The 253,467-nt window shown below is 46.6% G+C and overlaps 4 protein-coding genes across 5 annotated transcripts; 2 read left to right on the top strand and 2 right to left on the bottom strand.

Moving 5' to 3' along the window:
• The first annotated feature begins 21,003 nt into the window (after positions 1 to 21,003).
• On the top strand, positions 21,004 to 27,177 carry LYRM9 (LYR motif containing 9). 2 transcript variants are annotated; one of them, XM_035139575.2, is made up of 4 exons: positions 21,004 to 21,038; positions 25,073 to 25,218; positions 26,544 to 26,636; positions 27,117 to 27,177. In XM_035139575.2, exons 2-4 carry the CDS (start codon positions 25,093 to 25,095, stop codon positions 27,132 to 27,134), a joined length of 237 nt encoding a protein of 78 aa, XP_034995466.1. In that variant the 5' UTR covers positions 21,004 to 21,038; positions 25,073 to 25,092; the 3' UTR covers positions 27,135 to 27,177. The 2 variants fall into 2 exon arrangements, with proteins under 2 accessions (XP_034995466.1, XP_034995469.1); XM_035139578.2 differs by having other exon boundaries at positions 21,014 to 21,038; positions 25,076 to 25,218.
• A 23,016-nt stretch (positions 27,178 to 50,193) lies between these two features.
• Positions 50,194 to 87,136, top strand: NOS2 (nitric oxide synthase 2). The gene is made up of 27 exons (XM_035139976.2): positions 50,194 to 50,445; positions 54,191 to 54,390; positions 57,929 to 58,004; positions 59,583 to 59,696; positions 60,923 to 61,071; positions 62,091 to 62,253; positions 64,298 to 64,389; positions 64,477 to 64,618; positions 65,558 to 65,697; positions 66,662 to 66,836; positions 67,304 to 67,405; positions 68,476 to 68,670; positions 69,212 to 69,294; positions 70,738 to 70,882; positions 71,817 to 71,921; positions 72,027 to 72,076; positions 73,411 to 73,585; positions 74,701 to 74,833; positions 75,540 to 75,618; positions 76,024 to 76,202; positions 78,234 to 78,397; positions 79,505 to 79,715; positions 80,879 to 80,966; positions 82,575 to 82,696; positions 84,077 to 84,225; positions 85,021 to 85,215; positions 86,457 to 87,136. The coding sequence occupies exons 2-27, from the start codon at positions 54,251 to 54,253 to the stop codon at positions 86,583 to 86,585; spliced, it is 3,495 nt and encodes a 1,164-aa protein (XP_034995867.2). The 5' UTR covers positions 50,194 to 50,445; positions 54,191 to 54,250; the 3' UTR covers positions 86,586 to 87,136.
• Positions 87,137 to 98,316: 11,180 nt separating this feature from the next.
• On the bottom strand, positions 98,317 to 203,956 carry KSR1 (kinase suppressor of ras 1). Its single transcript, XM_060283083.1, has 20 exons — positions 203,244 to 203,956; positions 146,604 to 146,744; positions 125,609 to 125,756; positions 123,899 to 124,352; positions 121,890 to 121,894; positions 118,458 to 118,518; positions 117,810 to 117,893; positions 116,983 to 117,044; positions 116,714 to 116,820; positions 116,016 to 116,184; positions 115,504 to 115,545; positions 114,194 to 114,248; positions 113,561 to 113,609; positions 111,080 to 111,465; positions 109,987 to 110,083; positions 109,176 to 109,309; positions 107,959 to 108,090; positions 107,468 to 107,603; positions 106,371 to 106,504; positions 98,317 to 102,964 (listed from the first exon to the last, which is right to left on the bottom strand). The coding sequence occupies exons 1-20, from the start codon at positions 203,526 to 203,528 to the stop codon at positions 102,886 to 102,888; spliced, it is 2,760 nt and encodes a 919-aa protein (XP_060139066.1). The 5' UTR covers positions 203,529 to 203,956; the 3' UTR covers positions 98,317 to 102,885.
• A 20,020-nt stretch (positions 203,957 to 223,976) lies between these two features.
• WSB1 (WD repeat and SOCS box containing 1) lies at positions 223,977 to 244,805 on the bottom strand. The gene is made up of 9 exons (XM_035139528.2): positions 244,640 to 244,805; positions 239,311 to 239,479; positions 236,296 to 236,564; positions 234,214 to 234,345; positions 232,769 to 232,869; positions 229,638 to 229,810; positions 228,045 to 228,158; positions 226,001 to 226,108; positions 223,977 to 225,128 (listed from the first exon to the last, which is right to left on the bottom strand). Exons 1-9 carry the CDS (start codon positions 244,677 to 244,679, stop codon positions 224,969 to 224,971), a joined length of 1,266 nt encoding a protein of 421 aa, XP_034995419.2. The 5' UTR covers positions 244,680 to 244,805; the 3' UTR covers positions 223,977 to 224,968.
• Positions 244,806 to 253,467: the final 8,662 nt, after the last annotated feature.

The raw sequence follows: 253,467 nt of genomic DNA, 5'->3' as shown, positions 1-253,467 counted from the left end.
AGGACCTCATTGAGGAGAGGTTTGAGTGGGAAATGCACCTTAGAGAGGAATAAGCAAGATATTGTTTTATTGGGTTTTTTATGGTTTGGGTGGTTTGATCTATTTATTTATAGAATAGAACTTGTTAATTCATTGTCTGCTATAGTAATTAGATATTTTACTATAAAATATAAGGAAAACCTTAGAAATAAACTCTCTTTTATTTTTGGCCTGATTGTCATTTAATTTGAAGTATCATAGCTGTTCATGACAGGCAGTTGAACTGATAATGCTTGTTCTGCACTTGATTCGTATCTGGTGCTGTTTTACCTCCTACCTCCTACCACAAAGCTACATTGAACCTTACTGACTACGCCATCGTACCATCTGCTTGATTTGCTTTTTAATATTAATAGTGTCTTAAAAAAAAATATTGAACAATTGTAGAATGATGGTTTCAAGTGTTCAAAGTACTTTGTGTGTATTTTCTAGCCATCATCTTTACTACTACAACTCTGCCAGTATTAATATTCCCTAATACAGTACTGCACATGAAGGGACGGATATGAAGAGAAAGTGGCTTGCTAAAGAATGCCTGGTGAGATCATGGAAGTTGTAACTCGGAGCAGGGATTTCCCAGTCAAGAGCTCATTCATTCTCTTAGCCATTATTCCACCCCAACTCATGATCAGGATAATAGTTCTTGATTGACCTCGTTGGTGGCGCTGAAGAAGCAATGGAATTGGATCCAACTCAGATTTACTTGTTGAAATGGATGGACCCAAGTTAGACCTGTCTGTTCTTCAGTGAGTGTACCCTGAGTAGGTATAGCATTGGATGCAACCTTTTATTTCTCAGCCACCATTGCATTCTTGTTGTCTAGTCTAGATGAACCCAAGGACTTGCTTAGCAGAGTATTTTGTTAAAACAACATCTACAATATGACTCTCTTCTATGCAACTGCTTAAAGGTAAAGGTAAAGGGACCCCTGACCATTAGGTCCAGTCGTGACCGACTCTGGGGTTGCGCGCTCATCTCGCATTATTGGCCGAGGGAGCCGGCGTATAGCTTCCAGGTCATGTGGCCAGCATGACAAAGCCGCTTCTGGCAAACCAGAGCAGCACATGGAAACGCCGTTTACCTTCCCGCTGTAGCGGTTCCTATTTATCTACTTGCATTTTGACGTGCTTTCGAACTGCTAGGTTGGCAGGAGCTGGGACCAAGCAACGGGAGCTCACCCCATCACAGGGATTCAAGCTGCTGACCTTCTGATCAGCAAGCCCTAGGCTCAGCGGTTTAACCACAGCGCCACCTGGGTCCCTAACATGCAACTGCTTAGAGTAAAGTAAACACAAAGAAAACAAGATCCAGAGCTGAATAGTGGCTAGAATGCCTGAGAAGACCTAGGTTCAAATCTGCAGTCAGCTTTGAAGCTCATCTTGGGCCAGTTATTGTCTCTCTATCATAAACTACCACACAATATTATTGTAAGAGAGGAAGAACCTTATTTGCCAGCTTGAGATCCCTGGAGGAACAGTAGGTTACAAATCACGGAGTCACAGAATTGTAGTTTGAAGGGACCACAAGGATCATCTAGTCCAGGGGTCCCCAAACTAAGGCCCGGGGGCTGGATGTGGCCCAATCACCTTCTAAATCCAGCCCGCAGACAGTCCGGGAATCCGCATGTTTTTACATGAGTAGAATGTGTCCTTTTATTTAAAATGCATCTCTGGGTTATTTGTGCGGCCTGCCTGGTGTTTTTGCATGAGTAGAATGTGTCCTTTTATTTCAAATGCATCTCTGGGTTATTTGTGGGTATAGGAATTCATTCATTATATTTTTTAATATAGTCCGGCCCACAAGGTCTGAGGGACAGTGGACCGGCCCCCTGCTGAAAAAGTTTGCTGACCCCTGATCTAGTCTAACCCTCTGCAATGCAGGAATTGCAGCAAAAAAATCGCTGACTAATGGCCATCCAACCCGTGTTTTAAAACCCCAATGGACAAGAGACCATAAGTAAGAACTGTGAAACCATACAATTAAAACCGTACTGTGCTACTAGTCTTCAAAGGATAACATAATAGAAACAATATACAGTATTTCACATTCTGCTTCAAATGTTCCTTGGCTGCTTCCTAAGCAAACACAAGTTGTCAATATTTCTTTTAGCAAGAAATAGGTTAAATAGTTTTGTTTGTTTGCATTGTTGTTTGCATTTGCCATATTTCTGGAATGACTTCCAACAGAAAACTGTCCACAGGGTGCTTTGCAACAACTTAAAAATACAAATAAGCAACCCACACAAAATTGGGGGGAAAATGAGACAAACCAAACTAACGGAATAAATAGATATTTAAAATGCAGAGGGAAGCAAAGTAATTTGCTGCCAAATTACCATACAGGAGTACCTAGAAAACAAAATGGATCCCACAAACCCTAACTGTGGCCAAAAGTTTAATATTGATGAATTGGAAGAATAAAGATGGGATCCCCTTTAATCAGTGGACTGATGACATGACAACACTTACAACGTAAGAATGGATTACTTGTAGCCATAGACTTTCTTTGGATAAATATATTGATATTTGGAATGAGTTTATACAGATTACACTAGGTTACTAATTGTCAGGGGTTGGACTGAGGCGGAATGGTGGGAGCCGCCACCCACCCTCTCTGCACCTTCCCGAGGAGGACAGTATAGATTTAGAACAGTGGTTTGACGAAAGGGCCGCCAAGGAGAAAAGCTGGGAAATAATTGGGGGAGGAGCAGCAAGAAGGAGAAGCACTGGAGGAGAGACAGGTAACAGATTCAGTTTCTCTTTAAAGCATTCCTGACCCTTCCTCTCCCAAAACCAGACGGGCCGTGAAAGTAGCAGAACAGAAAACCCCGAGACAGAAAGCACCAGCCAGCGCAGGGATGACATAGATTATGAGGGACTGAAGGGGTGGGACTTTACTTGGAGCATTAAGTAGTAGAGACAGTGTTCCTTTGTCTCTCTCTCTGTATACTGAATAAATTACGTGGTAAGAACTCTTTTCGGTTATCTGCTTTTTGACAGCCACCAGGGGAGGGATCATAATTCCCTGAAGCCTTGACACTAATAATCATATACGTATGAGGACCAGTGCTTTTTTTCTAAAAAGAAATGTTTAGGGATACTGTATTCTCATTTTCCTACTCATATTGAAATACTGCCCCTCAATGAGGCCAAACTTAGATTCACAAAATGTTTAGGGGTATGCATACCCCTGCATACCCCCAGGGGGGAAAAACCACCACTGATTAGGACAATATTTGTGTGTGTGTGTGTGTGTGTGTGTGTGTGTAAAGTGCTTCTAGAACACTTTTTATTATTGATGTCGTGTTTGCTGAGGAAGGAAGGATGAGCTGTAAAATGATTAAATAAATGGTCATTCCCCCCCCCCCCCCCGACTATTGTCCTATCTGGCAGGGGATGATGGAAGATGGAGTGAAATGACACTTTGTGGGCCACAAGTTTCTCACCAACAACTCCTCTGCTCTAACCACTACACCACAGCCCTGGGCATGGTGGGGGGGGGAAGCAGTTTAACCACTGGTCTTGAGAGCAAAGGTTTGACCGAAATACCTTCTCAGATCAGAGCTGCAGAGAGCGCCCTTTCAAATTGCTGGTGCCTACTGACTCTTTCTGACCATGGCTTCCAGCTCAATGCTATAATAATGTGCAAGCAAACAAAAGCAGATTTGCCAGATGAGCAGAGGAACAGAAAAGTCACACCAAGAATGTGTGATGAACAGTACCTATTGATTGGCCATGTTGTGTGTGTGTGTGTGTGTTTGAGGACCATGAGGCGGCTGTCCCCTTCCCTCCCAGCAAGCCTCTCTTTTCCTAACAGCACAGCATCCAAATGCCTCGGTCATATTTTATTCATAAATGCGGGTGCCGTTATAAACATCCCAAGGGTGGCATTGAGAGACCTCCCGCCGGTCATGAATTGGCCTAATATTTCTGCATCCATGCTCTGGGTTAAGTCAGTCACAGGAGCAAAATCAATATCAGTCTCCCTGTTAGTAAATAAATAACAACAACACCCACTCCCCAAAGCTCCTATTGCTGCGAGCAGCTAGATGTCTATGAGATGCCCACAAGCAGGATTTGAGTGGCACTCTCCACTCTTGTGGTTTCCAGCAACTGGAATTCAGAAGCATTTCCTACCTCCGACTATTTTCCAGGGATAGTCCCAGATAAACCAAAGCTGTCCTGGTTTCTGGTTTCATCCCAGAATGTCCCACTTTTCAGTACAGTATGTTGTACAGTATGGAGTTATCCAACCCATAGCTGCCAAGTTATCCCTTTTTTTAAGGGAAATTCCATTATGCTGAATAGGCTTCCTCGCAAGAAAAGGGAAAACTTGGCAGCTATGATCCAACCACAGAGCCATGTTTTTAATGTTTTAATGTTTTATTATGTTTTCATCTATGATGGAAGCTGCCCAGAGTGGCTGGGGAAACCCAGCCAGATGGGCGAGGTATTATTATTATTATTAAGAATGTCCCTATTTTCATCAGAGAAATGTTGGAGGGTATGGAAAGCATATCAGGGTTGGTAGCTGCCAATAATGGCCTTATGCTCCATGAATTTGTCAAATCTTTCAAAGCCATCCTTTGCCTCCTTGACCAAATGTCCCTCACTCTATATCATCTGTTCCAGGGGAGAGGGACCTTTATCACCCTCATGGCTTCTTTTTCCCTCTGGGTAACCTCCCATGGGTCACATGCCACTGGTGGGCGGGGCTAGAGGCAAAATTGGGTGGAGCAGCTGATGTAACCTTTTTATGATTGGCTACTTCGTGCTGTTGCCTCCCAGTGGAACGGTCTCCCTTGGGAGGTGGTGGGCTCTCCTTCCTTGGAGACTTTAAAGCGGAGGTTGGATGGTCATCTGTCAGTAGGGTTTCCAGACTCAATAGAGGACAGGACTTCTGTGCCTTTAATTGCCCTGCTCTCATTGAGTCTGGAAACCTTAAAGAGAAACCAGCAGACCCTTTGCTTGGAAATTAAACAAAGGGTCTGCTGGTTTCTCTTTAAGGTTTCCAGACTCAAAAGAGAGCAGGGCAATTAAAGGCACAGAAGTCCTGTCCTCTATTGAGTCTGGCAACCCTATCTGTCAGGGATGCTTTAGTTGAGATTCCTGCATTCCACAGGGTTGGTCTGGATGACCCTCAGGGGGTGTCATCCCACTCCATGATTCTATTATTCTACTTTCTACATGCAGCCCTCTGTAACCTCCAACCAGACAAGCAAGAGGCACTATCAAAGCTCATGTTCCCGATCAGGGGTAGGCAACCTAAGGCCCGGGGGCCGGATGCAGCCCATTCGCCTTCTCAATCCGGCCCACAGATGGTCTGGGAATCAGCTTGTTTTTACATGAGTAGAATGTGTCCTTTTATTTAAAATGCATCTTTGGGTTATTTGTGGGGCATAGGAATTGGTTCATTTCCCCCCCCCCCCAAAATATAGTCCAGCCCACCACATGGTCTGAGGGACACTTTATAACACTTTAGGCTCAGAGCAGAGGCCCCGAGGGGTGTGGCCTGGGAAGATTTCAGAGCGCCAGACAGGGGGGCTTTGAGGGCCACATTCAGCCTTGGGCTCCGAGGTTCCTTACTGCTGGCCTGTTCAAAGTATGTGATCATATTGCAATTGATGGTTCTCTAATGGTTGTTTTGAAACCATCTATTCTATTCTATTACCATTTTTCTCTATTACAAATTTTCTCCGTTACAAGTTTTCTCAATAAGGTTACAAACGATTTCAACAAATAAAATAGAAGATGGGCAAAGTACCCAGAACAAGCCATTATGCTGAGTGGGAAATGAAGAGATGTTGTAGGGAGGGAAAGGGGGAGAGGTGGGTTTTTTTTTTTTAAAGCCTATTTGCAAAGCTGCCGTCGTCAGTGATAATCATGATCACTCAGAACTCAAATGTCTGAGAAGATAGCAGCCTTTCAGTCACTGACAAAAATAACCGGCTCATTTGCATTTTTGTTCCAATTTGTTTTTGTACACAGGAAGGAATCTTAACAAAAAGACACCTGCTGGAAAAAAGATGTATATATATTTTTCAATGCACTTAAGTTTTTGCACCACCTGTCTGCTCTGTATCAGCTAATGGATTGCCTCTGATGCCCTCATGCCAACTTCAGCTGGGACAAACTTATGCATGCAGCTTTAAAGGGGAAGAGAGAGCAAGAGCTCAGTGCTGAAGCATCTGTCTGGTCCCAGGCTCAATCCCCAGCATCTCCAGGTAGCATTGAGAAGGATCCCCTGGCATAAACCCTAGAGGAGGAGGAGGAGTTTGAGTTTGGATTTGATATCCCACTTTATCACTACCCGAAGGAGTCTCAAAGCAGCTAACATTCTCCTTTCCCTTCCTCCTCCACAACAAACACTCTGTGAGCTGAGTGGGGCTGAGAGTCTTCAAAGAAGTGTGACTAGAGCAAGGTCATCCAGCAGCTGCATGTGGAGGAGTGGGGAAGCGAACCCGGTTCACCAGATTAACAGTCTACCGCTCTTAACCACTACACCACACTGGCTCTGTAGAGCTGCTGTAAAGCTGCTACATGTTCTTGCATGTAATACTTTGCTAGGTAGACCAATGGTCGGGCTCCCTTTCCCCCCATCGCTGGTGAAAGGCTATAAACTTTTAATTTCCTCCAGGCACTTGCATTGTAAAATGAATTTCAAGCGCAAAAGGCTCAGCAAAAGTTCTTTCTACCCGCATTGCCATTTCTCTTCCAAGGATGCCTGACTCAAAAGATCTGAGTGGCTTCCAAGCACTAGAAGGCTCAAGGACAGGGGTCAGCAAACTTTTTCAGCAGGGGGCTGGTCCAATGACCCTCAGACCTTGTGGGGGGCTGGACTATAATTTGGGGTGTGTGTGTGAGGGAATGAACAAATTCCTATGCCCCACAAATAACCCAGAGATGCGTTTTAAATAAAAGGACACATTCTACTCATGTAAAAACATGCTGATTCCCGGACCATCCGCGGGCTGGATTTAGAAGGCAATTGGGCCAGATCCAGCCCCTGGGCCTTAGTTTGCCTACTCACGCTCAAGGAGGACACCTGACATACTCTGGCCTCCTAGAGTAGCCTTATCCACAGCTGCTGGTTGTAGTGGAGTTTCAGAGGTTGCTTGTTTGCTCGGAGGCTTCCTAGTAGAGTCATCTCCCCCATCCGCTGGAGATGAAATCAAACTACGAAAATAAGCTACCCAGCCCCAAATCCCATCTCCTGCAACACACAAACCAACTGATGCTGGGGAAAGAATGACCCTGACAAAGGTGGGGAGGGGCACACACATCCATGCAGATGTTGGGAGAATGCGGGCGAATGTATGATGAGGACATGATTTTGTTTGAACAGATAGCAGATGTGGGGGTCAGGCAGCAGCCGGCAGATGTGTTTACTTTTAATGCAAAAAAAATAAAGTCATTAGGCGGATGTGCCTTGGAAATCAATGGCAAATTACCAGCTCTTTCAGCTTTCATCCAGATTGAAGCTACTCTGTCATTTTGCTTTACCAGCCTTCTTCGTTCCATAATCATCTCATACACAATTTGTTTTCAACATTAGGGGGAGGAAATCAGCATGGGTATTTTTTAAAATGTATGTCCTTTCTCCTGTTATAATATGTCTGTTTCTGGGTCTGATTCGGGGGCACTGCTTGATAGTTGCAGTGGGGAGAGCAAATCTATCAATTTCTCATTTTTCCAAACTCGAGTTCGGTTCTCCATCTTTCCATATATTGTTGCTTTTACTAAACACACACACACACACACACACACACACACACACACAAAACCAAGTCCTCATGAAAATTCATCAGGACTTTAGTGTGAACTTCTCCTCACATGCAAATGCTTATATGCAATTTTGCACATTTTTGCAAAGCCGTTTCCCCCAATCATTGCCTTTTTGCATTTTATTTTCGTCCACAGAGGTATTTTTATGCACACACTTTGCCCTCGCCTGGCTTTGGGAAGGGGCGCGATGTTCACGCACATGACATCAGGACATTGCCGCGTCACTCTTGCAATGTTGCCCCCCCCATTGCCCTCGCAAGCTGGCGCCTCTGACCCGAACTGTTCCCCTTTGAAAAATTTCACCGCATGCCACTGGTTGGAAGATTTGGGACAGGGAAAAAAGGAAGGACGTCTTCACACAGCTCAAAGTTAAACTACGGGATCTGCTTCCAGAAGATGCGGTGGAGGAGGACAGCTTGAAAAGAGGATTAAACAAATTCATGGGGGATAAGGCTTGCCATGGCATCTCATCACAATGGTTATAGATTAGCTCAGAGGCAGTAGACTGGAAATGTTGAGCAGGGAAGTGTCTAGTTGGACATTCTGAGAAACGGTCTCATGATCAGGTAGGGTTGCCATATTTCAAAAAGTGAAAACCAGCATTTTTTAAAAGGAAATCCCCCCAATTGTTGAGGTTGTTTTTTTTTACAATAATGCCCAAAGAAACACAATATTTTTATTGACTTGCCTAAGCACCACATTTCAGAAAAACCCACCCACCCACCTCTGGACGTCAATTCCACCTGTCGAATGTCGAAGGTTATGCAAACATTAGCTTAGTTTTGCATGACCTATAACTGGGGCTGGTTCGGCAGAAACCAGCTAGGGATCTAAGAATCCTGAATTTAGGCATTTGGAGCTTGCACCTTGTACTACAAAGTTGCTCCAGGAAAAATGGTGTGGGCCTATGCCCCATAATCAAAAGGCACAGAGTCATAAAGCACACCGCTATGTAATTTGTCCAAGTGACTTGTGTTGTTTTTACGATGTGGTAGGAGGTCTCCATTTCATATAAAAATAATAGTGGCTGTATGGGCTGAATAGCTCTCTCCTCAAGATCCAAGGTTCCACCTGTTTTATGACTGCATAATAATCACCTTGAAAGAAGAGAGCGCAAAATATGGTCTGAAGCTCAACATCAAAAAAACCAAGATCATGGCCACTGGTCCCATCACCTCCTGGCAAATAGAAGGGGAAGAAATGGAGGCAGTGAGAGATTTTACTTTCTTGGGTTCCATGATCACTGCAGATGGTGACAGCAGTCACGACATTAAAAGACGCCTGCTTCTTGGGAGAAAAGCAATGACAAACCTAGACAGCATTTTAAAAAGCAGAGACATCACCTTGCCTACAAAGGTCTGTATAGTTAAAGCTATGGTTTTCCCAGTAGTGATGTATGGAAGTGAGAGCTGGACCATAAAGAAGGCTGGTTGCCGAAGAACTGATGCTTTTGAATTATGGTGCTGGAGGAGACTCTTGAGAGTCCCATGGACTGCAAGAAGATCAAACCTATCCACTCTGAAGGAAATCAGCCCTGAGTGCTCACTGGAAGGCTGAGGCTCCAATACTTTGGCCACCAGTGTGGTGTAGTGGTTAAGAGCGGTACAATCATAATCTGGGGAACCGGGTTCGTGTCTCCGCTCCTCCACATGCAGCTGCTGGGTGACCTTGGGCTAGTCACACTTCTCTGAAGTCTCTCGGCCCCACCCACCTCACAGGGTGTCTGTTGTGGGGGAGGAGGGGAAAGGAGATTGTTAGCCACGAGATGGTTGGACAGTGTTCTCGAAGCTACGAACATGAGTCTGACCAAACTGCGGGAGGCAGTGGAAGACAGGAGTGCCTGGCGTGCTCTGGTCCATGGGGTCACGAAGAGTCGGACACAACTAAACGACTGAACAACAACAACAATAGTCACCTTAATTCCCTCCACCTTTTTATTAATTCAGTTCATAATGCGCTGCTATAACATTTCATCCTACTCTGTGTGCATGTTTGTGTTTCTGGGAGTATTATTATGAGAGATGTGCAAGAAAAGGCAGGTCTTTGTCTCGTCTCTGTCTTCCAAATGAAGTCCTCTGAATAGAACCAGCCGAGGTTAATTTTGAAAGTCTAATGTCTCCATCTTGTCTGCTTTTCCATAAGAACAGCATGCCATGTTGGACAACCACACACCTTGGGCAACAAACCTTTCTTGCAATCACTTAAACAACAACAACATCTGTAGCACCATCCTATGCCTGTGTTCATTGGAACTTACTCCTAGGGAAGCATGCATAGGATTGCAACTAGTGTTGGGTACAAATATCCTCTTTTCTCTCTCCCTTCATGGGTGATGCAAATGGCCCGAAATCTCAACGACTCTTCACCTCGTCTGTACTTTGCATCTAAAGCGGTATCACCCCACTTTAAACAGCCATGGCTTCCCACAAAGCGTCCTGGAAACTGTAGCGTGCTGAGAGTTGTTAGATTTCTGTTCCCCTCCAACAGCTACAATTCCCAGAGTTCCCCCGCAAAGAGGGATTGGTTGTTAAAACCACTCTGGGAACTGTAGCTTTGAGAGGGGGACAGAAGTCTCCGAACACCTTTCAGCAGCCTTATGAAACTACACTTCCCAAAATTCTTTGGGGGAAGCCACAACTCTTTAAAGTGGTATCATGTTGCTTCCATTGCGTGGCATGGATGTGGCCAACATCTGCGGTGTGTTTGGGGCAGACCGGGACTTGAGTATGCCGCTCAAAGTCAGGTGATCATTTTCAAAATGGATGCTAACCTTTCCCTCTTATTTCCTTGTGCGTGCAGGAGGGGGTGCACACCCACCAGCCAATAGCGGTTTTGCAGTCACCCCCCCCCCTTGATGCCTTTGTTTGCTGAACAAAGGCCTTGAAGAACAGGACTCTCGACAGGAACGGAAGTCTTCCGGAATAACAACAACCCAGCCACCGCCACCCTTGGCGCGTGGCAGATGGTTTCGGAGACAATCCTCGAGAGCCAGGATTAAAAAGCAATTTCCAGCAACTTCGAAATGGGTCTCCATATTTGGGTCACCAAATTAACTCTTTCGAGGGAAGGACAAGAGGACTTCTGCGTTGGATTTCCCCTGCATCATCAGTCTTTCTAAAGCAGGAGGTATAAGAAGCAGAGGCTGGCCCGTCAGGGCAAATGGGGCTGTGCCCCACTAGCCTCAGAGAGCCCAGAGACAGCGTCTCCTCTGCTTGCTTGCTTGCTTGCTTGCTTGCTTGCTTGCTTGCTTGCTTGCTTGCCTACTTACATCCAGCCGAAAGAACATCTGGTCAGCTTGCTCCTCCTTGGCCTCAGTATTGGACTTGTAGAACCATCCCGGGTCCTTTACCTTTGCCTATTATGAGAACAACCCCCCTCTCCATTTTCAAAACCCAGGCACACCATGTATGTTTAAAAGAAGTTTGTGTTCTTCTCTAGCAAACTCATGCACCTCTTGGGGACATATTCCCACCGCCATCAACTTTGCAGACTGTGTAGATTCTGATCTTTCCACTCCTGTTTCCATCCCCCTGTTCCCTTTTGGGATTTGCCGCTCTGCAAGAACTCCACTTAATTAAACTGCATCCCAATGTCAGTTTTTATTTCGGGTTTTTTCCAGCTCCCCCTCCTTTGAGAGCCAACAGAAGTTCCGTCAGGAACCCTTTCCCTTTAAATGCCTTTCTTGCAAAAGAGTTTCTCAATGTGCAAAGAGGAGATGTCTCTATATCTGTAACAACATTTAAGTTTCACTGTGCAGGGAGGCAAGGTTAAATAAAAGGGGTGGAGGGAAGCGTTTGGCAACAGGGGAGCATGTGGCAAGGATAGTTCTTCATTTAAATGAGGAAACAGCACAATGACATTGTCGCAGTGCTAAAGTCAATGTTATGCATCTTGTTTGCATATCAGGGTGTGAAATTAGAATCTCTAGACTCTCTGAGGCTCAATTGTCTCCCTTTCTGATCTCCCCACAACCAAAAGCCAAACAGCCACCATGTTAACAGCAGCTGTATAGCGGTAAACCTTTGGAAGGGCAAATGTTCCTCAATGCAGTTCCCATAGCCACACACCCCCACAAGCAGATTTCGTAACCACGCCCCCCAATAAGCACCCAAAAATGTAGGCGGTTGTGTCGATCCATTATTATACACACATGCCAAAATACGTTCATAGCATAATGACCAGTTTTTATTAGGATCTACATGAGCGCAATGCTTCCTACGCAAAGGGCTTTGCATGCACAGTGACATTTTAAGCTTCATTTCTAATCAGTTTGTGTCTCGATTGTAACTGCCGACTGACATCCTGTAACTTTTCAGACCGCAAATGTTTTGGGTTGTTGCTTTTGCCCTGCTTTTAATGCGCTGTAGCACAAGAGTGTCCAATGAAAATAGGGACATCGTGTTCTGCATCAAGAAGCATCTCTCACGATTGATCTCCCACACAGATAGATGTCATATATGCATCTTCATCTGTCGCCTTCAGCCACTTGCAACTGTGGGATGTAATCCACTGGGAGCAGTCAAATACAACATTCCTTGTTTTCCTAGAGTGGACATGCAAGTGGATGTTGGTGCAGCCAGTCGAAACTTCCTGTTCCTCCTGGGCTGGAGCATCCTTTCCTTGCATGTGGCTAGAGGTGGGTGTGACCTTACATCTCCAGGTAACAAAAGGACGAGTCACGCAGCACTCTCTCCCTTTTTCACTTCCTTCTTTGTTTGACCAGCTTCTTAGCTAGGAATGCTGTGCTAGCAGAAGCACTGGGATTATTCCCCCATATGGGGAATGTACATATTTTAACTAAGTCTGCCTTCAGGAATCCAACTGTGAACTGATGTGAGTAAACGTCTTTTACTGACTTTAAATGAGATTGTCGTGTCTTTATTCTTTTAAAAGGGATTAAAGGGCACTTACCAGGAACGTACAATTCAATCTGACACAGACTGAATTGTATACAGTGGTACCTCGACTTACAAAGACGATCCGTTCCGCAGCCATCTTCGTAAGTCGAAGTCTTCGGTTGTCGAAGCGCCCGTTCTGCGCATGTGCGAAGCGCGATTTTGTGCTTCTGCACATGCGCCGACCGCGCGCGCCACTTCTGCGCAGTCGTAGAATGCGTGCACGGCGAAAAAGCTTCCGGGTTTGTCGACTTTGGAAGTCAAAACCTTCGGAAGTCGAGTCGTTCGCATGTCGAGGTAGGACTGTAATACTGAAAGGCTTACACGAGCCTGCAACCAGCTATCTGCTGTGCATGTAAGAAAGGGGAATGTAACTCTTCTACATGAAGGAACTTGTTAGCACAAATTAGGAAGGATATTAATAAACAATATATCCTCTCCTGCCACCCTGAACATTCCCACAGCAACCTCTCAGCTTATCCTACCTCACAGGATTGTTGTAAAGGAAAAAAATGTGTGAGGGTAAGGATCATGTACAACACCTTCAGGGAAAAAGGTGGGAAACAACAGAAGAAGAAGAAGAAGAAGAAGAAGAAGAAGAAGAAGAAGAAGAAGAAGAAGAAGAAGAAGAAGAAGAAGAAGAAGAAACAACTGTGGGATTGAACAGGAACACACCAGTAAGTAAAAATGCTTCAGATTGCAGTGTAAGACTGCACAGTCTTTACCCACTTACTTGGGAGTAACCTCCATTTAATACAGTGGGACGTACTTCTCAGTAGACAGTGCAAGGCTCCATCTGCAATAAATAAGTAAACACTCCACATGTTTCCTAATAAATGGCTGGCTGCTGAAGCACCGCAATTAAAGTATTTAAAGTGGATCGGTGACCTTTCCCTTCGGATGGCAGCTTCACCATTTCCTTAATTGGGTGCAGAACTCCATTTTTGCACTTAAACACACACACACAAACACACCACATTTAATTGTTCTCCGAGACCTGGAGGGGAGGAAAACGGGGACATTCCAGGATAAAAACCAGAAACCGTGATGGCTTCTGTGAATCTGGGACTATCCCTGGAGAATCGGGACACTCAGAGGGTATGAGAGGGCGACAATGTGGTCACATTTGGGAGGTATTGCAGAACTGTCAATAACGCTGAATGATGTGTAGATGGTCCAGTATAAATCCAGCACAAAGGCATGATTGTGTTGGTTACATCTGGCAGACTACATACCCTCCAACATTTCTCTGATGAAAATAGGGGTGTCCTGTTTAATAATGATAATGATAATTTTTATATCTCACCCATCTGACTGGGTTGCCCCAGCCACTCTGGGCGGCTTCCAACATATATAAAACATTAAACATTAAAAAACATTAAACTTTTTTTTAAAACCTTCCCTATACAGGGCTGCCTTCAGATGTCTTCTAAAGCTTGTAAGTAACTTATCTCTGTAGCTGGAGCGGGGAGTGTCACATAACACCATACCCTCCAACATTTCTACGATGGAAATAGGGATGAGACTATACCTGCAAACACCCCCAGACCCTCCAACTGTCCCTATTTTCCAGGGACAGTCCCAGATTTACAGAAGTCGTCCCAGTTTCTGATTTGATCCCAGAATGTTCCGCTTTTCCTTATGATGTCCCTATTTTCATTGGAGAAATGTTGAGGGGTATAGAGTTATCCGACCCCTGAGCCGTCTGAAGGAGGCAGCCCTGTATAGAGAAGGTTTTTCAATGTTTAACGTTTTATTATGTTTTTGCATATGTTGGAAGCTGCCCAGAGTGGCTGGGGCAACCCAGTCAGATGGGTGGGGTATACGGTAAATAGTAAAATTATGATGATGTAATGGGACGTCCCTATTTTCACCAGAGAAATGTTGGAGGGTATGACACCAGTTTGGAGGGGCCCTTGCTTTTTTTATGCAGCTCAACAGTGAATAGAAAAATAGAAAACCCAGCCCAGCCAATAGATCAGATTTCAGGGGCAATTTGGCAAGAATTTGTTTCTTCTCCAGGCCGTTTCTTTCTTCACCATTACCTTCCTAAACCCAAGAGAACCCTGCAAAAAAAATGTTTCATTGTCCAGTCTAACCAACCCAATTATTTAGCTTGCCAAGTTTAATTTTGGTGTTATAAGCTATGAGCGGAAAAGGCTTTGCCAACAAAGTGGTTGGGGTTCCTGGTTTCCTGCAGAGAGAGACACACAGAATTTTAGGGCCTTTCCCAATTTTTTAACAAAGGATAACAACAACAACAACAACAACAACAACAACAACAACAACAACAACAACAACCCAGCCTTGCTTTTGGCTGCAGATCCGGCACCTAAAATTTTGCATTGAGTGAAGTCTGAAGAGCTCAGCATCTAGAGGAATTTGAGTGGCAACCGAAGCCCTCTTCAGTGAGAGTGTTGAAAGCGTTTCAGATGAAACTGTGAAATGGGGTGGGTGGGTGGGATTTTTTTGGCTGCAAAACAGGCGCAGCTGGAGGAGAGGAATGAATCCCAAGAGCATCTGATAGCTGAGGTGTCGAGCGGTGTCATCTCTCCCTCGCGTTGCCTGCGCTTGGGCCTGAATCGGCCAATTGACAAACTCAAGCGTGCGGAGATTAATTGGGCAAGGCTTTCCCTGGCGCCCCTGCCCGAGCCTCCCTTATCAGGGTCGCACACTGCGATGGAAGGCAGAAAAAGCCTTGCAATAGCCAGAGCTTGGCTCCCTTCATGCTTGCCTCTTTAAAGAAAAGAATCAGGAGCTCTTTATCTAAATGCAAATGTGATCCGAGCTCTCTGATGAGGGCATCATTATACAGTCATCTATTCCACAAGCTGCGCAATTAGCCGATTTCTTTCTTTCTTAAAAAATAACAAAGAAAACCTCTTGAGTCTACTGAGCTTTGCTTAGGAAGTTCTTTGGCGCTGTGCGAATGCTATTTAAGTCGGAGCGAGGAAACTTGTGTCACTAGAACATGGCATGCAGGCAGATTATCCCCACCCCCACCCCGCCCCGTGACTCCCTATTGTTAGGAGACCTTGGTAGCCTGACTTCTGCCGCCTAGGCTCTGGTAGCCTCTAGGCTAGATTACTGCAATGTGCTACACATGGGGCTGCCGTTGAAGACAGTTTGGAACCTGCAGGTGGTACAGAATTCATATACCCGGTTGCCTGAGCACATAACACAAATTCTGGCCCATCCACACTGGCTGACAATTAGTTTCTGGGCCCAATTCAAAATGCTGGTTTTGACCTATGGCGTAGGAAGCTGCTCAGGCACCCGGAGCGGCAAACATGACGCGCACCTGGGGGCGGGGCGTCACTACGTAGCGTGCATGCGCAGCGTCGCTACGTACGACGCATCCGTCAATACATAGTGACGCTGCAGACGCGTGCCGCCTCTCGTGCTGCCCCCCAAGGCGGAGCTGGGAGGGGCGAGCAAACACGGCAGGTGGGCGGGAGGGGATGCTTCTCCCCGCCAGCCTCCAGCCTCCCGGTAAAAAGCCTCGCTTGGCACAGCGGCTGGCTTGCTCGCTCGCTCACCTGCTCGGCCGGCACGTGCTTTGCTTCTTCCTTCCTGCTGGGTGGAGTCGTGGGGGCCAGGTGGCGGGGCACGGCTTGAGAGTTGCGGGGGCCGGGCGGCAGGGCTCAGCTTGGGAGTCGCCGAGTTTCACCCCCCTCCAGGGTGGCACCTGGGTCGGGCAGCCCCCAACGCACCCCCTTGCTACGCCCCTGCTATAAAGCTCAGGACCTGAATACCTCAAGGACTGCCTATCCCCACATGAACCAACCTGGACCCTGTGTTCTTCATCCGAGTTGGACCCACCTGACTGCCCCTATTTCCAGGGACAGTCCCAGATTTATAGAAGCCGTCCCGGTTTCTGATTTAATCCCGGAATGTCCTGCTTTTCCTCAGGACACCCCTATTTTCATCAGAGAAATGTTGCCATCCACACACAGCCTTATACAGTATCAGGGTGTTTTGCTCCATTAGAAAGAAAGAAAGAAGCAGAAATGTCCTTAATTTTTAGAATACTCCGTTCTTAATCACAAATTCATGTGAATTAATCATTGGCGAGTCTTTGTTGATCATTACCCTGCTTGGTTTATATTAACAGGAGCCGTGGAGTTCTCTGTTAACAGCACAAGCTGCCGCTAGACCCAAGTGGGCCTTTCAAAAATTGTTTTTTATTGCATTTATGCCTCCATCTATTTCTCCAAGGAGCTCAAGGAGGCATATGTGGTTTGCACCCAGGGCCGGATTTAGGTTTGATGAGGCCCTAAACTACTGAAGGTAATTGGGTCCTTTATATGTCCAGCTGTCCTTTGTCAACAACAAATTGTCGCTGTTTTTTGTGTGTTGAATATATGCTATATGGTAATTTATGGACCCATTACTTACATCTTAGGAGCCTACACAACACAAAACACTGTTGCTGTATGTAGGTTTTATTTTATTTGTTTTTTATCTTACCGTATATTTTGGAAATGTACATCCAGTTTTTTTTCCTTTAATTTTTTTTTTGGGGGGGAGACCCAAGAAAGTGGGCCCCTAAGCTATAGCTTGTTTAGCTGATATGTAAATCCAGCACTGTTTTCACCCTCCCCATTTAATCCCCACAACAACCCTATGAGGTAGGCTGAGAGGCCCAAGGCCACCCAGTAAGCTTCATGGCCGAGTGAAGATTCAAACCCTGGTCTCTCCCAGATCATAGCCTGACACTCTACTGGCTCTCGGTAGAGCATGGCACCAACAGAAGACCCCAACGTGACAGTAGAGAAGGACTGAGGGCCATAGCTCAAGCTTAGATCACAGGGACCCATGTTCAATCCTTGGCATCTAAATGGATCTCAGAAGAAGGACTGGAAGAAGCTGTCACTCAGTCAGGGCAGATGACGGTGGTCCAGATGGAGTAACGGGATGCATTTGGAATCAAAGAATGACACAGTTGGAAGGGAACCTGAGAGTCATGTTGTGCAATGCAGGAATCTCGACACACGGTTCCCCATCCAATTTGAAACCATGCCGGATGCTGCTTAGCTTTGCAAATGCGCTAGCAGTTTTATCACATTTTATTGCATTTCTATAGCGCTTAATATTTCAAAATTATCAAAGCGCTGCACAGTCTGAAAAACAGCCGCAAAACCATTTAACATTCAAACAAAAATACAGTACACAACCCAAAAAGAATCGGGACAGCAATATGAAAACCACATCAAAGCATATGAAAACATTTGTTGCATAAAAGCCGATGAAACTGAAATTCATGAAACAGCACCCAGTCCTATGGCTTAGGGAAAGCCTGGGCATAAAAAAAAATGTAAGCTTCTACTAAATGTCAGAAGCAACTTAGGGTTGTTGCTTCACGTACCACAGAGGGGAAGGCACCCCCTAGTACAGGAGCAACAGCAGAAAATGCCCGTTTTTGGGCCACCAATCTAAGAAAAAAGTGCTCTACTCCACTGTACTGCAAGATTTTGTTGCTATGTCCCCAAATTTAAGTGTTGGCAAACACTTACCTTGTAGAGCAGAGCTTTCCAAACTGTGCCCATGACACATGAGCATGTCTGTGTGTCCCACAAACGCTCCCCACATAATCCTCCCATGGCTGAAAATGGGTTAGTTTAACCCAGGCACCCCCAAACTCGGCCCTCCCAGCTGTTTTAGGACTACAACTCCCAGCATCCCTAGCTAACAAGACCAGTGGTCAGGGATGATGGGAATTGTAGTCCCAAAACAGCTGGAGGGCCGAGTTGGGGGATGCCTGGTTTAACCACTGGTTTGCTAAGAAAGCTGATTTACTGTGTCATGATACGATGCATGTCTAAAAAGTGTGTCACCATCAACATGAAAAGTTTGGAAAGCTCTGTTGTAGAGAAAGGGGAAATAAGAACGCCCAATTCATGCATACAGTCTTCTAATACTAATTCTAAGCATAGAATTGTAGGGTTGGAAGGGACCCTGAGGGTCATCTAGTCCAATCCCCTGCAACGCAGGAATCTTTTGCCCAATGTGGGGCTTGACGTAATCACCCTGAAATTAAGAGTCTCATGCTCTACTGCCTGAGCTATCCCAAGAGAATTCCATATTAGAATCCCATATTTTGCCCATCATCGAGGCATCACAGATCACCTCCCCCACTCCCCAATCACATCTAGGATTAAAGCATGGATTATTTCGCAGGTCCCTTTTCTATGGCATTGCAGGCAGATATCCAACAGATAAAACTTTACTGGAAAAACTACACCTGTTGGATTACCGCTTATCACACAGCCTTGGTGTGGTGGCAGCAAGACAGCACGGCGTTTTCCTGCAGAAACTGCTGTCAAGAGAAACTGCAGAAACATGCTCGCCAGAGGGCGCCCTTTCACTGCCTGAAGCACGCTTGCGTCAATCTCCCCCGTCGCTGGTTATGTACAACAGAGATAGAAAAAGCTTAGAGCCACGCGCGGACTGAAATTCGTGTTTGCAGTGAGTTTTTTCAACCAATATTTAGGTGTGATTGAGGCGAAGCTTTTCGTTGCATGGAGTAAGGATGATCATTCTCTGGCACAGTGTGTTAACAGCATGGGAGCGGTCCCTTCTTTTGCAACTGTTAGGGACAGGAACCCACCCACAACAAAAAAACATAGCAGGAAGCAGATGGTTTTGTTTTGCTTAAACCCTTCTATGTGTACCTATTTCTCTTTTGTTTCTTTCTTTAACGAATGTGCAATAATTTGTTTAGTCGTGTCCGACTCTTCGTGACCCCATGCACCGTAGCACGCCAGGCACTCCTGTCTTTCCCAGGGAGTCTTCTCTTCTCATAAGGTGGCCAAAGTATTGGAGCCTCAGCTTCAGGATCTGTCCTTCCAGTGAACACTCGGGGCTGATTTCCTTCAGAGTGGATAGGTTTGATCTTCTTGCAGTCCATACAAAAAGCAGAATGATATTCATAGCATTAATTTTTCCATACAAAACAAGGCCCATTGGAAAGAATATTGTTGTTTTTGCTGTTAATAATAATAATAATAATAATAATAGCAGAGACATCACCTTGCCGACAAAGGTCCGTATAGTTAAAGCTATGGTTTTCCCAGTGGTGATGTATGGAAGTGAGAGCTGGACCATAAAGAAGGCTGATCGCCGAAGAATTGATGCTTTTGAATTGTGGTGCTGGGTCTTGAGAGTCCCATGTATCAAACCTCTCCACTCTGAAGGAAATCAGCCCTGAGTGCTCACTGGAAGGACAGATCCTGAAGCTGAGGCTCCAATACTTGGGCCACCTCATGAGAAGAGAAGACTCCCTGGAAAGGACCCTGATGTTGGGAAAGATGGAGGGCACAAGGAGAAGGGGACAACAGAGGACGAGATGGTTGGACAGTGTTCTCGAAGCCACCAGCATGAGTCTGACCAAACTGCGGGAGGCAGTGGAAGACAGGAGTGCCTGACGTTCTCTGGTCCATGGTCGGACACGACTAAACGACTAAACAACAACAACAACAACAACAACAACAACAACAACAACAACAACATAATAAATACTACTACTATAATATTAATTATTATTAATACTGATGGTGATTATGATTCCATACAAAATAATACCTGAGTTAGAAAGAATTAATTCTGGATAATAATAATAATAATATTTTATCCACAACCAGTCTCGACTTAAAGCAGAGGTTGGCTGGGCCTCCGTCATGCATGCATTAGTTGAGATTCCTGCATGGCAGAGTGTTGGACTAGATGACCCTCGTGGTCCCTTCCAACTCTACAGTTCTGTAATTGCTGACGGGTGCCCTGGGACCTAAACCCAAGTAGCTACGCCTACTGTAAAATTCTGAATATCTTTAGTGATCTGCATACGAAGCTTTCCTGCATCCATTTGGAGCTCACGACTTCCCTCCAAAAATCAAATAGTCGTCCTCTCCCTTTCTAATAGATCTACAATCCTCAGCATCCTTGGCAAACTACAATTCCCGGATTCTTTGCGGGTTTTGTGCTTGGAATGTGTGTTGAATGAGATTTACATATATGCTGCGGATCTAGGAGAAGATAAATAATCCCACTTCCCTAGAATTAATCCACACTGAACTCAGTGAGATTTACTCCTGAGTAAACGTGTGCTGAGGGGTCACGAAGAGTCGGACACGAGTAAACGACTAAACAAAAAACGTGTGCTGAGTAGGGGCGGCTTCCAATGAGAACCCGGAAGCTTCGTATCCAGCAAATAGGATGTGACCCTCTATTACTTTTTATCTCTACGTTGTCCGGAGAACCGACGGCAGATGTGTCCTGGAAAAAGGGACTGCGCATGCGCCAGGAGGAGGTCAGCTTCTTGGTAAGGGAGCTTTTGCGACGGGGAATGTGCATACAGTATATGCGTGTGACGGGAGCTGGGGTGCTTCGTGCACAGGGGTCCGTTGGAGACTGTATACTAGGGAAGGCCTGTAAAACAGATTGGGAGGTGAAGGGGAGGGCGGAATGCAATGCAAAGGTTGCAGACCCCAGAATGCAAGAGGGGGGTCCCTAACGTGGTGCAAAGCGGCAGAGGCAGCCCCCAAGTTAAGGCAATGGGGGCTGAGTGCGTTTCTACCCCTCTCTTACTCCAAAGAGCTTGCAAGCGCACAAGAACCCTGTGAGGTACAGGTGAAACTCGGAAAATTAGAATATCGTCGAAAAGTGCATTTATTTCAGTAATGCAACTTACTATTATTATTATTCTTTTAATTTTTACAAATGCTTTCTTTTGGAAACTCCACAGTAATAAAACAAATAGTTACAATAATACAAAAAATAAAAATAAACATTGCTATTACATTTCATTAATTACATTTCATTTATGATTGACCCGCTAACGACAATTAATTACAATTACAACAAATAAAGGCTTGACATATCTTGCTTTGCATGTCATGCATCTATCTCATATATTGGTTCCACCTTTTAAGTTGCATTACTGAAATAAATGCACTTTTCGACGATACTCTAATTTTCCAAGTTTCACCTGAACTTGCAAGCGCACAACAAGCCTGTGACGTAGGCTAGTCCAAGACGGTGGGAGCAAGAGAGGTCAGCCCGTTAGCTTCATGGCCTTGCAGGGATCTGAATTCGTGTCTCCCAGGCTAATGCTCTTGAACCACTGAGCGATGCTGGAGGCAGGGGTGGGGGTTGCAAATCTGACATGTGTGGGTGTCTCTGGTGGGTGGGTGCAATGCAGGTGCCTCGGTGGGGTGGGGGGAGGCTACGGGTATGTGTGGAAACACACCTTTGGACTTGCGGTTCCAAGGTGTGAAAATAGCACGCCAAATTTAACCTCAGGCAGCACAGACTATTGGAGGCAGATTGCGCATGGAAGCGCACAGAATTGCACCAAGGTGCAGTAAACAACCATTGTGGAATGTGAGCATGTGCAAGCCTGTGGCACGGTGCGCTCACTGCGTCCAATGTTCCTCCTCCATGCTTTCCTGATTTATTGGCGGAGCGACTCGTAAACAAAACTGCTTTCACTAATGTATTAATTTTTAGGTGGCAATCCGAGCAGTAAATTTAAAGCTTTGATTGGTGCTTTTTAGGTGACAGTAAGCCCTTCCAAGTCCTGGCAGATATGTGTGTTTGATTTCTACTGGTGGGAGAGAGAGAGAGCAGAAGCTGATATGTCTCAGGATTTACGCTATTTGCAGGACATCTTGAATTTCAGAATTATTGTTTTCCAGGATTCATGTACATTTAGATTTGGAAGGTGTTTTGCAGGCTGTCTCGTCCAACAGGCATCTTCTTCCTCCTCCATATCATCAGAGTTGTCCTGGTAGAACTCAGCAAGGACAAAACAAATTGGCTTTGCCTGTCATTTAGCTGGCTCTGCTTGTCATTGACTCTGGCGCCACCTACTGTTCGGCTCCTTCCCTTCCACCCTACCAGTCTCAATGGGCACCAGCTGCCAGGCAGCTGCAGTTGTTTAAACTGTTCTTGTGCAGCCAGACATTTCAATGATCATTTTATACTGCTTTTAATAATTTTATAAGCATGCTTTTGTATTGTTGTACACCACCCTGATAATTTATGGGAGGGCAGTATGCAAATAGTTTCATTAAATACATAAATATAACGAAACGGCTTTTAATCAATCAGTTATACATAATGTAACACATCTTATAAATTGATATATAAAGGGTAAAGGGACCCCTGACCATTAGGTCCAGTCATGACCGACTCTGGGGTTGCGCGCTCATCTCGCATTATTGGCCGAGGGAGCCGGCGTATAGCTTCCAGGTCATGTGGCCAGCATGACAAAGCCGCTTCTGGCAAACCAGAGCAGCACATGGAAACGCCGTTTACCTTCCCGCTATAGTGGTTCCTATTTATCTACTTGCATTTTGGCGTGCTTTCGAACTGCTAGGTTGGCAGGAGCTGGGACCAAGCAACATGAGCTCACCCCATCACAGGGATTCGAACCGCCGACCTTCTGATCAGCAAGCCCTAGGCTCAGTGGTTTAGCCCACAGTGCCACCTGGGTCCCTAAAAATTGATATATAGGTATACATATACATACATAAACGAGGAGTCACCTTCACCTTTCAATTAGAGATGCATGAATAATATCTCTTATACCATAATAAATACCACAATTGTATTTTGAATTAAAGACAATATTTACTTACAGAACACTATACTTATGTTCAGAACATTATAAACCAAGAATTTATTTCTGATATCAAGCTTAAATTTTTACTGTACTCAATCAAATTTTCTCATTTTAGCACAAAGCTATGGTGGCTCTGTTCCAACCTGCTCCAAAAAATTCCCCAGTGTAGTGAGTCAGTTTAGCCACTGCTGTGAAATCTCAAAAGCTTTCTATCCATTCATTCATTCATAGGTGGTGTAGTAGTCAATCTCTACATTTTTGCAAAACGTTTCCTATCAGCAGCCAAAGACACAATTTCTTTTTGCTCTCATATATTGCTGACCCTTCTGAAATGAACCATATCCGAAGCACTCTTTACTAGGGAGCAAGGCCTCTGCAACTCAGTGGGACTTAAAGGCAAAGGTAAAGGGACCCCTGACCATTAGAATCATAGAGTTGGAAGAGACAAGGGCCATCCAGTCCAACCCCCTGCCAAGCAGGAAACACCATCAAAGCATTCTTGACATATGCCTGTCAAGCCTCTGCTTAAAGACCTCCAAAGAAGGAGACTCCACCACACTCCTTGGTAGCAAATTCCACTGCCGAACAGCTCTTACTGTCAGGAAGTTCTTCCTAATGTTTAGGTGGAATCTTCTTTCTTGTAGTTTGAATCCATTGCTCTGTGACCTCTTCTCTGTAGCAGCAGAAAACAACCTTTCTCCCTCCTCTATACGACATCCCTTTATATATTTGAACATGGCTATCATATCACCCCTTAACCTTCTCTTCTCCAGGCTAAACATACCTAGCTCCCTAAGCCATTCCTCATAAGGCATCATTTCCAGGCCTTTCACCGTTTTGGTTGCCCTCTTCTGGACACGTTCCAGCTTGTCAGTATCCTTCTTGAACTGTGGTGCCCAGAACTGGACACAGTACTCCAGGTGAGGTCTGACCAGAGCAGAATACAGTGGTACTATTACTTCCCTTGATCTAGATGCTATACTCCTATTGATGCAGCCCAGAATTGCATTGGCTTTTTTAGCTGCGGCATCACACTGTTGACTCATGTCAAGTTTGTGGTCTACCAAGACTCCTAGATCCTTTTCACATGTACTGCGACTGTTAGGTCCAGTCGTGACCGACTCTGGGGTTGCGCGCTCATCTCGCGTTATTGGCCGAGGGAGCCGGCGTACAGCTTCCAGGTCATGTGGCCAGCATGACACAGTCAAAAGTCCTTGAATTTGTGGCTGTTTCTCATGAATATGAAAATGTATTATTAATAATAATTATTATGTATGTATGTATACTGGCTGGGTTTTCCCAGCCACTCTGGGCGGCTCCCAACAGAATATTTAAAAAAACCAAACACTAAAAACTTCCCTAAACAGGGCTGCCTTCATATGTCTTCTAAAAGTCAGATAGTTGTTTATTTCCTTGACTTCTGAGGGGAGGGCATTCCACAGGGCAGGTGCTGCTACCAAGAAGACCCTCTGCCTGGTTCTCTGTAGCTTCCCTTCTCGCAGGGAGGGAACCGCCAAAAGACCCTCCTCGGTGCTGGACCTCAGTGCCCGGGCTGAACAATGGGGGTGGAGACACTCCTTCAGGTATTCCGGGCCGAGGCTAATGAATGACTAAATTGCAGGCTGAATGACAACTGTTTTAGCTGTCGCTTCAGGGATGCAAACCTTGACGTTGGGGTCGCTTGTGCAATTTGACTAATACTTCTGCAATTCTGTCGCGCTTTCTTTGAGAAGTTGATCGATCGCAGGCGATGGCTCCCCTCCCGGGAGCAGAGCTGGTGAAGAGCCCTCTGCAGCTCTACCGATACCTGCTGCGTTGCTGCAAGTTGCTGCCAGGGAAGAACGTCCGGGAGCACTACAAGCACACGATCCGGCAGGTAAGGAGGAAGACTTAGACCTAGGATCATAGAATCGTAGAGTTGAACAGGGCCACGAGGCTCATCTAGTCCAATGCCCTGCAATGCAGGAATCTTTCGCTCAATGTGGGGCTCGAACCCTTGACCCAGAGGTTAAACATCTCATGCTGTACTGACTGAGCTATCCCCGCAAGTCTCCTCGGGACACTGAATGCTGGGAGCTTGCTTTATACCAAGCCTAGCTCAGTATCACAACAGCTCTCCGGGATTTCAGGCCGGGAACACACCCAACCATAGGTGCCAACTCCCAGATTGAAAAATCCGGGATCGGCAGCGGAAGTCACGCTGCGGCCATTTTGGAACTGGGCAGAGCAGCACTGGAAGTTGCTTCTACGCATGCTCTGCCCATTTCCAAAATGGCTGCAGCGTCAGAAATCGCTTCTGCGCATGTCCAGAGACTCCAGACATGCGCAGAAGGAGCCTCCCCAGGCCGGTAAGAATCCGGGTTTTTTTTAAAATCTGGGCTGCCAGCTGGAAACGGCTGGAAAAACGGGGGTTTCCCGGGGAATACGGGAGACTTGGCAGCTATGCACCCAACCTGATTGCCTGTCACCTAGATGTAAAGTCAGGGCTGTCGTCCTAATGAGAGTAGACCCCTTGAAAATCTTAGAGAGGACTAACTTGGGTCCCTTAGTTCCAGCGGGTCTCTTCCTAGTTGGATGCAACTCCAAGGCTCTAGTCCTCATGCCTCGAGATAAAGGACTGGATTAAATAAGAACCTAGGAAACGGTCAGCAGAAAAAGGGAGAAGTGTGTCTCAGAGGGGTTGGAAAAGATGGATGTTCGATATGATGTTAGCCTGACACGTTTTGCCTTGCATGAGCCTCCTTCAAGGGCTTATCTCACTGATTTCTTTATAAGCTTTGGGTGGCCTTTGTGCAGCTTGTGGAGAAATTTGCAAGATTGGATGCTTCCTGTGTGCATAGACTGAGTTAGACTGTTGGTCCGCGTAGTTCGGAATTCGTAACCTAAACCTTGGCTGAGAGCAGTTAGAAGGCCATTGGAGAGAGCTGCCATTGGGGAAACAGAGGAGGCTGCTATAAACAGAGTCAAACTCTTTGTCTCTCAAGCTCAGTCTTGCCAACACTGGCTGGCAGCATCTCTCCGATAAGGGTACTTTGGATAAGGAGCATTCCTGGCCCTACCGGGGATTGAGCTAGGGACAAAGATCATTAGGCCTGAACTGGGCGTTAAGAGATACTTATTTTCTAGTAAATGCGCTCTGGACTGAGTGCTCTATTGTCCTTAACCGAACGGGCCGCTCTTCCCCTGCAAATCATTTTGCAGAGTTTCCAAGTCCATGCTGATGAAGACAACCCGGAGCGGATCCGGCAGATCATCAAGAGGTCCATTGAAGATGCTGACTGGGTGATGGAAAAAGTGAGTATCCCGTGCAATTTTCTGGTTCTGTGAAGGGACTGATTGCCAAACCAGTCCGGGAATTGTAGCTCTCTGAAAGGAACACAACTCTCGGCACCCTTAAAACTACAGCTCCCATAATTCTTTGGGGGCAAGCCACAGCTGCCTGAAGGTGGCTTCTGCCTGGATTCAAAGGAGGACCTGCAACCAAAGACTTACAATAGGGGTGTGTGTGTGTGTATGTATGTGTTCAGGATGCCAGCCAGCCAGCTTTGCCCTTTTCCAGCACGCTCCATTCCGGACTCCACTCTCTTTCCATTGAGGAGAGACAATGCAAACCAAAGTCACTCCTAGCCACAGAGGACAATTGGTCCCATGAGGACAAAGATGTATCCAGCAGCACGCACTGGCTCCTTCAGAGGGGCTGCCACCACATCCAACACTTGCCTGCATCCCAGAAGTTTTGCTTATTTCCTGCCTGTTTCCCTCTTTCCCTTTTAGTATAAGAAACAAAAGTAGGCCGGAAAGGGTTAGACGGAGAGAAGACGCCTCGTTTCTTGAATCAGTTTTGGCTGAGAGGACCAGAGTGGATCAGCAGCCCTCGTCTTTCTCCGGTTGCAAAATGTATGATGGCAAACTCTTCCTCGGCCTCCCTGGGTTGGGCTTTTCAAAGCTCTTTGCTTTCAGTGATCATCCATTGGCATAGACAAGCAGGATGCTGTCGCGATGGACCAGATTTTGGTTTCAGACTTAAACGCCGAACTCCCTTGACAATGGAGTCAAGGCTTTTAGCTGAAATATTGGGAATGCTCGGATCTCGAAAAAGGAGTCGTTTGAGATCTCGGGTTGGCAAGGTGTGTCCACAGGATTCTGCTTAGGGCTGAATAACGAACGTCGCTGTGTTTTGCTGGAATTCAGATCAACGAGACGTCCTTGGATTGGAGACTGCTGCTTGCTTTGAAATCTTCATTAAAAACAAGTGCATGGTAGCCACACTTCTGCTTAAAGCTAATAAATCAGGTGCCGTTTACACACCGAGGAGTCAAGGATCGCTTTGCTGATTTGAATTAAAACACCCACAGGCTGTACAAAATGACAATGTACAGTGGTACCTCGACATCTGAATGACTCGACTTCCGAAGGTTTCGACTTCCGAAGTCGGTAAACCCGGAAATGCGTGCGCCCTCCGTGCATGCGCAGAAGTGCAAAATCGTGCTTCGCGCATGCGCAGAACGGGCACTTCGACAACCAAAGGCTTCGACTTACGAAGAGTGCCGCAGAACGGATCGTCTTCGTAAGTCGAGGTACCACTGTATGTGCCATTTGTAATTCAGTTTTAAGAAAGTGTGCCAGATTACATTGCATGAGATTGTGTTTTTTGGTAGCCAAAAGGCAAGGAATTCATATTTACTTTAAAATGATATGCCTTGCTTTTCATTTCATCTGTGCCTCAAAGTGTCCTACAAAGATCTAAAATGTTGAAGAATAAAACGTGGGAACCCCAAGGGTCATCTAGTCCAACCCCCCGCAATGCCAGAATCACAGCTAAAGAATCCCTGTTTAAAAACAGAGTCCACTACCTTCCTTAATCCTTTTTTGGGCTGGGAGGTTTGTCTCCTAAATTGTTTTTAGAAGTAAGGGTGGGTTTTTTTTGTGACTCAGCAAACCACAAGATTCCCCTGAACATGTTCCCCAGTGACTCCTATTTCCGTCGGCACTCACCCCCCAAGTTTGCTGTTAGAGGGAGTGATTTATTTCTTTTTTTACTCCAGTTTCCCACAAAATATTCAGGGTGGTTAAATAGGGTGGCTAAATCAGTAGCAGTCCATACGATTGTGTGCTGATCGATATTCTTTCGGTATTCTTTTGATATTTGTAGATCAAAGTTCCCAATTACCGGCCCTCCAGATGTTTTGGACTACAATTCCCATCTTCCCCAACCACTGGTCCTGCTAGCTAGGGATCATGGGAGTTGTAGGCCAAAACATCTGGAGGGCCGCAGGTTTGACATGCCTGCTAAAGAGTGTGCAGCCATTTCTGGTCACATACTCAAGTGTAGACCCATTGAAGTGAATGGGCATGGCTACCTTAGTTCCATTAATTTCAGCAGATCTACTTTGAGTGAAACTTGGTTGGATATAAGCCTAATGGGTTTTTTCCAATCTGATGCGACTTCAGGAGTCTGGAGCATTGCATATCCACCCCAATAACAGGTGGATTTAAGGGAATGCGAGCAGTTCGCCCAATCCGAGAAGGCTTGATAGGGGATGCTGCAACAGCGACAATCAACAGAAGGCAAGGGGCCGCGGAGGGCTGAATTTTGCAGGACACTGCTGGAATTTTAAAGCCCAGGGTCCGCCACTGCCAAGTGTCTTGTAGCATTAAACAATAGTCTTTTGTTCTAGTTGAAGATGCTTTCATCTGCCTGCAGAGGGCATCTTGGCATCTTCTGTTTGGCATCTTCTTCTGATTTCTGATGCCTTTTTTAAAAAAAGTTTGCTTCTTTGACTGGAAGAGGTTACAGAGTAGCCTCTGCAACCAGAAGCCAAATTTAATCTCATGGATAATGAACACCACAGCAAAAGAACCGGCGGTCGACCATTTCCACCTCGTTTGTGATTTACCGGGGCGGCATCTATCTTTAATAGCAATGTCTACGTTTTTGTGTTAATGGTTGGTTGAATCACTGCTACAATAACACACGAATGTTTCGTTGGTTTATAGCAGATTAGGGACTCGGCAACCCCAGGGAGAGTACAAATGAATGAATCCAAGCAATCCTAAATTGCTCTAAGTGTATCGTACGTACTGAATAATGAGCTGTCGTCTTAAGTCGACACAATCCCTCAGGGCATTGGCTGCTGCCCCAGTAATCTGGCAGATTCGTCCTACTCCTCCGTTGTCCCTGCTCAATTGAATTAGGCGGCTTAGGTAGGACTCGCCATGCTCTCCCTACCCGAGGGGGAAAGTGTGGGCTGGATTAAAACTCGGCACCTGCGTAGATTCTGCGAGCTGAGCGGAAAGCTTGTTGATTCTCAAATGTCAAATGTTGACACCCTCAATGTTTGCTTGTATCGTGCAAGGAAAGGGGAAGATGGTTGCGCAAGGGGATGGATGTGTCAGAGGTCACAGGTGAGGTCATGGATGTGTCAGAGGTTACGGGTGAGGTCACAGAGGTATCCTAACAGGAGCTGTTGGCCCCAGCTTCTGTGGAAAGTCTCGCATAAAGGGTTTTTTAGCCACAACCTGAAGATCTTGAACGTGACCAGGAGAAACAGAGTTTTGAAACAGAAGGGAGGCAATTGGCAGGTGAATGATGGAATCCCCTTCCAGGGGCAAAATTCAAATTATGGGATTGGCATGTGAATTCGGACCACCCCAAAAGTTTTTGAGTCTGCACGGTTGGGTCAACCACACAGCCCAGCCAGGTGGCTGTTCTCTACCTTCGCTGGCAATTGACGTGTGGCAAAATTCTCTTTGCCTCTTGATCGACTGATATTTATCCCACCCTTATCAATACCATTGCTCCCTTCTCTCGGCGAACACAGGTGGAGGGTGCCTGATGTTTGCAGAAGGACAATATAGATCAGTTCCAGGAGCACTAAGCCACTGAGTCTTCCAGGTTCCTCTTTTTAATCTACAATAAATAAATAAATAAATATTGGGGATACTTTTCTGTCACACAGCATCAAAGCTTAGGGATGGAGGGATGTTTGGGTTCAATTTGCCTTGAAAGGCAAACCCACCTGATTCGTAGTTTCCGCAAACCCGAAACACAGCCGTCCTTTGAAAATGACACTTCTTTGAGTTTTGCTCTGCGGTTCTCTGGCCAGGTAATGTGTTCAAACTTTTTTGACATCTGGCAACCCTACCCTAGACCAAGCTCTGGGTCATGGACACCAGGAAAACCACTGAAAAGTAGAAGAGCTCAGCACCTTCTGAGGTCACCCATCCCACTGTTGAACCAGCTCTTACCATCAGAAAGTTCTTCCTAACGTTTAGTCGGAATCTCCTTCCTTGTTGCTTGAGTCCATTGTTCCATCTTCCCAAAGTTGGATGGGGTGGCTTGTGTTTCGATGTTTATTTTGAAAAACCAATAAAATATATTTTTAAAAACGAAAATAAATGCCAATTAGGGTTTTTTGTGTGAAAATGGGAATCCTCCCCCCCCCCCGGTTCATAGCACCACAAAAACTGATGCCCTTTTTGTGACACCAGCTGTTGGGCCTCCACTGCCCTTGGCTAATTTGGCTGCTGGGTTTTCTATTGGCTGGGAGTGTTAAGCAGCCCGAAAATGTTTTCGTTTGCAGGTGAATGCAAAAACAAGGAACATTCCTCGATGGCGCATCAAACACTTGGTTCAAGATGCGCATAACAGATGCACTGTCGTTCATGGCGCCTTTTTCTGCACTCATTATCAGCCAACCTTTCAGCTTTCTTATTATTGCATTACATTCCCCCCACCTCCGGTATCTTACCTGCCCATCGCACAAGATTTTTAATGAAGCTGTGTTAACTGATGTGCACCTGAGTCATCAAAAGCTCCCGTAAGCTGGCATTTTATCAAATGGGGTGGGGTGGGGTGGACAACCCAAAAAAGCAACCTCCAAAAGCATGGACATACCAATTCTTTCACTCTTCTTGCACTTGGGAAAAACACAGCCTTATTTTTCTCGGTTAACTGTTTTTGTTTCAGGTTCCACCCCTACGAGATTTCAGAGGGCTAAGGCGGGGGGGGGAGAGAGAGAGACTTGGTATTGTGAACCATCTTTAAAGATGAGAATGTAAATTTGAGACCGAAAGAACTAATTGCCTTGCTTTTAGTAGCCGCTTGACAACTTATTGCTCAGAATTTAAAAAACAAAACAAAACTTTTGGAATTTTTACAATTGTCACAGTGGAAACAGAAAGTTTGGATAGCACTTCTGGAAAAATTGACCAAGGGAGTTAAAGCATTAGCTGGGAAAAAAAATCATAGAATCATAGAGTTGGAAGAGACCACAAGGGCCATCCAGTCCAACCCCCTGCCAAGCAGGAAACACCATCAAAGCATTCTTGACATATGCCTGTCAAGCCTTTGCTTAAAGACCTCCAAATAAGGAGACTCCACCACACTCCTTGGTAGCAAATTCCACTGCCGAACAACTCTTACTGTCAGGAAGTTCTTCCTAATGTTTAGGTGGAATCTTCTTTCTTGTAGTTTGAATCCATTGCTCCGTGTCCGCTTCTCTAAAGCAGCAGAAAACAACCTTTCTCCCTCCTCTATATGACATCCTTTTGTATATTTGAACATGGCTATCATATCACCCCTTAACCTTCTCTTCTCCAGACTAAACATATCCAGCTCCCTAAGCCGTTCCTCATAAGGCATCATTTCCAGGCTTTTGACCATTTTGGTTGTCCTCTTCTGGACACGTTCCAGCTTGTCAGTATCCTTCTTGAACTGTGGTGCCCAGAACTGGACACAGTACTCCAGGTGAGGTCTGACCAGAGCAAAATACATTGGCACTATTACTTCCCTTGATCTAGATGCTATACTCCTATAGCCCAGAATTCATTGGCTTTTTTAGCTGCTGCATCACACTGTTGACTCATGTCAAGTTTGTGGTCTACCAAGACTCAAGAGAAGAGGGCAACTTTCTAGTGACATGATGCCCTTTCATCACACACTCAACAGAACATCATTAGCCTGGAATAATAATAATAATAATAATAATAATAATAATAATAATAATAATAATAATGGGTTTTTTTTCTGGGGGTACTCAAGGGTATGTCGTACCAGCACCATTTTTCTAGAAGAAAAGCGATGATGAGAAAAGAAGAAGAAGAAGAAGAAGAAGAAGAAGAAGAAGAAGAAGAAGAAGAAGAAGAAGAAGAAGAAGAAATGGAGGCAGTGAGAGATTTTCTTGGGTTCCATGATCACTGCAGATGGTGACAGCAGTCACGAAATTAAAAGACACCTGCTTCTTGGGAGAAAAGCAATGACAAACTTAGACAGCATCTTAAAAAGCAGAGACATCACCTTGCCGACAAAGGTCTGTATAGTTAAAGCTATAGTTTTCCCAGTAGTGATGTATGGAAGTGAGAGCTGGACCATAAAGAAGGCTGATCACCGAAGAATTGATGCTTTTGAATTATGGTGCTGGAGTAGACTCTTGAGAGTCCCATGGACTGCAAGAAGATCAAACCTATCCATTCTTAAGGAAATCAGCCCTGAATGCTCACTGGAAGGACAGATCCTGAAGCTGAGGCTCCAATACTTTGGCCACCTCATTAGAAGAGAAGACTCCCTGGAAAAGACCCTGATGTTGGGAAAGATGGAGGGCACAAGGAGAAGGGGACGACAGAGGATGAGATGGTTGGCCAGTGTTCTTGAAGCCACCAACATAATGAGTCTGACCAAACTGCGGGAGGCAGTGGAAGACAGGAGTGCCTGGCTTGCTCTGGTCCATGGGGTCACGAAGAGTCGGACATGATTAAATGACTAAACAACAACAACAATAATAATAATTCACTAATTATATGCCACGCATCTGACCGGATTGCTGCAGCCACTCTTGACGGCTCCCAACAAAAGTTTCAGGTGCAGGTCCACTGGGTGCCATTCATAGAATCACAGAATTGTATTGTTGGAAGGGACCCTGAGGATCATCTAGTCCAACCCCCTGCAATCCAGGAATAGATGTCCCAGACGGGGGATCGAACCTGCAACCATGGCGTTATCACATTCTGGCCAGGTGGCTCCTCCATCCACGCAGCCTGCCCAATCTAGATCTTGTGAGCTTCGGCAAGGTGGCCCTTCATGTTCTGGTGACCCAGATGGTGAGGCTTAACATGTTGTTTCATAGAATCCTGGAATTGTAGAGTCGGAAGGGACCCCAAAGGTCATCCAGCCCAGCCCCCTGCAATGCAAGAATTTGAAGGCAGGTCCTTGAGCTTGTTGCGCAACAGAAACCAAAGGGCCTGCAGAAAGCCAAGTGGGGTTGAGGGTGTGGCAGTTGCTTTCGCTTTTGAGTGGAAAAGCCAAGTCATGATGCTTCGGACAAGTGGCGCTTACTCAGAACCTCTGGGAATTCCCCCCAGCAACCCACGCGGAAGGTAATTTCTCCCCACACCTCTTTTTTTCAGGGAGGGGGGGGGAAGTGATGATGACTCCTTCCAATCCAGATGAACAATGTTTTGATTTGGGGTTGTGTGATTTTTTATATAACGTTGCTTCCACTGCATCTGTGGCTTGGATCTGCAAAGCTTCTCAGAACTCTGGCATTTTTTCCAGGCGGTGGAGAAGGACAGGAGGAAGAACTCTGCAGCTGGATCACAACAATGACCTGCCAGTTCCAGCTTCCTGGGCAGGGGCAAGCACTAACTAGGCTTTGGGAAGGTGGGGGGACGACGACTCTAGGACCCTTTTAGAGCCCCACACCTCCTTCCCAAAGCCCAGCACCTTGCCTACCAAGACACCCCTTTGCCTCAGCGTGTTGGTCATGTGCCTCACTTGCACATCCCTAAATCTGCCCCCCCCTGGTGTATCTTTGAGCTCTTGCTTGCCTAAGTGTGTGGGTTATAACTTTTTGATTTAAAAAACAACAATCCCAATTTCCTGTACCCTAAAGGGAAACTTTTCCTTAGAAACACCAAGAAAGGGACTAATTCTTCTAAGTCCGGGGGGGGGGGGAAGTCGCCTGAAATGAAAATGTCGGAATCGCCATATATGTAATGTTACTGCTTGCTGAAAATGACTTCAAGAACTCGTCGGAAATCTTACAAAAAGGCATCGCGGGTATTGGAGAATCGCTGGAAGCAGGAGCCACCCGTCCTCCAGATACCAAGAAGTTAATCAGTGCGCGGAACACGCAATTGAAGGGATGCGGGAACTTTATGGCGCTTGCAGCCGAAACAAAGACAAATGGCAACTTTGATTTATTCTGAGCAACAAGGCGTGATGTGCAATGTACAAAACATTATACAGGTATTAGAAAATTTGCAAGCTCTATTCTTCTTGCATTATAACACATAGCTATAATTGTTACGAATAATTACATAACACATTATGCTGTTACATATACAAAAACTGATTTATTGATTTTGGGGTGAGGTTTTTTTCAAAAGATTTGGAAATGACAGTCCGTTGCTTTTAGGCAAATGTTCATTAACTAAGCTACAGGAACACGAGGTTGCAGAAAAGGTATATCCCCCAGCGAGTAAATTAACACTTGTTGCCCCACTCCTTTGCTCCTGCCCCCCCTTGTTCTTTGGCCCTCAGAATGTTACCCAGAAGGGAATGCAGCCCTTGAGCATAAAAAAAGATTCCCCGCCCCTGTTCTAGACTTCTATCATGGCCCCTCTTTACTTGCCTTTTCCTCTAAAGGCCCAGATGTTGTATACTTTCCTCATAGGGGAGCCACTCCACCCCCTTGGTAGTTTTGGTGCCGTTTCCTGAACTTCTCCTACCTCTGCAATATCCATAATGAATCGAGGCATCCAAAACCCTAGGACAGACCATTTGGTCATATAGCCTGTATTGGCTACTTTGGCTGCCAGCATCTCCTTTTGAGGGGTCCAGGGGGGGAGCCACCCACCCAGAAAGGGCCTTCCTATCTTCTACACCCTGATCCTCTAAAATTAGAGATGTTGAGAACTGTTCCTGGGTTATTCTGCATGCCAAGTGTGTGCTCTGCCACTGAGCTACGACGTGGGCCCTCCTTATTTTGAACGTGCAGACAGAGGTTCGGATGGGTTTTCCAAGCTGAGTCAACACAATGACCAGCACCCCCATCAAAGGAAGAAAGTGAGTTTCTCTCTCTTTTTTTGTCCCATCTCCCCACCCCCTATCCTGAGTCAATGTTGATTTTAAGACGAGCTTTGATCCTCCAAATAAAATAAATGGGTTCTTGTTGGTGCGTACTTGAAAATACCCTTTTGCAGTCCCAAAGGGAAGGCTAGGATTAGCAGACGCGAGACAAGTCATGGTTATGAAAGCAAGAGTCGTCAGAGGAATAACCCACTCCTGTTAGCCCGGCTTGATGCCAGATATTATTTCTGGTGATTTAGAATGCTATTTTCTTTCTAGACCGACTTCAGCTGCTGAAAAAAGCAAAGGTTGTTGCAAAAAAATTAAATCACCCATGTATAAATCTTAGAATTCCCGAGTGACACCAGGTGCTATCCGCCAGCAATAATTTTATTATGAATGACAGTTACCCCCCCCCCAAAAAAAGTGGGGGAAGACATCTGGGAAATCATATTGTGAACCAGTAACGAATGCGTAGCAAAAATATGTCTCATTGCTTAAGTTGCCAAAAATGGCATTATCTTCCATTTAAGGGGAAGACCAATTAAGGGGGAGTTATGGGACCCAGGTGGCGCTGTGGGTTAAACCACAGAGTCGAGGGCTTGCTGATCAGAAGGTCGGCAGTTCGAATCCCCGCGACGGGGTGAGCTCCAATTGTTCGGTCCCAGCTCGTGCCCACCTAGCAGTTTGAAAGCATGTCAAAGTGCAAATAGATAAATAGGTACTGCTCCAGCGGGAAGGTAAACGGCGTTTCCATGTGCTGCTCTGGTTTGCCAGAAGCGGCTTAGTCATGCTGGCCACATGACCTGGAAGCTGTACGCTGGCTCCCTCGGCCAATAATGCGAGATGAGCGCCGCAACCCCAGAGTCGGTCACGACTGGACCTAATGGTCAGGGGTCCTTTATGAGCAGGTTTGGGTGGGGGTTAGAGGGGGAATGAAGTGAGCAGAAGTGCAAAAACACTTCTGCGAAGGATGGGACACGCCCCCCCAAAAGATCCCAGCTCAATGAGGATATAAAAATAGTAAACCAGCTGAGTATGGTTCACATGGGTTCATTAATTTTGGTGGGTCTGGTCTGACTAACACTCATTCATGCATGCATTAAATTTATTATTCCACCCTTCCTTCCAAGGGCAGCAAATCAGGTAAAACAACACTAAAAACATCTTTTTAAACACAATTCTAATACAAATGCAGACCGGGAAAGATCTCTGCTTTAAAAAGTTTACAGCAGGGGCCAAAAAGACCACAGAGATGGCCCCCATCTAATATTCAAGGAAGGGGATTAGGGTTGGCGCCACGACGCTCAAGACCCGATTCCGTCACTGTGTGGAACGGACTTCTTGAAAAGGTGGCCACTGTGGGAAGCTCTTGCCTGTAGAACGCAGGGATAGATTGGGTACATAAGGGGGGAGACAATCTTTCAGGTATCTTGGTTCCAAGCTGTCACGGACTGGCTGGACGCAGAGGAATGGGGGGGGGGAGGCACCAGCTAGGGAACCCCCAAGGGAAGAAGGCTCAAGGACAGGGGATTGGTGGTGGGACGACGAGGAGTGGTCAGAGGGAGAAGACTGGGAGGAGGAGGTGTCGGAAGCTGGAGAGTCAACAGGGCTTAGTGAGCAGGGAGAGGCTGTGGCAGAGAGAATTCTGTCCAGAAGAATAGGCAGAAGCTGAAGCAGGAGAGGAAGGAGGCCAAGAGGCAGAGACGAGTCAGGTTGGGGAAGAGTGTCTGCACCGCCTGCTGCGACTAGCTCTCCTCCCTGCTGGTCTCCCCGTACCAGGAGAGGCATGAAGAGGGTGGAGGAGAAGTTAGCTTCACACAGGGACAGTCTGGGATTGCTCAGGGGGGAAACCTGGAGAGGAGGGAACTTAGGCAGCTGTGGGGAGGAAGAGACCTTCAATCTCAGCAACTGCTTCATGGGGAAAAGACCTGCCGGAGATGAGTTGCTGTGATTAGGCCAAACACTCCTGTGCAGATCCTGGTGTGTGTTTTTTCAAATTAAGAGTTCACTCCACTTAAAGGCAAAGGGACCTCTGACCATTAGGTCCAGTCGCGGACGACTCTGGGGTTGTGGTGCTCATCTCGCTTTAGGGGCCAAGATGTGGCCAGCATGACTAAGCCGCTTCTGGCGAACCAGAGCAGCGCACAGAAACGCCGTTTACCTTCCCACTGTAGTGGTACCTATTTATCTACTTGCACTTTGACGTGCTTTCAAACTGCTAGGTTGGCAGGAGCTTGGACCGAGCAACGGGAGCTCACCCCATGACGGGGATTGGAACAGCCGACCTTCTGATTGGTGAGCCCTAGGCTCTGTCAGCTGGCTCGCTCCTGACACAAGCTGTATCAGGTTTTGTGCACCAAAACCAGTGTCTTCAACTCAGCCCAGTAGTGAATTGGCAGGCAGTGCCAATTCTCCTGCCATCATCATCACTGCCACCACCAAGCTTGCCTAGGCCACGAGAGGCTTAGCCCAGGAGCTGAAGAAAAGGACATCGAACCCCACCCCAAACAAAACCTTGAGTCGACATGCAATCACCTCTCAACAACAAGCTGTATATTTCTCTCTCTGTGTTTGTTTTTTAAAATCTTCTGCTCCCATGGTTCGTTGCCCCAAACGGGCTTCCTTGGTGAGCCGGCTGACAGCCCCGCTACCCCCAGCTAAGAAATGGCAGATGTTTCGGCTTCCATCAGCTGTGAAATCAAATCATTAGGACCTTAGATCTCGCCTCATTGAGCCTCTCTTTGAGTCGAGATGAGTCACCCCACAGGTGTTCCTCGCAATTTGCAACGCCAAAACGAAACACCGGGAACCCCCCCCCCCGAAAAGCAACTGTGTTTCTTTCGCCACCATAACCCCCTACTCATATTCAGGGTGAGAACCCAAATCGTCAGCTGGCCACTTCCTCGGTGCTTGCTGGTGTGTGTGTGTGTGTGTGTGTGTGTGCGCACGGAGCTTCTTCCTGGGTGGCAGAAAGTGGAGTAAAAGACGAGGAGGTGAGCAGATGACTTTCCATTCTACAGTCAGTCCCTCTGGGGGGAAAAGCATGGACTCCTGCCAAAAGAGGCACAACCACCCTCACCCAGATTGCAGCCAGGGTGCTCAGTCAGACACTCTGAACTTTTGACATAGACAGATTGAGCGTGGGCTGATCATGTGAGACAACCTTCCTTAAAACATTCTCTCTCTCCTTTTTATTATTATTATTTAATAAAGTAAGTCTGTTCTCAGATAGCAAAGTGTGGCGGTGACACTCGAAGAAGAGAGAGCAGTTAGGAGAAGGTTACCAGAATTTTTTTCAGTGAATCCGGGGATACTTTTCAACTTCAGTGGATTTTGTATGGGGACTGATTTGTAAATCTGGGGACTGTCCCCGGGTAACGGAGACATCTGGTAACCTTAAGTCAGGAACTGTTTTGGTTCCGTAATCCTCCAGGAATCGCAGGAGGAGTCGGCCAGAGGCCTTTGTTCCCCTTCAGCAACCCCCTCTTCTCTTCAAGGTCCTGCCATCGCCTGCGATATCCTGGCCGTCCACGAGAGATTCCACACGGAATTACTATTGCATTATTGCCACTGGGAGAGGCCCTCTGGCGCTAGAGCCTGACAAGGGTGAGATAAAATAAGTAAATAAAATGGAGCGTTTATGGTGCAAAGCCTTACAGGATTTCAGCAGGAAGCTGCAAGACTGCACCTGTCGGAAATGAAGCAGTATGCCCACCCTGAAACTTTAGCACACACTGTTGAAAGTGGGGTCATGTAGCGTTGCCCCGATACCATCATGAGCAGAAAGAGAGAGGAAATCACCACAAATGCACAATGAAATGGGTAGGGGGGCCACTCGAGGCAATACAGGAAGTGTTTTGGCACCAATCTCTGGCAAGATCTTGAACGGCCTCGCCAAAATCACACAAGAGATCTTGAGAGATTTTGGTGAGATCTTGCTGGAATTCACGTCAGTGGCCACATTGCTTCTCTGGCAGTGGCGGCAGGGTGGAGGGCAGCCCCCAAGAGCCCTCCCCCCCTCAGGGGCTTCAGCCTCATGGGTGGGCCTGTAAAAGGGTCAAGTAACCAAAAGGAGCACAGTGACTGACAGGTGATCTCGGTCCAGTATACCTGAAGGAGCGTCTCCTCCCCCATCGTTCTGCCCGGACACTGAGGTCCAGCGCCGAGGGTCTTCTGGCGGTTCCCTTGCTATGAGAAGCCAAGTTACAGGGAACCAGGCAGAGTGCCTTCTCGGTAGTGGCACCCACCCTGTGGAACGCCCTCCCACCAGAGGTCAAAGAGAATAACAATTACCAGACCTTTAGAAGGTATCTTAAGGCAGCCCTGTTTAGGGAAGCTTTTAATGTTTGATGGATTTCTGTATTTTAATGTTTAATGTTGTTGTTGTTGTTGTTGTTGTTGTTGTTGTTGTTGTTGTTGTTGTTGTTGTTATCTGAGCCCCTGAGCATCTTACAGCCAAAGATTGCTCCACCTCTGCGTTCCAGGCAGGAGCGATTTGTGACGGGACAAATACGATGAAAGCATGTCAATAAACAGATGGTGCTTTGGTGCTCAGAGATGTGGACTGTGGGGGCTTTTGACCACTTCAGCTTCCAGCAGGTACTGGTGCCCCCAGGACCCCCTGGCAGGGTGCAGGGCAGGGAGCCCACCAGTGGGTGGCGCCAGAGGCAGTGACCAGGACAGCCAACTAAGTTTCATTTTGTCCACATCCCTGCTGAGTTCTACAAACCATGTGCTATTGGTGAGCTAAATGTGCATTTAGTTAATAAATAACATAACATAACATAAACAGTACTGATTTGTTAATTTTCATTTTTGAACTGTGGAATAAAAATTGGGACGTGTGGAAAGCCAGCTATGATCTGCACATTGGTCCAAGTGGGGTGGATCAGGTGTGTTTGTTCTGTGATGTGCCAGGATCCAGTCATCCCTACCAAACATAGTGCTGCTGGCTTCATCCTGCTCCAACCACCCAACTCCAACCCTTGCGTGTGTTCTGTGGGGCTGACTCCCATGCAAGAGATTCCTAGCCAATTTAGGATCAGAGGAAGCTCCCTTACACCAAGTCCATCTGTAGCTCAGTATTGTCTACACTGACTGGCAGCAATCAGTCAGACTCCCAGCTCTACCTAGAGATGTTATTGGGGATTGAAGCCGGGAGCTTCTGCATGCAAGGAACTGAGTGTTATAAGAATTTTAAGGAATAAATGTCAATAAATGACAAGGCAAACACACATACATAATAAGTATATAAACCACGTGTCTGAAATAGTACAGGAGAGCAATCCTGAAATCATTTTGGCTCTCCCAAATTGACCTCAAATATTTCTCTGAAAGGAGGGAGGAAATGGGAAACGCCTTCCCTTTGTCTTTTTCTTACAAATCCTGCTGTGAGCCTGTGACCTGGATTCAGGAACTAAACTCTTAACCATCACAAAAGAATGGCAAGGCTGACCAGGTAAAGCGATCAGTGACCATTATCAGGTATCCTGGCAAACAGGATTTCTGCTGTATGTATGATGTTTTTTTGGGGGGGGTCTCGGACTACAGGGCGGGCAACTTCAAAAGTCTATAAAAGGGCTTGCACACCATTGTTCTGGGTTCTCTCCTCCCTCCTGCGTGGGGTGAATAGAGGACCCTGTTGCAACAGTTAACAAAGATCAGGATTACGAGCCACTTTACTTCTCAATATACTATGGTTGGCCTTTGTTATTTTCTCCTACCAATAGGGAACCCACTTAAGGACTCTGTATGGGCTCTTGGATACCCCATAAGGGAAAAGGAGCAGTTTTTTCTTATAATATGAGCAAGAACCCTTCCTCTAGGTTTGCGCTGAGTTTTAATACGTTTTTTCTGAAAAGAGGCTGTCCACTCCCAGTCTTTGCACTCCCTTCTTCTCCACATCTTGCAGAAAACCACCATTGGAATAACTAATGCATCTGAAGTAGATTATTTTTTTCTTTTCACCACCCATGATAACTTTCTGGAAAACTTTGAGGTACGCCATGTGACTTCTGAACAAGCCTGCAATTCGGAGCACCTGAAAATGAGAACGAAAGCTTATTTTTTAAAAGGCATCTGGAATTTCCTCAGACATTGCGTGCATCTTCGCTTGCCCGTTTTCCTTGGCATATGTGCCAGCAGCCTGGCACTCAGCACTTTGGCCTGAGTTAATCATTTGTGACTCGTGGTGACGGCAAGACCAGGCCCTGCCAAACACATCGAGTGAGGAACCATGTAATGAACGGAGCCCCGCAGAACTTTTTTTAAAGTCATAAAATTTATCCACCGCTTGACTGTAAAAACAAACAAACAAACAAACCTCAGAGCAGTTTACAAAAAGATAAAACCAGGAAAAAAAACCACATTAAAACATACATGTGAAACTCAGAAAATTAGAATATCGTCGAAAAGTGCATTTATTTCAGTAATGCAACTTAAAAGGTGAAGCCAATATATGAGATCGATGCATGACATGCAAAGCAAGGTGTGTCAAGCCTTTATTTGTTGTAATTATTTGTCATTAGGCGGGTCAATTATAAATGGAATGCAATTAATGAAATGTAATAGCGATGTTTATTTTTGTGTTATTGTAACTATTTGTTTTATTACTGTGGAATTTCCAAAAGAAAGCATTTGTAAAAATTAAAATAAAAATAAAAAGTTGCATTACTGAAATAAATGCACTTTTCGACGATATTCTAATTTTCCGAGTTTCACCTGTATAGGAAGTTAGAATACAAAAATTCACATAAGCATTTATAAGCACCTAGGTAGGCTTGTCTAAATAACGTTTTTAGTAGGTGCTGAAAAGAATACAGTGAAGGTATCAAGAGGCAGGGAGTTCCAGAGTTTAGGTGCCACCACACGAATAGATTATTACAAATGTGAAATGGTGATTCTGTGGCACCTGTATTAGTGCAACATGAGATGCGAAGTTGCCTCACCACCTTTCAAACCAGTGGTGCCCAGTGCCCACTAAGGACTGGTTGGGGGGAAAGCTGGCACCAGAGCTAACGGCAGGCAGAGGGAGGTCCTTTCGTCCAGAATTTGGCACCAAGGAACCTGGACTTCCCAAGCTGCTCTGAAAACCAGGGCGTCCCTCTTGCCTCATCATCAGTACGGCCTTGTGCGACCGAGTATATCATGACTTGCGGGGCTGTGTCCTTGTTCTGCAGTCAACAAACTTAGGTTTACAGGAGACAAGGCCAACCCTGGACGCTGTGCTGCTACAGGCAAAACAGGAAATGCCACCCCTGCCGCCTCCTCCATGTGCTTGCCGTGCACCCATTGTTGTGCCCCCACCCACTGCCACACAGTGTGGGCAGTGGGCAGGCAATGGGTGCTCAGCAGAAGAAAAGGAGGAGGAGGAGGCCTGAATTGGCCACAGTGACAAACACCTTCCTTGCATTCCTTGTAATGCACTCTGCATGGGGCTGCCTTTGCAAAGTGCTCAGAAACTTCAGCGGGCTCAAAGAGGTGCAGCCAGATTATCGACAGGGGCTGGTTATAGGAAGCAGATGACCCCCCCCCCCAAGTTGCAACAGCTGCACTGGGTACCAGTTTGTTTCTGGGCACAATTCAAAGGGCTGGTTATCATCTACAAAGCCCAACATGGCTTAGGATGTCTGAAATACCACATTCCCTTATACAAACCTGCCCGGTCCCGCCACCTTCACAGGGATGCTTGGTGGGGATGCAGGAGAGGGCCTTCTCGGTGGCTGCTCCCCCCAGGCTCTGGAAGTCCCTCCCAAAAGAAGCCAGACTGGCTCCTTCCTTGCTGTCCATTCTGCCAGACTTCCTTGTTCCTACAAGCTTTTGGGAACTGACTGCTTTTTGGGAACTGACTGCCGCAGTTCTCTTTTCATTGTAATTACTGGTTTGTTTTAAACAGATGGTGTTAGTTTTAATTCTCCCAATGTTTAATGATTGGTTATAATTATTGATTTTGTTATCTTTTCAGCGACTCTTATTTTTTATCTGTAAGGCATCTTGAGTCCCTGTCACGGAAAAAGACGTTGTGTAAATAAATTAATCATCATCATCATCAAATGCAGGAGGTGGTTCTGCCACCTCTCTCGGTGATCTGGAGCTTGATGCCCTGGGGCAACTTTCTCATATCACCTCATGGGGAGGCTGCCCTGGCAAGAGGGTTTCAAGCATCTACCGGGAATTTTATTTTAGAGCAGTTAAGGGAGATTCATGGGCTCTCTCTCACCCTAGCTTAAGAAATTTACTTAAAAAAAGAAAGAAAGAATTGGACTTCTTGCAGTTTGGAAAGGAGTGGGGAAATGCGTCGACAAATGTGGGGTGAAGAAATGACTAATGGGAAGGTGTGTAAATTGGGATGAATGCAAGTCAGATGTTCACTGTTGTGCAACCGTCCCACAAACAAACCAGAACAAATGCTCAACCAGATATAGTCTAGCCTCCACCTAGGAATGGAGGAGAAATTCGATTCAATATGCACTTAAAGGCAAGCCAGCCTAATTTACAGTTTCCAGAACAATCTGGATGAGACTCTTCATCTCAGGGTCGTGGGTTTGAGAACCATGTCGGGCAAAAAGATTCCTACATTGCACAAGGGTTAGTCTAGATCTCCCTCGTGGTCCCATTCACCTCTACAATTCTATGATTCTAATGTGATTAAAAAGAACACACAGCTATCCTTCGAAATTCGCACATCTCTGAATTTTGCACCGCAGCTCTCCCGGCAAGTGACCTGTACAAAAATGCATTATGTTAGATGTACCTACAGATACCGTATATTAGTGAAACAACAACAACAACAACAACAACAACAACAACAACAACAACAACAACAGCAACCCCTGCATTCTATTACGTCGCTTTCCCAAAATATATTAAGCTTTGCCATTTCCTACTGCTGTATAATAAGCTTTGTGCAACCAAATCCAGATGAGTGATTAACAGGGCAGCCTACGTTTACTTTGTAGGTTCCATGATGCCCTGTATTCTTTTCAAAGTCCTCTGTCAAAAGTGGTGGATAAAGTTTATTTCCTTCTCAGTTTTCAGCTATCGATATCTCTTGGCTGCTTCAAAAGATTTACCACCAAAAGAAGAATTGGGGGTGTTGTGAATATGCCCGTATTTGTCTTCCTCTTTGAAATGGGGATCTGAAGACCACGTGCCCCCCAAGGCCCATCGCACCCACTGTTTTAACAGTGTTATCTCAAGGCTGCTCGCTCCACAGCTTGTTTTTCATCCCGCCCTTGCTATGTCTCTCAGATAAGTTTAGTCGCAAAGAATGCAAATAATTTTGAAATTGGCAGCAGCTGAGCAATGGCATCAGTCTGCGAAGCTCTTGCCATTTCACGTGTTCCAGGTTCGTTGCGAGCATCCAGTACATTCCATTGGGTGGAGAAGGACCCCACTGTCTCGCCTGGGGCTGGAAGGGGGGCACAGCTTCCACCCCCACCACCCCACACACCTTTCCTGTGGGTCTCATATATAGCCAGCTGGTCAATTTGCCAGTCCTTACTTCCCCAGCTTGAATTCTGCACGCCGGACAGCACAGCAAAGATTCAGCATGTTAGCGAAATCTAGACCATCTTGTAATACAGCCTTGCAAATCGTCTAAGTTCCTAGTCCATGGCTGTTGCTTTCACTTGTCTGCTTGTGTTTAACAGTGGCTAGACAGGAAAAAAATAAAGCAGCTCCTTTCCATTTTAAGAAAGCTTCCCTCCCTGCTCACCTGCAGCCATCGCCCCCTTGCCACACAGGCAGGGATGAGCAAATCCGTCAATTTCATTTTCTTTCAGTTTCTCTTTGCTACCATCTTAAGTTTGGTTCACCACATTGCCACATCACTTTGCTTTTTTTTTTTTAAAAAAAAAGATCCTCGTGAAAATTAATCAACATTTTTAAAATTTGCCCTATAAATACCCATTTTTGCAAAGCAATTTCCCCTAATGTAATGCATTTTTGCAAGAATTTTCGTGAACAGACCCATTTTTTACACACATATTATATGCATTTTTATGGACGTCACTTGGCTGGAGACCTTGTGTTGCAAAATTTGGAGGGGTGCAAATTTCCAAAGAGGGTTGTACTTGCATAAAAAGGTAAAGGGACCCCTGACCGTTAGGTCCAGTCGTGACCGACTCTGGGGTTGCGCGCTCATCTCGCATTATTGGCCGAGGGAGCCGGCGTACAGCTTCCAGGTCATGTGGCCAGCATGACAAAGCCGCTTCTGGCGAACCAGAGCAGCGCACGGAAATGCCGTTTACCTTCCCACTGTAGCGGTTCCTATTTATCTACTTGCACTTTGACTTGCTTTTGAACTGCTAGATTGGTTCCCAAAGTGCAAATTTGGTACATTCCCCTTTCAATCTTAACTGTGTCAGATCTCTCTGCATACTTACTAACTTCTCCTGAGTAGACCCTCGAGATGCACACACAGGGCAGATCCACTCCACATATTTAAAGCCCATTCAATGCACATGGCTTCCTGCAAAGAACCCTGGGAACTTTGGCTTGTTATGGGTGCTGGGAACTGGAGCTCTTCTGAGGGGGAAACTACCGTTCCCAGGATTCTTTGGGGCGGGTGGGAGTCATGAGCTTTGAATGCGGATTGAATGGGCTTTAAGTGTGTGGCGTGGATCTCCACTCATGGAGACAGTCACAGAGCACCGCCCCACCGCCCCACCTCTCTGCTAATCCGATGCCAAGGAGAGTTGCTGAGGCCCTTTGAGTTTTTGGTCTTGCTTTCCTGACTCCTCCCCTTTCTTGAGATCCCACCAGAACTGCTCCATGCTGCAATCTCTTTTCCCAGGGGGAAGCGTGCCGATTTGTACAGAAGCTCTCTTGCGCTGGTAACAATCCAAGCCGTCTGATGAAGGCTTCTGCAATAGGAACATGGGTGGAGGAGCCAGAAGACTAAAAAAAGAAAAATGAACCCAGTTACTAAAGTTAGAACCAGACCCAAGAGTTTAGAAGGTCAGGTTCGGGTTGGAGGAGTAGGGGCACTCCCTGTTTTAATGTGATTCTTTCCCATTGCCTGACTTGCAAATTCATGGCCCCCCAGCCTCATCAGGTCACCTGCTACTAAGGATAGAAGGAGAAATAGCCTTTTATTGTTAATACTATTATTGGATCAAAAGGTAAAGGGACCCCTGACCATTAGGTCCAGTCATGACCGACTCTGGGGTTGTGGCGCTCATCTCGCGTTATTGGCTAAGGGAGCCGGCGTACAGCTTCCAGGTCATGTGGTCAGCATGACAAAGCCGCTTCTGACGAACCAGAGCACCACACGGAAACGCCGTTTACCTTCCCGCCGGAGCAGTACCTATTTATCTACTTGCACTTACTTTGACGTGCTTTCGAACTGCTAGGTTGGCAGGAGCTGGGACCGAACAACAGGAGCTCACCCCGTCGCAGGGATTCAAACCGCCAACCTTCTGATCAGCAAGCTCGAGGCTCTGTGGTTTAACCCACAGCGCCAACGTTCTATCAAATGCTTTTAACGCTGTCTTTTTGCTTTTTTTCCTTTTTTTTCTTTTTTTAAAAAATCTGTTACAATCAGTTTTGATCGATTAACTGACCCACCCTGGGGCAGTCTGTTGGCAAGCACACGGAGGTCTTGCTGTCCTAACACGATGCGTTCTCAGGAAATCGTTCATTAGGTGAGTGTTTGCATAATGAGTCAATGATTTCCGTGGATTCCTACGGGGGAATTTCTAGTACGTTCCCAACCGCAGAATTTTTACCCCAAAATTATGGGGGGGGGGGAACAAGAAAAATGTTGCAAAAGGCAAACAAGGAAGGAAGTTAGGGCTATAGGTAATAACTTTCGTTAAGGAATGGCAGGATGAACCAGAACCAGGGCCGGCTCAACCATAGGCAAGCTGAAGCAGTTGCCTCAGGGCGGCAGGTTCAGGACCATTGGTGGAGCGACAGATTTGGGCCCTCAAGGAGCCATAGCTGCCAAGTCTCCCATATTCCTCAGGAAACCCCCGTTTTTTCCAGCCATTTCCCGCTGGCAGCCCGGATTTTAAAAACCCCTGTAAATCCCCCGGATCCTTACCGGCCCGGGGGGGCTCCTTCTGCACATGTCTGGAGTCTCTGGACATGCGCAGAAACGATTTCTGGTGCTGCAGCCATTTTGGAAATGGGCAAAGCATGCGTAGAAGCGACTTCCGGTGCTGCTCTGCCCAGTTCCAAAATGGCCGCAGCGCGACTTCCGGTGCCGATCCCAGATTTTTCAATCTGGGAGTTGGCACCTATTCAAGGAGCACACAGCTCGCCCCTTGCCTCCTCCTCCTCCCCACTCACCGGCTCCTCCTCTGCCCGCCTTGTCGCTTCCGCCTCCTCCCCACCCTCCTTTTCAGCCTCCTTTTCCTTGACCTTGACATTGGGAGGGGGAGCAGCGGAGGAATAATTGAGGACAAGGGATTAGTCAACTCCAGCAGGGCGATGTAGGTGTTGGCGGGGCAGAACTTTCCATCTTGCCTTGGCAGCAAAACATACTGGGACTGCCCTGCCCAGAGTGAAGGGGGAGGCTTAATTCTCACAAAAGTCACAGATCTCAATCCCTGGCTTTGCGCCCCACTTGCTCATAGAGCTGGTATAACCCTCTTTTGAGTGTGGGTCTGTGGCACATGGTCTCACATTGGATAACGAAGGGCTCTCTATAATTAAGGTGTGCATGCATGCTTAACAACGGCATTGGCTGCCTACATGCATGTATAACCTTGCAATAAACCTACAATAAACCTACTTTTCTCTGCTTCCTGGTGCGATAAGTTCTTTATTAGGTATAAGGGTTAAAGGGACAGGGTAATAGGGAAGCAATGAGGGGGGAACTGGGGGAGTCCAAATGTTACAATGATGATATAACATTATTAGATATTTTTCTTCTTTTTGATGTAATTGTTATTCTTGTTTTTGGCTTTTGTCTTGTTTTTGTTTTGTTTTTTTCTTTCTTTTCGTGCTTTTTTCTTTTTTTGCTCTTTGTAGTTTGTATGGTTTTTCTTATGTGTAAAATGAATAAAGATGAATTAATAATAATAATAATAATAATAATAATAATAATAATAATAATAAAGGGACAGGGTCCTTTTGAACAGGTTCACGTATTGACTCCATGCAAAAGGTTCTGGTCCTCTCAGAGCTGTACATTGCATATGTGAGCATGGCAGACACACATGTTTGTTCAGACGAATCCATCAAATCCGCTCTATCAAAAAACGGTAGGCGGCTGTTCTTCAAAATTCACACAAATCCGAATTTTGCGATGCACCTCTCCAGCCAAATAGCGTTTGCAAAAATTGCACGTGTTAGGAGGAAAGCATGCGTCAAAATGAAGATCTTAGTGAAAATGACATGCAGAAATATATATTATATTGGGGATAATTGCTTGCAAAAAATGTGTACATACGAAAATGTGTTTCATAGGTGGACTTTGCACTCAGATCCCAGCGATTTTTCAGGAGGATCTAAAGATCAGTAACCACTGGAAATGTGGAGATCTGAATTCATGATAGGAAAGATAAGAAAGCATTTATGAATCAACACCTGTCTGCTTCTGATGGCATGCAGTTGCACACAGTTGTTGTGGTGTGGCGTGGGGAACTCGAGCGACAATTCTTGCTGTGTGAGAAGAGTGGTTAGTGGGGCATTTGTGCTTCTTCGTTTTCATCTAGGAAGTGATGGAGGATGCTTTGCAAAGCAGGGAAGGCAACCGGGAGAGAGAGAGAGAATCATAAAATCATAGAATCATAGAGTTGGAAGAGACCACAAGGGCCATCCAGTCCAACCCCCTGCCAAGCAGGAAACACCATCATAGCATTCCTGACAGATGGCTGTCAAGCCTCCGCTTAAAGACCTCCAAAGAAGGAGACTCCACCACACTCCTTGGCAGCAAAGTCCACTGCCGAACAGCTCTTACTGTCAGGAAGTTCTTCCTAATGTTTAGGTGGAATCTTCTTTCTTGAAGTTTGGAGAAGCAGAAAACAATCTTTCTCCCTCCTCCATATGACATCCTTTCATATATTTGAACATGGCTATCATACCACCCCTTAATCTTCTTTTCTTTCTTGTAGTTTGAATCCATTGCTCCATGTCCGCTTCTCTGGAGCTTCTCTGGAGAGAGAGAGACAGAGAGCTTTCTTAACTTATTTCAACTTCGCTTGAGAAATTCACAGCCGGCTTCTTACACACAGACTGCTGCACCATTCTGCTTCATTTGTTGCGTATGTCCTTCCTAGGCTCACTTGTTCCAAAAATAGCACCAGGAGTGACCGTATTTCCTTATTTCACGATTCAGGGAAGTTTGCGTGGAGGGAGGGTGGACTCACTCACTCATTCACATGTTGGGTGGGTTGGGTGTGTGTGCGTGTCATCTGAAGCAGACCGGACAAATTTCTCTCCTGGCAATGCTCACCAAAATTGGGGGTTTTCCTCTTTAATTTTATTTGTTTGTTATTGCTGCCACACTCATATATTTCCCCCTTCTCAATTTGCATCTAGAAGGGTATAAAAATGCATTTTGCCTTTGCAGGTTGTCTGGATTTCAGAGATTAGTTTCAGGGTATCTGGAGAGTAAAAAGAGAGAGAGAGAAAGAGAGGGAGTCTTCGTTTGCAAAGACCTTCTGCCAAATGACTGGTTAAAACAAAACAAAACAAAACAAAACCAAAAAAAAAATCACTCAAGGTAAGACAATTCCTTTTTGCTGACAGCTCAGTGATTATTCCAACTGGGGGAAAGGATTCTTTCATTCCAGCTTCGCCAGTAGGGAGAAATAGCTGAGTCTGCCCTCTTGCTGGGTCGCTGCAGAAACTTTGCCACAGTCTGGTCTGCTGAGGGTTTGGCATTAAGGCTGAGATTCAGGAAATCAAAGCTCTCTTTCGTTGGATGAGCACCGGGGAGAAAATGAGAGATGATTGGAGCAGGCTAAATCTGGCAGGGAAGATCTAGGGATTCCAGCTGCTCAAGACAGATGCCAGCCATCGGATACTGATCCACAGGTATCCTGCGGAGATTTAACATAAAGAAGTCCCAGTTCAACAAAGGTAAATGATTTTTCAGCAGGAGAGACGGAAACGAAGACCTAGCTTTATCGCTAAAATGAAAAAGGACGGGCAAAAGTGTGGCATTTTGCTTGGGTTTTGTCGAAAGACAGCGCATAGTCCTAATGGAATACATTAATGTACAAAAGGCTCCTAGATTGCAGTTATACTTAGGTTTTTTAAAAGTTATTTCAGTGAATAGGGATTGTACATGGAAATTGAGATGGGGGTTAAACATAAGCCTGTGTGTGTGTGTGTGTGTGTGTGTGTGTATCTTTTACCTGAAGCTTGCGCAATGCTCATTCTAGTTAAACCATAGAAACATTGTTGAAATATTGTAGAACATCATCCTATCTCTTTGGGGTTTTTAAAAGGCAGCGGTGGACCCGATCCTGCAAAAAACAAGGCTGCCACCCTAAGCCCAGTTTCTCTTGGCAGTAAACTCCACTGGACTCAAATGAGATTTGCTTCTGCGCCTGCACAGTTCGGATTCTGCCTTAAGCATTTGATTCCAATGCTTCCAGGGGAAGTTTAAGCACTTTCCTCAATCGTAACCATTCAGTTGTAGTGCATGGAACCTTGTAGTGTTAACGGCATGTGTTTAGTGAATGATTGATCTGAAGATGAGAGGAATACTTAATTTTTGGTGCATTTAAATTGTTTACAGAATGCGTGGGGGTGACGTAGACCAGTGTTTCCCTACCTTGTGCCTCCAGCTGTTTTCGGACTACAATTCCCATCATTCCTGACCACTGGTCTTGCTAGCTAGGGATGATGGGAGTTGTAGTCCAAAAACAGCTGGAGGCACAAGGTTGGGAAACACTGACGTAGACAACGCAGTGCTCTGTGCATATCCTCTTAGAAGCAATCCCTCTTCAATGGGGCTTCCTGAATTTCAGCATGGGTGGGGAACCTCAGGGCCAGGTGTGGCCCTCCAGACCTTTCTACCCGGCCCTTGGAATTCTCCTCCAGCCACACCCCCTTTGCACCCCTGGGCTTTGCATCCTTGAGCTGTAACAATGCCTCCCACTTGCCTGGATGGAAGGCAGAAATGGGGGTGGGAGTGTGTGTCAAGACTCTTGTGCAAAGGTGAAATTTGCATTTGTTGCCCTGCCCACTTTTGCCTCTGGCCCCATTCACTCCTGGCATGCAATCCTCAGAAAGTTGCCCAGAAGTGAATCCAGCCCTCGGGGTGGAGAAGGGCACCCCAGGCCCCTTCAGCTTAGCACTGCAACCTGGTTTTCTCAAGCTGAAGGTCTGAAATAGGCTCGCTTTTAGCTGAGCCATCACAGAGATAACCAGAGTTCATGGGCGTAGCCAGGATTTATTTGGGGGGGGGGGAGAGCAAGACATCCACCTGTCATCATCCTCCGTCTGGTTCCGTCTGTCAGATTCAGAATGAAATGTCTGGATTCTTTTCCATTTTTGATTGTTTTATATTATTTTCTTTTGACCCCCAGTGCTCGGAAAAGTCTGTCAAAATCTCCAGTCATTTGAAAACCAGGAAGTTAAATTTAAAAAAGCATCAGGGAGTATATTTTGCAAAATTACCAAGAACACATCTTTTACACTTCATTTTTAAAATCTAAACTAAAACGAGCTTTCTTGGATTTGCTGAAAACTTTTTCAGCACTTTGTTCTCAAATCCCTCCTTTTTCCAGTGCTGTTTTTATGTGCGCACTCAGGAAGCAGAGCCCAGGGAGATGCTCCCCTCAATGCAATCGTTTACCTTAGCCAGGTCTTTTACTCCCTTGAAAGTACTGAATGACCGCTCTGCTGGCTGAGCAAGAGAGATGAGCAGAGCCTTTTTTTGGTGGTAGAGCATTTCAATTTCAAATATTCAGATCATTCCTACTTTTAGTTAAGTATTTTTTATTTATTTACTGTATTTTCGGGCGTATAAGACGACTGGGCATATAAGACGACCCCCAACTTTTCCAGTTAAAATATAGAGTTTGGGATATACTCGCCGTATAAGAAATACGACCCGGCGTATAAGACGACCCCCGACTTTTGAGAAGATTTTCCTGGGTTAAAAAGTAGTCTTATAGGCAGGAAAATACAGTACAGTGGTACCTCGCAAGACGAATGCCCTGCAAGACGAATTTGTCGCAAGATGAATGCGTCTTGCGATCTGATGGTGACTCGCAAGATGAATTCGTTTTGCGAAAAATTCGTCTTGCGAATCGCGGTTTCCCATAGGAATGCATTGAAATTTAATTAATGCGTTCCTATGGGCAAAAAAAGAAATTTCAATGCATTCTTATGAGAAACCGCAATTCGCAAGACGAATTTTTCGCAAAACGATTTGACTCGTGGAACGAATTAAATTCGTCTTGCGAGGCACCATTGTACTTGATTTTGGGTGGCAAACGAGGAAGAGCTGTAGCTCAGTAGCAGAGAATCTGTTTGCATGCAGAAGGACCAAGGTTTAATCCTGAACGGCATCTCCAGGTTGGGTTGGGAAATATTCCCTGCCTGAGACCTTCAAAAGCTTCTGCCAGTCAGGGTAGACAAAACTGACCTAGATCCGACTGGGCAAAGGGCAGCTGACTAGGTTTCCATGTTATAATTTTCACTGTGTGTAAGGACTGAACACTCAAACAGGGGTATTGTCAGTCCTGGATCTGTGACCCATTGATTTCCTTGGGTGAGCCTAAATTCTGGTGTTACATGAGAGGGAGAGAGAAAAATACTCTATCTCCATAGCACAAACACACACACACAAACACACACACACCCCTTCTCATTTTAATTAAGTTATTCAAAGTTAAAACAATTGCACTGCAAATATAATCGCACGGCAAACATTCTGTAATACATAATCTAAAGCCATGTATAGGGAATGAGGAACTGACGGCCTTCTAGGGGTTGGACTACAACTCCCATTATTCCCAGCAGGATCAGTGCTCAGGCATGATGGGAGTTGTAGTCCAAGAACCTTGAGAGGACTACAAGTTCCCCATCCCCGCTCTAAAAACTAAGAAGGCACCAAACATTTGCTTTTATTGCTGTACCACTTAAAAGATTAAAATATGTCTCTACAGAAAGCTGAAGCAACAACAGACAACTTAAACAACCAATATTACAAAAAATTCAGTCATGTATAAAATTTTTTACATTAACACAAAATTACTAATAAATATGAATCAAAACCAGTTCCTTCTCCTTTAGACAAAGCCTCTTCACCTCCTGGCTCTCACCCAGCATAGGAGTCAATTCCTAGGAGCCGAGGGAGCTTCACCCTCCCCAATAAAATATTTGAGAGGGCACACCCCCAAAAAGTTGATGGGCATTGCCATTCAAATGGTGTACGTGCACAGTGCCATGTGATCGATTATGCAGGGCGGGGCTTGCCTGCCCCTCCCCAATATTTAATTCAAGTTGGCACCCCTGTCACCCAGAGTCTGGACAAACTCTCAGCTCCTCCACAAAAGTTGCACCGCGAGAAGAGTTCCTGCAAAGAGCTGACATCACCCCAGTCTCTCACTCTAGACGTGTGTTTTATGGCTGCCATAAGGGTGTCCTGGCAGAATTTTTAAAAACCATTTAAAAAGTCTGGATTTTCACTTCTTGAAACATGGCAACCTTATTTTATGCGCAGGCCTGCAGCTGTGTCCCATTCAACAGTCACTTTCCGTACCCAGTTCAATTCTTTTTAATTCTTCTTTAAATTTATGTCTATTCTTTACTTTTTAAAAAGGGCTATTCATTCACCTGAACTTCCTCGTATCTGTTTCCTTTGCAGACGGGCGTCTACCTTGCATAGAGCAGAGTTTGTGAGCTGTTGAGCACACATACACCGGAAATGCAAAGGATGATGTGCCCTTTCCTTTTTAAGCCTCAAACCAGTAAGATTGAGTCCCAAGAAGGGAAGGATATCAACAACAACAACAATAACAACAACAGCAGCAGCAGCATGGAAAAAGCAACTGGGAACTTTCACAGGTGAGAGTGCTTCCTTCTCTCCTTCACTCAGAACCACAGGAACTTCACCTGGTGAAACTGACAGGCAGTAGATCCAGGAGAGGCGAAAAAGGAAATTCCTCTTCCTGCGATGCAAAATTGGCATATGGATGTTACTGCTGTGTGATGGGCTACCGGCTCGGATTCTTTCAAAGGGAGACAGCTATATTCCCAAGTAGGGCCTGCGGTGTGAAATGCAATGCTTAGGGCTCCAGCCAGCCACACCCTTTTCAGAACAATCCATGCTAGCCTGCCAGCCATGACCTTTGTCAAGACACTCCATTCCATTTCCTTGTCGTGGTTTACCTTGCTTCCGCAGTCAAGTCAGCATTCCCTGGCTGTTGAGTATGCTCCCTGAGCTCTTTGGGGCTGATAGTTATTTTGTTCTTAGCCAGGCACCCCCAAACTTCGGCTCTCCAGATGTTGTGGACTACAATACCCATCTTCCCCGACCACTGGTCCTGTTAGCTAGGGATCATGGTAGTTGTAGGCCAAAACATCTGGAGGGCCGCAGTTTGGGGATGCCTGTAATCTTAGCTTTCCCAATTCTTTTTTGAAAAATACGTCTCCAAATCTATAGATGCCACCTTCTTGTGCATAGATAGTGCTGTCCAGCTGCATAAGGACTAGCCAATGTGTAGCCACAGCCAGCCACCATAAATGAATGAATAAATGCTAATAGAACCTCCATGTTCAATGGAAGTGTGCCCCTGAAAGCCAGGAGATGTTGCCTGCGTGTGAGTTTTCTTAAAGCACCTGATTGGCTGCCTTGGGATGGAGGATGCCAGACTCAATGGAGCCTCTTGGTCTGATCCACCAAGACGCTTGTCTACTTCCTTCCTACTTGAAGAGTAGGAGCCAATGGTGGGGAAAAGGAAGGCCGAGGCAAAGCCCAAGCAGAACTTCCCAATAAACCTTGAGAAGAGCAGCTGTTTCTTTGGATCACACTGGTGCAATGGGTGCTTTTTATCTATCTGACTCCTGCTGCGCAGTGATGACATCAGCCAAAGGTGTTGTATCTGATGCATCAGACAAAAGAGGGCTCCAAAGTGTGTTCCACAGTAAAGTGGCTAGCCTTTAAAGTTGATAGAATTCTAGAATTGGAAGGGACCCCCGAGGGTCATCTAGCCCAACCCCCTTGCAATGCAGGAAACTCAGCTCAAGCATCCATGACAGATGTCCATCCAGCCTCTGCTTGAAAACCTCCACGGAAGGAGAGCCCACCACTTCCCGAGGGAGACTGTTCCACTATCAAACAGCTCTTAGTGTCAGAAAGTTTTTCCTGCTGTTTAGTTGGAATCTCCTTTTTTTCGAGTCCTACCTTCCAGAGCAGGAGAAAACAAGTTTGTTCCCTCTTCCATGTGACAGCCCTTGAGATATTTGAAGATGGCTATCATATCTCCTCTCAGTCTCCCCTTTTTCAGGCTGAACATAACCAGCTCCTTCAACCGTTCCTCATCAGGCTTGGCTTCTAGACCCTTGATCTCCTTGTGTGTGTTTGCACTAACAGACCAACACAACCGGCTCTCTAATTTGTCAGCAAATGCATGCACCAAGCGGATCTCTTATCCTAGGAGTCACCCACCCCGACTTAAGGACAGAAGGATGCATCGATTTTGGTTCTCCCAGTTTCTCCAGCCAGCCCTACATTGGGGATTGAACCTGGGTCCTTCTGCATGCCAAGCAGCTGCCCAGCTACAGGCACCCCTTCCATAAACAGTCTCCTGATCCCCAGCCATCGTCAAAGTGAAAAGGAAGAGAGAAGAGTTCAGGAGTCATCATTATACAGGAAACCAATTCCATGCAGGAAATCCACAGTTATTTTCCTAACAAGCTGTCAGTCCTCACTTCTTTTCAGAACCTTTCCTCCAGCGAATTCCCCAAAGCGGCCAGTTCTGTCAAGCACTTTCCCTCCCTTTGTTTCGCTGCTATAACTAGCCTGCTGCAAGATTATATTTGAAGCTGGTTGACGTGGCTCCTTTGTTTGTCTCCTTGGGTGGTTCCTCCAGGCTCTGATCACAGCCAGCACCCCCTGGGAATCTCCTGCTTAAACTTCCCAATTTAACCCAAGCTTGGGAAGCTTCCCCTCTATACCAAAGTGATATAGACCAGCCTTGGCTACCCCGGAGTCCTCCCAACGCAGTGTTCTTCTAGCTTTATTCCTTTTGCAAATTTGCAAGCTGCTTTACAGCCTGAGGCCACTGAAGCAAGACAAAATACAAATGTTTGGGGTAGGGCCATACCCCCCAAGACACTTGCTTTGCAAGCAGAAGGTTCGATCCCCAATGACATCTCTAAAGAGTGCTTGGAATGCCCTCTTTCTTCAATCCTGGAGAGATTGCTGCCAGTCAGTGTTGACAATACTAAGCTGGATGGACTCTACGGTCTGACTTGGTAGACTGTTCCTAAATTCTAAAAATGACTAAAGCCGAATTCCGTAAAGCAACAGCTGTTCCCATACCCTCCAACGTTTCCCCAATGAAAACAGGGACGTCCTAAGGAAAAGTGAGACATTCTGGGATCAAATCAGAAACTGGGATAGCTTCTGTAAATCTGGGACTGTCCCTGGAAAACAGGGACACTGGAAGGGTCTGTGTTCCTACAGATGTACAATTAATGTACTGTACCATAAATCAGTGTTTCTCAACCTTTTTTGGGCCAAGGCACACTTGTTCCATGAAAAAAATCACGAGGCACACCACCATTAAAAAAGTTAAAAAAATTAACTCTGTGCCGCCCTATATTGACTATATAATTATGACTGTAAGAAACACTTGCCAATTGCTGTGTTGGTTGCAATCTCCTGTAATAAGGCTTCACAAGCCGCTGATTTCTCTGCCAGCACAATCCTTTGCTCAGCAAGTTTCAGGTTGAGCTCATCCAGCCAGCTTCTTTAAGTTTGTCTAAAACCACCCTCCCGTGGTGATGGCTGTTGAGAGCTGCGCTCGCTCCGCGTCGTGACCCGACCGGCTTCCTTTCCGGCGTGTCAGAGTTGTTCATTGGCGGCCGCCAGGCACGTGACAATGCAAATCGCCCTTCTCGTCGCCGCACGTCGCGGCACACCAGCCAGTGTCTCGCAGCACACTAGTGTGCCGCGGAACAGCGGTTGAGAAACGCTGCCATAAATGACTGGGCCACACCTTGGGGGAAGCCTAAACAAAACAGTCTTCCATAGATGCCTAACTATCAGACACTTAGCAGCTGCTGGATTTCAGCAGGTAACTGATTCCAGAGGGCTGGAGCTGCAATGCTAAAAGCCTAGTTTCTAGTGCATACTACTACTACTTTCTATTATTTATACCCCACTCATCTGTCTGGTTGCCTCAACCAATCTGGGTGGCTTCCAACATATATAAAAGCCTTCAGATGTCTTCTAAAAAAAGATGTTCTGGACTACAAACCAGGCAGGACTGCTTCCCAGTATATCTGTGCCAAGGTGCCAAGATACTAAAGGCTGGCTTTCAGCGACATTCTCCCCATTCCCGACTCTTATGAAATCAATTCCTCCTTGTTCTTACAGCCTGGCAAAACGAGAAGTCGCCTCGTTAAATGGCCTAAGCAAGAAACTTGACGTGATCACTGTAACGGCAAGAGAGGTGAGTTTAAATTTGGGGTGCCCTTATTCCAAAGGGGGCAAGACGTTACAGCCTTGACGTCCTACGTATGATGATTTGGGATATATGATGCATAGGACTAAGGTTTGAGTGGTCCAGGTTCTCATTCTTGCTGGGCAGAGAAGACCAAGGAATGAGCCACTTTGCCATAGCCTAAACGACCTCGCAGGGCTGTTGAGAGGATAACATGGGAGGCATGAGCCAGGTGCGCCAGCTTTTGGGGGAGATGGGCTGTTGCTCAGTGGGAGAGCACATGGCTTGGGCTCAATCTCTGGCTTGGATTGGGAAATTCCTTTCCCTAAAACCCTGCAGAGCCCCTGTCAGCCAGTGTAGACGCTTCTGAGCTAGATGGACAAATAATCTTGTTTGGTACAAGGCAATTTAGAAAGAATACAATTGCAAAGTCGGAAGGGACCCCAAGGAACATCTAGTCCAACCCCCGCAATGCAGGAATCTCAACAAAAGCATCCATGACAGCGGGCTTCCAGGATATGTTTCCTTTGGAAAGAGGTCGCTGAGAACTTAGCAGCATTTTGTGATCGGTTTTTCACGTACAGGTTGAGCACAGGTGGAGATCCACAGCACCAGTCACCCAAAAGACACCCTAAACCAGGCATGTCAAACCTGCTGCCCTCCAGATGTTTTGGCCTACAACTCCCATGATCCCTAGCTAGCAGAACCAGTGGTTGGGGAAGATGAGAATTGTAGTCCAAAACATCTGGAGGGCCGCAGGTTTGACATGCCTGCCTAAACTCTTCCAGAGCTTGGGCTGGTCACTCACTCCTATTCTAGCCTACCTCACAGGGTTGTTGTGAGGATAAAATGTGGGAGAACCATGTGCGCCACCTTCATTTAAGAGCTCCTGATAGCTCCATCAGTAGAGCACAGACTCTTAATCTCAGGGTTGTGGGTTTGAGCCCCACGTTGGGCAAAAAGGATTCCTGCATTGCAAGGGGTTGGACTAGAGGATCCTTGTGGTCCCCTCAAACTCTGCAATTCTGCTTCCATCTCCTTGGAGGAAAGGTGGGATGTAAACTAAATAAGTATATAGGTAAAGGTAAAGGGACCCCTGACCATTAGGTCCAGTCATGACCGACTCTGGGGTTGCGGCACTCATCTCGCTCTATTGGCCAAGGGAGCCGGCGTACAGCCTCCAGGTCATGTGGCCAGCATGACTGAGCCGCTTCTGGTGAACCAGAGCAGCACACGGAAACGCTGTTTACCTTCCCGCTGTAGCGGTACCTATTTATCTACTTGCACTTCATGCTTTCGAACTGCTAGGTTGGCAGGAGCTGGGACCGAGCAACGGGAGCTCACCCCGTCATGGGGATTAGAACCGCCGACCTTCTGATCGGCAAGCCCTAGGCTCTGTGGTTTAACCCACAGCGTCACCCATGTCCCATAATAATAAATATATACATCAATACATTTAGCTCTCTTCCTCTCTCTCTGCTGCCATTCCTTTCCTGACTCTCGCTTCAACTCGTCAAGCTCCTTTCTTTAAAAGCATGACATCGTCTGTGGTTTTTTAATAATTTTTTTGCTTCCTTTCCTGAACAGAAACATTCCCCAAATGGTATGAAGCAAATGTCCCGGTGCCCAAGGCATTTAAACATCAAAAACTTCGAGACTGGGAGCAGCCTTCAAGACGCATTGCACTACCAGGCCAAAGAGGTAACATGATAGAGAGCTGTATGGATTTTTTGGTGGGTGCTCATTCCAACTGAGGGCCAGGGAAACCAATGCAACCTAGAGCTACATTGTCAGCAGTGGGCAGGGCTAAAGCCCAAAGTGGGTGGAGCCCAGAGCCCACCCCCACTTTGCCTGTCTGTCACTCGAGCATCCATGAGGCTACTTTCTTGTGCTATGCAACAGCAGGTGTAGAGCCAATGTCCCACTCCAGAGATGGTGACACGACTGGTGGGAGAGCCTTGGGTGGGTCACTTTGCGTTGGAGATGGGTTCGAGTGGAGACTCCTATCCTGTTAGGGGCAATGGGGCAGTGCCCCACCTCTCTCAGTCTGCCGTCGGCTGGCCCACACTTGCCTCACTTGGAATCAGTCCAGGGGGATCATGGCCCTGTTTGTCAGCTTCTCCGAGAGGCAGAATGGAATGACATGGAATCGCTTTGGAGAGGGACTACTTGGCTGGTTTGAATTCTGAACAGGAGCCCTTGACATGTGGAAGCATGTGCCTCTTGTTCTTTAAGCCTGGGAATTGTAATGTTGCAAATGTGCTTGAGATGCCCACAGCTTCCCTTCATGCTCCAGCCATGGGTTTTATCCTCTAGTTATCTCTCGCTTGGACTACTGCAATGCGCTCTATGTGGGGCTACCTTTGAAGGTGACCCGGAAACTACAACTAATCCAGAATGCAGCAGCTAGACTGGTGACTGGGAGCAGCCGCCGAGACCACATAACACCGGTCTTGAAAGACCTACATTGGCTCCCAGTACGTTTCCGAGCACAATTCAAAGTGTTGGTGCTGATCTTTAAAGCGCTAAACGGTCTCGGTCCAGTATACCTGAAGGAGTGTCTCCACCCCCATTGTTCTGCCCGGACACTAAGCTCCAGCGCCGAGGGCCTTCTGACGGTTCCCTCGCTGCGAGAAGCCAAGTTACAGGGAACCAGGCAGAGGGCCTTCTTGGTAGTGGCACCCGCCCTGTGGAACGCCCTCCCACCAGATGTCAAAGAGATAAACAACTACCAGACTTTTAGAGGACATCTGTTTAGGGAAGATTTTAATGTTTAATAAATTATTGTATTTTGATACTTCTGTTGGAAGCTGCCCAGAGTGGCTGGGGAAACCCAGCCAGATGGGCGGGGTATAATTAATTAATTAATTGATAATTAATAACCCACCTGTTTCTCTCTTCCTCTTGCTCTTGCGTGTTCACTTCAGGTTCTTCACTGCAGGACCAACGTGTGCCAGGGATCTCTCATGAACCCCAAAAGTTTGGTCCGAGGTCCCCGCAATGGGCTCACCCCGAGAGATGAATTATTACCTCAAGCAATAGAGTTCATCAACCTGTTTTACAAATCCTTTAAAGAGTGAGTGTTTGTTTGTTTGTTTGTTTTTTCTTCTTTGATCCCACCCTTCAGACGTCCTCTTTCCACTGTTCATTCACAAGGATTTGTGCTCCTAAACATCTTGTGGAACTTATATGTGGTCCCACTTTCAAAACCCTTTGTGCCTGCAAGTGTTTCGGGCGGTGGACAAACTGCATCATCATTACCAATTGCTGAACATCCCATAGCTTCCTGCTCAAATCCTTAACTTTTTATACCACAAATGTTCTGCTTTATTTTATTTTAGTCCCGCTTTTGTTGCGCCGTCACACGAGAGTGCCCCTCCAGATGATAATAATAATTTGCTAACTTACATACCACTTCTATATAACTGCCCTGATACCATCACAAAAAAGCAAATCATCATCAAAAAAGGATGTCTGGATTATTTGCTTAGTCTTTGCCGAACCCCTGATCTATTTTGTGTTCGAGGAACGTTATTAACGACTGGTAGTTCCTCAAAGCTGGTGGGAGGGAGATGAACCCAAGATTTCTTGCTGGCCCCCAAGGCTGAGCTTTCAATCATCTCTCCTGCTCCCAATTATCTCCATGAGTGATCCAGGTGGCTTTAAAAAATAATAATGAAAATCTGGAGTAATTTAAATCGACCATCTCCCTTCCACCAATTAATTTTTATGAAGGCAGTTTCTAATATCCAAGATCATTCTCATGCCCCGCTGATTGCTTCTGAGTCATTTTTCCCCCTCCCCCCAAAATTAAAGCTAACAAGCTTCTTCTTTCATGGTGTCTTTTACTGTAATGAATATTGGCAGCCATCAAAGAAAACCATGAAAGTTCAGAGTCCCGGATTCACTTCCCAGTTTGGGATAAGGGGAGGGCGCCCTTTCATCTCCTGGAGAATTTGTTGCACCACCAGCCACATCTGGGCATCCTCTTCATCTGGAATATACGGCTATTCTTGCCCTCTCCTCTTTGAATTGCATCAGCTCCAAGTGTTGCTATTCATTGTTTTCTGTTTCCTCTCCCACTCCACCTGCCAGGCCCAAAATAGAAAAGCACCTTGCACGCCTGGAAGCCGTGGCCCTAGAGATAGAAACAACAGGAACCTACCAGATGACTGGGGAAGAGCTCATCTTTGCGACCAAGCAGGCCTGGAGAAATGCCCCGAGATGCATTGGAAGAATCCAGTGGTCCAATTTAAAGGTGACTTGGTTTGTCTGCAGTCGCAGCTGGCGCGCATTGGGACTGGTGGGGCGGAAGGCAGGCAGGGCCTAATCATGCCCCTCTTCCTCCTTACTGAGTTCTTCCAGGGCAGCAATGAGACAAGGGTGGCTGGAGGAAGCTGGAAGTCACCTGGGCTGCCCCAGGACTGGCTGCATGTCACCTGGCTGAGGGCAGACTGTGTTTGCGTGAGGCAGCTGCCATTCCAATTTCTTCCTTTAATAATAATAATAATAATAATAATAATAATAATAATAATAAATTTTATTTATATCCCGCCCTCCCCAGTGCGAGCCAGGCTCAGGGCGGCTAACATCAATACAGTTACAATAAAACGTAAAAGAAAGAAAGTCAATTGATTAAAATGCAGATTAAAATACAATTTAGATTTAAAAAATAGTTTAAAAAATGCAGCCTCATTTTAAAATGGCCCAAATCGAAACCCAAAGGCCAGGCGGAACAGCTCCATCTTGCAGGCCCTGTGGAAAGATGTCAAATCCCGCAGGGCTCTGGTCTCCTGTGAGAGAGCGTTCCACCAAGTCGGGGCCAATACTGAAAAGGCCCTGGCCCTAGTTGAGGCCACTCTAGCCACCTTATGGCTCGGGATCTCCAAAATATTGTTATTTGTGGACCTTTGCTTACTTGCATGCAGCTGACAGGGACAAATGCGCAACCAACGAGCAGGACAATTTGCAGTATAAAAGGCAAAACAGTTGCAGTTATCGCTGGTGGTGTCGATAACACATTAATGTCTATGAGTAGGTTCTGAAGGACTGCCGTCACCCATATCGACGTGGTTTAACCATCTACCCCTCTTCCCAGGAGACTCCGGGAATTGTAACTCTGTGAAGGGGGAAAGGGGTCTCCTCACAAGTCTCAGCACACATAGCAGACTACAGTTCCCAGGATTCTGTGTGGAAAGACATGAGTGTTAGATATTATACTGCTCAGCCATCCCAATGTAAGCAGGTAAAGGTAAAGGGACCCCTGACCTTTAGGTCGAGTCGTGACCGACTCTGGGGTTGCGGCGCTCATCTCGTGTTATTGGCCGAAGGAGCCGGCGTACAGCTTCCGGGTCATGTGGCCAGCATGACAAAGCCACTTCTGGCAAACCAGAGCAGCACACGGAAACGCCGTTTACCTTCCCGCTGTAAAAAGGTAAAGGTAAAGGGGCCCCTGACCATCAGGTCCAGTTGTGTCCGACTCTGGGGTTGCGGCGCTCATGCGGCGCTCATCTCGCTCTATAGGCCGAGGGAGCCAGCGTTTGTCCGCAGACAGCTTCCAGGTCATGTGGCCAGCATGACAAAGCTGCTTCTGGCGAACCAGAGCAGCACACGGAAACACCGTTTACCTTCCCGCCGGGGGGGTCCCTATTTATCTACTTGCACTTTGATGTGCTTTTGAACTGCTAGGTGGGCAGGAGCTGGGACCAAGCAACGGGAGCTCACCCCGTTGCAGGGATTCGAACCGCCGACCTTCTGATCAGCAAGCCCTAGACTCTGTGATTTAACCCACAGCGCCACCTGGGTCCCCACCTTCCCGCTGTAGCGGTACCTATTTATCTACTTGCACTTTGAGGTGCTTTCGAACTGCTAGGTTGGCAGGAGCTGGGACCGAGCAACGGGAGCTCACCCCGTCATGGGGATTTGAACCGCCGACCTTCTGATCAGCAAGCCTTAGGCTCTGTGGTTTAACCCACAGCACCACCCGTGTCCCAGAGCATCCTGCAATTACAGTAGTCATCCTGGCTTCAGATTTGACCCTGAAATGTCCCGTTTTTTGGTCCAGCGCTCTGGCACGAGTCTGCTGGCTCCTGCAAGAGCTCAGGAGAAGAAGAAAAAAGCATCCCAATTTGTATCACCGAGATGTTGGAGGGTATGACCTACAGTATAAGAGTGTTTTTAAATGCACAGACGTGGCCTAGGTCTCCTGTAAGGTTGCCACCATCTTCCTTTCATTGCCTTCTGAATTGTGTTGGAAAGCTCATTGATTTTGGTCATTGTTCCCAAATGTTGTTGCCTTTTAGGTCTTTGATGCCCGCAGCTGTACAACCGCCAAGGAGATGTTTCAGCACCTCTGCCGCCATTTGGAGTATTCCACCAATGGAGGGAATATAAGGTATGAGCTCTTTTTTTTCCTTTTGTCTCGCTTGGGTCCTTAAGAAATTAAGGAGCTGGTTGGCATTCACTCTGTCTCTTGCAACAGATCTGCCATCACTGTCTTTCCCCAGAGGACGGATGGGACGCACGACTTCCGGATATGGAACAGCCAACTCATCCGATACGCTGGGTACCCAATGCCAGATGGTTCCATTGTGGGCGACCCAGCCAATGTGGAGTTCACACAGGTATGCGGGGGGAAAACCAGGCACCACCAAAATATCGAAACAATAGCTGTCTATTAGCCTTTTGACAAAGCTGGAAGACAGCTTGCGGCAGCCAGTCCCTTCCTATTAATGGCTTCTAACACTGATGGCTGTTTTCTGCCTCCACTGAGATCCAGTACTGAGGGCCTTCTGGCGGTTCCCTCACTACGAAAAGTGAGGTTACAGGAAATCAGGCAGAGGGTCTTCTGGGGAACACCCTCCCATCAGATGTCAGACAGATAAGCAACTATCTGACATCTGAAGGCAGCCCTGTATAGGGAAGTTTTTAATGTTTGTTGTTTTGTTTTGTCCCTTTGCATTTTGTGGGAAGCTACCCAGAGTGGCTGGGGTAAAGGAAAAGGTAAGGGGACCCTTGATCATTAGGTCCAGTCGTGACTGACTCTAGGGTTGCGTGCTCATCTCGCATTATTGGCCGAGAGAGCCAGCATACAGCTTCCAGGTCATGTGGCCAGCATGACAAAGCCGCTTCTGGCGAACCAGAGCAGCACACGGAAACGCCGTTTACCTTCCCGCTGTAGCAGTACCTATTGATCTACTTGCACTTTGACGTGCTTTCGAACTGCTAGGTTGGCAGGAGCAGGGACTGAGCAACGGGAGCTCACCCTGTCGCGGGGATTTGAACCACCGACCTTCTCATCAGCAAGCCCTAGGCTCAGTGGTTTCAGCCACAGCGCCAATAACAATAACAATTGTTACTGTTAAACTGGAGTCTGCTCTGCCAGTCATTGGCTCTGGCGCCACCTACTGTTGGCCTCCCTGCGTTCCACCCCACCACTCCCATTGAGCGTCAGGCACTGCTGGCTCTTCAGGAGCATCTAAGGAGTTAAGTCTCTCTCTTTTGCTTTGGCCAGAAGAGGGGAAAACAAGCCCATCCCACCTCCTTTCTTTTGCTTCTCTCAGCTGTGCATCCAGCTTGGTTGGAAGCCCAAGTATGGCCGCTTTGATGTGGTTCCACTGATCCTCCAAGCCGATGGCCAAGACCCGGAACTGTTTGAGCTGCCGCCAGAGCTTGTCCTTGAAGTGTCTATGGAGCATCCCACGTAAGTGCCTTGGCCTCAGATGACAGCGGCCGGGACCTGCTCTTGATGGGCAGGCAGGCCGTTGTTGAAGAGAGGCTATTATTTGGGGCCTCGTGTGCCAGGTGGGTTAATCTGTTGGCTTTTGCCGGAGCAAAATTACATTGAATAACGATGCTTCCAGGCTGTTTCCATTTGGGGGGACGGAATCCCGCAATTCCAGGATGGACCATTAGAGTTGGTTGGGAGGTCTTGTGCAAGAAACCCACTTCCCTGAAATATCAGACTTTGGGGAATAAATAAGGTGGGGAGAAAATGCACCCGGAAGTGTCGGCTGACCTTTGATTTAACTCAGCATCATTTAACCTCCCCACAAACAATTCAGAAGGAAAGTTTAATAAGCAATGGAAACACCCTCGGATTGACATGTCTTCCCAAATATCTTTTGTTCTGCTGTAAGTCTTGGGGCTCCCCTGAGCTTGCTGTTACCTCTCTTTTGCACATGGATGCAGAGGAATCTGCCTTATATTGAGTCAATACACATCTAGCTCATTATTGTCTACCCTGGCTGGCAGCAATTCCCCCAGGTTTTCAGGCAGGGGTTTCTCCCAGCTGTATCTGGAAATTTCAGAGGTTGAACCTGGGACCTTTGTCATAGAATCATAGAATCATGGAGTTGGAAGAGACCACAAGGGCCATCCAGTCCAACCCCCTGCCAAGCAGAAAACACCATCAAAGCATTCTTGACATATGGCTGTCAAGCCTCTGCTTAAAGACCTCCAAAGAAGGAGACTCCACCACACTCCTTGGCAGCAAATTTCACTGCCGAACAGCTCTTACTGTCAGCTCTTACTTGTCGTGCTCTACCACTGAGTTACGGGCCATCCCAATAGATGCTGCTGTGCTGGCTGCATAAACAGCAGCACTCACTTCTGAGCTTCCATACGGAGTGGTGGAATTTCGTGTGGTTTCCTTCCCCCCCCCCCAGATACGAATGGTTTAAAGAACTGGACCTGAAATGGTACGCCGTTCCTGCTGTCTCAAACATGCTCCTTGAGTGTGGAGGACTGGAGTTCACAGCTTGCCCTTTCAATGGCTGGTACATGGGGACCGAGATCGGGGTACGAGACTTCTGCGATGCACAGCGCTACAATATCCTTCAGGTACCCTCTCTTTTTAAAATAATAATAAAAAAGTGGTTTGAGTGGCAGCACTCCTCCATCTCTATTGGCAGCCCTATAGAGGGCTACTGTGTGGATGTCGCTAAGGACTCCTCTTGTTCAGTTTGCACTGGAGGAAAGAGCAGTCCCTCCCCTTCAGCAGTTGGAATGTTAGCAAATATTCTGTAGCACTACAGCATTTCTGTAACTGGGTGGTGCTAGTTCATAGCAGCCTTCCCCAGCTTGGTGGCCTCCAGACGCCAATTCCCATCAGCCTCTGCCAGCAAAACCAACCATTGGGAATTGTGAGAGTTGTTGTCTAAAGCATCTGGTGGGTGCCATCTTGGTGAAGGGCTACTCTTAGATCGTCTATTGGCCCACTGACAAGGCCATTACTCTGGTGTGTTGATGAGGGTCCTTGAAGTCCAGAAGGTGGCCTTGCTCTTTCTTCACCTCTTCCTTCTTCGTAGGATGTAGGGAGGCGGATGGGCCTGGAAACCAACAAGCTCTCCTCGCTGTGGAAAGACAAAGCTGTGATAGAAGTAAATGTGGCTGTGCTTCATAGCTTTCAGGTGAGTGGGAGCAGGGGGACAGGAGGGGAATGGCTGTAGCTCAGTGGGTAGAGTCCAGGCTTTGCACACAGAAGGTCCCAGGTTCAATCCCAGACAATCTCCAACTTCAAAAGAGCAGGTGATGGAAGGGGCTGGAGAGCCCAGCTGGTCAGATCAGGTTATACTAGGCAAAATGGGACAACTGGTCTGGCCAAGTCTAAGGCAGCATCCTATTTAAGGAAGGGTTGTGGCTCAGGTGAAGAACATCTGCCTTGCATGTCAACGGTCCCAATCTCCAGCAATGGACATCTTTACAGGCAGTTGCGTAAGGTCAGAAGATTTGAGGAGGTGGTGTTTCTGCCTACCTGGTTCCAGTGCTGAGTTGGCTCTCAGCTGCCTCACTGGTCCAAAACCTCTCCCTGCAAGCAAATCCAAATGGATGTTCAATAAAGAGCCAACATTGCCTAAAGTAGGGCTGCCATACATCCAGATTCATTTTGCGAAAAAAGCTCAACAACACTTGTGTCCGGATTTTCACTTTTTGAAATATGGCAACCCTACCTAAAGTCCGTAAAGTGTATGTGCAAACAAATCAGGATGAATGCTCAATAAGCAGGTTGTTTGGCAGTAGGAATAAGCCCTTGTTTTCTGCTCTGCTCTGTATTAGTCTCATGCGGCACTGCTTCCGCTCTGCTGCAATTCATCTTCCTCCCCAAAAAGTTGTACACGATTACATAAGTTACACAGTTTACATAAATGAATTACATAAGTTGTGTCATTGCATAAGCTATGCAATTTAGCCGCAGCTATGCAATTTATGTAATTATTGACGTTTTGTTATTCTATCCCGTTTGTTTCAATGCAATGGAAATGCAATGCAAATGGGGGTGGTAATCAGTTACATATCACTGGCAGACTGGAAGCAACAGCAGCAAATAATACTGACGGTATTTGCAAGATTGATTTCCATTCCAGAAATGGGATGAATAGGTGAACTTCAGCAATTTCTGCTCCTGTTTCCCACTTTTACGGGAATTCTCTGGCACCCCTCTCTTAGAAGTGACTAGTGAGAGCTTGTGTGTTTCTCCCAGAAACAAAATGTCACCATCATGGACCATCATTCTGCTGCTGAGTCGTTCATGAAATACATGCAGAACGAGTACCGGATTCGAGGAGGATGCCCAGCTGACTGGGTTTGGCTGGTACCTCCCATCTCAGGCAGCATCACACCTGTCTTCCACCAGGAGATGTTGAACTACATCCTCTCCCCTTTCTATTATTACCAGGTGAGCAAAACAATCTCAAGTCTAAGTGGCCAGGGGCGGGGCCTTACTTGCGGGTTTCCCACAGGGGCATCTGGTTGGACCCGAACCCACAGATTTAAATTACAATAAAGAAGATTATGCCTAAATATTGGGGGTAGCTTTCTGGCGGTAAGAGCTGTTCAACAGCAGAATGGGCTCCCTCAGAAGGTGGAGGACTCTCCTTCACTGGAGGTTTTTGAACAGAGGTTGGATGGCCATCAGTCAGAGAATCTTTAGCTATGATTCCTTCATTGCAGTGGTTGAAGACCCTTGGGGTCCCTTCCAACTCTACAGTTCTCTGATTCTAGGATGCTAGGCTAGATCTAACCTCTCCTGTTTCATCTGCCCCACACCTGATGTCCTATATGATAGGTAGGGCTTGACCCAAATGGCCAGAGGTCCCCCACACCTGCTGCAGAGTTGTTGTTGCTGCTTCATATTTATTACATTTATTTGTCACCTTCTGTGGAAAGAAAGCCAGCCCAACGTTCTCTTAAAATATCCAACTTTCTCCCTGCTTAAGGTAGAAGCATGGAAAACGCACATCTGGAAAGACGAGGGGCGCAAGCCACGGAAAAGAGAGATAAGATTCTGCATCTGGGCCAAGTATGTTTCCAGGAGAAAAGTTGTTGCCATTTCTGCGGTGTGTAGGTAGTTTTGGAGAGCACCCCTGATGCATTGAAAGAATGTGTTTCGGGAGTCACAGGAACAAACTTCACTCCCATCCTGCACACCCAATGATGTCCACTGTATGTGCATTCAAAGTGGGGTGGATGTGCAACTAACTTTATAGAGGGCACTCCCCTTTTTGAAAGGCTTTCTGGTCCAAGCCTGGTTTAAAACTAAGGACATGCCATAAAGGAAGGCAGGATAGGCCTTGAAGTTATCCCTCAAGGGTTAACAGCCTTTCATTGTCTATTATGTTCTGCCATGATAACACAGAGGCGTTCCCCCCCCCCAGTGGTAGCATCAGTCTTGTGGAATTCCTCCCCTGCTGAAACGCAGAAAGCCCCATCAGTATTGGCATTCCATCGGCTCTTGAAAACACACCTATTTAGACTAGTGTTTTCCTGATCACCTGACTCTCCTTGATGGGTATTTCAACTTTAACAGGCTTGCATTCAACTCAGAGTAGACCCATGGAAAGTAACAGGCTCAAGTTCCTCATGTCCACTGTTTTAATGGGTCTGCTCCAAGTAGGACTAGCATGAATTTAATAATAATAATAATAATAATAATAATAATAATAATAAAAATAAAAATAAAATAAAAAATTATTTATACCCCGCCCTTCCCAGTCAAGACTGGGCTCAGGGCGGCTAACAACAAAAATATCAAAACAAGCATAAAAAAACCAATTCAATTAAAATACAGATTAAATACAATGTTAAAATTCAATTTTAAAATGGGACTCTACAAGTGGAGTACATTTTATATTTAAATATCTGTAGGATAAAACCTTAGGGGAGGATAACACCGGGGTCAGACTGAGTCAGTCCAAAGGCCAAGCGGAACAGCTCTTTCTTGCAGGCCCTACGAAAAGATGACAACTCCCGCTGGGCCTAGTCTCCTGAGAGAGAGCGTTCCACCAGGTCGGGGCTAGTACTGAGAAGGCCCTGGTCCTGGTCGAGGCCAGTCTAACCACCTTGTCACTCGGGATCTCCAGTATGTTATTATTTGTGGACCTTAATGTCCTCTGCGGGGCATACCGGGAGAGGCGGTCCCACAGGTACGAGGGTCCTAAGCCGCATAAGGCTTTAAAGGTCAAAACCAGCACCTTAAACCTGACCCTGTGCTCCACCTTAATTACAGGTGCTTTTAATGTAGTTGTTTTCCTATGTGTTTTAACTGTGGGCAGCTGCATCCTTAGAATGGGTTTGAGTCTTGCTGTGTTGGCTTTTATTTGCTCGTGAACTGCCTTGGCATTTCTTCTTGAAATGAAAGATGGTACATAAATCCTCTTGACATTATTAATTATAATCTTATTAATTAACTCATATGAATTAATTAACTGAATTGACAAGGAATCTATCGCTCCTCATTTCCCAGGGCTGTGCTTTTTGCATCGTCGCTCATGCGGAGAGCCACAGCAGGCAGGATCAAAGCGACTGTCCTGTACGCGACGGAAACAGGAAGATCAGAAACGCTGGCGCGGAACCTTTGTGACCTCTTCAACTGTGCTTTCAACACCAGGGTAAGAGGCTTCTTGGGATAGCTCAGTCAGCAGAGCATGAGACTCTCAATCTCAGGGTCGTGGGTTTGAGCCCCACGTTGGGCAAAAGATCCCTGCATTCCAGGGGCGGTTTGACTAGATGACCCTTGTGGTCCCTTCCAACTTCACAGTTCTATGACCTTTAATATCTTTTCCCTGCGAGGGGAGAGTGACATTATAACTACATCAGAATGTAAGAAAAGGCCCTCCTGGGTTTGGCCAATGGCCCATCTTGTCCAGCATCCTGTTCTCACAGTGGCTGAACTGTGGGAAACCAGCAAGCAGGGTTTGACCACAAGAGCACTCTCCCCAGTGTGGTGTAGTGGTTAAGAGCAGTAGACTCGTAATCTGGGGAACCAGGTTCGCGTCTCCGCTTCTCCACATGCAGCTGCTGAGTGACCTTGGGCTAGTCACTCTTCTCTGAAGTCTCTCAGCCTCACTCACCTCACAGAGTGTTTGTTGTGGGGGAGGAAGGGAAAGGAGAATGTTAGCCGCTTTGAGAATCCTTAGGGTAGGGATAAAGTGGGATATCAAATCCAAACTCCTCCTCCTCCTCCTCCTCCTCCTCCCCCTCCTCCTCCTCCTCCTCCTCCTCCTCCTCCTCCTCCTCCTCCTCCTCCTCCTCCTCCTCCTCTTCTTCTTCTTCTTCTTCTTCTTCTTCTTCTTCTTCTTCTTCTTCTTCTTCTTCTTCTTCTTCTTCTTCCCCTCCTGGGGCTCGCAGCAACTATGAGTGTGGGAGAAATGCGACTGCATTTCAAGGTGAACCTATTTCCGTCACCTGAGATTATGCATGTCTTGCTCTGCCAACAAAGCTCTCCCAGCTTGGCATGGCTGACTATGGCTTTCCCACCACAAAACCTTGTCCATTTTATTCAACCTCCACCAGCTGCATTATAAAGCCGAATTCCTCTTGTAGGTTATCTGTATGGACGACTACGATCCAAGGGATCTGGAGAAGGAAGCCCTCCTCCTGGTGGTCACCAGCACTTTTGGAAACGGAGACGCGCCCAGCAACGGAAAAGTAACTTTTCATGGCCACAAGGCAAAATGAATTTCCAGTGTGAGCGAGGTTATCAATGCAATGTAAATGGTGTCTCCTGTCTGTTTTTATTTTCTTTTGCCACAGATGCTACAGAACACGCTGCTGTCTATGAAACAACTGAGCAACAGATTCAGGTAACTGTTTATTGGCTGGGGGTGTGCGCGCACTCATCTTGCGCTTAACAATACTGTCAGGTTTCTGAACGTCTGGCCTTTCTGGTCTGAGATCCTGCTTTGCCATCTGGTCCTATGAGGAGTGTCGGAAGCTGCCTTATTCTGAGTGAAACCGCTGGCCCGTCTAGATTAGTATTGTCGACACTGAGTGGCAGCAGCTGTCAAAGGTTTCAGATCAGGGTCTCTGTCACTCAGCGACAATCCTTTTGTTTGCTGTTCTTGTATTGATTATTTTAAGGACATGTTTTTAGTTATTAGGGTTGCAACTTTTATTAACCTGAATATGTTGAATACATTAAAAAACAAAAAACTTTTGATTGACTAAAAGAGTGTCCCCAATTCTATAAGGGAGAAGATATTGGTAACTTGTTTAAAAAAATTGCTTGCATGCAACACTAAACCGTGGTTTGCACTTTGCTTGGCTTTTATGTAACACTAAACACACACACCCTCCCTTATTCTGGCATGGATGGAATAAGGTGCTAATTTTAGATTAGACACAGTTTAATGTTATGTCCAAACTCAAAATGGTGGGTTTAACTATGGTTTGCTGAAATAAGCACTCTTAAAAAAACAATGGTTTGAAGTTGGCATTTCCCCAACAAACCATAAGACCAGTGACACTTCGGTTTGGACATTTATGGGAGAGATGGAGGAAGCACATGATTCTGTGGTTCAAGGTGACTTGTTCTCTTAACACTATGCTGTGTGTTAGATCCAAGTTGCCTTAATGCCTGTACAATATCCAAAAACAAAAGCTGGTGTTTTTTTGTGTGTGAAAGAATGTCAAACCTATGCCCATTTGATTGGTTATTTGAGCAATCAACTAAAATATACAATTAATCAAGCTTTCTTTAGTTAGTTGAGAACCCTGTTAATCATGCAAGTGGTGTAATACCTGGGTGTTCCTGCTGGGCTGTGTCCTTGAACTCTGAAAACGTCTCTTCCTTGTCTGGATGGAGGATAGACAGGGGTGTGGATATAGAAATCAGCCTACTGTACAGCTAAAATTGACATCCATGGCCCCACCCACTTTTGCCTGTGGTCCCGCCCACCACTGGCACGTGACCTCAGGAAGGATGCCCAAAGTGGAATGTGACCCTTAGGCCAAAAGTGGTTCCTCACCTCTGTCTATTATACGTCTATCTCACCCATAAGCAAGTCTCTCTCACCCAGAGAGCTGATCAGGGACCCATCTCTGCTCAGACGCTCCCCAAACCATTCTGCGCGTCGCCCGTCATTTCTTTCCGATGGTATCAAGAGCGACAGCTAACGCAGCTCTCCCCTTGGAACAGATACGCCGTCTTTGGCTTGGGTTCAAGCATGTATCCAGAGTTCTGTGCCTTTGCCCGCACCGTTTACCAAAAGCTCGGGCAGCTGGGGGCGTCGCCGCTCACCCCGATGGGCGAAGGAGACGAGCTCAATGGACAGGAAGAAGCTTTCCGGATGTGGGCACTCAATACCTTCAAGGTTGGTACCAACAGCCACCAGATTCAGGAGGGGGGAGGGGAAGGATTAGGTCCAAATGTTGTAGAGAAATGGGCAATGCCACAATTGGGGGTGTTTCCTGACCCCTGTTCTGGGAATCTGGGGATGGGGGGCTGAAATTAGGAGCTTAAAGGTAAAGGGACCCCTGACCATTAGGTCCAGTTGTGACTGACTCTGGGGTTGCGGCACTCATCTCGTCTCTGATTTTGAATGCACCTGCAACTGGACCAAACTGTGCAAATTAGTGCAGAATATCAAGGAGAGTTAACATCACTCTTTGGCCCTCCAGATTACTGGCTTCCAGCCCTGGCCAGGACAGCCAACGGTCAGGGATAATGGGAGATGTAGGCCAATAGTACCCAGAAAGGCATTGTTTCCCATCCCTGAGGTTGAGAGGAGTGGGAAGGCTGTGATGGCTCAGGGCTGGGTGTGAGCAATTTGCACATGCTCAGAGACACCCACTTACAATTGCTTGGAGTTTTGTCTGTGAATTGGCTGGCAGCTGCTGTGCTAAAAGCTTATTGCTGTGCCTCAGTATTCATCAGCTGTAAAATGGGACCAATTTCCTCTTGCACATGTCTGGTTGTTTGGCTTCTGCTTTTTACTTGTGGAATGCTTTGAGTTTGGATTATGTGGTCCACCACATGTGGCACACACAAAACTCCAGCCTTAGCCTCACTCTCTCAGACACAGGGCCATCCTTGTTTCTTGTGAAATGTTGACAGCTATGTGAACACAGGAGCAACAGAGCCTATTCCAGGCAATCCTTCCCGGACAGGAAGATGATTGTGTTCCCTTTGCAGCTATCTGCAAGAACTCTCTGAGTTTTCAGTGCTTATGAAATGGTCATTGAAAATCATTCCCCTCTTAGCAGCTCGCTGCCCGCCCCCATGTTTTGTCTCAGTTCTAGAGAAGAAATGGCACTGTTTTGCATCATCTTTACATTTAACCTGAGCTGGTTTAAACAAACCAACAAACAAACCAACATGTTTTAATGTAATCAGTTGAAGTGAATTTATTTACTTACGGTCCATGCTAACTAAAGATGATAGCCCTCCATAATTTCAGCCTATCTTCTTTTCTGTTTTTTTTTTAAGATTGCCTGCAAAAATTTTGCTATCCGTGAAAAGCACAAGATCTTGGTTCCGAAAGCATATACATGTAATTCAACCTGGGATCCAAAGAATTTTAGGACTGTGTATGACTCTCAGCTTCTGGACTTGGGGAAAGGTATAATCTCCTCCCACCTTGCCTCTCAAATACATTTGTGTGTGTCTGCAATATATTAATAGTAGTAATAATAATAATATGTAAAGGTAAAGGGACCCCTGACCATTAGGTCCAGTCGTGACTGACTGGGGTTGTGGCATTCATCTCGCGTTATTGGCCGAGGGAGCCGGCGTACAGCTTCCAGGTCATGTGGCCAGCATGACAAAGCCGCATCTGGCGAACCAGAGCAGCGCACGGAAACGCCGTTTACCTTCCCGCTGTAGCGGTACCTATTTATCTACTTGCACTTTGACGTGCTTTCGAACATAATATGTACACACCTTCAAATATTTCATAGTACTTAAACCTCTGCTGTTGTTTAAATCCACCATTTCCCTCTTAGTTTCCTCCATTTTTGCTTCACTCAAACTTCGGCTGTTGTTTTAAACCACCACTTTTGCCCTCTCGGTCCCTCTCCCGCCTTCTCCCATGCCATGGGCTGCTGCTGTTGTCCAACCTGCCTTCTCTTTTGTTCCTCTCCCCTCCCATGACTTTGTGGAAATCAAGGATTGTGATGCAGCCCTCCAGTGGGGAGGAATCTGTGATGACATCCTTACATTTGTATGTGTATAGGAAGATATCATTGGAGCTGTAAACAATCTCCTGATTAAGTGCATCATGCCGAATGTTCCAAACTCCAACTTAGCAAATGTTTCCCCCTTCACAGCACTTGGTGATGTCCATGGGAAGACCATCATTCCGATGAAACTAAAGTTTCGGCAGAACCTGCAAAGTTCAAAGTCCAGGTATTCAAGTCATATTCTGAGTATCCCTGTTTTAACCCATCCTAGGCATAGTTCTTTTCCCCTTTTCATTTTTTTTAAAAAAACTAATCTGGACTTGGGGGTTATTTGGACTGGAGTCCTGAAGACCTGGTCAGCTCATTTGACCAACAGGTAGGAAGATACTGACATGTGCTGCAGTTTACTGTGTGTTGATCGGCACGTTTCTAAATTTCCCTTTAACTGATGGGGGGGGGAACCCCCCTGCAATTTGGCAAGGTTTTCCATAAATGGTCAACAGGCTTTCAGGGAATCTAAGTAAGAGACAATACTTCTCCCCATCAGACACCAGAAATGTATCCTGTCCCAAAGTGTCAACAAGGAAATCCTGTGACGGTTTGATGGGTCTGTTTTCGCTTGCCGTTTCAGTCGAGCGACTATCTTAATTAAGCTTTCCTGTGAGACAAATCAGGAAGTCGAGTATCTCCCTGGAGATCATCTCGGGATCGTCCCTGGCAACCACAAAGTTCTCGTGGATGGCATCATCGCCCGAATCACAGATGCTCCTCCGCCGGATGAGATCATTAGGCTGGAAAGGCGCAGCGATCGTAAGTCAGGACTTGTAGAACTTTAAGCCCGAAAATCTGAAACCAAAGCAAAGCTCAGAGTCCCTCCAGACATCTTTTGCATTGTGCATCTTTTGCATTGTGCATTCATAATTACTGGGCGGTTGTAAACAACCCACTTTCAACACCATTTGTGTCTGCAAAGGCTTTGGGGTGAACATCCTACTTCTGGGTTTTCAACTTTCGGAAGCCAAAATGTTTGAGAACCAAGGTGTCTGAGAACCAAGGTTCCACTGTCTACTTATCCACTTGAGTGTTCATGTAGCTATTTCAATTCATATTTCTTTTTCTGGGTGAAATAATAATAATAATAATAATAATAATAATAATAATAATAATAATTTATTATTTATACCCCACCCATCTGGCTGGGTTTCCCCAGCCACTCTGGGCGGCTTCCAACAGAAGAATAAAATAATCGATTAAAGATTAAAAGCCCCTCTAAACAGGGCTGCCTTCAGATGTCTTCTAAAAATCTGGTAGCTGTTTTTCTCTTTGACATTTGATGGGAGGGCGTTCCACAGAGCGGGCGCCACTACTGAGAAGGCCCTCTGCCTGGTTCCCTGCAACTTGGCTTCTCGCAACGAGGGAACCACCAGAAGGCCCTCGGTGCTGGACCTCAGTGTCTGGGCAGAACGATGGGGGTGGAGACGCTCCTTCAGGTATACTGGTCCAAGGCCATTTAGGGCTTTAAAGGTCAGCACCAACACTTTGAATTGTGCTCGGAAACATACTGGGAGCCAATGTAGGTCTTTCAAGACCGGTGTTATGTGGTCTCGGCAGCCGCTCCCAGTCACCAGTCTAGCTGCCGCATTCTGGATTAGTTGTAGTTTCCAGGTCACCTTCAAAGGTAGCCCCACGTAGAGCGCATTGCAGTAGTCCAAGCGGGAGATAACTAGAGCATGCACCACTCTGGCGAGACAGTCTGCAGGCAGGTAGGGTCTCAGCCTGTGTACCAGATGGAGCTGATAGACAGCTGCCCTGGACACAGAATTGACCTGCGCCTCCATGGACAGCTGCAAGTCCAGAATGACTCCCAGGCTGCGCACCTGGTCTTTCAGGGGCACAGTTACCCCGTTTAGGACCAGGGAGTCCTCCATGCCTGCCCACGTCCTTTCCCCCACAAACAGTACTTCTGTCTTGTCAGGATTCAGCCTCAATCCATCCTCCAACCGCCTCCAGGCACTCACACAGAACCTTCACCGCCTTCACTGGTTCTGATTTGAAAGAGAGGTAGAGCTGGGTATCATCCGCATACTGATTAACACCCAGCCCAACCCCCCTGATGATCTCTCCAAGTGGCTGCATGTAGATGTTAAAAAGTATGGGGGAGAGGACAGAGCCCTGAGGCACCCCACAAGTGAGAGCCCAGGGGTCCGAACACTCATCCCCCACCACCACTTTCTGAACACGGCCCAGGAGGAAGGAGCGGAACCACTGTATGACAGTGCCCCCAGCTCCCAACCCCTCTAGATGGTCCAGAAGGATGTTATGGTCGATGGTGTCAAAAGCCGCTGAGAGATCCAGCAGAACTGGATAGACCAAGGCTGTAGAGACCAAGACTGCCCTCTCTACAGCTCAGCAGTGCTCCATCCTTTTCTCTTAGGGTTAAAATTGATGGGAATTAGTGGTACAATTTGGGTAACTTTAGACTCTGAGTTTACTGGTCTTACGGGGGGACTTTTTCTTCAGCTGGTAAATGCATATTAGTACTTCAAATTCTTCAGAATGCAGGAAGCCAGTCCTGCTATGTTTGGCGGTGGTAGCAATGGGAGGGGTTCCTACTCTGTTCTGCCCCGGACTTCTGCCCCAAAGCCTTTCCTTAATGGTACCTCTAACTGGCACTAGTTGCTGAGTTCAACCAAAGTCTGGAAAAAACATTTTTAGGGCAGGAAAGCAGCCACACCTATTTCTTGCTCTGCGTCTCCTTTGCACAAAACCTCATCCCCAGCTGACTTCCTCTTTTGGAGATCTGAAGATTTCTCCCCCAACTCGTTTCCTCTTCGATTCCAGGTGGCTACTGGACGACGGACAGCAAGTTCCCAGCCTGCACTCTTTCCCAAGCCTTGATTCATTTCCTGGATGTTACAACTCCGCCTTCCCAACAGTTACTTCGGAACCTTTCTCAGCTGGCAAAAGAAGAGAGCGAGAAGGAGAGGCTGGACCTCTTATCTCATGTGAGTTTTGCCATGATGAAATGGACATTCGCTTTAAAAAAAAAAAAAGCCTGCTGAATCATAGAGTTTTCTGGAGTGGGCCTGTTGTTCGTTTGCTAATGTTGCTACTGTGTTGCCCATGGGGATAAGGAGAAAAATGATTCTGTTCACTTTTCAAAAAATATATATTTATAAATGCATGACACCACAACATCATACAATACATAACTATATGAAATAACTTCAACGTAGCAATGGCAATACAGTGGTATCTCGGTTTACGACGACGATCCGTTCCGGGGAGCCAGTCGCTCCCCGAGTTCGTCGCTCGCCAAAGGCACGCTTCTGCGTGTGCGTAAAGCGCCGATAGAGCACTTCTGCGCACTCATGCGCTGCGCAGTTCGCTTCAGCGCATCCGCGCGTGTGGAACCCGGATGTAAATACTTCCGGGTCTGTGGCGGTCGCTCTCTGAGTTCATCGTAAATGGAGACGGTCGCAAACCGAGGTTCCACTGTACAGCACACATTATTATTATTGATTAAATTGGTGTACCGCCCTATATCCACCGGTCTCAGGGCAGTTCACAGGATAAAATTACAATATAAAAACACAAAATACACAATCAAAACCAAAACCAAAAAACAACCCAATAACACTCCCCCAACACATTTTAAAAGGGCATGACAATCAACCAAAGGCCTGGTTAAAGAGAAACGTTTTTGCCTGGGCACCAGGCGTACCTCCCTGGGGGAGAGCATTCCACAGACAGGGAGCCACTGCAGAGAAGGCCCCGTTCTCGTGTTGCCACCCTCTGTACCTCACGAGAAGGAGGCACACAAAGAAGGGCCTCAGAAGATGATCTCAGGATCTGGGTTGGTTCATATGGGGGGAAGCAGTCCTTGAAGTATTGTGGTCCTGAGCTTGCTGCATGTTAAAAGTTCGCATTTAAATATGAATGTGCCTGATTCGCACTTCGTGAATTGCAGCCACCCTTTAAAATCCACGTCCCTCCAAATTTCATGATGCAGAGGGATGTGGAGAAAAATGCATATACTGTAGTAGGGTTACAACTTTGATTTACAGCCGGCTGGCTCTCTGATGGGCTTTTTTGCGTGTTTTGCGTTTTAGAACTTGGAGGAGTACAACAAGTGGAAGTTTTACAACAGCCCCACCTTCCTAGAGGTGTTGCAGGAGTTTCCGTCAGCCGAGATCTCAACCTCTTTCTTGCTGTCGCAGTTGCCTTTGCTGAAACCCAGGTATTACTCAATCAGTTCCTCGCAAGACCAGGAGCCCGGAGAACTCCACCTGACAATCGCCGTGGTCACCTACAGGACCAGAGGTAATAGGGGCTTCCTGGAGTGTGATGCCGCACAGTGGGAAATTCAGCAGAAGCTGGTCCATTGGGACTAGTCAGGCACTGCCCCACAGATCTCTGCTCTCAGCCCAGCCCACCGACTTGCCTTCCTGCTTACAACCAGTCCAGGAAGTGGTCCTAGATGTCAGCTTCCTCCTCCTCCTTAGTCCCAGTGTTGCCCCTTGTAGAACTCAGCAGGGAAGAGGATGGGGACTACAATGAGTAGCCTCTGGCGCCACCTGCTGTTGGGCTCCCTGCCTTCTGCCCTGCCAGTCTCAATGGGCAGCAGACACCACTGGGTGACTCCTTCCCACCAGCTTCAAAACAGTCTGATGGCAACACGGCAACACTGTGTTTGTCCCTCGCACTTGGCATTGGGCATAGCAATTAGGGAGGCAGGGCGGGAGAGGGAGAGATTCAATTCAATTTGCATTTAAAGGCAGATCTACCTCTCTTTGCCCTTCCTGAACTGAAACGCAGCCATCGTTCGAAATTCCCGCTTCTCTGAATTTTGAAACGCAGTTCTCCAACCAAGTTGCTTGTACAGAAGTGCATATCCTAGGATAGAGTGTGCATAGAAATGGACGTATTGGGGGAAATAACACATTCACCAATTTGTCTATTAGGGGACATTTGCACTAAAAAGCAGACAAAATTTCCAGTGGGACTTTTAAAAAGACAAAATAAATCACAGAGGAATGTGGAAATGTAGAGAATTGAAAAAATGAGATGGGCAAATCAGACACTTCCAATTTCTCTATCTCTGGGTTGGAGAGGGTCGGGGAACCAGCGGAGGCTTCGAGGTGGGAGAGGAGCAGAGCCACAGGACTCAGTGAGCTCCTTGCTGGCATGTGTGCTTTGGGAAATGCCAAATAATGCTGACACCTGGTATTGACTTAGGCTGGATCCAGACACGTCAAAGAAGTGTTTCAGTTAAAGGCGTTGTAAACTTTGTATGAGAAATTGGGTTGGCAAAAACGGAGGTCCACAGCGCCACCTGGTGTCACAGTGTTGTAATGCATAGACAACGCATATAAAAGCGCTTTTTCTTTACCCATCTAGCTGAGTTTCGAATACTGTATCACATTAGCCTCTCGTGGGGTAATGGTTTAATTGATATTCTCTCCCCCCCCCCTTCCTCCACTCAGACGGAGAAGGTCCGGTGCATTACGGAGTCTGCAGCACTTGGCTGAACACTGTTGACCTAGAGGAGACCATCCCCTGTTTTGTACGCAGGTAATGGCGCAGTCAAGAACTGGGCTGTAAGAAAATGTTGGTGGACTCACAGCCTCAAAATGACATGTGGGGTGCCTGCAGTGCCCCATCTTCCAGGTCAGCCCTATCCTGGTTGTGCACAAAGCACATTAACTTGATTTTACGCTTTTGCTGGCCGAAACCAACCAATGCCACCCCCATACAATTTATTTATCTTACTTTATTAGATTTATATACCACCCTTCATCAAAAGTTCTCAGGGTGGTTCACAAGATAAAAACACAAAATAAAGCACAAATACAGTGGTACCTCGGTTTACAAACACAATTGGTTCCGGAAGTCTGTACTTAACCTGAAGCGTACTTAACCTGAAGTGAACTTTCCCATTGAAAGTAATGGAAAGTGGATTAATCCGTTCCAGACAGTCCGTGGAGTACTCAACCTGAAGCGTACTTAACCCGAGGTATGAGTGTAATTGGTTCTGGAAGTCCGTACTTAACGGGGCACCCACACTCCAAGTTAATGCAGAGTGAGCTGTGACATCTTTGGAACTCACAGAAGAGTGTCTCCTGCCAACGGCCGTGATCTTGGAGAGTAAGGAATAAGATGCTCTGTCAAGTGTTGCAGAAGTTGGTAGGGCAGCTCGGTTTAGACCACCTAGTGAGTTCATGGCAAGAACTGATCTGCTGGCTTCATCATTTGATCCAGGGTCTCGTTTATTAAGTATAATTGTTTAATTGACCCTGAAATGCGGAGTGCCTAAATGAGTATTACTGAAGGCTTTAACGTGGGGAAATTGCACTGGAGTATATGAAGTGGTTTCTGAGCTCCTTGATGGGTTGATAATTAACCATTGTTGCTTTCTGCTAGCTAACACCTGAGTGTTTAACCTTAGATCGGGTAGAAAAGTTATTTGGTTGCAAATCTCCATTTTGAAAGGGTGTTGTGTTTAGCATTTGTTGCCAGGCTCCATGGAAGTAGAATGTAAATGAAGTTCTCTAGGAGCACACAGCCTCAGGCAAAATGGAGGCCGTAAACAGAGAAACTTGTAGTTTTAGATCTGTTTGAAGTATTTCATATTATTTCCTATTTTACAGAAAGCAGAGCCTCTGCTGGACTGCACAAGATCTTGTATGGAATTACTTGGATGTACAGTGGTGCCTCGCTTAATGAATGCCCTGCTTAATGAAATTTCCGCTTAACGAAAGGTTTTTTCTAGTGGAGGTTGCCTCGCTAGACGAATTCGTTTTACGAAAAATACGTCTAGCGAATCACGGTTTCCCATAGGAATGCATTGAAATTCAATTAATGCGTTCCTATCGGCAAATTAAAAAAAAATCAATGCATTCCTACGGGATTCGCTAGACGAATTTTTCGTTATAAGAAAAGACCCGTGGAATGAATTAAATTCGTCTAGCGAGGCACCACTGTATTATTTACCATTTTTGTTCTGTTTTGAAGAAAGTTCTGCGAGTAAAGCTTTAATTAAACTTATGGGCCTTGACAATGTTTTTATTCCAAAAGGAGTCAGTTGTTATGCACCCAGTCGCTTCAAGCTGCACAATATTAATATATGCATTATCATTTGGACATAGCAATAGGCCTACTCAGTTGTTGTTTTCTGTCTAGTGGTGATGACTTCCGGCTTCCAAAAGACCCACACGAACCGTGCATCCTGATTGGGCCAGGCACAGGAATCGCCCCGTTCAGAAGCTTCTGGCAACAGCGCCTCTATGATTTGGAAAAGAAAGGTAAAAGGGGACATTTGCCACCAGCTATTAGGCCTGCATACATACCACCCGTTTAACAAACACATAAAGCGTGTGACTTCCCCCCAAAGAACTATGGCAACTGTTTAACCTCCCACAGAACTACAGTTCCTAGCATGCTAGCAGGAACATTTGGCAAATGAGAAATAGGCACACTTCAAGATCCAAGTTTTAGTGTATAAAGCCCTAAACAGCTTGGGACCAGGAAACCTGATCACGTCTCATCCTTAATATATTCATATTCAGCCAATCACTGTTTTCTGCAGCTGAGGGCCTGCTGCATAAACTTTCCTATCAGGAGGCCTCTTCCTCACAATGTCAGAATTTGGCCTTTCGTGTGGTGGCACCTACCCTTTGGAACTCATGGCCACTGCATATCAGACGGCCGCCATCTTTGTTGTCTGTTCAGCTAAAGGGGTTTCCCCTTTCCACGTGGCTTCCAAAAATCTTTATCCCATCTGCTCTCTGGCTTGGATTTGAACTGAATTTATGTATGTGCTCTTTGTTATGTTATGACAGTTTTTGTAAATTATTTTATATACATTATATTGTAAAAATCACTTCAGGAGGCCTCGTGAGAAGCAATTTACAAATGAAAGCAATAACATTTCCACTCTTAAAAAATAAATCAAAAAATATTTATTTATTTATTTATTTATTAGGTTTGTTAATCGCTTTATATTTACCCAGGGCAACCCAAAACCACTTACAACCAAACAGACAGACAAACCCCCACATAGATATATTAAAAACAAGAGAGGGGGGAGAAAAATACATTAAGACCATCCCACTTACTTCTAAAAGGCCACAGACAGGTAATTGCCAAAGGCCTGGTTTTAGAGGAACATTTTTGCCTGGCGCCTAAAGATGTGTAATTAAGGCGTCAGGTAAGCCTCCCTGAGGAGAACATTCCACAATTGGGGAGCCACCACAGAAAAGGCCCATTTGGGCCTCTCTTGCAGGAGGCACACGAAGAAAGGCCTCGAGTGACAGTTGCTGCCTTTCTGTTTTCTCTCCCCCCCCAACTTTGCTATCATGTTTCCTTCTTATAATGCTTCAGGGATGGGCACTGAATCCCCCCCCCCCGAAACCTCAACATCTGTTGGCCCTTCCCTGCTAAATAAATAAATAAATGCCTAACTGCCCCAAAACATAGAAAGCTAGCATTTCAGGGACTCTAGTCCCTGACGCACTAATTTTCTGTTTGCGGGGGGATGCATCTATTCCACAAAGGGCCAGTCTCACCACAGCGGGAACTAGGCACCCCAAATAGTCATGAATTAAATTGGGTCAGAAGGAGATCCGTTCGCACTCCACCCCACCACCCCGGTGGAAAGCTGATTTAGAGGCTTCTGATTCTAGGGATCAAAGGAAGGAGTATGATCCTGTTATTTGGCTGCCGACACGCCAGCCTGGATCACCTCTACAAAGACGAAATGGAAGAAATGAAAAGGAAAGGGATCCTCCGGGAGGTCTACACAGCTTACTCCAGAGAGCCTGGCTATCCCAAAGTAAGTCTCGTTTTATCTTGAAGGACCCAAACATGCATTTCTTAACCTTTTACATATTTGCACATCAGTCTTGCTCCTGTTGCGACCCACCTTGGGTTAGGCCACAAACCACTAGAGCAGGGGTTCCCAGACTACAGCTGGGGGCCAGATACTGGCCCCCGGTGACCCCCACCAGCCACTGCCGCTGCCCGCTCTTATCAGAGCGGCACAGCGCAGCTGCCCACTTCCAGGTCGCTGGGCACATCAGAAATAGCTTGTGTGCATGCGCCAGCATCATTTCCGGCGCACTTCCGGGTTGGAGGAGGCCCACGCACATGTGCACAAGCTATTTCCGGTGTTCCGTCAACCTGGAAGTGCACCGGAAATGACGTTGGTGCATGCGCACAAGCTATTTCCGATGCTCCCAGCGACCTGGAAGTACGCCGGAAATCGCGTATGAGCGTGTGCTCCTGCGCACTCTGGCCCACTGCGCGATTCGGCGCTCGAGGCACTGGCCCAAGGCCAGGTAAGTCTGGGGGCCCCTGCACTAGAGGTCCAAACTCACCAGCTGAAGAGCAGTGGTCCCGGACATTTATGACAAATTAATTAACTAACCCTTTTGCGCCCCAAATTAAATAACTAACCCTTTTGTGCCACAGGTGATGGGATAGCCCTCTTTCTGCCTGAGACCTTGGAGAGCAGCTGCCAGTTCTAGTAGACAACACTGTGTTAAATGTTGCAGCCCTAATTTAAAACGTCGTATTGCTGATGGAGCTGAATAACACACGGGTTTGTTCTTCTCGCTCCCAACCCCAGGTTTACGTCCAAGACCTTCTTCGGAAAAAGCTGGAGTCCGACGTGTGCAGGCTCTTGCACAGAGAGGGGGGCCACCTCTACGTCTGTGGGGACATCCGTATGGCTAGAGACATCGCTAAGACGTTAAGGGAGATATTTGCCAAGCATCTGGGCTTGACGGAACAGCAGGCTGAAGATTACTGCTTTCAGCTGAAGGTATGCTGAAAACTTCTTTCTTCATCATCTTTGGAAATCACTCGTAGCCAAGTAAGATTGTCTTCCATGAACACGGTCTTAACAGAAAGTGACTGTGGAGGACAATTCTGGATCCATACGTCCTTCCACAGTGGGGAGATAGGTTTCCAGACGGGAGTTGATCATGGTGAGGGTTTGCCAAGCATGCCTTCCTCTTAGCTCGTTTCTCCCTTTCGTCCTGAGTTCGAGCGTCTTCAAAGCCTATGACACCTTTGGTAAAAGCTGTTCTCCAACTGGAGCGCTCGCAGGCCAGTGTTTCCCAGTTGTCGGTGTTTATACTACTTTTTTTAGATTTGGCTTGAGAGAGTCTTTAAACCTCTTTTGTTGACCACCAGCATGACGCTTTCCATTTTAAGTTTGGAATAGAGTAGTTGCTTTGGAAGACGATAACCAGGCATCCGAACAACATGACCAGTCCAACGAAGTTGATGTTGAAGAATCATTGCTTCAACACTGGGGATCTTTGCTTCTTCTAGTACACTGGCATTAGTTTGCCTGTTTTCCCAAGTGATGTGTACACTGAAAACACTCAGCTTGTGTCTCCTGCAGACTGTCAGTATTTTGTCAAGGAGGGGTTAAAATGCTCGGATCTTGTTGTGGGTCTCCCAATGGGGCATCTGGTTGGCCACTGTGAGAACAGGATGCTGGGTTGATGGGCCCCTGATCTGATCGAACAGAATTCTTCTGGTGTTCTTAAGTGTATACCAAAAACATATTAAAGGTAAAGGGACCCCTGACCATTAGGTCCAGTCATGACCGACTCTGGGGTTGTGGCGCTCATCTCGCTTTATTGGCCGAGGGAGCTGGCGTACAGCTTCCAGGTCATGTGGCCAGCATGACAAAGCCGCTTCTGGCGAACCAGAGCAGCACACGGAAACGCTATTTACCTTTCCGCTGTAGTGGTACCTATTTATCTACTTGCCCTTTGATGTGCTTTCGAACTGCTAGGTTGGCAGGAGCTGGGACCGAGCAACGGGAGCTCACCCCGTCGCGGGGATTCGAACCGCCAACCTTCTGATCGACAAGCCCTAGGCTCTGTGGTTTAACCCACAGCGCCACCCGCGTCCCTACCAAAAACATACTTTTGTGCAATTAAAATAAAGTCCTGTTTTACCCTGGTGCAACAAATCAACTTAAAAAAAACCATGTACATGTTGTGGCAAATAATACTGATTGCTGGTTTATTTCATTCGCTTTTACAGAGGCAGAAGCGATACCACGAGGACATCTTTGGGGCTGTGTTTCCCCACGAGAACCAAAGAGAACTGGAAGAAATGAAACTTGACAGAGACACCAGTAACTGGAGACCTCAACCTCAACTAAAATTTTAGCCATAATTTGCACACTTGTCCACCTTTTCCATCATGATTGGGGGCAAATTTTGCTTTCTCTCCATACTCTGCCTACGTGGAGGCGACTAGCAAGCTTTGTCCCATAAATCTCAGCTTTAACAACATCGAAAACCCGAAACACTACATATTTAATTCTATTTATTCTGTAAATTCCTTTTTTAGTTTGTGTATATTTTATCAGAAGCTTGGTCTGTCAGCTCTTTTTTAAAAAAGAGAAAAAAAGAGAATATCTATTATTGGACAAAGGCTCTCAGATTTGTGATCTGATTTTACCCTGCATTACATGTTTTTAGAAAAGGGAACAGAAAGTAATCTAGATTTAAAAACGAAACAAAAGAAAGCAACCAGATTAGCGGGCAAAATCAACAGCTCCTACTTAACGAAGGACAAACTATTGTGCCTGGTGCATAAGGAGGCGGGGCACTGATGAGGCAAAGGACAATGTCATTGGTGCAGCTTGGAGGCAGCCCCATTGGTTACTCATCTAGCTGCACCATAGCCCAGCCCCTCCCAGGAGCCAATCAGCTGGGCTGGGGTCTCAGGGGCGGGGCTTGGAGCAGGGTATGTTCATGGTTCATAGATGGGGCCGTCTTACCCATAGGCACTAGGGGTGCAGGGCGCCGGGCTCTCAGGGGCGCCAGGCCGAGAGTCCGGGGCCCAAGAGTTGAGTCTGGGGAAGAGCCTGCCCATTGGTTGGAGTGCCGCGGTGGGCTCATCTGCTGCGGGCGGCTTTGCACCACGAGTTTGGGGGCGACTGAGTCAGCAAGATGCTGAGGTGGCCAGTCGGTCCGCCCTCCTGTGCGCCTGGGACTGGGCAACCTGGGGAGGGGCACCGGGTGGATCTTTGCACCCTGGCGCCGCATATGCTTAAGACAGCCCTGTTCATAGAGATCAAGGCCCAGCCTTTGGCTTTCTTTTGCAATGCTCATCACTTTGCTGCGGCCTGAGGCTAGCTGCTGGTTACACAGGGTTAGGGGCTACCCATAGTTGGCTTGACTTAAGCCAGGCATCCCCAAACCTGGCCCTCCAGCTGTTTTGGGACTACAGTTCCCATCATCCCTGACCACTGGTCCTGTTAGCTAGGGATGGTGGGAGTTGTAGTCCCAAAACAGCTGGAGGGCCGAGTTTGAGGATGCCTGGCTTAAGCATTTGGGAGTGTTTACCTTTTCCATAGCAAAGCTTTTTTTGGGTTTGCCATTGTCACTGCTTTCTGGAACCACCAGGTAGGAGCCAAAGCTGGGTGGACATCGCAGAGGGTTGGACTAGATGACCCCCTTCCAGGATTCCAACCCTACAATTGTATGGAACTGTGCAAACTGTAACCAACCCTGGTCACATCTGTACTGTGCATTTCAAGCAGTCCCATACCACTTTTAATAGATGTGGCTTCCCCCCCCCCAAAGCATCCTGGGAATTGTAGTTGGTTAAGGGACGCGGGTGGCGCTGTGGGTTAAACCACAGAGCCTAGGGCTTGCCAATCAGAAGGTCGACGGTTCACATCCCCGTGACAGGGTGAGCTCCCGTTGCTCAGTCCCAGCTCCTGCCAGCCTAGCAGTTCGAAAGCACATCAAAGTGCAAGTAGATAAATACCTACAGCGGGAAGGTAAGCGGCGTTTCCGTGCGCTGCTCTGGTTCGCCAGAAGCGGCTTTGTCATGCTGGCCACATGACCTGGAAGCTGTACGCCGGCTCCCTCGGCCAATAACATGAGATGAGCACCGCAACCCCAGAGTTGGTCACGACTGGACCTAATGGTCAGGGGTCCCTTTACCTTTAAGGGTGCTTAGAGTTGTTAGGAGACCTCCTAGTCCCCCTTGCAGAGCTGCAATCCGCAGGTTAATTTAATAGTCAATCACCCTTCCCAGAGAACTCTGGGACTTGTAGCTCTGTGTGGGGAATAGAGGTCTTTCAACATCCCTCAGCGCCCTTAACAAACTACAGTTCCCAGGATTCTCTAGGGAGGGACAATGACTATGCTTGAACCCATTTCCTGCCTTGTGAGTGTGATCCTTGCTTCCTCACTCCCTTCTTCAGGGAGTGTTGGACTAGGATAGCGGAGATCAGTGCTTCAGATCCCCTACACATGCACCACACGCGGTTGACCTTGGGCCAGTCATGTTTTCTCAGCCTAGTCTACCTCATAGGGTTGTTTTGAGGACGAAGTGCACCTCTGCAGGAACAGGACTCTTGTCAGAACAAATTGCAAAAGTGCTAAATAAAATCCAAGCACATCGGAGGGGGGGGGAAGCTTGCTGGATCAGGCCAGCGGCCCACCTCACCCACAGTGGCCAACCAGATGCCATGGGAAAGCCTTGCCCAGGGCTAACGGGTGTGAAGAAAATGGTCCCTATATGCACAGGGGACAGGAAACCACCCCCCCCAAAAAAAATTCCCTGCAGCAAGAAGAAGAAGAAAGCGCTATGAACTGTTGATGCAACCTTTAATTGACAGCAACACAACGCAGGCTACTTGTCTGTGTGCTTGCTAGTTAATTAGTGGTGCTGTTTTAATTTATAAGGGAAATAAACCATTGTTCCTGTTCAGCGGACTCTTGTGTACTTGCTAAAGCTGGCTCTCCTGAGAAATTTGAGGCAACGAACCGGCAGGACTGAGGAGTACAAGGTCACATCCACACCGAGGAACTTTAGACATGCCTGACATAGTCAGAGGAAACTGTACGATACATGGTACAGTATCTGCATTTTGCTGCAATTTTATAGACTCCTTTTCTGAGCTTCTTTGCTGTTATGCATGTATGGTGCTTATGTAAACGGCCGTTGTCCTGGCCTTAGTTTGAGGCTGTGGTGGGGACGTGGGATTTTGGGGGACTCGTTTAACTGCCCCGTCCTCCATCCTTGGTTTTAACACTTCCAAGGGCAGGGGATATTTGATAGCAGAGTACATTCTGTCATGCCGTTCTCTCCCACCTGAAATGCTGCACAATCCCCGAAGATCTGCCCCACGTGCCTTTTTCTGAAAGTGTACATTGGCCCCAGTTTGAGGTCTAGGGTCATACAGCTTTAACCTGTGCTTTTGGGGTGTGGGTGTGGATGTGGGTGTGATCTGGCACGCTGGTGTGTTATTTGTCTAGCTGGCTTCTTACAATAAACACCACAGACTTTTTGGAGGAAAAGGTGGGATATAAATGAAATAAATGAACTCTTCCGCTTACCTGCTTAAGAAAGCTGGAGGGGCCAGCCAGGTGGAGATTTCAGCCTCCAGAGATCTCCTCGTGGTCGCAGTTGGCGAATGCGCCCGGCAAATTTCTAACGCTGCCCAGGACTCTACCACCTCCACCTGCTGCGTGTCTAAACCAGGCCTGTACATGTTGGGAGTGAAACCCAGGCTAACACTTGTCCAGGATGATTTTGCTAATAGCTTCACCCAGGAGAAACTGGGAGTTTGGTGGCTCAGGGAGAGATATTGACAGGCAAAAATGGACTAGGTGTGCCACTGAGGAGCAGCCACCAGATGGCACCAGCAGCTCGCGAAAAGCACAACAGGTTGGCACTTTATTAACCCCGATGTTGCTTTCACGGGGAGAGGCAAATCCGTCAATTTGAGGTTCTCATTTTTGCCAATTTTAAATTCAGTTGTCTGCTTTTCCGCACCAATTTATCACACCCATCAGGCTTTCAGTGCGAATTTCTCCTAGCAAACACAATTAAGGCCCATTTTCTACAAGTGACTTTCCATAATATAATGTGCTTTTGTAATGTTCACCGATTCCTACATTTTTACGCACATGTTCCCCTACGCATTTGTACAACCGCTTTGGTTGGCGAACTGCATTGCAAAATTCGGAGAAGTGCAATTTTCAAAGGATTGCTGTGTTTCGGTTCACGTTCTGGGCTTGAGGCGCGTGAATTATGCAGTCCCCCATTGAAATGCAAACAAAATCCCATTTCTTCCTCCTCCCCAGGTTTTGCTCCACCAAAGCACAACCCCAATGGATAAGCTCAGAAAGCTTCTTTGAATCTACATTTCAATGTTCATAGCTCGATCTCCTTATTGTGTGTGCTGGTGGGGCATTTATCAATTAAATCTATATCTTGCCCTTTGCCCCAAATCAAACACTTCTGTGAGATAAACTGGTAGGGTGGCAGGCAGGGAGCCCAACTGTAGATGGGCCAGTAGCAAAGACAGGCAGAGCCATCTGCTTCGAGTTTTGTCCCCATCCTCTTCCCCACTGCTTTGTGCAAAGGTTGCTCTTCCTCTTAACTACCTGAACCATCACTGGCTGCATGTGTCCTGGCAGTCTTATAAGCTGCCTCAGAAGAGCAGGGCTACAGAATGCCTTAAGCACACAAATGTTGTTGTTTTTAGTCGTTTAGTCGTGTCCGACTCTTCGTGACCCCATGGACCATAGCACGCCAGGCACTCCTGTCTTCCACTGCCTCCTGCAGTTTGGTCAAACTCATGTTCGTAGCTTCGAGAACACTGTCCAACCATCTCGTCCTCTGTCGTCCCCTTCTCCTTGTGCCCTCCATCTTTCCCAACATCAGGGTCTTTTCCAGGGAGTCTTCTCTTCTCATGAGGTGGCCAAAGTATTGGAGCCTCAGCTTCACGATCTGTCCTTCCAGTGAGCACTCAGGGCTGATTTCCTGAAGAATGGATAGGTTTGATCTTCTTGCAGTCCATGGGACTCTCAAGAGTCTCCTCCAGCACCATAATTCAAAAGCATCAATTCTTCGGCGATCAGCCTTCTTTATGGTCCAGCTCTCACTTCCATACATCACTACCGGGAAAACCATAGCTTTAACTATACGGACCTTTGTCGGCAAGGTGATGTCTCTGCTTTTTAAGATGTTGTCTAGGTTTGTCATTGCACACAAATAAAAAGCCTCAAATGAATCAAGTTCTGGTGAGGATTCAGTACATTTTGAAAACTGGGGCATCAAATCCAACATCACGACCGGGGCATTCAAACAGTTTGCAATCTCTCTCCTGGTTTGTGTCCGCAAGAGGAAAACCTCTCCTTCCCTGTGCCTCTTTGTTCATAAATCAGAGCAGGGACTTCTGTCTTTGATGCTAACGTTTGTCCCCACCCCCTCACTCATCGGCTCAGGTAACACCACCTCCACCCCCAAAATATACCGTACTGCAACGTATTGTTGCAGAGTCCCACTTGTCAATCATCTGTACCGTAACTTTAAAAAGGTAAAAGTAAAGGACCCCTGACAGTTAAGTCCAGTCACGGACAATTGGGGTTGTGGCACTTATCTTGCTCTACTGGCCAAGGGAGCTGGCGTTTGTCCAGTTTTTCCGGGTCATGTGGCCAGCATGACTAAGTCACTTCTGGCGCAGCAGAACACCGAAACCAGAGCAGCACACGGAAATGCCATTTACCTTCCCGCCAGAGCTGTACCTATTTATCTACTTGCACTTTTTGGCATGCTTTCGAACTGCTAGGTTGGCAGGAGCTGGTACCGACCAACGGGAGCTCATCCCGTCGCGGGGATTTGAACCGCCAACGTTCTGATCGGCAAGCCCAAGAGGCTCAGTGGTTTAGAAGACCACAGCGCCAGCCGTGTAAGATTGTAACTTAGCTGCTTCCTCTTGCTCCTCCGTAAGCATTTTGTATAAACATCCCAAAGTGTTCATGTGGCCTCAGGCTATTTTATTTCCAGCCGTGATTCATACAGATGGCAAACATTATTAAGATTACTATGCACCTTCTCTCAGGCATGCATTTTGGCTCTTGCCTGCTCATCTAAATGCTGGAACAGCCTAGAGGTCTGTTCAATCTAGTCCTGCGTCCAGTTTTCAACAATGGGTCAAGCAGAGGATTCTGGGATGTCCTGAAGCAGGGCAGGAAGGCCATAGCTGTATTCTGTGTGTCCCCAGGCAACTGGCATTCGGAAGGACACTGCCCCTAAACATGGATGTTCCATTTAGCTAGTAACCGCTGACAGACGTCTCAGAGAGTCTGCTTAATCCCCTTTAAAGCCAACAAACTAGGCTTGTTGCCATAAATCAGGAAAACCTCTGACATGTTTTCCTGGTTTTCAGGTGTGAAAATGGCGTTGCGGGTGTGTGTGTGTGGATTTTGCAGAATCAGCAAAATGTCACGGAAAACCCGGATGGCAACATGATGGAAAAAGCAGTAGAAACAGCTCCAAAAGTTTAAAATCATGTTTTTGATCAACAATTCGATCAATTTGGTTTGTTCCAAAACAAAACAAAAAATCTCAACTGTTATGCGGGTGTCAGGAATTTGAAATAGGGCAACCCGACAATTAACCCAGTGGCAAATCACCACACCTTGTGGTAGCGAGTTCTGTTTGCCGGCTCCGTGCTGTTATATACATGGCTTGGAGTCCCCCCATTCCCCCCCTGCAGCCAGGACTGTATGAGAGCTGGACCTTAGTGCTGATCACACTGTATGTTGCACACTCACAATATTTCGCACGATTTCACCCGAACTTCGCACCAGTTATCAATGCCACTTCTGGACTGGTGACACCTTGGGGGGCTTCTTGCCCGCTGAGGTAACCTCGTCAGTTTGCCTAAGGGCTTTGCTGGCTCTGATCTCAGTGACCAAGCTGGGATATACAGATTCCGGCAATCCCTGAGGTATCCCAGAGCCAAGTTGTTTAGGGTTTTGAAAAATCAACATAAGAACCTTGAACCTGGCTTGGAAGCAGACCTACCTACCCACATCCCTGACATGCTAGATTTCTACGTGCAGGGATATTTGTATACTGTACTGCCTTTCCAGCACCCGAGTCCCTCAACCTGCACTTAGAAGTGAGGAAATGCCTCCCCCTCATTTCCTTTTCATTTGAAACCTTTAGATTTCTCGCCCAATGATGCCCTTGCTATTACCTTTTGAACCAAGTTCAGTATTGTTTCATGAACCGGCTTGGGCTGTGAGCTTCTCTGGGAGGCCTCATTTGCACCAAACTTTCCAGGAAACGGATGTTGAAGGGGAATGCGGAGGTGGCATGGAAGCCTCTTATGCACAGGAGCTGGACCTCCACAGTTACCCTGCCCTGGGTTCAAGTGAAGTAACTAAGCCAGGGTTCGGTGGACCTTGAGCAAGAATCCCATAGGATGCTGCCGTAGGCAGTCAGACTGGGATGCTGAGTCTATAACAGCTCAGTGCTGTCTACACTGACTGGCAGTGCAGACGTGGGGAGGAGGGTTAGGCACTCACCCACCCCGCTTTTAAAATTGGCTCAGCAAATAGGTTTTGAAATGGGCCATTAGAACAGCCAAAAGAGTCACATGTGAATTGCATTTCTGTGTTGGAGGTTAACTTACAGCACAAGTCAGCTGTGCCTTCAAACCAACATTGGTTTGGGATTTTTTTTTTCGCCCCAGGAACACAACGGGATCAAAAATTAAGTCAATTGACAAACCAGATCCTCTTCTGCAGGGCAATGGTGGAATTGTTCTTTTCTCACCCGTAGCAAATTGGTCAGATTCACTGAAGAACAGGAAAAAATTAAGGATTTCCATTTTTATCCTCTTTCTTTGAAGGGTGTAATGTTACGGAGTTGCTGAGCTACCTGTTAGCCTGAGGCTGAAAAAGAGTTTTTTGACTGGAAAGACAGTCAAGGTCGAGGAGTTTGTCATTAAGCAGCATTTCCCCCCCCCCCCAATAAACATTTTATTAGTTTTCCATTTTTTATAACAACAAAAAAACAAAACAATAAAAACTTCAAAATAACTACAGTGTCATTTGTCAAAGTCTCATTCTTGAGGTTAGCTTAGCAAGTCTCTCCACATGTTGCTGCGTGCCAAAGGTGAGCTCTGAAAACAACCACCACAATTTATTACTTGAACCCTGCCCGCCTGACTAGGTTGTCCCAGGCAGCCACTCTGGGCTCCTTCCAAGACTATAAAGAAACACACGATAAATCAAATGTTGTCCGCTTGTTGTACAAAGTCAGTGAATGGTAGCCAAGTATTGTGGTAATTAATGGAGTTTGAATTCCCTTTGGCTGTGTACATCTGACATGTCAGTTTTTCAGCCAATGTCAATATGACTGACCAAGCGTCCTCACATCCTTTCCAGCAAGCGGCTGAGGTGCCTGGTATTAGGTATGACATTCGAGCAGGGGAGAAATGCAGTAATTTTAGTGATGATTCTCTTAGCTGGGCAGACACTGATTTCAAAGGCTTATTGGACCAGAATGCATTCCATTTGGCATTAGGAGTTTCCAGACTGAGATCTGCTTCCCATGAGATTTTCATGGCTGTGAGGCTGCCAAATTCAGTTTCAATTAACACCTTGTATAAGATAGATACCAAACCATTAGAGAAAGTGGAAACATTAGCTATGATCTGTTCCAAAGCAGAAATTTTCTATCGCCTTGAGAACTACCGTAACAACTGGTGCTAACAAGAAAAAGTAAGGTAAAGGGACCCCTGACCATTAGGTCCAGTCGTGACTGACCCTGGGGTTGCGGCGCTCATCTCACATTATTGGCCAAGGGAGCTGGCGTACATGACCAGCATGACAAAGCCGCTTCTGGCGAACCAGAGCAGCGCACGGAAACGCCGCTTACCTTCCCGCTTGGAGCAGTATCTATTTATCTACCTGCACTTTGACATGCTTTCGAACTGCTAGGTTGGCAGGAGCTGAGACCGAGCAACGGGAGCTCACCCCGTCGCAGGGATTCGAACTGCCGACCTTCTGATCGGCAAGCCCTAGGCCCTGTGGTTTAACCCACAGCACCACCTGCGTCCCAACAAGAAAAAGTATAACTGATTAACTCCCCCGTTCTCTTAGATCAGGGTTCCCAATCACCTTCTAAATCCGGTCCGCTTACGGTCCAGGAATCAGCATGTTTTTACATGAGTAGAATGTGTCCTTTTATTTAAAATGCATCTCTGGGTTATTTGTGGGGTATAGGAATTCGTTCATATTTTTAAAAAAATATATAGTCTGGCCCCCCCACAAGGTCTGAGGGACAGTGGACCGGCCCCCTGCTGAAAAGGTTTGCTGACCCCTGTCTTAGATTCAGGCAGATGGCTAGGGCAGTGAATAAATGAATGAATCTTTATTTGTGTTAGCCATCGGCCATAGCAACAGAAGAACATAGCGATATACACAGAACAAAATAAAAATCAATTATATAAAACACAGTTTAGGATCCTGAATCAGCAATTAAACAGTGGACCTTACTCTGATTGCCCCAGCTAAAAACCTTCCAACCTTTGCCATCATCTGCTCCTCCATCTGCCAGAAGGAAAAACACTGTAGCAGTGGTTGGGCGGCCTGGAATGGACAATAAAAGAGGGGTGATAATCTTGTTCCTCGGGTCTTTATAAAGAGTGCAAGCCAGAATGGCATGCACCACTGATTCGGTGCTGCCATCTCCGCAGCAAACATACTTGGTACACTTAGACCTGAGAAACCTCGCTGATGAAGAATCATCGAAACAGGGCCTTGTCCTGATATTGATGTTTACTGGAAGTTATCCTGAATAAAACTTTGTGAAGATTTTTTGAAATTATCCTTTCTGGCCTGAGTTCTTGTAATTTTTCGTTTACTTCTGGACTTTACCAAGAACTCCAATTTCTACTGCCATCTCCGCAGGGACATAAGCGTTTTTCGTGTGGAATCTGTTGGAATCGTCCCTCAAGTACAGCCATGGGCAATACATTCAACCTTGCGAGAGTAAAAGCGCATCTATATTTCAGAATTGCTAGGTTATGCAGATAGGGTGCCAGAGAGTTGAAATGGGAAGGTGGGAAATAGTCATACCTCGTTCTCTTAGATTCAGGCAGGTGGCTAGGGCAGCATGGAAGGGCCCTCAGACAAGTGTATGTGTGTGTGTGCACGTGTGTGTGCAATGGTAGAGGCATGACCAATTTCAGCTAAGAGCTAGGTGAAGTCATAGATCTAAAAAAAAAAAAGTGTAGACTCGCACACACTGGCCAGCTTTTGTTTTGACTTGAAATGTTCATTTTGGGCTTCTCCAAAGTGCATAAACTAAAGGCAAGAAGCGGGTGGGGGAGCACTGGCCTGCAATGGCGCTCACCTCAGAGGTGTCAGAACTGAACTCTGGCTAAAAAACCCCCACACTGCTTAAGCCTGTATGCTCCCAACCTGCCTGGTCAAGAGTCTCCCATGCTTCCCAGAGCAACAGGTGATACCAAATAGGGACCATCAGCGAAATTGGTGCTGGGACTTTTTCACATCTGCTGCACCACACCTTCAATGTGTTAAGCAGGAAAGGATTTTTAACTCCCATGAGCAATCTTGGAGAAATGAGTAAAAAGAGCCATGCCCTTGATTCTGGGTTGTCCAACTCTTATTGCAAACCCACTTTTTTAAAAAAGGACCAGTTCAGCTTTGTACACATCCAGCAAGGCTATTGCTCGAAGATGACCATTGTTTTTGCTAAAGTGTATAACACAGAGCTTTCCAAACTTTCCAAACAAAGGCTAATTGGGCAGTAGGATTCCACTAAAGCAGGTGTCCCCATTTTGGGGAGCACTGTTATTCTTCAATGATGCTAAAAGTCTGGGGGGGAAACTCCTCCCATCTAGGATTTCATTAAATAGTGCCATTAAGTGCATACATTTAAAAAAGGTAAAGGACCCCTGACAGTGAAGTCCAGTCGTGAACGACTCTGGGGTTGCGACGCTCATCTCACTTTACTGTCCGAGGGAGCTGATATTTGTCCGCAGACAGTTTTTCCGGGTCATGTGGCTAGCATGACTAAGCCGCTTCTGGCAAAACCAGAGCCACACACAGAAACGCCGTTTACCTTCCCGCCGGAGCAGTACCTATTTATCTGCTTGCACTTTGATGTCCTTTCGAACTGCTAGGTGGGCAGGAGCTGGGACCAAACAGGAGCTCACCCCCTTGCGGGGATTCGAACCGCCAACCTTCCGATCGGCAAGCCCATTTAATTAAATAGTGCCATTAAGTGCATACATAACACATTGTTAAATTGTTTGTGGAACACCCTGTAAACCAGTCAATGCCCAGTGCCTTATAGCCTTTTAGATTTTTAATGGCTCTTTGCACCTCTTCCAGCTCAATGGGTTTATTTAGAATCTGTTTATGAGCCTCATAAAATTTGTGGTAAGTGGTTTATTTGAATAGTCATTAATTGCACCAGGGAGAGAGGGGGGGTTGAACTGTACAAAGCTGAATATATATAACATGCACTTCTTTTCTTTGTACAGTACTGTAAGTGCCCATTGTGTCCTTGAGAAGCAGCGCTCTTCTGTTATTGACCCTCTGCTTGATACGGTTTGCCAGCAGTTTGGAGTTTTTCTTTTAAAGCAGCAAAACTTTAAATGCCGATTTTCCTTGTACCGTACAAGCTTGACAAGTCACTGCAAGGTGTCCTGTTTACAGTTCACAAAAGTTTCCAGTGAACCACTGGAATGGCTCTGAAAGCGATGGAATAATGTTTTCCCTATCCTGCTGGCTCTCTAAGCAATCGTGAACCCAAGAAAGCTCAGTGGACAAGGAAGAGGAGTCCCAACAACATGGGGGGGGCATAAAAATGGGCTGTTTGACAGTGAAACAGGTCACCTTGGAAAGTAGTGACACCTCATTACAGGATTTTAAGCAGAGCCCAAGTAGCCACCTTAAAAGATGCTGCAGTAGCAGATTTGAGGTTGTACAAGATGACCCTTGAGGACATTTCTTTTTTACTTTCAAAACAAGAATAGATAACAGTCTGACAATTTTTTAAAACAACAACAACACACACATACACAACCACATAACTTCAGGCGTTTCATCCAGAGCAAAGTTTTTATTCACTTAAAAGAACTCTAAAATATCCAGAATTTCATTAGCATAGAATGTACTTCTTTTCTCTTTCTCTCTCTCTTTTTAAACAGTTGCACAGACTAACTCAGAGCTCTCTCTTAATACTAAGCATTTCTTTTAAAATTAAATTAATAGCCATTCTGGAAGACCAAACTCAAGTTGATAGAAAATATATTTATATATTTATTTATTTATTTATATATATATTTATAATATATTTACTGTACAAAGTTTACAATACATTTGAAAAGGGGGAGAAAAAACCCCAAACACACATCCATTTTCACCAATATTACAGACTTCATTTTACATACACCGTCAAAGTTGCGGTTGAGGAAGGGGGACCCTTAACGTGCAGCTGCGGTTCACCAAAAAAAGGAGAAAAAGATACGGCCTCACAGTGCTAATTCACTCGCTTACAATCACCACAAAAAGGAAAATAATTAGGAACAAACTGGGGCAGAGATCCTGTCCTCCCACCCCCGCCCAATGCTCCTGCTGCAATGCTGTACAGTACAATTCTTTCTTTTTCCTCTTAAAAGTAAGTCTCATCAAATTCAACTGGGCTTACTCTAGGTAAGTGGGTGAATTACAGCCACAGCTGAAAGGACTCCATTCATTCCCTGCCACCACCCTGCCTTCCGCCTGGGCTTAGTGGAGTGACTCTGGATTTACAGCAATGTAAACAGTGTTGGGTCATGCCTCTCACTCGCCCTGCTTCGCTCCCCAAGGATTTCGGCCTGGCTCCAACGTATCCTTGCACACTGACAATGCAACGTGCTTGTCTGAATGGAGGACAGAAAGGGGGGTGTCAGCATGCTGAAATTAGCCTACTGTGCAATCATTGGTTCGCCCATGTTTGCCTCTGGCCCCGCCCACTGCTGGCATGTGGCCCGCAGAAAGTTGTAAAGGAGGAAATGTGGCCCTCAGTCTGAAAACAATCACACGTTTTAAAGCTTAAATAGCTGTAGGGGAAAGGGTTAGGCCAGATTTATGGAGAACAGAGCTACGAATGACTATAAAGACAGTCTCTCTTTCTCTCTCGAGGGATGGCTGATCTTTGGGCTATCAGATGTTGCTGAACTCCAGACTGAAATCACCTCTATTGGCCATGTTGGCTGGAGCAAATAGGAGCTGGGGTCCAGCGACACCTGAAAGGCCACAGGTTAGTCACCCCTAGTTAGGCAAGTACTTTCCCAGATGCTGGGAATAAAGTGAGATATTCCCATCATGCCCTGCTCTTAGGCACTCAGGGCGATGTTTGATGCATGTTGAATAGCTACCTCTTCCTTTGCAGTTTTATTAATTTCAGGTGTGCCAAACTGAGAATGATCCTAACTGAGAATTTAATGCTGGGAGGTAGTTTACAGTTCCCCAGAGCAACAGGAATTAAAATAATTTAGTAAGAATCCTTAGGGTAAGACTTCCCGTTGGTGGCAAGTGTTTGAACCCCAGGCAAGTTGAAACCAACTCTTCTTCCCTGCAAGCATGAGTGGATCTCTCTTTATTAGAAAAGGCAACCAAAGCAGCGCACTGTATTATAATCCAAGGACTTGGTGCACTGAGGGGTACATAGCATTAACTATACAGAGTAAAGTACTGATAAAGCAGCCAAAATTGGGCCCATCAGTTGCACTGCGGATATTACGTGGCTTACAAGAAACAACTTGCACTTTCCGCCAGAGCTCCAACTTTCAGTTTTCGACCTGCGCCTGGGCCATGTGTCTGTACCACGTCCGTCTGTAGTGGTGATTGAATGGCTCATTCACACCACACACACACAAAATCCCTGCTCATAAAGAACTGAACACGGCAAGGTTAGAATTCTTTTCCCCTGAAATGCTAACTTTCTATGTGCAGAGAATGTGTACAGAACAACATTAAAGGACTTGAACCCCTATCCCACATCACAATGTGGTACAATGCAGACACCCTGATGAGAACTAGGCCCAAGCGTTGAGGCTTTTCCTTTAGGGGTGCACAAGCTTCCCTGAACCAAATCTTTCATTAATGAGAGGAAGAGCTCAGAGGGACAGTTAACCCAACAAAGCCAATATAGCTTCCATGGGTTAAGCACCTCTGCACTATACAATGACAGCAGTTTCATATCACTTTAAACTGTCATGGCTTCCCTCAAAGAAATCTAAGAGCTGTAGTCTGTTAGTTAAGAATGCTGAGAGTTGTTAGGAGACCCCTATTCCTCTCACAGAGCTACTATTTCCAGAGTTTCCAGGGAAGAGGGATGGGGACCGTAGCTCTGTGAGGGGAAAATGGGTCTCCTATCAACTCTCGGCACCCTAAACCAACTACAGTTCCCAGAATTCTTTGGGGGAAGCCACAACTGCGCAAGTGTATTGGGCAGGTGTTGCCTTTTCACTGCATCGCAGGAACCAGAAGCAACTCTTCTCTCTCCCCCCGCTCAATAAATGGTACTTCTTTAAAAGTACTTTCAGTGTCAAGGTAGCACATTTAAGCTCTCTTCAGTCTGTCTTCTTTAAAAAGACAAAAACTGTTCTATCCCACAGAAATAGGCTTCCGTCTCCAACCCTTGGGAGTGTGGTCAACGGTTTGGGGCGAACCCCAAACAAGTTATCACCACACAGAAAAAGCCTCAAGGGAGCTTTCCCCCCTTCTTCACAGTCTCCTAAGAAAATGGCAGGACCAAGACAAACAACTGCCTTGCGAGATTTCTTTACCCTGCCACAAAGGACCTATTGGACAATGCTTGTGCCACCAACCCTGAAGACTGACCCATTACCATGCCTTGGCCTACATATTTTGGAAATTGCTCTTAATAACAATAAAGGCTGAACACTTATTGGAGCCATTAGTGGGGATTCTTCTTGGGTAGACCCTGCTTTTTTGGAAGAGGGAAGCAGCAGCATTAATAAATTACCACTTTTAAGTCCTCAAAAACTTTTGAGATTTCCCTCAGCAGACAGACATAACTCTGACCCGCTCCCCACACAGTCTCCAGCAACCATCTTTTATCATTCCTCATCTGGGATCCTTTGGAAGGAGTGGAATGAGAAATTGTGTCTCATTTACACCAGGTGTACACAGGCCCTCCAGGTTTTGCTGGACTATAACTCCCATCACTCCTGCCTGTTGGGCTTACTGGGGCTGATGGGAGCTGTAATTCAGAAACATCTGGAGTACTAAGGGCTATCCACATCCAGCTTACACAAAAGCATCAGAGGATCACTGGAACAAGTCCCCTCTCTCCACCCCCCCCCCCCACAAAAAATCTTACCATAACCCCCTTGTACACACCAGAAACCCAAAAACACATGGAGTTCCACAGAATGACCAGCTCTGCCTCAAAGGGTTAGAAATAGTGGTTATTGGGGAGACACAAGTAGCTGTGCAGAAAGTGACAGCTCCCTCCAGAAAAAAAGTCCTATTCAATTCCCTTCTAGTGTCTCCAGCTCTTTGGATACTACCTACATACCTCCAAAAGAAACCCAAACCTCCCCCGAAAACCATGAGGTAGGAAGCTTGCTGTAAAAAATGATCACCTACTACCCTCTATGCCAGGGGGGCAGGGGGGGGGGAACACGACTCTTGTCCAGCAGGCCTGATTCAAAAGCAGCTACCCCTTCGTGGGGCAGTTTTGATAGGTCCACCCACCTGCCAATCACCCAATGCCATTATATTTCTGAAGAATCCACCCCTACTGGAAAGCAAACAGGGTTTGACGCTGCATTTAAACAGTGTTGAATGCCATAAACATTTCACACCTGAAGATCTCCCCAGAAATATATAGAATCTATCCCACTTTGCTTCAGCAGCCGCTAAGCTTATTTTAAAAAAACAAAAAACAAAAACAATGGGATTGTCGACACAAATTTAAACCACTTTCAAACTCTGCCTCTGCTATCATTCTCAAATTAGGCTCGGAAAGTGTATTTCTCAAAAGGGAATATGGGATTTCCTTCCGCACACCTTCACAAAAGCAACGGTTCCTAGCATTCTCTGGGAGCAAGCTGAGGTGGCTGAACCAGTTCCAAACCGGTTCACACTTTGCATGTATACGGTACATGCCCCTAGGGGGTGCGCAAACTTCATTTTGAACGGATCAAACATTTCCACAGGGCAAAACAGAAAACCTTCACTGCTTCACAGATGAAACCAAGATTCATAGGTTGTTTTAACAGTGCCAGTTGAACATTTAGGGAGAGGGGAAATGGGTTGTTGTTTTTTAAGATTAAAAAACCTTTTATCACACTTATTATTAACCATGAAAAATACAATTCACACAAGGGGAAGACGACAACAACAACAGTCCATCAGAATGTAAACATTTTTTAAGTAAAGAAGATGCTGACTCGAGATGTCAGAAGCAAAAGTAAAGAAAGTCAAAATGAAATCTCGCTGGGGGCCTGGGAGGGGGTGCATCTCCCCGTGGTCCTTCGATTATTTGGGAAACTTTGCAGAGAACTCCGATGATCACTTCCAGGTGTGTGAGTGACACAGATATATATTTTTTCCGGGGGGGGGGGATGAAGAGAGGACCATGAACACACAACAAGCTATATCTTTTGATTACTGGATTCCAAATCTCCCAAGGCAAATCGCTCGAACCGGATGGCAACTTTGCTACTGTTAATGCTGAAGAGGAAGGTGGAGGGTAGAGGGAGGGTGGGGGAAAAAGGGAAATTAAGCAGTTTCACTTTGTGACCTTGTACAAAAACAACAAGTGCCGATGATGAGCTAATTGGTTCCATGTACTAACACAAGAGAACAAAACACTGAAGTGGTCTGGGAGGAAAACAGCAGAAACTGTAAAATTTAAGGAAGCTTCTTGGGGAGAAGATTTTTGGGGGGCACCTCACCTATGACATTCTGCTGATATGGAAATATATCTCATTGGAGAGGGGCGTGACCTATTTTACACACAAACATACAGCGTCACTTGCGAGGTGTTTCTCTTGCTGTGCCATGTTGATCAGGAAAAGTCTGCACGCACCAAGTTTCTGACCCAGTCTATGAGCAAGAAAGTTAACGTAATTCAGGACACACTGCCGCTGAATTTCGCTTCTCTAAATTGCTCCCCTTCCACATTAGTTTACTTGGACACGAACCCTAAGGAGGCTCTCCTGCCCTCCAGATGTTGCTGCACTCTCATCTCCCATCACTGTAGGTAGCTCAGGATAAGGGGGGGGGGGCGTTGTAAGTTCAGCAACATCTTAGGGTCTGCTAGTTCCCTACCCAGGTCCAATGAAAATCTATAAAGCACTGAAGCTTGGACAAGATCGCCCACCCTATTTGTCCCTTTCGGACCACCCTATCTGAGGAGGAAAACAGAGAGTTCACTGGCTCTGCTACTACAAAGCTGGGGGCCATACTCTCCTGTCTAGAAAAGGACTAGCAGGGGAATTTCCTCTGCCAAACCATAGAATTGTAGAGCTGGAAGGGACCCAAAGAGTCGTCTATTCCAAGCCCCTGCACAATGCAGGAATCTCAGCTAAAACATTCATGACAGATGGTCATGCAACCTCTGCTTGAAAGGCAGGAAGTCAACTGAACCAGGCCCACCTCCAAATCCAAGGAGGGAAGTTCAGCCATGGCCTCCTGAGAAGGAGAACTCACCCAGAAGGGGTTTTTAGGGGGCTGGAGAGGAAGGATATGTATATTTCAAATGGAGATTGAGTTTCAGTTTGCCTATTGTTTCCAAAAGTTCCACTTTGCTTGCAAGTGAAAATGGAATAAAATTTCTAGCGGATCACTGGCTTTCTTGCCCTTGAGCTCATCTCTGGGGAAGAAAAATGTCATGGGTGAGATGCCTCTCTGAGTTTTGCTCTTAAGTCAGATTTCCCACTGCTGCACCTTGAAGGGACAAGCAACAAGCAGAAACACAAGCAATAGCATGCCCCACAACGCTGGCACCTGTTGAACGCTGCCTCAAACACACAAATGGGACTAGGATTTTTTTTTAAATGAACTAGGAGCTACTGCACTGACATTAATTTGGTCAGTTAAAAACTGCCTGCAGAAGATTAACCAGGCAGCGGTTGTTGCTTTTATTTAAGTCCTTATTTATTTTTAATTATTTTTTAATACAAATAACTTGTTAAAAACTGCCTTCTCTCAGAAAAGCCAGAAAGGCGAGAGGCAGATCGAAATGATAAACAGAAAGAAAAACAGAAGAAAAACAGTTGCAGGCTTCAAGACAGCTATCTTTGCTCCTGCGTGAATTTACACAGATTTAACCAATTAAACATTAACGGATTGAAAACGCTCTTGTTTTTAACCCATCTCTCATAGGGAAGGAGGGGGAAATATGCACATCAAGAATTATTCCAACTGAAGCTGTAACTTAACAGACTTGAAAGCAGTTTGCAAATTTGCTGCTGCTGGCCATCCCCAAAAATGCACAGATGGATTTATTAATTTCCTTAAAGCCCCTCTCACCCCAGAAAAAGGAGAAGCATGCAACGCTGCTTGGTTGGTTTGGGTGTTTGCTTACAAACTTGCTTGAGATGCTGGTTGGTAAAAGTTCAGAGAAATAACCACTGGGGACAAGTCTATAGAGGGAGGAGGAGGAGGCCAGGACAGGAAGAGGCGAGGTGACAAGTGCCACAGCCGCTGAAAACGCTTCAGAAGAAGGGTTAATCTGGACCAGGTGTTAGTAGAATGCCACAGTTCTTGCAGACAGGAATGGTTATTTCAAGTTACAGCAGCCCACACCAAGAGAAGAGGCAGGAAAAAGGAATTCGTAGAAGCAGCAGGGGCATCCAAGGATCAAAAACCGGCAGCATGTGTGGTTTGTGTGTGTGCTTGCGTGCACACATTTAGAGCAGTTGTCCAAGTTGCTGAGTGGGTTAGGAGACAAGGAAGCATGCAAGGCAGAACCCAACTATTGCATCAGTAGCTACATCCTATAAGGAAGGAGGTGAAAGGCAAAGGGAGAAAGACAAGAGAAGGAGTGTTAGTTCACCGTTAAAAACTCAGCCATACAGCAGAGCTAGCTTTGAAGGGCTTTGTGGTACAGGATCTGCTTTGCACCCAGGTAGGGCTGGGAATGTCCCCTGCATTGCATGAGACCCGAGAGAGCTGCTGCCAGTCAGTGCAGAAAACACTGAGCAAGATGGACTTAGGCTCTGACTCAGCATAAGCCGGCTTCCTGTGATCCCAACACACAGCAGAATGATGCCTGTATCTTTAAGCAGAAATTGGAACAGCTCGTTTCCTGTCTGCGACTTAATCCCCCCCCCCATTTCTCTGTAGATAGTCTGGTTGAGGGTAGGGGAGGTACAGCTGTTTGAAAGCAAAACCTTTGTGGTCTAGGTGTGTGCTGAATTACCACACACGTATATGCCCCTCTGAACCCACAAGTGAACTCAGGAGGGGCAGCTGGTAACCTAACAAGGAGTCCAACTCACAGAGGTAGCGAGAAGTTAGGATCCAGGGGAGCTTAGCTGTTCTCCTTGGCAGTGGGCAGGACTTTGGCAGTGTACACACCATAGATTTAAAGCAAGTGACTTCTCCCAAAGAATCCTGGGAGCTGTAATTTGCCCCTCATAGAACTATGGTTCCCAGCACCCTTAACAAAATACAGTTCCCAGAATTATTTGTGGGAAGTTGTATGCTTTAAATTTATGTCACATGTGCAGCCGTGCCAAGGGTGATCAGCTCAAACACAGTAAACCATGGCTTGTAGAGGGAGCCAAAATGGCACCCTCTAAAAAAGTTGGACTACATTTCCCATCAGCCCCAGCCAGCAGGGGCAAAGGCCAGGTGTGATGGGAATTGGAGTTCAACAATTTTTGGAGGCCGCCTTGTTAGCTCTCCCTGCAAACCATGGTTTACCATGTAGAAGCTTACTCACAACTTTGTGACTTACCAGTGGGTACACTAAAGACACATGGGCCTGCAGTGTTAGTGTGTTACATGCAGATATGCACAAACCTACAGAAACTTTCGCCCCATTGCAAATATTTGGTCCCCAACCAGCATAATCAACTGCGATTTCTGGAAGCAGCTTAGAGGCAAGCGGACACAGGGCAATACGTACTCGGCTGATTTCCAGAAATGTCCCGGATGAGAGAGCCTCCGGTTGAGTTTTGGCAGTTTTTCAAGCATTTCCATCAAGAGAGTGAAGCTGGGACGCTCACCGACGTCGAAAGACCAACATGCAGAGAGAATTTCCTAAAAAGACAGCATTGCATTTTAACAGGCAGTTGTGTTACTGACTTCAGCTTGAAAGGGGATGTGGCAAGGCTGGGCATGTTTTTGAAAAGTAGCTCAGGGACAAAAATGACCAGACTGAGGAGCACTCTAAAGGCAGCTTTCATGGGTTGTTATAACAAGGGAGGTACAAGGAGTTTTAAGCTTCAATCTTGGCTCCAGAGGCAATTGAGTTTCCCCTCATCGAGCTATGATTCCCAGAGTGGTTTAACAATCCAGCCACCTTCCCAGGGAACTCTGGGAACTGTGACTGGAATGGGGGTCTCCTAGCAACTCTCAGCACACTTAACTACAGCTCCCAGGATCCTTTGGGGTTGCTTTCATGGGTTGTTGTGATAGGGGAGGACGTTTTAGCTACCATCTCGGCTTCTGGAGCAACCAGATTGCAGGTGCCGAGGTTGCTCCCAGCTACTTTAGGCTTGGTTCTGCACAGAGATGCGGTCTGGAGGCGGGTGTGTAGCAGGTGTGGGAAACCTATAGCCCTCCAGCTGTTTGGGAAGGACCACAGCTTAGTGATAGAGCACCCAGGTTCAATCCTGCCTGAAACTCTGGAGAGCCAATTGCTAGCCACAGTAGACAATCTCAACTCAGATGGGCCAATACCTGTGGTCTGACTCGGTATAAGGCAGTTTCCTGTGTTGTTGAACTACAACTCCCATCATCCTAAGCCACCGGACCAAGACATTTTGGGGACCGAAGCAAAGGACAAGATGGTGCTTCTCCCACAATGGAGGCTGGACAGCATCCTCCAGCACATGGCGGGCTAGCTAAGGAGGCACGAGGCAGGCCTGCCCTCTGAACACAGCACTGCTATCCCCCTTCCCGACATCTGAGATCCCGTCACTCTGCCTAACGTTTGGGCCGGCCCCGGGCGGTTAATGTACTAAGCACAGCTGCCAACGGAAGAATCCCCTGTCCACTTACTCCAACTTCTTTCCCCAAGCTGCTTGTGGAGAGGACCTGCTTCATGCCTTCGCCACTCCCAATCTGCCAGATCAACGCCTCGGCTGGCTGGCTCTTAAAGGGCCACTCTCTGGCTTGGAGCTCGTACCACACGGTCCTGAGAGGCAAAGAGAGGTTTTGAAAAGTTAAAACAGGAAACCTATCAATGTACATCTTTGCCCTTCCTCCAAGGATTATGTCCCCAAGATCTTGCGGTATTCTCACTTAAACTGAAAAGTTATTATTGAGAGCCAAAAGTTTATCACTGCCAGGGTCCAACAACAGACACATCACCAAGAACTTCATGTGGCAGCCCCTGCCCTCCGGAACTCCCTGCCAGCTGAAGTTCAGCAGAAAACACCCCCCCCCTTCTTTCGGGTGCATCTTTGGAAAACTGGGCTGTTTAGGCAGGCCTTTGCAATACGAAATTTCTCCTTTTTAACCAATCAGCATATACTGATGTTCACACTTACCCAAAAGCATAGACGTCAGCTGCCTTGGAAAAAGGGAGCTTATCCTCATCCTTCCCGGGAGCCATCTCGCGCACGATCTCTGGAGCCAGGTAGCACAACCAGTCGTGGGGCAGTTTCAGTTCGTTCTCACGCCTGGTGTCAGAAAGGGGAGCGTTACTGGACTTGGTGATGTACCCAGCAAAGTTCTACTCAGAGCATTTAGCTTCATTTATTAAACTTATTAGTCACTTGTCACCCAAAGGTTTCCAAGTTCCTTACAACAAAATGAAAACAGTTATACAATACACAATACTATAGGGAAAAGGGGTGTGCATCATATAAAACATGAATATTTCATATAACATCCATGCGGGGGGGCGGGACATGCCAGTAGTGAACAACATTTACAATACTCAAAACAATAAGCAAAGCAATACTCTAACCCCACAATTAGCAAATAAGCAAAACCTCAACCTCCCTCTAGTCCAAAAACCATCCCTATTGAACCAACATTTTCCCCACTATTTAACCTTTCCACCCCACCCAGAAGTCTGGGGTCAAGGTCAGTGTTATAAATCAGTGGTGGGTGGGTCCTCCAGGGATGGTCTGGCATCTCTCCTCTCTCTTCAGGGGGATGCAGCAGCAAAGCAAAGCAGGAAGATGGCAACAAAAGTTTTACCTGCTTTGCAGCTGACCTGGCTACTGCTCCTGTCTTGCTGCCGGTGGCGGTGCAGACCCATTAAAATGAGCGAACCCATGTTGGTTAATTTTGGCAGGTCTACCCTGAGCGGGGCTAGCACTGGATCCAAGCCAGTACAGTCATACCTCATGTCGTGTCCACTTCAGGTTACGTGTTTTCGTGTTGCGTCCCACGGCAACCCAGAAGTACTGGAACAGGTTACTTCTGGGTTTCGCCGCTCGTGCATGCGCAGAAGCGATAAATTGTGCCGCGTGCGTGCGCAGACGCGGTGCTTCGGCTTGCATCAGTTCTGTGTTATGGACGGGCCTCCGGAACGGATCCCGTCCGTAACACGAGGTTCCACTGTACTCTACAAGGCCAACACAACTTGGGAACTCAAAGGAGTGGATAACTCAATGGAACAAGATAAATAAATAAGATGAAATGCAGGAGGGTGGGGCTTCTATAGGCGCCATAACTCAGTGGCAGAAGGTCCCACGTTCAATTCATGGTTCACATAGAAGTGAATGGAGAAAAGAGGTAGCAAAAGAAGACTTACCTTCCCTCCTGAACCACACCAGAAATCCCGAACAGACCAAAGTCTGTGATCACAACTTTTCCGTTTTCATAGAAAACATTCTTCGACTTGAGATCTTTATGCACAATCCCTTTTGCGTGGAGATACCCCATGCCCTGGAAAACAATCAGTATATTAGCCTTTTTTGCAGGCAGATCTGCATTCCTTGGCATGTTACCCGGTCAAGCCCCTGCTGCGTCCACTCCTAGCCCCCCCCTTGCTTTATATAACATTTCCTTCTCTTTCTGCTCATCTTGCACGCACCTGTCACCTATACTGTAGAAGGAGACAAAGTGGGCTCCTATGCTATGGGGAAATAACACAGCCTTGAAATGAATCTCCCCAAGTTACTAGCCCACAGCAAATATCACTAGCTTTGTTGCCCTATACAGTTTATATCAGTCGTTTGCGGGCAAAAGAAAGCCAGTTGTTTAAAGATGTCCTTGCCTGAACCCCTGAAAGAGAAACTTAACCTTCAAGTTCCAATGCCAAAAGCAGTATTAGCAGTCAATGTGTTAGATCCAGGATGGGCAACCAGTGGCCTTCAGGTGCTGCTGAACCATAACTCCCATTATCTACTACCATTGACCATGTTGGCTGGGGTGGATGGGAGAATGTCTGGAGATACACAGATGTCCTCCATCCCTGTTCAAATGTTTACAAGAGAAACAAAAGATGGAGGGGCAGAAAGGCAGAGCAGTGGCTCCAGCCCCCAATTCATGTTTTCAACAGGGGAAAAATGGTTCCCTATCCTAATTATTACCTTAACAATTTTACGCAAAATGCTTCTTACCTTAATGATCTCCTGGGCGATCTGCCTGGTCTTGTTAATATCCAAAGATATCTTGGGATCTCTTACAAACGAATGAAGCGTTCTTCCTTTGCAGAAGCTAAGGCAGATGTGGGTAGACAAATGGGTTAAGAAGAAGAAAAATCAGAACTGTTTTGTGATGAGTAAATGATATAAGGAATGCTTATGTCCACTTCATACTATCCCACCACAAACAGGCTGACAAAAGCTACAGATCCATAGGTAGGTAAGAAGACAGAGTCCAAGGGTATAAATGATGCAGCATGATAATTGTCAGAACTATACATGGTTGTCTTCAAACCAGTGCTTGCAACTGAGGTTAGGGGCTGGTTTGCAACCTTGGTCAAAAGCATAACTGCCAATCAGGATCTCCAGAGTTTGTTTTTCGAACAAACAATGCACTGATTCCTATTTTAAAATTGTTATTCCACCTAATAGCAAGCACACAGAGCAGCTCATAATAAAAAGAGGCAACCAAATATCAAAACTACACCAAATTAAATCAAAATTGTATCTTTTTTAAAAAAACAAACATACACACAATCAAACAAGAAACTCAAAGGAGCATGCAATATAATCAACAGAGCACCAGTACACAACCCCAGCACAAATTGAAAACTTAAAAAAAAATTAAAAAATGATCCCATGAAAATTCTGTAAGATTCTCATCAAAGATAAAGCAATGCTCCCCTCAAAAATGCAATAGCAGTTCTGAAATCCCTCTATGCAATTTCATTAGCCTCAATACACGCATCCTTGGGCTTTATAGAGGATCATCCACCTCTTCTTCCTATTCATGAAATTTGTGGATTGTTCGGTTAATGGTAGCTTACAAAGTTATTGCTTATTGCTCAATATTATTCTTTTCAGATAAACTTTAGATGGGACACTTTGGAAAGTAAAAGATGAGGCCAGCAGCCACACCTTCGATATGCAGTTTGGAACTGTTGAACTAACAAAGCCCTAGCAGATCTATTTTCTTTTTTTAGTGCCAAAATAATAAATAAATAAATAAATAAATAAATAAATAAATAAATAAATAAATAAATAATTTTAAAAATATCAAGGTGCTTACCTAGTAATGATTGCTAGGTGAGGGGGGTTCATGCAGGCCCCCATGAAAAGCACCACATTCTCATGTCTGGTTTGTCTGTAGTTCATCACCTCCTTCTTGAACAGTTTCAGGTGGTCCTGATTGTTCCCATCGATTTCCAGCAACCGGATGGCCACCTCCCCGTGCCATTTCCCCCGGTAGACCTTGCCCCACCGCCCTTGGCCAATGGGGTCGCCCAGCTTGATCTGCTCAAAGGGGATGTCCCATTCCTGCAAGTAGACACTGGTCTGGCTGACATTCCGGCACATCACCCCTCGCCGCCAGCGGTCTCGCCGCTTCGGCAGGTCGTCAACCTCATCTTCATCGTCCTCGGCTTCCGATTTGTTCTGTTCTTGGTCTTCCACATGCTTGGGAAAGAAATGAGTGATGGGAGTATCAGATACCGAGTCCTGGCCTGCCACACCCTCCATCCCCAGACCTTGTTTCCCACTTCAGCATGGCCAAATCTCCAATACCCTTGGACACATGCATACACACGCACACCCCCTAACACCTTGCATTAAGGACATAAGAAGACCCCTGCTGGATCAGGCCAATGGCTCATCTAGTCCAGCATCCTGTTCTCACAGTGGCCAAACAGATGTTTGTGGGAAGCCTGCAAGCCGGACCTGAGCAACTCTTCCCTCCTGTGATTTTCAGAAACTGGAATTCAGAAGCATGTAGCCTCTGGCAGTGGAAGCAGGGTATAACCATGTTGGTCAGCGGCAACGAATAGTCTTATCCTCCAAAAAATTGTGTAATCCTCTTTTAAAGGATTCACGCTGATGACTATCGCTGCCTTTTGTGGAATCAAATTCAGTAGTTTAATAGTGGAAGAGAAGTCCCTTCTTTTGTCTGTCCTGAATCTTCCAACATTTATCTTGAATGCAGTTCTAGCATTGAGAGAGAGGGTGGGGGAGAACTTTTTTCTGTTCGCTCTCTGCTTGCCATGCATCATTTTATAGGCTATCATGTCACCTCTTACTCACTTTGTCTCTTAACTAAAGAGTCCCAGTTCCTACCACCTTTCCTCATCAGTGAGTTTCTCCATCCCCTTATATAATTAAATAATTTCATATGTTGTGCATCTTTGTTTCTCATTTTGACCCCTTTGCATGATTTTGTATGTATTGTGGTATTTTACTTATTGTGGTAATTACTTATTGCAATGGTTAATGGGCAAATTTCTGTTTAATTATTTTCTGATGTTTTGGGAGTTAATTTTATTGTGTACTGTTATATTCTAATAGATTACTGAATATTACTTTATTTGATATAAGCCGTTCCATTTTAAAGTTATGGTTTTGTTTTTGTATTCATAATATGGTATGCGTTCTTTGTTGCTTATGTTGATGAACTCCTTTTACCGGTCCACAATAGAAAGTGTCCTATCACATTGTATCACAGTGTGGTATGCTGGCCTGACAGCCAGCATCGGACAGAAAGTCTCTACAGAGGGTGGTGAACACAGCACATGATATCATGGGTTGTCCCTTGAGTCCGCTAGATGACATTGCAAGGGATCATTGCCTTAGGCGAGCGAGAAAAATTCTCAGGGATGACTCACACCCTGGCCATCACCTCTTGAATCTACCCTCGGGCAGGAGATATAGAAGTATAATCAGCCGTACCAACAGGCTAAAAAATAGCTTCTATCCATGGGCTCTTAGGCTGTTGAACAAAAAATAACATCGCGAAATTGACTTGCGAGGTAGTGTGTTGTTCAATAAGAGATTGAGTGTTTGGGGGGGAAAGCTTATTTAATTTCATTGTACACAGGTTGTACAATGACAATAAAGGTCTTGTTGTTGTTGTTGTTGTTGTTGTTGTTGTTGTTGTTGTTGTTACTGTAAAAACACCTTGTGTATAGTAATATAGAAAGGCAGTATACAAATTAAAAGTGAAATGAAATGATAATTTTGAACCTTTTCTGAACCTTTTCCAACTCCACAATATCCTTTTTCAGCTGAGGCAAGCAGAACTGTAAACAGTATTTCAAGTGTGGTTGCACCACAGATTTGTAGAGAGGCACTGGGATGGACCAGGCACTCGCATAAGTCTCTGACTCCTTGTTCCTGACTCCACTGCCTTGCTGAGGTGCACCTTGCCTGAACACCCTGTGCTAATCAACCTTGCACTGTGTCCTGACGTAGCCTCTGGGTCGTGTTTTGGGCCTAGACTGACTGTGCTTGACCTTGGCTTGTAGAGACAACACTGCACCTTGAATGGATAAGTGTTTCAGGGAAAGGCTTTAACCTCCTGAGACTGAGGCTCCAGAGGAGCACCCCCTGGAGAACAACAGAAGCATTCCCGTGTAGCCAACAGAATAAGCTGCTATGTGTGCGCTCAGTTGCAGGGTGGGTGTGGGTGCCTATGGGTCCAAAAAGGTTGGCGACCCCAGCTATACAAATTAGTAATTTCACTCCTCAAAAAAAAACCAACCCTCAACAAATGGAAATTTACCTCCACATCACGTTCTTCAACCCCGTCCGTCTCTAGGTGCTCATCAGCACTATTTGACAGAGAAAAAGGGAAATGAGAGAGTTGACAATGCAAGATGGCACAAATGATTGAGAGTTATGATGTCCCAATGACTGAGGTTCAGGTAGAGATGGGAAACTATGTCAATGTTTATTCTTTCATTTTCCTGCCTTAGGTTCAGTTCACCACATCGGTTTGCAATTTTTTTGTTAGTCTTCCCCCAAAATTGCCAGCATTTTAGTGTAAATTTATCCTGCTGTACATATTTTTATATATGCATTTTTGTCTAATAGTCACATGATTATGTCAGCATGCCTGATGGTGGTGGAACCCTGACACTGGCATTAAATGATTAAAAAAACACAACAACCCCAGTGAGGGCTGACCATGCTCAGTAACCACGGAATATTGAACGTCGACTGGAAAAGGAAAATGGAAAACTGGGCAGGGGGACGGAATGGAGTATCAATGAGAAGGGCACATCTAGTTGGCTGGAACAGCACCACACCTGTTGTGCAGTGAGAATACACCATCATGTTTATTAGTTGATCCTCCTGTCCAAATAGAATTGTAAGAAGGAGAAAGAGAGAGAGAGACAAAGACTAACCGACTTACTTAGTGCTTTCAGTAGTTTCCGAAGGCTGCGTTACTTGGGGGGTGTTGGGAATTTCTACAGAAAAGAGCAATATATGAAAAAAGAAATTGATGTTTGCAGTTCAAGGTTGTCGTTATTTTGCTTTTCACAGCTGCAGTAACATTCACCCAATAAGTACCTAGCCACATAGAACTAAAGACCCAATATTCAGAAGAATCACAGTCTGTAGCAATCCTGGACTGTACGACTTCAGACTGATGGGGAATCAAATCTACTACATAACCTTCTAGAAATCTAGATTAAAATCTCTCTTCCTGATGTGTGTGCTTTCTACATGCAGTGGAGGAAAACATTTCAATAAGCAATTCTCTCCTCGCCCCTCAGCTGCGGACTGAAGTGGTACATTCCCATGAGGCCTGTTACACATTTATGTGATCAGGTCTAATCGCCTTCTAAATCCGGCCCTCTGACGGTCCGGGAATGAGCGTGTTTTTACATGAGTAGAATGTGCCCTTTTATTTAAAATGCATCTCTGGGCTATTTGTGGGGCCTGCCTGGTGTTTATTTGTGGGGCATAGGAATTCGTTCATCCACCCCCCAAAAAATATAGTCCAGCCCCCCACAATGTCTGAGGGACAGTGGACCGGGCCCCTGCTGGAAAAGTTTCCTGACCCCTGATTTATCTAACAGTGCCCCTCCAAGTTTGCAAGAACAGGTCTTTCTCATCACATCCTTAATGTTGCTTTTAATCTGGAAAAATGACCTGGGACCTCCAAATCCACAAAATCTGTGCCCTACCATAATGCCATCATCTCTCTCTGCTGCGCCTGTCCACTATTACATCTGCTTTGGTGTTTTATACAAAACTCACCACTCTGCCAGCACCAAACAAGATATTGTTGTGCTGCTTCCGTTGGCTCTTTGTGGACTACAGCTCCCATCATCCTTGATCACAGGCCACAGCTGATGGGGCTGATGGGAATTAGAGTCCAACAATATCCAGAGAGCCCCATGTTTGCCACCACAGCAGTAAACCAAAGTTTTTATTTTACATTGCCTTGAAACAATTCCATTGAAGGTGATCAATAATAATAAGACTAGTTGTTGGTTTGCACCCATCAGCACTTTCTGTGCTGTTTAAACAACATTGGCACAGCAGGGGAAAGGAAATGTTCCAATTTGTTCATGCAAGCAGGGCAAGAATGTTGATACATCATGCAGAAGGAAGTTAAGTCACTTCGCCCTAAGCCCACTCCCATTTCTGAGAGTGAGGGGGAAACAGGAGCGTTAGAAGAAATGGCACCAGCCAGTTAGAAGCAGAAGAACTCACCTGGGAAGATAAACTGTTGTCTATGCTGAATGTAGTAGGCAGCTTTTTTAAAAAAGGAAGAAGGAAAGGGAGGAGAGGACAGCAAAACAAAATGTAAAAAAATCACAAGAGATTAGCATGTGAGAAAACCATGTCAGCAACTGCCCCCATAAATTCAGTGAATTAATTCAAGTTCATCATTAGTAAATTGTAAAACAAAACAAAACAGGCAAGGCGGGTGCATTTGAATGCATGCATTTTTGGAAAGATTAAAGCTGGGTTGGAGAATGCATCACCTCCTTTCACATTCAGAAGAACAGTGCAAAACTTGATTTAGCTGCCATTTATAGCAAATGACACCCCTCCAAATCAAGGTGCATGGCCCCAGAGGTGGATAAACCTACTGGTGTAGCTTCCCTTCCCTGGCATTAAAAGTATAAGTGAAACAACTTAACCTAATGGTAGGGGCGGCTCTGCTCCAAGCATCCCCAGCTCTACCACCCTGGTCCCAAAGAACAAAACCACAAATTTACCTGGGAAGTTGAACCGGCTGTCCCGCTGGCCCATGGGAGACGGGTTTGGGGGTGGCGTTGCACTGGGGGGGTTGGAAGATGGGAAGGGGGCTGGGGAAGACGGTGTGGAGGAGGTCGTGGAAGATGGGTTGCTGCTGGAGTCGAGGTGGTTAATTGCTGGTGGGTGGTCCTGGAAACGGCCAAGAGAAGGCAGAAATCATGAGCCTTAAGCCTTAATTGCTCTGATTCAGCCAGAATGTTTTCCATCACTTCTAAAAGGTTATAAAGCTCACAGAAACAGGGGAAGAACCAGGAGGAGCACATCGCATACACGTTAATTAAATACTTGTTAAATATAAAACGCAATATTTATCATAGTGCCAAGCATTTACTAGAAAACAAAATAGGAAGTTTTACAAACTAAATTTAATTCAGATCTGCACCCAAGGAAGCAGATGTTTTAAGCAAATAAATTATAACTGGCTTCCAGCTATGCAAAGTTTGTTTCTACTCTACGCCAGATTTCTAATAAGCAATTAATTTAAACAAACCAAATAACTCTGAAGTGAAATCTGCTAAGTTCAATGAGATTTAGCCCTAGGTAAATGTGTCTATGATTGCAGCCTCATTCTGTGTTTTATTATTGGCCAGTCACGGGGGTGCAATCCTCTTCTGGGGGTCTTCTGCTGGGCTTCGCACCCTTTTTGTAAGCCCAGTACCTTTTTAGTTAGAGCTTTCGGAAGAGTCCCAAACTGTGGCTCTGATGGTCGGTCCACCGGGTTATTGATGTCAGAAGGCACGGACTCTGTCCGCCTTAATCGGGGTACTATTGAGGATGGGTGGAAGAGAAAAGGGAAGAAAAGGAAACAATTTATCTCCATTTCTTGATATTGCAACAACCCCAAGTTGACAAGTTAGCTTCGGGAGGGAAGAAATGGGGGGTGGGGTGGGGTGGGGTGAAACTCAATTTAAAAAACCTCACACTTACTGGGTAAGAAAGATATTCTACAAGGTGGGGCTTCTTTCGTGCATTTGTTATGACACTTTAATCTGCAAACAAGAAAAAGGTGCATTAGAGGTTATATAACATTATATACAGGCATTCGCTGTTCTAGACGTGACTGATATGTGTGTAATTGTGTACATGTGCACAGTGCAGAACCCGGAAACATCCTAAAAGATGTCACTAAAAGGGCAGAACAAGGACAGAGCACTGCAGAGCGGGGGACGGGGGGACGGGACAGAATGGGGTGTTTCAATGGCATGCGATTTCACGCAAGTGCACAATGACTTGGAACGCAACCACTGTGCAAATCAGGGGTTGCCTGTAATTGTAAGGTTGGAAGGGACCACGAGGGTCATCTAGTCCAACCATCTAGTCCCGGTTCTTGTCCTCACTTGAGCAAGAAACTCACAGGGTGACTTTGGGCCAGTCACTCTCTCCCAGGATTGTTGTGTGGGTAAAATTAGCAGGGGGTGATAAAACGATTAGTGGGTAGAGCCAAGTATGTCACTGGGCTCTGGAATAAAAATGAAAGACAGGAAGCCTACGGTCAAATTCCTTTGAACTGGAATGCCAAATTTCATTTACATAATTGCATTTATTGCCCACCTTTCTTCCAAGGAGCTGGGGGGTGGGGCTGTATGCAGTTCCCCCTCTCTCAATTTTATCCTCACAACAACCCTGTGAGGCAAGTTAGCCTAAGAGACAGTGACCAGCCCACTACCATCTTGGGTTATGACAGCTGAATTGCCTCGCAAGTACACTGGCCCACAACTGTTGGTGAAGTGGGAAGATCCTCATCGCACACTTACCTGCAGTGTTTGCACTTCACGCCAAACATCATGCTTTTCTGACACACCTGGCAGACCTGAGAAAGCCATGACTTTGCGGAGAATCTGGACGAGAGGAAGCAAGCCAAGACAAAGAAGACACAAAGGAGAGGAAGGTTTTTTAAAAATGTATTATCAGAAAAAAAGAAGAAGAGAGCCATATTTGTGAATTTCACGTGGTTATATTCCACCGGGGAATGGTTCATTCCTATCTGCGCACTACCCCACCAGTATCATGCCCCAGAAAGCATTTTAGAGCCATGTTATCAAGCAGAGGTCATAGCACAAGGACAGAGATGGTCCTGTGCTATGAAGAAGGTTCCAGAAGACTGCCGTTGAGTCACCAAGTAGCACTACTAGGATTTAAGCACTAGCTTAAGGGTGCATTTCTAAGATGGTGCTGCCCAAACATGGGGTTTTTCCAAGGCTGCAGTCTGAACTCCCCCACCCACCCACCACTTCTTTTGCAGACAGTGGAATGAGATTTGCATGGGGGAAAGTCATACCGCTGCATCAACAAGGGTATGTCTAGCCAGCCCCCACCTGGGGGTACCAATGGGCTTGAGCCAAGTCTTCAGAGAATCCAATCTGAGCAGCTTGTCACTCATTGAAAGCATGTGGAGCATTTACCTGTGTGTTACAGACAAACCAATATCTCTTCGTACCGTCTGAGGGGATCCCTGGGGGAGATCTGAGAAGCCAAAATTAAAGGCAGCGGGTTAGGTTTCGCCAGAAAGGAAGGTGGACACTGTGAAACTACACATGGCCCGTCCTTGCAACAGGTTGGGAGGTTCTCCTTCCTATCGACTCCAGATGGCAGCAAATCCCAGCTCCACACAGTAATACTTCCCGGTTTGTCTCTTTATCAGGATGCCAGAGCCAAGAGCTCTCATTTCCCGCAAATCATTTGGCAGGGGACGTTACAAAGGGGCAAGTCGTACGGCTGAAGAATGGCACAAGCCACTAATGCAGGGGTGGGGAACTTGTGGCTCTGAGGATGTTCCCAGACTCCAACTCCCATCAGCCCCAGCCAGCATGGCCAATGCTCAGGGGTGATGGGAACTGTAGTCCAACCAGTGGTATCTGGGGCCCACTGAAAATGAAAAGGTGGAAGGCAGTGCTAGAGATGAACAAATTTGTCAATTTCAGTTTTCTGTTTCTCATTTGTCCAATCTTATATTTTGTTCTCCCTGTTGTTTTTGCAGCCAATCTTATATTTTGTTCTCCCTGTTGTTTTTGCAGCCATATACAGTTTTTAAAATTATTATTATTATTATTATTATTATTCACCCTCCACCATTTTCCGTAACAGGTAAGCAAGGTGGCTTATAGATAAAAACAAAAACAGCTGAAAACATAGTATTGCAGTATTGAGTCCATGGCTCATGTGCTTCTGGCTTGCACTCTTTATAAAGATTTGAGGAGTGGGGTTATTACCCCTCTATTATTGTCCATGCTGGGTTGCTCAACCATTGCTACCATTCCTTTCTTTTAACAGATAAAGATGATCAGGTGACAGCAAAGACTGCAAGGTTTTTAGTGTGGGCAATTAGAATAAGATATATTATTTGATTATTGATTAAAACCTCCAAAATATATTTTCTATAGTTAAGTTTTTACCTCTATCTTCAGTACATTTTATTTTATTTTATTGCTATGGCTAGTGGCTGATGCAAATAAAGATTCTATCTATCTCTTTCTCTATCTAGGAAAAAACAATCATTTAAAAACATTTAAACATTGCTAGAATTAAAACTATATATACATATTAGAGAAAGACAGAGATAATTACAATAAAAACAGCACAGCACCAGCACTCTAAGGCACAAAATACATCAAGAGGCTTAGTTTGGTCAGAATCGAGCATACACTTCCAGAGTTAACACTAAATACATTACTTCTGGTAAATGAGCCACCGTAGCTGCTAGAGGGCCATGAAAAATTGTGTACTGGGCTTTTAAGACTCGTCTACCCATATACTATCTGAAAGCAAAGGGGTACATTGATTGCCAGAAGTGATTTTTTTTCCCAGCTCTCCTACCCCCCCTAATTAAGTTTTCCAAAATTCCAAACCATACAATTCATAAACTCACAAACCATAAGCCACAGCTCTGTTCAAAACCATCAATTATTTGTCTTCTTAAAATGACTAATATGCCTGCAGTCGTGGCCCCAGGTATCGAAACAGCACAGAGAAACTTGGTTTCAGTGCAAAGCGACATAAATTCACCACATAAAGCCCACTGTCCTTCACACATAGAAGCATCTCGATGTTCAGCCTAGACTCCTTTTAAAACAAGATTGGGGAACTGCAACATCAGAGGCGAGACCCAGTGTGGGTCTCTGGGCCGGCCCCTTCTTCTCGGTCTAACACACACAGAGCTTGTATTTCTTATCCCAAGAATAACTGAGATAAGAAAGGAAACATCTTTCAAAGAAACCGTGAGACAACGAAGGGAACAAACTCTCCCTCTCTGTCTCCTCTTTTCAGCAGAATTTCATTTTCTTGGTGCGGAGGAGAGACATACCCTAGAAGGCAGGCAGGCAGAAGGTGTTTGTGACAGACATGGGGGACAGAGGCCCTCTTATTTATTTCGTTTAGCTGTATAGACACTAGAGATGTAAGGAGGCAGAAACTTTCGTCCCATGGCTGAAACTAACATAATAAATTAGACAATCAATTTCAGTGCATTTCAGCACAAGGGCAATGTAAAAAAATATGCAGCAAATAGAATAATATTTCATGATGTTATATTTGCAAACTAAAAAATGCTCCACAAGAAGAGTGGGTGCTACGCATATTCGCTTGTGTGATTTCCATTCCTGGCCTTCGATGAACATGCAAATTGCTGCAATTTCTGCTCCCGTCTCCATTTCCAATGGGATTTTCTGACACCACAAGGTAAGGACCAGGTAACACCCTCATTCTCCTCCACCACCATCTTTTCTAGCCTTTCACCGTTACCTAAAATTCTCTAGAGCCTGACACCACATAGAAAAATAAATGCACCCTTTTGAGCACCTAATTTGTTGTCCGTCCCCCGCAACCTTCAGCACAGAATCCAGGATTTTAGATGGGGACAGTCAAAGGTGTTTCTATCCAACTAAGTTCTACTCTAGGTGGATAAATATTTGTATCAGCCACTGGCCTTTGGATGTTCTACTCAGGAGCAGACCCAATGAAATAAAGGAATTCTGAGTAGCACTTAGTTTGCTAATAACCTAAAAAAGAGACAGCAAAAGGTAAGATCAGGAGCGAGGAACCTTTTGGCCCCCGAGACGTTACTGAACTCCCATTTCCCCTGGCCATAGCGCCTGCGGCTGTTGGGAGTTGTAGTTCTGCTACATCTGCTGGACTAAAAGGTCTCCCACACCTGCTAGGGTTCATCGCACAACATGTCAGTAGAGGCAAAGGAAGTAAAGGCTGCAGAACAAAAGAATCATAAAAATTATCTGCCACTGGAATTTCCTCACATGCTCGGAATGAGTCATCGTTCACACTTCGCACTCAGCCCAGCCACACCACTAAACCAAGCTTTCATGCATGACGCCATTTCTTTTTTAAACAACTGTTTTAAAACAACCCATCCCTATAAAGAGCCAACCCAGACTAGACGCAATGGGAGCAGGCCTGAATGTTCAAAAGAGGGATGGGGAGGGGACCCGTGGTGTTCCAGGGCCACATCCACACCACATATTCAAAGCACCATGATGCCACTTTAACAGACACATCTCTTCCCCCCCCCCCAAAAAAAAAGAAACCTGGGAACTGCAATTTGCTCAGGGTGCTGAGAAGATGTTAAACAATCTTGTTAAACAATCTCACATTCCCCTCACAGAGCTATGGTTCCCAAAGCAGTTCAACAGCCAACCCCTCTTCCCAGAGGACTCTGGAAATCGCAGCAGAGTGAACGTTTGGGCCTACTGTTCTGAAGAATGTGCAAGATGCAGGCAAGCAGAAGGCTGAGCGAAAGGCTACCCTCCAAATCTACGGAGGTCATGTTTTTTTCACCCCCCGCTCCACCGAAGGCGAGAATATTGCCAAAAGAATGCCTTTCTTACCGAATCTAAAAGAGAGAGAGAAAAAAAAAACCAGGAGGTTAGACTTGAGCCACAGCGATATATCAAAAATATATACAAAGCTGTCATATACCTTATATGAGGCACTGCGGTGCATAGCTGCCTAGTCTCCCGTTTTTCGCGGGAAACCCCCGTATTTTAAACCGTTTCCCGCTGGCAGCCCGGAATGGAAAAAAACAACCGTAAATCCCCCGGATTTACTACCTGCCAGGGAGGCTCCATTTTGGGTCCTGGCGCTGCCCGATTTCCAGTGCCCAGACATGGTTAGCGCGGCACCGGAAGTCGCTTCTACGCATGTCCAGACATGCGTAGAAGCGACTTCCGGTGCCGCACCGCTGCTGATCCCGCATTTTTCAGCAGGAGACTTGGCAGCTATGCTGTGGTGTAGTGGTTAAGAGTATTGGACCCAGACCTGAAAGACCAAGGTTCAAATCCCACCTCAGGCATCAGGTTCACTAGGGTGACCTAGGGCCAGTCACTGCTTCTTAGCCTAACCTACCTCACAAGGTTGTTGTGGGGATTAAATGAGGAGGGAGAGAACCTTGAGCTCCTTGGATAAAAAAAGATGAAGTAGAGTCTTTCATTGCAGGGGGTTGGGCTAGATGACCCTTGGGGTCCCTTCCAACTCTGCAACTCTATGATGCTATGAAATGCAATAAAATAAAATTAGCAAGACCATTGGTCTGGTATTTCTACATTAGTGTTCTTCAGTGCTGGGTCCCTGCACATCCTTGGGGTTGCAACCCACATCATCCATTACAAAATGTCCAAACAACACCCAGCATTGAAGAACACAGCTGTGCACTTATCAGCAGAGTCTCTCCAAGTTTTCAGACAGCCCTTCCTGCAGATGCTGGAGATGAAACCTGGGACCTTCTGCAAGCAAAGCACCTGCTAGTCTACTTTGCTACGGCTCCTCCGAAATCATCAGAACCAAAGCAATGCAGCCCTCCTGATAATAATGCACCTTTGGGTTTCATTTGCAATATTTTTGGCATTGGTTCCAAGAAGCCAATATGACTGCTTAGAGGTTCTTGGTTTTTGTGTGTGTGTGTTTTTTTTACAGTTAGGCGGTATATAAATGTTGTTATTAAATGAACAAATAAATAAAACAGAAAATTTCAATCTGTAGAGAGAAGGGGGTAACTGCAGGCCAGTGCTCAACTCAGCCTCTATTTCCTTGATTTATAAAATGGGGGTGGCAACAGCCGGCTTTCTAGCGCCGTTGCAATACTTGCAGTAAGAGGAACCAGTTTAGAACCAGTTTACTTGAAAGATATCCTCACCCCATATATACAGTATATCTATTTGGCCAGATTTATCTGTGAAACAGACAATTTTACAAACACCACACAACGCCTGTCTTGCACTTGCAATCAATCCTTCAATGCAACCATACCTACCCTTCGGGACTCCCTGTCCACTGATATTAAGCAGGTGCCTTCGCTGCACAGGCGGCACCCATTTTGTGTGCATCCAATTGACACATGACCACTGACACACAAGTCCTTTTGGACCTGGAAGAGGGAATAATGGGGGCAACGCAGGCTTATGCACACTCCGCCAATGCGCGCGGGGGGGGGGGGGCAGGAACAGAACCCCCACACAAAATGCTCACCACCTGTACAGCTTTCAGCACGTGCTGAACATTTTATTTAAGCAAACATACCCAGACATGGTAAATCTGGCATGTTTCCATATGTAATTCGATTTCATATTGTTTATTTTTTAAGCTGTTGGTTTTATGTTGGGGAAATTTCATGTTAACTTATTTTTGACTGGTAATCTTAATGTAAACGTCTTTGAGGTTTCGAATTACGAGGGAGCAGTACGCAGATCCTGTTAAACAAATTTTTTTTTTAAAAAAAAGGGATAGCAATTGTACTAAAACGAACCAAGGGTTCAACTCTGTGCGAGGCAGCGCCTCATCAAAATGGCAACCCTTGCGTGTCAGTAAGACCACAATGCAACGGGAGGAGAAGGATACTCACTTCATAGTAGGGACTTCATCGATCCTGTTGCCAAGCTGTGATTCGTGGGATTTGCTCCTCGTGAGGGTGGGGAAGTTGGGGAGCAGCTGGAAAACCTTCCGGCTGGGCGGTGGGGGAGTCCGTGGCGGCTTCCCCCTCTTGAGCTGTGGCGTCGTGGGGGGCGTGATGGTGATGCTGTGGGGAGTCCTGAGGTTCCGCCTCCCGCAGTGGGTGGGGAAAGCAAATGACTCCAACAGGCTGTCGGCGCTGCCGGGGGGGCCTTGGTCCGAGGAGGACAGGAGCGTGGACGTGGAGACGGAGCGGGCCTGCGGGCCGTTCCCCTTCAGGGACGTCAAGCTGCTGTGAGTCCACGTGAGCGAGGTGGGGCAGGGGGAAAGTTCGGAGGGGGGCATCAAGCTGGCTTCACGGCGCGTGTCTGGCAGATTCCACACCAGGTCGTCTTTGTACTCTCCACCTGCACGTGGGAAGGAGATCGCAGTTAGACGGCTTTAAGAAAGGGGATCGGTCAGGTTCATGGAGGGATGCCCACTAGCTGCAAGAGACAATGGCTGATTCCTATGTCCAGGACCAGGAGCTGATCAACAGCTACTGGGGAACAGCAGCAAGGGAGGATTATTGTTCTCACGTCCTGCTGTCAAGGTAGAATAACTCACAAGGCACCAGTGAAGTTAACTCTTTGTTCAAGGAAACAGCTCAAGCCTAGTGAGCACAGCAACTCTTCCCCAAAGCTCTTGCCCCAATGACGCAGTTGTGAGAACTGAAGGCCCCTACCTTCCCATCGCTCTCTAAGGCTCCTCCTCAGCCGGGTCCTTCCCAAGCAATCTGAGGCTCCTTTGCCTTTTCTGTCTCTGCTCCGCGCTCTTCATACCTCTGCAGGTTCTGGTTGAGCGGGGGAGGGAGGGGAGCTGGTCGCAGCAGGAGTGGGAGAGCCCCTGGCTTCTTCAGCAGCCTGCTTCACCTCTGCCTCTTGCCTCCCCCTTTCCAGCCTCTGCTTCTCCCTCTGCCTCTGGACTGCTCTCTGCCCCAGCCTCTTCCTGCTCACTAAGTCCTGTTACCTCTTCGGCTTCCGATACATCCTCCTCCTCGTCTGCTCCCTCTTCTCCCTCCGACCACTCGTCGTCGTCCCACCACCAACCCTTGGGCTCTCTGAGCCTTCTTCCCTTGGGGGTCCCCCAGCTGGTGCCTCCCACCACTCCTCTACACCCAGCCAGTCCATGACACCTGCTCATAGGCACCACATAGAAACCCATGCCACACATTCAAAGCACACATTGTGCACAGTTAAACCACACGGCTTCCCCCCCAAAAAACCAAGTCCTGGAAGCAGCAGTTTGCTCAGGGTGCTGGGAATTATAGCTCTGTGAGGGAGGAAAACTACAGTTCCTGAGCTTCTTGCAGGGGGGGGGAGACTCACACACTTTTAAAGTGCGTTGAATGTGCTTTAAATGTACGACATGCATCTGTGCCTGGCTGGCCACTGGGATACAGGGCTAGATAGACGTCTGGTCTGATCTAACAAGGCTCTTATGATAGATCGCAATAGGCAGACCACAGAGTAGCTGTCATTACCTCTGCTGCCACCTGCCGTTGGGCTCCATGTCACCCACCCTACCAGTCACTAGCAGCAACGCTGCCTATTGCTTACTGAGATAGAGATCTACCACTGGAGGACCCGCTAGTCTCCAGGAACAGACCAGGAAGCCTTCTTACCTGTGCGGGTCACTTTCCGCAAGCAGGCGAGAGCCCCGTTGAGCCGGGAGCATTCCTCAGCGCTGGCCCCGCACCTCTTCATGGTGTCTTTCACTTTCGACTCGTCCATTTCCAGTAAGGCATCGAGGGTCAACTCCTCCGGTATCCTCTGCAAGAAAGACCAGTGGTTTGTGTGTGCGATTTTTATAAGCTCTGTCATTTATTTGTTCAGGAAACTTTTGCAGGAAGATTGAGCCCAGCCTCCACCCCTGCCTACCCTCCTCCTATTTGGGGAATGAATTAATCACGCTTTGTGGTTGTGACATGCTCCGGCAGATTGCTGGGTCAAGGAACACGGTCAGGAACTTGGTCCCTGGTGTGGCTCGTTTGGTGACTAGCAACAGCTGCTTTGGCTAGAGCGTTGCCTTGCTTTGAGTGAGTGTGTGTGTGTGTGTTTTAACAAGGTCGAACAAAGGAACAACGAGAAAATTGTTTCTGACTGGACGGTCCAGTCACTCGCTCCCGGCTTTGAAAGAGTGACGAGGCAGATGCGGGAAAAGCTGGCTGAAACTTGCGCCCAACCATCGCTGCATTCCCCCTGTAAGCAATGACCAGCCTTTCCTGGAGTGGCATCTGTGCCAAAATATATACAAAGAACTGCTTGCCCAAGCATTGCACTTACGCATACGCGGGTCCAGAAGATACTGCAAAAGTTCAGCATCCCTTACGACCGGAAGCAGCTGGGGCAGCCAACTTGGATGCTTAGACCTCAGCCCTTGTAAATGGGGTTGGTGCCGGGAGTAGCCATCACTGGGCAGCTGCTGAGGCCCACACCCTTGCAGGAGAGCCCACCCCAGCCCTTTCTGACATTGCTGCCTGCATTCACCTCCTGTCTCTGAGCATGTGCACAGCCACAAAGGTGCTAATATGGACTGGGCTCAGAGGGAGAGGGCAAACAAATGAGTGCCTTCGAGAGCACAAAAGAGACTCACAGACAACCCCCTGCCTGCAACCCTGCATCTTAATAGCTTAACACAGAATTGGTACACATTGACCGTGAAAACCTAGCTGATGAAGAATTACGAAACAGGGCCTTGTCCTGGAGTTTATTTCAACTGGAACTTATCCTTAACATAAAGAAGTAAAATTGTTTAAAGACTGAATAGATAATCATCTTTTTGGCCCGAGATCTTGGAATTTTTCGCATTTTGTTTCTCTTACTTACCAAGATCTCCAATTTGTGCTGCAACCCCGCATCTGGCATGATTAGCAAACAACCCTGCAAGGTGGGTGCATGGGATATTTGGGCCACTGAGGACCGCATTTTCTCATGTGCAAGCTGTCAAGAGTCTACGGAATGGCAGTAAGCAGGGCTGGAGCCAGAGGCCCCCTTTTATTTCTCTGCCACCCCCACCTCCATTTCCCCCCATCTTCCTATCCTATCCTCATGATATTATCCCACAGTAAGTGAAGTCAGTATTAGTATCCCCCATATTGTGGGAGAGGGCCAAGGCTGAGAAAGAGAATGACTTGGCAAAGAGCATCTAGTGAGTCCATAACAGAGATGAGATTTAAACAAGCAATGTCCTGATTCATAGCGCAAACTCTTAGCCCCTGCACCGGGGATTAGGAACATCTGTTACTGGACTACAACTCCCACCATCCCTGGCCATTAGCCATGCTAGCAGGGGACAATGGGAATTATAGTCCAGCCACCATTTCCCCTTCACTGCCATATATTTTTCAACAATAAACTTTGTCTTCCAAATATTCCTCAGGGCGAAAGGCCCAAGGTCACCCAGCGAGAATCAAGGTCTGGAAGAGATTCAAGCTCATCCTCCCTGGTCCTAGTTTGACTCTCTAAGGGACAGGGAAAACCTGTTGCCCTGAACTACAACTCCTTGGCCACCATCCCTGCTAGCTGCGGCTGATGGGAGTTGTAGCACAGTGTAGCACAGTGACACCAGAAGGGCTAGAGGTTCCTCCCTCTCGCCCTATGCTATGTCAACTTCTGAAGAGATAATCTTTGGACCCTCAACAAGAAGAACAGAAGACAAGAGGGATGAAGAAGATCCGCCACATGCAAGCAAGAGGCATGCTGGGAATAAGAAGAAAAACTAGAGAGTTTGATAACTTAAAAAACCAGGCTGGAATCCAAGTCACGAAGCGGGAGAGTTGCAGAGTGTTCCGGAAGCTCGTTCCGACACCAGATGATATAAGGACAGAGTTAGCATGTACTTGCACGAGACAACTGCTTCTTTTAGGAACGCTTCCAATCCGTTTGCTCCTTCCTTCCCTCCCTCCTCTTTCCCCCCAAACAAACATCTTAACATGAGCGCAAATTAAACTTGGGGTGGCGTCACCGTCAGGCAGTGCAGACTTGAACCAGCTGACTCCGAATGGCAGGGACCGGTTCCCCAATCCACACAGCAATAGAGCCCATAGGTCAGAGATTGAGACTGTGGGCAGGTTCAACGTTGGGACGTCAAACACAACTCATCTCCACCATACATGTAAAGCACTACTGTACCACTCCAGCCGTCATGGCTGTCCGCCAAGGAATCCTGGGAACTGTAGTTTACCCCCCCCCCAATATCTATAATCCCCTGACTACAGTTCCCAGGATTGGGAATAATAGGGCCTTAGATGCATAGTGTGGATGGAGCATAAAAATCCTCCTGGTTCTAGGCTCAGGTGATCCCAGAGAGCCAAAACCATGTGTCTACATTATATATGTAGGCCCCAAGGCCTGCTGTGCTCTCCTCTGTCCTGTTGCTGAGGGAAGCAATTTTCCACACACACACAGTGCCTCAGCGCAACACCGCCCTGTGATCTTCGGATAAAAGGCAGCATAGGAATTTAATAAATAATAACAATAACACAACATTCAAGGGCGTCGCGGGGACACTAAAATGGCTGTAGGTGCTGACACTGCCCATACCAACCGGGAGTCCTGACTTTTCCTAGCCCTTGGGTCAAGGCACAACACTTAGTCAGAGGTCTATATTATTCTAACCAGGCTGAAGTGTGGTTTTAGGCCAAGGTTTCCCAAACTTGACTCCCCAGCTGTTTTTGGACTACAGTTCCCATCATCCCTGACCACTGGTCCTGCTAGTTAGGGGTGATGGGAGTTGTAGTCCAAAAACAGCTGGGGAGCATAGCTGCCAAGTCTCCCGTATTCCCCGGGAAACCCCTGTTTTTCCAGCTGTTCCCAGCTGAAAAAACGGATTTTTCTATTTTCCCCTGGTTTATTCTGGCGCGGCGGTCATTTTGGAACTGGGCGGAGCATGCTCCTTAGCGACTTTTGATGCTGCTTTGCCCAGTTCCAAAATGGCTGCAGCGCGACTTCTGGTGCAGCGGCCATTTTGGAACAGGGCAGAGCAGCATCAAAAGTAGCTTCTGAGCATGCTCCGCCCAGTTCCAAAATGGCGGCAGCGCTACTTCCGGTCTGCTACTTCCGGGTCCAGTCCCTTATTTCTCAGGCCGGAACTTGGCAGCTATGCTGGGGAGTCAAGTTTGGGAAACCCTGTTTTTAGGCCCTGATCCAATTATACCAGGCAAGGCCCCATCTGCACTACACGTTTAAGGCAGTATCATACCACTTTAGATCCCTATGGCTCCCCCCAGAGAATCCTGGGGAATGCCGTTTGATAAAGGTTCAGAGAGTTGTTATGAGATCCCTATTTTCCTCACAGAACTACAATTCCCAGAGGGATTGACCGTGAAACCACTCTGGGAACTATAGTTCCATGAGGAGAACAGGAGGCCTCCTAACCGCTAAACGTATGTTGAGGATATCGCCTGTGTAACAGCATTCAAGGCAGCCAAACAAATTACTGAAAATGGCACACCTTGCCAAATATTTAGATGCTTAATGCTCTTTGGGACCTTTTCGCTTCCCTGGCAGCAACCACTGCTTCTCTGCACCATTTCCCCTTTTTTGCCTCTGCGGTCACTTCCCCTCAGCGGTCCTCATTTGCCCAAACTCCCGTTTCATCCAACTGGCTGCGGTGCTTTGCTTTTTGGACACCAAGGATGTTGCGGTGTAGTCACAATGTGGGGGGGGGAGGGTTGGAACCCGGAGGTTGCCAAAAACAAACAGACTAAAATTCAGTGTGGGCAAGCAAAGCCGAGGACAGGTGGAAAGGGAAATGGCACCAAAAAGACCTGTTCTGAAGCCATCTATTTTCATCAGAATTTCCCCAAACAGAACACACTTTTGAATCCTCACAAAGGTAAAGACGAAACAAAGAACAGTGACATCACAAGTGCCTTCGGGGTCCTTGTATGAGAAATGCCATCAATAGCTCGTACCCTTGACAGCAGGCACAATTTAGCCTGTTTATTATCATTATGAAGCTGGGCAAAGCAGCACCCTCCCTCTTTTATTCTGCCGTCTTCGCACATAATCTGGTGTCTGCATTGGGTTCCGGAACACGCTGTTAATTCTCACCAACGGGCTGGCTCACACCCAAAGCCAAATGAAAAGCTGCTATCATACAAATGGAGCGCATGCAAGCAAGTGCGGCGGGCGCACGTGTGCAAGAGAGAACATTTTGTCTAAAAAAGATCCAATCTGCAGATTAAGTTTCATTGCATTTTTACAAATGACACAGGCAGATTCTTTTGCAGAGGCTCCTGGACGAAGGTTTTGACGCCCAGCCTACATATTTTTAAGGAGTGGAGCAATGCGCCAAAGGAAGTCCTGTGATACCCACCAAATCCCTGACCATCGAAACATTGACTTTTCTTAAACAAGCTAAACATGTAGTCCTCATTATGGTGGAAAGCAACTTTTAGAATGATCCATCAATGATTCCAAGACTAGAGTGCATTTTATTCAATTTTCCAGGAGCAATATCTTCTTCGCTTGCCACACTGCTGGTTCTCAAGTGCCACCACAACTTTCCACAATCCAAGTTTCCCATTACATCCAGGTTTGAGGGTGCCTCTGGCAAAGTGCAAGCATGTGGTCTTCCTCTGCCAGCACCTTGCCCAAAACCCACCTCCAATCTCCCGCTTCCACAGTTGCTATTTGCCCTCGAAGGTGCTGCTTGCAGTGAAATGTGTGATTAATGCAACATGCCATTCGGCCCAAACTGGCAAAGGGTGGGTGGGGGGCTGATGGTGGAGATTTGTTTGTGGGAACTGAATCCTGCTGAGGCTGTCGGCAAGCCTGGGGAGATCTGGCTCCGTAATAGGCCTCATTCCGCGCGTGGCAGGCTGCTTTAAGACGTCCAAAGCCTCGCCCAGGGGGGGCTGTGGCAGGAACAGGCACAAGGTGGAGGGATCCACAGGGCAGGATTAAAGGGCTGAAGGATACACAGAGCTTGGGGCGGCAGTGGGCAGGAATGCCTCCCCACCTGGTGCACGTTCGAACTAAAGCGATCTATTATTAGCGGGCGATCAGCTGAACGCACCAACTTCACAATCAGTGCTGAGGCCTAGTTTATACCAAGGTGGAAAACAGGCGTCAGGAAGACTGGACAGCTTCAGGGTGCAGGAGGGGGCTAGCCAGGCAAGACTCCTCCTCGCAAAAACATTCCCCACACACAGACATCTAATGTATCAAGGGAAAGGATTCTGCCTATCCACCTTCCTCCCTGATATCTGGGTTTTCTAAGTGCAGAGATTTCTTCCCTGTTTTTGTTTTTTACTTCTTCCAAAGAATCCTGCAGTTTGTTAAGGGTGCTGGGAACTATAGCTCTGCAAGAAGTAAACTACAGTTCCCAGGATTCTCTGGGGGAAGCCACGTCCCTTAAACATATGGTGTGCACACAGAAGTTTGTTAAGGCTGTTGGAATTGTGGTTCAGTGAGGCAGCAAAACTACGGTTCCCAGGATTCTCTGGAGGAAGTCATCTGCCTTTAAATGTGTGGTCCATGTGTGGCCTCGGTCTGAGATTCCCCCCCCCCAAATAGTCCCTTGCCTGGAATTTAATTTTAGAACACCGGAATGGCGACTTGTAGGAAAAAAGTATAAGGAGATTATATTTAAACAATCCCAACGACCTTGAATTGGAAGAGCTCAGACAGGATTTTCAAAGCCTGCTGCCGGCCCTCATGACATGCAATGTGGGTGCATGCATATTTTCTCTCTCTCTCTCTCTCTCTCTCTCACACACACACACACACACACACACACACAGAGAGAGAGAGAGAGAGAGAGAGAGAGAGAGAGAGAGAGAGAACTAAACACAGTGGGGAGGTAATGGAACAAATAAAGAGGCTCTCTTTAAAAAAGCCACTCTCACACACTGTACATATGTGGCAGATTAACATTTAAAACACGCACACAGAATCAGACACACAAACTGCTCCACAGCATCCTTGGGAGATTAGCCCAATATGATTCATCTCCGTGTCTGCCCCCCCCCCCAACCTCCCGCCAACGCAATAAAGAAAGCGCTGGTCACTAGTTTAAGCAGGATCTTAAAATAAGTTCCAAGAGACAAAAATAAACTAAAAACTAGACTTGATCTCTGAGCTCATTCCTAGGAGGATTTGCTGGAAAAACACGCTATATTAGAAATCCCACGTGCAACAAAAGGGGCTGCATCTGCCCCATTTTTTCTGCTGGCAGGACATTCCAGAAAGGTGGAGCTCTCAAGTGGCTAGGTCTCAGTGAGCAGGATCTCCTCATCATGACCCACCCACCCACCCCCCAAATCCAGGGGCTCACTCAGTGACTCTGGGCATTTAGAACCTCCTCTGTAGGAGACTGGGGAACTGGTCCATCTCGTGCAGTACTGTCTACACGGACTGGCAGCCGCTCTCCAGGGTCTCACCTCATCTCCAGGGTCTCCCCCTCCTCTCTCCTCCATCCAGGCAAGCAAAGGGGCATTATCAGAGATCAAGGGCACATTCCAGTCAGGCAAAAATACTAAATAATGGTGTGCAGCAAGTCTAGGGCATGGCTGGGAGGGGGCATGGTCCCAAGAGCCAGGTAGAGCGCCCCCCCTCCAGCTTGAAAGAGGTGTGTGTGTGTGTCATAACCATTGAGTCCACAGCCCAAAGTTACCTAAATGCACCAGTGAGGAGTAGACCAAACCGTACGTCCCACAATAATTGGTGTGAGGCTACAGAAGAACACTCTGATACTTTACCATTATATCCGAGGCAGGGCTGCATGCATGCTGGGAGGATGAAAAGTTGCTTTAAAAAGCTGTGTGGTGCATGGTACTGGCTGCAGAATCCAGTTTCTTAAGAATCTTTTAAAAGCAAGTTTCTAGTCCTTATGATTACGAAGGTATGTCTGAAAGCCCATAAAGGTAAAGGTAAAGGGACCCCTGACCATCAGGTCCAGTCGTGACCGACTCTGGGGTTGCGCACTCATCTCGCATTATTGGCCGAGGGAGCCGGCGTATAGCTTCCAGGTCATGTGGCCAGCATGACAAAGCCACTTCTGGCGAACCAGAGCAGCACATGGAAACACCGTTTACCTTCCCGCTGTAGCGGTTCCTATTTATCTACTTGCATTTTGACGTGCTTTCGAACTGCTACTGAAAGCCCATAAGTAACAGCTAATCAAAATACAGTGGTACCTCGGGTTACAGATGCTTCAGGTTACAGACGCTTCAGGTTACAGACTCCGCTAACCCAGAAATAGTACCCCGGGTTAAGAACTTTGCTTCAGGATGCGAACAGAAATCGTGTGGCGGCAGCGGGAGGCCCCATTAGCTAAAGTGGTACCTCAGGTTAAGAACAGTTTCAGGTTAAGAACGGACATCCAGAACGAATTAAGTTCTTAACCCGAGGTACCACTGTATCAGACACAGGGGAGTTCTCAAGTAAGGAATTTGCTGCCTGACGGCATGTTCCTAAAATGCTGTTTTCATACAAGGATGCAGTAAGTAGGCTTGCAGGATCGCCATGGTGTAAAACAACAATGGATTTAAAAACAACAACAACCATGCAGGATATAGCAACCAGTGGGAGAAAGTAAGGACATCAGATGAGCCCTGGTGGAACATCCCAATGGCCTGTGTGCAGTCCAGCATCCTGTTCTCACAGTTGACAACCAGATCCTTCTGGGAAACCTGCAAGGAGGACCAGAGCACAAGAGCCCTCTCCCCTCCTGTGGTTTCCAGAGACTGGTATTCAGAAGCATTATGTTCTCCAACTGTGGTGACAGAGCATAGCCATCATGCCTGGCAGCCATGGAAAGCCTTCTCCTGCATGAATCTGTCCAATCCTCTTTCAAGGTCATCTAAATTGGTGCCCATCGCTGCCTCCTGCAGGAGCGAGTTCCATAGTTTTAAGCATGCACTGAGTAGTGTGTGATGCCTTCAATAACCCTCCACAATGGTGAGGTCTAGCCTGCAGGGAGAGGGGGCTGGCACACTGCCTCCAAGTAAAAAATAAAATAAAAGCATCTCAGCATGCTCAGGAAAGTAATTGCCTCTTTCCCCTGCCATGTGGAGTCTGTCAAACCGAGCCAGGAGGATCCCACGCTCAAGACTAGCATTGTGCCGAAAATTTCTCCTCCAGTTTTCCCCCAACTGTTCTCTCTATCAATCACCTAGAAAAGAAATTGCATCTGAAAAAAAATGGTCAAAGGATAAAGAGAATTAAAAAATAATTCTGATGGGGGTGGTGGGGGTGGAGTTTCGTGGTGCTTACCTTGAAATTAAAGAAGCCCAGGAGGTATTTTGAGGATTTTTCATAGCCTATAAATAATCTCATCAGCAGACTGCAAACTGCAGCCTTCCTGGGTGTTCATCCCCCCCCTTTTTTTAAAAAAGCCCACGGCTGGACTTTCTTGTAAGCACAAGAAAGTAGAGAGGCTGCTTACTGTGTCAACTGAAGTCTATTTATTTTGAATAAATAGCGGAAGAATCGTGACTCAGTGGGAGAACATCTGCTGTGCATGAAGAAGGTCCCAGGTTCAACCCCAAGGAAAAATCAGGTGTGCTTAGCTTGCTCTTGCAGCTGCTCTATGAACGGGCTTCCAGGAAGGACTATCCCTTTAGCTTGCTAGACTTTAAAGTTTGGGCAGGGAGGGGGGATCCACAGCCCTCCAGGTATGGCTGCACTTAACTCCCATTAGCATGGCCAATGATCAGAGGCGAATGATGCAACATCTGGAGGCCCATCAGCATCAGGAAAGATGCACAACACCAGCACACACAAAGGTAATTCAATTACTCAATAAGGCAGACACCGTGAGTTGTTTGAGGGTGCTCCTAGCTTCAAGTAACCAATTACCAGAGCAGATGGTGCGCCAACAGAACCCTTTTCTGGATAGCGACACTTTAGCCACTGTGATTCATGCCCTGGTAACCTCACAGTTGGATTACTGTAGCCCACTTTGTGGAGGTCTGCCCTTGAGGTTGGTGCAGAAGATGAAGCTGGTGCAGAATTCAGTGGCCGGGTTACTAACGGGAAGATCTGACTGCCCATGTATTAGATCCGTTCCAAAGGTACTGGTCTGGCTGTCTCTCAACGACAGAATAGTATTCAAGGTGTGGTTAACATACAATGCGCAGAACAGCTTGGGACCAGGTTTCCTAAAGCGTAACACTCCACCCAAACCCAGTAGACCAGGCACCCCCAAACTCGGCCCTCCAGATATTTTGGGACTACAATTCCCATCACCCCTGACCACTGGTCCTGTTAGCTAGGGATGATGGGAGTTGTAGTCCCAAAAATCTGGAGGGCTGAGTTTGGGGATGCTTGCAGTAGACCATCAAGATCTTTGGAGGATGCCTTGTCAGTATAATTCCATGACCTAGCGAGTGTTATCTAGCAGCAACTAGAAAGCGGGGGTCTTCTTTGTGGTGGTGCCTCCCAGAATGCCCTTCCTCCATGGGTCCTAAGGAAAAGCGGGGCATTCCAGGATCAAATCAGAAACTGAGACAGCTTCTGTAAATCAGGGGACATCCGGAGGGTGAAGAGGACCTATTTGGCTATGAAGCCAGCCCAAAGAACAGGATTCTATTTATTATTTCTGCTGCTCCTACTCCTATCTCAGATTCCGCAACCCCAACAAGACACAGTAATACTTAGTTACAAAAAACAAAAACAAAACGAGAAATCCTGAGGTTCAACCCCTTCCTGGGAGTCATACTTTAAGCACCAACCTTTCCCCTGCTAAGCTCAGAAATGCAAAAAGGCTGCAGTTGCTAGGGCAGCAGGGAGAAGACTTTCTGAACTAGCTCAAAGGCCCCCTTATTTCACGTGATCCAAAAGACATGATTGGCCCAGCCCTACCCCCTGTGCAACTGATAGATTCCCCCACTAGTACAAGCCAGACTCCACATGAACTTTTTTTCAGAAGAATAAAGCCGGGGGGGGGGGGGAGCTTTTTGCTAGATCTGAAGTGCAAACACCACAAACAAAACAAAACAAAACAAAGGTCAATAAACAAGGACTGTGCCAGCGCAGTCTCAAATCCACAAGCAGAAATACAAGGAGGCTGGGGAGGCAGAGAGAGAGAAGTTGTGCAGAAAATGGCACTTGTATACCAATCCACACATTTTAAAGGTGCACTCACAGCCAGCTAGGAAAACCAGGAGCCTGTTCAAGCATTCTCTCCAGCCACCTAAGTCTCCTTGCGGGGTCAGGATCTCCCCACAAAACGCACCCCTCCGGTGAACTGCAGCCTCTCCCAGCAATCAAACGCTACAGACGGACAACGGAAACTTGATTGACGAGAACCCCTGCTAGGAGAGAGCAGGGCCAGCTCAGGCACGCCTTGGAAACAAGGCAGCTTGCTAAAAACTGGTTTGAGATCCGTCATCGCTCTTTCACACACAAATATGCATACACAGGGGAAGGAAGGGATTTGAGGGAGGAGAAAACTGCCGAAGGGAAGGTGTTTTGTTCCTTGCATTGCTTTCTTCGTTACTTAAGAACATCAAGAGCAGGATCAGGCCAAAAGCCCTTCTAGTCCAGCATCCTGTTCTCACAGTGGCCAACCAGATGCCAGTGTGGGGTAATGGCTTCGAGCAGGGTTTCCCAAACTCGAGTTGCTTTTGGACTACCACTCCCATCATCCCTAGCTAGCAGGACTAGTGGTCAGGGATGATGAGAATTGTAGTCCAAAAATAGCTGGAGACCCAAGTTTAGAGTTTCAGGTTCAGGACCTGGGAAACCATGGTTTGAATCCTCGCCCAGCCATCATGCTGAATGGGCGACCGTAAGCCCCTCACCATCTCTTGGGCTAGCCTACCTCACAGGGTTGTTGGGAGAGTAAAATATGGGGGGGGGGAGAACGCTTGCCACCTTGAGCTCTTCAGATGAAAAAGCGGTATATAAATATAATAAATAAATGCCCCTATGGGAAGATCAGCTGCTAGGCAGTGAGGCTGAGCAGCCTCAACAAAGCCCCGTTGCACCTCTGGTCTCTTTGGGACTTTCTCCACCCTCTCCGACATCCTCTTTGAGCTCCAGGGAGAGTCTCCTTCCAAGCCACAAAGACTCTCCAGCTCTCTCCCGCCATTTCATGGTCTGATTCTATTCATTCATTCATTCATTTCCCAGCACCGCATGTTGCACGCAAGTCAATTGCACGTAAGGGGGGGGGGTGTATGCCTGTACTGCCTTTGACAGTGGAAGGAAAACCATTGCCGTTGTGTCTAATAGCCACTGGTGGTTTTATCCACCTGCCTCTCCACTATCCAGGACAGAGAGAAAGAGTGGGAGGGGAAGGGAGGGGAGGCCTGCTCTTGGCTTAACACTTGGGGAAAATACAACCATGAACTCAGGTTTGGAAGAAGCAAATCTGCCAATCAGCACAAATCTGCCAATCAGCACCTCAGTGTTGATGGTGTTACAATTGGAATGCATAGCCCTTAACAGCTTAAGGGAAAGTTCACTTGCAGGATACCAAAGGATTCCTGCATTGCGGGAGGTGAGCCTTGTGGTCCCTTCCGACCCTACAATTCTGGGCCCGCTTGACCTCTCCAATCTGCGTGACTGGCCCTGTTAGAGGTGCCTCAAAATACTCGCCCTGCGCTTGATAGCAACCCATATTTTAGTGTGGCAGCGTCTGCAAGTTGGAGTTTCCTGTCTGCTGACATGAAGCAAGCACCTTTGCTGCACTATTTCAGCGCCTGCAGAGAATGTTTTGGTACAGGCAAGGTGATCCAGACACACAGAAGGCCGACATGTGCTTCATCTCTTTTTTTAGCTACCGTGGATTTTAACCATACTTTTGTAGAATGCTTTGGTAGACTTGCTTTTAACTTTTCGTCCACCAAGAATTTTAGATTTTTAAAAAACATTCTGTTTATTGTTTTCAATTTTGCAGCAAATACATAACTATTGAAACCATCTCATTATCCGCGACTCCCCTTTCCCCACCTTCCGTGGTCCATTAAAATTTCTCCTATTCAACAAGCATATCCAAAATGTCCCTTTACCCCTTTCATTTTCACCTTCCTTCTTACATTACTGTATTAAACTTTCTCTGCTCTGATTATTCTAATCCTGCTAGCGTTTAAAGATGTTTACAATAAGAATTTTACATTTTTGTTAACTGCTCAGAGGTTCGCTTCCCCACCCCCACCCCCGTTCAAGTGGCATATAACTTTTGTTCAATAAATAAAGGGCGGGTGGATCTTTGCTGAAGGCAGATCTCCCTGTGATCAGCACCATTTGGAGCTCTAATCCAGAGCTCCCAGGTGGAACCAGCCACAGTAGGGAATGTGTAGGAAAGAGCCTTATATGGAGCCAGACCATTGGTCCACCTAGCTCAGTAGAGGCTGGACTTTGGGGGGGGGACACCACGAAATCAGCAGAGCTGCCTTGCCACGCTACAAAGTCAGTCACTTAATGCACTTCAACATCTTTAAAAAAAGGGGGGGGAATACCCTCCAAGTGTCCAGATTTTCCAGGGACAGTCCCAGAATTACAAAAGCCACCCCGGCTTCTGATTTGATACCAGAACATCCCCATTTCCCCTAGCAGCACCGCTGCTGAGCTCGGGGAGCAGGATGAGGGCAGTTCATAGCGGCTGTTGGAGAGCGGCTGCAGCCGCTGAGGCTTTGAGGGGCAGGGCCCCCTGGGTGGGAAGAAAGGGGGAAGAAGAGCAGAGCGCAAGGAATCTCGGGGTCTTGTTTTTTTTAAATAAAAATAAAACCTTTGTGCTCCAGCATCTAATCTTGCTCCTTCCTGAGACTTATTTGTTGGTGTGTGCTTTTCTGTTTGCAAACCTACCAAAGAATGAAATAAAATCAGAATCGATGGGTTTTCTCGAGGGAATGCGTGCTGTGCCCCGTTGGTATAGTGGTAGTGGAAATGCCCTGCCGGGGGGGGGGATTGAGGGGCTGAGGAGGATTAACTGGCGGGAGAGTGAGTGAGAAATGTCTCCATTTTCATCTGAGGAATGTTGGAGGGGTATAGGAAAGGGGGGGAACCCCTCTCAGTTAAGACCACCAAGTCCAGAGCCTTAATGTTGCCCATTCGGCACCACCGCGTCTCCTTCCTCGGTCTTCCTGCCGCTTCCTCCTGCGAAATGGGTAGATCGGTTCTTTGTAGCCCCTCAGTTCAAACAGCCACCTCTTCTCCAGCAGCCTCCACACTTCCACAAATCCAGCTCACTCTACCATTCCCTCCTTTCTCCATGTGTTGTTGTTTTTTTACAGAAATATACTGATTGCAGTAGCAGAAACCACAGCAGACAATCTCTGAACTCACCTCAGGAACAGCCATCTCGGGACAGGCGAGGCCTCTCACGCTCCGCAGTGTGACTGCCTGGCTCCCATTCAGGTCTTCAGGACTTCTTGCTGTGGCCCAGTTCCACAAGCACTGCATTGTTATACCGCACTGTAATCTCTTTCCCCCCCAAACTACAGGATTTTACAAGCTGTCATTCGCCTTGTTTTGTTTTGTTTACAAAAAATCCACCATAGGCTTTCGAATTTTCAAATTAACAGCAGCAGACAAAAAAGGGGGGGTGGGGTGGGGTAAAAAAAAAAATCAACAAGCTACAAACTGGAGTTTTCCCAAGATTGATACCAGACTGGATCGGGGAGGGGGAAAGCCAGCCAGCCAGCCAGCCAGGCCAGCAAAAAGGCAAGCCTCTCTCTGCCCGATGTGGTGGAGTCAGCAGATATTTTAAATTGTAGCCAGCAGGCTATTTCTGAAAAGGGGGGTGGTCCTGGGGCTTTCCAGCCTCCCCAGTGCCTGCCAGATTTATTTTTGGGATTTGGCAGAGCAGGAGGGGAGCAAATCGGCTGAGAGGAGGTGGGCGGTGGGGAGAGACCTGCTGCTTGTTTGTGTTCAGAAGGTGGAGGGAAGTTCAGATCCTACAACGTTTTCCGAGCTTTTAAAAATAGGGACTTGTTTGATGTCCGTGTTAACAGTCCCCTTCTCGGACCAAGATATCTGGCAACACAATACCTAAAGTGTGTGGTTTTTTTGGGGGGGGGTTTCAGGGAAGGGGATAGACTAGATAATATTTATAAAAGTGTGGTGTGTTTTTTAACCATGCCTGGATAAATAGACACAGTGAGTTTCAATAGTGGAGGACACCATCTGATTACCCATTTCCTTTCTATTTACATTTCGGTAAATACTAGGTCATATATATTTATTATAAACCTTAAAAGAATTCTCCCCCCCCCCAAGAGAATTGGGATAGTTATGTTGTATTCTGCATATTCTGTATAAAACAAATTTATGTACAGAACACGCCATAACTTTAAAGTGCATTCAAAACACAACCCCACCCAAAAGAAAGATTTATGGGAACTGTAGTTTGTTGAGGGTCTGGGAACTGTAGTTCTATGAAGGGTAACTACCATTTCCAGGGTTTTTGGGAGGGGGTGCTTTAAAGGTACGGCGCATATGCAGCCTCAGAAAGAAACTCAGTCCTCCCACAAGCAGTTTCCCCAGCTCTAGCACATTGCTCTACGGTCTATTTGCAGGCCAGGTTTTTGCAGGGTAACCAGAGATGAAAATGAGGCAGCCTGTACTTTGGTTAAACAACGACCAACAGGGTGGTGGACTAAGCCTGGGAAACTCTAGATTCGAACCCTGACCCAGTCATGTTGCTGCTCTCTGACTTTGTACCCGAGACTCCCTCCCTCACACACACTCTCTCTCTCGACAACACCCCGAGATGGTTGGTGGGAAATGGATGGGGTAAAAAGCGTCAAAAATAAATGATGACCTATCATATCCAATATACTCAGTGAGTGGGTTGAAGCTTGCCTCCACGACCCCATGCCCCACCATAAACATTCATTCAAAGCATGCTTGTGTGTGAGAGCTGCCTCGGCCTGGATGTATCCATGCAGCAGATTAAGGTGGCACAGTCCGAAGGTGAGACGGTACCACTTCAGGATGCAAGTGGACAAGCCACATTTTAAATGCCTGCCTAAAAGAAAAAGGGCTCCCCGCAAGGAGAAAACTAGACCCAAAGGGCAAGGCTAGATAGAGTCTTTTCTAGCTGAATTTTGCAGAAGTACCATAAAGCTTGGGCGGAAGGCAGGGGGAGAGAGAACCACAATGGCTGCACAGGCAGAGTGACCATGGAATGCCGCCTGACATTCAGGACGAAGAAAGAGAAAACCAAGAGGAGGGGGAAACGGAATGGAGCACAGCTAGTGGGCTGGCTGGCACCCTGAACAGAAACTCTTCACGCTGCAACTGTTGGTTTGTTTTGCTAAAGATCTCACCCCCTTGCATATAACCCCTGGGCTGGACCTGCTTCCCACTATTTTAAACAACTGAGATGACAACGCAGGGGAGATAACATCTTGGACATCACAGAAACGGTGTTTTCCCTCTCTGCAATCGCAGTGAATTGAGATCTCTGGGGAGACTGACAAACACCCTAGGGGAGGGGACTTTTCATATTGGGGCTTAAGTAATTCTAGAAACCCCCAATGCTGCGTTATGTCAACATCACAGCTGAGATACACTCACCCGCTTCACTCAAACCCTATGGAAAACTACTGGCCCAAGTATTGCAGAGCTCGCAGGCCAGCAGGAGGAAAGTGAAACAGCACCCCTCGCTTCTCAGCTGTGACAACAAAAAGAAGGAACACAAGCCTTGATTGCCTTGAGCATTTGCTTTGGGGTGGATTGGGCCCGGAAAGAGAGACAGAGAAAGCACATAGGCAACAACTTCGGCAACATCTCCCCGCCCAACCCCACACTTAGGGCATATTGACCAAACCCACCCACCCCAAACACTAAAGCTGACATTGATAAAGGTGTCCATCTTCCTTCATGGTCTTGACATCCCCCTAGTTTGGAAGAAATGCCCTTTAAAAGATCATTAAGAAGCCTTCTGGAATTAAATCTAAGTAACAGGCAGGCATTCCATTAGGCTGCCTTGTTCCATCAGGCTCTGGGAAAACTGGGAAGCAGAGCTCATCCCACCGGCTAGGAAAAGGTTCCCCAACCTGGGCTTAACTACAGCCCCAGGAACGGTTTTTCCCTGCCACAGTTTGACCACGGAACTTGTGCATGATGAAAAAGAAAGCCCTCTGAAATCTCTGCAAATTGCTTCTCTTCTGCTGCAACCTGGCTGTGACGGGTTTAGAACGAGGGTCTTCTGGGATTCTAGGGCACAAGCTTCAAAACATGCCCGAGACCCGGCACGCAGACAAATTTCAAATTAAGGCTGTCTGCCAGGAGTGCCAACTTGGCCCTGCAACTGTGGGTTCCCAGGGTTGTGGGTGCCATGCAACGTGCATTGCCCTGACCCTGAAGTTTGTGGCTGCCTGGCCCCTTACGTGGGGTATTTTGTGGGTGCTTGGGCACCCAGGGCCCCAGGGAGTTGGCACCTATGCTCTACAAATTTAAGGAAGTATCATGGCTTCTCCCAAAGAATTCTGGGGACTGTAGTTTGTGCTGAGAACTGTGAGGAGACCCCTATTCCACTTACCAGCTCAGTTTAATAGTCAATCCCTCTTCCCAGGGAATTCTGGGTACTGTAGCTCTGTGAGGGGATTGGGAATAGAGGTCTCCTAAGAATTCTCTTACACCCTTAAACTACAGTTCCCAGGATTCTCTGGGGGGGAGCCATGACCGTTTAAAGCTGTAGGATACTGCTTGATATGCAAAATGCAGGCGGCACCTAAGAGGTGGAAATTACAGTGAGAGACCATCGAATCCCTGGGTGGCCAAAACATCACTCATGCTTTCTGGTTTCCCCTGTAACAAAATGAATTAAAATCGTGACGGATGTGTCGGAGGACACATAAGATAGCGAAGTGACATCATCCCAGCTGCAGCTTTGAGATAAGGTTAATCTAAAGAATTCCACATATACACAGACATTTCGCTTTTGCAGTAAGCCCAAAGAGCTCTGCAAGAGAGAGAGAGAGAGAGAGAGAGAGAGAGAGAGAGAGAGAGAGAGAGAGAGAGAGAGAAGTTCTGCCGTGTTCCAGGGTGAGAAAATCTGCATGCAGAAATCTCAGCCCTCTGGTGGAATTTGGGAGTTGCAAGTGGCAGCGGCATGCAATGGTTAGGTCTTACACCTTCAGGGTGACAGAGACAAAGAAAAAGTCCTTTAGACAGAGCTGGGTCAAAAGAATATTTACAAGCCTGTTCCAGGGCTTTCCTAGGAAACCAATAACGTCACAATTCATTCACTGCATCAAAGAAAACTGAAAAAAACTTTATAGTTTATAAACCAAAGAGCCTGTGGATTGGGTGAGCTACGTGAGGAATGTCACGAACTGGGCGGGGCGGTCTCCTCTTTCAGCTCAAATTGGCTGGAGAAAAGCAAGAGCTCCCAAGCATGTGCAGAGGTCGTTTTCAAAGCAGATATTGGGGAGAATCATCTCCATCAGCGGAGATTCTGTCTGACTGCAGAAGAGGAAAGAAGCGGGGGGGTGGGGGCGGAGTGTTGCCGGGGGGGGCAGTTAAAAGCTGGTGTAGCCCACAGAAGCTGTAATTCCCCTCACAATGCTCTAAACCCCAGAGTGGTTTAACAATCAAGACTTCTTCCCAGGGAATTCTGGGAACTGTAGTTCTTTTGAAGGGGACACGGGTCTCCTAACCACTCCTGGCCCCTTTAACTACAGTTCCCAGGATTCTCTGGGTGAAGCAATGACTCTTAAAGCAGTATGATACTGCTTTAAGTGCATAGGGCGGACGGGGGCCTTACTTCTAACTAAACACACAAAGTAGTACAGTGTACATTATCCAATACTGGGGGAAATCTTTTAAAATACAGGAGGCTCTCAAGTTATGTGGGGGGGGGGAAGGGGGGTTATGTTCCAAGGCACCACACCTTTAAGTAAAATTGTATATATATGGGCCGACCTAGCCATGTTGCCCTTAACTAAGATGGCAACCAACGACTTGCCCTTACAGTAACGAAGCCCACAACGATGTAAGCCACCTTTAGCATGGTTTTAGCTTCGGTGGCTTACAAATAAAATGATTGACTGATTGATTGATTGATTGACTGATTGATTGATTGAGGAGTGTGCATAGCAGGCCCATTGAGAGCTCTGCCCAGCCCAGAAGAGCTCTATTGGCCAGCCTGGAGCGTCAATCAGCCAGCTGTGGAGGGAGGGCTCAACTTCTCAGAAGCCTCACTGCTAGGCTGCACAAGGCAGAACCGCGAAAGGAACTCCCTGGGGAGAATACCGTCACGCAACTGCGGGATACTCTATATATAACCTACACCCAGAGTGGATAAAATACCAACAGCCAAAGCACCTTCAGTGCCCCAAGATGATGATGATGCCTGTAGTGGGGAGCAGAATAGGCAGTCAAGCGGATCTAAAAAAAAAAAAGACCTATCACAGACCAAACCCCCCTCCCAAACCTGCCAGCTCCACCAGCCCCTCCAAGACAAGGGGAAATACCCAGAAGGAAATACCCTCAATTGTAACATCAACAGAAGTCCTGGAAATTGGGAGGGGGGGATTGACTTACTGTGGGAGATGGCCATAATGGAGCAGAGGAAAAAGAAAAAGCCAACAAAAGACTCTCCAGCTCCCCCACTAGAGAAGGGAAAGAAAAAAGAGGATCCCTCCGTATGGGAAAGACTGTCAAGACCCAAACGGAGATTTCTACCCAAAGAAGAGAAAGGAAAGAAACCAACAACAACAACAAAGAAGTATACAGAAATGATTGATATTGAACCCCTCCCCTCCTCCTTCCACTCTGGTTACATACTTTCCTTCCTGTCCCCCATTCCCTGATAATTTGCACCCCCCTCCCCTGCTGCCAACCCCTACCATAATATTTCACACTAAATATATAGGAAGTATGTTATTGGTTTTAACCCATCTTCGGTTGCCAGGTGTGCATCTTAACTTATCGTATAAGCGTTGGCAGACGACCGTTCTAATGGCAAGTAAGCGCAGGCATTGTTAACTGTCAACTGTCAACTGCCAGTTTCTTGGTGGGTTTTTTGAGTGTATGCGTCCTGTGAGCTCTGTTCTTGTTCGTCTATGAGTGAACTGTTGTCACTGACAAATATTTAATAAATGTAGTTGATGAACTTAGAGTGCCTTGGGCCTCTGACTTCTCTGAACATTTAACAAAGTACATGTTTCTTTCAGTTTGGCGAAGAATTGTTCATCTGCAATGCCCTTTAAATATTTTGGTTTTAGGTTTTGAAAAATGATTTTAAAAGATTTTTGAGTGTTCAACATTTTACAGCAGATTTTCAATTGGTATTTGTTTTCTGTATTGTTTAAACCAGATCAAAATGTACTAAGTCTATAGGCAGAGATTATAAGTATTTATTGCTACAATTTAGTTGACAAATTGATGTTACTGTAAAGCCATACGTTCTGTTAAGTCTTGTTTGCTTGAAACACTAGAATATTTTTGAAGTGCACATGGCTTGTTGTGTATTTTTGTTGCACGGCCAAAAATGGCATATCTTCTGAGTTAGGCCAATGAAACCCAGAGACAAGAAGAGGAGTTAGGAGTCCATTTTGTTTATTGCAAAGCAATAGGCTACAGTCGAATCTTTCCGCAAAACTGCAACCCCACCTAAAGGTCGGGCAGGGGTATTTATAACATTTCAAACAAAGGATTTCAATTTAACCAATCATGTTTTAACATTATCTCATCCTAGTTTAGTACGCATGTCCATTATTACCCAATTCTAATTTAATACGCATGTGCAATAAGCATTGCTAATTGAACCTTGATTCTTAGTATCTGTTACACTGTGAGTTAGTATGCGTGTTGGGAACCTGTGTTACGTGTACCATGTAACAACTTATGTTCTAGCTTATGAATTGCATCTTTGTGATTGACGTATTAGCTGACCTTCTATCCCAGTAGGGACGGCTTCTTGCTAAATCATCAGTTTCTTTAAAGCATCAGGTTACCATAACTCTTCTAATATAAGCATATTCCAGGATTTATAAGGATTTACATTATCGCCTTAATTGTGGCCCTTTGGGCCCCTGCTACATATTAAGTGATTCACCTTTTTAAACCCAAGATTCACCAAGATGTACTTTAATTCAGGGCATTATAAAGTTAAACATTTCTGGAACAATCTTCATTTTTAAAACACTTTTGACAAATAAACTATAATGAATATATATATGTATATATATGTATATATATCGTATATATACAGTGGTACCTCAGGTTAAGAACTTAATTCGTTCTGGAGGTCCGTTCTTAACCCGAAACTGTTCTTAACCCGAGGTACCACTTTAGCTAATGGGGCCTCCTGCTGCCGCCACACGATTTCTGTTCTCATCCTGAAGCAAAGTTCTTAACCCAAGGTACTATTTCTGGGTTAGCAGAGTCTGAAACCTGAAGCATCTGTAACCCGAGGTACCACTGTATTTGAAACACCACTGAAAAAGTCTGCAAAGACACGGTTTGCCCTCACCCCCTTTTAGTTCCTTTTTGCAACATTTTCAGGTCACTTCTGGGTTTGGCGTTACATGCAGTCAGGGACGTTATCGGCCGCGCCTAAAACAGCCACTGCCTGTACCCAGGCCACAGACCTACCATTAATTTTAAAATAAATAAATAGATTCAAGGGTACGCAGACAGAATTTTAGACAATGAAACGGCTCCATTCTCCTGACCGGGAAGCTGGGACGTACGTTCCCACCGGCTTACCTGAACGACGTCTTTCCTCACGTTGACAAGATACAGCCAGTCGCTGAACCGCGGGTAACTGTTCAGCTCCACTGTCCTGTCGTTCAGGGGGACAGTCAACTTGCACTGAAGCTGGGTGCCAATATAACGGACAAGTTTCACCTGCCAAGGGAGGAGGGAAAAGGATCACAAACGGCACCAGGAAACATCTAAGAGCACAAGCCGGTAACCCATTAATACACGTAGTTGTTATTATTACCATTAGCATTTGCACCTGGCTCTTCAGCCGAAAAGACTCCCAGGGTGGCTTACATGCCATCCGTTTTAAAAAGGACAGCCCCTGCCTGCATGCTTACGACCTGAAATGCATAGCACGCAAGGAAAGAGGACAGGGAGGGAAGAGGAAAAATGCAAGCTCGGGCACCAGCTCTTAAACAGTAGTTCTTATAATGACCAGTGGGCGTAGAAACAACTCAACGAAGAGAGGCACTTCTAGAATCATAGAATTGCAGAGTTGGGAAGGGTCTCCGAGGGTCATCTAATCCAGCCCCCCGCAATGCAGGAATCTCAAAACTTAATAGAGCTGGTCCTTCAGCAAAGCTAATGAAATAAGCCCTGCTTCCCATTTCTCCCACAGGTAAATGATTTGGCAGGTCTTCCAGCTTCTCAAGCAAGAGGAATAAAGTGCTCAGACTCTTTTCTTAAAGGTATTTCAGTGAGGCTGTCCCAAGCAGTTGCTTTTAAGAAAAATAGTTTAAGGTATTTTTGACTGCAAAGGGGGGCTGGTTCATTAGGGCAAGTGGGGCACTGCCCTATCAACCTCAGTCTCCCTTAACCAACCCCCTCCTGACTGCCTTCTTATTTACAGCCAGCCCAGTCCGGGGTGGGGGGTGGGATGGGGGACACACACTAGTTATCCACTTCTGCCCTCCTTAATCCACACAGAACTCAACAAGTTATGGGCAAAGCTACAATTATTTGGTTCCACCTGTCACAGGCTCCAGCCGATGTTCACTTATTCATTTCATGTCCGGGACAGAAATTGATCCAGCAAACATGATTGCCATTTGCTGTTGTTGTCGCTTTCAGTTCACAAGCAAAACCAATGACATTCTATTTGCATTGTGTTTCCTTAGCACCAAACTACACGCAGTGGAATAGCCGTAAGGGCAATGAAACGAACATAAATAATTGCACAAATTACCGGTATGTGATTTTCCTACAGATGATGAATAGTGTAGTTTTTGGCAGCAGATGAACTGCAGTAGAATGGCAACTGTGCTGCAGGCATCAAATACAGGAACAGAAAGCAATGCCTTCTTAAAATTCCTGCTACCTAATACAGGTACATTTAACTGGAGGTGCCAGGAGACTGAAGCAAGAGCCTTGAACACAGACGGTAACAATTTGGGGAAGACTGATCTAGCCAACAAATAGGATGAAGGTGGACTGGGCCACTTTCAGACATATGCATTCAAACCTCCAGTCCATTCCTTTGCTGTAGCAACCTGTGGATTCTTTTTAATGCACAATATTTGTATTTTTAATGTCTCTTCCCCCCCCCCCGGGGCCCTGCATGGACATTTCTGTGCACATTTCACAACATGTATTACCGTATGCATTTTATTCTAAAATACTTTGGGGAGGGGAGTTGGATGCATTTTAAACCAATGCAATTTTTTGAGCCCAGAACTGTATTGCAAAATCTGGGGAAGGGTGAAAGCCAAAGGCTAATTCTGTTCTGATCCACATAGTATCAGCCCAAGAACTGCAAACCTAGCCTGCTTTCTTTAAAAAGTGTGGGGCGAAACTTAGCTCCTCCAACATCCCTGAAGTCCAAACATCCTGTTTCCTCCAGTGGCCAATCAGGTGCCTCTGGGCAGCCCCCCAGCAGGGAAGGAAGGAAACAGACCTCTCTCCTGTCATTGCCCCACAGCGGATGAATAAGGAGAAGAGTGAAACACAAGACCTTTTACACATACACACCCCTCCTTTCAGTCTTGGTCAAATCTATGAAGCCTTGCAAATGTTATCCCAGACGTGTAAATACTGCTTATCAGCAATGGAGAAGGCTGACTCAGCTAAGACAACATTTGAAATGACCCGAAAGATATATTTCCCGCTGATTCAGCACCGCGGTGGGAGCGGCACTGGTTCCATGGGAAAGGCCCACGGAATCTGACTTCGCCTTCATGTTTAGAATAGATCATTCACACACACACACACAGAGAGAGAGCGAGAGCGAGAGAGAGAGAGAGCGAGAGAGAGAGAGAGAGAGAGAGCGCACCGCAGGTTGTCCCTGCTAAGCGATGCCATCTCTGCCGCTGCGATAATGTCTAAACAACCACGTACATCAGGTCTGCCCTGGAAAGATTTCCATTCAGTGGGCAGGCTCTTTTTTTACCTTCTTCCTTTTTTTACAGCGAAGGCTGCTGCTGCTGCTCCCTATAACTTTTCTGGGAATATTTTTGCAAGTCTGTTACAAGCCTAGGAGATTCAGGAGAAAGGAAGAGTACCGTCTTCACCCGGTGAAAGGATGGATTTTGCTCCCATGAGAGGCAGTGATGCCCAGCAAGGTGGGGTTGTGGAGTTCTTTTTTAATATTAAAAAAAGATTAGTTCAATTCTTGGAGAATATCAGCAGCTACTAAGACAGGATGGCTGTGTTCTACCTGTGATGTCAGGGGAATTCGTGGCTCTGAATGCTACTTGCCAGGAATCAAAAGTGGAGAGTATGCTGTATTATGGGCTTCCCTTGAGGGCATCTTGAAAGCCAGTAGGAATCTCATTATGTTCTTTTGCATCGCACATTGCATAGTAGTGTATGTGTGTTGTAATGTAACTCAGCGTGGAGTACAGGGCATTCCCACCTGGGCTATGATCAAATCCAGGACATTTTTCTCCAACACAGTGGCTGAATTATGTACAGCCAGATAACTTACAATACAGACCAGGGTTTCTCAAAGCTCTGTAGGTCACTGAGCTTATCAAATCATCATCAAAGCCAACCCAAATTCCTATCTGAGAGTCTTCCTGCTCTTTCGCTGAATGCCCCCCCCCAATTCTTGCATTGCAGGGGGTTGGACTAGATGGCCCTTCCAACTCTACAGTTCTATAACCCCTGATTGGCCATGCTGGCTGGGACTGATGGTGTTGGGAGTTCCACAACCTCTGGCAGCCACCAGTTCCCCACCCAGAGATCTCAAGAAAATTCTGGCGAAAATGGAAACAGGAGCTGAAACGGCCAGCATTTGCTTATACATCCCATGTCTGCAAAATCAACCTGCCTTGGTATTCTCCAATGCTGATGCTTTCAGTTCACAAATGATACACAATTGAGGTTCCCCGCTCCTTTCTGTTCTCATTTGCTTTGTGTTTCCTTTGCACTGGAATGAATGGGTTGGAACGGTATGACCGTTTACGGATTTAACAGTGCAAGTTATGCCATTTCGCCACAGTGGACAGTGAGGTGAGCAGCGTGGGTTTTGGGCAGAAGGCGGACTGCAGCGGAATGGAGACGGCGCTGGAAGCGACAAGCACGGGGCGGAATGGAAAATGATGCCCTTCTTATAAACCCCATTCCCACTCAGACACAAACCTCCAGTGCAGATAACAGAATGGTAAACTGTTTGCATTTCTCACCTCTAGGGCTCTGAGCCCGGGACACATACAAGCCTCACCTGTCCTTACAAGGCAAGCGGTTTGCTGGCTCCCTTTAGCTTACAGCGCATGGGAACATAGGGAGGTGAGTTGCACTGAGTCAGAGAAATCTTTCCTGCGCCACTTGAATTGCCATTGCTCACACTGCACCACATTCTGTTCACACAAGGCAGACCCGAGATTCCAAACGGAGGACGGTGGGGTGTGCTTTGCACGAGCAGCAAAGCTGACTAAAACACCAGCTTTTGGGGGCAAGTGAGGTTTTCTCACTTCCCACACAGCTACTTTCTCAGGTCTTGAGAACAGCATGCTGGAATTTTATTAAGCAGGTTTTTATTTTTGCGTTTCTCGGGGTGTCAAAGGGCGTGTGCGTGTGAGAGAGAGTGAAAGTGAGAGAGATGCAGTTGAAAGCAAAAAACCCCAGTCAGTCGCGGCAAGGAGAAATTCAGATAGAGAAAAAGAACAAGAGAGTCAAAGAGCGCCTTATGCAAAGTGACCTGTTCATAAATTGAAGGACTGGGCCAATTTAATGCCATTGTGGCTGGTACCCATTGAGGCTGATAGGGAGACCAAACAGTAGGTAGAACCAGCTGACTATTTCTCCTGGCAAGTCTGCAAGGGGCAACACCAAGACGAAGGGGGAGGAAGCTGGCAGGCCGTGCCACCGTCTCGACTGGGCGTAAGAAGATAGGTAAGGGGATGGGGGCCTGGTTGAAGGCAGAATGAAGTTGGTGGTGGGACAAGGGCCCCCATTCAAACAAATGGACCAAGCTTCACTGGGGTTATGAAAACCACAAACCACAAGAGGTCTACTGGACCATCCTCAACTTCTTCATGCTGTGCGTAAACTGTGGAACTCCCTCCCATAGGAGGGAGCGAGGGCTTCCAACTTGGACGGCTTTAAAAGAGGACTGGACAGATTCGTGAAGAAAGTTATCAATGTCTACTCGCAGCGATGGAGGCAATATTCAGCCTCCACAGCCGGAGGCAGTAGTGATTCTGAATACAAGTTGCTGGAAACAGCAGGAGGGGAGAGTGCAGGGTCCTGCTCATGTGAGAACAGGATTGCTGGACTAGATGAGCTGTTAGCCTGATCCAGCGGGGCTTGTATAATGTTCTTAGGTTGTAACCCAGTAGCAGCCTGCACGGAAATTGAGCAGGATGAAATATGAAGTAAAGGGGTTTTCCTTTCCCCAGTGGAATAAAGCAATGGCTGGCAGCAACATGGGAAAAGGTTCTGACGAGGCATTTGGGAAAGGAGAACAAAGTCCATATGCAGGAATGAAGGAAGCCATGAGAAAGATGGGGAGAAGCTCGGAGAGAGAACAGAAGTGTCCATTTATTGCAAAAAACATCTAAACATAATCTAACTGTATTTTTATTGCTTCTTTTATTTCTTACTGTATTTTAATGTATGGGAATTTGGAGCCTATACCTAGAAGCTTCAAAAAAGTTACTTTAGCATCTAGCACACCGCAATTGTAAACAACAGGGAAGGAAGGAAGGAAGGAAGGAAGGAAGGAAGGAAGGAAGGAAGGAAGGAAGGAAGGAAGGAAGGAAGGAAGGAAGGAAGGAAGGAAGGAATCCAAAAACAACCCAATGAGATTTACTGCTTAGAGGCCACAGAATGCTGATCAACTGTTGAGCAAAAACTGGGGATGATGGGAAATGGAATGGAAAATCCAGAACAAGGTCTGCCCCCACAGTAGTCATCACCCCCACCTCATTAAAAAGCCCCCCCCCCCAATGCTTTAACCTTTACTTGACAGGAAGGTGCTCCATCCAGTCAATCTCTTGAGATAACTCAGTGGGTAGAGCAGGAGACTGTTAATCTCAAGGTCCTGGGTTCAAGCTCCACATTGGGCAAGAGACTGCTGCATTGCTGGAGGTTGGACTAGATGACCCTCATGGTCCCTTCCAACTCCTACGATTCTATGATTTGGATGGCCCTTTTCTGAACCCAAAACTCTACATAGGAAACTCAAGAGCATCCAGCTTGGGAAGACTTTGAAGAGCTGTCCCTCCCCAGGTCAATCTGTCCACAGCAAAGAGAAACAGGCCACTTTTCTATGGGGTTGGGGAGAGGTGGCCTTACGAACAGAGGCAGAATTCGAACGCAGGTGTCAGGATAGGAGTTCGACTCTGCGTCCACTTGGAATGCATGAGCAAACACAGAAGCTCTCGTACCCCTGCTAAACATGCAGAAATTAAGGTACACAAACACTCAGAGGCATATAAATTAACACAAGTTCTAAAGTGGCCCATCCAAGAGATTGTTCCAACCTGACTTGTTGCTTTCTACACCTGGCCCTGGCGGGCATCCAGCAAGACTGGCTTTTCTAGTTCTCCAATTTCAAAATCCAGTGGAGCTGCTTTCAGCTGAAACCTGTTATCACTTTTACTGCTTTCTCAGCCTGGAACCAGCAAACTTGTGAGACAAGGGGCAGAGGACAAGTGGCCAGAGGTGATGGGGGCACATGGCTTTAGATTTATACATACACATACATATATTTGGAAACTTCTTTGAGATTTGGATTTCAGGCCTTCTGAAACATTCACCATCTTGCTGCCATTAACACACTTCTGCTTTATCCTTCCAGGACAGCAAAACAGTCTCTGCTATGGGGTGTGTGGAACCCCTGCCCCCCACCCAAAAAAACAACAACCTCTCATCAGTCCCAGCCAGACTAGCTAATGGTCAGGGATGGTTTATTATTATCTATTTTCATTAACAAATCGCTTCCCCTGGAGGCATCTCGAAACGATTTACAACATCGTGACATATATGAAGGTTACAGATCTAAAAACAATTGCATGTATAAAAAACGATTTTTAATCAACTTTTATAGGGATTCTAAGGTCTCACATATAGAATAAATGTTGATAATTGCGCAAGGTAAACACACATACATAGGTATATAAACCACATGTCTAAGATGGTACAGGAGAGCAATCCAAAAGTCATCTTGGCTTTCCTAAAGAATCTAAATATTTCCTCTGCCTACTTAATCCCCCTTGCCTGAAAACATATAGGCAGACAGCAATCAGGGGAAGTTCCTGAAAGGATTCCTCTCATTTATCTATGAACCTTCTTTGTATTAATTGCCATTGTTTGCCCAGATGCTCTGCACTAAGGGATGTCTAACGGGCACCCTGACTTGCTAAACCCTCAGGAATATCACACCTTGGCCTGCCTGAGTCAATGTAACCCCACTTTATGTGTGATGAAATTTTGTAGAGGGGGTGTCCTCCTTCTCCACGCCAAAATGCAAACCCTTAAAAGAGACCTTTCTTCTTGGTTCTGGGTCTCTCGTTCCTCCTTGCTAGGAGGGGAGGGAACTCTGGTCGCCACAGAAAAATAAAGATCTGCCTTGATTTCACTGCATCCTGCCTCCATCCATTCATCTCTGACCGATCATGGACTTAGGGGAGTTGGGCAGTAAAAGCCAAACCGCCCCTATTTTTCTATTTATATTATATTTACAAAAACCCAACTGTAAATAGAAAAACAGTTTAAAACAGCAATACGTGGTGTAAAAGCCATTCGGATCCTGGGCAGATACCAATGGGGATATTATTATTTTTTAGAAAGTTTATTGAAATGGGACGATGAGAGAGAAAGTACAGAACCATCTCGGAGGGCCACAAAGAATAAATACTCAAAGCAGAAACAGATCAGGCTTCAAAACCTTTCCCCAAACCACAGGAGAAATGTGGTAGCGTCCCAAGGGGGTCTGAAAGTCCCTGCTCTTCAAGAACAAATAAGAACTTCAAAAGGAAGATTCCCGCAGGAAAACTTCTGATCTAGGCCACCACCTGAACTATACCCTAAAGCAGCATCGTACCACTGTAAGCAGCCATGGCTTCTCCAAAAAATCCTGGGAACTGAGAGGTGCCGAGAGTTCTTGGGAAACCTCCTATGCCTCTCAGAGAGCTAGAATTCCCAGAGTGGTGTAGCAGTCAAACCCTCTTCCCAGGGAAGTCTGGGAATTGTAGTTCTGTGATACTGCTTTAAATGTATAGTTGCTCATGGGGCCCCCTAGGATCTAGCAGCAGATCCGAATTTGCTGTAGCAAGAAAGATGGGTGCAAATTCAACCCAAGGCTACAAGCTGAAGGATCTCTCCAAGCCCCAGGGAACGTTTCACAAACTTTTCACATTTCAATAAACATTTTGGCCACGCCACCTCCGACTTGAGCGGCTTAAATGCCGCCTCCCCCCTTGCCCTTACACAATTCTGGCACTGCCTGGCCGGTCGGTGCTTGTTGGACTTTGCTCCTTAGGCAGTCGCAACCGGTTACCAAACCCCAAAAGGAGGAGCGAGGGGCTTGTCTTGCCTGCTGTACTGAATTGGGCGTGATCTCTTCCTCCAGGGATGCCTCGGGAAGTGGTCGGATCTTTCTCTGCCCTACTTGCTCTCCCCTCCTACCCTGGACCCCGAACGACTGTTGAATGCTGCCTGCAGGAAAGCATGGGAGCTGCGATCTCAAGTTTGAGAAATAAAAATATATGTAGAAAGAGGGAGACAAACAGGTGTATTGGTCTGGTGTTGTGGAGGGGTGGGGTCAAAGACCTGTTACTATTTAATAATAATACTAATTTTATTATTTACACCCTGCCACCATCTAGCTGGGTTGCCCCAGCCACTCTTTCTACAATCAGGATGCCCTTCTCTGATGACCTAAAGGTTTCAGCTCTCTGATGAAAGGTTTCAGCCAATGCAAAGACGTCTTCTCACCCTTTGTGCTGTTAGGAGCCAATCAGAGGGAAAGGAGTCAGCCACTGAGGATGGGCTCCTATGGTCACTCCGGAGAAGGAACGTGAGTCAAACACCACAGAGGAGGGCCTTCTTGGTGGTGGCACCCGCCCTGTGGAACACTCTCTCGTCACATGTCAAGGAAATAAACAACTATCTGACTTGTAGAAAACATCTGAAGGCAGCCCTGTACAGTGGTACCTTGGAAGTTCCTGCAGCCAATCGGAAGCCCCGTTGGATGTTTGGCTTCCAAAAATAGTTCGCAAACTGGAACAGTCACTTCTGGGTTTGCGGCGTTCGGGAGCCAAAACGTTCGAGAACAAAGCTGTTCGAAAACCAAGCTACGACTGTATAGGGATTTTTTATATATATTTGGTGTTTTACTGTGTTTGATGTCTTAATTTGGTGTAAGTCGCCTAGAGTGGCTGGGGCAACCCAGTCAGATGGGCAGCATATTATTATTATTATTATTATTATTATTATTATTATTATTATTAATTCCCTATGCTCCAAAACAAAGCATTTAGGGACACTGAAAACACAAGGTACTGTGGTTCCAAGATAATGGTGTACAAGTTCTGTTACGTACTACAGAACTTCAACAGAAACAAAACTTAAATCACTCCGAAAATGTACTGGAACACTCCAGATCATTTGGGAATCCTAGAATTGCAGAGTTGGATGGCACCCCGAGGGTCATCTAGTCCAACCCCCTGCAATGCAGGAATCCCAACTAAATCATACATGACAGGTGGCCATCCAACCTCTGCTTAAACACCTCCAAGGAAGGAGAGTCCACAGCCTCTTAAGGGAGACCATTCCATTGTCCAACAGCTCTTACTGTCAAAAAAAGTTCTTCCTGATGTTTGGTTGGAATCTCCGACTAAGGGAAGGGCCATAGCTCAGTGTTACAGCATCTGCTTGGCCTGCAGAAGGCCCCAAGTTCACGCAGATCCATCTGAGAAGGTGGAGCCAGAGCCAAAAACAGAATCACTTAATTCCAACTGAGTCCCCATCTTGTTGAATTCTGCAGGGGTAAAAGGAGGGGGGAGCCAATCCATTCGCTGAAAGATAGTTAAGGATAGTATCCTTCAGCCAATTCCTCACTCCCATTTGGTCACGCCCCAAAACAGGCACTCCTTCATCCACCACGACTGCCAGAGAAGCTGACAAGGCGGGGGGATGCCGGCCTGGAATCGTTTGCCCATATCGTCCTGGCTCTCTTGGCCGGATGAAGAGAGAGAAACTCTCGACACCATTTTCGCCAAAGCCTTTAAAGCACAAGTCAGTTTTTGTAGGCAAGTCAGGTTGCAAGGCACGGAGGGAGCAGAGGCTAAGATACATGGCTAAGTGCTAGAAAAGGTGTCGGTCCAACAGGGTGACACACACACCCTGCACCTTGTTCCCACAGCTAACTGCATTGGACCCAGACAAGAGCCCCCCTGGGCAAGGAAATGGGCACTCCATTGAGTGCGCTGGATTTGGGAGGTGGGCTTGCGCCAAGGCTCGTGTTGGCCAAGTCAGAACCATCTTAGCATCAGACTTACTCTCAGATGCCTCCATAGCAGGAGGCTTTAGGCTTGGGACAGGCAACATCTTGCGAGGGGGGACCATTCTGGATCTCCAACCCCCAACCCGCTGGGACCTTCCTCAGAATCATCCATCTCCATCTCCCCAATCTTATTCCGTTCCAGGACATCTCCACAGGACTGGTTCACTGTGGTGGGGTGCAGGGGGGGGAGGGAAAGGTCCCTATAATTCACTAGTAGTAAAACATTTGGTGTTGCAAAAGGAAGGCATTTACCTGGTGCGAAAATGTGGGCCCCAAAGATTTCCCCTTAGCCGTCTTCTTGGTGTTGGCTTTATCATTTAATCCCCCAGCCTCAAATTCTGTGAATACCCATTTTACGAGGTGGATTGTTCCGTGGAAACCCCGCCCCTTTCCTCCTCCTCCTCTCCCCACCCCGAACGAATCCCATTTTGTCATTTCCTGCTCAGGCTTCTAAGTAAAGCTGCCTGCTTGGTTTAAAACGGCTGGGGTGTGTTACAAAACCGACTTCAGAGAACGAAGCAAAAAAGAAAAGAAAAAAGGCATCACAGTCCGGTGACGCAAATATTGAAAAAAATAAAATAAAGGGGAGGAGGGAAATAAAATAAGGGGAAGAGAGAGAGAGCCACAAATAGAAAACAGGACTCCCAAACTTAATGCTCCAAGATACTTTTCTTGCAGCAATTACTCTCTGTGTTTTTGGAAACAGATGAGACACTGACAGAAAACTACACATTCGCCAACATTTTACAGATAATAAGAACATGCTTATATAGACAGAGGATCCAAAACAGCTGGAAAAATACAGGAGCGCACATTTAAAAGACGGGGGGGGGGGGAGAGAATGCACACTGCTCCCACCAAGTTCAAATAACATCTTTGAAGACAGGAAACAAAAAGGATTGCATATTTTGATTCCTTCTTATATGCAGTTTGCAAATAACCACATGCTATTACAAATCGACTGCAAACCGAAGAATTATCAAATTAATTAGTCCTGAAAGACTCAGAGTTTTGCATTCTTAGCAAATTCTGAAAGTTAAAAAAACAAAATTATTAACATTGTTAAGATTGCTTTTTAAAAAATTATATTTATTTTCCTCCTCACCAGCAAGAAGCATAGGAAAATGCCTTATACAGAGTCAGACTACTGTCCATCTAGTTCAGTGTTGTCTACACTGACTGACAGCAGCTCTCCAGGGTTTCAGGGAGGGGACATTCCCAGTCCGATCTCGAGATGCCACTGGGGATTGAACCCGAGCATTCAGAATACAAAGCATATTCTTCCCTGGAAATCAGCCCTTCCAAGGATTATAAACAGGGCTGGATTTTCTCTATGTGAACATTTAAATTATTCGGGACAGTTCTGAGCATGCGACATGCATATTCCTCAGCCCTGCAGTGCAGTTACTGAATATAGTACTAGGCACAAGATAAATCCTACAGAGAATCTCAGCTTTTAAGGTCACATTCACACCATACAGTTAACGCACAGTTAAAGCATATGGCTTCCCCCCCCCCCAAAAAAAGAATCCTGGGAACTGTAGTTTACCCACCACAGAACTACAACTTCCAGCACACTTCAGCTACAGTTCCCGGGATTATTTGGGGGGAAAGTCATGTGCTTTAACTGTCCCGTGTGGATGTGATCTAAGTTTAACTTTTTAAAAACAAGCTTCTAGTCCTCATGAGCAGAATACAGTACAGGGAAATGTCAGAAGCCAGACGGCTATGGAACAGTATCTCCAGTGGTCATGGCAGGGCAGGATGGGAGAAATTATCTTGCTTACAGTTCCATGTGCCTCATGCTAACTACTTAAAAAACAAAAGAATGTGAAAATTTGTGCAAAATATTGGCACTTGTGGCTATTTTGAATAATTGATAGGAATTGCAGCACTGGGCTCACCTGGTTTTTTTTTATTAAAAAACTTAAAAGATGCAACAAAGTCCAGTGAGGTTTTTTTTTTTTTTGAGGGGGGGGAGCACCTAACAATTTAGTCATCATATAAACTAAGACAACACACATTCTCAGTTCCAATGCAGTCAGTGCACAGATGACTTGAGGAGACCTCATGATTTGCAAAACAAAAATTTAGGGGGGGGGGAACCCTAGACATGGAAACCACCCCACAGACAGCTCAGTGAGGCTGCTCAGAATGCTGACTGCCAATTGGGTGGGTGGGTGGGTGGGGAACCAGAGGGGAGAGGCAATGTAATGGAGTATTGTAGAAAAGGGTATGGCTGGCTGGCTGGCTGCCAGCCACCTGAACTGGAACACACCACAGTGGAACATTCCGTTGCAGGTCTCACTCATTAAATACAAGTTCCTGTAACCAAAGCAAAACAAAAAAATCACCCTTAAGCAATTCCAGTAATTCACAAAAAAGATAAACCATCCAGCAAAATCCTGATTCGAGACAACTCATCAGGTACCATTGTCAACATTTTGCAGCCATTGTCAACATTTTTTAATAATCCTATATAATAAAGTCCCTGTGTCTCTGCATCCAGATTCCGTGTGTCCCATTTTCCGCGCTACTGAGCATGTGCCCCACGGTCACAGGGATTGGACGCAGAGACTGGACGCACACAGAGCCGGGGGGGGGGGCGGAATGCGGTTCTCTCTCCCTCAACGGCTTCCCCTCCAAACTGCCGTTCCGCGCCTCGCCTCCCGATTAATGGCACGAGGGGAAGGGACCATGAGGGATTGAGACGCGAGCGCGCGTTCCCCGCCGCCGCCGCGTTCGTGTCCCCGCTGCCGTTCCCCACTCCCACCCCATTGCCGCATCCCAACCCCTCCCCCCACCCGGCGTGTGGCGGGCTCAGCTCTGGGTGGGTTGGGAAAGGTGAGGAGAAGGAGACTGCTTTTCCCCCTTTTTTTCTCTCCTACGCTCCCCCCCCCCCGACGACCAGCAGCAAGCGGGCGTCACACACACACACGCTCTCTCTCCTCCCCCCCCCGTCTGCCTACCGTTTCCCTCGCGGTGCAGGGTCAGAGGCAGACAGAAGCGGGGACAGCGCATGGGGGGGGAGGAAGAGCAGCCCAGGGGGAAGGAGATGTTTGACAGGGAGCAGGGAAGGAGGGGCGGGTGGCAGCCGCCCGCTGCCCGCCCCTCTTTCCCTGCTCTGTGAAGCATCTCCTCTGCTACCCCGTGCCTCCGCTGTGTTCAGCAATAAGCCGGTGGCAGCAGAGGGGTGCTGCTCATTCTTCCCCGCTAACCCTTCGCAAAAGCAGGCTCGACCCCAGGGGGAGGGCAGGAAGGAAAGAGGGCCCTGGCCGCCCCTACCTTCCCCCCTCCCCTGCCTAGGCATGGACCGCAGCAGCGGAGGAGGAGGAGGAGGAGCAGCGACAGAGGAGCAGCGCCGGTGGCAGCCCATGTGGGTGGAGAAAAGAAGGGAGGGGGAGGGGGAATGGGCGCGGGGAATTGCATGTTCTAGCACCCGTTAATTTAACGGGCTTCAAGATACTAGTAATAATAATAAGGCACCTTCTTTTGGTTGGAATGCACACATTTTTTTAAAGCTTTGCCTTTTTAAAGAGTTAAACTTTAACTTTTAAAAAATCCTAAGGATTATTCTGGAGGTGTGCTGAGATACGGTACTTGGAGAAGGAGCAGAGTCACAACTTTCACCCAGATCCTTGAATTCTTTCCATGCTAAGAAAAGTGCTTTAAAGTGTTGCTGTTTTTTAATGGCAGTGCTTAATTGCTAAAGTGAAAAGGATCCGGCTTTAAACCTGCCTGGTTTTTATTTTAGCTATTTCTTGCATTTACCTAACACCACCACATCCAAGGAGCTAGAGGCAGTGCTCATGGTTCTCCCCTCCCCATTCCATCCTCACAACCACCCTGCAAGGTAGATCTGGCTAAGAGACAGGGCCTAGTCCAAAGTCGTCACCCAGTGAGGTTCATGACTGAGCGGGGATTCGAACCCTGGTCAGTGCAACATCCTAACTACAATACCCGAACAGCTCTAAGCCACATTCCCTGCCTCTGAAAAGTCCCACCCTTAGAGTTGCCAGATTTTCAGAGTTTCAAGGGAGTCTAACACATAATTTGGGGTGGGGGGGAGAGATCAGGGTCTACTCCATGCTACCAGCCTCAGTTTCCACCCTCTGGGTCTCCGAATCCCCAACCCTTTCACCGTCAGGATTCGCACACACAGCCAGCTCTGTGCCTTTTGAGATGTGGCAAGCCTATCTATTTCTCAACCAGTGTGGAGTAGGCCATGCTTCCTCAACCTCGGCCTTCCAGATGTTTTTGGCCTACAACTCCCATGATCCCTAGCTAGCAGGACCAGTGGAAAGGGATGCTGGGAATTGTAGTCTCAAAACATCTTGAGGGCTAAGGTTGAAGAAGCCTGCTGTAGGCAATCAATTCTCCTCCCAGCCATGAAGGCCAGTTCCCCCCCCCAACCTACCTCACAGGACTGTTGTGAGAATTACATACAGGGGAAAGAGTGAGAAGCATGTATGCCTCTTTGATCTCTTTGGAATTAAGGAGAGATGCAAATCTAATGTAACTATTTAATAAATAAAATAAATCCAATATGTGGTTTTTTTGGGGGGGGGAGGAGAAGTATAGCATTATTCATTGAGGAATGTAGGGGCTGGGCAAGAAACTTGATTTAGTTGGCATTTTAATGAGTAACTAATCAGCTGTGCTTCAAAATTACCCTCATCCAATTTTGTGATGCAGTTTTCCGACCCACCAATGTTTACAAACACGCTACATGTTACGGAAAAGTATGCATGAAATGAACATATTACTGCAAACAACATGAAATTGCATTACGCTGGGGGAAATTGCCTGACGGGCGTGTACACTCATCAAAACTACATACAAATATGTTTATTAGGAACATATTTCCATAAGGATTTCTTTTAACGCAAATTTCTGCAGAAATGTGAAAAACTGAATTTAAGTTGGGGGGGAGGAAAACTGAGAGAACAAAATGATCAGATCCACCCACTGCATGCGAGGAGCAAAATGTTCTCTGTCCATGATCAGAGGCACTCTCCTCAATTGCTTCTCTGCACATTCTAAAGGGGGCAGAACTGGAGCTCAGAATACCATGCTCCAGAAGCTCAGAATTAAACCCCAGCCCATTGGTCTGAACAAAGGCAGATCCAGCGTGCATCTATTACATCTGCGCAAGCGCAAACCCAGGGGTTCCCTGCCAAGCTCAGTATTATTTGTTGATCTATTTATACCGTAACTAGCTAAACCTCTCGAGACACAAGCTTGCCTCTCTCTCTCTCTCTCTTTTAACCGTGACGTCAAATGAACAGTTGGGAGCTCAGGAAAAACAACACACAAGACAAGTGCATAGAACCGCTGAGCCGAGCAGATTTGGACAGCCAATATTTTAAAGCAAAACCGCTCCTGCAGGGGCAACATATCCCAACTTACTACAGCAAAATAATAAGAAAAGCAACTTTCAAATAAAGGCAATTTATTTGCCTGCCACTGTTTTTTAAAGGAAGGAAGGAAGGAAGGAAGGAAGGAAGGAAGGAAGGAAGGAAGGAAGGAAGGAAGGAAGGAAGGAAGGAAGGAAGGAAGGAAGGAATTGCAGGGCATTAAAAAAAAGGATCACAATAGCCTCAGAGGCTAGGCCAATCCCACCCCAAATGCCACAAGCTTCCTGGACCGAAGTAGATCTCAAAAGAGTCTACGGGAAACTAATTGAACATAAAATCCTAATTGCCACACATGTTTCAACCCTTATCCCAAGAGAAGCTTTTCTTGCCTCACAGCTGGGATGGTTTGACCTCAAATATGTGATGTTCAAATAAGGACCAGAAATATCTTTTACTGAAATAAAATGAAATGAAAGCATCGTTTCAAGGGAAAGCAAATTAGGACAAGCCTGGATTTCTCACGACTAACGCGTTTCTATAAATATTTCTCCTACTCTCCCTTCGAAAGGGACACTAATTCACTACACCGCCACTGTTGGGCTGAGAGGGTTTGGAGCAGTTCGACAGCCTTGGAGTTTGTTTGCTTTTAATTAACACACACACACACACACACACACACGTAAGTTTCTAGTCTTCCTGCTCTATTTGAAAATATATAATAGCTACAAAAAGAATCACCAACTCATTAGGGAAGAAAAATTTACTTTTTGTAAACCTACTTCGTTTTGTAAGCCGCTGTGAGGTTTCATTACACGCAAGAGGTATATCAATCTTGCGGAACAAATAAATGCATTTTAATCAAGAGTAGCCAATTGTGTACCTATGGTCTTAATAAAAGTCAGATATGTTCAGATATGACTTTACAACTTTGCAGACTCATAGACATGTAAGGCGTAAAGAAGCTTTGTGTGTATACTGTACTCCGTTTAGTTTTCATGCAGATTAGATTTCTTAGCAGCATTTATTTTATTTTATTTTAAAAAACAAACCGACAAGTGCAAGTGGATCAAAACAGACTGAAGACAAGGTGGGCTTATATTCTGCATTGCATTTCATACAACTCACCTAGGGACAGATTGTCTCCCCTTTCAGAATTTTCAATAAGGAGAATCTTCTTCAACCAGGCCTTTGGCTGATCAATATTCTACAGCCTTTTTGATGTGTTTGTGGGAAGGGTTATTGTTTCGTTGTTTCTAACTATTTGTGCTTTTATCTTGTATTTTTTATCTTGTGAACTGCCCTGAGATCTTTTGATGAAGGGCGGTATATAGATCTAATAAAATAAAAAACAAAATAGGACTCTGGATGGAAGCTGGGAGTTCAACACCCGAAAGGCCTCATGTTCCCCAACTGCTGCAACAGAGCACAGTTTCATAATCATCCAAAGCCGTTCTAGTCATCTGAAAATGCTGAAAAGTGACACATTAACCTCCTCCAGGGCTGAAGGGGGGGAATCCAAAGTGATAACATTACACTTCAAGGATTTCACCCACAGTGGCTGAAACAGAGATGATTTTGTCTGAAGAGAAGCAGGCACCCACCCTCTCTGGGTTTACAGTATCAAAAAGGAATCCAACCGTCGGTACTCTGGAGGTGGCAGCAGCAACGGAATAAATTCCTTCAAGTCAGAGCTCTGAATTTACAGCAGCTCTGGGGGGAATTCAGCAGAGGCATGAGCTGGCTGCAGAGATGCCTGTTGGATTAGAAAACACAAGCAGAAAAAACGAAAGGCCAAGTCGCTAACCTTTCCTTCTCCCTCCCCATTCATTTTTCCTTTCGGATCGTGTCTGTCTGATTACGAATCTATGGGCAGGGGTTGAAGTGAGGAGCTGGAGATTCGCTCTTCGTTCTGTACTTTGGAGGCAGGGGCGGCCCAACCCATTTCACCGCCTAAGGCAGAACCCAAGGGACACTGACAACCCTTCCACTCCAAAGCCTTGCTTACTGGGGTCATGTGGCGGCAGCTTCTAGACAGATCTTGCAAGACGTCAGCAAAATCTTGTAGGAACTAAGAACCACCCCTTCTTGCTTCTCCGGTGGTGGCAGAGGAGGGTGGGGTGCCCACAGGCCCTGCCCCTTGGATTCTGCCGCCTGAGGCAGCTGCCTCAGTCCGCCTCACGGCCCTGGTTGTAGGGTTAATGCTGTGAGCCTGTCCACCCTATGCAAAGGTTTTATTTTAACTGTAAATACTGTATATTCTATATTTTCTTTTCTTTTCTTCTCCTGCATGATTATATTTGTTCCGTAATATATAGTAAAGCACGAAACATGATACGTAAGCCCTTTAGTAGTATGATATATTTAAACAAAATGAGAAAAGAAACACCTTCCTTGCAGTTAGCAAATAAAAAGAAATGATCATTTCTCACTATCTTAGATTCGTGCCACAAGATTTGTGCGGTGTGGTACAGTTCTGAGCCCTAGGTCACATTGTTTAATGCATTTTTAATCTTCGTTGGAAGCCGCCCAGAGTGGCTGGGGAAACCCAGCCAGATGGGCGGAGTACGGATAAATAATAATAATAATTCTAAAGACACTTCTGTCTCATTATTCCACAGGGATAGGAGTCATGTGCAGAGATCTGGGAGAAACTTGATTCCATTTGCATTTCCAGGCAAACGCAGCTAATTAGTACTTTCGGACACAATTCGCAGACCTACACGCACGCAGCCATCCTCCCAAACCTGCTCTTCTCTGAATTTTGCAATACATTTCTCCAGGACAAGTAGTGAGCTCAAATAAAAATGCATATACTAGGGTTAAGTGCGCTTATGAAAGCATATATTTAGCAAACATTAACATAGAAAATGTGGGACATTAAGGGAAATCGCTTCGTAAAATACCGTATTTGCCCGAATATAAGCCCCACTCTTTTTTTTCCCAAATTCCGATTGTGAAAAGTTAAAGTGCGGCTTGTATTTGCAACCTTGCGGTATCGCTGCTGAAACAGCTGCCCACGAGGGCCGTCGGGGGTGCACGAAAATGGCGCCTGTCCTGCTCACTGCTCCCAAGCCTCCTCTGAGCTGCCTAAGGATGGTGTAAGGGAGGAGGCCACCCCCCCTCCCAGGAAGCAGCCTGGGTATTGTCTTTTAAAACTTTGCCCCCTTCAATTTCAAAGGTGCGGCTTATTTGTGGGTATATCAGGCAAAACTGCATACAGAAGTTGCATTAAGAGACATTCGTGCAAAAATGCTGGTGAGTTTTCATGAGGACTAGTCGCAAACTGATGTGGAAAGGCCTTCTGCAGATGTCATATTGTCAGGAGGGCTGTTCCATAGCATATAATATATGAATTGAACCTTTAGTGTCCCGGCACCTAAACCTTTGGAATCTGCTCCCCTCGAATAACAAACCAGTACCATCTCTGTTGTCTTTCTGGCACCTACCGAAGACCTTCCAACAAGCCCTTTAAGTGGAGACCTTTCACCGTCTGCATCTTAAAAATTGGAATTATTTTTATGATGTTTTTTATTTTAGCACTTGCTCTTTTGCCATCCTGGGCTCCTCTGGGAGGAAGGCAAGAGATAAATTTTAATAAGGACATTTTTGCATGCAGTTAATGCACGCCTTTGTGCAGACATCTTCTCCTAACAGAATGCACTTACGTGTGTCATTTTCCCAAATATATTTCAGTTTATGCACCCATTTTCCTAATAAAACACATTTTTCTAAACATTGCTTGGTCGGAGAGCTGCACTGCAAAAATCTGGGTAAGTGCCTACTTCAAAGGACGGTTGTGTTTTGGCTTTCATATTGTTTCAGAAAGTGGGAATTTGATAAGATTCGGCTTTACGTGTGAACTGAATCGGATTTCTCCTCCGTGGCTTAACCTGATGTGGTTGCGGTAGCCTTGCCCACGTATCAAACTTGGCCCCCACCCTTGATATAAAGACACCCCCCCCAAATAAAACCATTAAGTTCAGAGCCTGAAATCAATAACACATTGCAGCTATTAGCCCTGGAAAGGTAAGATAGACCTAAATCTTCTCCCTCTCCCCCAAGTCTTAAAGGGCCTTTTGGTGCACCCAGATTTTAGGGGGGGGGAGGGGAAGGCACACATTTCCAAAACCTTCATTGGTGGGGGGGTTTATATCACGTGCTCCGACACACCCCACACTTTCAGCCTTCTGCCTAAGCATCCTCTCTCTCTCTCTCTCTCTCTCTCTCCTCTGCTGCAACAACGTCATGCTTAATTATCACTTCCAGATTAAAAATAAAACCCCGTGATTATGATCCGTTGAACGCCGACAGAGTGGGGCTGGATTTCGGTAGCAGCTCCTGCCCAGATGCAAAAAACCACACACCAAATAAACTAATTTCGAAGAAAAGAAGGCAAGCACCATCCTTTGCTGGAAGGCCTGGAAGTGATGGAAAAGAGAGAAAGTGCCCAGAAGTATTTTTTTAAAAATCTTAATGTTAGAGAAAACTGAGACTGCATCTTTCTGTTATAATAGATACGCAGACAGCCATGGATGCACCTGGTGAGAACATAGATGGCTAGATCAGAGCAATCTAGCCCTGCACCCTGTTCTCACAGAGGCCGACCAAATGGCCATGGGAAACACACATTCAGGACCCAAATACAAGAGGACTCTCCCTTCTCTCCAGCAACTGGTATTCAGAAGCATATCTGCCTCTGCATAAACGCCATCTCCATCAACGGTGTCTCCGAAAAATTTTACGCATCACTTGGGAAGACAGGCGAACTAATATCAGTGTACTGGAAGAAGCAAAGATCACCAGTGTTGAAGCAATGATTCTTCAAATTCAACTTCGTTGGACTGGTCATGTTGTGCGGATGCCTGATGATCGTCTTCCAAAGCAACTACTCTATTCCGAACTTAAAAATGGAAAGTGTAATGCTGGTGGTCAACAAAAGAGGTTTAAAGACTGTCTCAAGGCAAATCTGAAAAAAAAATGTAGTATAAACACTGACAACTGGGAAACACTGGCCTGCGAGCGCTCCAGTTGGAGAACAGCCTTTACCAAAGGTGTCATGGGCTTTGAAGAAACTCGATCGCAGGACGAAAGGGAGAAACGTCCTAAGAGGAAGGCACACTTGGCAAATCCACACCGTGATCAACTCCCGCCCGGAAACCAATGTCCCCACTGTTGAAGGACGTGTGGATCCAGAATTGGCCTCCACAGTCACTTACGGACCCATTGTTAAAATTGTGTTTATGGAAGACAATCTTACTCAGCTACGAGTGATCACCAAAGAAGAAGAACAACATAGCCATCAGGGTTAGTAGCCATGGATAGCCTTGTCCTCCGTGAATTTGTCCACTTTTAAAGCCACCCAGGTCAGTGGCCATGATGGCCTCCAGTGGCAGTGAGTTCCACAGTTTAGCTGCACACTGCATGAACAAGTACTTTTCTTTTATGCTCATCCCTGACCAGCCCCTACAAAGTAAAATGCAACCAGGAGAGCGTCAAGCCCAGGGTGCTCCTCTTCCTGCTACGGCCCCAGGGAAATTACAGATGACACAAAGCTGGGAGGGGAAGTTAACTCCTCCAAAGGCAGGAATAGAAACCTCAAGGCGACCTTGACAGAATGGAAAGCTTGGGCTGAAGCTGACCAAACAAAATCCACTGGAGACAAATGCAAAGCTCTGCACTGGGGCAGGTGGGTGAGGTGGAGATGAAATACAGAAATGCAAGATGAGGAAAATACCAGAACATTGTCCTGAGCCCAATGGAGATATCGTGGAAGGGGCCATCAGATCCCAAGCAGGAGCAGGAGATCAGGGAGTTGGCGCCAGATGACCCAGGGGAGGATCCTAGCTGCAGGGGCAGGGGAGGCAGAATTGTGCACCCAACCCAGTGGTCAAGGGAGTCCGGAGCTGGATCCAAGGATCCAGGCAGGTTGACAGAGAGGTGGCCTTACTGGACCCCTCAAGTTAGGAGCTGCCACTACCATCTCCTCCTGACACTTAGGAGTCTCCTTCTCCTGAGGACATGCTTGAGAGGCAGCCGGACACTGAACCAGCACCAGTCCTACCCATATTTCTAAGGACATGGAGATATCAAGTGAAACAAACCTTCCACTTGCAGGAGGGCCCCCCTGTTTTGCACAGAGCAGAGGTGCTTCCTCTTTCCCCTGCTAGGTCTTGGACCTGCCCCACTCCTCAAGAGAGACTGATTAGGACACGGACACACAGCCAAGACCAGTGCAGTGCATTCTGCAACACAGGAGTGCATTAGCACTGGGTTGTATACTGGACCACCCAGACATCATTCCGCCTTATTATTAGCAGTTCTGCAATGCTTCCCCCATGCAACGGCATTCATTCTGTCTGCAATAACTAGAAAAATGTAAGACCCCAATGCATAAGAGTGAATAGGAGCAGGAGAAAGGAAATGGGCATTGTTAAAAAGACAGAAAAACAAACACAAAGGACATGATCTCTGGAGGAAATGGTTTCATTAAGCCAAAGAGAGGACGCCTCTTTTTCCAGCTAGCCACAGCCCAGGCTAACATGCCTCTCTCACTTTTGAAGTCCAGGCTAAAGTTGGAAAAGCAAACAAAAAAAATTAAGAGATGCTTTACGAAGGCAATTTCCTCCCCCCCCCCCCCCCCCGGTGATAAAACAACAAATGCCGCTGGAAACGACAAGGATCAGGTGCAAGGGCGTAGCCAGGATCAAAACTAGGGGGGGGCAAGCCATGATCATTCAGGGGCGGGGCCACAAAGTGGGAACGTGGGCGGGGCTACAGGGCCAGCTGGCCTGGCGACATCGTGGTGGCGGCAGCGGCGGCAGCGGCCACCTTGTGCTTCTGGGGCTGGCAACGGCGGCGGCTACCCTGCTTGGCTGGAGAGGACGGGAGGGTCGGGCAGGCAAGAGGGGGTGACAGGGTGGGCGAGGGCAAGGCAAGGCACGGCCGCAGTCACGACGGCTCCGAGGCGTTGCTGCATATCAGCATAATATTTCAACCATGTTGTGGGTTCAAGCCCCACCTTAGGAAAAAATTCCTGCATTGCAGGGGGTTGGACTAGATGACCCTTGTGGTCCCTTCCGACTACAATTCTATGATTCTATTGATATATTGCCATAGCATATGCATCATTCTGCTTTCTTGAATTGTCCTACTCCTAGGCATAGCAGCCAACTCCTAGAGGCCTAGGTGCCTCCCCCCCCCCAATTACTAGTAAATACCGTATGTGAAAGAGTCATCCCCCCCATGTTGATGGGCTTTCTATGTGGGGCTTATCTGCCCCCCCCCATATTTTATTAAGAATGGAAGAGGGAGGGAAGGAAGGAAGAAATAGAGAGAGGGATAACTCATATTTGTGGGTGCCTCTGGGTGACGCTGTGATGCTGGAACTCTGCAGCAAGAGGACGGGAGGGTCGGGCAGGCGAGAGGGGGTGGCAGGGCGGGTGAGGGCGAGGGAAGGCACGGCCGCAGTCACGACAGCTCCAAGGCGTTGCTGCATATCAGCATAATATTTCAACCATGTTGTGGGTTCAAGCCCCACCTTGGGGAAAAAATCCTGCATTGCAGGGGGTTGGACTAGATGACCCTTGTGGTCCCTTCCGACTACAATTCTATGATTCCATTGATATATTACCATAGCATATGCATCATTCTGCTTTCTTGAATTGTCCTACTCCTAGGCATAGCAGCCAAATCCTAGAGGCCTAGGTGCCTCACCCCCCCCCCAATTACTGGTAAATACCGTATTTGAAAGAGTCATCCCCCCCATGTTGATGGGCTTTCTATGTGGGGCTTATCTGCCCCCCCCCCATATTTTATTAAGAATGGAAGAGGGAGGGAAGGAAGGAAGAAATAGAGAGAGGGATAACTCATATTTGTGGGTGCCTCTGGGTGACGCTGTGATGCTGGAACTCTGCAGCAAGAGGATGGGAGGGTCGGGCAGGGGAGAGGGGGTGGCAGGGCAGGCGAGGGCGAGGCAAGACAGGGCCGCAGTCTCGATGGCTCCGAGGCGTTGCTGCATATCAACATAATATTTCAACCATGTTGTGGGTTCAAGCCCCACATTGGGGAAAAATTCCTGCATTGCAGGGGGTTGGACTAGATGACCCTTGTGGTCCCTTCCGACTACAATTCCATGATTCTATTGATATATTACCATAGCATATGCATGATTCTGCTTTCTTGAATTGTCCTAGGCATAGCAGCCAACTCCTAGAGGCCTAGGTGCCTCCCCCCCCCAAAAGAAATTACTGGTAAATACTGTATTTTAAAGAGTCCTCCCCCCCCCATGTTGATGGGCTTTCTATGTGGGGCTTATCTGCCCCCCCCAGTATTTTATTGAGGATGGAAGAGGGAGGAAAGGAAGGAAGAAATAGAGAGAGGGATAACTCACATTTGTGGGTGCCTCTGGGTGACGCTGTGATGCTAGAACTCTGCAGCAAGAGTAAGATACCAGTACACCTGTACAGGAGCCTTGTAAGCAGCTTTCTCTCTGCTTGATTTACAGCAGGCACGTCCAACAGGTAGATTGTGATCTACCAGTAGATCACTGGATGTCTGTGGTAGATCACTGCTAGATCACTGGCACCCCTAAAAAAAGCTCACCCAAATTTTTCCTCCTCCCTAAAAAAAGCTGAACTATGACCTGAAGCCCTAAACAAAAATGGGCCTCCCTCCCTCCTAAAAGAAGCTCAACAAGTTTGACCTAAACCCCCGAAAACAGGGCTTCCCTTCCTTAAAAAAACTCAACAGCTTTGACCTGAACCCCCCAAAAGGGGGTAGATCACTCCCAGTTTTTAACTCTGTGAGTAGATCAGAGTCTCTTGGGAGGTGGCCACCCCTGATTTACAGTATACAGATGCAGGAGGAGGGGCAGACTGGAACACCAATGCTTTTTATAAACATCACTGTGTCTATCAAAGCTACAGCCCCCCCCTTCTTATTCACTTCCTTTTAGCCTTGCAGGGCCACCTTAGTCAAATTGAATCCTCTGCACCCTCATTAAATCGCCAATAGAACTGTTAATGCGATCCCTGAATGCCCATTAACAACTCCCACTGAATAACAATAGGGTGAATAGGGTGGACCTTGCCTGAAGGGATATTCTGCTCCATTGTCTTAACTGCTTAAGTACTGGTAGCCACTTTGCTTTATTTATTTGATGTGTTTTTGTTACAGCTGTGTTCCCGCCCCCAGCAAGTGGAGAGCTGCTCTTGCTAAAGCAAAGCCCTTTCCACTTCAGTTTTTGGAGGGGCAAAGTATTGGTTATGGTCTGTAAAATACAATAATTTTTTGCTTCTAGGGGGGGCAGCTGCCCCCTCCTGCCCCCCCTGTCTACACCCATGATCAGGTGATGCACAGAGATTAATCTGGCTGAGAAAGAAATTTCCTGACTGCTTTCTGTCTTGGAGAAAGTGTCAAAAAAAATGTGTGTGTGTGTGTGTGTGAAAGGAATAGCTCAGGTGGGGGGGTGGGGAGGAAAAACGGACTTTCAACCATGGAGAAAGTGTTGAGTGGTAGAATCTCTTCCAAATTGCACCCAAGGTCTGCTGCAAGATCACCAGAGACCCATCGCTTCCCTTTCCACATGGGGCTGCTGGTAAGCTATTAAATCAATCTGGAATTAATTGCAAATCAAGAACAGCCCCTTTCTTCTCTTCACTTCTCGGAAAACTACACTAGAAAAGGCAGTTTCATTCACCCCACCTTCAGAGCTCTGGGTCAGCTTTGACCGGGGGCGGGGGCGGCGGGGGGACGGGACAGAGCTCTAAATCCTGATAGAAACAGAAGAATCTGCTTTGCACATATTCAAACCATTGGTTCCATTGAGTTCAGCACAGTCTGCACTGGCTGGCAGCAGCTTTCTAGGGTTTCAGGCTGGGGGGGGGGGTTGTCTCCTCCAGCCCTGCCTGGAGTTGCCACTGGAGATTGAACCTGACACCTTCTGCATGCAAAGCAGATGCTCTGCCTCCTGAAGAATCAGTTAAAAGGGGAACCAACAGCACAAGGAGCTTGACAGTGGAACAGGCTGCCTCATAGCGGGTGGACACACACGTCATGCTCCTTCTGGACTCAGCTCTAACTTGCGGCTCCTAGAAGCTGCCAGCATGCAACAGCGGCCACAACCCAGGGACGGCTTCAACTGGCTAAGCCAGGTGAGAGTAGCTGACGAGTCTCAAATCCTTGGTGGGTTAGGGACTTCCCCTGCATGGAAGGGGATTGAGCGGAGGAGACCAATTGTGGGTCCAATGGTCAAGAAGGCAGTTTTCTGCATGTGCTGCAGAGGGAAGCGAGGGGCAGATGGGGGCTCGTCCACCTGGGAAGGTAGCCCATCCAGGAGAAGGAAAACTCTGGTCCTGAACCTCTGCTGCCTTGCAGGGCATCTTCAGGAGAAGAAAAGGCCAAGGAGTAAACCCTACAGAGATCCAGAGTGGAGTTCCTAGACAGTTGCATGCCTCCTGCAGCCAAGCTGGTGCCAAACATCTTGCTCTGCTTTCCTTTGGACCACATCAGCCAGGAAGAGAGGGTCTTGTCGCCTGGGAAGCTCAGGACCGCCATATACACTGCCCAGGGAGGTGCTGCTATCACAGCGGTTCGACTTCACCCCCCGAGGTGCAATCCATTATGCCTCGAGACAGACAGATACGGTACCAACTCAACTCTAAGACACAGCCATGGAGGATAAAATTGGCTAGGACCTACGTTCAGCCAATGGCAAAAGTACATAGGGCAACTGATATCCAGCTTTGCCTTTGTCAAGTATGCTAGTTTGTACACACATAGGCCTCTATTTCCCCATCCTGGCAAGCAAAGGGCCATATTTTTCAGCCAGGCAGAAACACTAATGGGGGGGTGCAAAGCAGGGCCTGTGAGGGGGTGTGGCCTGGTGAGAGCCCCTAAGACCAGTTGCAGAAGCCCCGAGGGTCACATTTGCCCCCTTTGGGGCCTGGGGGCCTCCACCCTTTCTGCAAAGTTAAAAGGTTTGTTTTAAAATAGAATTATTATAGTCACCTTCCCAGGTGGGACCAAGACCCATTTAGAATCATAGCCAAGAGCAACAGTTGCTCTCCATTTTGCAAGATCGAAGTGTGCAGCGAACAACACAAAGCTACCCTATATGGAACCAGAATATTCACGGAATCAGAGAATCGTGGAACTGGAAGGGACCCCCAAGGGTCCATCTAGCCCCACCCCCAGAATTGAACTACAACTCCCATCACTCCATCCCTCATGTTTGCGAGGGTGATGGGGAGTTGCAGTCCAGCAACACCGGGAGAACTGGGAGGCTCTGCTCTTACTGGCAGCTGCTCTCCAGTGTCCAAGGCAAGGATCTTTCTCATCACCTGCCATCCGAGATGCTCCTGGGGAAGGAACCACAGCTCAGTGGTACAGAATCCACTTCAGGTGCAGCAGGTCTTAGGTTCAATCCTCAGCATCTCCAGGTAGGGCTGGGAGACTATCTCTACCTCTGAAACCCTGGAGAGTGTAAGCAATACTAAGCTAAATGGACCAACCATCTAGCTCAGTATAAAGCAGCTTCCTCTGTTCCTATTTCAGCCATTTAACTTGGAACCATGAGGACTAGAATCCTACTTGATTTTTAAGGGAAGGACAGATCTGCATGCAAAAGCTCCGAGGCTGAATTCCAGGTAGGGCTGGGAATGTCCCTTGCCTGAACCGCTGGAGAGCTGCTGCCAGTCAATGCAGACAATATTGAGCTAGACATAGACAGAACCAATAGCTGGAAATGTCTTCTGCATGCAAAACATGACCTACAGCCCCTCCTGCTTAGATCTGAAAATCTCTCCGCAATCCTGGGAGGAAGGAGGGGGGGGAGGAGCTCCCGCCTAGTCCCACATTTCAAAGAGGCACCACCGCACAGATCCTCTTTCGCTTCTTACCTGCCACAGCCCATCACTCTCAGCTACGACTCGTGGGCACAGCACAGAAACAGAGAAGCACTCCCTTCCCCTCCAGGAAGTGCAAGGCGAGAGAGTTGCAGAGATTACTGGCACAGGAGCACCCAACTCTTAACTGCCTCCCTGCAGCAGCATTTGATCGGTATCATGGCAGCAAAACCGCTCTGCTCGGCCCAGCCCTCTCTTGTCACCACCTCCCTCCTTCCTGCTCGCCCTCTGCTACCGGGTCAGGATGAAATCATGCACATCTAATTCTCGGCTCCTTTCACACACACTCACACGCCCCTCAGCCTTTGGCAGTGATGGGTATAAAGCAAACCACTGTCCCACTGGGTTCAAGTCCAGGTATCCCAACCCACCCAAAGGTTTCCCTTTCCCCACGGAAGATGCAATAGAGGCCAGCCTGCCTTTGTTCAGAAGCAGAATTAATGATCTACCAGGTGTTCAGCAACCAGGAGGGCTGGGACCGCGATAAGGGCAATTACGTCTCACGAGAAAGTCGAAACCGAGACAGATATATTATTATTGGCTCAGTTCATTACCCGCCCCTTCGGGCGCAACATTAAAAACAGTCGAAAACAAATAAGAAGAAGGAGAGTGCTAAAAAGATAAGAGCTCAGTATCTGCTGCTCCAGGTTCAATCCCCAGCATCTCTAGAAAAGTGCCCTTGTCTGAAACCCTGGAGCGATGCTGCCAGTCAGTGTAGGCACTATTGAGCTTGGTGGGCCAACGGTCTGACTCTGTATGAGGCCACTTCTTACGTCCATAGTGTATCTCTCTCCGGTGGCAAAGGCCAGGCTAAAGTAGTGCGTGTGCATTATTCACCCACACGAAAAATTCCATCGGGCACAATATTCAACCTTACTGATTTGGCCCAGGGAAATATTTTGCAGCTAGGGAGGAGAGAGATAGAGAGAATAGCGCAGCTGTTATAACCATGTTGACACAGAAGGGATAATGGAGCTTTTGGATCTGGGCCCACGTTGGCACTGGCCCATTGGCAGATTGAGTGCCCCAAAGGGGCACCATGGAGTGTCTGGCCTGGGGTGATTTCAGAAACTATATAATGCATTTTCAGTAGTAAATACAGATAGACTAACTCCAAAGAACTCCCCCTATTCCCCAGTCGTCCCATGTATGTATAACATTCACATAGAGGGAAGCGATCTAAGAAGTAATGTGTATATGTAGAGATCAATTGCCTTGGATAATTTTTAAGGCGCCAGGCTTGTTGGCAAACCAACACCAACCCCAGACGGGCAGGTTGTGCAGCCACAGCAGTGACCAGAGGAGAAATGGCCCCTGGGAGGAACACAGAGAAGAAACAACGCCCTGGTGCATCTGCAGCAGCACAACTGGATGCCTTCATCTGCCCCACCTGCAACAAAACATGTCTCTCCCGTATCGGTCTCTGCGACCACAGCAGGCGCTCCAAACTTCCAACCATTTGCACACTGAAGGTGCACTCCTCCATTGTCGAGATGCCAACAGCTTCAAGGTTCCCTGTTTAGGGAAGCTTTTAATCTTTAAGAAATTAGTGTATTTTAATATTTCTGTTGGAAGCCGCCCAGAGTGGCTGGGGAAACCCAGCCAGATGGGCGGGGTATAAATAAATTATATTATTATTATTATTATTATTATTATTATTATTATTCATCTCCTGAATTCTTGCCTGAATCCACCTTCTTCTTCTTTGGCGATTACTCGTAGCTGAGTAAGATTGTCTTCCATAAACACGATTTTAACAATGGGTCCGTAAGTGACTGTGGAGGCCAATTCTGGATCCACACGTCCTTCCACAGTGGGGACATTGGTTTCCAGGCAGGAGTTGATCACGGTGTGGATTTGCCAAGCGTGCCTTCCTCTTAGCACATTTCTCCCTTGCATCCTGAGATCGAGTTTCTTCAAAGCCCATGACACCATTGGTCAAGGCTGTTCTCCAATTGGAGCGCTCGCCAGCCAGTGTTTCCCAGTTGTCAGTGTTTATGCTCCATTTTTTTTCAGATTTGCCTTGAGACAGTCTTTAAACCTCTTTTGTTGACCACCAGCATTACGCTTTCCATTTTTAAGTTCGGAATAGAGTAGTTGCTTTGGAAGACGATCATCAGGCATCCGCACAACATGGGCAGTCCAACGAAGCTGATGCTGAAGAATCATTGCTTCAACACTGGTGATCTTTGCTTCTTCCAGTACACTGATATTAGTTTACCTGTCTTCCCAAGTGATGTGCAAAATTTTCCGGGACACCGTTGATGGAATCTTTAGAGGAGTTGGAGATGGCGTTTATAAGTGGTCCATGTTTCACAAGCATATGGCTGAATCTACCATACACATACACACAGAACCACAACAAAATGCCCTAACTTATGACAGAGCTCCACCAGAGGAATATCGCCTGGCCCTCATGCCTCATGCAGCCTGACTGTGTTTGCCTGGCTAGCATGTGGCTTTGAACTCCAATAGCGCCTCTTGCTTGCCTTGAATCAAGGGTAGAGAAAGGTGTGTGAGAGTTTGTGCAGAAACTAGACCACTGTACAAATGGAACCTTTTATTCCTTGCTCCTCACACTTCCCCTCTGGCCCTGCCCACCCGTGGCCTTAGGCCCTTGGGTGGGGGGGCCTAGATAGGAATGCTGGAAAATACTTCCTACCCCTGAGCTAAAACATTAGGCGCCTGGCCTCAGCACTATCTCTGTCTCTTGGCCTAGCCTACCTCGCAGGGTGGCTGTGGAGAGGAACTATGAATGCCGCCTAGAGTTCCTTGGAGAAAAGGTGAGCTGCAAATATAGACATAATAACATTAGTCTGCATTCCAGCAACCTGTTGGACCCAGACAAGCCCTGAAATGCCTAAGGATGGAGTGATCTCCTCGGTCACTTTGCAAAACAACTCCATCATCTTTAAGCCTGCTTCTTATCAAGGTAAGCACTCCCTGGGGCCAAGCAACTGTGAATAATTCATTGGCAATCAGTCTGAAAGAAGATGATCATCTAATTAAGAGAGAGAGGTTGGAAAAAAGCCATTAATGGATTTTTACGGGCAACCGCAAGCGGCAGATGGCAAGCTGTGGATCTTCCAAACCGGGAGGCCGCAGAAAACCAAGTATTATGTACCGATGGGTTGCAACATCTTCTAATTCGTGCCAGGGATTTATATAAAACAGAGGCTCTTCGTTCATCCGCTGAAGTGCAAGGAAGAGCTTTCAAGTAAATCCAAATGCTTGAGTACAGCCCTGTTCTTTTCTTCTTTAAAAAATAATTGCCCGTTTTTCAAAACTCTGCTCAAAACGCAATTCAAGTGGGGCTTGCAAAATGGTTCGTTCTCTTCTGTTCCTCCCTTCCTCCACTCTATCAAATGCATGCAATACTTGGGACTAGGTCCCCAAATGGAAAAAAAGTGAAGTACAGTGGTACCTCTGGTTACGGATGGGATCCGTTCGGGAGGCCCAGACGTATCCCGAGAAGTCCGTAACTGGAGGTGTTCTTTTGCGCATGCGCGCGCAGCGCAACCCGGAAGTATACACTTCCGGGTTTGCTGCGTTCGCAACCCAAAGATTACGTATCCACAGGGATATGTCACCCGAGGTACCACTGTATAGGAAGAACCGAGGAAGACTACATTCAGACATCACCCTAATCCACTGTTTGCACAATCCCTGGTTTAGAACTCCAGCCATAGTTTGCTCTTCCAACAGCGCAAAAGGCAAACCATAGTTTACAATTACAGGTATGTTGTCATTTCCCATCCTCTCAGCTTTGTAATTTTATTCCACTCCTTTCTCTGTGGCACAAGCAGCCTCTTGAGGGGAAGAAATTCCCCCAACTCTGGTTGGTCAGTTCAGAAAACTGCTCACCACAAACTATTATCTGCTAAACATGCAACTCATGCTTGTGGATTCAGGTTTGTTAGTCGATCACAAACCATAGTTTCCCATTTTCTATATTTTGCACCAAGTTACAGTATTGTGAAGATTCCCTAATCGTGGTAGTAGAGATGTCTAAACTGAGCCCAAATCAAGACAGTGGCCTTGACCCCCACATTCACACAAGCAGTAGATGGGGCAATGGGCTGGGGGATTGCAGGACTGAATTCACCTTCCCCCACCCCAAAGACACATTGACAGTCACTAATTGAACAAAAGCTTTCCCCCCAAATACTAGTTATGTACGTCTGAAGACCTTTGAACCACGGCATGTTCACCGAAAGGATGCCCAAAAGAGACAGTAAGGGTAATTGGCCACATAAATATGGTCATAGACATATTTTTGAGATTTACAGGTGTCGATGTACAGTTGAATTATAACCTGGGACTCTGAAACCTGACAGAGATAATATAACTGGCTAGTGAAGGCACTCATGGTGGCTAAATCTTTAACACTTTGGTATTGCTAAACATCAGTATTGTTCAGTCGCTACAGCACGAGACGCTTAATCTCAGGGCCATGGGTTCAAGTTCCATGTTGGGCAAAAGATTCTTGCATTGCAGAGGATGGCCTAGATGACCCTAGGGGTCCCTTCCAACTCTACGATTCTATGATTGTATGATTCTACCTCCCCTACTCAACACACACACTATCAGACACTGCACAGAAGACTCCACTATCAGCCTAAGAGAAGGTTACCTTCCGCAAGCGCAAGAAAGATGGGAGGTTTTCAGATATACGAACTCTATATATAGATCTAATTTCATAAATGGGAACTGGGTTCGTCTAGACCACCAGCTCCTTCCCCTCCTCCCCCATAAAAAGCCGAAAGCATTGTTTTGTGATTTTTGGCTGCATTTTATTTGGCAGTATTCCTTTTTCCTTTGTTAATTTTTCTTAAGGAAAAAACGGTAAAGGTAAAGGGACCCCTGACCATTAGGTCCGACTCTGGGGTTGAGGCGCTCATCTCACGTTATTGGCCGAGGGAGCCGGCGTACAGCTTCCAGGTCATGTGGCCAGCATGACAAAGCCGCTTCTGGCGAACCAGAGCAGCGCACGGAAACGCCGTTTACCTTTCCACCGGAGTGGTACCTATTTATCTACTTGCACTTTGACGTGCTTTCGAACTGTTAGGTTGGCAGGAGCTGGGACCGAGCAACGGGAGCTCACCCCTTCGCGGGGATTCGAAACGCCCACCTTCTGATCGGCAAGCCCTAGGCTCTGTGGTTTAACCCACAGCGCCACCCGCGTCCCTAAGAAGAAGAAAAAGCTATTAATAAAATAAGGATGAAGTGGTACAGTCCAGAAGCAGTTTTCTCACCACACCCATTTCTGTGAATTCAGACGAACTCTGCTTGCCAACCCACCTGAGTCTCTCCTGCAGGGCAAACAGCTGTGCCTTCAGAGGACCTCTTCTGAACTTACAAGGACCAAGAAAGAGAGTACACTGCTGCTGGGACAGCACTCTTGCCATCTGGTCCTTTGAGATCAGGAGCGCTCGGGCATGCAGCTGCCACAATGCCTGCACAGTTGTGAAATGGGCATAAGGAGCCTCTTGATGGATCAGAACCAAAAGGCCCATAGCTGAGTGGTAGAAAATCCGCTTTGCACGCAGGAGGTTGCAGGTTCAGTCCCTAACAGCATCTCCAGGGAGGGCTAGGAAAAGACTCCCAGCCTGGAACCCTGGAGAGCCGCTACCAGTCAGTGTAGACAATACTGAGCTACATAGAGTAAAAGTCTGGCTCCTAGGCAGCTTCCAAGGCATTTCCCTGCTATTGGCCATACATATGCTGCCGGGAAGCCCACAAGCACAGCATCAAAGCCAAAAAACACCCACAATAATCTGGCATTCTGGGATAGATTGCCTCTGCATCTGGAGGCTCTGCTCAAAACTATTGATTATGGAAGAGGAGACCTGCTGGAACCGACAAGGTTCAGGATCCTGTTTCCCCACAGTAACCAGCCAGATCCCTCTGGAATGCCCACAAAAAAAATGGAAGGAAATGCAACTCTCTCTCCTGCTGTTTGTCCCCAGCTACTGGTGTTTGGAGAGCAGACTGCTCCTGAACTGGGAGGTGCCTTTGAGCCTTATGTAAATTTGCTCAACTACCCATTTCAAGGCAGCAGCAGAGTCGGGCTACCCTGACTGCTTGACTCTGCTCTGAACGGCAACACGGGAGAAACTGCACAAGCAGGCAAGGCGGATCGCGAGGTTGGTGGCCAAAAGAGGCTGCCTTTCCCGGTCACAAGGAGAACTCTCCCCGCTCTGAAATTACACAAGCTCTTTCCATCCTCTCTCCACTGCCCTGTCTCACCCCAAGCAAATGTAAATCAAGGCTTCCAGGAATCCGCGTTCTTCCCAGAGGCTCACCAGAATTATTTGGAACGCGCCGGCCTGAAAGAGAACAGCAGTAATGAAAAAAGATAAACTGCATTTAAATATGTCCTCTGGGGAGAATTTCCTTGCTTCCTGCCTGCTACTGCCCTGCCGCTACAGCATTCCCGTGTCCTACTCAGGATGAGGGGGTATAAAAAATGAATTATTATTATTATTATCATCATCATCATCACTTTGAGGGCCTCATTCCCCTCTATGCGACCTTTCTGGGGCCACATGCTCAGGGTGGGCGGGGCCAGGAGGAAAAGTGGGTGGGGCAACAAATGCTAGTTTGCTCACCCTCTCTAGATAAACAAGAAGCACCATCAGATATAGCATACAGGCAAAAATACACAAGGAGGATGTAAAGCAAGGCCAGTGGTATAGAGGTGTGGCCTAGGGAGAGTCCCAAAAGCTAGAGACAACTGCCTGGTCCATCTGGTCTAAAGAGAAAGTGCTACAAGAAGGGAAAATTGGGTTTCTGAAGTTCCCCACCAAACAGTTTCATCACCTGTTGGGGCAATGTGGAAGTCGCCACCCTAGTGACAAAGATTCCTATGCACAACTGCAATTGTAGTGCAGACCACACAGCTTGCAAGGGGGAAATGTCTAACACACGCAAGGATGTTCAGATGAGCCAATGGCCACATCTGGTCCTGCCAAGCTCAGCTCTCTCCAGTTTAAGCCCACTTCCCTGCAATATTCCCAGTTTCAAAAGCCACAAGCAGAATATTTCTGACACTGGTCTGTGTGCTATCCATCCCAGTCGAGCCTTGGCCACCGATTCAGATACCACACGGATGTCAGCAATGCACAAAAGTTCCATAAAATATAACACAGGTTTTAGACAACTCCCTGGTCGGGCTCCTAGCACAGGCCTGCGGCGGAATTTCTCGTGGTCAAAGGGAAGGGAACCACCAACGACGGCAACCGTGACAGGGCTTCCAAGACTTCCATCGGACTAAAGTACAAGAGAACTTGGTGCCGGCCATCATGACGATCTCATGTAGGCTTTCATTAAGGCCTCCGAGTTCACAGGCAGGTAGGTCAACCTGTGCCCGGGCTGTACCATTTTGGATTTTCACACATATGGGGCACTGCCACTGCAGTTTGAGTGATTGAGAGCAACGCTGCAACACTCCTGGCAATGTGGATCGTTTAGCAACAAGGATACTTGTAGAGATTCTTTTCTCTTTATTGAATGAATGAACATTTGGAGGGAACTTTGGTTTTGAGACATCCCATATCGCGCTTGAACGTGATTTGGGTATTGCATACCTTATGTAAAGGCTATATTTAAAGAAATGGACACTTGGTGGAATATAAATGTCTTGTTTTTTACATTTTGCCTTTGGGAAGTTCTACACATAATTGCATACAGAGTTATGTGAGCTGTGCCACTTCAGACTGCTGGCAGGGGCTCAAGGCAACTGAATGTGCCCCTTTACTTACACACACACACACAGCAACACAAAAATCCATATACAGTGGTGCCTCGCTTAACGAATGCCCTGCTTAACGAAATTTCCGCTTAACGAAAGGATTTTTCAAGCGGAGGTTGCCTCGCTAGACGAATTCATTTTATGAAAAATTCGTCTAGCGAATCGCGGTTTCCCATAGGAATGCATTGAAATTCAATTAATGCGTTCCTATGGGCCAAAAAAAAATTCCAAAAAAATTCAACGCGTTCCTATGGGATTCGCTAGACGAATTTTTCATTATAAGAAAAGACCCGTGGAACGAATTAAATTCGTCTAGCGAGGCACCACTGTACACAGAAAGTTAGGTGACAAAGACAAAATTCATAGTCTAGCTTTATCCCCAACTTGCTATAGTTCTATGTGCAGGGAAGTGTGTGTGTGTATCTATACACAAAAACTCCTTAGACCATCCATGTCACAGTCAAACTAAGCATTATCACGTATTTCCCACCTTCGTTTCCCCCCCTTTGCAACACCAACCCACCAACCCTCTCTGCTTTTACATTCAAACTTTCTCCTGAAGACAGATTTCTTCCTCCGGTTTACCCTCACTGACCCCCTCCTGCTTTGCTCATTTCCTCTCTCCCCCCCCCCCCCCGTGTTATGTCTGGTCCTTATCTCTCGATTGTAAGCTTGTGGGCAGAGCCTGTGTGGGCTCCCCCCCCCCCCAGGAAATCTACAGTATTTAGAAGTTTTAGGTGTTTCACAAATGGAACAATCCCATCATAAGAGCCCCACCTCACTGGCCGTCCACAGTGGTGTAGTCCAAACACAGGCAGACCATTTCAGTGAGAAGTACACCTTCAGGCCACTTCCAGGTCGCTCCCTGTGACTCCGAAAAGCAGCTAAGCGTCATGTCACCAGCCATTCAGCCTGCGACGTGACAAGTGAAAGCAGTCAAGAGCAGCCCCAGGTGTGCAGCCCCAGGTGTCGGCCTGCTGAATGTTCAGCCGAAATATATGTCGAGGGCGACAACAGACACCGTGCGGTCAAAGAGAGTCCTAAAGCGGCAGGAGGTGGTGCTCATAAGAAAGGATGGTCAGTACAAGCCTGGTCCTTCTACTCTCCACTCATCCCCTGCTCCCACCAACCTGAATAGGTTAGGGAGCTTATCAGCAGCCGCCTCCAGTCTACAGGTACTGCTCCTTAACATCAAGGCATCAGGTGGCAAGGCCTGCCTAATCCCAGACTTGGTACTTGACCATGACATCTATCTGGTGGGCCACCACTGAGACCAGGCTGGGTGAGAGTGGAAGGGCAAACCTCTCCCAGATGTACCCACCAAGTTTCCAGATGGAGCAGAAGTCCTGGCTGGAAGGGTGAGGATGTGGGGCAGCCCTGGCACATAGAGCGCCCATCTCCCTGACCCAACCTTGCAGATGTCCATCTCTGGGCATGTGTACCTGGTGTTGGGCTCAAGCGACCCGACAGGCGTTCTGTTAGCTTACTGGCCATGCTGCTGTCTAATAGTCTTCTTAGCTGAATTGACAGAAGTGGTGCTGGGGGATCAGCCCACCAAAAACTCTAGTGGGCACCAAAAAGATCCACACTGAAGAACCTTGTCTGGGGAGGTGTAGGGGAAACGCGGAAGACCATTGCAATTTCGAGGAGTTAGATGACATGTCTCTTTCCTTTTACAACCCCCGGTTTGCAGATTCATGATGGTATAACTTGTTTTCCACACACCTGTTTCAGGAGTTTTTCAGGTCTCCTGTGTTTTAAGTGCTGATTGGGTAGTTGGGAGGATACCCAGGTGTAGTGAATTGGATTGGAGACTCTCAGCTGCTCCGCATTCCTGTTGAGTCACACTCCTTGTCCTGGGCTGATCAGGAGTGATGCCTGCTAACCAGGTGCAGTCAAGTCAATCCAAATTGGCTATAAGAGCTGTAGGTTGAAGGGGCTCGAGAGAGTCTTCACAGATCGAGGTATCAGATGCTGTCAAGTCTCTCGCGGAGAAATCCGGGATCGGCAGCCGCGCGACATCGGAAGTTGCGTACACGCAACTTCCGGTGTCGCTTTGCCCATCTATGGGCACCAAAAATGGCCAGCACTGGCACCGGACGTCGCGTCTACGCATGTCCGGAAGTGCATAGACACAACTTCCGGTGCTGCCGCTGGCCATTTTCGGCGCCCATAGATGGGCAAAACGACACCGGAAGTTGCGTCTACGCACTTCCGGATATGCGTAGACGCGACTTTCGGCGCCGGCCATTTTCTGGTGCCCATAGATGAGCAAAGCGGCACCAGAAAAATGGCCGCCGACAGGAGCCAAAATAAGGGAGATTAACAGGAGAGGAGCTGAAACGGGAGACCGTCGGGAAACGGTAAGGAAAAACGGGGGTTTCCCAGGAAATACGGGTTACTTGGCAGCTATGGTGTGAGACTGTTGGCCAAGATCTCTCTCGCTGCTCTACCTGGAGCTCCGGGCAGCTGAAGGGCAGATTGTGTGTGACTTCTGTCTGGTATGCTATAATTTGTGTTTTGTATGCCTACTGCTATCTGTTAACCTTACGGAAATAAAGCATTGCTTATTTTTCATCCACTGGTGTGCTTATTGACTCCAGATCTGGAAAAAACTCTGCCCTTGGCAGAAGAGGAGGCTCGCAACTTCACGAACACCATGTCAACCACAGGCCTATCTCAAATAATGCTGGGCTCAGCACACATGGTGGGTTTTGGACTATAACCCTCTGGTGCCAGCTCTAGCCCCAAACATCTGGAGGGCAGCAGATTAGGCAGACCCCACTTGTCAAAGCAGCCCATGGCTCCCATTTCCAAAATCATCCGCTCATTACTTGCAGAACAAACAAACAAAAACCTCACAAGTAAATAACATTATCCAGCAGGAATAAAACCAGGACAATCGTAGTTTTGTTTGTTCAGCCGGCCTCAGAGCATCGCCTGGAGTAAAGGATCTCCGCTTACGCTCAGAAGATCCATGAGAATCTGAGAAATAACTTGTTTTCTGCATTCGTTCCAGCAGCTCCAGTTACAGGTCACGGGAAAGTGAAATCTCCTTGTTTCTTGAGGCGCCCGAGGAAAGTGAGCAAAAAACAAGCTGGAACGCCTAGGCACTGCCCCAGCTATTTAGATGCCAGCAAAAAACGGAAGATTGCAAATGAAAAACCCCACCTACGCTTTCTCCACAAAATGGTATGCTTGCAGCAGAAACTCTTGCACAGCACTGCTGTTATTTACCGACTCGCCCAGCGGAAGAAAACTGGGCTCAATCTTCAGGCGCTGGTGGCTGGTAGGGCAGAAGGCAGGGAGCCCAACAGTAGGTGGCGCCAGAGCCAATGACAGGCTGAAGCAACTCACTCTAGATTTGTTCCCACTCCCCTCCTGCTTGTTGAGTTCCACAAAGGGCGACACTGAGATGGAGGAGGAGGAGGAGTTTGACAGGCAGGGTCAGTTGCTGCAATCCACCTCAAAGGCTGCGGCAATGACAGAGCTGTTCCCTACCCCACAAAGAAACAAAGGGTGTGTACAGAGCCGGCCCCACCATTGGGCAAAATGAGAGTGCCGTCAGGTAAAGGGTGTTCGGGGTCAACAAAGCAGCTGCCCACGCCCCTCCCTGCTCTTTCCAAGTCTCCCTAACCCAGGCATGTTTAAAGTCTGTTTCGGGGGCCTAATCTGGCCCGCCGGCCAATTTAATTTGGCCCCCGTGGCAGTATATGTCCTGGGGTAAAACCCTTAAAAAAGCTCAGCAACTTTGGTCGGCCCTCACACATGTTCAGTTCATCAAATCTGGCCCTCTGAAAAAAGTTTAGGCACCCCTGTGGGCCTAACCCCAACATGGAGAAATCAGGCTGCACAAGTAAATTCCTCCTAGTGAGTAGAGACAGGGCCAGGGGGAACCACTGGGTCTCACATTTGGGTTCTAAGGTGGCGAGATGTTTGCTCAACCAGCTGCAGAGACCCAAACGTACATGTGCATCTAACTCACAATGAAGTGCTCATCTTTTTACTGATGAAGGTCTGGTTATAGCCCAAAATTCAGAGTCTTTTTCACGGTTCAGTTTTGAATTTATGGTTTTAGGCATTGTTTTACGTTGCTGGTGTGTTTAGCATAGGGCTGCCATACATCCAGATTTTCCCAGACATTACTGCAATTTCTAAGGCAGAAGTGACATCTGGGGGGGGGATTTCCAGAAGGCTGCAGTTTGTTCTGGATCTTGGGCAAGTAAATTAAAAAATCACGTGCATTTTTGGTGTTTTCGTTGTTGTTGTTTAAAAAAAACTTTCAGCTTCTCCTAATAAAAGCTCAACAATTTCAGGATGTCCCAGTTTTCACTTTTTGAAATATGGCAACCCTAGGTGTCGTCTCTTGAGCATTGTCACTATTTTGAACCACATTTTGTGCCTAGCTCCTGATGAAGGAATCTCTCTCCAAAGCGCAATAAGCAGAATGAACAGTTGAATACTAGAAGCCTGGTCTCTTCTTGGCATTTTTTTCATCCTCTGCCTAGGAAATAAAACAGGGTCCCAAAACTAAGGCCCGGGGCCGGATCCAGCCCAATCGCCTTCTAAATCCGGCCCGCGGACAGTCCGGGAATCAGCATGTTTTTACATGAGTAGAATGTGTCCTTTTATTTAAAATGCATCTCTAGGTTATTTGTGGCGTCTGCCTGGTGTTTTTACACAAGTATAATGTGTCCTTTTATTTAAAATGCATCTCTGGGTTATTTGTGGGGCATAGGAATTTGTTCATTTCTTTTCAAAATATAGTCCGGCCCCCCCACAAGGTCTGAGGGACAGTGAACCGGCCCCCTGCTGAAAAAGTTTGCTGACCCCTGAAATAAAATATCAATTTCAAGCCATCTCCATGCGTGTTGAGGTAGGGGTGTGTGCTATGCAACAGGGCACCTGCCTCAGGAAGCAGAATGTTTTGAGTCAACCCTAATTCTGGCTTCACTGACATTGCCCACTGAAAGCAACATCCTTCCTCTGTGTAGTCATGGCTTCCCTCTCCAAGAATCCTGGGAATTGTAGTCTGTTAAGGGTGCCTGCTTCTTGGGAGAAAAGCAATGACAAACCTAGACAGCATCTTAAAAAGCAGAGACATCACCTTGCCGACAAAGGTCCGTATAGTTAAAGCTATGGTTTTCCCAGTAGTGATGTATGGAAGTGAGAGCTGGACCATAAAGAAGGCTGATCGCCGAAGAATTGATGCTTTTGAATTATGATGCTGGAGGAGACTCTTGACAGTCCCATGGACTGCAAGAAGATCAAACCTATCCATTCTGAAGGAAATCAGCCCTGAGTGCTCACTGGAAGGACAGATCCTGAAGCTGAGGGCTCCAATACTTTGGCCACCTCATGAGACAAGAAGACTCCCTGGAAAAGACCCTGATGTTGGGAAAGATTGAGGGCACAAGAAGAAGGGGACGACAGAGGACGAGATGGTTGGACAGTGTTCTCGAAGCTACGAACATGAGTTTGACCAAACTGCGGGAGGCAGTGCAAGACAGGAGTGCCTGGAGTGCTATGGTCCATGGGGTCACGAAGAGTCGGACACGACTAAACGACTAAACAACAACAAAGGGTGCTGAATTGCAAGGAGACTCCTTTTCCTCTCACAGAACTACAACCCCCCCAAAAAAAAAACTTAGCAACCAATCCCTCTCCCCAGGGAACTCTGTGAACTGTTTCTCTGCGAGAGGAATGGGGTCACCTAGAAACTCCCAGCACCTTTGGCAGACTACAGTTCCCAAGAGGCTTTGGGGGGAGCCATGACTGCGCAAAGTGGTACAATACTGCTTTAACTGCACAGTGCGGATGGGACCTGTGTTCTCCTCTTTGGACAGTTTGCTGAACTCATCCTATCAAGCAGCTATTAGAGGTGCAGCCTGTGGAGGGGGAGACCAGGATGGGGAAGGCTGGCAGAGAGGAAGTTCTCCCCTCTCTTGCCCAAACAAGCAATGTAGGGTTTCATAACAAGAGGCATGCAAATCGGGTGGAGCCACACCAGGAACCCACACGGAACACTCAAAGCATGCCGACTTCCTTTTCTAAACTCAACTCACTTCAAAGCAGGTCAGAAAGTCATTTGATGCGCCTGCACAAAGGGGGCAACCAGCTTTCACAGGCAGGGGGAAGAAGGCCAAGTGGACATCACCTTGCAGAGTGGAGGGTCAAACTACGGTTCGCATTTTCGTGAGAAATGCCCTAATTCACAGCCAATACGCCCACCAAGACAGAGCAATCCTTCGAATGTGCACTCCTCTGAATTCTGCTGTGAAATTTTCCAGCCAAACAACATGCACAAAATTAACGCCGTTTGTTTTAGGGATTAGGGGGAAGAGGGGGAAATGTGGATAAAAGTGCAAATATTAGTGAAAAGAACATACAAAAAGGCATGTTATTGGGGGAAGCCACTTGCACATTCTTTCATTTTGTGAACAGAATGGTCTCAAAATTCAAACTGTGCCGCCCTGGTCCAAAAAGGTTCACAACCCCCGCTCTAACCCCTTGGTTTCAGCAGCCCACCAGGAGTTGGGAAAGGGCCACCGGCTTCAAAATCAACTATTCAAAAAATAATCTTACAGATGTTTTAACATTCCACCCAAAACACAATCTTCAGTCCAAATGCTAGAGGGTATTCAACAGGCACCTCCCAGCTCAGCAGCTTCCAACACCCTCCACCTCTGAGGTACAGAAGGGGGAGAAATTCTGTTCGTATTTAAAGGAAAGCCTACCTAATTCACCCTTTCAGAAAGTATGCGAACTGAGAAACAGCCATCCTTCAAAATTCACCCCTCTCTGAGTTCTGTGATGCATTTCTCCAGCCAACGGACGTGTGCAAATATTCCTATGGAAAGCGTGGATAAAAACTGTGTACAAAGCTGTATATTAGGGAAACCTGCTTTGCATAAATGCATACATTAGGCAAAACTGCCTACAAAAATAATGCGCCTATCAAGGGGAATTTGCATTATTATTACTGCTACTGCTAATAATAATAAGTGTAGCATAGGGGTTAGAGCAGGCATCGCCAACCTCGGCCCTCCAGCTGTTTTGGGACTACAATTCCCATCATCCCTGACCACTGGTCCTGTTAACTAAGGATGATGGGAGTTGTAGTCCCAAAACAGCTGGAGGGCCGGGTTTGGGGGTGCCTGATCAAGAGCAAGAAGGCCCAGGGTTAAATCCGCACTAGGCTACGAAGCTCACTGGCTGACCTTAGGACAGTCACTGCCTCTCAGCCTGACCTACCACACAGGGTTGTCGCGGGGATTAAACGAGGAGGGGAAGAACCATGTACACCCTTCTTTTGCTCCTTGGAGAAACAGCGAGACATAAAAGCAATCCATAAAACAGATATTGCTCATCCTTTGCTCCGAGGTTCCAGGGCAAACCACAACAACTTAGAAGTGGTTTAAAACAAATCACGATGCCAAGAGACCGATAGGAGCGTGGAATTGCAAACTGACGTGGAGCCAAGCTCAAGATCGGAAAGAATGAGAAGCTGAAAATGACAGGTCTGCCCAACCCCTATCCAATGGGTGCCATAGCTGCCAAGTTATCCCTTTTTTAAAGGGATTTTCCATTATGCTGAATAGGCTTCCTCACGAGAAAAGGGAAAACTTGGCAGCTATGATGGGTGCCCACCCATGAGCCCCCAAACTATTTCAGCCGATGCTCCACCCCATGCGTGAAACTGCAGGGCGTGTGTGTGTGTGTGTGTGTGATAGAGAGAGAGAGACAGACAGACAGACAGACAGAGACAGACAGACAAAGTCCACTTGCAACTGGCATTGCAAAGACAGAGACGTATTGATCCCAGGGCCCCCGCTCATTCCGCCCCACCCTGGCTGGGCCGCCTCATTTGCTGATCTCTCCCGTGGGGGGGGGGCGCCAATCAAGAAGAGGGGGAGATGGCACAGGCTATTTTTAGCCTGTCACAAGGCTTTTGCAGCCTATCTGCGATGACCTTCCTTCTGACACACACACACACACACACACACACACACACACACACACACACACACACCCTGCCGCCGCCATGCAACCATCTCCTGCTGCTGCGTATATCCCAAATCTTAATACAGCCCACATATCCCAATCTCAAGGCAGACCATCGCCTGGGAGAGACCAGGAACATGGGGGCAGTGGGGTGGGGGGAGAGGAGAGGAGAGGAGAGGAGAGAAGGCAGGGAAGAAGAACACAGACGCAAACAGCTCTGCCAACCTCTCCCGCTCTTCATTTAGAAAAAGTGTTTGGCAGAAAACAGGAAGTCGCTGCCATCGACTCCCCTCCATTAGGAGACGCCGAGAGTGTATTTAAGAGCTGCAAGCGCTTAGCTGCCACACACCCAGCATGCACCATCTGTTGCTCCCTGGAAATTCCATACATTACTACTGGGAAAACCATAGCTTTAACTATAGGGTGGGTAACTACAATGTAGCAAAAATAAAATAAAATCTTCTTCTCTTTGCAGGAAGAAAAACAAACCCGCCTCTGGTCACATGAGACCCATAAATTTAGTCCGGAGGTGTGAGCATTCCCCACAAATTAAAGAGGGGGGAAGAGTTTCTCTTCCTCTCCGTACCTCGGGCCAAATTCTGGAATTGAGAAGTCATTTATTACGCCGTCTGATAGCACCTTTACGACCTTCAAACCTTGTGGCATTTGTGTGCCAAATGGGAAGCCAGGGAAGCTAAACTCTCATTGTTCTCCAGAGGAAGTTCTCTCTCGACAAAGGAGACCTCAAGAGGACCACGTGACCTGAGGTTACAGTGGCTGGAGGAGGAATAAATAACATTCTGGTTTAGTCCGCGAAGGTTGCAGAGAGGCAGCTCTGGTCAGGTACGAAGGGGGACCAGGCCTAGATCTGAAACGGGACGTTGTCCACCCTACTGTCTCCAAGATAAGTTGCTGGAGCAGGGAGAGAGAGTGTTAAGCAGTTGTCAGGGACTGGCTGGACGAAGAGCATGGTATGAAGGAGCCCCATGCGCTACAGCACGACAAAACCCGGGAAAAGTTTGAAAGCGCAGAAAGTTCGTTGTATGAAAAGTTACAGGTTTTAAAAGCAGGAAGTTACAGGAAATGTGCTGATTTAGAAACCTCTGCAGGCACAAACAGTAGGGAAAGCGGCGGTGGCGGCGGTGGTGGGGTATCGTTCATAACCACCCTAACACTAGCTGAGCACAAGTCAACACGAATGCACAAAATAAAAAAGGCATTTTGGAGTGGGCCTTCTTAACCAGGTAGCCCAGAGCAACGGATTTAAATATATATAGATTTATAGATTTTTCAAAATACAATCAAAGTGAAAAAGAAAAGAAAAAAGAAAAAAACAATACATTTCAATGAATTCATTAAATAGTTTCTTTTAGTCAACTTCCATCCTTCCATGGTTTCCTCAGTTTATTTATTGCTGCTGCATATTCTGCTTTTCCTAATACTGTAATTCTTACCTCCTAATTTTTCTCGTGGCAATTTTTAACTGAGCTTATTCCAAACTGGCTAGCATTTTAACATTCTTACAATGATTTATTAAATAATCTACAAATAGTTTCCAATCCTCTTTGAAAGTTGTCTCTTCTCGTTCTCTGATTTTACTTATCTAACTCCATCACATTTCATCTGCCACTCTTCTGCCCAGCTTTGGAGGTGCCAGTACAACTCCTTGCCAATCGCACAAGGGAGCCAAGGCACACCTCTCTATGCACATTGAGGCTGGTTCATCAGCACCTGCTTTTAACACAGGACAGAGCTTTTCTCCACTCAGAAATCACGGGAAAGAAGCAGCCTTTGTTGGCCTCTAGCAGACAAGAGTCTACTCAACGTTTGGAGCTGGTGAGACAAATTCACGGAAGATGAAGCTATCAATGGCTGCTGGCCAGATGGATGTGTTTCTTCCTCCACTGTGAGCAGTACATCTCCGAATACTGGTTTCCAGGAATTGCAGGCTTTCCACGGGCATTGAGAAAACAGACGGGTCTTTGACCTGATCCAGTGGCCAGGTTCTTCTCATGACTCAGTGTGCTTAAGATCTGCCCCAAATAGTTCTGCGTGAGGGCCAGACAACCTTCAACATATGTCAATGCCCTGCTTACACTCTCACTTTTAATTATTATTTATTATTTATTATTATTTATACCCCGCCCATCTGAATGTGTTTCCTCAGCCACTCTGGGCGGCTTCCAACAAATACCAGTACAAAAATACATTAAAATATCACAGATTAAAAACTTCCCTAAACAGGGCTGCCTTTAGGTGTTTTCTAAATGTCAGGTAGTTGTTCATCTCCTTGACCTCCAATGGAAGGGCGTTCCACAGGGTGGGCGCCACCACCGAGAAGGCCCTCTGCCTGGTTCCCTGTAGCTTTGCTTCTCACAGAGGGAACCACCAGAAGGCCCTCGGAGCTGGACCTCAGTGTCCAGGAAGAACGATGGAGGTGGAGACGCTCCTTCAGGTATATAGGACCGAGGCCGTTTAGGGCTTTAAAGGTCAGCACCAACACTTTGAATTGTGCTCGGAAACGTACTGGGAGCCAATGTAGGTCTTTCAAGACCGGTGTTATGTGGTCCCGGCGGCCACTCCCAGTCACTAGTCTAGCTGCCGCATTCTGGATTAATTGCCGTTTCCAGGTCACCTTCAAATGTAGCCCCACGTAGAGCGCATTGCAGTAGTCCTTCAGGGGCCAAACGAGACACGATCCTCACAAACGTGCAATTGCAACAACCACTATCAACCAGCAGCCCCTACTACCGTGGCCATTGGCAAAGGATGATGGGAGTTGTAGTCCATCAACGTCTGGAGAGAACCACATTGACTACCCACCGTCTAGGTAGGTTCTCTAGAGCAGCTTGCAAGGCCAAAACACGTTTCTTATTGGGTTCAAAGAGCATTCTGTCTTTTTGCATCCTAATCTGAGCTATGGGAAGGTAGCCTCTTTCAGAACATCTTTGTTGCAACCGAACTGCATGTAAAAAGACATAGACACTCGAAGGAGGTTATAAAAGCAACCAGCGAAGGAGAGTTTGCATGCATTCACATGAATAACATTTGTCCCATAACATATCAGGAGGGTCACCGCTTCCTCACTCATCCCTGAACTAAAAGCTTCATTGCATTTTCATTCTTGCATAACCCGAGAGAGAGAGAGAGAGAAATGTAACCCACATTTCGCTCAGCACAAAAGTCAGAGGAATTTACACAAACACACATGCACAGAGAGAGAGTTTCTAACATAACTGAGCCAACTCATACCCTAAAAATATATATATATGCCAGCGCAACCTCAAATTGGCAGCGCCATTCCAAGGAACACGGTCACCGAAACCACATCCTTCCTTCCCCGTCGCCCCTCCACCCCGTTCCAAGAAGCCCCTCCTCAGGCCAGCACATCCAGCAGCAGCCGTCTCATCTGCAAATTCTCCACCAAGTTCGAAGCCAGGAAATTCAGTTGCTAGTACAACTCACAGCCCCGGCCAGTGCTGAGTTTGTAGGTCCCTGGAGAGCACTCTGAACCCACAAGGCTGTTTACGGCACTTACATACACCCAGTAAACTGGCAAAAAGTGAAAACACAGAGCAGTTCCAACCCATGCAAGGGCCTTGGCTCAGCAGCAGAGAATCTGTTTTGCAGGCAGAATGCCCCAGGTCCAATCCCCAAAGGCACGTCCAGGTAGCGGCTGGGGGAGGCCCTGCTGCCTGAAACCCTGGCGAACCACTGCCAATCAGTGCAGACAATACTGAACTAGAGGCACCAATGTTCTGCCTTGGTATTAAGGTAGCTTTCTACACTCCTATGTTGCAGGGAAAGCACAAAGGAGAAGGACTTCAACGTGAAATAGCAAAGGTTTTGTGTCGGGTTTAGCAAGAACGCCTTGAAGATGCCAGCCTCTCCCCACCAAAGTTGGTGCCATCAGGATTGTGTGTTCACAGACAACCTCCTTGTTTTGTATTGGTTACAGAACAAACAACATAAGCAACCTGTGCCACTTCTAGCGCCCAAGGATGAATGAAAATAAAAATGGCACCTACCTCCTGCCGATTCAGAATGCACATAGTTTAACATGAAATGATCCTGCCACTCTGGCCATCACATCCTTTGCGTTTCAAAGAGTTTACTCTCCTATGAAGTCTGGATCCAGCCCATTAAGTCTGGGAGATTCTCACCCCAGGGCTCTCTCTCTGGCATTCACCAGGCCTCGGCTCTGCATATCTAAGATGTTACCACCTGCCTCATCGGCACCAGAGGGTTACCAAAGTCGCAGAACCGAAGGTGGACCATGTCTCAACGCTGACCAGTTTTTAATGGCAGAAGTCAAGCAGTTATAAGTTAAATTCAGTACAGTGCAGAAGAGCTCAGTGGTAGAACACATGGTCTGCGTATAGAACAGTGTTTCCCAACCTTGTGCCTCCAGATGTTTCGGGACTACAACTCCCATCATCCCTAGCTAGCAAGACCAGTGGTCAGGAATGATGGGAATTGTAGTCCGAAAACATCTGGAGGCACAAGGTTGGGAAACACTGGTATAGAAGGTCTCAAGTTCCATCTCCAGCACCCCCAAGTCGTGCCCCTGCCTGAAACTCTGCACTCCTAGTCAGGGCAGACAATATTGAGCTAGCAGAACCAACGGCCTGACTCACCATACGGCAGCTTTTGATATTCCGATGGCAAATTAATGGAAGGAGAGATGCCTACTTCCTTCTTTGGTTGACCACAAACTCCCACTCCATTTTTACCACATGCGAACGCCCACTTGTCAAGAGTAGGCCCAATTTCATAGGGACATAGGGTGCTACCTTATATCGAATCAGACCATGGATTCATCCAGCTCAACATTGTCTGTCTGAGAGGTGGGAAACCCACGAACCTCCAGGTGTTGCTGGACTCCCAACTCCCCTCTACCCCAGCCAGCATGGCCAAGGACCTGCGATGGTGGGAGTTGCAGTTTGGGAGAAACCGGGCTCCACATCCCTGATCTAAGCTGACTGGGAACCACTCTCCAGGGATTCAAGCAAGAGCTTCTTCCCAGCATTACTTAGAGATGCCGGGGACCAAACTCCAGGCTACCCTAAATCTGCCAACAGAAGAATGGCCTGCAAAGCTATTTTATCCTGAGTCCAGTAGCTCTGACCGAATTCTGATCAAGTTATAGGGATTCTGCCTACTATGACTTCACATCCAGGAGAAGGAAACTGAAGTCTTCCAAAGCAGAGTCGCAAGAGCAAACATTAAGAACCAGATGTTGTGACTCCCATCAGCCTCCACCATGCTGACTAGGGACGATAGGAGGCCACAGGTACAACTCTGGCCATGTTATGGAGAGGTGTAGACACTGATTATTGCCTACATCTCAAGGAATAATCAAAATATTCCCCACTTTCCTGGTTTGCCAAGTAACAACTTTTTGAAGAGCTTTGTGGGTCACAAAAAGGCAAAACACACACACACACACACACCAATTCTAAACTATGAAGCTGGCCAGATTGTCAGCTGACTCTTGCTTCAACACTGGAGACAAGACAACTCCTCTACCACAACCTGGAGACCCCTGGCTAGCTTAGGGGGCTGCCCAGGTCAGACTTTGTGCATATGGGCATGCACAGGAATTTTTCCAGATGTCAGGAGTGTTCCCCTCGCAGAGATACAATTCCCACAGAGTTCCCCAAGGAGGAGGGTTATGGTTTGGCCACTCCAGAAATTGTAGCTCTTGTCAGGAGAATGGCGGTCTCCTCACAACTCTCAGAGCCATTAACAAACAGCATCTCCCAGAATTCTTTGGGGGAAGCCATGACTGTTTAAAGTGGGATGATACTTCTTTAAGTGTATAGAGCAGATGGGACCTTTCTCTTTTTTAAAAATAAAATAAAATAAAGCTAGGAAACTGCAGATTATGGTCCATCCGGGGTAGGCTGCACCCCTTGCCTCACCAGTAGTTGCGAGAAGTGAAGCTACAGGGAACCAGGCAGAGGGCCTTCTCGGTAGTGGCTCCCAGCCTTGACACCCTACCATCAGATGTCAAGGAAACAACTATCTGACTTTTAGAATATGTCTGAAGGCAGCCCTCTTTAGGGAAGTTTTTAATGTTTGGTGTTTTATCGCTTATTATTATATTATTAGGGACCCAGGTGGCGCTGTGGGCTAAACCACTAAGCCTAGGGCTTGCTGATCAGAAGGTCGGCGGTTCGAATCCCTGTGACGGGGTGAGCTCCCGTTGCTCGGTCCCAGCTCCTGCCAACCTAGCAGTTCGAAAGCACATCAAAATGCAAGTAGATAAATAGGAACCGCTATAGTGGGATGGTAAACGGCGTTTCCATGTGCTGCTCTGGTTCGCCAGAAGCGGCTTTGTCATGCTGGCCACATGACCTGGAAGCTATACGCCGGCTCCCTCGGCCAATAATGCGAGATGAGCGCCGCAACCCCAGAGTCGGTCACCTTTACCTTTACCTTTTTATTATATTATTATTATTATTATTCTGTTGGGAGCCACCCACAGTGGCTGGGGAAACCCAGCCAGATGGGTGGGGTATAAATAATAAATACTTATTCTTATTCTTCTCATCATCATAGGTGCTTGATATACAAAACTTCAACCCGCTTCTCGCCTCCCAGCATCAGATGCCCGAGGCGACTGCCTCAGCCTACCTAATGGGCAGTCCGGCCCTGTTTGAAGGCCAAAGCCTGTTTTGTTGGATGCACCATTCAGCTCCTCAAGGCTCACACACTGACATCATCATTGTTTTCAGCCACTAGAGAGCCAACGGCTGGAGTTTCCTGTTGCTTGCTGAAATAGCATCTCACTTTCCCCTGCTCTGCGTTCCTCATTCTGTGGAAGCAACGCAGATGCCAAGGTCACCCACTGCAAAGGAAAAAGAGGCCTTTGGGGTCAGAGTCAGACGTTTTCTCCATTCGCTCGTCGCAAAATCTCTCCCGATCTTTGTGTTTTCTGCATTTCTGGAGAAGCCCAAGGTTTCTCAGAAACATCTGCTTGACAACCACAGGGGGAGTGATAGTCTGGAAATTTGGCTTGCCTGTTCACAAGAGAATTGTGCATTTTCAGTTGGAAACTTCCTTGATCTTTCGATAATTTGTGGGGGTGAGGGAAAAGGGCTCACATAAAAACCACCCGTTGTTTTTGGTTGCTGGTCGTTTCAGTTTATTATGTATTTTAAAGCATTTCTAAGCCGCTTCCTGTTTTTTTTAAAAAAAAACTCTTAAGCTGTATACAAAGATGCAACCAAACAAAAAAAACGGATTGGATCATACCCACATTTAGCCCTTCTCACAATGGGCCCATTGAACCTAATAGGCGTTGCTAAGTTAGAGCCATTCATTTCAATGAGTGTACCTGGAATCACAGAATTATTATTTTTTAATCATTTATCCGTTCAGAAAACAGGGAATCAAGAAATAACAGAGTCCAATATTGTGGGTTAGGAAAAGCCTAGGAAAAATATTATATGGGATCTGGAGGATATGTGGTTTTTGTTCTGATATGAGTTTGCTGGGGGGAAAGCGGCAAATACAAATATGTATAAATTAAAAATAAATCACTAGGGCGGAAGTCAGTCAGTGGGGGGAAAGGCATGTATAGCTGAATCAAGCTTTTCTTTGGGGTGTAACACTCCAGGCTACAGACTGGCAGGGGAGAGCACTGCATGTTGGGATGTTCCTCCAAGAGGAAGAAATTTCTAGGGGAGAGAAGCCAATGTTGTGGCCTAGTGGTCATAGCTACCAAGTTCTCCCTTTTTTTTAAGGGAAATTCCATTATGCTGCATAGGCTTCCTCGTGAGAAAAGGGAAAACTTGGCAGCTATGCTAGTGGTCAGAGGGTTGGACTAAGACCTGGGAGGCCGGGGTTTTTAATCAGCCATTAAGCTCATTGGATGCGACCTTAGGCCAGGCATCCCCAAACTGCGGCCCTCCAAATGTTTTGGCCTACAACTCCCATGATCCCCAGCTAAGAGGACCAGTGGTCAGGGATGATGGGAATTGTAGTCCAAAACATCTGGAGGGCCGAAGTTTGGGGATGCCTGCCTTAGGCTTTACCAAAAGGCTCATGAAATATAAACAGCTTTTTACCAACAGATACGGTTACAGGTAGGTAGCTGTGTTGGTCTGGGTCGAAGTAAAATAAAAAAATTCCTTCAGTAGCACCTTAAAGACCAACTAAGTTTTTATTTTGGTATGAGCTTTCGTGTGCATGCACACTTCTTCAGATACAGACTGTATCTGAAGAAGTGTGCATGCACACGAAAGCTCATACCAAAATAAAAACTTAGTTGGTCTTTAAGGTGCTACTGAAGGAATTTTTTTATTTTACCAATAGATACGTAAGCCATATTTTAGGTCACCCGGATGCCCTCCAGATATTTGGAACCAGCGTCCGAAATTCGCCAGGAGCATTTTGCACCTGGCTATCATCCACTTGCGACCCAGTGAAGATGCCCGGGCATCAGGATGGCACCTGACGTCTCCACCATCCTTTGGAATTTGCCCAGTTTCACACACTAACAACACATCTTGCCAAATTCTGTGGTATTTTATCTGCATAATGGTAATGAATTTCAGGAACCAAAAAGTCACGTTGAAAAAGACGACTTTCGAGCCCTCTGGCCCCAAAATGGCAACCAGGCATTTCGTTTTGGCGACTGTAACCCTGGTTTAAGGAACCATTTGGCGCCTAGCTTATATATCTGAGTTTCTAATGCTTTTTGGAACTACAGCCCCCACCAGCCCCAGCCAGATCACAATGAGTTCCTCAGTATTATAAGGCAGCACCTGAAGTTCTGAAAGCCAAAAGCGTACGGCGTAAGATTTCACGGGCTAGGAGTCCGGTTTCATCAGATTCACTCAGTTGTTATCCTCCGTTGCCAGAGACACACAAGGGGAAAGGGATGGAAAAATGGTACCGGTAGTAAACAGTCGGGTCACAGGGGAGCCAGGAAATGCAAGAGGCAGGAGTGCTCAGGCATTTGTGCACAAACACACAAACACACCCAGCCCTGCACCCAACAGCCTCGTGGGTCGCCAAGTGCTCAGTCTCCAACCTTGCTTATGCATTTGTTTGTTTAAAAGCATTTATATATCACGGAATATTTCAAAAAAAAAAAAACAACCACCTCTATGTGGTGTGTACTCTAAAAGCAAACAGTATATCCTTAAAGCATAAGCTCAAACCAGCAGAACAGCAATATAAACACACACACACACACACAATGCATGCATCTATTTTTGCAAATGACTTTAGAGCAAGCATCCCCAAACTTCGGCCCTTCAGATGTTTTGGACTACAATTCCCATCATCCCTGACCACTGGTCCTGTTAGCTAGGGATCATGGGAGTTGTAGTCCAAAACATCTGGAGGGCCGCAGTTTGGGGATGCCTGCTTTAGAGGTTTTCTTACAATCAAGCAGGATTTACAGTGGAACCTCGGGTTACGTACCGTCCTCCTTACGAACGCTTTGGGTAACGAGCTTCGCTAATCTGGAAGTAGTTGCTCCTGGTAGTGAACTTTGCCCCAGGATGCGAGCGGAAGTCGCACGGTGGCAGCGGGAGGCCCCATTAGCAAAAGCGCGCCTCATGTTAAGAACGGTTTTGGGTGAAGAATGGACCTCCGGAACGAATTAAGTTCATAACCAGAGGTACCGCTATATTTGCACAATAAATATATCAAGGTGAATGAAAATTTTCTGGAATAGCTCAATGGGGAGAGCATGAGACTCTTAATCTCAGGGTCATGGGTTCGAATCCCATGTTGGGCAAGAGATTCCTGCATTGCAGAAGTTGGACTAGATAAGCCTTGCGGCCCCTTCCAACTCTACAATTCTAGGAAAACAGAAATTCAGAAGAGTCAAACATGTAAAAACAGGCTCCAAGCAATGACTTAGCTACCACCCTCCAATTCTATATTCCCTGGTGGGGAATTAATCTAATTGGCTCCACCACAGCCAGCACAAAGAATAAGCATTGTTGGGCACTCGCTGAGGCCTGCACTGCCATTGCCAACTTCTGGAGCCTCTTCCGCCATCTTGCTCCTCCTCTGCCTAGCTATGGCTGCCTGTCCGCCTTTCCTCTTTCCGCAAGGGAGCAGGGCCCAGAGTGAGGACATGAAACAGATTCCTCTATTTGCCTCTGGATTGTGCTCAAGGAGAGATGGCAAGTGTCTGGGCAGCAGTAGCAGCAGCAATTGGGGGGAGAAAGTGGGGAAACTGCAAGGCATCTAATCCAAGCCTGCCACCACCACCACCCCAAAAAAAATCTGGGCCTCATATTGATGGAATTCCTGGAATTAACTAGGCCTCATAGCGTTGGAATCCAAAGACAGGGACACAATCAAAGGGTATCGGGGGGGGTGATCCATAATAAACAGGGGTGGAGGCCCTTTGGCCCTCCAGATATTACTAAAACTCCTGTCAACCACAGTGCAGAATGGCCAATGGGGAGGGATGATGGGAGTTGTAGTCCAGCAACATCTGGAGGGGGAACATGCTCCCCACAGAAGCAGCTGTTACTACAGGGGTAGCCTGTAGTTGATGTTGGATGCACGCCAGATGTTGGACTACAACTCCCATCATCCCTAACCATTGGCCATGTTTGCTGGGGCTCAGCAGGGTTGGAGCCCAAGAGCATGTGAAGAGTCACAGGTTCCCCATCCCGGTGTTACTAGAAAAGATGCACACCCTGTTAAGGCTCAATGCCATATTGGGCAGTGTTAGAAACACAGCTATATAAGCAAATTGCTAAATGGCACCTTGAAGCTAGGTTACGGTCGCCACAACAGAATGTCAAGGCACCTTCCCCCCCGATGGGATTTATTATTATTATTATTATTATTATTATTACTATTATTATTATTACTATTCAGTCCATTCCTATACCACTAAGCGGTTTGCAACACCTTAAACATCAAAGAAACCAATCCAGAAAAAAACCAAATTCAAACTTCAAAGAAAATTATTTCAGACCAGATCCTTCTCTAAGTGACATTTTGCTTCCCCCAGTCACCAACCTGGCACCCAGAAATCTTCACGTGGTCACTGTTGGATCTGCACCAGTTGCAAAACGCGCCTGGCGCCTGGCTAATTTCTATCGCTGATAGCGGGCATGGATTATAAACCCCGCTCCCAAAAAAAACCAAGTTAAGGAATTCGCCAATAGCAATGAAGCCACCTGAGAACGCACACAGTTGCTCCCATATATTACCAGACAGGGAAAATCCAAGCCGTAGCTTAGCGGTAGAGCACGTGCCCTGCATGCAGAAAGTCCTGGGTTCAATCCCCAGCATCTCCAGGTAGGGCTGGGGAAGTCCGCTGGTCTGAAACACTGGAGAGCCTCTGCTAGTCAGTGCAAAACATACTAAGCTAAGATAGGCTCAATGGTCTGACGGCAGAGCTTGTTCAAGGCGCTCTCTGCAATCTGCTCCATTGGGGGCAGCAGAGCAAAGTTTTCCCTCTGCCCTCTGTTCAGCAGTGCCATCCCTGCTTTGAGAAGCCGAGGGGGGGCCCCCACACAACAGACTGAACAGGAGTCGTCCCCCCCCCCAAAATGCAACAGGACAGGCTTGCCATGTTTTGAAGGAAACAGAAATGAAGCACGCCGGCTTGCCACATTACGAGTCCCCAATGAGCAGATACTATGCAGACACTATTTTATTTTTTTTAACCCGAAAAGGAAGCAGTCGTACCGTCGCGTTCCATAGCTAGTTCAGCAGAAATTAAATACCACCCAAGATTACCGGGCAAGTGGCTTACATACGCACCGTTGTATTCAAAAAGCACCCACGCCTCTCAGAGAATCCTGGGAACTGGGGTTTGTTCTGGGAATTGTAGCTCTGTGAGAGCAGGCTGCAGTTCCCAGGGTTCTTCGCAGGGTGGGGTGGCAGATGCAAAAGCCCCCTTTACAGGGGGAATGCGCTTTAAATGCATGGTATGTGTGTGGAATCATAGAATTGTAGAGGCGGAGTCCAACCCCCTGCAATGTAGCCACTAATTCCAGCTGTGTTGCCAAATTCCAGGCCAGTAAGCAGGGTAAGGAAGCTTGGCTATGTGCAGAAGGGGTGGTTTTACTTTACCAAAAAGGCACATAGATGTATGGCTTGAGAGACAGGCCGCTTGCATTAAACACACATCCATAGGACATATCATTGGGGAGCAGGGTTTTTTTCCTCTCCCTCTCTCTCTCTCCATGTTTTCCTCCACCACCACCCCAAAAGAAAAATCCTACCCAGAGGGTATGCCCTCTCCAGCAAAAAGGGGGCGGTGGGAGAGGGAAGGGAAGGAAAGGAAGAGAATAGAAGGACAGGCCAAGGAATCCTAAACAAACACCATTGTATAAAGCAGCCAGACAGCGCCCCTCCCCTCTGAAAAAGCAAGTGTTGCAACAAGACAGCCATCAACCTCCTTTCCCCCCCCCCACTGCACAGTGCAGACATCACTTCCTTTTCTGAGTGTGGGGTTAGCACACACCGATACACACCTTTTCCTGGAAAATAAACCATTGCTTCTTTTTTAAAAAAGCTTTTAGCCATGTTTAAGACGTCGCCAGTGAATTTTTCAACCTGCAGCTATGGTTTTATTGATTGGAACGGGGCAAATTACTGGTGGATTAAGATTGGGGCTTGTTGTTTACACGGGTTTCGTAAAGCACGACTGTGTGTCAGAACAAAAAAAAAGCAACAACCACCACCAATAATAAAATTCTTAACCATGCAGTTGCAATACATATCTTCTGGGAAGCAAAGTCCGCAAGGAGTTGGATGGGACTTACTCCCAGATAAGTGTGCAGAGCATTGCAGTTTTAGCAAATAAAAGCATTCATTGAGGGGAAGGGCACTGTTTCTTTGGCAAACAGCAGACTACTGCAAGAAAAGATCTCACGGTTGCAGGAGCGATCTGTCCGCAAGGCTGCAAACATATACAGGGCAGCTTTTTCCCTGTGAAATGGGTATTTGATGGTGCCCAACAACAGGTTGGTTTGTCTTCTCAATTTCAAAATATGCCCCTGGTAGGTAGCCCCAAAAGCTTAGGGGGCTCCTATTATAGATACACACTTACCTGGGAGTCAGTTCCATTGAACTCAGCGAGGCCAACTCCCAAGTAGACATGCATACACTGAGAGGATGGATTATTCTTACTCTGCCAATGTAATCACTACCAAGGGAAAAAATGCATGGGGAAATAGAAAGGTATAGCTTTTCTATTTTTATTTTTAATCGCAAGTGGCCATGCTGGTCCCTTTACAAAAAAGGAGGAAAAATCCAAGAAACAGCAATGCCTAACACTGTACTAGTAATAATAATAAATGCAGTGCCCAGCAAGAAGAGTGCATGCGGCGTACATATTTATAATAAGGAAGCCCATTATTTATTATTAAATGCAAAAAACCTATCAATAACAAGGATAAATAAGAGGGTTGTCGCCCTAAGGGAGGGGATTGCGCTGCCAGCTCAGGAAAGAGACCCAGAGTGTCTTTGTGACAATTGTCCGCGCGCATATTGGTGCGAGAGGGGAAATAAAGGCGCGCGCGCGCACACAACCCGCACCCAGACATCCCCCCAAAATTAATTAATTCCCGCGGGAGCTGCGGGGGGGGGGAGGAAAGCGAGGAGGTGGTTGAGGACCCCCTGGGGAGCTGGCACAAAGGCAACCCCCTTTGGCGGAATGAGGGGGCGCCCTCTGCGTACCTCCAAAGTGCGGATCTCTTGCTGGGTGAGGTCGTTGGAAGCGGCGCACTTGGTGCGGAGCCCCTGCAGGCTGGAGAGGGAGATGTCGATGAGGTCTTGGAGCTGCCCGCATTGCTGCAGCGCGCAGCCGGCCCGGCCGGGGCGTCCGGAGGCCAGGCCGTCCGGGGGGGCTCGGCCGCTGCGCCCTCCTCCGGCCCCCGCTGCCCCTGCCGTCCGGCCCGCGGCGCACTCTTTCTTCTCCACCATCCTCTCGGCTCCTCTCCGCGCGGCAGACGCTCTATCCATTCCTCGGCATCGGGGAGGTTGGGGGGGGGCGGGTGGCGCGGCGACTCTCGGAGCTGAAGACAAGAGGGAGGGGAGGAGAGGGCCGGGGAAGCGGGTCGAGGGCCGGGCCGGAGCTAGACCTTCCTCCGCCGCCGCTGCCCGATCAAGCCCCGACGACGTTGGGCAAGAATTAATTGCCTTTCCAATTGCATGCACTAATTATTATTATTTTAACGATAGTAATCAGCGCAGCATCATACAAGGGACCCAAAGTGCATCTCTCCCCCACAAAAAAAAGAAAAAAGAAAACTGAAAATGAGTTTATTTTCCCCTAGGGAGCGATGAGAAAAGGGCGGCAGAAGAAGCTGGGTGGCGGCGATGCAGGGCCAGTCGCAGCAGCAGCAGCAGCCGCGCTGCAAACTAGCGCTCTCTTCTTCTGAGCTTCGCTTTCCAGCCAGCTTTGAATATCAGCTGGGGTCCAGGTCACGGTTGCCGACGAGGATGCTGGGAGTTGTAGTCCTGCGGTGTTGTTTTGGTGGGAGGGAGGAGGGAGGGCGCTTCCCCGGCTGCTCGCGCTGTTGTCGGCGCGCGCAACAGCCAGGACGGCAACCGGGACAATGCTGCAAGGTTGCTGCTTTTAAAACAATACTAAACCTTTTAGTATTGCGGGGAAGGTTAGTGGCTGAAAGAGCTGTGAATCAGGAAGTCCCTCGTTCAGATTTCACGCCTGCTGCGAGCTTTGCTATATAGAAGATGGCTTTATTCCTGCCTCGGTCTTCCTGTCTGCAAAAAAGAGGGGGTTAGTGGTATCATCATACCTTACAGGGCTGTTGTTAAGGATTATAATTATAGATAATATGCGTGTGAAGTGCTTCGGACACGCTGTGCAAAGGCTAAGTGATAGTTTGAGTTGGTTACAGGTAGGTAGCTGTTGGTCTGACGCAGTCAAAACAAAATAAAAAAATCCTTCCAGTAGCACCTTAGAGACCAACTAAGTTTGTCATAGGTATGAGCTTTCGTGTGCATGCACACTTCTTCAGATATTCTTCAGATCTGAAGAAGTGTGCATGCACACGAAAGCTCATACCTATGACAAACTTAGTTGGTCTCTAAGGTGCTACTGGAAGGATTTTTTTATTTAGTTTGAGTTGGTATTATTGCGTTTGATGATGATGAGTACGGAGGGTGATGCTGGGATGCACCACCTGTGGAACTCCTGCCTAGGTGTTTTATACCCCTCCAAATTTAAGCAAAACAAAGAAAGGAAGGACTAAGACAGACTGCAGCTCTTAATGGGACTATTACCTTGATCCAGTCCAATCCCCTGGCACTACGGGGTTTTACTTATTTATTTATTTATTTTTATAAACCTTTTAATTATCCTCCTGTTTAGGTTTTTCCTCTGTCTTTCTTATTCATTCATTCATTCATTTATATATTGCATTTATGCCCCACCTTTTTCCCCCCTCCAAGGAGCTCAAGGTGCTATACCTGGTGCTGGAATGACTCCAGAGACATTCCTGTTTAATGCCGAAGAGCGCCTCACTTGCGAGGCGGGCCACCATGCCTTTCTAAAAATTACCTTCCCAACACGTTCCATAAATACATCAGGGCAGCGTGTTTACACTCTGTGTAAAGAGACGGCCGAGTGGCCTTTTCACACTTCAAGCGGGCACTTGCATAAACCGACTTCTTTGGCCAACATAAACACTTAAGGGCCTGAGTCGCGTGGCTTCTTCTGAGCACCCTGAGAGGCCCTGGTGTTGTTGTGGTCCCAGCTGGGCAGGACACCCCATGGCAAAATAAGGCAGGAGGGCTCTCTTGCCAAAGTGGGCTGTGAACACACACACCCCCCCCGAACAAGTGGAAGAAAGGAAGTGAAGGGGAACTCAGGGGTACAGAACATGTGCTTTGCTGCCCTGGGGCAGTGTATGCCCTGCACATTCAAAGTGCATGGATTCCTGCAAAGAATTCTGGGAACTGTAGTTTTTTTTTAAAGGGTACCAAGAATTGTAGCTCTGTAGGAATAAACCACAGCTTCCAGGATATATTTCTTTTGCAGAGGGAGATGTGTTTTAAATGTAAGAGCTTCTCCCCTCCCAATAGGCCAAATTTCGTAGGGGGAAGGGGTGGAGCTAAGCACCTAAATAAAGGTAAAGGGACCCCTGACCATTAGGTCCAGTCGTGACCAACTCTGGGGTTGTGGCGCTCATCTCGCGTTATTGGCCGAGGGAGCCGGCGTACAGCTTCCAGGTCATGTGGCCAGCATGACTAAGCCGCTTCTGGTGAACCAGAGCAGCACATGGAAACGCCGTTTACCTTCCCGCTGGAGCGGTACCTATTTATCTACTTGCACTCTGACGTGCTTTCGAACTGCTAGGTTGGCAGGAGCTGGGACCGAGCAACGGGAGCTCACCCCGTCACGGGGATTCGAACCGCCGACCTTCTGATCAGGAAGCCCTAGCTCTGTGGTTTAACCCACAGCGCCGCTTGCGTCCCCTCAAGGCAGAGCTAAAACACACACCTTGCCTTCACAACCGCTCCCCAATGTTGTGCCCTCCAGATGTTGCTGACTACAACTTGCATCACCCCTAGCAACCGGCCATCCTGGCTGGAGCTGATGGCGATTGTTATCCAACAACATCCAGAGGATCATAGAATTGTACAGTCGGAAGGGATCCTCGGAACCATCTAGTAGTCCAGCCCCCTCCTTGATCTTGTTCCTTTTCCAGCTGCACTTGTTGTCCATTTTATCTGCCCTCCTCCTCTGGAACATTATATGGTTCCCAGCCGTATAATTTGATCTGATCCAGTGCTCAGCCATAGAGCACCCGAAGCATTAAAGAGAGCTGCTGAGCATAGGCAGAGTGCTTTACTCGCAAGCATTTAAGGACTAGGGGGTAAGGCAGGCACCCCCAAACTCGGCCCTCCAGATGTTTTAGGGCTACAATTCCCATCATCCCTGACCACTGGCCCTGTTAGCTAGAGATGATGGGAGTTGTAGTCCCAAAACATCTGGAGGGCCGAGTTTGGGGGGTGCCTGGGGTAAGGCTTCTGAGTCAGAGGATGGTGCAACAGCTCAGAGAGGCCGTCAAACCCTTAAACCTCGCTGGTGGGTGTGGGTGTGTTTGCATCGATTTCTGTGTCCCACTGGGAACATTTGGCTTAATAAATAGCATTTGCCACAGAACAGGCCACAGTCCTCTTTGATAATGTGCCGAAAGAACGGGCTCGTATGAGGAAGCAATGTGCTGACTAAACATTCTCTCCCCCCCCCCAATTTAGCATGAATGTCTACATCCCCACATTCTTCCCCTTGGCTCAAAGGGCCCAGATGGTGTTAGTTGGGAGGGGGCAGGAAAAGAGAAAGAGTGAGAGAGAGGCTTTGGGTCCTTGGACAAGGATTAGACAAAAGACAAACGCAGGCCTTTTGCAGACAGAACTGAGAGGAGGAGATGGCAAAGTGGGGAGCCTCTTCTCCTCACAGGGAAAGCCATTGTTCCCTCCAGAAGAAGAAGAAGAAGAAGGGGGGGAGGGAGGGAGAGACTTTTAACACATGACTGCAACTTTTGAGTGTTGGCTTGGGGAAAGTGGATGGAGAAACATTTCCATTCCTCACTCTGTAAGACTAGAACTCCTGGATGCCCAGCGAAGCTGAACATTGGAAAATTCAGGATTGATAGAGGAGAAAGTGCAATAGTTCACGCTGTGCAATAGTTAAATGATAAAACTCACTCCCACAGGAAGCAGCGGTGGCCACCAATTTTAAAGGCTTTCAAGGAGGATTGGGGAAATTCACAGAGTCTTCTATAAAGGTCTGAGCAGTGCTATACATTAAGCCAAACAGCGTATTTACCTCTTTTTTTAAAAAAAAGAAAAAAGTGAGGGGTGGAGAGAGAAACCATAAAAAGAAAGAAAGAAATTGAAGCACTGTGCAAGTCCCTGGGTCCAAAGTTAGGCAGAATTTGGAGCTGCGTCCCTTTGAAGTACATTTTTTCCTGTCAAAATCATTCTGGACGCTGTAGTTTGCCCCTTGCAGAGTTTACATTTCCCAGCAAATGTTAGCAAGCTACAGTGCCTAGAATTCTTTGACGGAGAAACTGTGCTACAAATGTACCTTAAAGTTATAGTGTGTCTGCAGCCAGGGCAAATCCACACACAATGCACATTTAAAGCACATTTTTCCCAAAGAATCCTGGGAAATGTAGCTTAAGGATGCTGGGAATTGTAGCTCTGTGAGGGAGAAGGCACAATTAAAACAAATCCACTTCTAAAAGCAACAACAGGCTTTTTGCCGTTTGAAAAGTTACAGGGAAATTTACATTGAAAAGTGTGGGGTGAGCAGTTGGATGTGTAAATGTAAGTAAATCAGGCTGAATGCTTTCCATACTGTAACTGCTCTATAAATAAATCAGAATGGCTGCTGAATAAAAACTGGGCATAGTCTCACCACTGGGTAAGCCTTGCCCAAGCAAACCAGGATAAATACGGACATAAACTGGTGATATGATATGGCGATGCCCTAAATTGTCTTGCAGAGCAGCTGCATTCGGGTTCAGTTTGATGTTGCTGCTGAGATCTTGCGAAGTTTCCCCCACCCAGTAATACATAATGTTCTTTGTGGAAAAGAAGGAAAGAAAGAAAGAAATCTATTTAGGAAATAACATGTGGCTTGAGTGCACTTAACGTGGAGCTCTGCAAAACACCCACGATACCTTTTAGCAGAGATTTACCTTGTGCTGAAATCATAATATTTAACGTGCAATTACTCAACTTGATCTGTTTTAATACAGGTAACGGAAATGCTCCTTTGAGAAGCTTTAGAAGACCGAGATTTGGAGAGCTGGGACGCTAATTGTTTTCAGAGAAAGAAAGCTTTTTATTATCGATGATTTCCCCTCAAAGGCTGCCTCCCACACACCTACAGAATACCTTTTTTTTTTTTTGCCTGTGGCACATATATAATACATGAGACAGAGCAGCAGGTCTGGCGCCGTGATGTGACTATATGGAGAAATTAGTTGTGAACGGAGATTTAATAATGGGATTTGAACCCAAACCTGCCCAGCCTAGCTGCTATGCCCCGGTGGGTCCACAGCCTTATGCGTGAGATGGACAAATGTATTTTCTTGGCTCCCTCTCCTGTGATTGCAACAGCAGCATTTTAATTTAATTTACCTTGACAGTATCTAGTATGCTAGAAAGCTGTGTTATGCCAAGTCAGGCCATTGGTGCATCTCGCTTAGCATTGCCTGCACTGACTGGCAGCAGCTCTCCAGGGTTTCAGGCAAGGGCCTTATGACCTCTGAAATGTGTTCATGGGAGTGGTGTTCTTGGATTGATTTTGTTTTATTGCGTGTTTTGTGCTCTCATGTTGCTTCTTTAATGTCATGAACCGCCCTCTGATCTTCGGATCAAGGGCGGTACAGTGGTACTTTGGTTCTCAAACTCAAATCTGTTTCGGAAGTCCGTTCCAAAACCAAAGCATTCCAAAACCAAGGCACTCTTTCCCATAGAAAGTAATGTAAAACGGATTAATCCATCCCAGACTTTTAAAAACAACCCCTTAAACAGCAACTTAACATGAATTTTACTATCTAACGAGACCACTGGTCCATAAAATGAAAGCAATAAACAATGCACAGCAGTCACACAATCAAATCAATCAGTAGCTGAACTGGGTTCCACGCAGTCACAAAAACAAAGAGAGCCACGAAAACAAAAACGCAAAATAAATAGCAAAAGCAGACAGACCTCAGTATAACACTCGAAACGGAAGTGTAACACTCAAAACGGAGCACGTTCGGCTTCCGAAAAAATGTTCGCAAACCGGAACGCTTCCAGGTTTGCAGTGTTTGAGTACCAAGACGTTTGAGAACCAAGGTGCCATTGTATACACATTTCATAAATAAAAATAAAATGGGCCGCTGTCTTGACCCAGGAGCCAGGCTCTTCTTATTCCCTTGTGTATAATCCCGGGCACAGAACAGGCGTTTTGGAGGATGAAGAAACACAGGCAGTTCGTTTCTCCATCTGTTTTTGGAAGCTCCAAAACCACCACAAAGGGCAGGGGAAGAAGCATGTTCTCCTCGGCGTCTGTTCCCGCAGTCTGAATTTCATGCTTCATGTGCAATCTGGGCTTCCTTGGTACAGTACGGGGGGGGGGGGGGGGGAGAGAGAGAGAGAGATGCCTCATTAGAGCAAAATAGCTCATTTGCAGCCAACTAGACAGCCTACGTGGGCAGCAGCGCTTAAAAGCCTTTTGTTCGTTCAGGATGGGGAGTGAATTACTGGGATGGTAACATGGAGTTCCCCGCCACCATCTATTCTGCAAAAAGTTCTAGACAAGCTTCCAAAAAACAGCTGCCATGCAGTTGCAGAGACTTTTGAACTCCTATTTGTTTGGAACATTTATACCCTGCCAGGAAAAGCTACCGCAGCACCTCACACAGAGCCATAAAAGCTCAGTCTCTGCCCCTCGGGCTTTCAATAAAGAAGGGCAAGGAACAAAAGGGAAACGGGGCGAGGAAGGAAGAGAAGAGATTGGGGGCAAACTCAGACACCACAGGATTGATGTTAAGACCGGGTTTAGTGCTTTTGAGGCGTACATGAGATCTCCCGAAAGCTGCAGGAAAAAGGGGAGCTGTGCACTTCTGTTTGGAATACTGTGATCTGCAGATTTTTAGCTTTGTCTTCTGTTAGGGGAAATTCTGGGTGCGAGGCTGCTCAGCCACCCAGCTCGTCAGGCAAGAGCCCGCGGTCCACTGCAGAATAAAGGAAGGAGTCCAGCCACCAACCGGAGCAAAATAGCAAGGTTTATTGCGCAACAGGTTCAAGCCAAGACTGAACACTGAGAACGGGGTTACAAGGACTTTTAAAGCTTCCCACCCAAATCCCATAATGCATTTCAGAAGTGTCATTCCTACATCATAGTTACATGGCTAAACTTCAGGAAAAAAAGGGGAGGTACATACAATATTAACATACTGGTAAACAAGATTAACATAAGGGTAATGGTTCAGGCCAAAAGTAAATGTGTAATAAGTACCGGGAGGAACTTCTTGAGTATTCACAGGAAGAGAACAATAAGGTCCTGGTTTTGCATCGTCTGCCACCTGGGTGGGTCTGGTGATGGGATTAGGCTTGGCCAACAAAGTGCCTCTGGGCACTTCCTGGAGTCCCTTTTCAAGGGCAAAATAGCGTTGGAATGGAGGAAACTGGAGTTGATTTTATATGATTTTAAAAACTAGGTAACTTCCCTGAGCTGTCAAGTCGAAAGGATACGTTTATGCATAATATTTATAACATCTAACAACTTTAAAGATGTGCCCCGCCCCCCGTGATTTCCATAACACTTCCTCTAAACCAGATGTGGCTGGACTCCGGTTCCCATCATCCGTAACCACTGCCCATGCCGTGGGAACATCTGGAGGGTTTGCAACCCTTGTTCTAAAGTGGTGTACTCGATAGTTTGGAAATAATACTGTTACAGAAGTTCGGTGCCACCCCCACTTTCTGCCGAGTGGTAGCAAGATTGCAAGGGGTTCCGGGTGGCGGGCAGTGAAAATTTTCACAGGGGAACAGCTAGGGTCAGAGGCACCAGCTTGCGAGGGTGATTGGGAGAGCCAACTTGCGATGTCCCTCCCTAACCCATCACCTTGCCCATTCTCTGCCCAAGGATTCCTCTGTGATGGACCCCCCCCCCCCCCGCAACACTTTTTGTCATGTTAACATCTCTTTCCCAGGTGAGCTCCTGGCTTTGAAAGGGAGCTTAGCCAGGAAGGAAGATGTAGATTATATACAAAAATGTGTTAATTAGGGGAAATTTGGACTACAATGAGGATTGGTGGGTTTTGTTTGTTTGTTTGTTTAATTACAAACTGGTTTGGAAACATGGAGAACTGAATTTAAGACTGGACAAATGAGAAACTGAAATGGAAATTGACAGATTTGCCTGTCTCGACTGTCACGCACCGGGAACAAGTTGGCAATGCATTAAATGGTCATTTAATACCAGCTCTTCCTGCCCACTCAAAAAAGGAGGTTTTGATGAGGAGGCAGGAGGGGGTTTAAGCTGAGGGGAGATTACAATTTTCATTTCTTCCCAGCGTCCCCTTTAAGTGTATGTGGTAGCTAAACTTTGCTGAAGTTTAAAGACTAAGTGTTCACCTAGGATTAAGAGGTCAGCTCCCCTGCCATGCTTAAGCCACTTACAAGGGCCGTGAACTTGCAGGTTAAAAAAGGCACATTGGACAGACTGGAAGGTAGAAAGTGAGGAGATGATGGAAGGAAATAGATGCCTCTGGGGTCAGCCTAAGAGAAGTGTTACCTCCCTGCTTTCAGCTTCACTATCCTTGTGGAGAGAGAAAAGTCCTTGCATCAGTGCTGTAAAAGACAGAGCGTTTCCCTCGCATTATTCTCAAGGCCCCCAAGAGAGTTTTGTTATCAGTTCCACTTGTGCAGCAAAAGGCTAGATGTACTGAAAATCTAGTGGTGATGTACACACTGAAGCACTAGAAAGGAAGAAGACACACAGGTTTCCAGTCAAAGTAATGACGCCCTTTCCGATGCCCTCCATATTGGGCACCCATGCGCCTACTTTTCAGTCCCTCTTTGCACCTGCACAAGTTTTAGGGCAGACATTCTGCTGTGTTTTAAATCAATGCATAGAATCATAGAATTGGAAGGAGCCACAAAGGGTCATTTAGTCCAACCCCCTGCAAGGTGGGAATCTTTTGTCCAACATGGGGCTCGAACCCACGACCCTGAGATCAAGAGTCTCACACTCTACCAACTGAGCTATTGCAACAGCTCCTGCAGCTTCCTGCTGAAACGCAAGGTTTCATGCATCAGATGGTGGGCTCTGCTTCATTAGAGGTTTTTAAACACAGGTTGGATGGGCACCTGCCTATAACTATTTAGGTGCAATTCTTGCAGTGCCCCAGGGGGTTGGGCTAGATGACCCTTGGAGTCCCTTCCTATCCTGCAGTTCTGTGACTTGATGAAACATTCCACAGTTGGTTTTGTGTGGTTGTTGCACAGGTGCACATGGTCATCTTTCAAAATGTGCACATATCCAAATTTTGCAGTTCTCCAACCCATTTTTGTGCATACACCAGGGGAAAGTCTTCCTATAAAAGTGAACAGTAGTGAAGATAACACAAACATGCATTGTATTAAGGGAAATCGCTTTGCAAAAATGGGTCTCTTAGGCAAGTCCACAGAGTAGAGGTTAGAATGTCAGACAAGGGTCAGGAAGAACAGGGTTCCAATCCTCACTCTGCCATGAAGCTCTCAACTGGGTGACCTTGGGCCACTCACACTGCCTGCCAGCCTCACAGGGTTATTGTATGTCTCCGAGCACAATTCAAAGTGTTGTTGCTGACCTTTAAAGCTCTAAACGGCCTCGGTCCAGTATACCTGAAGGAGCACCTCCACCCCCATCGTTCTGCCCAGACACTGAGGTCCAGCGCCGAGGGCCTTATGGCGGTTCCCTCGCTGCAAGAAGCCAAGATACAGGGAACCAGACAGAGGGCCTTCCCAGTAGTGGCACCCGCCCTGTGGAACACCCTCCCACCAGATGTCAAAGAGAAAAACAACTACCAGACTTTTAGAAGACATCTGAAGGCAGCCCTGTTTAGAGAAGCTTTTAATGTTTAATAGATTATTGTATTTTAATATTCTGTTGGAAGCCACCCAAAGTGGCTGGGGAAACCCCGCCAGATGGGTGGGGTATAAATAATAAATGGTGGTGGTGGTGATGGTTGTGTATGTGCCGTGTTGAGACAGATAAATACTAAAAGAAATGCACCAAAATGCTGTTACATTTTCATGAGGACATATGTGGAAATGTGGAGAGATGACCTTAAGAGTGGAACAATGGGAAAGTGAGAGAATGCAAAATTGGCAGATTTGCTCATCCCGAGCTGAGCTGAACTGAACTCCCATCACCCCTGACTGTTGGGCCAAGCTGGGGATGGCAAGAGTCCGTTCCCCAACCCTCATCTGGGGCGGGAACACCCCAGAGCCACCTTTCCAAGAAGGCCAGCCAGGTGCTAAAGCTTCCCCTTTAGCAAGGTGACAAGTTTACATTTCCTTTTCAATCTGATGCGGATTTTGTTGTGTCTCCCACTCCTCCTCCTGCTCCCTTGCTCACTTATTTCCTTCTGGAATTAATTACAGTGGTTTGGGGTTGGGGGAGAGAGAGCATTGTCCGTCCCCTTCACGGCATGCTAGATCTTTTTTTTTCCCATGGGAAAGTTGAAAGTAGGATAAAACCTTTAAGGCTGAGCGACATTAAAAAACAACAGAAGATTCCACGGGATAAATTTCGATTATGCTGCAGCCGGCCTGGGCGCTTTTACCCGGAGGGCCTGCTCAGGCAGGCATTCCACAGCCTTTTTTAGACATAATGGTCAGCAGGGTTTTTGTTTTTTGGAGGGGGCTGTTGCTGCTGGATGGAAGAAAGGTTTGTTCTTGTTCGAGCAACGAGGCAGCCAGCCTGCTGAAGGCAACCCTGGTGGGGAAATTGGGCCTGAAACGCAGCCATGGCTTGCCCTGGTGACCTGATCACCTGGCGCTGTGCCACAAACCGCAGGCCAGTTTTGGCTACTTGCCCGGAACAATCTCCTTGAGCTGGAGCTCCCGCTTCTGCCAGCGACAATGCAAAGCCTGTCATGAGAACAGAAGGAGAGCCCTGCAGGATGAGGCCAAATGCCCATCTAGTCCAGCCCTCTGTGGTCAGCCAGACATCCATGTGAAACTCGCAAGTGGGACCTGGAAACGACAGCTGAATATCTGCTTGTGGTTCAGCTGGTACAGAGCCACAAGCAGCTCAAGGGGCAAAGACATTTGAGGGCTTTATCTCACCCACCTCAGTCCTGAGAACAGGATTGTAGAGTTGGAAGGGACCCCGAGAGCCATCTAGTCCAACCTCCTGCAATCCTGCTCACAGCCGTCTTCAAATCACCAACCTTCTGGTTAAGAGCCTGATCCCTCCTGTTGCCCCTTCTCTTCCACAACCATTTCTGTACGTCTTGCCCATTCACATGATCTGCAATTTCTCCTGCTGTCCCTCCTCTCCTGGCATTTCCGCAGACACCGATTCCTCTTGCTCATGCAGGCAAACCTCTTTCATCTCCTCCTGCACCTTCTGGCACACATGGAGTGAAGAGATCTCGAAGCAGCAGCTTTTCATCTCCATCCTTTGGTTTGTTTTCCTCTGAGGCACGTTCCACAGTAGGCTCCCAGAGAGAGGGGGAATCAATTGGCAGCAGCTCCTCAGTGCTTTTAGGAAACCTGCGTTCCCCTCCCAGAGCTACAGTTTCTTTAGCGATAGAACAATCAATCCCTTTTCACAGGCAACTCTGGGAATTGTAGCTCTGGAAGGAGAATAAGGGTTTTCTAGCAGTACCCTTAACAAACGACGACTCACCCTCCGGCCTAGGCTTAGCCTTTCAATAAAATACGCAAAATACTTTGTGCAAAATATTTGATTATGCTATTGGCAATGGCAGCCAGATTAGAAGCTGCACACCACTGAAGGTCTCGTACCAATTTTTCTCCCAGCAGGATGATGAAAGAAGGTTTGACAAGTGGCAGTGGCTCCCTCCTGAATCGCATTGTCCTTTGTGATCTGAATTTCACCCCTTTAGAATTAGCTTGCTAAACGTTTAGGTTCTTAAAAAAAAAGTTTAGGTTCTAAGCCACCACCTAAACATCATTACTTGCCTCTTCCCTAAGGTGACACTTTACCTCCCTCCCTGATTCTTAGAATCATAGAACCATGGAATTGTACAGTTGGAAGGAACCACGGGGGGGGTGGGGGGTGGGGTGTCATCTAGTCCAATCCCCTGCAATGCAGTTTTTTGTTTTTTGTTTGCCAAACGTGAGGCTCAAAACTATGACCCTGAGATTGAGTCTCATGGTTTACCAACTGAACTCTTTCCTTATCATGCCTATCAAGAAAAAGAAGCAGGCAACCTTCATTTATCCGTAGTTATTATTTTGCTCCTTCCTGTTTAATTTCAATAGTGTACCTTCTCCTACCTGGGCAGTTATCTTTCCACAAGGGCTGACATTGATGACGAAATCCAGCATCGTCTGAGCTCTGCAAGTGCAGCTTTCTGCCGATCGAAGTGCAGAGTGTTTGAGGACCGGGACATTCACAGGGAAACCAAAATGCTTGTTTACAAAGCTATTTACAAAGCTATTGTACTACCAACCTTACTATATGCTTGTGAAACATGGACCACTTATAAACGCCATGTCCAACTCCTCGAAAGATTCCATCAATGGTGTCTCCGAAAAATTTTACACATCACTTGGGAAGACAGGCAAACTAATGCCGTGTACAGGAAGAAGCAAAGATCACCGGTGTCGAAGCAATGATTCTTCAACATCAATTTTGTTGGGCTGGTCATGTTGTGCAGATGCCTAATTATCATCTTCCAAAGCAACTACTCTATTCCAAACTTAAAAATTGAAAGTGTAATCCTGGTGGTCAACAAAAGAGGTTTAAAGACTCTCTCAAGGCAAATCTGAAAAAATGTAGAATAAACACTGACAATTGGGAAACACTGGCCTGCGAGCGCTCCAATTGGAGAACAGCCTTTACCAAAGATGTCATGGACTTTGAAGACGCTCAAACTCAAGACGAAAGGGAGAAACGAGCTAAGAGGAAGGCACGCTTGGCAAACCCTCATCATGATCAACTCCTGTCTGGAAACCTATGTCCCCACTGTGGAAGGGCGTGTGGATCCAGAATTGGCCTCTACATATAGTCATTTACTCACTGTTAAAACCGTGTTCATGGAAGACAATCTTACTCAGCTACAAGTGATCGCCGAAGAAGAAGAAGAAGAAGAAGAAGAAGAAGAAGAAGAAGAAGAAGAAGAAGAAGAAGAAGAAGATTTTGCTCCATCCTGTTTAATATCCTCAAAAAAATTCTCAGTAAAAAATAAATAACAAAACAAACTGTAACTCCCAGACCTCTTTGGGGGAAGCTGTGCCTGTTTAAAATGGTATCACGGTGCTTTAAACATATGGTGTGAATGTGGCTTAAGTAAGCATTTATAGCATGGTCTCCAGCTGTTTTTGGACTACAACTCCCATCATCCCTAGCTAGCAGGACCAGCGGTCAGGGATGATGGGAATTGTAGTTGAAAAACAGCTGGAGACAGGGCCGGCCCTACATGCAGGCTGGGTGGCGGAGGGCGCCGCGAGCTGCGCCCGCCCGCTGGCTGGCTGGTCCGCCGCGCAGCTGCGTCTGTGGCAGCCGCGCTGCGCGCTGCGCCCACTGCACAAGGAAACAGGGCGGGAGGGCGTCGGAGAGATTGCGCTGTGCCTGCCCGCTCGTCCGCCGCGCTGGGAAACGGGGTGGGAGGGCGCCGGAGAGATCACGCTGTGCCTGCCTGCCCGCCCGCCATGCGGCAGCGCCTGTGGCAGCCGCGCTGCGCACTGCGCCCACCCGCCCACCGCGATGAGAAACGGGGCGGGAGGGCGCCGGAGAGATCCGGTGCACCACGGCGCCAGGGGCGCTTAAGACGGCCCTGGCTGGAGACCCAAGTTTGGGAAACCCTGATTTATATGATTGCAGTCTGGTTGCAAGGCAGCCTTAGCTGACCTGTTTCGGAGGGTGGCTTCCCACCAGCCCCAGCCAGGAGTTGTAGTCCAAAACATCTGGAAGGCGCCAGCCTTCTGAAGTCTGCTTGTAGGGCTAGAGTGGACCTGGAAGGAAGTTCATTCTGATCCTCTGGCACCACCTACAGGCGGCACTTTTTGGCAGAAGAGTCTTCATAAAGAGGAGAGGCGGGACAGACTGACACCCTTCTCTTGATAGCTTCAGGGCAGCCATTCCGGAGGCAGAGCTGTGTCATAGCCAGGACAGGAAATGAGCTGCTGTGTTCACCGAGAGGCAGCTCACAGCAAAACAGAAATCGGAGACAATGGCCGGAAATTGGGGTGGAAGGGGGTGGGTCAATCTTGAAAGGACAGCCCTTGCTATTGTCATCACCTGTTTCAAGCAAGGCAGGTCACATCATCCACTGTGCTTGCACACCCTCCAGCATTCCTCAGGTGAAAATAGGGACATTTATCACTCCCCCCACCAACTAACCCTCCTCAACCTCCCATTACCCCCTACTCCCCCGAAGCATTTCCTACCAGAAGAAGGACGAGAGCCAGCGAGGCACAGCGAGCACACCCTCCACCGTTCGGGGAAAACCCCTCACTCAATTCCAAGTTTAGTTTGTTCTTTGGTAGATTTACAAAAAAAGGAAAACACACACATCAAGAAATAAATTTGAGATAGGGGCAAGATTAGACGCAGACGCACAGAGTAATTTTTTTTAATCAAGACTGCTTTATTTTTCATTTTTCAAATAAAGTTTTATTAAAACTTTTTGCATTACAATAAAAAAACTAAACAAAAAATGAAAAAGAGAAAAGAGCTAAAATAATTATAGCCTAGCAATTATAGCCTAGCTTTTACAGAGGGTTACAGATATATGGGCGCATCACATACGCCTCCCCCCCAAACTACCCAGATTAAGAGCTGGTGTGGTGCAATGGTCAGCTTCAAAATGTCTTGGGCTGGCCCTACTGGGTGTCAAAAGTCAGCCTGTGGCCTGAAGTCACAGAGTACCTGCCACCTGCAATTCAGGGGCTCACCACATGGGGGAGCATGTGCATGCACCCCCCATATTTATGCCTGGGCACACTCAGACACAATGATCTTGGGGCGATTTTCTGCTGTCACAGTACATATTTCTGAATACATTACTACACCAATTATTACACCAATTAGTATTGCATACTAAGGACAGAGCCAGTGCGGTGTAGTGGTTAGAGTAGCCTTTCTCAACCTTGGGTCCCCAGATTTGGCTGGACTACAAATCCCATCATCCCTGGCTGTTGGGCCTTCCCACTAGGGATGATGGGAGTTGTAGTCCAACAACGTTGGGCAATCCAAATTTGAGAATGGCTGGGCTAGTGTGTTAGACTTAGGACCTGGGAGACCACTGGGTTCAGATCTCTGCTGGGCTATGAAACTCACAGGGTAACTTGGCCCAGCCACAGCCTCTCAGTCGAATCTACCTGTTGCGAGAATGGAGAGAACCACCTTGAGGTCCGTGGATGAAAGGGGGTTCTCTTAACAACTCTCAGAGCCCTTAACAAACTACAGGTCCCAGGTTATTTAGATAGAAGACACAGCTGGATAAAGTGGCAGTGCAGGTGGGGCTCTGGCAACTTTAGCTGGAGTCAGGACCCCTCCTTTGCAGGCCAGGTGAGAACAGGTCTTGAAGGACTGGCCATGATTGTTGCAGTTGAAGAGAATTGTAGTTCAGCAACAATGGGAAGGCCAAGTGGTTCCCCCACACCTGGCTTATCATTATGGGATGCCTGGGCCTTTGTAAATAACGAACTGCTACGATGAAACTACTTGGCAAAGAACGTATAAAGTAATATTTTGTCAGCATAGGTTTTACGTTTTTATAGAGAGGGGAAAGCTCTACCCAACCGATGGTTGCACAACACACCGTTGTGGTTTTGACTGAGTAACTTCCAGTGGTGAATTTAGCAATAGCAAACCCACAAGGGGAGGGAGGATCATTTGCACATAGATGGGTCATGTTGTTTTCCTGCTTTCGCTTCCCTCGGTCCCACTAACGAGCTAACCACAAATTGACAAAAACATCCGGGGTTTTATTTTTGTTGGTTTATTTCGATCTCCTCCAGAAGTGTCCCAAATACTCTCCAGTTGGGACACATGACCTTTTCTCTGCTCCACAGTTGGAGGCAGCAATGCTGAATACCGGTCGCTGCGAACCACAGGACAGGAGAGTGCTGTCATGCTCGGATCCTGCCCGCAGGTTTCTCATGCCCTTACATGTTCTCATAGGGTGGCTGGGACACTGTACCCCACCAAATGTGGCCTGTCCTCTGCCAGCTGCCTTGCTTGCCTTCATCTAGACCAGAGGGTGGCCCTACCTGGGTCAGTTTCCTTCTTTTCCCAAGTCTTGGCATTCCCCTCGCAGAACTCAGCAGGGAGGAAGAAGATAGGGGGCAGTTCATAGAACCATAGGATGATAGAGGTGGAACCCCCTGCAATGCAGGAATCGAACCCACAACCCTGAAATCAAGAGTCTCGTGCTCTACCTCCTGAGCTGTCCCAGGGGTTAGCATATTCCTGCCCATTGCTCCCTCTTTCTTTTCTGCACACCAGCAGCTTTTGAGGTGACCGACAACCTTTAAAACCACAATAACTGCTTTAAAGGTAAAGGGACCCCTGACCATTAGGTCCAGTCGTGACCGACTCTGGGGTTGCGGCGCTCATCTTGCGTTATTGGCCGAGGGAGCCGGCGTATAACTTCCAGGTTATGTGGCCAGCATGACAAAGCCGCTTCTGGTGAACCAGAGCAGTGCACGGAAACGCCGTTTACCTTCCTGCTGTAGTAATACCTATTTATCTACTTGCACTTTGATGTGCTTTCGAACTGCTAGGTTGGCAGGAGCTGGGACCCAGCAACGGGAGCTCAGCCCATCGCGGGGATTAGAACCGCCAACCTTCTGATTGGCAAGCCCTAGGCTCAGTGGTTTAACCCACAGCACTACCCGCGTCCCGAATAAATGCTGTATGTCACCTCAAAATGTTGATGTGGCAGGTGGAGAAGTAGGAATCTGTTAATAACTCAAATATGGTATTCTGCTCATGAGAAACTAACACAGGCTGTTGTGTTGTTGTCTTTGAAAAACAACGTCTCCAAACTTCCTCGGTTGTTTCCAGATTCCAAACTTCACACCAGCATTTCACAATGGCCTCCGTTATCACCACTTACATTCCAGTGGTTAGACAAGGCCGCAACCTTGCTGATAACGTTTCCATGGCCTCTCAGTGAGGTCCTGATTACTTATCTAAAGGTAAAGGTAAATGAGCCTGCCAGTCAGATCCAAGATAAAGCCCTTTAAGGAGATCTGTCGCAGGCTGGGATATATAGGAAGACTACCTAATTAAGCCTACTGTCCAAACTATCTGCTAACAGGGTCTGCAGGGATTTAACCAGGATTCATTAGTGCAGTCTGGGGCCTGGTATAGTAAGCTAGCAAACAGCAACTTTTGGCTTCTCTCCAATTTCCCCCCATTTTTGCTATTCACTACAGCTTCTCCGAAATTTAAAATGGGTGTGTGCGAGCTTGCTTTTTTCCTCCTCTCCCCCCAGCATGTTTTCCTTTTGTGTCATGTCTCTTAGATTATGAGCTTGAGGGCACAGCAACTTTTGGCTCCTCTCCATGCCTACATTCCAGCTACCTCCTTGACTCTCATGATAAGCAAACTCATGACATATTGTGGGTTTCAGCGATGACATCGCTCCTCAAGGAGTCATCCCAGGTCAGGTCGCTTTCGGCTGCATATACACCATACATTTAAAGTGCATTCCCTCCACCCACCCAAAGAATCCTGGGAACTGTAGTTTAAGGGCATCGGGGAATGTAGCTCTGGGTTTTATTTGGTTTTATCCAGAGCTGATGCACTGAAATTAATGCACCCAAGTTAATCCTGCCCATTGTTCACTGTGGGTGTGATCTGAGTAGGACTAACATCGGGGGAACTCTCTGTAAGGTGTAAACTACAATTCTCAGGGTTCTTTGTGCCAAGTGGTTCCTATCCTGTGCTTAAGTTCTAAAGTGACAATCCCATTACCTCGGATGTCTGAGGGCTCTGTCTGTGGTGATCACGAGCTCTGTACATGGTCAGCGAGAGTCTCACTTTACTGGGGCGGGGGGCAAATAAATCAAATCTGGCTTTTAACTATGATAAACCCTTGCAGAAAGACGAGGAAAGGAGGGGGCATTAAACACCATGTCCCCAAACACGATGCTTTGCTAACTCCTTGTCGTTCCTTTCAGAGCTGAATCAGATTTTATTTTCTCCCTCCTGATTTTTCATTTTATTCTTTTTTTATTTGCATGTTTCCACACACTTTGCAGATGGTAAAAATAACTCCACATTTGGAACACAGGCTTTGGCTAAGCTCAGAGAAGACACTCCCAGTCCCACTCAGCACAGCAGAGAGCAAACAAACAAGAAGCTTGGCATATATTTTGCAGACTTAGCAATGCAGAGCCACTCCATGCAGAAACACACACAGGCCATTTCCACTCCGATCCGAATACACCAGCCGTTTCAGTCAAGTCCTCTGAGCAAAGCAAGATTAAAAAAACCCAACATCTCCAAGGAGAGCCTGAATTCTTCTTTGAGCTAGTTAACTCAGCTTCTTCAGTCTATGGTATTGGGAAAGTGGGCTGCAATTGGTGCTTCAATAATAAATAATAATGAGTGCTTTTTTCTGGGGGCACTCAAGGGTACATAGTACAGGCACCTTTTTTCTAGAAAGCGCTGATGATTATATTTATGTCACCCATCTGACAAGAGTTGCCTCGGCCACTATGGGCAGCTTCCAACAAATTAAAACATCACAGCTGAACACTGAGCATCATTGCCAAGAGTCTAGGCCAGGCACCCCCAAACTGCAGCCCTCCAGATGTTTTGGCCTACAACTCCCATGATCCCTAGCTAACAGGACCAGTGGTCGGGGGAGATGGGAATTGTAGGCCAAAACATCTGGAGGGCCGAAGTTTGGGGGTGCCTGGTCTAGGCCTTTCCTCCAGGAATCTACCGTATTCCATAGTTCTACCCTTGGAAAGTGCAATGGGAGGGGGGGGGCAACCCAGTTCTTCCCAGCAGGCTAACTTTCAATTACATTTCATCCTTCAGCAACCTGGTGCCCTCATGTTCTGGACTACAACTCCCATCATCCCCTAGTGCACATGCTCTTGCAGTGCGCTACTTTCCAACATGCTGCAGCCCTTCTTGCCTTACGCCATCTTAGGGTCCTGCTCACTTCGTATTGACAGTAAAGCTAGTCCCCCAGGCATTTGGGCACTGGCAAACCTCGAAAGCCTTGTGACCTTGTCACTCTCCCAGCACAAATGCAAAACTGGCTGTGGTCTAGTGCCCCCTCCCCAGCCATTCTCTCTGAATTCTCAGTCTAGCAGCCAAATTGGCTCATTAAACTTAACACCAGCTGCTTCGTAACGGCCACTGCGCCCCATGCACTTTGAAGTGAGTTTTGCAAGTAGGCTGGCTTGTTGCAGTGTTTATAGTGATTATTTTGACTGCTTGTACTGCAAGAGCTTCCAGCCACTGTTCTCAAGAAACTCGAGCAGTTGGGTCTCTCGATAGCTGGCAAGGGAAATCTACCTCCACCTCCTTCCCTCCACCCCCAAGCAAAGGATTGTTTTCACCCTGGCACTCGGGCTGCCATGCGTCTCCCTTCTGCGTGATTCGTGCTTCGCAGCTCTGAAGTTCCCATTTTGCAGCCAGTTCCTCTTAACCGGATGCAGTTGCTTGATGTCTCTCCTCTTCCACGAGAATAAAGGGAAGTAACGGGCAGATTTCAGAGACGATCCCAAGAGCTGGGCTCGAAGGCCTTCCTAGAAATCGCGGCACCCTCCCAGCTCACCACCAATCTCTTATTATACAGAACTTTGGCGAGGTCATACTTTGAATAATGCCGTGTTGTATTCCATTGCTCCACCTAAAATGGGCAGTGCAGAGCCAGAAAAGGTGCCCAAAATGATAAGGGAGTTGGGAGCTAAACATTTAGAAAGGTGAGAAAACAGAGATAGGATTATGGGGTGGTGAAATGGGGATACAGGTGAAGCTCGGAAAATTAGAGTATCGTCAAAAAGTGCATTTATTTCAGTAATGCAACTTAAAAGGTGAAACCAATATATGAGATAGATGTGTGACATGCAAAGCAAGATATGTCAAGCCTTTATTTGTCGTAATTGTAATTATTTGTCGTTAGGCGGGTCCATTATAAATGGAATGTAATTAATGAAATGTAATAGCGATGTTTATTTTTGTATTATTGTAACTATTTGTTTTATTACTGTGGAATTTCCAAAAGAAAGCATTTGTAAAAATTAGAAGAAAAATAAAAAATTGCATTACTGAAATAAATGCACTTTTCGACGATATTCTAATTTTTCGAGTTTCACCTGTATAGTGAGATGCTTTTCTTCCTTGCTCATACCTCTAGAATTTGGGGAGATCCAGTGAAGCAGAGTGTTAAGAACATTCATGAGACAAAATAAAAGTATTTCATGTCTACTAGCCATGACAGCTACTGTCTCCCTTCACTGTCGGGAGGCAGAAATGTTAGGAGACACCCCTCCTAATGGCCAGTTGGGAGTTGTTGGTTCAGCAAAGGTTCCCCACACCAGCTTTAGATGGAAAAGCAAGTCAGCAAACATATTCCTTCGCTTTCTTCTCTGTCACTCCCATTTTCAAACTCAAGATGCAGCTCACACGCAAACAAACAAACAAACCAGCTTTTCAAAACTCTGTAGGGGTGGGGGGTTTTTTGTACAACTTTTTAATAAAAAAGAAGAAGAAGAAATATATATAATCGGGCATTTTATGCAATGCATACATTCTTTGTATCTGCAAGTCCAGATGAACAGAAAGCAAAAGCATATGAAAACAAGAATGCTTTAATGTCTTTGGTAGTTCACCCAGTTTTCACCCCCTTTAAATGACAAAGGTTGACTGAAGTGTTGGGGGTGGGGGAGTGGGAACCCTGAGCCTGTGAGGAAGTCACATCTGATAGAGAAGATGCCAGGATTTAATACAGTAGCTGGATTTCAAAGGTTTAAGGACCACCACCCCCCAAGAGATCCTGGACACCCACCATTCACTTTGTGGCAAAATTAAGGCCTCCCTGAAGATGACACGTGTCTGGTAAATCAAGATTTCTTAGCTGTGCCCCATATTCCTCTCCGTGCTGTGGGCCTCAAGGAAATTCACTCCTTCTGCTACACAAGATGTACACAACCCAGGGCCCCATTTTGAAAGCCCCCTGCCAAATAATGCACAACATACAGAAGCCACTAAATTTTGTTTTCCTATCCCTGAGCCACAAACGCCACTCTATACACAGCACCAATACAGCTTGTGGCTCCAGAATCTATATATATATATATATATATGTGTGTGTGTGTGTGTGTGTGTGTGTGTGTGTGTGTGTGTGTGCACGCGTATATATATGTATCACACACATACACACACACACACACAACTATATACATGCTATATTCTACATAAAAAAGCAATCACAAATGATATACACGGGTAATACATAGCAGCTAACGTCTAATTATTTACAGATTTTCACAGTTAGAATTTCTTTAGAAAAGTCTGATGCTTTCAGAAATACCTCTACTGATCTTTTCTTTAAATACCGTCTTTAAGGAAACGCCGCTTCTTTATTCTTAAGGAAAAATAACAACTGAAATGTGTGAAGTGTTCTGCTCAAAAAGGCTTACAAAAAGCTTGAGGTTCTCTTTCACCCATGTGCCAGGCAGACTGCTCTCCTTCCCCCCTTCCAATTTACTTTCTAAATCTGGTAGGAAAGGAAAGCCACAATTGTGGGAGGGACAGGCAGATTCTGCACCTGGCTGGTGGGCATCACTCGCCGGATGGCCATGCGGCACAAGTGCTGGAGGCTGGCAACGTGCCTGGGAGTGGCCCAGAAGTACACACTTCCGTCTTGCGTCCTGCAGGCAAAAGCAGAAGAAAACATGGAAGTTGGTTAGGCTCCCCCAACGCCCGATGTGATTCAATCCTCCGGACAACTCCTCTCACCATCCCTAGCTAGCAGGGTGAGTGGTTAGGGATGAGGGAAACTGCAGTTCAAGAACAGCTGAAACACTGCTTTAGAACCAGCCTTGCCAACCTGCTGCACCCCCTCTCCAGATGATGTTGGACTACAACTCCCATCAGTCCTATGTCCAACAACACGGATAGGCAAACTATGGCCCGGGGGCCGGATCCAGCCCAATCGCCTTCTAAATCCAGCCCACCGACCGTCCGGGAATCAGCATGTTTTTACATGAGTAGAATGTGTGCTTTTATTTAAAAATGCATCTCTGGGTTATTTGTGGGGCATAGGAATTTGTTCATTCCCCCCCAAAAAAATTATAGTCCAGCCCCCCCCCCCAAGGTCTGAGGGACAGTGCTGAAAAAGTTTGCTGACCCCTGTCCAACATCATCTGGACGGTGTGCCAGGTTGGCGATGGTTGTAGACAAATTGGGTTTGGTCAAAATGTTCTTTTCCTTCAACAGAAAAAAGCCCTTCCGTCAGGAGGAGGAAACTTTCCAGATCCAAACCATTTACTGCCCTCAAAGGCTCACACAATTCTTTACTCGAGGATCATCTATCAAGCAGCATTAATGGTGACTACTTTAAATAGTTACTTCCAAGCAGCAACTAGAGAATCAGGCCCCAGTGCATATATTTATATATAAATAACACCAGAGAGCTTTTCTTTTAAAATATCCACTTGGCTTTTAAGAAACTGCCTTCCTAGTGGAGCATGCATGTGTTGTTGTTGATGACGATCATTTTATTATTTTGAGGTTTGCTTACCCAGCAGCTAGAACACTGCCATCTGTAGAAAAGGCGCAGCAAAGCCCATTGCTTAGAGGAGCAGCCTGGACGGGGTGGTCTTCGTCAATTCTCCAGAACCGCACCATCCTGAAAGGAGAGCAGAGCAAACAGGTTGGCAGCCTCTATTTGATCAACGCTGCTAGACTTTATGCTTAAATCTGAGCAACAGCTGGAAGCTGATACAGCTCCGTTGGTTGCTGAAGGCAACTGAGGGAGGAAGGGAGGGACGATGAAGATGAGCAAATTCACAAAGCTGTCTCGCTGCAGCGCCAGCAAGAGGAACAGGGACTGATGCGAGGCCAAAGGTGACATGCATGTTCTAGCCATTGGTCCAAAATAAAGCCAGGGCATTCTGGACTGAAAACTGAAGGTCCTGGTGGTTTGAAAGTGCCGCAGCAAAGAGCTGGTGCAGCACGGCTGGCTGACAGCCCAAGCAGTTAGCTGGGAACTGTACAGGGCCTTCGATCATAGGTGATGCAAGCGATACAAAACTGGATCACTCCCCCCCCTTTTAATGTTTAAAACGGCAGGAATATGGGCATTTTAAGTTTTCCTCTCCCCGCTGCCAGTCCTCCTCTGGTTTTCTTGACCCCCTGCCAAGCTGCTGTAAGCAGACCAGGAAAGTATCGTGCCAATACTGGGGAAGAGGTTAGACACCCCAGGCTAAGCACAATGGCTGTAATTGAATTGAAGCTGCCTGTAGTTTAAAGGGGGAGAAAATGCACTTGGAAGATCCAGCCAGACGTCCCACGTTGGGTGTGCCTGGACTCAACCCAAGCATGATCTCACTGGCAGGGCCTTAGGAAAGCCACATTGTTTAGGATGCCTCCAAGGCATTTTTAAGGAAGAGTGGTTAATCCCTGGCCTAGGGGATGATTAAGCACCCCTGTATCCAACCAACTTGCTGATTTTGGCAGCAGTGAGGAAAAGGGATGGGGGAGGTAACATTTTCCTCCTCCTCGATCCTTACCAATTATGTGCATGGATCAGGTGAGGAGGGGGAACTGCGTGTCCTGGGGGACTGAATCCACTGCAAGTGAGCAAGCCCATGGTTATGTCATATAACGGAAGGCAATGTAGGGATCCCCCTAAATGCAGCCTGAAATGATATATACCACGATACAGCCCCAGCATTCCACCTCCCCATTCTGCCACGTGTCAGAGCAATACTTTCCCCTCCCCGTTGCTCAAGGAAATTCGGACCAAAGGTCTAAATACCTCAACAATAAAACGTGTCAGGTCTTCAGGAATGTTGCAGAAAGGTTTTAGAAGGAAGCTGTTTGCGCAAGTAGTGAGCCCGCTCCTGTGTCTTGTGACAGGGCACTTTTCCGCAACTCCTCAACAAAGGTGCCAGAAAGTCACATGCCTAGCTGTCAGATTGTCTCCTGTTGCATAAGGACCATTTACATAGGAGCCTGTTCTAAGTTGCCAGACGACTGTGCAATATTGAGAAACTCTGCTCAATTAACTTCAGACGAAGTCGTGACTCTTGCTTCTGCCCCGGTTTCTTTCTTGCTGCAGGCTTTATGTGGCTGATCAGACAATCTGAGGTTCAATGCCTTTTATTTATCTGCCCACATCTTATTACAGACAGCACTCTTCCCAATTTGTGACCTCCAGGTATTTTGAGCTGCTACTTCCATTACCTTGAACACTTGGCCAAGTCAGCTGGGTATTCCAGAATCACCAGCAAGGCAACAACACGTAATCATTCTAATTTGAGTTTAAAGTTTCATCTTCTCTCCTGCTGACTGTGCCGTTTCATTCTGCAGACCATGTGATTATTGCATTCAACTGCATTTTAAAACCGTGTGCTTGTGGGGCGCTTTGAAGACCCTTAGGTTGCGCAGATAAATAATTCTGGCCAATTTCCCCTTATCCGCCTAACTCAAGCACCGGTCATTTGCCGGGGGGGGGGGAGGAGGAGGGAGGGAGCCTCCCTCGCCCTCAAAGACACTGCACGAAATTTCATTTCCCAGCTAGCAAGAACCAGCAGAATCAAGCCGTGCCTTGCCATACTTACTTATCATCGGCAAGACTCGCAATATGCAGTCCGTCATGGCTAAAAGATACAGATCTGACCCAGCGGTCATTTGCTCCCCCAGCAAATATTGGAGTCGGTGCGGGAAACAGATGCCTGAGGATGAAATTAAGAACTTTGGTTCACGGGACATTTGCTCTGCGTTCAATCATTAACCAAAAGGAAACCGAAGGCCACTCAACAGGGCTTGCCAGGACTAAGGCTGTGTACGCTCCATGCATTTAAGGCACAAAGAATCCTGGGAATTGTAGTTGGCTAAGGGTGCGGGGAATTCTAACTCTGTAAGGGGATAAAGTACAGCTCCCAGGATTCTTTGAGGGAAGCCATGCATTTGGAATGGAAGGTGGGCACAAACAGCCGTCCAATGGGTCCAAGTTTGAAGTTAACAGATCTAAGTTACTCATGTCCTTTAATTTCAGTGGGTCTGCTCCCAAGAATGACTAACATTAGATGCAAGTCAGTTCCACGTTCTGCTCTGTTGGCCACAAACCGACCATAAACTAGCTGGCTGGCGTGGGTTTGAATATACAAACAAGCCACAGTTAAGCCAAGAGAATCTTGGCTTGCATATATATATTTATGGGCATGAAGGTATGTAAACTGCTTTGAGGAGTTAAAAACACACACACAAAAACCAATCAAGCAGTGTGCAACTTTTATGAAATAAATAAAAACAATTACCAGCTTTACCCGGCCTGGCGCCGTCTAGATGTTGCTGAACTTCCTAACTCCCATCGTCCCCAACTTGTTGGTCATGCTGCCTGGGGCCGATGGGAGTCAAAGCGTCTGGTGGGCACCAGTTGGTAAATCTTCAGTGATTAGCCATGGTCTCTGGGGCCCCCAAGCAGAAGAGTCTTTCCAGCCTTGTACCCCACCTGACATTCCATTCTTAATGTGTGCCAGCAGGGCGTGTTCTCTACTAGTGAACTGGGGTCCCCGAGTTTCTATTTTGCAATTCACTAATCCCTATTTCACACCCAGAGAACGCGGGTGGCGCTGTGGGTTAAACCACAGAGCCTAGGGCTTGCCGATCAGAAGGTTGGCTGTTTGAATCCCCGCGACGGGGTGAGCTCCCATTGCTCGATCCCTGCTCCCACCTCAAAGTGCAAGTAGATAAATAGGTACCGCTCCAAGCGGGAAGGTATACGGCATTTCTGTGTGCTGCTCTGGTTCACCAGACACGGCTTTGTCATGCTGGCCACGACCTGGAAGCTGTATGCCGGCTTCCTCGGCCAATAATGCGAGATGAGCGCCGCAACCCCAGAGTCGGTCACGACTGGACCTAATGGTCAGGGGTCTTTACCTTTATCTAATCCCTATTTCACACCCAGAGAACGGCAGGCGCTTCTTTAAAGTGAGCCACTGAAAGCATTCCTTGCTGTGGCGGGACCTGAACCCAGTCCTCCCTCCCAGCCGAGCGCTTGTCCAATGAACAACACCAGGGCTTCGTCAGATTCTTCTTAACCTGGGACAAATCTAAGCAGAGGCTGCCCTTGGTAAAAAAAAATAAAAGAATGCCACAGACGGGCAAGTTTTTAAGATTATTCCTGTGCCCACTCCACCCAACTCACTCACCCAAACTCCATCAGAACAGCTCCAGTGTGCGGGTCCCAGACACAAACGCGGGTGTCGTGAGAGGCTGTAGCCAGTAAAGCTCCGTCAGGAGAAAACTCGCAGGCTACCACATCGTTGTGGTGCCCTTCCAGTTTTCGGATAAGAGTGTACTTATCCATATCCCAAAGCAACACCTGCAATCAAAACAAGCTCATGTTATAGTGATGCCCAGGCACAGAGGAGACATTTCATCAACGTGTTCCCACCGCCCCCCTCCCTGCAAAACTGCGTTTTCTGCTAGTTTTACAGAGGATTACAACTAAAGCCAAGCATTAAGAATTACGACAATTACGGAAAATGCTCAGTGCCATACTCAGAATTATTTAAATTAAAGCAAACATGCATATTAAGTGTTATTTATAAAAAATAAGTCAAAATATTAAAATGTTTACATCAACAGTGGTGGTTTTACTGAATCCCACGTATTACTTAAAACAGTTAAAGTAAAAGAATATATAGATATGTATACAGTAGCTGGGTTAAGTACTAACATCCCCCCCTTTCCAATTAACTAACAAAATTTTAAGAAATATACAGACAGAAAAAAAAGTAAGGTTAACATATGGTTACTCCCGTGGAATCCCCTGTGAGTTTAAGATCACTTGTTTACAATAGGCTTGGATCGCCATCGTCAGCCTAGGAAGAGAAACAGATACTGCAAGCAAAAAAGGAATTGTCACAGCCAAATGACATGACTTTGGCAAAAAAAACCAGAAATTAAACCAAGTTTATTATATTACACATTTTAAGCTATTGTTATTTTTTTTAAAGAAAAATAACAAAAATAAAAATCAAGCAATGCTATTTGCCAAGATTCTTTTTTAAAAATAATAATAATAAAGGTCTCAGTAATTAGCAGTTTACACAAACAGGCACGGCTTAGCACACTTCACATGCAGTTGTATACTTAATACTGTAGTCAGTAAGTTTAAGCATGTGCAGGAAAATTTAGATCTCAAAACTGCACTACAAAGTTCAGTGTAATACAATCAACAAGCTAGCAAAGGTTTGTGGCTACAAAAACAGGTTGCCATATACGGTAATGTTTAGCCTTTTTATGGCATAGAATATTTTTCCTTTTTTAAAATAAATATATATGTATGTATGCATAATTGTTGAGCCACCCTGAACTTTAGGAACAGGGAGAGATAATAAACATAAAACTGGTCCGGGGGGGGGGGGGGGAGGAGATGAGGCAGGGTGTAAAATAAATATATTAATTAGTGATGCCACTGCTCTATCGTACTGAAACTTCATTACTAAGTCCGTCACAGTAAGTGACGAGAGACTGCCTTGGTTTTATTAAGAGACTCCAGAATTCCATAGGAATTGGAAATATCTATTGTTAAAATTTTAAGAGGGGCCAGAGGATCTCTTTACCAACGTTAAAATAAAACAAAAAGGAAAAGAAAGAGGGAGGGGGGAAGCAGAAAGTGGACATCAACCAGCACCTGCGTACGTACAGTACACCCTGCAGTCGAATGCAAGGTTACTTCATCCTATGGTAAAGTTCGCCTCCAGCCTGGTGGCCAGAGATGCCACTCTTTCTGCCCAGCTAACACCAATGTGCGCTTGTCTGAGTGGTGCCAGCTTACCCTCAATCACACCAATATTGCTGCCACCACCTGTGACAGGGAAAGCAAGAAGCTTATGGAAAACACACAGCCTAAAAAAAGATCAATGCATACATCTACATCTGTTCTATTTTAAAGGGCTTTACTGATAAGTCTTTCTTATCTAGGCTTCCTTTTAAAAAATAGTAATAATAATAATAATAATAATAATCACAATAGGCTTTTTTGTATATTTCTTTTTCAAACGACACTATCTGCTAACCTTTCAAGCTGCTAACTTTGAAAGCCACGATTTTTACTAGCCTGGAGGATGGACAACTTGTTCCGACACCGAAGGCTAGTTGATAAAAGAGATGCAGCACCGGCATTTTAATCCATGGGACAAAACATTACAATTGGCAGCTGATGAATTTATTCTGTGACATTTGATTTTGTAACTGGTGGCTCTGGGTTGTAAAAAATAAGTAAACTCAGGCCTAACTTCTGGAAAAAAGTAAATTTTATACTTTCAGAATTTCTGCCCAACATGAGGACTAGACACTTAACTCCTAAAATGGGATTTAAGGGTTCCAGATTCTAACAAAACTCCAGTCCTCACACTTCAGGTGATACAAGTTGTCCACCCTTGTATTACTCCTGCCTGGAGTTTTCTAATATTAAACTGAACAGAACATACACAACTCAATCCCAGGCATGCTTATTATAATTCAGAGCAGGCTTGCTCTCAAATAAGCATGTCTTGGACTGCAACTTTATAGACTATTCTATACTTTTATATCACGGATGGGAACCTTCACCCTCCCAAATGTTGTTGAGCTCTCGCCCTTAGCAGCATTGGCCATTCCTTATCTCCCCCCCCAGACCAGTGGTTGGGGGTGCTGGGAGCTGTAGCCCCACAACACTTGGGGGGGCGACAGGTGCCTCGTTCTTCCTTTATACCAGGAAGCAGCTCACTCAATGTTCTTTGACTGCCCTGTGTTACATTTTGCAAGTACGGCAGCACGATGCAGTTTGATACAAAACTCACTGCTCATCCTTCCGAAGCACTGAGCTCAAGGGCAGTTTGTTGGAAACTGTCCAAGAATGAAATATTACTTGTCAAGTAAGATAAGCAGCCCAGGCTTTGGAAAATTAATCTTTCAAATGAGCGTGACAGCAGAATATCAGGAGTCAAGAGCCACAAAGTATTACTATAAAACTATTCGTTTCTTAAGCAAAACTTTTACGTCCCCCCCTTCTCAAGTCATGGAACAGATGGAGATATGCATGGCTACTTTGCAAGATTCCTCAACTTTATTGAGATTAAAAGCAATAAAAAGTTCAGCTCAGTAAATGATAACCGAACGAAAGCCTGGTGCCAATTTACTACAAATGTTTTTGTCATGCAATTCCTTAAATCATCATCATTGCCATCCAGCAGGACACAGAGCACAAGCTGGCTTTATTCTTAAAAGATTCCAGATAATTATTTGCTCACAATCCAATACAGGTTGAAGAACATGAAACTTTGATACTTACTGTTTTACTGGCCCCCACAGAGCAGAGAATGGAAGAATCGGGAGAGAAAGCACAGCTATAGACCCAGTTTGGGTGCCCTCTTAATACTTTCATCATATTTCCTGGAAAATGGAAGCAAGTTTAGTATCAGACACTCATATTTCACTTGAAATATTTTAAGGTGCTTCCAAGAGATACAGCCTCACGAGAGCAAAGTACAAAGGACGCCACTGGTCCATCAAGCTCAGTATTGTCTACACCAGGGATGTCCAACACATCGATCGCGATCTACTGGTTGATCCCTGCGAGATTTTTGTAGATCGCGGTCGATCGCTAGCTCCTTCCGGCCCCGGCCCCTCTCCTTGCGCCGGTGCCAATTGTTTCCGAAGGGAAGCCGGAGTTTAGAAACAGAGACTGTTATCTGGCCAGCGATCGGCAGGTTAGTTGCAGATTCTGTTCCTCCCCCTTCCATCTCCCTCCCTTTGAAGAGTGAAGAAAGTTACCTGAACCCCTTAAAAAGGTGGCATTTCCCCTTCCTCCAAAAAGCTCAACAACATAGAAGTGAACTGCCCCAAAACAGGACATTTTCCCTCCCCCAAAAAGGTCAACAACAACTTTGACCTGAATCCCCCCCAAACGGTGGCAGATCGCTGCCAGATTATAATTTTGAAATTAGATCGCAGTCTCTCGGGAGTTGGCCTCCCCTGGTGGTCTACACTGACTGGCATAGACTCTCCAATATCTGAGGCATGAAGAGGAAGATCTTCAAGGCCTGCCTAAATGCAAGAGCTGAAGACACAAGGCCACTGAACGGAAGTCTACTGTTCTGGGGGCCACCACCAAGGCGGCTTGGTCTCTTATGCATGCCAGCCAAGGGCTGATCTGGCCCTTGAGGTAGATCTAAGCTTGAAGGCAGGATTGGATGAAGGCAGTCCTTCAGATAACCTGCCAAAGCCCTAAACAGCTTGAGTCCATGAATTATCTGTGGTGCTGCTGCTGACATCTGTCTGTCTCAAGAGACAATGGAGGAGAGCGCCTTTGGGAGTGAAGTCAAAATGCTGGAGAGTATCTGTGCTCTCTCTCTCTCTACACACACACACACACACACACACACACACACACACACACACACTACTTAACAAAAATAAAACCTGCTCTATCCAAAAACCTCAGCTAGAAGTCTCATTTGCAAACAAGGATCAAGGTGTGGTTCCCAAGCCTAGTTTATAGTCAAGTATTTAGATCTAATGTGTGCAGGCGTGTCTGCAAGGACAATTTTGGAAGGCTGGCAGATATTAGACAGACAAATCTGGGGCACTGGGAACATCTCTACAAATACCATTTGAACTTGAAACAATCTAAAAATATCAAACAAAATTTTTACTAATGCATCATAGCTTTCCATTGCTGGTAAATCATGTCCCTGTTTTTTGTTACGCCACATAAAACATTCCTGATTAACATACCATCATCCTTCAGGTCCCATACTCTTAGTGTTTTGTCTCGTGAAGCAGACACTAGTATCAGGCTGCCATCAGGGGCAAAAGTTAAGTCTCGGACAACTTCTGTATGGTCCATTAAATTAAGGAGGAGCTTTCCTGTTGGAAGAAAATATTTTAAAATTAAACCTGGAAAGTCAGGAACAAAGAGCAAAGGGCTTATTTTCTTACTGCAACTCTTGGAAGACATTCTTCCTTCTAAACTAACATTTTAAATACTTAATATTAAAAACAAACAAAACCCTTGATATGTTAAAATGGCTCCACACACAACACACATAAACAAACCCACCCCCAAGAATAATGGGAACCATAGTTTGTTAAGGACACTAGAAATTGCATATAACTCTTTGATGGGAAAACTACAGTTCCCACGCCTTGAGGGGGTGCTTTAAATGTGCAGGGTGTACTGCAGCAGGCGTGTGCTTTGCAAGTAACAGGGTGTTACTTTACATTTATTAATGTTTAGGGCTGTTGGGAAACAAATTACATACAGGTAAGTGTTTGATGTTTTAATTTTTGTATGGATAAATGTTTATGTCTGACTGACGGTCGAATAAAGTGTGATTGATTGATACATACAGGTAAGCAAGCTTAAACACATCCGCTTCGGTGATGGAAGGGCAGGATACAAATCCTTTGATAAATCAATTATTGTGCCAGTCTTGTAAAGTAACAGTTACCAGCCTGGAAGTATGTTCTTACTTGCTTGTTGGCAGAGGAAGGATGGTGTAATCCATCTCTCCTCTGCCCACCCATAGGACTTCTATCAAATTCCTTGTTGTCTATGGCTACCAGGCAAGTGCTTAAATGCAAGGCTGTCTTACACAGTACTTAACGTTTTAATACATTATTTGCTCATCCCAAACATATTTCAGTTAAGCCAATATGCTTGCGTTGTGTGTTGGATAAGCTTTTAGACTTGATGCCAGGAAAGCTTATCTTCTAAGCAGTGCAAAGATTTACTTTGAAACTCAAGGAACTTGGCAGTCTGCTTGACATTTAAACACTATCCTATGCAGGGCGTCGTTCCAATTTCCACTCTAAGGAACTAGGTAGATTTTTCACCCAGATCAGAAGCTAACTGGGTGAAAACTGCCACTGTAAAAAGACAGTCTCCAGGGATTAGAGAAATTCATATAAAAGGTATCAGAGAGGACAACAACTAATAAAAAAAGCAACGGCAACCACAAAACCCCAAATTATCTGGCTAATTACTAGTACAAAATGTGTGCAACGTTAAGACCAAGAATTTGTCAAGCTCAACACTTAAGCCAGTCATTTTTTGGCTCTACGGACCAGATAATTATCAAGGCTTTGACAACAGAATGGGGGCACCCCGAAATCAGGACTTCAAAGCACCTGCAAGGTGCTGCGAATACAAAGTTTTCTTCCCCTGTTTTAGTTGGACTTTTGATGCAATCCATTTTTCATGGGATCCTGCCAAATTGAGCATGACTTATCGCCCACTCATCATCTGCTCAGATGGGCTGTGCATCCATTCTCTGCTGGGGACAGGTGCACACAGCCAAGGCAGGATTTGTCTGCATCCTCCCACTCATCAGATGATGAGACGGGATGGCATCATGGGCCTGTCAACTTGGATCCCCCAGCAGGCCAAGAGTGGCCTACGGGCCAATACTTTCCCAGCCTAATTCAAGGAAAGTTCAGAGACATTGGGGATGGACACAACCACAAGCCTGTAGGTCAGGTGTGCCAGGCGCCTCCATCAGTCCTGCACCCTCTCCGCCTGTGCGGCTATTAGGCTCGGAGGGGGAAATCCTTCTGATAAAATCAAGAGGTTTTATGTCATCATAGCAGCAACCCGCCCCTTCATTTCTCAGATCCACCATGACTCCAAACTTGGAAGTTCTATTTATCTGCCACAACCAAAAGCTGTTGACAGATCCACCCTCCATGAATTTGGAAATTGTCCGCAGGGACATGCGGAGCCCTTTCAGGCACCAGAATCACATTTAAGATACTCTTCCCTGGTTCTTAGAAAGAAAGCAAATTGAATCGATTTTCTACTACCAGGACGCTCCTTACCTGTATAGACATCCCATATTTTGATACGACCATTGGATAAGCCCGTTGCCAGGAGAAGCTGGTCTTGGCCGAATTTGAACCGGTGCCATTCTATATTCACACACCGGCTCTGCTTTTCAGGCACGGAAGATCCAAAGGCCAAACTCCAGACGATGTCGCCGCAATCTATGATGTGCTCGCTGGGCTTGTTTTTCTGGTCTCCATTGCTGTTCTGCCTCAAAAGTTTGGAATGGCTTAAATTGGTCAAAGTCTTTACGCCATGCAACGAACTGAGGGGGGAAAACAAGCCAACCTTTTAGAAGGAAGAACTCTCAAAGCCAATGTACACGCAAATGACGATGTTGATAAAACGAGTCGATATGCAGCACGCTTTCCCAACCTAATGCTTTACAGGTACTTTGGACGGCAACTTCCGGCATCCCTGGCCATTGAGCGGATACCAGTTGTAGCCCAAACCATCGTGTGTGTGTGTGAGTATGTGTGTAGCTATGGAAAGTATTCTCTCCATGCAGAGTAGGCCAACCTACCAATGAAAAGTTGTTCAATATATGAGGGTAACTGACAAATTCCAACAGTAAAGGTGTTACTATTTCCCCATTAACTTTATGAATTAGGTCACTGCTACTGCAAGAACCAAAACAGAGAGCACTGAACACGGAGGGGGCATGAACCCAGACCTCTGTTCAACTGGACCACGTTAGCTTTTATGCAGCACATAAACTGTGGAACTCCCTCCCACAGGAGGCAGTGCTGGCCACCAGCTGGGTGGCTCTAAAAGAGGATGAGACAAATTCATAGAGGAAGAGAGGGCTGTCGATGGCTACTAACCACGATGGCCATGCTCTGCCTCAACATTGAGAGGCAGCAATGCTTCTAGATTCATAGAATCATAGAGCTGGAAGGGACCCAAGGGTCATCTAATCCAACCCCCACCCCCGTTAGTTACCATCAAAATGAAGTATGGTTTCTACCATGGACACCTCCCTTCCTAAGGCTGGCATGCTATGCACATTAGTGGCCTGAGAGTAGATCCCATGGAGCTTAAGCAGGGGTCCCCAAACTACGGCCCCCGGGCCGGATGCGGCCCAATCGGCCTTCCAATCCGGCCCGCGACGACTCCCGCCGCCCACTGCCGCCGCCCGCTCTCACGGCGCAGCGACGATCTAAAAAATCGGCAAAAAATCGCCGAAAATCCTTTGTGCGCATGCGTATGGGCCTCTCCCGACCCGGAAGAGGTCATTTCTGGTGCACTTCCGGGTCGGGGGAGGCCCACACGCATGCGCACAAGCGATTTTTGGCGATTTTTTCCCGCCCGTGTGCGTGTGTGCATGGGCGCGCACTCCCCCGCCCTCCGGCCCGCTGCGCGCGCACTCCCCTGCCCTCCGGCCCACCGCGCGGTCGGCGCGGCGGGCACCGGCCCGCCGCGCAGAAAGTCTGGGGACCCCTGAGCTTAAGAGTTAATCTGCAAAGGACTGCTCTGAATACATGGGTGGCCCTTGCATGGGGAACAAGGAAGCCCGAAGCAGGCTTTTCATGTGCCCTTTCAAAAAAATGCACCAAATGCAATGGACCATTGGTTGCACACCAGCAACACTGAAGTAGGACTGAATTAGTGCTTTGACTTATGGGTCTTTTCTCTCTGCCTCTTTTGTTTTGGGGTGTGCATCTACTTTGAATAGAGAAGATCCCTAGTTCAATCCCTGGCCTCTCCAGGTAGGGCTGGGAATGTTCCCAGTCTGAAAACCTGCCAATCAGTGCAGACAATACTGAATGGTATACATCAGCTCCCGGTGTATCTCACCATAGCTGTGGGAAACTTGTAGCTGTCCAACTGTTTCTGGACTACAACTCCCAGCATTCTTGATCACTGGCATGCCAGCTGGAGCCGATGAGGGCCACTGGTTTACCCCTCTTCATTCAGAAAGTTCCCTTCTTTCTCCTAGCTTACACATTGGCTGTGCTTGCACGAGGGGGTGGACTAAGCACTAATTCAGTCCTACTTCAGTCTTGCCAGTGTGCAACCAAAGGCCCATTGCGTTTGGTGCATTTTTTGAAAGGGCACATGAAAAGCCTGCTTTTAAATTGTATACTGGCATGGAATATGCATTTGTCGGTGCATTTCCCCATAAAACACACACTTTGCACATAAAATACTGTGTGTGTAACTTCTGTGTACAGAAACCGCACAGCAAAATCTGAACACAGGTCAACTGGGAGTTGCATTCCAACTTGCAAGCACCTTAAAATATCACTGATTGGGTCGTTCCTCCTAAAAAGCAGACTGAGCAAATTGTTTTGACACCTCTGCTTTGCATTCTCTGATTACACATGTAGCCACGCTAAACCATGGATGAGCTGCAGCAAGCTTTAGGCTCATGCGCTCTGCCTATCCATTTGCACTGCTTGAAATTATGCATCCAGAAGCTTCCACTTTTGGCCAGCTTCAGAAACCACAATTTGAAGCTGTCATGTTGGGAATTAATCTACTTGTTATATCCGATGGCATGACAAATCACGATTAAGGGAAAACAAAAGCTTCCTCCCAGTTGCATGAGAAGGGAGGGCATGTGTGAGCATATACATATCACACTAAGCCATGGCTTAGCACAGGGTAATGAACCTGTGGTTTTCCTGCTACAGCACCCATCATCCTTGATGATCAGCTGTGGGTTGGAGAGTTGGATAATGAATGTCTGTTGCTTGCCATTGCAATTGGAGGAGGTGTGGCTGCTTTCGGGCTTCCCAGAGGCAGCTGGTTGGCCACTGTGAGAACAGTGTACTAGACTAGATGGGCCTGATCTTGCAGGCTCTCTTCCTTACAGAGTTCAGCACCATCTGGAGGACCACAGACTTGCAAAGCCAATTATTTTGAAATGACACAATTTGTTTTCGAGTAGAAAGCAGACTGCCTGTTAACTTTAAAAATCTGCTTTCAACACATCTGTTTTCAGAGACTTTTGTAAAGAACGCACGACGAACAGAAACAAAGCTATTTTCAAAACAGGCTGTACTCACAAATTATTCAGGCACTGAGACCAAGGAACAAGTTTTACTATGCGATGGCCTTGTGACCAAGCGAAGTAGGAGCCATCTGGAGCAAAGGCAACCGTCCAGTTTTCACGCCCACACTTTTTGTCGAAAGGAGAAGCTGGGGCTAAAAGTTCTCCCACTGTCCGTGATCTTCCTAAAAAGAGAACGCACCATTTGTAAGCGTGAACCAGAAATCCAACATGATTCTGACTCCACTTTTTTGAACCCTTGCTACTGAATTATCGCATCAGTAGTTAACAGTGAATACGTTTTTATTTTTACTACTGATCGACACAGCATTCATCTGAATGGAATTCAAGGATGACGGAGGGAGGTGACTTGTTAAAATTCAGGAATGAAGTGCTGCTGATTTAGTGAAAGGGGAAAAAATCAATTGAAATGGAAGGAATCATAGCATCCTGAGAGTGTGAAGGTAATCTAAACTAATCACAATTGCAGCATCTCTATAGAACAAGGATGGGAAATGTGCAGTCCTCGAGAAGTTGTTGAACTACAACTCCCATAATTCTTAACCCACTAGCCATGCTGGTGGGGGTTGATGGGAGTTGGAGTCCAACATCTGGAGAGCCACGGGTCCCCATTCCTGCCCTTGAATCATACCAAGCCCCCACCCAGGAACACAGTAGGACCCACACTTTGAGAAGTGCTGCTTTGTAAGAGCGCTCTTGCTGGTATTTTCGACAGAGACACACACTCAAGTCTGTCTGGACGTAGCCTAGATTTTTGAAAAGCACTTCCTGTCTTTATATGCCTGCAGATGACAAATGGAGAAGCATGTGCAGAACCTGTGTCTACACAAAAGCACAAACTTCACAATAGTATCTACTAAAGGAAGCCTAGCTTTGATTCAAGAGGGTTTACACCTGACCCTTTTCAGTAAACCAAAGAAAGGATGGCTCCACTTACACCCACTGTAGTGTAAAAGCACTTAATTCTCTTACTATCCCTAAGCTTGAGTTTCTGTGCAGGCCAATCCTGTGAACATTTGCTCAGAAGTAATCCCCACTGTTCAGTGAGGCTTCCTACAGCCCCAAGCCCAAAAGTGACTAGTACTGTATCTATTTAGCATTCTTGAGCTATGTGTAATCTGATTTACCATTCACTCATTCTATCCCATTTACAAATAGATTTGTTTCAATGAGGGGCTGATGAATACTCAGCCGCTTGTGGAGGGGGAAAGCTAATTACAAAAATAGAAACCGCCTTCATTTGTTTTTTTTTTTAACATACTTTTTATTAATTTTACAAAATACAAAAAAACAAAAAAACGGTACATACTTAAACCCCTTTTCCACCTCCTTCCTACCCACCCACATGGGTCCTCCCCTGCCACAGAAGTATCCCATGTTTGTGAACAGTCAGAAATGGTCCATTTTATGCTTGGATTTCTGTCCTCCTCCCCCTCCCCTGACCCCAAAGCCCCCCCCTGCCACCAGGGAGCTCCAGCAAACCAGGGCAGTACGCAGGAGGACATCCATCCAACCATCTATTGTTATACCAAAAAAAGAGAAAAATAGAAATAGGAAAAAAAGGGGAAAAAGAAAGGGCGAAGAAAAAAAAGAAAAAGAAAAAAACAATACAAAACAGAAAAATTTTTCTTGCATTCATAGTTGAAAAACCATATTTTATGGGCTTCCCCTCCCCCCCTTCCCCGGTTTTCATCCCTTTTTTATCATCTGCAACAGTTTCTTACTTTATAAAAATACACCTTTGTATCTTATACAACTTATAAATCAATTGTTAACATTTTCATCTAATATTCAAATCACTGAAAATTCAAACTCCCATTTTCTCTTCCCGTGCCTAATTTTTTTTTCTCCCTCTATAAGCCTCCATATTTTCACATTTTCCAAAATCCATTCACTTTTAAAACTATAACTATTCTCAATTTAACCTTACATCCCCGATTACCGGCTCCACCCCCCCCAATCCAGCAAATTCCAAAATCAGCAGACCAGTTATAAACCTGTTAATCCATCCTTATAATCACAACATCACTTTCCCTTCACCCCACCCCCTGTTTACAGTCTCTTGCCATCCAGGTCACCATACAGGACCCCTGAATTTCTTCTCTTCTCTGCATATTTTTTCCTTCTTCCCTGTGGGCGTTCTGGAGTTCCAATAATACCAATCGTGCCCCCCTCAAAGGCAGGGCACTCCATCCAACTTTTTGTAGAGTAGAGTCATCATTTTTTTCATGGTGTGTTTCAAAAATAGAAACCGCCTTCATTTGACCGGCATTTGACTTCTTTAAAGTATTTATTCTGCCCCCCCCCCAAAAAAAGGGTTCACAAAGCAGGTTAGTTACAAATGTCAATGAAAAGACTGACCTCCAGCTTACATATCTAAAAAAGACGGGGAAATTGGGAGTGAGGAGAAAAGTAAACTCACACTCCATTTCTTAGTTATAAGAAATAAAACTGAAAATCATAAATAAAATGTATATAAAAGAAGAAATAACCTTTTCGGTTAACATCTTGTTTCCCAATTTTACAAAACAATGCATTTGCAGACATGGAAGTCATCACCGAAAAAAACTGTAGTGTAATTTTCCCCCTGCCTTACATCATCACCCAAATATGCACAGCCTTCACTGGTTTGTTTCACATATTTCACGGACATTTTTAAAAGATGAGACTAAAAGTAACCTATTTTTTATTTTCCTCCACTAAATTTGTACTCCCACTGTGGACACAGCAGTTTCTTTCGCTGCAACAAGGGAGGAGGAGCTTGAGAATCCAAGTTTGCTTCTCTTTCAACCCAAATACCACTGCAAACAGAACATAAAATAGATGGGAATGAAGATAGAAGGGAGCTTGTTTTCAGTTAATACAGGGTCAATAATCCCTGAACATCACAGGCAGGGTAACTCTCATTCCCCCACTGAGCTCCACTTGCATATGTAAATGGGGGGGGGAGGCGGGCTGTGTGCATGAGAAACTCAGCATACATAATGGCAGCAGTGCTAGCCATGCCCAAAAAGGCAACAAGCAGGCAACCCCAAAAGCTGAAAACCTACCCTTATTTGGTGACCCGTAGGTCTCTTGGAAAAAAGGGGGGGGAGAAGACATGGTAAAAAGAAAAGTCCACATTTTAAGTGCATTGCAAATTAGCAAGCGAGATAATTTGGGCGTCTTGTATTACCAGCAAGAATTTCTCCTCCATTTCTTTCAATGATTTGGGATGAGTGAAGGAGTGGAAGGTTCCAGGCTGACACTGACAGACACACACACACACACACACTCAAAAAGGAGGGAAAAACAGGGAAGCGGGGAGAAAATGTTTCCCTAACACGCAGCAGTTCTGACTCTTAAAACAACTTTTTAAATTTTGTTCCAATCAAAGAGTCACACTGCATGCCCGTGCAGATGTACAACTACAGTAACTGCAAAAGAATTTCAATGCGGAACAGCCTTGTTCCTCTTTTGGGCTTTGAAATGGAAACTCCTCTTTCAAACCAGAGGAGGAAATTGTGTGCAAGCAATTTACATTACAGTCCTGCTCTCCATGCTTTGTTTTAAAATCATTTTGCAACTTTCTGCACTCTCACAGCCACTGAAATCATTGAAGGAATTGTTTCAAATCCCTATAACCAGATTATCCCCCCCCCCAAAAAAAAATCACCACTAGATCCTTCCTCAGTGTCTCACAAAAAAGCACCTCTCATTCTGATGAAACAAGAGCTTCCTTGAGGGTATCCCATGGGCCAAAATGTGTGCGCTCTGTTTTATTCCTCGTTATCAGAGAGGATCATCACAGGCTACACTATCGTTTTATAATCTTCTGGAAAGTTTTGAGCAGTCTACACACAAAACATGCACCCGGATAAAACGCAATGGGCATCTCCCTAAGCTGGAGACCTTACAATGCCTCTCCTGCAACCCAGGAAGTGGGGAACCTGAAGCCCAACAGAAGGTGAGGGGCTCCCAACTCCCCTCAGCCCTAGAGATAAGAGAAGTTGGGACTGGGCTACAGGATCCCCACTCCTGATTATAAACCCTGCCGCTTGCCCATACAGTAGCAAGCTTTTGTCTCAGATTTAGCAGCACTTAGTTTTTCTATTTCGCCATAGGATATGCCTGTCACCCTCCTGCTCTCCCTAAAGTTCTTTAGGCTGCTCTATCACCACCGCCCAGCCCCAACCACACCCAACTGGATCCACTTTTTAATCTACTTCTCCAGTGCTATGTCAAATGCTTCTATGCTGCCTCCAAATGCAACAGCCATACTCACCATACAACTCTCAAAGTACAGAGTAGTGAAAAGGGTGAGGGGAAACCCAGCACCTTTAAGCTACTGTTTTTAGAAGGCTGTAGGAATGAAGGGGTCACAAGTAATTAAAACTGGAACATGCCAGGGGGAGGGGGCGCTGAGGTTTATGGATTTCATTGGGCTCTATCCAATTCAGTTCTACTTAGAATAGACCCATTGAAATCAAGTCAGTCATGCCCATTAACTTAAATGGGTCTACTCTTACGTAGGAGAGTATAATTTCCTTAAGGGCATTCATAACCTACCAAGCGCCTCCCAAAAAACAAAAGCAAGGTGTACACAATTTAGCACACCAAATTACACTGCTATTAATAGCACCCCGCCATCATTACATCCCCAACAACCAAGATGCTCTCCCCTTCAACCCCACGTTTTTTCAAGCGGCCCTCATTTTCCCCTAAATTGGGCCTATTCCAAGCTTAAGCCACATATGCAAAACTGTACACGCGCGGGCATAAGCAACTTCCAACGAATTGTGCAGAAAGGCAACAGGAAAGGCGTGCTCGTTTTATTTTGTATAAGGAAAATAATTTGCTCCCGTCAGTTTTATACATGTTCCCGGACCCCTCCCTTTACCATAGCTGCCAAGTTATCCCCTTTTTTAAGGGATTTTCCATTATGCTGAATAGGCTTCCTCGCGAGAAAAGGTTAAACTTGGCAGCTATGCCCTTTACTGTTTTACTTTATCCCTTGCAAACCTGGGGTTGCATCCAACGTTAGCTTTACTCGCCGCAGATCCCTCGAAAGCAAGTGACCCGATTCCGACATGCCCATTCATTTCAAGGGGTCTACTCCGAGTAAGGAATCGCGCTGGATGCAACCCACTTAAGAGCAGAGTCCTATCGCATCTTTCTAAGCAAGCCCTGCAATTCGGCTGCCAACGGGCGTTTTCACGCAGCACAAGGCATAACCATCTTCCTCCCCTCTCCTTTGCCACCCTTTCGATCGTTTTATTATTATTAACCATAACCAGCAATAAGCAATCCCTTTTCCCTTCTCCGCGGAAGGGGGCGCCTCTCACCAATGAGCTTCTCGTTAACACTCGGGGGAAAGCTGGCCATCTACGGAGCCGCCCTTCAGACCGGCTCAGAACAAAGAATGAAAAAAGGAGCACAGGGGACGAAAGACTCCAAATGCTTCCCAGCCACCTTCCGCTGCGCCGCAAGAGATATAAAGACTGAGACAAAATGGCCGCCGCAGGAAGGTTTATAAAGGAGGGGCTTGGTCGCGGGTGCCTCCTTCAAGGCCACGCCCCTTACGTGAGAGTCGCGGATTGGGTAAGGCAAAGGGAGGGAATCCGTATTGAGGTCTAGTCTTTCCCTTCTTCCGAAATAGAACGGGCCCGCCTCAATGGAGTAAGCTAGCTCTTGGGCGAGACCATTCTGCGGAAGAGGGCAAACGTAACTTGGAAAAAGGAACGGTTAAAAGCTGAGGTGGTATAGGGTGGCAATGACCAGGGCCAGAATAATCCTGGTCAGGCCCTAAAAGCAAGAGGAACTCCATTTTCTAAATCTCTCTGCCTCTGATAGAAAGTAAACCAGACAGCACTTTGCACACAGGCACAGCATGTTTGCACATCTAATGCAAAGATCTAACCACACACAGCACTTCTAAGAAATTCTAGCATAAACCACAAGAGCAAGAGGATGTAGCCCACCGCAAATTATAAGTAGAGCACAACCACAATTGTGCCTGTAAAATTCCACATAGACACGTGTATGAAGGTACCAGGTACATAACGCCACCTAGTAGAGTTGGGCGGGTGACTTTGCATCTTGGGGTGCTCTCTCTTGATTGGTTGATGAAGTACTGCAGAAAGGCTGATCTTCACTCTGTCAAAAAGGTATAAAAGCACTCTGTGTATGCCCATGGGTTGGGCAGAATGAGAAACTCATTCTCACTGCCACCATTTATTGCAATAAATGTTTTAATAAATCTGTTTTATAATATGTACAACTGCCTGAGATTTCGTCTGGTCAATTTGGGAAGCCAATCATCCATATTACATTTCTGGTGTCGGTGGCAATGACCAGGGCCAGAATAATCCTGGTCAGGCCCTAAAAGCAAGAGGAACTCCATTTTCTAAATCTCTCTGCCTCTGATAGAAAGTAAACCAGACAGCACTTTGCACACAGGCACAGCATGTTTGCACATCTAATGCAAAGATCTAACCACACACAGCACTTCTAAGAAATTCTAGCATAAACCACAAGAGCAAGAGGATGTAGCCCACCGCAAATTATAAGTAGAGCACAACCACAATTGTGCCTGTAAAATTCCACATAGACACGTGTATGAAGGTACCAGGTACATAACGCCACCTAGTAGAGTTGGGCGGGTGACTTTGCATCTTGGGGTGCTCTCTCTTGATTGGTTGATGAAGTACTGCAGAAAGGCTGATCTTCACTCTGTCAAAAAGGTATAAAAGCACTCTGTGTATGCCCATGGGTTGGGCAGAATGAGAAACTCATTCTCACTGCCACCATTTATTGCAATAAATGTTTTAATAAATCTGTTTTATAATATGTACAACTGCCTGAGATTTCGTCTGGTCAATTTGGGAAGCCAATCATCCATATTACATTTCTGGTGTCCTAACATTTCTGGTGCCGTGACTCGGATGAGGGCATTTCCCTGAACCAGAGGCAGTCCCCTTTTGCCCCACTGGACAGGGCGCAGATTCCTAACGGCGCCTCTGGTCTGGTGCACACCGGCAGACTTTTTCCGGAGGATCAGAGGTGGCCCTTGAGTTTCCGTGCCCTGGACGAAGAGGCAAAAGGACCGAGGTTGGAAGGGAAGACCAGGAAAAGCCGGCTGGGGTAAGTAGAAAGGGAAAAGGTACCTTGAAGGGAATTGGCCCCCTTTAATGAGGGGAAGGGAGATCCTGATCACATCTCCAGCGTGTTGGTAGTACTCAGTTAATCAGAGGTCAACTGGGAAAACCAGGCGCTTTGGGTAAGAGGCAAAGGGAGGAGGAAAATGTGTATGTTAGTAGTCAGTAGGGAGGAGGTCCCCTGACAAATAGACACTTAGGAAACAAGGAAAAACTGGGAGGTAGAGTGTGGTAAAGTGTCCAATGCATGGTATGTGTGGCAAAGTTTGCAGTGTGTGCTGTGAATGAGGGGATACTTTACAGGGCCATAAATGGGAGGAGTATGGTCAAGAGGAGGGAAAAATGTGATTTCCCTAGAATTCATGATAGATAAATTCAGAATGCTATAAAAGAAATTTAATTTACAAGTCCTGCCAACAACAAGTTCAGAGAAAAAAAGGTGGTGCAAACCAGTATTCCCCCAAAGAGAAGAAAGGCATTGTGAGAAAGAAGATGAAGAGAAAGGCAGTGGTTAAACAGCAACAAATGATGGCTCAAGGACCAGTGAGGAACCAGAAGGGGTTCAAAGGTCACTGGTGAAGGTCAGTTGCTAGGACGGAGATGTCTCGGTCAATGTAAAAGAGGAAGGAAGAGTGTTCGGAGAAAGATGGGACAAGGGGGTCCCAGCAGAAGAGAGTTCGTCGGTTTGGCAGGCATGGCAAGGAGCCATGGTCAAGGTGACTTAAGAGTTACCTGCATCTGGACTTTGTTATAAACATAGGCACCCAGTATTCTGTTTTTAAATATCCTTGAAACAGCACCAAAAAGCCAAAAGAAGCATCAGACTGATTTTATGCCTAAAAGGGCTGTACAAACAGACAGCGGATTTGTTCAGAAAAATCATCTCTGCAACCTTTAGAATGCTATTCACCACACTAGAAATGAGGCTACCCACCCCCACAGGAAACTGACAAAATGCCAGTAACGGTGCTCAGAAAATGTTTTCATATGCTTCAGCTGGCTTCAAAGGAAAAGAAAAGAAAGAAAAAATCATGTACTTAAGTAGTTCACAACGCAAGAGACAATAGATTTTATTTGAACAATTAACATCTTTTCCCCAAGTCCTGTTGGAACTGTGCAGACTTTAGTTTTTGGGGAAACTTAAAAGAATGGGGAAAAAGAGACATTTGAGTCCTTCTAAAAGCAAACTACGTTTAAAGGGTTTAACCCTCCTACCTGCAACCCCATTTCATATGTTTTTGTGACAGCAACATGTTGGAAAATTTGTAGAACTGCATATTTTAATGAAATGAATGTCTGTCAACTAAAGAATTCAGGATAAGGTAGAAGGAAGTTATACTGAATTGAGATTTGTGGGTAAAGACATTGTTTGAATCTAACACTACGTTGGAAGACAGGCTGCAACATCTCAATAACTCTCAAACCTCCGGCAGAGATGTGTGGCGTAACCCCCCCTTATTTGGTTACACAAGCAATTCTGCATGATTTGTATTTGCACAACTTGTTTTCTCCTGCAACCTGCACTTAGAGACTGTGGCTGTGCCTGGCTGGTGTTGCCATTTCGGACATTCTATTGTGTGACATTGTGTGACCAAAGACCGTTGCTGTGACAGTAGGGAGAAAAGATGTTATGCTTTGGAGATCCACGTTTCAGGTTACAAAAACACTACTGCTCTAAATGCTTTGACTTTAAAATTTTTATGTCTCACGGAAACAGCCCGTTGCTACAAAGCAGCTGTAAGTTCTTTCTTCTTCTAGAAACCACAAGACTTTGCATAATTTGAAAAACAGGCTTCAGTATCCTAGCAGAACTCAGCCGTCGGCAGCTGGATGGGAGGCAAATACGGATTTAAAGGACCCCTCCTTAACCCTGCACATGCATGAAGTTCTGTGGAAGGAAAGAGAAACCACGGGGAGATCCTGAAAGATGGACCAGACGTGGAATCCTGTTGCAAGCCTTGTGAAATTCGGCAAAGACTGCTGTAAGGCACTGCTGCTATATCCCAGAGATGACTTCTCAACTAACTGCTGCTACATCCCAGAGATGACTTCTGTGTGCCAGACACACCTCAATGTCCAATACGTGGGACGCACTACCTCGGAGAGTTTGGTGGTGGACTAACCAGCAAGAAGTTCTAAAACAGCAGCGGCAGCTACAAGGACAATCTCTCTCTCCCCCCCCCTCCTTTGTTGTTTATCTACAGGAAATCACTCGAGCGAACAGCGTGTAGCCTTGCGGAGCCTGACACGATGGTTCCAGCCTGACGCTAGCGAGTCCCTGAGTGAATCCTTGAAGGAAGGGAGACGAGACCCTCTTCATTCCTAGGTGGTGAGGTATCCATTCCATCCGGTGAAAGTGCCTGAGATGACCCCCTGGATCCACACCCTGCTGTACCTAATCAGGAGTGGGTACCCAGCGCACGGTGCACCAGTTTCCCCTTGCAGCGTCTGACCGGCAAAAGACGCCCAGCGCATGGGAAACCGAAGTAGCCCCTGCTGTGACACTCCGGACGCTGTCACTCGACGCACGGGTTGAGGAATGTCCATCTTATGCAGCACCAAACATCAAGGAGACAAGGAGACGCAGTAAATCTTAGACCCTTATATATGTATGTATGTATGTATATTTGTATGGGAGGCATCAATTGAGTGGGACCCACAGTAGAAGTCTACCTGCCCCCAAAGCAGTATCCTTAATTTGGAAGGAAGGGCAGTGTACCTGCCTCACTTGAGCGAACAGACCCAAAACAGTTTCAGAAATTGAACCATGGGGTGGGTTCTAGCAACTCCCTAGGTCATACAGATATGGGGAGGGTTCCAGCAACTCCCTAGGTGATACAGGGCTATAGCTGGGTTGGGGATGTAACTGGAAGAGCTGGCCAGGTGCACCCCTCAGTTCTGGCTTTGGAAATGATGGTAGCCCACTGATGTCTAATGTAAGCCTCTCCTGATTCTGGCAAACTGGAACAATAGCCATTCTTTCTGTAGCCAAATGCTCAGCTAGGACAAACCTCCAATTGTTATATATATATATATTCCTGGCCTTTAGAACTGTGTAGGAACTTTTGAAACCCACTGATTTGCATTGAAGCCCAGTACTGAGCTGAGAGAGAACTGTGTATTTTCCTGCTGACATAAAGTTTTGGAAACAGTGGCTAAAGCCCCTTGGCTTTTAGATTTCCAGCAACTATAGTATCCTAGTATCTCTGAAGACTAGTGTGGCCATTATAGATTCATGGCCCACCTGAGAGAAAGAACCCTTTGTTGCCAAAAGTCTGTATTGCGATTTTTTTGTTGTGCCTCAAATGGAAATGCAATGTAGTAGAAAGTGGCACTTGTGCTTCGACAAAAATGATGTTTGTATAATGCAAATATGTGTTCCCAGTTAGGTCTAACACGAAGGCTAAAAAACTTCAACAGAAAATGCTTAGGAGTTATGGAAATAGATTAATCAAAAGCTGAACCAGGCTTAAATTCAGCAAGCATTTTTACTCTGGTTTATAGCATCAAGCTGAAGCAGGAAAAGAGAGAGAGAGAAAAAAAAAACTTTCATGGTTATTTTACACTGACAGTTCTGCAGACTGAATGCCTTAATCTACAGGCTCTCAGAGTTTGTGTATAGTCCTATGAATTAGCTGATGGTGTCTATCCTAACAATGAATTATTATTTCCCCCTTAGGAAAGATTTCCAACCTCATGTGTATGTGTGGTAGCACTTTTAAGAAACTGTTTAGTAATGCACGTTATTCATTTGTTTTAGAAACACTGTATACCTTAACTTAAGAAATTTCGAAATGAAGGTCTGAATGTGCCAGGTAACAAAATGTAGGTCTGTTTGTGAAATATTTTGCTATTTGATTTAAGAAAAGCAATGTACTAATGTCTTTAATGACTGCTAGTTCCTGATCACAGCCGGAGGTTCCTAGGTATTTTAACTGTTCAGTAGAAAAGGCAGCCCCCACCCCAAAGTTATCTATCTGCCTTGCACTATTTCCCTGGAAGTCAAAAACCTAACATTTGAGCAAGCTTCCAGTTAGCCTTCTTCTGCCCTACATACTTCTTTGAAGCCCAGCAATCTTCTGAGGGCCCTGAACTAACATCTGTATACAACTAGAGTAAACGTGTTGAGAGTGATGTTAAAAACATTAAGAAGCAGGCTGACTTGTACCACAAGGTTAGCCTAGACGGTGCAGGTCTGCCCAGTGTATGGAGTTAGATTAGTTCTTGGCTCCCAGGTTGGTCATAGTTAAAAGAGATTCTGCTTGTAATATTAATTTTCTTTCTTATTGTCTTAGCCCTATGCAGAACCTTGGTCTGTATAAAGCTTCTGGTAACCCTTCTGAGACAAGCTGAATAACAAGCTGGGAAAAGTCAGCAGAAGCTTCCTCACTTACTTTGCTCTCTGTTGCCCATCCTTTGGCCTAACATTGGAGCATGGGAAGCTGCTGGCTCCTCTGTAGAATCATAGAGTTGGAAGAGACCACAAGGGCCATCCAGTTCAACCCCCTGCCAAGCAGGAAACACCAGGAAACACTGTAGTGCGATGGGTCAATCAAATGGAGATGCAGAAACACACCTGTTCTTCATCTCCATATTGAAGAGGAGGGAATATAGGGTGGCAATGACCAGGGCCAGAATAATCCTGGTCAGGCCCTAAAAGCAAGAGGAACTCCATTTTCTAAATCTCTCTGCCTCTGATAGAAAGTAAACCAGACAGCACTTTGCACACAGGCACAGCATGTTTGCACATCTAATGCAAAGATCTAACCACACACAGCACTTCTAAGAAATTCTAGCATAAACCACAAGAGCAAGAGGATGTAGCCCACCGCAAATTATAAGTAGAGCACAACCACAATTGTGCCTGTAAAATTCCACATAGACACGTGTATGAAGGTACCAGGTACATAACGCCACCTAGTAGAGTTGGGCGGGTGACTTTGCATCTTGGGGTGCTCTCTCTTGATTGGTTGATGAAGTACTGCAGAAAGGCTGATCTTCACTCTGTCAAAAAGGTATAAAAGCACTCTGTGTATGCCCATGGGTTGGGCAGAATGAGAAACTCATTCTCACTGCCACCATTTATTGCAATAAATGTTTTAATAAATCTGTTTTATAATATGTACAACTGCCTGAGATTTCGTCTGGTCAATTTGGGAAGCCAATCATCCATATTACATTTCTGGTGTCCTAACAGTGGCTCACGTTAGAGCTAGTTGTTCCAAAACTTGTGTGTGTGTATAATACATAATATTATTTTATGGCACTTAGAAGAATTTGGGGAGCACCCTTATTCTTTAAGTGCCGGAAAATAATAATAATAATAATAATAATAATAATAATAATAATGATAATGATAATAATAATATATTCCCCAGCCACTCTAGGCAGCTCCCAGCAGAATATGAAAAATACGACAAAACATCAAACATTAAAAATGTGCAGTTCCTCCACCTGTAAATGTTTAAGGATTAAGAGCATAAGGGCAGCCATGTTGGGTCAGGCCAAAGACCTAACTAAGTTGAGAATCCTGCTAGCTGCAGTGGCCAACCCTGGATAAATTCAGAAGCAGAAGGCGAAATAAAACAGCCTCCCATGTTGTTAATCTTAAGAAAATGGTGTGCAATGGTACAGTGCCAATGAACAGAGAGGTTCCATAAAGCCATCAAGATCCTGTTAATAACTCCCTTTTGAAGGAATCTAGGACTTGTCCACCTTGCTCTTGTCCTGTGTATAAAAAGCACGGGTCTGGGTGGTTTTCCCCTTGCCCCGCTCCTTCCCAAGGCAAAACCTGCTCTTTGGCACTAAATTGGAACAAATGGCAATCCGTGGAAAAACCTGAATTGCTTTTTATTCCTACTGAGCGCTAAAGAACGTGTTTTTTTCCTATGGGGGCGGGACAGGAGGAAGTGTGGATAAAGCCTTACATCAGTGGCTATCAAAACATTGTGTGGCAATTCACAGAGTGCACCTTGGGTCCCTTGCTCCTTTGGGTCCCCCTCAAAAAAGGAAAAGGGAAAATTACTGCAATATCCACATTACAAATCACTACATTTTACAAGTAGTCAAAGGGACCAAAGTGAGGGCAAGGGTGAGGAAGACGTTCGGGGGGAAATGCACACTTTTGTGCCACAGTGCAATAAAGGTGATTTTTGTGTCCAGCCCCTAGGTACGCCTCTGGCAATTGTATCCAATGTCAGTCCTACTGAGAGTAGACCCACTGAAATTAATGGAATTGAATCATATCCATCACTGTCAGTAAGCCTAGTCTGAGTAGGGCTCACATGGGATGCAACCCATTATATGCTGAATGAATAAGTCCTTCATTTTGTCTGCCTGGCACACACATTCACACATTCCCAAGAATCCTGGGAATTGAAGTTTACTTATCACATAGCTACAATTCCCAGCATTCTTAATAAAATACAGTTCCCATCCCAGGCCCCTTCCTTCTTCAGGCAGGAGTGGAATGTGCTTTCAATGTGTGGGCCGTACATAGCCCTACTGCCAATCAGTTTTGACGGACGACCCCAAGTTATAGTGTTGTTATAAGTTTTGGGGGAAATAAATGAATGCCAGGATCTATCTGGCTAATATTTGGAATACTGAAGGGCAGATTCCAGGCCTGTGGAAAAATACAGGCTCAGCTTCCTTTCCAAGCCAGGGCCTCACCTTCCTATTATATCCTGAGAACTGGTGTGTTGGCTAATGCTTAGCTAAACCAGAGGTTCTCAAAAACTTGTAAAAAAATAAGGCCTAGAATTCTCAAAGGAGAATCAAGAAAAACTCCTCCATTCAACTCCAATATCGTATCAGCACCCGCTGCCAAGTTGTGCAGCGCCTTTGGGCAAAAAGCCCTCATTTGCCCTTTTCCTCTAGTGATGTATGGAAGTGAGAGCTGGACCATAAAGAAGGCTGATCGCCGAAGAATTGATGCTTTTGAATTATGGTGCTGGAGGAGACTCTTGAGAGTCCCATGGACTGCAAGAAGATCAAACCTATCCATTCTTAAGGAA

The sequence above is a fragment of the Zootoca vivipara genome, chromosome 15 (genome assembly GCF_963506605.1).
Source record: "Zootoca vivipara chromosome 15, rZooViv1.1, whole genome shotgun sequence".
Taxonomy (NCBI): Eukaryota; Metazoa; Chordata; class Lepidosauria; order Squamata; family Lacertidae; genus Zootoca; species Zootoca vivipara.
Note: the sequence above shows the minus strand (reverse complement) of the source record. Positions and strands in the feature narration are given on the sequence as shown.

What these genes read in the sequence shown, in the direction of transcription:
- LYRM9 (XM_035139575.2), top strand. Translation starts at nt 25,093, where the DNA reads ATGGCTCCCCTCCCGGGAGCAGAGCTGGTGAAGAGCCCTCTGCAGCTC. An exon ending in ACAAGCACACGATCCGGCAG is followed by an intron (nt 25,219 to 26,543) that starts GTAAGGAGGAAG and finishes ATCATTTTGCAG; the next exon opens with AGTTTCCAAGTCCATGCTGA.
- NOS2 (XM_035139976.2), top strand. Translation starts at nt 54,251, where the DNA reads ATGCAAAGGATGATGTGCCCTTTCCTTTTTAAGCCTCAAACCAGTAAG. An exon ending in CCAATGTGGAGTTCACACAG is followed by an intron (nt 64,619 to 65,557) that starts GTATGCGGGGGG and finishes TGCTTCTCTCAG; the next exon opens with CTGTGCATCCAGCTTGGTTG. An exon ending in GAGAGCCTGGCTATCCCAAA is followed by an intron (nt 84,226 to 85,020) that starts GTAAGTCTCGTT and finishes TCCCAACCCCAG; the next exon opens with GTTTACGTCCAAGACCTTCT.
- KSR1 (XM_060283083.1), bottom strand. Translation starts at nt 203,528, where the DNA reads ATGGATAGAGCGTCTGCCGCGCGGAGAGGAGCCGAGAGGATGGTGGAG. An exon ending in ACAACAGTTTATCTTCCCAG is followed by an intron (nt 114,249 to 115,503) that starts GTGAGTTCTTCT and finishes TCTTTTCTGTAG; the next exon opens with AAATTCCCAACACCCCCCAA. An exon ending in GGTGTGGTTCAGGAGGGAAG is followed by an intron (nt 108,091 to 109,175) that starts GTAAGTCTTCTT and finishes TTCTGACACCAG; the next exon opens with GCGTGAGAACGAACTGAAAC.
- WSB1 (XM_035139528.2), bottom strand. Translation starts at nt 244,679, where the DNA reads ATGGCCAGCTTTCCCCCGAGTGTTAACGAGAAGCTCATTG. An exon ending in TGTTAACGAGAAGCTCATTG is followed by an intron (nt 239,480 to 244,639) that starts GTGAGAGGCGCC and finishes TTCTCTTTTTAG; the next exon opens with GAAGATCACGGACAGTGGGA. An exon ending in ATGGGACCTGAAGGATGATG is followed by an intron (nt 232,870 to 234,213) that starts GTATGTTAATCA and finishes TCCATTTTCCAG; the next exon opens with GAAATATGATGAAAGTATTA.